Below are 209,046 nucleotides of genomic sequence, written 5' to 3'. Positions count from 1 at the left end.
ATTTCTGCAAAAAGGAAAATCTGTTTTTAAAAAAGCACCAAATCCACAACCCCAGGAAGATATTTCCCAAACCATCTGTTTGGGTTACAGGTAGGTAGCCGTGTTGGTCTGCCATAGTCAAAACAAAATAAAAAAATTCCTTCCGGTATCACCTTAGAGACCAAGTAATTTTGTTATTGGTATGAGCTTTAGCACATGAAAGCTCATACCAATAACAAACTTAGTTGGTCTCTAAGGTGCTACTGGAAGGAATTTTTTTATTTCATCCATTTGGGTGTGTGTGATGCGATTAACATTTACATCGAATTTTAGAAACAATAGCTGGCTACTGAAGTATTTCATTACACATCATTTATTTGCCGTTGGCTTGTGGTTTTCTCAAAACTTCTCGTTTCTTCATTTGCCCTCTGCCTAAGACATTTTCGGCACGTTTAAACTCCTTATATCCAAACGTACAAATTTATACTTATTTATGTTGTGGGCGCCTGTTTTTTGTGTGTGTGTGGACTTTGCAAAGAGTGAAGACAATATTGTAGGATCAGGAGAGTCTGGATGGGGTAGCTGGCTGCTGGGGAGGACACGATTATGAATTTCGGCTTTTCGGTTGGTTTTCGCTGAGAGTGTTTGTAGCAACGGGATGCAACTGTGCCTTCTATATAAAACAACGGAAGTTGTTTCCAATGGCAATAATAGTAATACCCCAAACGTCGCAGCGTTCTTCTGTGGATGAGCCCATCACAGTCTCGGCAGCACCCTTTGAATCCAGCGGCAAACTCTCCAACACAGAGAGCGTGAAACTCGGATCAAGAGGAGGACGGGACCCTATCCCAGGAAGAGGGAGAGGGTTGCATCCAGACCCCTCTCTCCCCCCCGCACTGCCCTCCATCACGCACACCGCGGGTGCCAACTTCTCCACACAGGGCGTGTGCCTCAGTCCACCTTGATGGTGGCTTTCTTGCTCTGCCTCATCTCCCGGCCGATCTTCACCAGCGACAGCAGAATGGGGACGGCCATGGGCAGGAAGAGGGGGATGTAGATGGCGAACTTCTGGTCGTCGGGGAAGTAGAGGAGGTGGAGGAGGGATGGGTCGAAAAAGGCCCTCTCCGAGGCGTTGATGGCGGCCTTGCTGGCCTGGAAGGCAGAGTCCAGGCGCCCCTGGCTGAGCTCGGCCAGCGCCTCCTGGGCGAATGCCACAGCGTGGTACACCTAGGGTTAAAGAAAGGGCACAGGGATCAGGCCGGGTTTGCTGGGCCAGTTTGGTGGCAGGACAGCTGCTTTGCATGCAGAAGGTTGGCACAGGGCAGCTTCCTCGTTTCTATTTATTTTATTTTAAAAATATTCATTTTTCATTTTCGTTCATTACATACATCTGAAATTCTTAACATTTACTATATATTCCTCCCTCTCTCCCTCCCCTCCAAGACTTCCCCCAACTTGAGTTTCTGGTTTGCTTATTTCACCCACTTTGCTATCTCTCAACAGAAAAAGCTTCTATTTAAATCAGCCCTGAATTCGGAACCTTTGTCCTTCATTTGAATCTTTTATCTTTAGAGGAAGGGCTGTAGCTGAGTGGGAGAGCCCCTGCTTAGAATCATAGAGTTGAAAGGGACCCTGGGGTCATCTAGACCAACCCCCTTTCAAGACACCACGAGACTTGGCAATTGTGGTCGCAGCAACGGGCTCAGCACGGGGCCCCAAAGAGGGAGGCAAACTGGAGCAGCTCTGCCCCCGAAGACCCGCCTTCAAGTTTACCTGAGAAGCCACGTCGTCCTTGATGACGATGTTGCTGATCTTGCCCAGCAGCTGAGCCAGGGAGGTCAGGGTGGTGGAGACGGTGGCCACGTTCTCCACCGTCCGAGCCCACAGCAGGCGGTCCAGCTCCCAGTCGGAGAGACCCTCGTTCCCGGGGCTTTCGAGGATGGCCCCCTCTGGCAGGGGACCCGGCAGGATCCCAAACAGCAAGCTGCAGAGAGGAAGAGGCCCAGCGAGCAGATTTAGACACCGGCAGGTTTATCTGTTGCTTCTGCAACAACAGTTTTATGCACCGCTTAGGGCAACAGATTTATAGACTGCTTAATGCCAAAACCATGCAGATTACAAAATACAGAAATCAGCAACACACAAGCACTAGATTACAAGCACCTGTAATCAAAATATACAATAAACAATCCCATGAAAACACTGAACTACAGGGATGTGGGCAGCTGTCGTAATAGCAAGTCGCCACACCAGAAATTCCTACGAAAGAAGAATGGCAGGCAAAATTAATGGACTATGCAGAATTGGACAAAATGACAGGAAGGATTCGAAGCCTGCGGGACAAGAGATTTTACAGAAGATTGGAAGACGTATATGAATTATTTGAAGAGCAACTGTAACCAACAAATTACACTGGTAGGACTACAAGAAGTTTTGTAAGGAGAAATATACGAAGTGTTACAAAGTAGAAAAAGATAAAGAGATATTGGTTAGGAGTTTGAAATGTAATAGGGAAAATAAGAAATGCATGCTAAGAGATTAGATTGGAAAATTTTCAGACAGGACTGATGGAAGTAAAAAAAATTGAATAAGATGTAAAAGTATGTTTAATTATTGTTGAAAATGGTATGTTAAAAAACTAATAAATTTTTATATATACCGTATTTTTTGCTCTATAAGACTCACTTTTTCCCTCCTAAAAAGTAAGGGGAAATGTGTGTGCGTCTTATGGAGCGAATGCAGGCTGCGCAGCTATCCCAGAAGCCAGAACAGCAAGAGGGATTGCTGCTTTCACTGCACAGCGATCCCTCTAGCTGTTCTGGCTTCTGAGATTCAGAATATTTTTTTTCTTGTTTTCCTCCTCCAAAAACTAGGTGCGTCTTGTGGTCTGGTGTGTCTTATAGAGCAAAAAATGTGGTAGATATAAAGCAAGTTGCCACACCAGCCCATCTAGCTTAGCATTGCCTGCACTGACTGGCAGCAATTGCTTTCCAGGGTTTCAGCCAAGGGGCCTCTCCCAGCCCTGTGTGGAGGTTCTGCTGGGGACTGAACCCGAGACCTTCTGCATGCAAAGCAGATGATAAAAGCAAGCTTCCAGTCCTCATGGTTTTCAAAAAAACCCAGCTCATTTAAATAGGGACATCAGGCCGGTGGTCCATCTAGCTTAGTATTGCCTGCACTGACTGGCAGCAGTGACTCTCCAGGGTTTCAGAACGAGAGTCTATCCCAGCCCTGCCCTATGCCCCTGGGCCTTCTGCATGCAAAGTGATGCTCTGCCACTGAGCTACAGCCCTTCCCCTGAAAATAAAGCAAGTTCCTAGTCCTCATGGTGCTGAACAAAGAGGAACCTGGGACCTTCTGCATGCGGAGCAGGTGCTCTCGGGGGGTTGGGCTAGATGACCTTTGGGGGTCCCTGCCAACTCTATGATTCTATGATCCGTAAAAACGCACCGCAGCTGTGCCAGAAACACCTCCATCACCCGCGTCATGTTGACATCCACCCTCCTCGGGAGGGAGGTCTCGTTGGCTGTCTCACGCTCCACGTTGTACACCTGGAAACAAGAGAGCCATTCATTTATTCACATACAAAAGGACCGCCATTGCATTAAAGAAAAATCTCAAAGTGGTTTATGACAAAATACACATAAAAGCATACAAAAAATGTTAAAAGGCAGACATCAATCACAGTGGAAGGCCTGCACAGACCTGGTGGAATGGAAAGAGTTTTCCATAGTATTTTGCTGGAAATGATCCATATTACCAAAGAAACTGGTTTGTTTTCCAAAATCAACATTGCTGGGTATTTCTGATTATACCTATGTAGATATATTGTCAACAGAATTGGTCTTATATATGATTTTGGCAGCTAACAGCAACTGCAGCTCAATGGGAAACAGGCCAAAATAGGAGACTGGCCGTTTGGTCCCCTCTGGAACAGTGCTAGGATGGAGAAAATGGGGCATAATTTGAGATGTTAATGAGGACTAGAACCTCCAGGCGCATTTTATACCATTTAGTACTCCTTTGTGAAATATATACAACAGAAGCATCATGTTCATGACAACGCTTGCTGCAAGCCTGGCAAACCAGGAAGTAGACTTGACAATCAGATAACGCTGATATTCTTTATGGGATGGCCAAATTTATCCTCGCTTTTTTCTTTCCTGCCTCGGGCTCCGTTATTTTCACCCACGTGCAACTGCGCTCACTCCGTGTGCCTGTTTTACAGTTTTGCCTTCCATCTTCTCGTTTTCCTCTCTTTTTATAACTGTCCTGTCTGTTTTACATACACCATAAAATGACATTTAAAAAACCAGTTTTCCAAAAAGGAAAACAAAGTTTTCAGCAGGTGCCTTAAAAGAAAAAAGAAAAAAAATAGAAGGCGCCTGCCGAGTCTCCAGTGGCAGAGAGTTCCACGGGGCCAACGACACTAAAGGCTCGATTGCTCATTGCTCTCAAGCAAGAAATGACTTCGCGACGCCCCTGCAGAGCTTGTGGCAGCCCTGCCTGCTTCCTCACCATGATCCCGCCCCAGCGGGGGCTGTGGAAAGCGTTAGTGGGGACGGAAGCGCCATCCTTGTCCTGGATGTAGAGGGGCGAGTGCAGGCGCTCCGGCACGTACAGCAGGAAATTGAGGACCGGGTAGAGCGAGGAGGCGCTGGAACCTGCAGGGAGGGACAGAGAGAGAGAGAAGGATGTTTTGGACTACAACACCCATCGTCCTGCGCTAGCTGGGGAACTGGAGTCCCACTATGGAGAGCCAATATGGGAACAATGACTGCGCTTGCCCATGCCTCTGGCATAAGTCCAGTCGTATATACCCTTGTGAATAGGCTGGCCAGTCAGGGTCTAGTTTAAAGAGCCTACCCCATCTGAGCCAGCGGCTTTCCCTTGCCTAATAATAATAATAATAATAATAATAATAATAATAATAATAATAATAATTTATTTGTACCTTGCCCATCTGGCTGGGTTTCCCCAGCCACTCTGGGCAGCTTCCACAGAGACCAAAAATACACTAAAATGTCACACATTAAAAACTTCCCTGAACAGGGAATTAACATTTTTATTTCATCTGATGAAACCGGGAGCCACTCGGGGGCATCGATTTGCACAGAATGATGGCAAGAGATCATTTGAAAAGTAGTGGTAAATGGAAATCTCAGGACACACCAACAAAGGATTTGTAAATTAAGTGAGTATATAGAATTGGCAAAATTAACTTCAGTTATCAATCAAATCAAAAGATAAGAATGGAGTGGAAGGGTTTCGAAGATTACATGTCAAAATGTTGTTCTAAAAATGATACGCTAATAGGCTTCGAATAAAAAAATGTAAGCAATAACAAAACCAATAAAGAAAGAAGGAAAAATCAGAATGTAACAAAAATTATTTATTATAGAATGCAAGGGGAAAAGGTAGAAAGAAATTGAGTTGAGTTGCTGTGGAGGAGGGAAGTAGGGGGTGGGGTGGGTTTTATAATTAAGTGTATAAAAATGAAGTAGCTGTTGTAATTTAGATATTATATTTTATGTGAGGGAATCATTGGGAATTTTGGTTATTATGTATATATGTTAAGTTTCAATAAAGATCTTTGGGGGGGGGATGAAAAGTAGTGGTATCAACCACTAGGCGAAATAAGTGGCGAGGAGAAGCCATTGGTGTTAAATGCCCCAGAAAATAAGGACTAGAATCTCATTATTTGAGGTTATGGCATAGTGGAGTTGTTCCATTATTTGTTGGTATGTTCAGATCTCTTTTTTTAAAATAGATTTTGCAGTGACCTGAAATATTCTGGGAGTAGGACGGTGGCCTCTTCCTTACGGTGTTGTCGGAAGATATTCCGGGTGTGGGCTTTGAGAGCGATGGCCTTTTAAACTGTGTGCGTTTGCTATTGTTTTCATTGATATTGTGGTATGTATTTTTGCGTTTTTATAATGTAAACTGTTGTGTGATCCTCAGATGAAGGCAGAAAATGAAATGAACTATCCCTGGATGACATTGGGGGTCATTCACTGCCTGTCTCAGCCTAACTTACCTCGCAGGGTTGTTGTGGGGGAATTAAACAGGGACAGAATTGTGTTGCGCCACCATGAGCTCCTTTGAGAAAAGAGGTGGGAACAAAGGCAAATGCGTAATAATTAAGGGGCCAAAATTGGACACTGGTTCGCTTGGCCTGGCCTGTTGAGGGCAGCAAGGGCTTCTTGGGAAGAACCAATAACCAGCCACCCGTGATGGATTTTTCGGAGCTAGCCGACCTAACCGGGAGAGTCCACGACCAGAAGGAGGAGGAGTATCAGGAAGAGTGGATTAAATTTAATGACTATTTAGTTAAATATGTTAAGTTAAATTAACTGAAAACAGCTTGCAGATACTTAATTGGCTTAGGATTTTATTTATGTTAAGTGATGAATTAATATGTTTAATTCCATAATGTGAAGATCCAAGGATGTTAATGTTTAAATAAAATTTTATAAGAACTGCGATTTGGAAAACCATTAAAAGGATATGCAATGAAATTCAACCAAGGGGAAGCAAGGAATTCACTTGACAATGTTAATAAGAGTAATTTTGAATAAGGCCATGGTTTATGTTTGTTTGTCTCGTGTTTGTTTGTTTGTTTATAATGTTGTGAAAACCAATAATTTTTTTGGAAAAAATAAATAAATAACCAGCCACCCCCTCCCTGGTCGGGAGAAAGAGGGACTCACCCAGCCTGGCTTCCACGGGGTTAATGACGTGCGGGAGGCTGTGGGCGCTCAGGATGTAGCTGGAGGAAGCAGCGTCAAAGCGGGGCGTGACCCCCAGGGCGGCGTAGTAGAGGATCTGCAGAATTAGGGGGAAAGATGTGGCCGTAAGCCCCCCTCACAGGGCAGGGGCGCTGCATGACTCCCGGGCAACTCGCACCCGGCACTCACCTGAGAGTCCACGGAGAACTCGGCCAGTGTACTCAGCTTCCCCAGGAGGGGGTCCACGTAGCGGTGAATGGCCCCCTCAATCTCCCAGTGGACGCTGTGGGCTCTCGGGTCGGGGTTCAGCAGGCTGAAGGTGACCTCGTATCCTGCAGCAGAGCGGAGGGGGAATATATTGACTTACTCATAGAATCAGCTGGAAGAGACCGCAAGGGCCATCTAGTCCAACCCCCCCTGCAACTCGAGAATCTTTTGCTCAGCGTGGGACTCAAACCCGCAACCCCAAGATTAAGAGCCTCACACTCTACGGACGGAGCTACTTGTTTCGTAAAATTTATATACCTCTTGATTGTTTAAAAAGAACCCACAAGGGGCTTTACAAAAACAAGGAAATGATAAAACTATCCACTGGGAGAATTGACCAAGAATAAATGCTACTAAAGAAACGATGGTTTGCTGCCCAAAATTAACATCGCTGAATGTTTCTGACGATCAAAAGAATTAATCCTGGCACTTCGAATAGCCATTGCAGCTGAATGGAAAACTGTCCGAAATCTGACACTGGACACTCACTCCGAATGGAGTCACAGTGCGGAAAATTAGGCAACGCTGGAGACTTCAGCAGGAACTAGAACTTCCAGGCCCTTTTAACATGATTTGGTATTCCTTTGTTATGTGCCCACCCAACCTCTTTAATCCGAAGAATTGGTACTCTTACCGCAATATGTCTCCGAGTACCACCCATCGCAATGTGTTGCCACAGCCACTCTGGATGTCTCCCAACAAATTAAAACATACGGGTGCCACATAAAACCCCATTCACTTTCATAAGGACTCAGTTGTTTAGCGTGGCAGCATCTGGACTTCGGAACTCCCTGCCAATTGATATTAACTAGGCGCCTTCGCCATCAACATTTCAGTACCTGCTAAAAGCTTTCCTGTTTAGACAAGCCAGTCCAGGTGCTTAGAAAGTTAAGGTGAATTTTGTTTCAATCCACTGTTGTTTCAACTTTTTGTACTCTTTAAATTACTGCCGTAAATTGTGATGATTTTATGGTTTTCTCTTTTTTTGTAAACCGCTTTGAGGTTTCTTCTACAATCAAGTGGTGTTTAATGAAATAAATCAAGTAAATACACAGAAGAACCATCTTTTCCAAGGCAACCTCAGCCCAAACTTAGCAAATCTGGAAACAGATTTCATAAACCAGATCGATGCGATATTCTTCACTGGCACCTGCAACTGTGCTCATTCTGTGTGTTAATTTACAGCACTGTTTTTCATCTTTCAATTTTCAGCTGTTGTCCTGACTGTTCTCTCTGATTCATATACATTACAAACCGAAATAAACAAAATTTTATGGAAAAAATATATGAAAAAATGGCAATAATTTAAGACTTTCGAAAAGAGCAATGGACTAAAAACAGACGAAGACTTGAATCGGTTTTCTAAACATTCTTGCCCAAAGAAGAATGTTTTCAGCAGGTGCAGAAAAGAGTGCAGCAAAGGCACCTCCTTCATCTCAAGAGGCAGGGAGTTCCAAAGTGCAGCTGCTGCCACACTAACACATCAAATTCTTGCAAATGCGGAACAGCTGAAAGAATGCCAGTTCTGCCGATCGAAGCGGGTTGAGTGGGCATAGATGGGGCAGGATCCTCTCAACAGGCCAGCGTGCTTGGTTCAGAGGCAAAAGAGGGGGGAGAGGTCTTCCTGGCAGGCAGAAATCCCACAGGTGCAACCCCAGCAGGTAAGGGAGATTTGTTGGGTTTCTGTTGTGCCACTGTGCAGTGCTTGAAGTCACAAGACTCTGTTTACATTCCAGACTGCTGGAAGTCTCACGGGAGATGGGAGACGGATGTTGATATTACTGGTTTCCCGTTTCTTTGTACCAGTCGCCTCTCTGCTTTCACAGAGAGAGGATGTATATTTCTTTTCTGTCTGCGTAGTTAGAAATAAAACTCTTAGCAATGTAGCTCGTATTTCTTTTCCTTCTGCTGCTACTTGTATACTCTGCATAATGGGAACAGGCCTGGAGCCTCATCAAAGGCTTAGGCCGTTAATCACCGTCGGAGGAGATCTGAAGACTCGACCAGAGGAGGAGCTCGGTCAAACGGAGATTCTGACAAGACTCTCCGGCTGGGAAAAGGGAAGGTTCTCTGCCCACCAGTCCCTACCCAGACTGGATTTGAAAGGGCGCTTCCACTCTGCGCCCGGCTGGCCGAGGGGAACGCGGTCAGAGAGGGCCTCTGTGATGGATTCCAGGCTGAAGGACATGGCACGGGAGACTTCTCGGACCTGGGCGTCCACAGCTGCCAGGACGTCTCCCGAGCCCCGAGGCGCCCGCAGCACTGCGCTGCGCCGCTTGCTGATGTAGACGGGGACCTCCTGCAGAGGGAGAAAGACGGCAGTGAGCGAATTATAGTGACTTAGTTCTGCCCTGCGAGGCAGGACAAATCACACGATTTTGCCAGAACAACATATAAAGCATGGAGAGCCAACCCAAAATGGTGTTAGCCGCTCTGAGCCCGGCTTTGGCCAGGGAGGGTGGGATATAAATAAGATTTTTTATTATTATTTGCTGCATAATTTAAATTCCCCCTTTCCATAAAGGGGATTTTCCCACCCGCCAGAGGGTGGGGAGTAGCAGAGAGGGAAGGAGAGGGGCAGTCTACCTGTGGCAGGAGAACAGAGTTTCTTGGGATCACGTAGATGGTGAGGGAGCCCACAGCAGCCTCCTGCGCTGGAAGGAGCCCCTCGCCGGCCTCTGGAACGAGAAGAGGAGGTGAGGCTGTGGGGTTCCCCCCATCCTGCTATGCAGAGGGAAAGCCCCTCCCCAAAAGCCCACCTACTCACCAGGACCTCCCCTTCCCCTTTGGAACTCCCTTCCACTGCGTATCAGACAGGCATCTTCTCTATGGTCTCGCTAAAGAAACTCCTCTGTCACACGTCAGTGCAGGCCCCTTCTCCCTTTGGGTCTCATGGGGCAGGGAGAAGTGGCCAGAGGAGGTGACGGTGCCCGCGGCAGTCACCCCAAGATCCCCTGCCCACATCCCTCATGGAGAGGATCACACCCTGATCCTGAAGGAGTGTCGACTGAGCGCCGCAGGTCAAGTGAACTTGTCCAAGTTGTTAAAGGCTTTATGTCCAAATAGTAACATCTTGAAGATGGCCCAGTAGCAGATCAGCAACTGGTGCAGATTTCTGAATCCAGGTGTGATACTCCCTGCCAGCAGCCGTGCTGCAGCATCCTGCTCTTATGTTGAGGCCCAGTATACCTGAAGGAGCGTCTCCACCCCCATCATTCTACCCGGACACTGAGGTCCAGCTCCGAGGGCCTTCTGGCTATTCCCTCGCTGAGAGAAGCCAAGTTACAGGGAACCAGGCAGAGGGCTTTCTCGGTAGTGGCACCCACCCTGTGGAACGCCCTCCCACCAGATGTCAAAGAGAAAAATAAATACCAGACTTTTAGAAGACATCTGAAGGCAGCCCTGTTTAGGGAAGCTTTTAATGTTTAATAGGTTATTGTATTTTAGTGTTCTGTTGGAAGCCGCCCAGAGTGGCTGGGGAAACCCAGCCAGATGGGCGGGGTATAAATAATAAATTATTATTATTATTATTATTATTATTATTATTATTATTATTATTATCCTAGCTGAAATCTTCTTGCATGTTCTTCCCAGGGGCTCTTGAACTTTTTCCTGCGTCCCATAAACTCCTCCCCACAGCCTACTACCGAACTCTATGAAAATATCATTATTCAGAATAGGAGTTTGCACACTCCACTAAGGAAGAACAGCACAGTAAAGTTCAAAACGGGAGCAAAGAATTGCACGTTTAGTCAAAAGCCATTTAGCTTAATCAACTCAATACAATTGATGAAGTTGCTCCAGCGATACTGGCTCTTCAGAATCTGACAGTCATTGACACTTCCCGCACCCCCCTGCTGCCCCCTTGCCTCTAAGCGCCCCCCAGGCAATCCCACCTGCCCCCCAGGAGACGCCATCGCCCACTTGGGGAACCTGTGGTCCACCCATCTCCATCACACAGATCGGAGCCTTTACCTGGCACCGAGGCCCGGGACAAAGTCTTCTCCTCCTGAGAAGTGGCTCGGCGGTAGGAAACCTCATAGCGGGACGTCACGCTGGTCTTGGCTGGAGGAAGGAGACGCAGGATGAGACGGTCCTCAGCCAACCCCTGGGCTGCTTCCGAAACCCAAACGTAACTGGGTCCCCAGCACCCACCCCCAGCACCCAGCACTCCTTTGGGGATAACAGGGTCCAGTTAACGGCAGAAAGCCTTGTGGGATGCAGAGTGAGCAGCGTTAATGCCGTCGATTCTTGCTTAGACAAGGCACTTCATCCGTTGAAATCACACAACCCCGGAAATGCTTGCAGGTAAGAAAATAACCAAAGTTTTTTATTGTAGGAAATATAGGACTTGGATAGCAACGTTTATAGTTCTAGTCCAGGGGTAGGCAAACTAAGGCCCGGGAGCCAGAGCCGGCCCAATCGCCTTCTAAATCTGACCCGCGTACGGTCCAGGAATCAGGGTGTTTTTACATGAGTAGAATGTGCCCTTTTATTTAAAATGCATCTCTGGGTTATTTGTGGGGCCTGCCTGGAGTTTTTACACGAGTAGAATGTGTGCTTTTATTTAAAACACATCTCTGGGTTATTTGTGGGGCAAAGGTATTCGTTCTTTCCCCCCAAAAAAATATAGTCCGGCCTCCCACAAGGTGTGAGGGACAGTGGACCGCCCCCTGCTGGAAAAGTTTGCTGACCCCTGTATAGTCTAACTGACCAAACCAGAGAAGATCGAGACAGCCCATGCTGGCTCCTTCGTTCTCTCAGAGGATGGTGAAAGAGGAACTCTCAGGACTGAGAGAGAAGTGTGGGGAGGAGGCAGGATTTTTAAGCAGAGGTTGGGTGGCCACCTGCCCCACGCACAGTGGATCATCACCTGCAGAGCCAGACCCTGAAGCAACATCAACCAACTCACAGTTCAAGGGGATCCCGGCCTCCTGCGGTTTCCTAAAGGGCAGTTTCCGCTCCAGATCTCCTGGAAGGGTCCCCTTGGCAAACACCACCGAGACGGGCACCGTCAGCTGGAACTGAATCCGAAAAGCGCAACGTCAGCAGGTGCAACCGTGGGCAACCAGCCCGCAAGGAGGACCTGAGCTCTCCCCACGAGATTTGTAGTGATGCTGTTTGGGGCTGATCAAATCCAGGTCAAAGTTCCTAGTCCAGAAGATTTCGTGGGACGGCCAGGTTAACAACAATAATGATGATAATAATAATAATAATAATTTATTATTTATACCCCACCCATCTGGTTGGGTTTCCCCAGCCACTCTGGGCGGCTTCCAACCAAATATTAAAAACAATACAGCATCAGACATTAAAAACTTCCCTAAACAGGGCCGCCTTCAGTTGTCTTTTAAAAGTAAAATAGTTGTTTATTGCCTTGATATCTGCTGGGAGGGCGTTCCACAGGGCAGGTGCCACCACCGAGAAGGCCCTTGTAACCTCACTTCTTGCAGTGAGAGAACCACCAGAAGGCCCTCAGTGCTGGACCTCAGTGTCCGGGCTGGATTATGAGGGTAGAGACGCTCCTTCAGGTATACAGGAGCAAGGTCGTTTAGGGCTTTCAATGTCAGCACCTAGCAAAAGGCAGACCCCCGTCTTGCTAGGATTGCCTGAGACAGCAAGCAGCACATCGGAGGAGTCTGGAGGCAACAGTGTGATGCAGCAGCAAAAAAGGCTAATACTATTCTGGGCTGCATCAAGAGAAGTCTAGTGCCCAGATGAAGGGAAGTCTTAGTCTTGCTCTATTCTGCCTTGGTCAGACCCCACCTGTTCAGATTTTGAGAGGTGACATGAGAGCTGTCTTCAAATATCTGAATTTCCACTTTTGTCTGCTCCTCCAAAGGGTAGGACCTGAGCCAACGGATTCAAGTTAGGAGGAAGGAGGTTCCAACCAAACATCAGGATAAACTTTCTGACAGTTTGGCAGCGGAAAGGTTTTTAAAGAGAGGCCATCTGCCAGTGATTCTTTAGCTGAGATTCCTGCATTGAAGGGGGCTGGACTAGATGACCTGTGGGGGACTCTACAGTTCTATGATTCTACGAGGGGCCTGTTTCCGGCTCTGCAGGGGACCCTTGGAGCACAGTGCTGAGGAGGGGAAGAAGCAGGGTGTGTCCTCACCAGAAGGGTGTCCAGCTCAGCGATCTCCGAGTAAGGCAGCGCAGCGCGGTAGGTCTCTGTCGTCTTCCACCAGAGCGGAAGCCCCACCACGATGGCGATGGCGGCAAAGGAGAGAGCAGCATATTTCCCTCGCGCCTTCTCTGGGGAGACACGGAAGGGAGGAAAAGGAGTCTCCGGTTTGTAAAGGGCACACTTGGCCTGCAAAGATCTCCTTGATTCAGTTCCCAATGGCAGAGGAACCTTTGGAACTCCTTGCCTATTGATACTGAGCCAGCACCTTCCCTGTACTCTTCTTGGTACCTGCCAAATACATTCCTGTTTAGAGAAGCCTGTGCAGAGGCTTAGAAAGCTGGTGTGGATTTTAACCTGGTTTAGTATTTTAACTTTCCACACGTTTTTAATTAACGTTGTGCATTTTTCCTTGATGACTTTATTGTTTCCTCATTTTGTAAACTGCTCTGAGGTTTCTTCTATACTCAGGTGGTGTATAAATTTTATGAATTTTATAAAAATAAAACAAATAACCTCCAAATCCTGCAAAGGCATGCACAGCTCACGCAAAGACAGCCTTTGACATTCCGGTTCCAGATTCCAGTCCATCTTACTGTGGAGTTTGGGTATTTGATTCGGCTCCTTTTGCAGCCCGCTGCCACCAGGTCCTGTGGCGGTGAGTTCCACAGTTCAGCTGGGCTATGTGTAAAGCGAAACCCTCCCGCGCCTGCCCCTCCCCACTGAATCTACCTCCCATTCACTCAAACGGGATAGAAAATACATTTTCCTACAAACCAGGCGATCCTTATAGGATTTACAGGCGAGTAAATCCCATTGAACACAAGGGGGCTAGCTAAATTCGGATCGAATCTGGAGTGACTCCGGTGCCCGGACACCTGGGTCCCTGTGCCCCTTTCGACATGGGTCTCGGACTCCTGGGTCCCCTCCCGGACGCCTGGGTCCCCTCCACTGCCGACATGGGTCTCGGACTCCTGGGTCCCCTCCCGGACACCTGGGTCCCCTCCCCTCCCCTCCCCTCCCCTCCCCTCCCCAACCTCGCACCTGCCGCGTCAATGGCTGCAACGGCGCTCGCTTCGGCCGCCATCCTCGCTCCCGGAAGCCGCTGCCGGGCTGGCGTAGCTCTGGGGTGGAGCTCAAGACCCCCAGGAGCGATTAACCCAATCAGACGCGCGGTATAGATGAACAGCAGGGAAAACATCCAATCAGAGCTCTCCGAAGGCGCTCCCCGGCTGAAGGACCGCTTGCCCGACCCTAGGTAAGGGCAAGCCGCAGTCTACCCAATGAGTCGAAGCCGGAGGCGGGTCAGCCAATCGTACGCCGCCGCCTAACGGAGCGACAGCTAGACTGACCAGTGGAGAAAAGAAATAGCCAAGTAAGGCCCGCCCTTCAATACGGAAAGTGGAAGGGAATAAAAAAATACAAGAACGGAGAAACGCTTTTTTTTAACCCTCTCCTCTCCTTCAAGGCAGATTGCTTCTGTTAACGTTGACCAGAAAGTTCAACATGGTTTTAGAAGTTAACATGTGTTTTATTTCTTTTTGGTTACTGCTGATTTTCACCATCTGTGAAATGTTTTTTTAAAGACCTGCTTTTACAACTTTAATGGCTCTGCCTTAGAATCACAGAACCGTGGAGTGGGAAGGGACCCGCAAGGGTCATCTAGTCCAGCCCCCTTGCAGAGACCTCGGGTGCATCTCCTCAGCGTGGGAATCAAACCCATGGAACCCATTGCACTGTCCTTTTTCCACAGAGCTAATGGGGCAGCTCCAAAAGGGGGCTCCAGCTCTTCCCTCCATACAAACCCCACCTGCCCACATCCCTTGAGGCTAATAGCACTAACAGGCTCAGTGGGGAATCTGTGCATTGACTCTCCTCTCAGAATGGTCCCCAAGCCCTTCCCAGGAGACCTCTGTGGATCCTTCCTGTGTTGCTGGGCGAGGTTTTAAGGTCTTAGATATGCAATAAATGTTCATAAATGTACCAAGCAAACATGTACATAAATATATAAACCACATGTCTGAAAACCCCACAGAAAAAGTCCTGAACATATTGACCTCAGTTACTTCTTTGTAAGGTCAAAGTGGGAAACCTCCCCATGGTCTTTTTCCTTCACAAATCCTGTCTTAAGGGCACATTTAAGAGAGGAATAGGGTGTGAGCCTGTGACCTGGCTCAGGAACTAAGTATTTATCATTACAAAAGACTGGCCAGGCTCCCCAGGCAATCCAATCAAGTGACCATTAAACAGGTAACCTGTCAGACGAGATAAACAAATCACTCAGATTTCTGCTGTAGACCGCATTTTCTGTGATGTAGGTATGTCTCTGGGGGGTGGTCTTAGGTTACACCCTTTCTGTGATGTATGTACGATGTATGGAGGGGTGGTCTTGAGCTCCAGGGCAGGGAATTTAAAATTTCCATATAAGGCCTTGCGCGCCATTGTTCTGGGTTCCTCCTCCCTCCTGCATGTGGTGTGTGAAGATCCTGTTGCAACAGATCAATAAAGATCAGGCTTACTAGCTGCTTTGCGTCTCAATATTCTCTGGTTGGCCTCTGTTATTTTCTCCTACCAATAGGGAACCTACGTAAGGACTCTATATGGGCTCTTGGATACCCCTAAGGGGAAAAGGGCAGATTTTGTTTACAACAGTGCCATGATTTCTAGCTGCCTGCCCGGCTCCATACATACCACATTTCGACAGAAGCAGGCAATGTCACAGGGCCTCCTGACTGGGATTTGCAAGGCCTGGCAATTGCAGGATATTTACCACTCCCATTTCTAGGCAAAGATCCCTCAGTCCTGCTCTGCTTACAGCTTCCAGGGCCGAGAACCTCAAGCCCGGGCCCGAAATGCGGCCCTCTGCCCCTTCTCCACCTGGCCCCTGGTCCTCTCTGCTGGCCAGAGCCATCCTTGGGCCATAGATCTCGTGGGCTCTGCTCCCCAACCTCCTCAAACTCCTTTGCATTTAAAAGAAAGTGCTGCACAGTTAAACTATGGAACTCCCTGCCACTGAAGGCAGTGGTGGCCACCAACCTGGACCTAAACTTAAACAGTTTAGACGAATTCATGGAGGAGGAGAGGGCTATGGATGGCTCCTAGCCTTGATGGCTCCACAGTAAGAGGAAGAAATGCTTCTGGATCCCAGGTGCTGGAAACTCTTGTGCTTGAATCCTGCTTGCGGGTTTCCCAGAAGAGACATCTGGTTGGCCACAGTGAGGACAGGATGCTGGACTCATTGGACCCCTGGCCTAATCTAGCAGGCTCTTCTCATGTTCTTATGAAGTTTGATCAATGCCTCTTGCACATCTGTGTGAAAACCTCTAACTTTTGTGTAGCCAGAATGAAGAAGTCCCAGTTCTGGCCCACTCCTTTCTCCCTCTGGCCACACCCACTTTTGACTGGCTCCTCCCATCATTGTCATGTGGCCCCCAGGTGGTCGTCCCACAATGTGATGTGGCCCTTGAGCGGCCTCCAGCCATAATGATTTGAGTCTCCAACTCAATCTCTTGCAGCTTAAAGCACATCCTTCCCCTCAAAAAATTCTGGGTAATGTAGTTTGTAAAGGACCGGCATCCCCAAACTCAGCCCTCCAGCTGTTTTCTTACCACAATTCCCATCACCCCTGACCACTGGTCCTGTTAGCTAGGGATCATGGGAGTTGTAGTCCCAAAACAGCTGGAGGGCCAAGTTTGGGGATGCCTGGTAAAGGGCTCGCTTGGAAACTCTGTGAGAGGGAGTTAAACTACAACACCCAGAATCCTTTGAGGGAAAGCACAAGTTTGGAATGTGCTTTCAAGGCATAGGGTATGAACAGGCCAAATAGCAGTTAGCAATAATTTTATTCCTTTTACAAACTGCTTGGCGAGTTTATTTTACAATCAAGCGGTATATAGATTTAAGGGAACAAACAAATTCATTAACAGTCCAGAAAGTTGGTTGCTTCAGGTAGCAACAAGACTACGCAGATATTTAGAAAGTTAATGTGAGTCTTAATCTGTTTGTGGTTTATGGTTGATTTAACTCTTCAGAAGAGTTAAATTATCAGTTATTGTTGCTAATTCTACATAGGAAGCTGCAGAGTCAGATCACAGGGTTCATCTAGCTCAGTATGGTCTGCACTGACTGGCAGCAGCCCTCCAGGGGTTTGGGGGGGGGAGAGGTCCTCCTCTTTTAGGGAAATACTGTCAAGTGGGGATTGAAATAGGTGCCTTCTGCATGCAAAACAAATTGTTGTTGTTTGCAGTCTAGCAGTGTATAAATCTTGCAAAAGAACTAACCAAATTTTTAGTAAGAGCGGGCCACAAATTCTTTTCTTCTTAGACGGCATCACAAACGACGAAGGTGTTTCAGAAGCAAACAAAACGAAACCCGGACGGCTTCACTCCTCTATCGGTTTATTATTATTATTAGTCATAAGGTCTATTTGGTACACTTAAGGTGCAAAGAGTGCACACTCGACAAACAAGCACGCACACACAGAGGGCGGTAACTGCCTCCCCCTCCCTATGGCGACTCGGGGGGAGCCCCCCATGCTGACATCGCCCGGTGGTGGGAGTACTTAGGGGGCGCAGCTCTGCAAAAGCAACGACCAACATCAAAGTGCAGAGCCAAATGGGCGGGGGGGGTAGGGAAAAGGGGTTCCCCAAATACACAGGGAGGGAGGGGCGGCCCCCAAAACGTCTTCTCCAGGGGATCCCCCCCCGCAACCTGTCGCCCCGTGCAATGGGCTCGCCCCACACCCCAAACTCGCTTCCGCCTCCGGGATGGGAACATCCCCTTTGGGGGTCTTCCTATCGCTTCTTCCGGATGTGCTTCGGGATCCTCAGAATGACCCTGCAAGGTAGGACGGCGCTGCTAGGATTTCCACCCCCTCCGCCTCCCAGCTGCACAAAACCCGGCTGCTTTTTCGGCTGCTCCTCCTGGCGCGTCGCCCCTGGCACCGGACACCCTCTGCGGCTACTTGGCTGCTCTGGCGGCTACGGTAGAGACAAAGCTGGGTGTGGCTGTCGTGGCTGGTATGCAAGGTAGCAGAGTGGGAGGTTTTCCGTCAGTGGGGGTGGGGGTGGGGAGCGGCTACTAGCCTGGCCCCACCTGGGGGTGGGGGGGCTGCTCCCAGCCCAGCGCGGCCTCAGTAGGCGTGGTTGGCGACATAGAGAGACAGGCCTGCCGCGCCAGAACCGTCGCTGGACCCTTCGTACTTGCCGAGGGCTGCCAAGCCGTTGACCTGGAAAGCAGAAGAAGAGTTTGGAAAGACAACTCCCATCAGGCTCCGCTGGCCTGGACAGATTTTAAACTACAACTCTCATCAGGCTCCGCTGACACGTACAGATTTTAAACTACAACTCCCATCAGGCTCTGCTGACCCGGACAGATTTTAAACTACAACTCTCATCAGGCTCCGCTGACACATACAGATTTTAAACTACAACTCCCATCAGGCTCAGCTGACCTGAACAGATTTTAAACTACAACTCCCATCAGGGTCAGCTGACCTGGGCAGATTTGAAACTACAACTCCCATCAGGCTCCGCTGACACATACAGATTTTAAACTACAACTCCCATCAGGCTCCGCTGACACGTACAGATTTTAAACTACAACTCCCATCAGGCTCCGCTGACCTGAACAGATTTTAAACTACAACTCCCATCAGGCTCAGCTGACCTGGGCAGATTTTAAACTACAACTCCCATCAGGCTCCGCTGACCCGGACAGATTTTAAACTACAACTCCCATCAGGCTCCGCTGACCTGAACAGATTTGAAACTACAACTCCCATCAGGCTCAGCTGACCTGGGCAGATTTGAAACTACAACTCCCATCAGGCTCAGCTGACCTGGACAGATTTGAAACTACAACTCCCATCAGGCTCAGCTGACCTGGACAGATTTGAAACTACAACTCCCATCAGGCTCTGCTGACCTGGACAGATTTGAAACTACAACTCCCATCAGGCTCAGCTGACCTGGGCAGATTTGAAACTACATCTCCCATCAGGCTCAGCTGACCCGGACGGTTTTTAAACTACAACTCCCATCGGGCTCAGCCGTCACAAATACATTTTAAACTACAACTCCCATCAGTCCAAGCCAGCACTGCTGCTCAGTGTGTGCACAGCTCTGAGCCAGATGGAGCCATTGATGGTCTCACTCTGCATAAGGGAGCTTCCTATTTAAACACAGCGGCGTAGCGTGGGTTGTCAGCACCCGGGGCAAGGCAAGTAATTTGCGCCCCCTAACCCGGGGCAAGGCAAGTAATTTGCGCCCCCTAACCCTACAAATCTATGCCTATGAATGATGGTCCCTCTCTCTCTTTCTCATATTCCAATTGATTCCCATTTCCGCCGATCGATCCCCGAAGCTCTCACCCAGCGAAATTCGTGCGTAATTACGCTTCGCCATCCCTAATTCTGCCGCTTCCACCAGGAAATCATGACGGTGCGTTTCTCCTCTCCAAACTTTCCCCGGCCCTTTGCCGGCCGGCGCAGCCCTTTTGGCTACGAGCTCCCCTCCTTCTCTGCCCGCTTCCGACCCCACCTCCCCGTCCAGCCTCCCTACCTCCTGAAAAAAGGCGCCGGCGCCGAGCAGGACACCCCCGCGGCCATCGGAGAGAGGCGGGGCCGAGGGAGGCAAGCCAATGGGCGAGGCGGGGGTAGGTGGCCACGGGGGCGGGCGCTGCCGCAGTCCTCGGGTGGGCAAGGCAGGAGCAGGCGGAGGCTGGCCGGCCGCTCTGACAATAGGGGCGGGCCGAGGGCACGACGCGGCTGGGCCCTCTGGACTCGCGCCCCCCCCAGATGTTGCGCCCGGTGCGGCCGGCACCCCTGGCACCCCCCACGCTACGCCACTGTTTAAACAATCCTTTTATTTAGCAGAAAAGGGACTAGAATCCTGCCCCCTTTTTTGTTTGATGTACTACAGTATTTTAATATTTTTTTTGGAAGCCGCCCAGAGTGGCTGGGGAAGCCCAGCCAGATGGGCAGGGTATAAATAAATTATTATTATTATTATTATTATTATTATTATTATTATTATTATGGAAATGGCCATAGCTCTTGCCCGTTTATATCCAAGTCGGCTCCCTCGGTTTCTCTTCTGGACCAGAATCTTTATTTTGAAAGCAAGCTCAGCAATGGAGCACCTGCTTTTTGTTTATGGAAGGTCCTGGCGCCATCATCTGCATCACCAGTTTGAGAAGGGAGCAGGGAGCAGGTGACGAGGGTTGAGCCTTTTTCTGCCTGAGCCCCTGGAAGAATGCTGGGGGAAGGGACCTGAGGATCATCTAGCCCAACCCGCTGCAATGCAGGAATCTCAACTGGAACATCCCTGACTGATGGCCCTTCTACCTCTGCTTTAAAACATCTCCAAAGTGGTTTTTGTGCCCAGCTCCTGCTGGCGGGTTTCCCTTGGGGGCACCAGGTTGGCCACTGTGGGAACAGGAGGCCAGGCAAAGCGGGTCGCCGTCTTGATCCATCAGGCTCTTATGATATTCTTATAGAGCCTCCAGCTCCAGAGGCAGTCTATCTCTATTCCTAGGTTTTATGGGGTCTTTGGCCACTGTGAGAAGAGGATGGAAGACTAGATCTATTTGGTTCCCTTCCCCTCTTTCGTTCTTTTTTCCTTTCTCCTTCTGTGATGGAACTCCTATTTGGGGACTTCCCTGGCTTTTTTCTGGCCCATGTAGGACCAGTCTGGATAGTTGGCCTTGGTAAAGATTTGACCTTTTCATCCTCAAAAGGTTTTTGATTTGAGTTTCTACTGAAATGAGGCTGCATTTTAATGTTATACTTAATCTTGTTTTTAAATTGTATTTTAATCAATTGTTTTTATACCTGGTGTTAGCCGCCCTGAGCCTGGTCTTGGCTGGGAAGGGCGGGGTATAAATAAAATTTATTTATTTATTTATTATTATTATTATTATTATTATTATTATTATTATTATTATTACAGTGGTACCTCAGGATGCGAACAGGATCCCTTCTGGAGCCCCGTTTGCACCCCAAACGGAACGCAAGATTCGACGGCGCGTCTGCGCGTGCACGGGTCGCGTTTTGCCGCTTCCGCGCATGCGTGTGACGTCATTTTGAGCGTCTGTGCATGCGCAAGCGGCGAAACCCGGAAGAAACACACAGTGTTACTTCCGGGTTGCCACGGAGCGCAACTCGAACGCGCTCAACCTGAAGCACATTCAACTCGAGGTATGACTGTATTATAGATGGACCAATGGCCTGATCCAGCAACCAGGCACTTCTGATGCTCTTGTGGAACCTCCAGCTCCAGAGGGAGTCTATCTCAATTCCTAGGTGCTTATGGGTCTTTGGCCACTGTGAGAAGAGGGTGCTGAACTGGGTGGGTCACTGGCCTGTTTGCCTAACCTGGGGCACCCGCATTCTCTCGCTCCCTTTGCTAAAAGAAGGAGCCTTCGCCGCCTGTCCCGGGACCCTCTGCCCCACAGGAGGAAAAGGAGAAACACACACCCCACACTGCCTCCCCCCTGCCCTTTACCTCGGCGCGTTTGACAAACTCCTCCGTGGCCGAGTCCTCATTCTCCCGCTGACCGCGCCAGGCGTTGAGGGCCGAGGCCTGCAGCGCCCGGCCGTAGGAGAAGGTCAGCGCCCACGGACGGGGCAGGGGGCAGTTGTTGATGGCATTGAGGTTGATGGACGCCTCCTCCTCGCTTTGCCCGCCGGACAGGAAGGTGACCCCTGAAGGAGAGTGTGGGGAAGGAGGAGACGGCTGAGCAATCAGGGATTTCACCCTCACGACAACCCTGCGAGGGAGGCCGAGGAACAGGGGGAGGGGTGGCCCAAGGCCACCCGCCAAAAATCTGGCGCCTTTGGGAAGCCCGAGGAGCAGGACATGGGTGCAACGGCTCCCCCTGCCCACTTGGACTGGCATTCAAAGGTAGACTGCGCTGGAAGCTGGAGGCAGCACCAACTGGTTTCGAAGACAAACTGACGGCTTGTCTTTGAAGACCCTTGTGTGGCTTCCCAAGGGGAGCTGTGGGGCAGGCAGGTGGGAGGGAGGGAGCGCTGGCCTACCTGGGACGGCAGGTGGCACCGTGCGGCGCAGGGCGGTCACCGTCGCCATGGCGATCTCTTCCGGGCTATACTTGGTCGGGCAGGCGTGCCCCGGGGTCACCATGTTGGGCTTGAGCAAGGTCCCTTCCAGGTAGACGTGGTGGTCACTCAGTGCCTTGTAGACGGCAGCCAGGACCTGGAAATCCAACAGGTGCAGCTGCAATGAGACTCCCCAGCGCTCTTGCCATGTGCTCCATTTAGCGCCAGGTGGGTCTCTGGACCCAGCTCTAAAGGAACCCCATGGAGACTCAACTGCTCCTCTCCAGGGGGCTAGAAAAGAGGATTGGGCCAATTCGCATGTGGTGGACCTGCCCCAAGGTGAAAGACTTCTGGGAGAAGCTTTATAATGAATTGAAAAAAAAATGTTGACATATACATTTATTAAGAAACCAGAGGCCTTTCTTCTTGGAATAACAGGTTTGGAATTGCTCGAGAAAGATGTTAAATTGTTTTTGTATGCCACAACTGCAGCAAGAATCTTGTTAGCGAAGAATTGGAAAACACAAGAAGTACCAACAGTGGAAGATTGGCAGATGAAGATGATGGATTTTTCGGAGCTGGCCGACCTGACTGGAAGAGTCTGCGACCAGAAGGAGGAGGAGTACCAGGAAAAATGGGTGAAATTTAAAGACTATTTAGTTAAGTATGTTAAGATAACTTGATTGGAAAAGCTTGCAAATATTAGATAGGCTTAGGATTTAAATATGTACAGATAGAATTTAAGATGCTTAAGCTAATTTAGAAAGAATGAAAGATGTTAAGTGATCAAGTTAATTTTTTGAGAAAATTGATTTTGGAAAACTGTTAAAATGATATATAATGAAATTCAACCAAGGGGATTTGAGGAAGTCACTTAATAATGTTACAAAGATTGGTTTAATTATAAATAGGATGTATGTGTGTGTGTGTTTGTTTGTTTGTTTTAAATTTTTGGAAAATTAATAAAAAAAATGGGGGGGGGAGAGGATTGGGCCAATTCAAGGAGGAAAGGGCTATTGATGGCTCCTAGCCACAACAGCTATCTCTTCCTCCACGGTCAGAGGCTGCTATGCAACTTTCCGGAAGCCGCTGAATGTTGGACGCTCAATGGCAAAGCTCTCCTTATGCTCTTTCGAGGCTTCTTTAAAAAGTTGCAGGTCACATTGTATTTATTTACGACATATCCAATGCAAAGGATCACAGAAACAAAACGTTAACAAAACTATTTTGCTTCCTGCCAGCCCTTCTAATACTGAAAAAAATGACAAGGGGGTTCAGCCTTGCTGGCATTCTGCCAAACACTTTGGAGGAGTCTGTAAACTTTAAGAAGAAAAAGCATAAAGACCCAAAGATAGCCTTTCACCATGTGGATTAAGCCAGCCCTGTTTTCCAGCCCAAAATCTTACACTTGGTACCCCTCATTCTGGAATAGAGCTATAATGGAGAAAATTAAGGCTTCCAGATGCCGTTTATGTGATTTGGTGTTCGTTCTGTGACATATGCAATGGAAGCATTGTTTAAACCATGCTTGATAATCTGATAACGTTGAGAATTTACACTTGCACTTTGCCATTTTAACTCATGTGCAGCTAGCTGTGTTCCATGTACCCATTTCACAGGTTTTTTTTCATCTGTTACAATTGTTCTGTTTTATGTACATTATAAAATGAAATTTTGAAAGGGGTGGGGGCAGCCATGCCTGTTTTCTAAACTTAGACACACACAGAGAAGCCTCACCTTCTCAGTCACGTACTGGCACCTCTTCAAATCGTGTTCCCCGTCGGGCAAGATCTCCGGTTCCACAATGGGCACGATGCCATTCTAGAGCAGAAAGGCCAACACAAGCACTTAAGACGCGAGAGGCTGCTTTGCCCTGGAAGACGGCTGGATTTCCCAATTTGACAGTGTGGCGGCTGCATAATTTTATTTCATTTTTATTTATTTATTCCATTATTTAGCTCACCTTTATTCCCAAGGAACTCAACTTTGTTCTCCTCCTCCCCATTCACCCCCACAACAACCTTGCAAAGTAGCTTGGGCGGAGAGAGGCAGCCTGACTGGCCTATGAGTGGAGGATCTGAACCCCGGTCTCTCCTGGGTCCTGGACACTCTCACCACTAGGCCACACTGCCATCTTCCCCATCGCCACTCTGGGCATGTTGCAAGGCATGAGGCTAGCACAGGGCCAGAGCCTAGGGGTATGGTGAACCTGCTTGGCTTGCAGAAGGCCTCAGGTTCAAACCCCAACAGCATCTAGGCTGGAAATGACACCTCTCAGCTAAAACCTTGGAGAACTGCTGCCAGTCAGTGCGTACGCAGTCCCGATGGACTGTAGTCTGACTCTGCACGAGGCAGCTTCCTGTTTGCCCCTTTATTTAGAACCATAAGGACTACAGCCTTGCGGGGGTTTTTTAAAGGAAAGGGCTCTAGCTGCCAGTCGGTGTTGAAAATACCAAATACCAGACCCTACATAAAGCAGCTTCCCATGTTCCTATTTCAGGCGAAGCTTTATTTAAACGCATGAGGACTAGAAACTTTGTAGGGGAAGGGCCGTGGCCTGCGTTGCATGCAGAAGGTCCTGGATTCAGTCCTCAGCGACCTTTCCAAGCAGAGCTGTGAGAGACCCGGGAGAGCTGCTGCCAGCCAGTGCAGACAATACCAAGCTAGACAGTCATTGCAAGGAGACTTCCTCTGTTCCAGACACTCCTGGCAGCCGGGTGCCCTCACCTGCTGGCAGATACTGGCATAGCGTGCCAGGACATTGGCGTTCTCCAGGATGGCCAGGGCGGAGGGGGTGTTATCGCTGATCTTCAACACGCAGCGCCACTTGGCGAAATCCGCCCCGTCTTTCTTGTACTGAGCACAGCGCTCAGAAAGTCCGTCCAGGCCTGGCAGGAGGAAGGAAGGGAAACATTGGGGGCGGACAATAATATATTTGTATTTTAAAAATCAAAAGCCTGACCTGTTAACTGGCACCTTCCTAAGGGATGGGCTGGAGATATTTAAAATAATTAGCCGGTGGTACCAGGGTTTAGGGCTGCAGAGTTTAATTACTCCAATTAAACAATTATGGAACTTTTAGTTACAGCTTCCAGGTGAGAGCTAGGGGGGGGTGAACCACCTTCTGCGCGATTAAGAGCTGCCTTTGAGAGAGGACTCTGCATTTTCCTTTTTCTTTCTCTGTGTTTTTATTTAGATTAGTTTCTTTTATCTTATTGTATTGTGAAAAAGCTTTAATAAAATCTTTTTTTAAAGAGCTTTCAGTTGCCTGATGGAGGCGGCTAATCATTCACGAGCCCTGAGTTATTTATCAAGGTATTTCTGCACCATTAAATCACAGAACATATCAAGGTGTGTTACAATATGAATAAGAAGAGAACCACATAAAAAGATAAAAACTATTTTGAAGCAAAAGAGACTATTTTAAAACAAACATCAACAAACCGTTATGGGACATGTCTTTAATGCTTACACAGGTCTGATGAAATAGGAGGTTTCCGCAGATGTTATCATTATTAGTGAGAAAGGACAGCGCAGACTTATACTATGGAGCTCTCTCCCACAGGAAGCACTAATGACCCCCAAGCTAGGTAAAGGTAAAGGGACCCCTGACCATTAGGTCCAGTCGTGGCCGACTCTGGGGTTGTGGCGCTCATCTTGCTTTATTGGCCGAGGGAGCCGGCGTACAGCTTCTGGGTCAAGTGGCCAGCATGACTAAGCCGCTTCTGGCGAACCAGAGCAGCGCACGGAAACTCTGTTTACCTTCCTGCCGGAGCAGTACCTATTTATCTACTTGCACTTGGACGTGCTTCTGAACTGCTAGGTTGGCAGGAGCAGGGACCGAGCAACGGGAGCTCGCCCTGTCGCGGGGATTCGAACCGCCAACCTTCTGATCGGCAAGTCCTAGGCTCTGTGGTTTAACCCACAGCGCCACCCGCGTCCCACGACCCCCAACCTAGACGGCTTTAAAAGAGGATCGGACCGATTGATGGAGGAGGAGAGGGCTATCGATGGCTGCTAGCCAGGATGGCCCTGCTCTGCCTCCATGGTTGGAGCCAGTACAGTGGTACCTCGGGTTAAGTACTTAATTAGTTCCGGAGGTCTGTTCTTAACCTGAAACTGTTCTTAACCTGAAGCACCACTTTAGCTAATGGGGCCTCCTGCTGTCGCCGTGCTGCCGGAGCACGATTTCTGTTCTCATCCTGAAGCAAAGTTCTTAATCCGAGGTACTATTTCTGGGTTAGTGGAGTCTGTAACCTGAAGCGTATGTAACCTGAGGTACCACTGTAAATGCTTCTGACTACCAGTTGATGAAAACCACAGTAAAGGAAAGGGCTCAGGCTTGGATCCTGATTGCAAGCTTCCCAGAAGAGGCACCCGGTTGGCCACTGTGAGAGCAGGAGGCAGAACTAGATGGGCCCCCTTTTGGCCTGATCCAGCAGCCAGGCTCTTCTGATGTTCCTATAGAACCTCCAGGTCCAGAGGCAGTCTATCTCGATTCCCAGGTTCTTTGGGGCATTTGGCACGTGCGAGAAGAGGATACAGGATTAGATGAGCCACTGCTCTGATCCAGCAGGCTATTGCCATCTTCTTAGCATTCTTGGTTATTTATTTATTTAAGACAACCTACCCGCAGCCCTGGGACACGGGTGCCGCTGTGGGTTAAACCACAGAGCCTAGGACTTGCTGATCGGAAGGTCGGCGGTTCGAATCGAAGTTCCCATTGCTCGGTCCCTGCTCCTGCCCACCTAGCAGTTCAAAAGCACCTCAAAGTGCAAGTAGATAAATAGGTACTGCTCCGGTGGGAAGGTAAACAGCGTTTCCTTGAGCTGCTCTAGTTCGCCAGAAGCGGCTTAGTCCTGCTGGCCACATGACCCGGAAGCTGTACGCCGGCTCCCTCGGCCAATAAAGCGAGATGAGCGCCACAACCCCAGAGTCGGCCGCAACTGGACCTAATGGTCAGGGGTCCCTCTACCTTTACCTTACCCTTGGCCCTAAAATTCATGCCGTGAAGCATCTAAGACCTAATCCACTTACAGAAAGAGCTGATCAAGTTAATCCCAACCCGACCTTTGGAACAATGGGCAAGGGCAGCAAATGTGTTTTGTACTGTATCAGAGCATTGATCCATCCAGCTCAAAATCATCTCTAGGATGGCTAAGGAAACAGCTATTCCGAAACATCGCTTTGACCTGCATGCACGTTTGAACACCAGCCAGCTAGCAGATGAAAATCCAACTCATCCAATGGGTTTGGCTGGGCTTTCAAAGGCTCCTACCTTGGGTTGTGGTCTCTCCATCGGTCCCAGCGAGGGGCACGACGCCCTTGTCCACCTGTGAAAGACACAAGACACCCAAGGGTGACCGACGCCTCTGTGACAGACCCTCTAGGGACCCAGACCCTCTCCAAAGCCCAGAACAAGCCAGGAACCTGCTGCCCTCCAGATCTTGCCGCACTACAATTCCCATCAGCCCCGGGATAATACACCCATGGGAGTTGTAGTCCAAGAGGTGGGGAGGGCACGGAGTCGCCAGGGTCTGGCCTTGAGACACCCTGCAAACGAGAGCCGGCGGTCGTTTCCTTTCCCTCAAAGGGGGAGAAACCTCGCGACCCACAGCCCCAATTCGCCTCGCGCACCTTGATGCCCACGACGATGCCCTTGTCCTTGACCATCTCAACGAAGGGCGTGCCGTCGTCCGCTTTCTGGTACATGGTCTCATGGAAGAAGATGACCCCTCCGATACACTTCTCCACCCGGCTGTCGGCGCTGAAGAGGATCTGGCGGTAGAGACGTCGGTTCTCCTCGGTGTTCTCCACCCCGATCTGGTTCAGCCGCTTGGCCATGCTCCCTGTCGGAAGAGGAGGAAGGCAGAGGGGGGCTTAGCAAACCAAAAACCCACACAAATGTTCGGAAGCACAATGGCGGGAGGGTCAGGGGTATGTGAGTCTGCGGTGCCCCTAGTTCGAGGGACCTTGACTCCCAGCCTCAGTTGCCATCTGTAAAATGGGAATCAAAAGCCACTCAAGAAGGTCAGCCAAAGCCAGCAGGTAACGCCAGCAGAGAATTGGTATCATATAATCCTAGGATGGGGAGGGATCCCTAAGGGTCATCTAGTCCAACCCCCTGCAATGCAGGAATCTCAACTAAAGAATCCCTGACAGGATTGTTTCGGGTCCTTCCTTCCAGAGCAGGAGAAACCAAGCTTGCTCCATCTTCCATGTCACAGCCCTTGAGATATTTGAAGATAGCTCTCCTATCTCCTCTCAGACTCCTCTTTTCCAGGCTCAACATATCTAGCTCCTTCAACCATTCCTCATCAGGTTTGGCTTCCAGACCCTTGATCATCCTGGTCGCCCTCCTCTGCCCACCTTCCAGCTTGTCAACGTACTTCTTAAATTGTTGCACCCAGAACTGGACACAGGACTCCAGGTGTGATATGACCAAGGCAAAATAGAATAGGACCCTTGATCTGGACCATCGCCTTCTAAATCTGGCCTGTGGACAGTCCAGGAATCAGTGTGTTTTTACATGAGTAGAATGTGTGCTTTTATTTAAAATGCATCTCTGGGTTATTTATGGGGCATAGGAATTCGTTCTTTTCCCCTCTCCAAAATATAGTCCGCCCCCCCACGAGGTCTGAGGGACAATGGACCGGCCCCCTGCTGAAAAAGTTTGCTGACCCCTGAGATTCTGGACACTAGACTTCTCTTAATGCAGGCTAGAGAAGCATTCGCTTTTTTGCTGCTGCATCACACTGTGGACTCCTGTTCAGCTTGTGGTTTCCTAAGACCCGCCCCCCCAATCCTTCTCTCATGCTCTGTTGTCAAGCCATGTGTCCCCCATCCTATAATTGTGCATCTGGGACTTCCTGCCTAAGTGGAGAACCAGTGCAGGAAATTTCCAGGGGTGCTTTGTAAAAGAGAAAGAGGCCTACCCACGGATTCATCGGCTGCCAGGATGCCCTTGCCCGGGGCCACGATCCGCTGGGCGATGTCCGAGAGCTCCATCTTCTGCTCCGTGGTGAGGGCGGGGTACTGGTGCGTCATCTTTGTTGGTTTTTCCTGCGCCAAAGGAAGGTACAAGAAGCAAGTCAGCAGAGACCCCCTACCTTTTCTGACATGGCGCCCATGGGGGCAGCTCTTTCTAGGGCTCCCCCACCCTGCAAATGGAGGTCACCAACTCCCGCCAACTTTGCCAAGGCCTCCATCCACTCGCTGCTTTTATGCAGGCCTTGTTCACTTGTCTTTAAACGATGACAAAAAGCTTCCAGAATAAACAGAAAGTCAACCCGTATGCATAGCAAGTCAGTACCGCAACCTTGTACATTTTTGTTATCCAAAACCAATCTAGGGATTTCCAATTTACTCAATCAATATCTGCTACAGAGCTCATGGAAACTTTATGTGCAAATATCGATCGAGTCGACATCTGTGCATCAAAAGCACAATCAGTTTAATTCCATTTTGCAACCCCTTAAACGCTTATCGCATTTATAAATTTTAAATTTATTGTTGTACAATGTTTTAATTGTTTGCTTTCCTTCTGGGACTGTACCCCCAAGTGTGTTTTATAAGCTGGTCTCCGACCATAATAAATTATCTATTTATCTAACCCCTTAAACCAATTCCCAGCTGGTGGGTGGAACTAGATAGAGAGCTTAAAACAGAAGCTTTGCTGAGTGTGACGAGCTGATCAGGCCTGGGAAACACAATTCGGGGATCTGGTTTTGCAAAAGGAATGGCAATGATTCCAGGATCACAACATAAGGAGAGCCTGCTGGATCAGGCCAATGGCCCACCTAGTCCAACATCCACTGTCTCCTGCAGCAGGGAGTTCCACAGTTTAACGCCTTTGGCTGATTAGTATTCTACAGCCTTTTAAAGGTATCAGTGGGAAGGGGGAGTTATTCTTTTGTTGCTTTGGTTTAATTATTTGCAGTGGTACCTCAGGTTACATACACTTCAGGTTACATATGCTTCAGGTTACAGACTCTGCTAACCCAAAAATAGTGCTTCAGGTTAGGAACTTTGCTTCAGGATGAGAACAGAAATTGTGCTCCGGCGGCAGCGGGAGGCCCCATTAGCTAAAGTGGTGCTTCTGGTTAAGAACAGTTTCAAGTTAAGTACGGACCTCTGGAACGAATTAAGTACTTAACCCGAGGTACCACTGTATTGTGTTTTATCTTGTATTTTATTCTGTCAACGCCCCCCCCAAAAAAATCTTTGGATGAAGGGCAGTATATAAATTTAAAAAGAAAAATGAACTATGCACTGTGTGAAGAACGACTTTCCCGGCTATTCCAAAATGCAAACTCGTAAACAAAGCACACCTTGCTTTGCTTCCTGGGTTGCAAAAATGCATTTTAGAATAATCTGAGCCCTGGGAACATATCACTGGGGTAGCCTCTAAATATATATCACTGGGGTAGCCTATATATATATATATATATATATATATATATATATATACACATACATATATATGGCCGCTTGTATGCTCAGAGCTGGGCCAGCCCCCTCTCTGCCTGGCCTAATCTGCTCAGGCAGTTGCGGGGGGGCGGACTTCCAAGCCCCCCACCCAGCTGTGCCACCCAACCAGACAGACAGACAGACAGACAGACAGACCCGCCACCACTCTTCCCGCCTGCCCATCCAGGGAGCACGTAGCAGAGGACAACTTATGTAACGGAGAGCGGGGCGATCACAGCCACCGGCCCAGACACGTGCCCAGTCTCGTGGCAGCCCCAGCCAGATGGCAGCACACGGCCAGGCACTCCCCCCCCCCAACCACAGGCAGGAGAGGGCTTTGCTGTTAGTGACCCCTGAGGATTAAGCACCCTTCCCCTCTCAAGCACAGCCTGCAAAACAAACATGCCCTGCAAGGGCTTTTCTTTTCTGCGGCCACCAAATGGGGACCCATTATTAATTTTTTGCTATTATTATTATTATTATTATTATTATTATTATTATTATTATTACCATCATCGTTATCAGCAGCACAGGCCCCAAATCCAGTGAATCAGTAGGATATTGTGATAAGAATATTATGGGCTCTTGGATACCCCATAAGGGGAAAAGGGCAGATTTTGTTCACAACAATATCCCCAAATATTCTCCCAAGAAGCCAGGAGCATTTGGGACTTAGAGAAAAGGCAACAAAACAACAACAACAATTTATTTATACCTGGCCCATCTGGGTGGGCTTCCCCAGCCACTCTGGGCGGCTCCCAACCGAATATTAAAAACGCAATAGAGCATTAAACATTAAAAACTTCCCTAAGCAGGGATGCCTTCAGATGTTTACAGCCCATCGCACAGCATGGAGAAAGCGGAGAGAGAACAGGATGCTGTTTTTTAAAATAAATAAATATCTTGTTGCATTGAGTTCCATAGTTCAACTACACGCTGCCTGAAGCAGTCCTTCCTTTTGCCTGTCCTGAGCTTCATTGGGCGGCCTCCTTTTGGATCATCGCATTATGCAGAGCCTGTGGTGGCCTAGTGGTGAGAGTGCCAGACCAGGACCTGGGAGAGACCCGGGTTCAAATCCCCCAGCTGAGCCACAAAGCTCTCGCTGCCTGAACTTGGAAGCCAGTCGCTCAGTCTTGGCATAAGCAACCTCACAGGGTTGCTGGGAGGATGAGAACTTTCCATGCCATCTTTTTCCCTCCCCCCCCCCCTTTTTATGAAGATTACCCACTCTGGGATCCCACAGCTAATTCTTCCCTGTTCTCCTCGCTGGCCCAAATAGGACTAATTTAGCCAGCTAGCCCTGGTGATCATCTAATATTTATTGGATGGTTTCCCCCCCTAAATTGATTTTTGAATTCTGAATTTATTGTTATTCACGTTTTATACTGTATTTTATGCTGTTTTTTGTTGCATCAATTAAGTGTTTTAAATTTGTTGTTAGCTGCCCATTATCATCATCATCATCATCATCATCATCATCATCATCTTGAGCTCCTTGGGATATCAATACAATAAATAAATAAATAATAAATAAAAGGGGGGAAGAACCCTCTCGCCATCTCTATCACACCTCACATAATTGCTTACACCCCCACAATTCGCCTGGTTTCCTAAGCTAAAAAGGCCCAAGCCTTGCTGCCTTTTCTCATAAGGGAGAAAGGGGGTTTGCTACTTCTTGCCCCCCAACTCTCTGCAAGCTGCTGCAGGGGGTGGGACTGGATGACCCTTGGGAGGGGTGGGTCTGTTAACTCTGCAATTCTATGATGGTTATTCCATCAAATCGACCTGTCAACATGAAGCAATCCCTGTCTCTGGGAGCTCCAGGAGAGTGTGGAAACATAAAAATATAAGAACATAAGAAGCAGCTGCTGGATCAGGCCCATGGCCCATCTGGTCCAGTCTTCTGCCCTCACAGCGGCCAAGCAGATGCCCCCATGGGAAACCCATGGCAGGATTCGAACTCAAGAGCGCTCTCCCTTCCTGTGGGTTCCAGCAACTGGGATTCAGAAGTGCAGCCAGAGCAGAGCCCTCTCCCCCTCCAGGAATCTGCCCAATCCTCTTCTAATGTCATCTAGGTTGGTGGCCGTTGTGGGAGGGAGTTCCACAGCTTAACCCTGTGCTGTGGGACGTCCCAAATGCTGCAAGCTCTCCTCCCAGGGGAATCTTTCCACTCCCTGGGTCATTTGGGCTGCCCCTTCCGGAACCTTTCCCAAGACGCTGCAGTGTGTTTGCTTCCCTTTGGAGAAAGATGTGCTAGTCCTCATTGTGCAGGCAGACACTGCTCCCCTTAAGCTCTTCTCCTAAAAGGACTGGACCCCTGTCCGTGATCCTAATCCTGCTTCCTGGGTGTCTCCAGCTGGGAGGAGTTCCTCCTAGGCGGGGGCCAGCACCCTCCCTCTTCCCCCACCAACACGAGGGGCAAGGCGGTCCCACAATGCTGCCAGATACCCATCAAGCAGCCCTGTTCAGGGAAGTTTTAATGTGTGACATTTTAATGTACAGTGGTACCTCGGGTTGCATACGCTTCAGGTTACAGACTCCGCTAACCCAGAAATAGTACCTCGAGTTAAGAACTTTGCTTCAGGATGAGAACAGAAATCGTGCTCCGGCAGCAGCGAGAGGCCCCATTAGCTAAAGTGGTGCTTCAGGTTAAGAACAGTTTCAGGTTAAGAACGGACCTCCGGAACGAATTAAGTTCTTAACCCGAGGTACCACTGTATTTTTAATCTTTGTTGGAAGCCGCCCAGAGTGGCTGGAGAAGCCCAGCCAGACGGGTGGGGTACAAATAATAAATTATTATTATTATTATTATTATTATTATTATTATTATTATCACCACCAACGACCCCAAACCGGGCACCAGAGCTGGGCCAGAGACCCCCCCACCCCAGGCCAGGGGCCCTGTGACCTTGCTACGTCCTTGGCAGCTTCATGGGCTGCCCCAACCCGCCAGCCGGTTCTCACCCCATTTTGGGGGAGACGGCAACCCACCATGTGCCCCCTTCTCAGGGCTGGTTGGCAAAGCCCAGGGCAACTCAGAGGAAGCCCTCCCACACACACACCAAAAATTCGGTGTCTGGTCAGAGCGGATGTGGCACAGTGGACTAGGGTGTCAGCCTGAGAAAGACCAGGGTTCAAATCTTCCCCCTCAGCTCAGTGGGTGACCTTGGGCCAGTCCCTGCTTCTCAACCTAACCTACCTGGCAGGGTTGTTGTGAGAATGAAATAGGGGTGGACCATGGATTTCTTGCCTTTGTATCCCACCTTTTCCTCCAGGGAGCGCAAGGGATTTGAACCCTGGTCTCTCCCAGGTCCCTGTCCAACACTCTCCCCACTCTGCCATGCTGGTTCATAGAAACTCTGGAAGCTGCCTTATAGTGAGTTAGAGGCTTGCTCCACTTAGCTAAATAATGCCTACTCTGACTGGCAGCAATGGCTCTCCAGGATTTCAGACTCTCTTACAGCCCTACCTGGAGACACCATTGAGGACCAAGCCTGGGACCTTCTGCACACAAAGGAGGTGCTCTACCACTACCTATATAGGAAGCTTCCTTATACAGAGTCCATCCAGCCCAGTATTGCACACACTGACCGGCAGCACTACCTCTCCAGGGTTGCAGCCTCTCCCAGCCCTACCATTTGGGACTGAGTCTGGGACCTTCTGCATGTAAAGCAGGGGCTCTGGAGCGCTGAGCTGCGCCCCACGTTCCCTGTAAATGTAACATGCACGCCAGAGAGGCAGTGTGGTATAGTGGTTAGAGACACCAGGGTTCAAATCCTCCCTCTTGGCCATGGAGCTCTCTGGGTGGGTGACCTTGGGGGCCAGCCACTGCCTCTTGGGCTAGCCTGCCTCGCAGGGTTATTGTTGTGGGGGGGGGGGGGACCCTGCAGACCACCTTGAGTTCCTTAGAGATGGAATAGGAAAGCAAGCAACCGATCAATCACTACATTAAAATTCAACATCTCATCTGGTGCTTTCCGCTTTCAAGAAAGCAAGTTGAGCCACAGGCAAGAAAAGTGAGGGGGGGCAGGGGGCGGGAGAGACTTGCCTCTTAGCCATCTGTCCAGAAAGGAAGATTTAATTCAAGCCATCAATCTGCCAGGCTCACAAAAAAAGCTTTTTTTGAGCCAGGAACAAGAGATGTTGCCATTCCGAAAGCGTCCCAGGAAAGCTGCTTTCAGCTCCCCACCCACTTCGCCACCCCCAACCCAGCCAGCGCCAAAGGACTCAGGGCTCCCTCCCCACCCCTGGGCAACGGGTGCCAGGGAACGACTAGCAAACAGGCAGGCAAGGAGGAATCGCCATTCCAGAATTCTGGGTGCAAGAAATACCCGCACATATTTTTATACCTACCAAGGGGGGCGGCCCAGAACAGGAGCCCCAAATCCAAGTGGAGGCTGGCAGGACCACCAAGACGGACCCTAACACGGCGGTCAGCAGCTGGGGGAGCCCCAGGGTGGAAGTCAGCCCCCTTGCCTCTCTGGACCCCCTCCCCGCCATTTGGGACTTTGCTTCCTGGGTTACAGAAATGCAAACATAATAATTTTAAAGGGGTATTTTTCGCAGGAGAAAGGATGCCGGAATTAGCAAAAGATGGGAAGGGGCCAGGGGGTGGCGTTTGGAGGGATTTGATGGCTGGGCCTCCCTCCTCAACCACGCACGCACATTAGCTGGAACCAATCCCGCACTACACTTTGCCTGCCCGGCGGGTGCCTCTGAGCACATGCAGAGTGCATTTCGCCACCACTCCCACAGCAACCCCCTAACCTCGCTAAGGGGCTCCATCTGAACCCCAGGTTCCTTTCCTTCCTCCCATATGACGCCTCTTCATCACTTTGCACCGCAGCACAGAGGGGGAGGCTGGAGATTGCTCCCCCCCCCAAAAAAAATACCCCTTCCCATCTCTCCAAAAAAATATGTGTAGGGTGCTCCCCAGAAAACCAGGCAGAGATGAGGAATTGGGGGGCTGGAACAAATAAACAGGGGAGCCCCACCACCAAGTGTCCTGTCCTCGGACCGTCTTTTGGTGGGGTGCCGTGCGTCCTTCCCTCGAGCAAATGGGGGGGGTCTTGCCTTCCTGTGGGGAGGGGGGAGAGGCAACGGTGCCACGGAGGAGGAAGGTGGGGGGGGTCTCTGGGACCCGATCCTGGCGGGCTTACCGGCCTCCCGTCCGTGCGTCCGTCTGTCGTCGAGGCTTGGAGCAAGCTGCGTGTGCGGGCGGCGCGGCTCCGGCTGTAAAAGAGGCTGCGGTGCCGCAGAGCTACGTGACTCCGGCGGGGGAGGCGGGGGAGAGGGAGGGAGGAGCCACCCCCCCGCCGTCCCCTCCCCTGACCCGAGGAAGGAGGGGTCCCCCCCCCCGCTCAGCCTTGCCCGGGACGGAGACGACTCCGGTTTCGATGGAGAGGCGCACAGATGCCGCCTTGAAGGGCGCAGCGCGCCATGCGCAATGGCGATGGGAAGCCTCGTTTGTATATTTGAGCATCATTTGTTTGTTTGTTTGTTTGTTTGTTTGTTTGTTTGTTTGTTTGTATCTCACCTTTCTGAGTACGTGGTTTCCCTCCTCCCCCTGTTATCCTCACAACAGCCCTGCGAGGTAGGTTAGAGGCGGAGAAAGGCAGTGACGGCCCTTTCTGGACCGCAGCAACTCTCAGCCTGGCGGCTGGGGCTGAAAGGAAGACTCAGACCATCTGGAGTTCCCAGCTGGGCAGCCCCACAAAACCCACGGCCCACATTCTGTTTATTTTCACCCAGCCTTTATAGACTGCTTCCAAGGAAGAGGTCCTCTTTCGCAAAGCACAGTGTGAAACTGTGGAACTCACTGCCACAGGAGGCAGGGACGGCAAGGACGGCTTTCAGAGTTGGAAGGGATTGCAAGGGTCATCCAGTCCAACCCGCTGCAATGCAGGAATTTCAGCATTCCTGACAGATGGCTGTCCAATCTCTGCTTAAAAACCTCCAAGGAAGGAGAGTCCACCACCTTCGGAAGGGAGGTCATTGTTCCACCGTTGAACAGCTCTTACCGTCAGAAAGTTCTTCCTAATGTTAAGTCAGAATCTCCTTTCTTGTAAACTTGATTCCACTGGTTCGAGTCTTACCTTGCAGAGCAGGAGAAAACAAGCTTTCTCCATCCTTCTTGTGATATTTGAGATATTTGAAGATGGCTCTCATATCTCCTCTCAGTCTTCTCTTTTCCAGGCTAAACATATCCAGCTCATTCAACCGTTCCTCATCAGGCTTGGTTTCCAGACTTAGCAACAACAACAACAACAACAACAACAACAATTTATTATTTATACCCCGCCCATCTGGCTGGGCCTCCTCAGCGGCTCTGGGCGGCTTCCAGCAAAATATTAAAATACCGTAATGCATCAAACATTAAAGGCTTCCCTAAACAGGGCTGCCTTCAGATGTCTTCTAAAAGTCTGGTAGTTGTTGTTCTCTTTGACATCTGATGGGAGGGCATTCCACAGGGCGGGTGCCACTACCGAGAAGGCCCTCTGCCTGGTTCCCTGTAACTTGACTTCTCGCAGTGAGGGAACCGCCAGAAGGCCCTTGGCGCTGGACCTCAGTGTCCGGGTAGAACGATGGGGGTGGAGACACTCCTTCAGATATACAGTGGTACCTCAGGTTAAGAACTTAATTCATTCTGGAGGTCCGTTCTTAACCTGTTCTTAACCTGAAGCACCACTTTAGCTAATGGGGCCTCCTGCTGCCGCTGCACCGCCGGAGCACGATTTCTGTTCTCATCCTGAAGCAAAGTTCTTAACCTGAGGTACTATTTCTGGGTTAGCGGAGTCTGTAACCTGAAGCGTCTGTAACCTGAAGTGTATGTAACCCGAGGTACCACTGTACTAGATCATCTTTGTTGTCCTCCTCTGCACACATTGCAGCTTACCAATGGCATTTTAAAATTGTGGCACCCAGAACTGGACACAGTATTCCAGGTGTGGTCCAACCAAGGCAGAAGAGAGCTGGACTATGACTTCCCTTGATCTGGACACTATACTTCTGTTGATGCAGCCTAGAATAGCATTTGCCTTTTTTGCTGCTGCATCACACTGTGGACTCATGTTCAGTTTGTGGTCCACCAAGACCCCTAGATCCTTTCCTGCTAGCAAATTCATGGTCTGTCCACGGCTATGAATGGCTACTGGCTGTGATGGTTCTCCTCTGCCTCCATTGAGACAGTGATGCTTTTGAATACCAGTTGCTGCGATCCCACAGGAGGGGAGGGGGTCAAATCCTGAGTGTGGGTTTTCCACAGTTAACTGTTCAGCCACTGGGATGCTTGACTAGGCAGGCCATTGGCCTGATCCAGCAGCCAAGCTCTTCCCATGTTCTGGCACAAAAGACCTCTAAACCATTTAATATTCAATTGAAACCCCAATAATCAAGTTACATAATTTAAAGGTGCCACACACACTACAGTTGTTTGCTTTTCAGATATCACAAGACTCTGCTGGTGGTGTTGCTTTTTTTGCCGTAAGAGTAAATGGCTGTTTACCCCTCTGGCGATAACCCTCGACCCATCAGGCCCATTAGGACTGGCTCCAGTCCATCGTGGAGCCCAGCCACTGACTCAGCAACTTCACCGCTATGTATTATATATGAGGAAAAGAGAGAAAGAGATTCATGTGCTATAAAAACCACCTGGGCAGAGGCCGGACAGTTCTTTTTTTAACAAAAATAACCTCATTTTTATTTTTTCAGCATCATATAAAAGGAATAATAGAGTTCAAAAAAAGGAAAACCAAAAAAGAGAAAGAAAACAAGTGAAATAAAATAGCAACGACAATAATGAACATAATAAAATACAAAGGTATATAGGTTTTTTAATCTATCTATCTATCTATCTATCTGTCTGTCTACTTTCTCAGTATTTTGTCTTAATCTTCAATTCTTCCAGCTCCCACCTGGGAGAGATTCTCCCTTCCTCTGATTCCTGCCCCCCAGTCATTTACCCTTCAGATATTAACGTCTTCCGAAATTAAAAGATGCATATAGATAATATTTTTAGAGAGCTGTCAAGAGGCTGAGGCCGGATGATTCTGATGATACCAGGAAGGGAATCTCCCAGCCCCACGTTCCAGGGGGCTGCCCCTTGGCCTTCCTAAGAGGGACCCAGGATTAACCCCAAAAACAGGCAGGACAACATCGCACAGCGTTTGGTGCGGGTAAATGTATTAATTTTGTGTCCGCATGACGGAGCTTTGACATCCATACGCATGTGTTAGTTCTCAGCATAGAGCCAAAGTGTGCAGTAGCGCCCCCTGGAGGTGGTGGGATTCCCTAGTGGGGGCACTAAAGGGGTGGCTGGAGGTGGAAGAGACTGCCAGACTGTCACTGGGTCCAAATTCATCTGTTTGGTTGAATTAATTGAATTAAATAGTTTTAATTGGACCTTGAATCAATGTGCAATTATCTCTTCCTCCTGTCTGGTTCTATTATTTCCCTTAGTGGGTTGTGCAAATGGCTATACTGAATATTTTTTTTTATAGGGCAGGGGTCCCAAACCTCTGGCATAGAGGAACATAAATGATGAATATAGAGGCCTCTGCATTCTATCCTCTGGGACTCAGGATGCTTGATGGCGAGAGAGAGGCTGTTAGAAGCATTTTAACTGTGGCCATCGGGGTTCCTGGAACAGGAAAGAACAGGACAGGTGCACAGAGTGAGAGAACGTTCTTCTGCGGTTAAAAGGGAGGCATCAACCAGTGATGAAAAGATGGAGAGATGAAGACCTCCTTCTGGAACAACCTATTGCCATTTTGGGAACGGAGACATTGCAACCTTGAGTAACTTTGGAACTCCCTGCCACTTGACACCAGGGCAGGCGTTTCCGCTGCAATCTCTTTGGCGCCTCCTCAAAATTCTTGCCGTTTATTTTTCTTAACGATCTTTTGTGTAAACTGCTTTGAGGGGGATTTTCACAATCGAGCGGTGCATAAATTTTATGAAATAAAAAAAAAATGGGGGGGAGAGATGCACAAACCTCCAACATCTATACAGGTTGCAGAATTATTATTTTTTAAAAAAGATTTTAAGAACTTTAAGCAGGGTGGGAAAAGGCCTGTTCTGGTGGCCTGCTTTCAGCGGGGGAGAGCGTGCAAGCAGAAGGCCACGAAGGGAGGGTGGGTGGAAGTCTAGAAGGAAGCATGCTGCTGCTTTTTAATGAAGAGGGGAGGAAGGCAAGTGGTCCTGTAGCCACAGAGGCAGAGAAATGCTTCTTGGCCATAGCCCCCACCCACCCCCCAGAAAAGAGACATGACTGAGCAGGGAGCTGGGACAAGGGGAATCTAGGCCACGGCGGGGGAGAAGGAGGACCCCCCCACGCTCCGCCCCAGAGAAGCTAGGTCACCCGTGATGGAGGACGCCCAAGGGCAGAGGGACGGATCCAGCACCTTCTTGAGGTGGGGCTAAATCGGGGACAGAACTGGCTGCAGGCTGTGTGTGCGCGGCAGGGAAAAAAGGATGAGCACGGCAGCTGGGAGAGAAATGAAATTAAGTCAATCAATGACTTGGGAATAAAACGAGGGGCTGGGCTGAGTCACAGGATGGAGGCTGAGAGAGGCCGCCATTTGCAGACTCTTTGCTTTCTTTTTGCTCCTGTCTCACAGGGGGCGGGCAGGCCAACTCTGGGCCCTGGCCTCTGTGTAAACAAAAATTGCCCTTTTCCCTTATGGGGTATCCAAGAGCCCATATAGAGTCCTTACGTAGGTTCCCTATTGGTAGGAGAGAATAACAGAGACCAACCAGAGAATATTGGGAAGCAAAGCAGCTAGTAAGCTTGATCTTTATTGATCTGTTGCAACAGGGTGCTCCCCTCACCCGCAGGAGAGGAGGAGGGACCCAGAACAATGGCGCGTAAGGCCTTATAAAGACTTTTGAAATTGCCACCCTGTAGATCAAGACCACCCCCATAAATATCATACATACATCACAGAAGGGGTGTAACCCAAGACCACCCCTCAGTACATCATACCTACATAACAGAAAAGGCAGTCTAAAACAGAAATTTTAAGTTGTGGTTGTGGAGCTTCTCTTGAATCGTGTCCCACGGTGTTGCCTGGACTGCTACAGGCACAACCAATGCTTGGGCCGTCTCGAACACCTCAGGCCCACAGAGGCTGAGGAATAGGCCCCGCTTACGCTCCTGTGATACTTCCGTCAGCTCGTTGGCTTGGAGGTAGCAGTTGAACTGAGCGAGGTAGGAGTCCCATGATTCAGAGGCTGGGGCAAACGGCGGTAGAGGCACGAGTGAAGCCATGGTTCCGATGCCGACGTGGAGGCGATGGGTGGAACACAGTGCTCTAGCCAGAACGGTCAGCTCTGAATTGGTTCTGCTCCGTGATTTCGCTCAGTGTTTCAGCTCTGTGATTCAGCTCATCTCAGAGGGTGGCTGCATCTGGCTGTGCTCTGTTGTCCATCCATCCCATCCTCGTCGCCAGTGTTAAGTTGTGGGCGGACATATCAGACGACACAGCAATTCTTCAAACAGCTCTTGTTTATTCACAGGCCAGAACAGAACTGAACTGAAGGGTTCAGCCAGCCTGCTTATATAGAGCTCCACTACAACGCAACTGTAACCACTTTCTGTAACTATCCAATCACTGAAAATCATTTTCAATCCCTTATTTGCATATGTGGACCCGAGTGAAAACTATCTACAGTATCCCCCTGGTGGCCCAGGGTGAGAACTTCAGTACATAACAAATTTGAATGTTGTTTTTCTCCTGTTGTTGTTTATCTCCTGTCTGGCAGGTTACTTGATTGGATTTCCTGGGGAGCCTGGACAATCTTTTGTAGTGATAAATACTTAGTTCCTGGGCCATGTCACAGGCTCACACCCTATTCAAACACAGACATACCCTTAAGACAGGATTTGTGAAGGAAAAAACAATGGGGAGGCTTTTCCATTTTCCTTTGACCTTGCAAAGAAAACATTTGGTCAGTTTAGGAATCAAAAATGGTTTCCGGTCGGCCTTCCTGTGCTGATCTATGTACGTGCTTGGTTGGTACACTTATGAACATTACCATAGATCTAAGATCTCAAAATTCCTATCACACCTCCCACTTTCCAGGGAGGCTGGATGTAGGGGTGCAGATATCCAGAGTGTGGGGGTCAGGTGCGATTGCTATGAGGAATTATGAAATGTGGAGCAAGCCATTGTGTCTGCTATGAAAGCATTGCGTTGACTGGATTTGATTCATTGACAATGGTTTCTGATCAAATCCCACCTTTGCCATTTGCTTTCTCTACACCTGACAGGCACCTATAAGCATTCTGAAACACAGGCCAGTTGCTTCCTCAGGCATCCTCAGTACATAAAGATAGTAGGTTACTTTGATGTAGTTTAATCTTTAGATAGATCTTAAGGGCCAGGAAGAGAGTTCACAAGGAGATGGCAAATACTGCCATCCTGTTTATTCCTGTTTATGACCTCTGGGGTTTCCTAAAAGCATTCCTCCTTGCTTCCTCTTTTATTTACTCTGGACTACTATGCATGCTCAAGTAGGAAATAGTTTCTTTGTAGTTAAAAGAATTTATCTGATTTAACTTTGTTTTTTGAAATGCTCAGGGGAAATCTGATTGGTTCTTATGAACACTGTGTAAAAAGTTCTTTTGTGAATAAAACGACCTGGGACTAGAGGTGGAGAGGGAGGATTCTTATTATTATTGGCACCCCTCCCAGAGTCTTGCTGGTCAAGCCTCGTGTGTATTCTATTAATCAGAATCCAATCCTTCCTTGCTACAGCTGGAGGCTCCCCAATGCCGCTAGAGACATCCATGTGGAACCAAAGGTGATCCTGCGGCTCCACACATCCAGCAGACCTCACAGCGGCCCAATGGAAAGAGGAACCCAGATAGACTGCCTCTGGAACTGGAAGTTCCATCAGAACATCAGAAGAGCCAGCCAGATGAGAGCGAGAATCTTCTCCCCTCCTGCAGTTTCCAGCAACTAGGTTCAGAAGAATTGCGGCAGAGCCAAGCCGCCGTTGCTAGGAGCCATCAAGAGACCTCTCCTCCTTTGTGCATTTGCCCAGGATACCTAAAGGAGCGTCTCCACCCCCATCGTTCAGCCCGGACACTGAGGTCCAGCACCAAGAGCCTTCTGGCAGTTCCTCACTTCGAGAAGCAAAGCTACAGGGAACCAGGCAGAGGGCCTTCTCGGTGGTGGCGCCCGCCCTGTGGAACACCCTCCCACCAGATGTCAAAGAAATAAACTACCTGACATTTAAAAGACATCTGAAGACAGCCCTGTTCAGGGAAGTTTTTAATGTGCGACATTTTGATGTATTTTTAATCTTAGTTGGAAACCCAGCCAGATGGGCGGGGTACAAATAAATCATCATCATCATCATCATCAAAGTTGGTGGCTCAGGAGGTTAAGGGATGACGGCTCAGGGAGAAGAACATAGTTAATATTTAGTATACCTGAAGGAGCGTATCCACCCCCATCATTCTGCCCGGACACTGAGGTCCAGCTCCGAGGGCCTTCTGGCGGTTCCCTCGCTGCGAGAAGCCAAGTTACAGGGAACCAGGCAAAGGGCCTTCTTGGTAGTGGCACCCGCCCTGTGGAACGCCCTCCCACCAGATGTCAAAGAGAAAAATAACAACCAAACTTTTAGAAGACACCTGAAGGCAGTCCTGTTTAGGGAAGCTTTTAATGTTTAATAGGTTACTGTATCTTAGTGTTCTGTTGGAAGCCGCCCAGAGTGGCTGATGGGGTACAAATAAATTACTATTATTATTATTATTATTATTATTATTATTATTATTATTATTATAGGATGCTGCCCTTGCTTGGCATGCAGAAGGTGGCCGGTTCAATCCTTGGCCTCCCTACTTGAAAAAGCACCAGTTGTGGGTGATTTGGGGGTGGGGACCCCAACCTTTCATTGGCAGTGTGGTGTGGTGGTTCCAGTGTCAGCCATGACCCAGGAGAGAGCAGGATTCAAATCCCCACCAGTCAAGCCTTGAAGCTCTCACCGAGTGTCCTTGGGCCTCTCAGCCTATCCTACCTGGCAGGGTTGTGCTGTGGGAATTAGATGAGTATTAGGCCCTGGGAGAGACCAGGGTCCCTCTCCTCCCACTCGGCCGCCAGCTCACCGGGCGCGTCCTTGGGCCAGGCATTGCCTCTGAACGCGGCCTACCTCACAGGGCTGTTGTGAAGTTTAAATGAAGGGGAGAATCAGGCATACCAAGGCAGATTAGAAATGCCACAAGTAAGTCGGACAAGCAGCCAGCGCCTTTGGACTATAACTCCCATCAGCCGCACATGGGAGTTGTAGTCCTGATGTGCCCAAATCTGGACAGCTTTTGCACACACACACCCAAACGCCACACGCTGGTCCTCTTGGGCGCATCGGGACTACAACTCCCATGTGCGGCTGAGAGGACACGACACTCCCGTCCGCCCAAATGACCTTCACACTTGGAGACAGACCGATCCTTGCAAAAGACACACACACACATTTATTTAAATACACACAAACGGCCGGATCAGGCCGCCAAACAGCCCCTTTCTCTGTCCTATTCTCCCCAGCCCTCGGCCGGCTTCATCCGAGGAGGTCGAGAATTAAGCGCACTTCCGAGATGTGGGAAGCTTCAGCAGGAAGCGAAGACATCACCTGGAAGTTGGAGGAAAAAGAGGCATTGGGGAACGGAGGGGGATGGCAGAGGCTTCCTCGCCTTTTGAGATGGGGAGGGGGTCTTTCCCAGCCCAAACCGCAGATCAAGAGGACTAGCCCCTTAGGTCTAAGAAAGGGCGCTGCTTGTGGAAACCATTCTGTCTCCCACCAGGGGTGGACCAGCCTCATGCCACAAACCACCCGAGCAGAGCCCTTTTTAAGCTCAAAGCCTCAATTCCCTTCCGCCTTTTTATTCAGCTTCTGCTGTGGTGGCAGTGCATGTGCGGTGCAGGATAAATACAGTGGTACCTCGGGTTAAGAACTTAATTCGTTCTGGAGGTCCGTTCTTAACCTGAAACTGTTCTTAACTTGAAGCACCACTTTAGCTAATGGGGCCTCCCGCTGCCGCTGGAGCACGATTTCTGTTCTCATCCTGAAGCAAAGTTCTTAATCCGAGGTAATATTTCTGGGTTAGCGGAGTCTGTAACCTGAAGCGTACGTAACCTGAAGCGCCTGTAACCCGAGGTACCACTGTATTACACATGTCAGTTGAGCAGCGGGTTGTGTTTCCCCCCTGCGCTGGAGGAGGGCTAGGAAGTTAGGATTTTCTTTCCATAAAAGTCATAAAGAGCTACTTTTGGGGGAAAGGAAGGGCCAGAGATGGAGAAAATCTTCCACCTGCACCCTCTTGCATGGGTAGGCAAACTAAGGCCCGGGGGGCCAGATCCGGCCCAACCGCCTTCTAAATCTGGCCCGTGGATGGTCCGGGAATCAGCGTGTTTTTACATGAGTAGAATGTGTGCTTTTATTTAAAATGCATCTCTGGGTTATTTGTGGGGCATAGGAATTCGTTTATTCCGCCCCCCCCCCAAGAAATATATATAGTCTGGCCCCCCACAAGGTCTGAGGGACAGAGGACCGGCCCCCTGCTGAAAAAGTTTGCTGGCCCCTGCTCTAATGCAACCAAATTGGGGTGTGTGTGTAGATATCTGTGGCCCTCCAGATTTTCCTGGACTACAAGTCCCATCATCCTCCCTGGCCAAGATGGAGGACAGAGTCCCTTGGCTTTTTAAAAAAAGGGGGAGGGGAGAAATCCCGAGGGAGGTGGGCAAAGGAAATCGAAGGTGCCCCAGACCCCTGGGGGATCGTGTCTCACTTCCCAAGACCCCCAAATTGGGCCTCACTTCCTGAGACCCCCCGAGATCTGATCTGGCCTTCCAAGCCCCCCAGATATGGTCTCACATCCCAAGACCAATTGGGTCTCACCTCCTTTATCTTTGCCTCTGTCCTCTTGAGTGCCTTCACCTCCCGTTGAGCGTGGAAAAGATGCTCCTCCAGATGCCTCACCTGGAAGCCAGGAGCAGAAAGAACGAGTTAGGGGACTAAAAGAACGAGTTAGAGGGCTAGAAGAGTGAGGAGTTAGGGGGCTGGTCCATGCAAGGGCGGCCATTTCCCGGCCCTCCCCGGAAAGCTCCTTTCCTGCATCCCTCACCCCAGGTCCTCACCCGGCCTTGGTATCTCATCACGAGGTCCATGTTCTCGCTGTCCTTGCCAGCCAGAAGTTCCCTCAGCCTGGCAACCTAAGGAGACAAGAAGGCTCCATCTTGAACCACAAGGTAGTGGTTTGGGGTCACCGTGGGATTGGGGGAGGGGGGAAGAGTTGAAGACCCTTTACTGTTTCTGCAGGATCTGTTCCAAGAGACCCCATAAAAGACCCAAATGATTATTATTTTTCTCAGTGCAAATAAAACCACCTGAAAATTCATTGAGTGCAAATAAATCTCTGGCCACGTGGGGATAGCCTGACAGCTGCAGTCCATGCGTGGATAACCTTGAGGATGGACTACTGCAATGCGCTCCTTGTGGGGCTGCCCTTGGGGGTCTGGCTCATCTTTCTTTGAAAGGTTTTCATGATACAATAAGAAAAAAGGAACAAAGACGGAAAGGAAGAGAGAAGGAAACGCAGAGTCCTCTCTCAAAGGTAGCTCATAATCCTTGGACCCAGATAGCAGCCCAGACACCAAGAGAGAAGAAAGAAGAGAAAGAAAAAGGAAGGCAGGAATAAAAATAACTCAAAAGGACCTCTAGTTTTGTGTCCATTATATAAAAGAAATTATTCAAAGCATTCTCTTTGTGATGATATCCAACTGTGCTACAGAATTCCCCCAATCTTCAGACCCAAACGTCTCCAATTTGTTCTTTTTCTCTTTTACACAAAAGGCGTTCTCTAATTATTGCTATCGATCAATGTCAGCAATTATTCCCCCCCCCCCCAATCCTATGTATCAACTTGGTCTCCGGTAATTTCCACAACCATTCCTCCATCCTGAACAATAATGCATTTGTGTGTCTTTGTCGCACCCTCCCTGCCGCTGCCCGGATCCCGACCACCCAGCCCCATACCTGCCGCTGCAGACACATCTTCTCCTGGACCCAATCCGCGCTGGACGGCTTCTGCTCCCTGAGCTCTTCCCACAGGGCTGACCTCTCCATCTCGCAGCTGCGGAGGTCAGATTTCAGCTGATCCAACTCCAGTTTTAGGATCTGGGGAAGGGAGAGAGAGATTGGGGGGGGGTGTTTAGCAGCCACTTGGGGTTCAGCAACCCACCCCTTTGCAGGAGGCTGGAGGGTGAAGGCAGCACAGAACATCATGGCTGCTGCCCATGTTCCCACTTAAACCAGCCCCTTATTTCAGGCAATGAGGACTAGAATCTTTATGTTTCAGAGAAGCGGCTGCAGCTAAGTGGCAGAGCACTTGCTTGGCATGCAGAAGGCGCCAGGTTCAATTCCCCAGTGGCCTGGGGGAGACCCTCTTCCTGAAACCCCGGAGAGCGCTTGCTGCCAGCCAGGGCAGGCGGTATTGCAGTCTATGGACCATACACATATTAAGGCAGCTTTTCCTGTGAGCTCCAGGACGTTCTCCTTCCCAAGGCACACAGATCTCTGAGAATGCCAGGGGGTAGGGGGCCCTTGGACCTACCCGGATGTCCGCACTCTGGTCATCCAGCTGCTGAAGCTTCCTGTCCTGCTGCCGGATAACTTCCTGAAGCTCCTTTTCGTCCTGTGTGTGAGAGAGAGAGCGTAAGAGGGCGGGGAGGCAGGAAGGCTTCACAGTGGTTTCGCCAAAGCCTGGCTAAGTTTCTAGTCCCTTGGACCCTGGTGGTGGGAAACAGGGCGGCAGATGCTGCCCAGGGAGAGGAAAGAGTTTGGACAACCTGTCCCACCTTCCGTGCTCCAAGCGTTCCTTATTTTCTTTCTTATCTTCGTCAAACATTTTTACATTGCAAATTTAAATTCACGCATTAAACACCAACATCATCATTTAGGATTTCCCTGAATCCTTCAACTCTCCTCTGCCCTTCCATGGTTACCATGATCATTCTTTTTTTCAATTGCTTCCCTTAATTTTCTCTGTTTTTTAAAATAAAAAATAATAATCCATTTTTACCCTAGTTTTTCGTACATTACAAGCATTACTCAAATCCTGCCAAAGTTTTGGTTGTTTTCAGTGCTCTCTTAAATGCATTGTAAATTTTCCCAATTCCTTCTTAAAGTTCTTCTCTTCTTGGTTTCTGATTAAAATAAAAGGTAAAGGTAAAGGGACCCCTGACCATTAGGTCCAGTCGCGGATGACTCTGGGGTTGCGGCGCTCATCTCGCTCTATAGGCCAAGGGAGCTGGTGTACAGCTTCTGGGTCATGGCTAAGCTGCTTCTGGCGAACCAGAGCAGCGCACGGAAATGCCATTTACCTACCCGGCGGAGCGGTACCTATTTATCTGCTTGCACTTTGACGTGCTTTCAAACTGCTAGGTTGGCAGGAGCAGGGACCGAGCAAAGGGAGCTCACCCCGTCACGGGGATTCGAACCGTCGACCTTCTGATCGGCAAGTCCCAGGCTCTGTGGTTTAACCCACAGCACCACCCGCGTCCCTTCTGATTAAAATATCTGCTCCTTATTTTCAGATTATGTCCCTTATCCTGGAATCTATTTTGCGAAGGATTCAAACAAGAAGGGGATTCCTTTCCAAAGCTTAGGAAGAACTTTCTGACAGTAAGAGCTGTTTGACAGTCCTTGGGAAAGTGGTGGACTCTCCTTCCTTGGAGGTTTTTAAGCAGAGGTTGGGTGGCCATCTGCCAGGGATTCTGCAGCTGTGATTCCTGCATTGCAGGGGGTTGGACTGGATAACCTTTGGGGGTCCCTTCCAACTCTACAATCCTCTTTTTTTTTTATTCCACAGCGCATAGAAAACGGGAGATATGTAGCCGCTCCAGCGACATAACTCTATTCCTCACATCCAAAAACGCAAGAAGGGCTTTTGCTCTTGCTAGAAGCTCAGCCTTGCCCTCACCGGTTCTGGAAGGCTCCTATAGAAGAGTCCCGTACGCACAGAGACTTTGCGCCTGCCCATTAGGGGAAACAGGAAGCCCTGAAAATATATTTTTTAGATGTCTTTTTTATGTTGAGATTCGTAGAGACACCATTGATCCTTTGCTGAAGAGACTCGCCGATCTTTCGGACAAGTCTAAACTTAATTCTCTCCTCTTAGGCAAAGATCACAAGACGACCTGGCTGGTAGCCACATTCTGCGCCCAGATTTGTAGGCACAGATCACCCTATGGAATAAAATAGCCTGCTAGGGAAATGCTGAAGTCACCGTTTGGGGCGCCTCAGGGTCAATTTTTTATGGTAGCCCAAATCTCAGCTGTACGGGTGTACGCATATATCTCAATTTTAACTCATAAGCTATTGCTGCAATCTGCTCCGATTGTATATTTTATCTTTACGAACACTGTTTTTATTGTGTTATGTTATGTGAGCTGGTCTTTGACCGTAATAATTATCTACCTATCTATTCCACAGCGGCTTCAGAGACATGCAGGCTGATCAAGATGGAGGCTGGCTCCCTGGTTGCTGCAACGCCCTAGAAGCAGATCCCCGGCCGATCCGTGACCCAGATCCTCCGAGCCCTGCGGCTCCATCCTGACCCAGATCCCCCTCCTCCTGGCAACCTCACCTGCTTCCTGTCGCGGAGAGCCTTGCTCAGCTGGGCGATGCTGGCGTCGCGGGAATCGACCTCAGCCTCCAGCTCCCTCCCCAGGCCCTGGAGCCGCAAACTGCAGGGGGAGGGGGAGAAGGGAGAGAGGCCCCCAAATTCAACTCTGCATTATCCAGTCTGGGGAATAATCTCGATTGATCCCACATGGCAAGGGGTTGGACTAGATGACCCCAGGGTGCCTTTCAACTCAACAGTTCTATGATTCTAGGACTGTCCATCTTGAAAATGTATCTCATAATCTAACAGCATCTAAACAGCAGAGCGAAAAGGACCTTTTAATAATATATACAATGCATGGTTTTATTTCTTGTACAAATATTGCGGCAGAAGGTCACCCAGCACCTCCCGTATACACAAAAGCCTGGCCCATTTAAGACTAGGCAAAATGTTTCTTCTCAATAGTGATGAAATGCACAGGTGGGGAACACTCATTTTTTGGTGAGTCTTATATTACCTGTAAAGGGAACCTTTACACGGATTGATATATTATTATCCTGTTGAAGCTGCGCTGTGACTTTTCTCCTCCCAGGCTGTGACGCTTAATGGTCTGATCACTATTGAGAAGTTGGAAGGGTCCTGTAGCCCAAGCTCCTTCAATGCAGGAACCTCAGGTAGAGCATCTTCATCTCTGGGTTTCCCCAGCGCAAACAAGCCCCCAAACCCACTTACATTTCCGCCTGCAGGGTTTCCCTCTCCTCCTGGGCGGCCCTCTGCTGCTGCGAAGCCAGGAGGCGGAGCTGTTCGGAAACGGACAGCAAGTCTTGGACGTGGGTGGAGAGTTGATCCTGGAGCTCTGCGGACGGGACAGACCGTGAGACGGCTTCGTTTCGTTCATTTATTGCTTTCCTGTCACACCTTTTCCCTCCCAGGAGCTCAAGGGGGCAGATGTGGCTTTCCTCCCCGTCCCTGTCTAATCCCCACCAACAACCCTGCAAGGTAGGCGAGGCTGAGAGACGCAGGGGCTGCCCACCCCCAGGGCACACCCACTGGGGAGCTTCGTGGCCGAGCGGGGAATTCGAACCCTGGTCCCCTCTCAGGGCCGGGTCCTAGTTACCTGCCGGCTTGGGCGGACCTTCATGAACGGCTTTCGTGAAAGCGGTGCTCTCGCTCCAAATCCCGGGAGTTTCCACGTCTGAAAAAGAACAGGAGGCACAAAATTTTTGGGGGGTGAAAACTTGTAATGCCCCCTTGAGTCAGAATTAAGAGGGAGGCTGCAATTGAGTGGCCTGGGGGCAGGGCTTGGACTACTGCAATGCGCTCTACGTGGGGCTCCCTTTGAAGGTGACCTGGAAACTGCAACTAATCCAGAATGCGGCAGCTAGACTGGTGACTGGGGGCGGCCGCCAAGACCACATAACACCGGTCTTGAAACACTGGATCCCAGTACATTTCCAAGCACAGTTCAAAGTGTTAGTGCTGACCTTTAAAGCCCTAAACAGCCTCGGTCCTGTATACCTGAAGGAGCGTCTCCACCCCCATCGTTCAGCCCGGACACTAAGGTCCAGCACCAAGGGCCTTCTGGTGGTTCCCTCGCTGTGAGAACCCAAGTTACAGGGAACCAGGCAGAGGGCCTTCTCGGTGGTGGCGCCCTCCCTGTGGAACGCCCTCCCACCAGATGTCAAAGAGAAGAACAACTGCCAGACTTTTAGAAGACATCTGAAGGCAGCCTTGTTTAGGGAAGCTTTTAATGTTTGATTTATTACTGTATTTTAATATTTGGTTGGAAGCCGCCCAGAGTGGCTAGGAGAACCCAGCCAGTTGGGCGGGGTATAAATAAATTATTATTATTATTATTATTATTATTATTATTATTATTATTATTATTACCCCTTTCCCCCATGAGGGCTGGCAACATGACAAGTGGGGGGGGGGCTTTCCGCTCTGGGTTTGTGTTCGGGGCCCCCTCCCGCCCCCCCAAAATAGGCAAACAGAAACCCCCACCTCTCTCCGCCACTGCCTGCAAGATGCTGTCCACGAAGGAGGTCCCAAAGCGGTGGGGGGTGAGTCGCCTGGGGGTGCAGGGCCGCCTCCTGGGGGCCGTGTCGACCACCTGCAAAAGAGCAGAGCGTTGGGAGTGCTGCCATGATACGACTCTGAAGGGGTTCTTCGGCTGCGATTCCCGCATTGCAGCGGGTTGGGCTGGATGACCTTTGGGGGTCCCTTGCCAACTCTACCATTCTGTGATTCCAAGGCCCTTTCCCAGCAGGGGAGAGAGATGGCAGGGACCCCACTGCACACAGTTGCCTCACCTCTCCCTGCAGCACCCGTTCAAGGAAACTGGCAATTTCCAGGAGTTGCGTCTGAGCGCCGTCCATCTCCTGCAAGGAGCAGGCGCAGGCCTCCATGCTGGATCGGGTCCTCTCCATTTCCGCCTTTGCGCTCGCCAGCTCCTCGCCGACAGCCTCTCGCTCCTGCCTTTTGGGGTGGGGTGGGGGACAGGAGAAAGTCAGGACGATGCTGTTCCCTACGCCACAAAAGAAGGGAGACCCCCAACCCCAACCCAGACCCTCTTTTGGGTGGGGTCTCGGAGAGGAACAGGCACTTACTGAAGGGCGCTGTGGGCACCCTTGAGGTCCTCCAGCTGAGCGCTGCGCTCCCACAGAGTCACGAGGGTGGCCTTCAGCTCCAACTCCGTCTCCGAGAGCTGGCGGCGGGCAATTTGGTTTTCCAGATCTATAAACTTTTAACATTTTGGCAGTTTGGTTAGGTTGGCTTATTTGCATTATTTTACACCGATTCGTATTATTTTACACCAACCTTTTTTAAAATCCGTTTGTTGATGGTGTTATTTCTTACTGTTTCCGAGATAGAACAGTTATACTGTTCTGAGTCACCTTATACTGCAAAAAAACACCCCTGTTTAGAGAAGTCTACCCAAGCGCCTAGAAGGTTGAGATATTTTCAGTCTGTTTTAGCATTTTACCTTCTGTACCTTCTGTCAATCTCTCTTGATTTTGCTCAATTTTGTAAACTGCTTTGAGGTGTTTCTCCCCCCCCACCATCAAGTGGTGTATAGATTTTACAAAATAGATAAAATGTTGTGAAGAAAGATGCGATTTCAAGAGGGATACAGGAAGCTGGTTTATGCAGAGTCAGACCATTGGGGCCAACTCTCTGGCGGGAAGATTCAAGGGCCATCAAAGAAACATTCATCCATGTTCTTATGCGGCTGCATTTTCCACTTTCTGGATGCCCCACAATCGTATCACAAAGTAGTTGTGTTCGGGGTTATAACTCAAACACGGCTAGCTGTTGTTTCTTTTTGATATCCAATGTCAGAGTGGCTGGGGAAACCCAGCCAGGTGGGTGGGGTATAAATAAAATAATAATAAAAATATCTTATCAATAAAAAAATTCAGCGTGGCAAATTTTTATTCTGAAAGTGTGGCCTGGAGAAAGAAGTTTTCAAACCACTGGCCTACACTGAGAGGCAGGCAGCCTCCTCTTCCAGCCCCACAAAGAGCTGGTATTCAAAGCAGGTCCTCCTCTGCTGAGAAGAAAGATACCAGTCCTCATGAAAGGCTTTCAGCAGGAAGCTGCCTTACCCCCAGGAGATGCCCTTAATATTAATAATAATAATAAATTTTTATTTATATCCTGCCCTCCCCAGCCAAAGCCGGGCTCAGAGCGGCTAACAACAGTAAAAATAACAGTTTACATAAAATCACAATCAATTAATTGAAAACAGCTCTGTCTCACAGGCCCTGCGGAAAAATGTCAAGTCCCGCAGGGCCCTAGTCTCTTGTGACAAAGCATTCCACCAGATTGGGGCCAGAGCTGAAAAGGCCCTGGCCCTGGTTGAGGCCAGCCTAACCTCCCTGTGGCCCAGGACCTCCAAGATGTTTTTATTTGAAGACCGTAAGGTCCTCTGTGGGACATACCAGGAGAGGCGGTCCTGTAGGTGCGAGGGTCCTAGGCTGTATAGGACTTTAAAGGTTAAAAGGTAAAGGTAAAAGGACCCCTGACCATTAGGTCCAGTCGCAGACGACTCTGGGGTTGCGGCGCCCATCTCGCTTTATTGGCCGAGGGAGCCTGGGTACAGCTTCCGGGTCATGCGGCCAGCATGACCGAGCCGCTTCTGGCAAAACAGAGCAGTGCATGGAAACGCCGTTTACCTTCCCGCCGGAGCGGTACCTATTTATCTACTTGCACTTTTGACGTGCTTTCAAACTGCTAGGTGGGCAGGAGCAGGGACTGAACAACGGGAGCTCATCCCGGCGCGGGGATTCGAACCGCCGACCTTCTGATCAGTAAGCCCTAGGCTCTGTGTTTAACCTGCAGCGCCACCCGCGTCCCTTAAAGGTTAAAACCAGCACCTTAAACCCGACCCTGTACTCCACCGGGAGCCGGTGCAGCTGGTATAGCACCGGATGAATGTGATCTCGCAGCGAAGACCCCATAAGGAGTCTCGCCGCGGCATTCTGCACCCGCTGGAGTTTATGGATCAGCTTCAAGGGCAGCCCCACGTAGAGTGAGTTACAATAATCAAGTCTGGGAAGATCTGGAATCAGCGTGATGAACTGTTTCAAAAGGACTGGAGCAAATTTATATTCTATATGAAAGAAAATGGTAAACAGTTGAAAACGTTTGTAGGTTTGAGTTCAAATGTTTGGTAATGTGAAAACAAGGAGCTGATTTACATATAAGAAGGTGAATGTTAAAAGACAGATATAAGGTAAAAAAGTGGTAACAGAAATGTGAAGAAATTGGTAAAGTTGTGTGGAAGTCAGTTAGAGGGAGGGAAGGAGGTTGATGCTTTATGTAATGTCTTCAGTTATGGGTTTATGATATGAAAATGTAATGAAACATAGAAAACTTAATAAAAATCATGTTAGAAAAAAATACAGTAATCAAGTCTGGAGGTGACTATTGCGTGGATCAGTGGCTAGGTCAGGGGACCAAACCTGGGGCATTCTGCACGCTGAGCAGGCACCCTGCCGCCAAGCTGCGGCTCTCGCACCCGGGCCCCCGCTCCCCTTCCCCACCCGCCCCAGACCTGAGCCCCTCGCTGCTCCAGGAGCTGCCCCTCTCCGTACCTCCCGGCACTCGGCTGTCTCGCGAGCTTCCCGCTGGGCTTCGTCGCGCTCCTGCTCTGCCCTCGCCTTCTCCACGGACAGCCTGCATCACACAGAACAGGGTTAGCGGGAGCCTGGGAACTGTAGTTTGCTGAGGGTGCTGAGCGCCGTTAGGAGGCTCCCACCTCCTGGAGCTACAATTTCCAGGGAGGCTTAACCATTGGTCCCTCTCTGGAGACCGTAGCTCTGGAAGGGGGACGCTCGCCCCCTTTAAACTACAGTTCCCAGGATTCAGGGACGACAGCATGACTGCGTAAAGTGAAGTCATAGTGCTTCAGGCGTCTGGTGTGAATGTGGCTCTGGGGGGTCAGGGTGTTGGACCAGCAGCGGGGAGACCCGGGTTCAAATCTGCACCCCACTATTACATTTGCTGACATTTCAGCAGCTTCAGGCTTGAGCTCGACTAAATAATAATAATAATTTATTATTTATACCCCGCCCATCTGGCGAAGGCCATGCCAGAACTATATATTGGATATATCTTTTTTTTAATTTCTATTCACTAAATTTATACATTGCCTGTGGTGGTCACGTGGGATTACTATGAGGAATTATGAAAATATGCATCAAGCCATTGCGTCCGCAATGAAAGCCTTGCGTTGACTGGGCTTGAGTCATTGACAATAATTCCTGATCAAATCCCACAGGCCTCTGCACCTCTGCCATTTTCTCTACTGCCCATTTCTCTGCACCTGACAGGCACGCATCAGCGTTCTAAAACACAGACCAGTTGCTTCACCAGGCATCCTGGGCCATAAGATAGTAGGTAACTTTGATGTAGTTTGTTAATCTTAGGGCCAGGAAACAAAGTTTCACATGGAAGTGATAAAGATGCCTATCCTTCCTTTCCTGTTTACTGCCTGTTTATGACTTCCGGGGTTTGCTAAATGCATTCCTCCTGGATTCCTGTTTCATGTACCTGGACACGTATGCATGCTCAAAGTAGTCTTTGAAGTTAAAAGGATTTCTCTGACCTAACATTGTCCCCACTGTGTAAAAAGTTATTTTGTGAATAAAACGAGCAGGGCCGAGGGGGTGGAGAGTTTTCGCACTTCCTCCCAGAGTCTTGCCTCGTGTTTTGTTTTAATCAGGGTCCAGTCCTTTCCTTCGCCTTCAGAACGTGACAACTGCCCTTAATCCAAAGTTCACAGGGCAGTTAACAACACTGAATAATCATTATACTATTGCTATTATTATAATGCGTATATCCCATCCTTTTACAAAACTGGGACTCCAGGCAGCTCACCGATAAAGGTTGCAAACATTGAAACCCGTATCGTAGCACTTTAAGCAGTCCTGGCTCCCCCCAAAGAATTCTGGGAGTTGTAGGTTTGCTAGGGGTGGCGAGAGTTGTTAGGAGACCCCTTTATCCCCCTCCCAGAACTACAATTCCCAGAGCAGCTTAACAATCAAACCTCTCTTTTTTGCGGGGGTTTCACACCATGCCTTTAAAGTACTGTACTGTGAAACCACTTTAAGCAGTCATTGACTTCCCCCGGAGGATTCTGGGAAGTGTAGTCTGTTCAGGGCACTGACAGTCATAGGGTGCTCTCCCTATTCCTCTCCCAGAACTACATTTCCCAGAGTTCCCTGGGAAGGAGCCTCGTTTCTGAGCATCAAGACTCACCGCGCTGCTTCCTCTTCCAGCTTCAGGATCATGTCCTGCTTCTCTGACAGCTGACGGGAGAGGATCTCCTTCTCCTCCTGCAGCCGATCGCGCTGGCTCTCAGCTGCGGTCCCCTTCTGCCTCGCAGCCTCCAGCTCTGCGGAAAGAGCGCAGGGTCAAGACTGGGTTAGAAACTCAGATACAGGGAAGTTTTTAATATGTGACATTTTAATGTATTTTTAATCTTTGTTGGAAGCCGCCCAGAGTGGCTGGGGAAACCCAGACAGATGGGCGGGGTACAATTTATTATTATTATTATTATTACAGTGGTACCTCTGGATGCGAACGGGATCCGTTCCGGAGCCCCGTTTGCATCCAGAAGCAAATGCAACCCGCGTCTGCGCGGAACGCGATTTGCCACTTCTGCGCATGATATCATTTTGACTGTCTGCGCATGTGCGAGCGGCAAAACCTGGAAGTAACATGCTGTTACTTCTTGGTCACCGGAGCGCAGCCCGAAAATACTTATCCCGAAGCTACTTCAACCCGAGGTATGACTGTATTATTATTATTATTATTATTATTATTATTATTATTATTATACAGTGGTACCTCGGTTTTCGAACAGCTTAGTTCCCGAACAACTCAGAACCCGAACGCTGCAAACCCGGAAGTAGGTGTTCCGGTTTTCGAACTTTGCCCCAGAAGCCGAATGTGCTCCTGAGCTTCCGTTTTTACTGTTGCGCAGCTAATTTGAGTGCCCAGCATCATAATGAAAGCCTTCCATTTCTGATTGCAGTGTTCCGAGGTGATATTTGGTGCTTTTCTTTTTTGCTATTTTTTGTGTGGCCTTTTCATTTTTGTGACTGTGGCTTTTTTTTCGTTTTATGATTGATGGACCGATTGTGTGACTGCGGAAATGGGCAAAAGCTCCCCATCCAAACAATGACTATCATCAGTGCAGGTAATGGGGAAAAAAATTAATTTTCATCATCTACAATACTGGCTTATTTATTTTATAGTATGGAACATTGATTATTGCTTTAATTTTATGGATCAATGGTCCTGTTAGATAGTAAAATTCATGTTAAATTGCTGTTTTAGGAGTTGTTTTTTAAAGTCTGGAATGGATTAATCTGTTTTGCATTACTCTCTATGGGAAAACGCACCTTGGTTTTGGAACGCTTTCGTTTTGGAACAGACTTCCGGAATGGATTAAGTTTGAGAACCAAGGTACCACTGTATATAATAAGCTCATCGCCAAATGGCGCCTTAAGCCTAGGCTGCGGTCGCCACAACGGACTGTCAAGGCGCCTTTTTTTTTTTGCCAGTGAAAAATATTATTATTCATTTCATTTCTATACCCCTTTGTTTGTTTATTTTTACATATCAAAGCAGTTTAAAGCAATCCAGAATAAAATAAATTCAAGCTTCAGGGGAAATATTTCAGATCCTTCTCTAAGGGACATTCTGCTCTCCCCATATTTATTTACCAACTTCATTTATAGAGCTGCCCCATAGCAGAAGCATTCTAGGAAGGCAGGATGGCGTAGTGGTTAGAGTGTTGGACGAGATCAGGGTTCAAATCCCCACAGCCGCAGCCTCCTAACCTACCTCACAGGGTCGTTGGAGGGATTAACTGAGGAGGGGGGTGAACCAAGAATTCATTGAAGAAAGAGAGGCTACAAATTCAATGAGGAAGCTCTTCTGCTTGCCTGCTCCCTGGCGGATGCTGTCGGGAGTCGAACCCGGGGCCTTCTGCATGCCAAGCAAGTGCTCTGCCACTCAACTATAGCCCGGAGTCAAGCCACTGGGGTCCACCTGGCTCAGTACTGTCTACACAGACCGGCAGCCATGTCTCAGCCAACTTCAGAGTCGCAAATGTTTCAGTTCCTCTTTACTTGGCTTTGGAGAATTTTTCAGGTGTTTTATGCAACATATGGAAAGTTAAAATTTAAAAACTTATCTTTTACCCCACGGCTAAAGGATCTTGAAAGTTTTAGGACAAAACCAGCGGAAGGTTAACGCGTCTCCAAAAGTCCTGGACTCAAAACACGATGCTTCCCACCCATCCCAGGCGAGAGATACATGGTCGATTCACCTGTCTGCAGGTGAATCTTGGCTGCAGTCAGCTCATTTCCCCGTCCCAAGGCTTCGACCAGCTCCTGTGTTGCGTTCTCCAGCTTCCTGCACACCTGCAGGCAGCAAAGGGTTAAGAAGGGTTAAGTCTGAAATATATTAAGGTCTTATATATATATAAAATAAATGTTCATAAATGTACCAAGCAAACACGTACATAAATATATAAACCACATGTCTGAAGAAGCACAGGAAAGCAGTCCTGGAGCCATTTTGGCTCCCAGACTGACCAAATGTTTTCTCTGCGAAGTCAAAGGAAAATGGAAAAGCCTCCACATTGTCTTTTCATTCACAAAACCTGTCTTAAGGGTATATCTGTGTATGAATAGGGTGAGCCTGGCTCAGCAACTAAGTATTTATCATTACAAAAGACTGGCCAGGCTCCCCAGGGTATCCAATCAAGTGACCATTAACAGGTAACCTGCCAGACAGAAGATAAACAATGACAGGAGGTAAACAACGTACTCAGATTTCTCTTGAGCTACACCCCTTTCTGTGATGTAGGTATGATGTTTCTGGGGGTGGTTTTGGACTCCAAGGCGGGCAATTTAAAATGTCTATATAAGGGCGGGCACACCTGGGTTCTGGGTCCTCCTCCTTTCCTGCGTGTGAGGGGAGCACCCTGCTGCAACAGATCAATAAATGTCAGGCTTACTAGCTGCTTTGCTTCTCAATATTCTCTGGTTGGCCTCTGTTATTTTCTCCTACCTGTGGAGAACCTACAAAGGACTCTATAAGGGCTCTTGTGTCCCCCATAAGGGAATAAGGGCAGATTTTCGTTTATTACAAGTCCATGAACGGCAACAAGGCAGAACACGTTCGCAAACACCAACATAGAAATATTGTCAGGAGGACTGGTCTTATCTCAAACAGCCGTTGTGACTGAGTGGAGAACAGCCCCAAAACCTCACACCACTCGCCCCGGAACGGAGCCATAGTAGGGAAAATGACACAATGAGTTATTATGGAGATATGGTGGAACCTCCAAGTTCAGAGGCAGTCTACCCCAGAACACTGGGAACCAGGGAAATGGAGGGAGAGATCGAGAGTCTTTGGCGCAAAGGGAGAAACAGGACTGGATTTGGGGCTGGGGGCCCGATCCAGCCATTTTAGACACACACCCTCTGGTTCAGTGCCACCCCCAAGAGAAGACTTGCCTCGTGGTGCTGGGCGAGCTCCTGCTGGGCTGCCCTCACCCTCTGGACCATCTGCCCCATTGTGACTCGGAATCGGCCCGCCAGGGTCCTCATGGCCTCATACTGGAGAGAAAGAGAGAGATTTAGTCCCCCCGTCGGACAAGTCTGGCAAAGGCCTCGGTCCACTATACCTGAAGGAGTGTCTCCACCCCCATCGTTCAGCCCGGACGCTGAGGTCCAGCGCCGAGGGCCTTCTGGCGGTTCCCTCATTGCGAGAAACCAAGTTACAGGGAACCAGGCAGAGGGCCTTCTCGGTGGTGGCGCCCGCCCTGTGGGACGCCCTCCCTTCAGATGTGAAGGAAATAAGCAGCTATCTTCTCTTATTTAAAAGACATCTGAAGGCAGCCCTGTTTAGGGAAGTTTTAAATATTTAATGCTGTATTGTTTTTAACACTCGATTGGGAGCCACCCAGAGTGGCTGGGGAAACTCAGCCAGATAGGCAGGGTATAAATAATAAATTATTATTATTATTATTATTATTAAGGGAGCTGGGGAGGCCAGGAGTGAATCAGGACTCACGTCGCGCCGCATCTTCGCCCAGTTGCTCTGCAGGGCTGTCGCGAGGCAGGCCTCCTCCGCCAGGTGTTTGGCGTAGCCGCCCGAGAGATCAGACTGCAGAAACGAAAAACAGGAAAAGTGTGCGGATGAAAGAGAGGAGCTTCCTTCAGGGGCTCGCGGCAGAGCCGGAAATGGGTCCAAAAAGGGCAGCCGGAAGGAGCGCCACGGAGAAAGGGGCTTTTGCGTTTCAAGGAGAGTAGAAGACAACACGATTGAAGTTCATTACAATTCAGTGGCAAGAGAAATGGATGAAATATGCAGAACTGGCTAAACTGACATACAACCTGAGAGATCAGGACACCTGTGACTTTAAAGAAGAATGGGAACTTTTCACATATTACTTAAAAAGACAACAAAAGGAATTGGACTCCTTGGCAGGTTTTTAATATACATACACAAATGTATTGATTGTTAACATAGTAGATAGATAATATAAGGATTTATACAATTTTACAGCATGCAGAGAACAATATGAGTTGAGAAATCAGAGAGAGGAGCTGAGGGAAGTCTTGGGGGGGAGGGAGGGGGGTTTGATGGGGAGGTGGGGAGAAATAATGAATATGAGATGTTTTGATATTTTGTTATGTTGAAATTGTTAATATTTATTTTTTTTTAAAAAAAGAAGTTTATTACAATTACGCACGGCATGGAGAGAGAGGACAAGGGAAAGTTTTTGTCCTTCTCTCGTAACTCTGGGAGTCACGGGCATCCAATGAGGCTGAACACTGGAAGATCCCAGACAGATTTTTAAAAGTCCTTCATCACACAGCGCAGGGTTAAACTACGGAACTCCTTGCCACAAGAGGCAGGGACAGATGCTCTTTTTGAACTGAGCCCTGTATGTCCGTCCCTGTCAAAACCATCAGAAGGCCGCAGGTTCAAACATGCAGACTCTGCAAAAGGCGCAGCACCAGCTTTTTGAAAATTAAAACCAGCTTGCAGGTGATTGGAAAGATCTGAGACCCTGGACCCCGGTGCCTCCTTCCCCGCTCACCTGGAGTGCGTTGGCCTCCGCCAGCAGGGTGCGGAGATGCCGCCGGGACCTGCAGTCCTGCTCCAGCTGCCCGATGCGTTGGGTGGCGTGATTCCGGAACAACTCCAGAACATGGTCTGCCTGCAAGGAGTGAACGGAGGGGAAAGAGGAATCACACAGAGAGCTTTTCAGTCAGAGGATTCACACACCCAACCCTTCCCCCTCTGCATGCAGAAGACCCCAAATTCAATCCTCAGCAGCGATTCCGGGTAGGGCTGGGAGAGACCCAGCCAGCCAGCCTGAGAGCTGCTGCCTGCCAGTGCAGGCGATACTGAGCTCGATGGACTGATGGTCTGAACCATAATCAGGGAATTATGGTGCCCCATGTTTCCCCCACAAACAGAACAGAAAAGCTGGCAGGGCTCATCCGCCCACCTGCATCTTCCTCTGTGCTCAAGAGACCTGTGACATCAAAAAGCTTGCCTCTTTTTTTTTTTAACCTACCCTGAGCTAAACAGTCTTTACAGAAAAGAGTAACACCTCTTTTAAAAAACAAGGTGTTTTTTTTAAAAAAAATTTAATTGTAAATTTTATTTACAACATAACATAAACCCCCCACCCCCCCAATACAGAAATACAATAAGCATAGCATACAACAATACAAACAACCAAATAAAATACTTCCTTTATTCTGTATCTGGCCTCCTTATTTACTTCTTATAAGCTGTTTCCTTTATGAATAATTATTAAGATTTTTCTAATTATAACTTAAATATCCACAAAGTCTTCTGCAGACATTAATCGAAACAAGTCCAGGTATGTATTTTAGGGCACTGTTTTGCGAAGTATTCTCTGCATTTTCCCCATGCTTTTTGAAACTCGTCTAGTATCTCTAATTGTATTTTGCATCTCTTACAGGCATAGGCAATCTTGCCCCTCCACATGTTTTGGGACTACAACTCCCATCATCCCTAGCTAGCGAGACCAGTGGTCAAGGATGATGGGAGTTGTAGTCCCAAAACATTTGGAGGGCCGAGTTTGCCTATGCCTGGTCTATTACTCTGCAAGCCTATGTTCCTGTTTCAGTCCCTAAGAGGTGTTTGACAGCGGAAGGGACTCTCCTCACCTGGGGGCTTTTAAGCAGAGTTTGGATGGCCATCTGTCACGGATGTTGAGATTTGTGCATTGCAGGGGGCTGGATAAGAAGACCCTCAGGCATCCCGGCCACCTCTGTAATTCCAGGATCACCATACCTGCCTTCCCCCACCTTGTAGTCTCTGCTTTTCAATTTGTATTGTATTATTTTATGTACTGTGGGCTTGCCGTTGTTTTATTGATTGTAGTTCAGAAATTATTTATTGTAACTGTTGAGTGGATTTCTGTTTAACTTTTATATGTTATTATTATTTAATACTGTTCTAATGATTGTTGAATGTTACTTTTTTGATGTAGGCTGCCTATTTTAAAGTTTTATTATCACATTTTTGTATTGCATTAGATTGTCATAAGTTGTACATTTTTCGTTTCTTCAGCTTGTAAACCGCCTTGAGTATTGTAAAATAGAAAGACAGCATAGAAATTTAAAAATTAACTTAAAAAAATGATGATGATACCCACCCAAGTATTTTTCCCCAGAAAGAACCTGCTGTTGGGGTAACTTGAAGGAGTTTTTAATGGTTTGGATTTTCACTTATGCAAATATTGCTGTTGTTATTTTAACCTACAACTCTGTACAGTGGGACCCCGGGTTAAGTACTTAATTCGTTCCAGAGGTCTGTTCTTAACCTGAAACTGTTCTTAACCCGAAGTACCACTTTAGCTAATGGGGCCTCCCGCTGCAGCACGATTTCTGTTCTCATCCTGAAGCAAAGTTCTTAACCCGAGGTACTATTTCTGGGTTAGCGGAGTCTGTAACCTGAAGCGTCTGTAACCCGAGGCACCACTGTATTGCTCCGTTACCTAGTTTTCTGGTGCCTACATGTTCTTGTATAATAAAATAAACAAACGAAGGTTGGACAGGTCCCCTGTCAGGGACCACCCAGCCGAGACTCCTGCATTGTAAGGGGTCAGAATAGATGACCCCTGGGGTTCTCGTTCCAACTCTATGGTTCTGCGATTCTACGCACCGCCTCCTTGTCTCTCAGGGTCTTCTTCCTTTCGTCCTCAATCCGGCTCCACCTCTCCCGGATGCGAGAGATCAGGTTGCCTAACTGCTTTTGCTGCAAGAGAGAGAGAGAGAAATAATAATAAATAACAACAACAATAATAAACTTTTATTTATACCCCGCCCTTCCCGGTTCAAAAACTGGGCTCAGGGCGGCTAACAACAAATTTAAAGCACTTAATTGTAAAAGCAGCATAAAATACAGTATAAAAACATAACAATAAAATTTGAAGGTCAGGGACCATCCTGCCGGGGTGTGGGAGGGAGAAACAGACTCTGTGCCCCCCTCCTCCCCACCCAGCCCATCACTTGGGCCTCACCTGTTGGCTAAGGGAGCGACGGTCGTCCTGAAGGCGTTGGAAGGAGGCTTCGGCCGTCTCTCGGAGAAACGTGGAATCCAAAAGGCATCCTCTCTGCAGGCAGAACGGGAGCCGGATCAACACACACGGCGCCAAAGGCTCTTTATAAGCTATTTCAGCTTACAAGGAACAGCCTGGTGCAGTGGTTAGAGCATTGGACTGGAACCCGGGAGAGAGCAGGGTTTGAATCCCCCACACTGCTTCTGGCGGTTCCCTCGCTGCGAAAAGCCAAGTTACAGGGAACCAGGCAGAGGGCCTTCTCGGTGGTGGCACCCACCCTGTGGAACGCCCTCCCATCAGATGTCAAAGAGAACAACAACTACCAGACTTTTAGAAGAAATCTGAAGGCAGCCCTGTGTAGGGAAGCTTTTAATGCTTAATAGACTATTGTATTTTAATATTCTGTTGGAAGCTGCCCAGAGTGGCTGGTGAAACCCAGCCAGATGGACGGGGTATAAATAAATTATTATTATTATTATTATTATTATTATTATTATTATTACTATTATTATTATTACTATTATTAATATTCGGTCATGCAGCTCTCCCTGGGTGTCCTCGGGCCAGTCCTCCTTGCCTCCTCCCGGCCTCAACTACCTCACAGCGTTCGTTGTGGGGATAAAATGAGCAGGGCGAGGAGAACCACGTCTGTCCCCTTGAGGAAAAGGTGGGATTTAAATGCAACAAGTTGAATAAATCAGCAGTCAAACCCCTCGAGCGGAAGAGACGCACGACAGAAGCCCAGGTTTGGACTGCGAGGAAGAAGACCTCGTTGCCACCGGCATCAGTGCTCAAAAACTAATTTCCAGCAATTCAGGGTGGGAAACCAGCCTCGAAGCTGGTGCCAGGGGTGGGGGCACCTGTAACCCTCCGGGCACCACCAGACTCTGTCTCCCCTCACCCTCCCCTCACACCTATTTGCATGCCCAGCAACCAACCAACCAACCCACCATCTCGTCTGTGGCTGTGGCCAGCCTCTCAACCAGAGCACGCTGGTTCTTCAGAGTCTTTTGAAGGGGGTCGTGTCTCTTCCAGAGGGCCTCGTACATCTCACGGTACAGCTGCACCTCCTGGGAAATGCAACAATTATTACTAATAGTAGTAGCAGCAGCAGCAGCAGCAGCACACAAACTGCTTCCAATAGAAAAATAGAATCATAGAGCTGGCAGGGACCCCCAAAGGTCATCCAGACCAACCCCCTGCTGCCATGCAGGAACCACAACTAACACATTCCTGACAGATGGCCACCCAACCTCTGCTTAAGAACCTCTAAGGGAGGAGAGTCCACCATCTTCAGAGGGAGGCCGTTCCACCATCGAACGGCTCTTACTGCCAGAAAGTTCTTCCTGATGTCTAGTTTTTTAAGCAAGGGAGTAGATGGCCAGTTGTCGGAGATTCTTCAGCTGCAATTCCTGCATTGCAGCGGGGTCAGACTAGATGTCTCTGTGTGTCCCTCCCAAGCCTACTCTTCTATGTGCAGTGGAACCTCGGCAGTCGAACACAATCCATTCCGGAAGACTGTTTGACTTCCAAAACGTTTAACAGCCGAGGCTTGACGGACGGCCCCACAAAATCCATTGAGAAAATGGAGAAGCTGTTTGACTTCCGAGGCGCGTTTGAGAAACAGTTTCTATCCAAATGCGATTTCGGTTTTAAACGCAGTGTAGGTATTCTCTATGTGAGTACAGTATATTGTATTCAATTATGGGGTGTCAGAGTTTTTAGGGGCTAACCAGGCTGGGATAGTTGGGATAGCAGGCTTGTTGGGTTGTCAATGTCTGATGTAGATTTTTCAGTTTCGTTGTTCTGTATGGGACAATGACAATAAAGATGATCGTATCGTATTGAAAGTGGAAGCAATTACAGTGGTACCTTGGGTTACATACGCTTCAGGTTACAGACTCCGCTAACACAGAAATAGTGCTTTAGGTTAAGAACTTTGCTTCAGGATAAGAACAGAAATTGTGCTCTGGCGGCGTGGTGGCAGCAGGAGGCCCCATTAGCTAAAGTGGTGCTTCAGTTTAAGAACAGTTTCAGGTTAAGAACGGACCTCTGGAACGAATTAAGTACTTAACCTGAGGTACCACTGTACTTCTGGGCTTTTGGCGTTCAAAAACCAAAACGTTTGGCTTCTGAGATGCTCAGAAACCACAGTTCTGCTGTGCAGTACTAATTTTAGGAGTTCTAAAAGAGAGTGCAGCTCTTCAGACCTCAACGACCACTCTCCCAGCATAGATTTCCCTTTCCCTCGCTCGCCAGATTCCCCAAACACAGGCGCTACACACAAAACACACACACACCCCGTCCCCGGCAGAGAGACAAAGCCGGGGTCAACCCCTGCTATCCATGTGCAGCCATGCAAGGCTTAATGCCCGCTGGCACGCTGCAGGAATCCGCTGCCGAGAGAGAGAGAACGTGCCCTGGCCACGTGAGGAACCCAGTGGCGCGAGGATGACCAGGCCGGCCAGCTGGTTTCAGCCCTGAACGGCTGGACCATCTTTGTGCAACGCTAGAAGCAGCGTGGTGCAGTGGTTAGAGTGCCGGGCTAGGACCTGGGAGAGACCAGGGTTCAAATCCTCCCACTCGGCCACAAAGCTATATTAAAATAAGGAAAATTCTCAGGGATGATTCACACCCTGGCCGGCACTTTCTTGATCTCCTGCCCTCGGGCAGAAGATATAGTAGCCTGATTAGTCGCACCAACAGGGTAAAGAACAGCTTCTATCCGTGGGCTGTTAGGCTGCCGAATGAAAAGATGAAAACAACAGGGCGACTGACTTTCAGGTTTGGTGGGTGTGCGTCAGAAAACAAGGAGAATTAAGACTAAGAGAGCTGAGTGCGGGGTGCTCGTGTAATCTCACTGTATGCAAGTTGTACAAGTGACAATAAAGTCTTTCAATTTATAAATAATTATTTATTATTTATAAATATATTATTTATATCCCGCCTATCTGGCTGGGTTTCCCCAGCCACTCTGGGCGGCTCACAGCATATATAAAAACATAATAAAACATCAAACATTAAAAAACAGAATCTTATACAGACGATAGATAAACCACTAAATTAAGGTTACCAGACGTCCCCATTTCCTGGGGACGGTCCCTGGATTTACAACCAGTCCCCATAACAAAATCCATTGAAGTTGAAAAGTGTCCCTGGATTCACTGAAAAAAATCTGGCAAGTTTACAATAAATCAACAGAAAATAAAAATAAATAAATAAATAAATAAAATAATAATAATAATAATCAAACTAGTCACTGCCTCTCAACCTAATCTACCTTGCAGGGTTGTTGTGGTGATTATATGGGGGGGGACCACATACCCCCCCTTCCGCTCCTTGGAGAAAAAAGGTGGACTATAAATCCGCTCTACACTGACCCAGCAGAAGCCTCCTCATTTCAGATAATAATAATAATAATAATAATAATAATAATAATAATAATAAAATTATTTATACCCCACCCTCCCCAGCCAAGACCAGTTGTGTGGCCTCCCTTGCCGGGTGCTGGCGAGATCTCACAAAACTTGTGCAGATATCCATGGCTGGCTGAGGCCTCCTCCTTCTCTACCCGGGTCTCTTCCCTGCCAGTGTTAGAAACTGGGATAGAAAAACTAGGAGCAAATGGCTCCTGGGACCTGGATTGTGGGCACCAAAACAGAACATCTAGTCGCTATTTTTTTTGGGGGGGGGGGGAGTCAGCAACATTTTTTAGTTATCATTTTGATAAGCATGAATTAATATGCAATTCACGTAAGTGACGCATTGTTAATATCACATTTCTAGCAGAAATTGTTAATACAGTGGTACCTTGGGATGCAAACGGGATCCGTTCTGGAGCCCCGTTCACATCCTGAATAGAACGTAAGATGCGACAGCATGTCTGCGCAGGTCGCGTTTTGCTGCTTCTGCGCATGCACGTGATGTCATTTTGAGCATCTGTGCATGCACGAGCAGCGAAACCTGGAAGTAACATGCTCCGTTACTTCCGGGTTGCCGTGGAGCGCAACCCGAAAGCGCTCAACCTGAAGCACATTCAACCCGAGGTATGACTGTACATGTTTAATTTGGTGTTGGCAATAAAAATATTGGTACCATACTTTTCAAAACACTCTACTCTTTCTTGATTCAGGTAGGTAGGCGTGTTGGTCTGATGCAGTCAAAATATATAAAAAAATTGTCCAGTAGCACCTGAGAGACCAACTAAGTTTGTTCTTGGTAAAAGCTTTCGTGTGCACACTGGGCAACTTTTTTATTTTTTATCTACTCTTTCTTGTTAAATTCCTTGGCCTATTGTCTATCCTTAACTTCGAGGCTTCAAAGCACCTACATTTCAGGAATCCTGGAGTGTCAGCCAGGCGCAAAAAATGGAGGCACTCGCAAATGGAGAATCTTTAGGCGCCAAATGCGCCTGGTGCCCTGCTAATTTCGAACCCTGTTCCCTGCTTACCTGGCTGGGCTCAGAGATGGGGGTCTGGGTGGCCGCGTCCCTCTGATCTGCCGGTCCCACGCAGGCAGGCAACCTCTGGGAATTCAGGCAGTCCCGGATCTCCCGGGAAAGGGCTTCCACGACGATCTGGGAGCTGGCCAGGTGCTCCTCTAGCTCTTCCCGAGACAGGCTGCGCAGCTGGTCCTGAGACAAGCTAGGAGGAAACAGCAAAGAGGCCACCTGTGGTTTGCTGCATTGCAGGGGGCTGGACTAGAGGACCCTCAAGGGCCCTTCCAACTCTAGGATTTGGAATCCCTGCTTTGCATGCAGGTCCTGAGTTCAAATCCCGACATTGCCAGGGCTAGCTGGGGGAACAGTCCAAGTCAGGGTGGCGTGGGGGGAATAAAAACCACAACAGCCTCATGTGTGCTGGGGAAGAGGTGCAGCCAGGTGGCTGAACACCTGCTTGGCATGCAGAAGGGCCCTGGGTTTGGTCCTCCCGCTTGGAAGGTGTCTGAGATCCTGGGGAGCTGCTGCCAGTCAGAGGAGGCAATGCTGAGCTCGACGGACTAACGCAGCCTGGCATTTATGGCAGCTTCCAACATATGCCACATAATCCCCCTTCCGCATTTGTACGGACCTGACCGTTTAGTGCAGCAGAACCTCCCTGCCTACTGATATAAAGCAGGTGACTTCACCGTACTGTTCAATGCCTCTTAAGGCATTTGTGGTAAGACAAGCCTGGCTAAACACTGAGAAAAGTCAAGGTGAACTTTAACCTGTTTTAGGATTTTTTTAGTTTTGCTGATTTCCCCCAATAATTTTATTGTTTCATCTTTTCGTAAACTGCTTTGAGGGTGGTAGTTGTTTTTATATTCAAGCAGTGGGAAAAAGAAAAAAAAATTATTTCACACATTTTTTTAAGACTTCTGTCTTTACCCCGTCCTGCTTTTAAGAAAAAAATACATGTGTCCCTATCTCTGCCCCCAGAGGCAGAAGTGACGACTCTGTGGACCTCTTCCATCCCCTTCAAGGCCCAATCCCAATCCCAGGGCAGCTGTTTATCAGCTCCACCTAGTACGCAGGCTGAGACCCTCCCTGCCCGCAGACTGTCTCGCCAGAGTGGTGCATGCTCTGGTTATCTCTTGCTTGGACTACTGCAATGCGCTCTACGTGGGGCTACCTTTGAAGGTGACCCGCAAACTACAACTAATCCAGAATGCAGCAGCTAGACTGGTGACTGGGAGCGGCCACCAAGACCACATAACACCGGTCTTGAAAGACCTACATTGGCTCCCAGTACGTTTCCAAGCACAATTCAAAGTGTTGGTGTTGACCTTTAAAGCCCTAAATGGCCCAGTAGACCTGAAGGAGCGTCTCCACCTCCATCTTTCTGCCCAGACACTGAAGTCCAGTGCCAAGGGTTTTTTTGGCTTCACTGCGAGAAGCCAAGTTACAGGGAACCAGGCAGAGGGCCTTCTCGGTAGTGGCGCCCACCCTGTGGAATGCCCTCCTAGCAGATGTCAAAGAGAAAAATAACTAACAAACTTTTAGAAGACATCTGAAGGCAGCCCTGTGTAGGGAAGCTTTTAACGTTTAATAGGTTATTGCATTTTAGTGTTTTGTTGAAAGCTGCCGAGAGTGGCTGGGGAAACCCAGCCAGGTGGGTGGGGTATTAATAATAATAATAATAATAATAATAATAATAATAATAATTAGTGCCAAGCCTCTCTCTTTGCAAAGAGGAGGGGCTAAGGGGTCCCCTTCACAGGGGCTCTTTCTGCCCCCCCCCCTAAGCCAGACCTTCGAGACCTGGACGCAGCGGCTGGATGGAGCAGACAGACACCAGCGGAGGGTCTCAGTCCCCAGACAAGACCTGGGTCTTAGGTGCTCTACTTACTGCCACAGCAGGGAGTCTGTTTCTGCTGTGCTGTCCTTGGTCAAAGTCCTCTCCTCCAGGGAGGTGTTGACACCCGTGTCCAGGAGGCTCAGAGGCGACATCCAGGTTGCCGCCGAAACCAGAGAAACGGCCGCCTTCCTCTGCTGCCACAGGACAGAAGCCGCACTCATCGGGGATGTGTTGAGTCCTGTCTCCAGGATGTTCAGAGGGAGGATCTGGGAAGCTGCAGGCGACACAAAGGCCGAAACGATGCCATTATCCCTCTCTTGTTCCTGGTCCTCCGAGGATACATTTGGTCCAGCCTCCAGGAGCCTCAAAGGAGAGACTGAGGCGAGGCTGTTGTCCTCCTCCTGTTCTTGGACAGAAGCCTTATCCTGCAAAGATGCATTTGGTCCAGCCTCTGGGAGACTCAGCTGGGGGACTGAAATAAGACCATTGTCGTTCTCGGGATGCAGGGTGGAACCCTTGTCCTCTGAAGACGCATTTGGGCCGGCCTCTAGGAGCCTCGAGGGGGACGTCCAGGTTGCTTCAGGCATCACAGAAACTAAAGTGAGTCCATTGTCCTCCTGTTCTTGGACAGAAGCCTTATTCTCCCAGGATGCATTTGGTCCAGCCTCAGGGAGACTCAGTTGGGGGACTGAAATAAGACCATTGTCCTTCTCAGAATGCAGGTCAGAACCCTCATCCTGTGAGAATGCATTTGGGTCGGCCTCCAGGAGCCTCGAGGGGGATGTCCAGGTTACTTCAGGAACCACAGAAACTGAAGTGAGGCTGTTGTCCTTCTGCTGTTGCTGGACGGAAGCCTTGTCCTGCAAAGATGCATTTGGTCCAGCCTCCAGGAGACTCAGTTGGGGGACTGAAATAAGACCACTGTCCTTCTCGGGATGCAGGATGGAACCCTCATCCTCTGAGCATGCATTTGGGCCGGCCTCCGGGAGCCTCAAGGGGGACATCCAGGTCACTTCAGGCATCACAGAAACTGAAGTGAGTCCATTGTCTTTCTCCTTTCCCTGGACAGAAGCCTTGTCCTCCAAGGATGCATTTGGTCCAGCCTCCAGGAGACTCAGCTGGTGGACTGAAATAAGACCATTGTCCTTCTCAGGATGCAGGATGGAACCCTTGTCCTCTGAAGACACATTTGAGTCGGCCTCCAGGAGCCTCGAGGGGGATGCCCAAGTCATTTCAGGAACCACAGAGACTGAAATAATGCCATTATCCCTCTCCTGTTCGTGGACAGAAGTCTTGTCCTCTGAGCATACATTTGGTCTGACCTCCAGGAGACTCAAGGGAGAGACTGAAGTGAGGCTGTTGTCCTTTTCCTCTTGCTGGACAGAAGCCTTGTCCTGCAAAGATGCATTTAGTTCAGCCTCTGGGAGCCTCAACTGGGGGACTGAAATAAGACCACTGTCCTTCTCTGGATGCAGGTCAGAACCCTCATCCTGTGAGAATGCATTTGGGTCGGCCTCCAGGAGCCTCGAGGGGGATGTCCAGGTTACTTCAGGAACCACAGAAACTGAAGTGAGGCTGTTGTCCTTCTGCTGTTGCTGGACGGAAGTCTTGTCCTGCAAAGATACATTTGGTCCAGCCTCAGGGAGACTCAATTGGGGGACTGAAATAAGACCATTGTCCTTCTCGGGATGCAGGATGGAACCCTTGTCCTCTGAAGACGCATTTGGGCAGGCCTCCAGGAGCCTCAAGGGGGACGTCCAGGTCGCTTCAGGCATCACAGAAACTGAAGTGAGTCCATTGTCCTCCTTCTGTTCTTGGACAGAAGCCTTATCCTCCCAGGATGCATTTGGTCCAGCCTCCGGGAGACTCAACTGGGCGACTGAAATAAGACCATTGTCCTTCTCAGGATGCAGGATGGAACCCTCATCCTGTGAGCATGCATTTGGGTCGGCCTCCAGGAGCCTCAAAGGGGACATCCAGGTCACTTCAGGCATCACAGAAACTGAAGTGAGTCCATTGTCTTTCTCTTTTTCCTGGACAGAAGCCTTATCCTCCCAGGATGCATTTGGTCCAGCCTCAGGGAGACTCAGTTGGGGATGCAGGTCAGAACCCTTCTTCTGCAAAGATGCATTTGGTCTGGCATCCAGGAGCCTTGAGGGGGATGCCCAAGTCATTTCAGGAACCACAGAGACTGAAACGATGCCATTATCCTTCTCCTGTTCGTGGACAGAAGTCTTGTCCTCTGAGCATGCATTTGGTCTGACCTCCAGGAGACTCAATGGGGAGACTGAAGTGAGGCCATTGTCCTTCTCCTCTTGCTGGATGGAAGCCTTGTCCTCCGAGGATGCATTTGGGCCGGCCTCTAGGAGGCTCTGAGGGGACCTCCCGGTTCCTGCAGAGCCTGGGGCGACGCTCTTCCCATCTTGCAAGGCAGGGAAGGGGAGACTTTCTCTTTTGGGGGTTTCCAAAGCCAAGTTTGGCTCGGCCATCTCCTGTGGGTGGCTGTCTCGGAGTGAGTCGCCAGGCAGCCATTCCTGGATAGGCTACAGAAGCAAAAAACAACAACAACACAGGCTCATAGGATGTTGCAGAAAAGTGAGAGCTGGGTTCAAATCCTGACTCAGCCAGGATGTTCACAGCAGAGGGGAAACGGAGGCAACTGCTCTCTCTCAGCCTTGCCTACCACACAGGGTTGTGTGAAGCTGAAATAGTTTGGGGTGGGGAGGATCGAAATGCAATAAAAATAAATAAAACAGGTTCTTTTCGATTGGGGCAGCACCACAATGCCATTCCAGAAGGAGGTGATAAAATGCTAAACTTCTTGGACTGATTTTTATGATTCTGTGTTTCACTATTGAGAAAACAGTCCTCAGAGAGCAGCCTTGATTTCACTCGTTTTTTAGTGACTTTTATTTCGTTAGGGCTGCCATTTTCCCGGACACTACTGGGATTTCAAAGGTGGAATTGACATCCAGGGGTTTTCGTTTCAAAAAGCTCAGTAATGTTGGGGTTTTCCTTAAAAAAGCTCAACAACTTTTGCGGTGTCCTGGTTTTTACTTTTTGAAACATGGCAACCCTAATTCCGTTTATTCATTACATTTGCATTGCGCCTTTTCCTCCCAGGAGCTCAAGGTGGCGTCCCTGGTTCTCCCCCTCCTCATTTAATCCCCACAACAACCCTGCGAGGCAGGCTAGGCTGAGAGAAGGCAAGGACTGGCCCAAGGCCACACCCAGTGAACACCCTGGTCTCCCCTATGCTCAAACCCCTACCCCCCACTGGTCCTCTTGGTAAGCTGCCTTGGCCAGGAGGGCTTGTAAAAGACAGAAAGGCAGGCCAGGCCATTTGTTGTGGGGGAGCTTCTGGGAAGGCCGATTTAGAGGAAGCCAAGAGTAAGGCCTACATGCCTATGGCTGGATGACCTTTGGGAGTCCTTTTCAACTCTGCGACTTCTTCCGAGGTGCCCTCCATCCATAGCTGTCAACTTTTCCCTTTTCTTGCGAGGGATCCTATTCAGAATAAGGGAATTTTCCCTTTAAAAAATGGAAAAGTTGACAGCTATGCCTCCATCCATTACTAGCGGCTTGGCTGCTCAATATTCTCTGGTTGGCCTCTGTTATTTTCTCCTACAGATAGAAAACCTACATAAGGACCCCACACTGGCTCTTGGATAAGGATAAAGGAGCAGTTGTTTCTTATAACACCAGGAAACCCAGGAACTTGTAAATATCCCTACTGTATCCCTCGATGGGTGTACAGTGGTGGGAAAGGGAGGTTGGGGCAAACCTGGCAAGTCGGTTTGCGCCAGAAAACCCCTTCCTGTTTGTGACACATGTATGATGATGGACGCATGATGCTTCACCAAAGGTGTTTATGGGGAAAAGGGGAAACTTATATAAAAGTAAGAGAATCCTTTTGTTCGGGGCTTCTTCCTGCTTCTTCTATGGGGTGGGTGGAAGTCCCGTTGCTGAAGTCTTGGAAGTGATTCTTTTAATAATAATAAATAATAAATGTTATTTATACCCCACCCTCCCCTCAGGGCGGCTAACACCAATAAAATCACAGTAAAAACATAATTGGGGGCGGGGGGAGAACCAATTTAAAATACAGGTTAAAATGCAATTTAAAATGCAGCTTCATTTTAAAAGTAGCCAATAGATCAAGAACAGAAGGGTCAATCTGAATCCAAACCAAAGGCCAGGCGGAATAGCTCTGTCTTGCAGGCCCTGCGGAAAGATGTCGAGTCCCGCAGGCGGGGGAGGGAGCAGGGGAGGAGAGTACGGCGCAGTGGTTAGAGTCCTGGACGGGACTTGGGTTCAAATCCCCACTCGGCCCCCCACGAAGCTCCCTCGGAGCCGCCTCCTCTCCCAGCCCCGCACCCAAGGAAGTTGAGGGTCTGGCCTCAAGCCCCCTTCCCAGGCGCTGGCATGACCTGGAGGAGGGCGGGGGGGCGCAACCCCCCAATAAAACCCGGGACTCACCGGCTCCATGGCGCCCCGAGGTCCGGCCAAGAGCGCGCCCCGCGGGGGAAACCCAGCGCCCTCGCTTTTTTTGAATGAAACCGCCGAGTGACGCCACCGGAGGAGGCGGAGCCAATGAGGGGAGAGTGAGTGGGAGGGGCCCGAGCTCGGCCCCGCCCCCCCGCGCGCAAGAGCTTCTGCAAAACGTTTCAAGCTCCGCTGCTGCCGGGGGAAGATTCTCTGCAGGGCGCAATTGCCAGCCAAGCCGATTCGGCTCTTGCACAAATGCAAATCGATCTGCATGAAAGAAGAATAGCACTTTCATTTTCGGAATGTATAGAAAACAGATAGAGCAATTCCCTCCCTGGGGAATGCCCTCCCACCAGATGTCAAAGAGAAAAACTACCAAACTTTCAGAAGACATCTGAAAGGCAGCCCTGTAGCTGGAAGTTTTCGATGTTTGACCAGGGGTAGGCAAACTAAGGCCCGGAGCCGAATCCGGCCCAATCGCCTTCTAAAGCCGGCTCCTGGACGGTCCAGGAATCAGTGTGTTTTTACATGAGATAAATGTGTCCTTTTATTTAAAATGCATCTCTGGGTTATTTGTGGGGCATAGGAATTTGTTCTTTTTTTTTTCTTTTCCAAAATATATTCATTCATTTTTCCCCTCCAAAATATAGTCTGGCCCCCCACAAGGTCTGAGGGATGGTGGACTGACCCCCTGCTGAAAAAGTTTGCTGACCCCTGTGTTTGACTTTTATGCTTTTACATGTGTTGGAAGCCACCCAGAGTGGCTGGGGAAACCCAGCCAAGAGGGGCAGGGTATAACCAATTAATGCGCGGGGTATAACCAATTAATCTGGGGTTGCCATATTTCAGAAAGTGAAAATCCAGACAGAAAAGGTGTTAGCTTTTCTAGGCAAAGGTGTTTTTCTTTCTTTTTTTGGGGTGTGTGTGTGTGTGAAGAAAAGCTGTTGAGCTTTTCTGCAAAAAAAACTGTTGAGGGGGGCTTTTTAGGGTTTCCACACATCCATACATTAATAGGATTCCAGCCCAGACAAAGTTCCTGGAAATTCCGGACGTACGCCAACCCTAATTGTGCGTCAGCTGCTCTGGGTGTCTTTTTGGGGGTACAAACACTCCAAATACATGAATGTGCTTTTTCTTGCTTGTGTTTTTCCCCTTTGGGCTCCTTTGGGAGGTAAGGGGCCGAGCAGCAACTCTGGAGAGATTGGTGGGGTGGAATAAAAAGGACACAGCCTTCCCGGAATTGAGATTTATTTCCCTCCGTTGCTAACCTTCCAGCCCCAGGTGTGCCGCAATGCGGCCTGCACAAAAGACGAGAACTCGCCATCCAACCGCAGAGACCCATAAAAGACAGATTTATTGCTCGTTTAAGAAAAAGCACAGAGACGGGGGCAGAGGAGGCGAGGAGAGGAAGAAGGTTAGGAACCAGGGTGGAGGAGAAGGTTCCTGTTCTTCTTGAACAGAGGGGAACCAGGCCAGAATCCATTCTCACAGGGGGAAAGGGGTTGGCACGTCTGAAGAGGAAGAGGCAGCAAGCCCATCACAGCCCGTCTGCCTCTTGCATAGCGAAGGAATATATCTCTCTACGGTTATTAGTCTCTCCTGTTAGATTAGCTGAGCTCAGGGTCAGGGTTGGTGGGGAAAAGAGGCAAGCTTCTGGATTCCACAGGACTCTTGCACACACAGGAAGTTGCAGGCAGCCAGCTGACAAGCCATCTTTGCCATTCTGTGCAACGCTGGCCTTACATGGGAAGGAAAATTTGCTGCGCTCATCATCCCCGATCTCTGGGTGGCGGTCTTGCATAGTGGGAGAACTCAGTAGCCAGGGGGGTGGCAGGCAAAGTGGGGGTCCAGCCTCCCTGCCGGAGAGGGGCCGGCGCTTTTTCGGCCGGGCTTCCTGAGATCCCTGGCGGTTTCATTCGCCCAAAGAGCTGCCTTGAAGAAGCATTTCCTGAGAAGGTCTCACAGTGATTCCCGGGGGTCTCCCGAGGGTGGCTTTGGCCCTCCTGAGAAGAACTGCTGCCCCCCAGGAGGATGGGGGCCACTCAGCCCGGCCAAGGCTGGCTTGAGGGCGCCACGAGGTCGCAGTCGAAATCCGAAAAGGCAGCCGAGTCCAGGGGGGTTTCCCGGGGGCTCCGCAGGCCCAGCACAACATCCACCGGCCGCTTCCGAAGCATCTCTGCGTCGAAGGTCATCCCGCGGAAAAAGAGGTGGCCGCGGAAGTGGTGGAGGTAGCGCAGGCGCCGCTGGGGGTCCTGGCACAGGAGCTGGATGGAGAGAGCGGGCAGCAGTTAGAGGAGACGGCAGAAGCTGCCTGGCACAAACTGTTTGCCCACCAAATGCAGAACCGCCCTGGATCCTGTGCCCCTTCTCTATGTGTCCCCTCCCCAAAAGGTTGGGAGAGTGGCAAGGGCCTTCTCGGTGGTGGCTCCCTGTCTGTGGCCTGCTCCCTCCCAAGAGAGGCTCACCTGGTACCATCATCATCCTGACGAAATGGGCAAAAACATTACTCTTTATCCAAGCCTTTGGCCATTAGATAGTCTATGGCCTCTTAAAGGTGGTGGGGGACAGATATTATGACTAATATACGGCCAGGACCCTCGTACCTGCGGGACCGCCTCTCCTGGTATGTCCCACAGAGGACCTTACGGTCTTCATACAAAAACATCTTGGAGGTCCCGGGCCACAGGGAGGTTAGGCTGGCCTCAATCAGAGCCAGAGCCTTTTCAGCCGTGGCCCCGATCTGGTGGAACGCTCTGTCACAAGAGACCAAGGCTCTGCGGGACTTGACATCTTTCTGCAGGGCCTGCAAGACGGAGCTGTTCCACCTGCCTTTGGCCAAGGCACAGTCTGACCCCCTCTCTCCTTCTGTAATCCTCACAGAACTCTGGCCCAATGGTTGCCATTAATTTGATTTTGAATTGATTTTAGAATGAATTGATTTTAGAATGCTGTGTTACTTTTATTGTTGTTAGCCACTCTGAGCCTGGCTTCGGCTGGGGAGGGCGGGATATAAATAAAAATTTATTATTAATAATAATAATGTTTACACTGGCCAGCAGCAACTCTCTGGGACAGGGAACCAGCCCTTCCTGGGAAGAAGAGGAGTGAGCCTCGAGGCCTTCTACATCCAGAGCAGGGCTCTACCACTGAGCGAAGAGAAGGCTGTCCGTGGCTGTGCTCTGCCCTCTGCTGTCAGTCACTGGAAACCAGTCCCTGGGAATCTGGTGGGCTTCCCTTGGGGGCGTCTGGCTGGCCACTGTGAGAGCAGGAGGCTGGACTAGGTGGGACCACATTGCCCGATCTCCCAGCCAGGCTCTGCTTATGGAGCCTCCAGCTGCAGAAGCAGTCTATCTCACTTCCCATGTTCTTAGGGGCACATGGCCACTAGGAGAAGAGGATGCTGGAACAGACATGGCCCCTTTTTTGTCTGATCCAGATGAAGGGCTCTGTTTATATTCTTGTGCCCAGAGAGGCTGTGAATCGTAAGTTTGGCCTCATTTGGGGGCAGTACTTCAATATGAGTAGGAAAATGAGAGTACCCCTACACATTTTTTAATAGAAAAAAGCACTGCTTCTGCCCATAAGATCCTAGTCCTTATGATCTCAAATGAAGGGCTGGTTTTAAAAAGTGCCTTGCACCGATTTGGATCCACCCAGCTCAGTATCTTCTGCACCAGTCGGCTGTGGGCTGATGGGAATTGTGGCCCAAAACAACTGGGTTGGCGAAGGCCGGCTCAGATACACGTTAAAGGTTTCCGAAGTGGAATCCCAGAATCAGAAGGGTCCCCCAGCGGTCATCTAGCCCAACCCCCTGAAATGCAGGAATTAGACTGGAGTCAGTAAGTGACTGAACCCTTTGACCATGTGCAACGCTTGCACCGTCAAGTTCATGGTCTGTGCAATATCACATTTTAGATTTGCCCAAAATTTTAAGTATTAAGAAAAAACCGCAGCTCACCTCGCTGAGGAGAAGGCGGAGGCCCAGGCTGAGGGTGCCTGGGATGGCGTAGCTGCAGCGTTTGACGCTCTCCAGCATGCTGACGTGGTCTTTCTCGGGGGCCACCGGGAACTGAAAAGAACGTGGGAGAGCTGGATTCCTCTCTGCCTCCTCGCACCTTCATGCAGGAACGCAGAGTTGCCCTAGGATCCCTGCCCAGCAATTACTTTCTCATGTGAGTCACCCTCCTTTGCTACCCACAAAGAGAATTTCGCTGCTAGAACACAGTTGATCCATGGAACTCACTGCTGCAGGAGGCTGTGAGGGCCACAGAGTCGACTGGAGGAGGAGGACGGGAGGAATTCCTGGAGGAGATGGCTTCTAGCAAAAACACTTCTCAATCCCAGTTGCCGGAAACCGCAGGCGTGGAGAATGCTTTTCTGCTCGGATCCTGCTTGCGAGCTTCCCATTGGGGCATGTTTTGGCCCCTGTGAGAACAGGGATGCTGGGCTAGGTAGGATCCAGCAATGGGCTGCTCCGATGGAACCTCCATGTCCAGAAGCAGTCTATCGAGATTCCTAGTCTCTCAGGGGCATTTGGGTCCTGTAAGAACAGGACGCTGGCCTGATTCCGCCTCAGGCTCGCCTTATACGATACTCTTTATTGTCATTGCCCCATACAGAACAACAAAATTTAAAAATCTACCGTATTTTTCGCCCTATAGGGCAGACCAGCCCATAGGGCGCACCTAGGTTTTTTTGGGGGGGCGAATAAAGAAAAAAAATTATTTCCCCCCCAGGAGCAGGGCTGGGGCGGGGGAAGCCCAAGCTTCCCCCGACCCCAGCCCCCAAAACAGGCTGCTATCCGCAAGCCTGGGGAGCCCGGCGGGAACTCCCGCCGGGCTCCCCAGGCTTGCGGATATCTGCCCGAAGCCCGGGGCGCGCTGCTCAGCGTGCCCCAGGCTTCGGGGTGCAGTCTGCTATCCGCAAGCCTAGGGAGCCCAGCGGAAACTCCCGCGGGCTCCCAAGGCTTGCGGATAGCTTCCTGAAGCCTGGAGAGCAAGAGGGGTCGGTGTGCACCGACCCCTCTCGCTCTCCAGGCTTCAGCAAAAGCCTGCATTTGCCTCATAGGATGCACACACATTTCCCCTTCATTTTTGGAGGGGAAAAAGTGCGTCCTATAGGGCTAAAAATACGGTACATAAAACATTCAAAACCCAACAAGCCTGCCATCCCAGCTATCCCAACCTGGTTAGCCCCCTAAAAACTCTGATACCCCATTTTTAAATACAATATACTCCCATAGAGACTACCTTACACTGTGTTTAAAACCAAAATGGCATTTGGGTAGAAACTGTTTCTCAGGCGGCTAGCCCTAGTCTTTATAACCCTGGACCTTCTTCCAGAAGGCAGAAGCTGAAAGAGATCCTTTCCAGGGTGCGCACTAACCTGCGCTATCTCTGCAGCTTTCTTATGGCACCTGGAAGCGTAGATTTGATCCAAGGTGGGAAGAGTGCACCCAATTCTTCTCTCCGCAGTCTTTACAACCTTGGACAGCATTGTGCAGTTCCCAAACCACACACATGGACCATAAGTTAATACACTCTCCACAGTACAATGGTAAAATGCCATCAACAGGTCCTTTGAGAGATTGTTTTTCCGGAGGATTCTCAGAAAATGTAACCTCTGCTGTGCTCTCTTTATCAGGTCTTTGCTTCTTAATGGAACCTCCATCTCCAGAGGTAGTCTACCTTCACAGGAGACAGAGAACTGGGGAACATGCAATGGGGTCTTTCTCGCCAAGCTGCTTCACAGCCTTACCTTGCCAGTGGCTAAGCCATACAGCAGCACCCCCATGGACCACCAATCTGCCGCATGGGCGTACGGCCCGCCACTCAAGACCTCTGGGGCTGCAAAGAAAGAAGAGGGGAGGAGATATTGAGCCTTGCAAGGACGGCCCCCGTCCAAGTTAGCCACTGTCCCCTTCGCCTCCTTAACCGCCCATACCCATGTACTGGAGGGTCCCACAAATGGTGTAGGCCCTTTCACCCCAGGGCAGGTGGCGGGAGAGGCCAAAGTCAGTCAGCTTCAGGTGGCCTGCAGTGGGAGAGAGAAAAAATAAATAAATTAGGGCATTAGAGCCCGGAGAGAGACCCACACAATTTGAAAATGATTTTTATTTGATTTTACAAGCATAGAGTTAGAACAATAAAAAGGTAAAGGACGCCTGACAGTTAAGTCCAGTCGCAGACGACTCTGGGGTTGCGGCACTCATCTCGCTTTACTGGCCGAGGGAGCTGATGTTTGTCCGCAGTTTTTCCGGGTCATGTGGCCAGCGTGACTAAGCCGCTTCTGGCAAAACCAGATCAGTACACGGAAACGCCGTTTACCTTCCCACCACAGTGGTACCTATTTATCTACCCATCGCACTAGACATGCAGACCAAACAACATCTAGTACCATGCATTACAATGGTTGCAATAGGCAGGGAAGTCATTTGTGTGTTTACAGGATTTGGGGTGGCTATTATTATTATTATTATTATTATTATTATTATCCGCCTTTGCTTCCTGCCCCTCCCCCCCCCAACTGGAACTCAGGGCAGCTTCCAAAAATAAAAAACATGTGAATGATAACCACTAAAAAGCATTTAAATTCTGGTAGAATCAAAGCAACATAAAAAGGCAAATTTATTAAGGTAAGAATAATATGTTGTTTCTCCGCAGGACATTCAGGGTCTCCCTCCCCTGCCAGCCCGAGCGGGACGCACCTTGTTCATCCAGAAGGATATTTTCCATCTGTAAAGAGAAGAGAGCAGCCCAGTGAGGGTGTGAAGGTGCCCTCGCCTCTGGCGGCACTCGAATTCGGACCAAGGATTCGCCAAGTGCAAGAGGCAGGGATCTCTGGGAAAGGTCCAGGCTGAAGTTACGCCAGGGGTTCGGGCTGGTGGGCCAAATCCCCTGAGAAGGGCAAATCCCAGGGCTGGGGGTTGGAGTGGGGGGTGGGAGGCCCTTGCCTATAGCGAAAAGGCCCCCCTAAAGGCATCTCTCAGCAGGGCTGGGAGAGAGACCCCTGGAGAACGACTGCTGCCAGTCAGTGGAGACAATACTGGGCTAGATCAGGGACCCAGGATCTGACTGGGGATAAGGCAGCTTCCCATTTCCCTGCCCCACAATGAAAGTCCCACTTTTTTTGGGGGGGGGAGGTGTCTCTTGTACCTTGACATCGCGGTGGACGATGCCCAGATTGTGGAGGTAGCCTGGGAGAAGGAAGAGAAGGAAGCGTCATTCCAATTTTATTTTCCATCCGTGGTAAAAATTATTATTATTATTAAGGGCTGTGATTGCTCCAAAGTATGTGAAGAACTCTCTAGGGCTTGCCCCATTGGCGTGGGGCAAAGAGGTCAGTGGTGGCCTGGGTGAAGTTTCTCCTGTTCCACGCCCCACCCCAATCTCCCAGAGCAGAGGAGAAAGATTTCCTTGGAATGGGGGACAGTGGAGATAATGGGGCTTCGAGCGCCCATGGTCTTATTTGTGCGTACTGTGTTCCACCCATTAGCCCGGGGGAACCCCCTCACTTAGTGGGGGCTCTTGCGATCTGGATCGCCCTTTCGGGTGCTGATGAGGACACTCAAGAGGCCAGCTCCGGCCACTGTCTTACAAAGAGACTTGTCCAGCCAGCAATGGAGTCATCTGTTAAGAGTTCAACCCTCACTCTGGACAGGACCCCCCAAATTAGAAGGGACTCAGGGCATCATCTAGACTGACCCCCGTCCCCGTCCCCAAACCCACAGCACTTCCTTACCAAGCACCAGGACCAACTCCGTAGCAAAGAGGCGGATTACGGCTTCGGCAAAACGCCCCACCGACTTCCAAAGGGTGTACAAATCCCCAGTACTGCAATATGTGCACACTGGTGGGCAGGGAGAGATAAGAGGGGGTGGGAAAAAGAGGGGGGTGTTACTTATAGAGTCTGAACAGAGCCTGCTGACCCCACTTTGCGCCTTTTGTACATGCAGTGCATGTCCTTTTCCTCCGACGCATATGCCCCGTATATCAAAAGCACATTTAAAGCACGCACCCCCTTCCAAAATATCCTGGGGACTGTCGTTTACCCACTTACTGCGCTACAGTTCCAGGCACCCTTAACCAACCACAGTTCCCAGGATGGTTTGGGGAAAGCCATGCGCTTTAAATGTGCCTTCCTCCAAAAGCAGCCCAGGAACTATCGTTTGTTCAGGGTGCAGGGAATCGTAGCACCGCGAGGGGTAAACTAAAGTTCCCAGGATACTTTGGAGCGGGGGAAGAGGTGCTGGATGCTGTGCACACAGCCTTGAAAGCAGCCACCTGCTGCCCAGGGGTGAAGGCAGAAGGAAATTCAGGGTCCAGGTGGGGTTCAAGGAGGGACAGAGGAGAGGGGGACCCGAGGCCAGCAAGAGAGAGAGAGAGAGCCAGTGGTGGTGCACCTCACACGGTTGTTGTGTATGGCATTATTTTACCGTATTTACTCAAATGTAATGTGCACTTTTTTGCCAAATTATGCTGTGAAAATTAGGGTGCACATTAACATTCCCCAGCAGATCGGTTTTTTTGCTTCGAGGTTTTGAAAACCAAGGTGCGCATTAATTTAATGGTGCATTAGATTCGCATAAATATGGTATTCCTTATACAAATATTGAGGCACGTGGTCATTCAGTGCCATCAGTATATGCAAATGTCTGGCTCATTTAAGGGTACCCAAAACCGTTTTTTCGCAATAACAACGGAACTTACAGGTGGAGAATACTTTTGTTTTTACAAAGATACCAGGTAGCTCAACTATTTTAGTAAAGTATTACTAAAATAGAAAGATCCCCTTTGCAAACAACACCATGTAAAAGTATTAACTCAGGCAAACAGTCCCTTTGTAGATCATATTATTTGAAATAGCAATGCCTTTAACTGCAAATAATATTATTTGCTAAGGGAATCTTTGCATGAGTTAATACTTTTTTATCCCTGTATCTTTGCACTTTTGCTCTCCCAGGCTGTGACGCTTAACGATCTGGGTTTTTTAGTCTTCCCCCTTTTTTTTGCACTCTCTTTTTTGTGTTAACAAATGAATTTATTTTTTCTTTTTTAACAGTGTGTTGGCAAGAAGCGGGGAAGGAGAGAGAGGAGAAGCCGTTGATCCCTGCACAGGCCGTGAGAGCCAGCCGATTCCTATGGCAGGGGAGAAGCAGAACGAGCTCCGGGAAGAGTAAACAAGGAGTCACATGTGTGGGCAAAGGCTCAGCGGCACATGGCTGGACACGCACGAGGGTGGGGGGCACAGGGTGGAGAGAGAAGGACGGGGGGGGGCAGATCTCTACTCTAGCCGAGCCCCGCAGGGCAGATGGTCACTCACTAATAAAGAGATGGCGGCGGCCTTGCCAGCTGTCTCCCAGGCAATGCACAAAAGGGTGCCTGACCTGCTTCTGGAGAACAAGAGAAAAGGGGAGCAGTGAGTGAAGGAGGGAGCCCAGCAGGGGAGGGCTTTTTGGGGGTGGTGGCAGAGGGGCTTCTTGGATTTGGAAGACATATCAACCTCTTTGCGGAGGAAAGGGGTAGATGGTGCAGCCTGGAGATCGCAAATGACCGAAATCTATTCAGGACAAATAAACATCATTCCATCGTCACAACAATACACACACACAAATTTGGTGGAAATAAGTGCCCTCTTGAAAGGTTCGGCCTTTTGTCTCGATTCAAAATGCCACCCAAAGGCCCATCTATCATTCAGTAAAAATGAAATACAGTGGTACCTCGGGTTACATACGCTTCAGGTTAACAGACTCTGCTAACCCAGAAATAGTACCTTGCTTCAGGATGAGAACAGAAATCGTGCGGCGGCAAGAGGCCCCATTAACTAAAGTGGTACCTCAGGTTAAGAACAATTTCAGGTTAAGAACAGACCTCCGGAAGGAATTAAGTACATAACCAGAGGTACCACTGTACACGCATATAGAAAACAGACACACACAGAGAGATTTGGTCTTCGGAGTGTGGTCTTGGAATGTTCTCTCTGGATTTTGATTCAAAATGATGCTCAGTGGTGCATCTCTCTACCATCAGAATATATATATTATAGCATCCAACATTTCTCTGATGAAAACAGAGATGTCCTATTGCATAATAATTATAACGATATTATTTCTACCCCAGCCGCTCTGGGTGGCTTCCAACATATAAGAAACATAATAGAGCATTAAACATTTTAAAAAAACCTTCCCTATACAGGGCTGCCCTCAGATGTTTTCTAAAGGTTGGGGGTCACGTAACTCCCTATCCTCCAATATTTCTCTGATGAAAATAGGAAAAGTGGGACATTCCGGGATCAAATCAGAAACTGGGACATCTTCTGTAAATCCAGGGCTGTCCCTGGAAAATAGGGACACTTGGAAGGCCTGATATATATATATATATAGTCACAAACACACAAATTTGGTGAAAATCAGAGCAGTCTGGAAAGGCTCAGTCTTCCAACTTGATTCAAAATGGCGTCCAATGGTACCTGAACATTAAACACCCAACGTTTAACACAGCTAAATTCACAGCAAAGGCTGCTCAACTTAGACAAGGTCACGTGGACTCCCTTGCAATTTAAGATTCTGGGATTTTTAATGTATGTTTTATTTACTGTTTCATGTTTTTATTTATAATTCTTATGCATACACTGTGTTTGTATGTAACTGTTTAGTGGCCACCTGTGTTTGGCTGTCTCGTTAATAAAAATGAACTTGGTGCTCATTTGTTCTCTTTTTCCATATCAGGAGAAATGAATGTTTGGTGTACAGTGTATTGGTTTGGGCTGAATATTGCTATATGCCGACTAATGGTTTTACTGGTGATTTGTTTATTGCATTGTTTGGTTTATGCTGCATTTGTGATGTCCCGTTATGTTATTGTTTGCAAGCGGCATAGAAATACAATAAATTGAATAAATGAACAAAGGCCTTGAATCTCAAGTCCTGCAGGGCATCCCCAGGAGTTCAGGACCCCCCCCCCCAAAAAACACCCCTGTCCCCATGAGACTAGATATTGCACCCACAGAGCTCAGGACACACCTGAATGCTGACCTCCTCCTTGCACTGCTTGAGGGTGTCTCGGCGGAGAACTTCCACTTTGGGGAGCACCTGAAAGGAAACGAGACTTTGAGGAAGAAAGAGAGGCAGAGGGCTGGGGGTCTTGGGGGTCAGGCAGGGCACTCACCTTGACCGCAAAGACCTTCTCTTGCCCGCAGTCTAAGACCTTCAAGACTGTCCCAAAGGACCCCTTGGCCACAAAGCCCAGGATCTGCAAGGATGAAGAGGGACAGGGGTTCAGTGGCAGAGCACCAACCGTGCATGCAGATCCCAGGTTCCAGCCCCAGTAGCTCCAGCTTCTCTGCCTGTAGCCCTGGAAGCCATTGCTGCCGGTCAGTGCAGACAATACTGATCTGACCTCGGAATAAGGCACTTTCCTATGTTCCTAAATAAATTTATAATAACAATAACAATAACAATAACAACAATAATATTGTTGTTAGCTGCTCTGAGCCCAGCTTCAGCTGGGGAGGGCAGGATATCTTCTTCTTCTTCTTCTTCTTCTTCTTCTTCTTCTTCTTCTCCTCCTCCTCCTCCTCCTCCTCCTCCTCCTCCTCCTCCTCCTCCTCCTCCTCCTCCTCTATACCCCACCCATCTGGCTGGGTTTCCCCAGCCACTCTGGGCGGCTTCCAACAGAATATTAAAAAACACGATGAAACATCAAACATTAAGAACTTCCCTAAACAGGGCTGCCTTCATACATCTTCTAAAAGTCAAATAGTTGTTTATTTCCTTGACATCTGGTGGGAGGGCGTTCCACAGGGCGGGCGCCACCACTGAGAAGGCCCTCTGCCTGGTTCCCTGTAACTTCGCTTCTCGCAAGGAGGGAACCGCCAGAAGGCCCTCGGAGCTGGATCTCAGTGTCCAGACAGAACGATGGGGTGGAGACGCTCCTCCAGCTATAAATGGGTCTTGGGGGAGCTAGATGGGTCGATAGTCTGCCTAAAGCAGCTTCCACCATTCCTATTTAAACCAGACATCCATTCAGAACCATGAGGACTAGAAATTTGCTGTGTTTTTAAGGGAAGGGCCACTGCTCAGAGGTAGAGCAAGTCCTTTTCAGGCAGAAGGACTCCGGCTCTTTTGACAACAGCGTCTCAGGGCGGTCTGGGACAAAGCCTCCGTGCATGAGACCCTGAAGAATAGCTGCCAGTCAGACTGACAGCGCTGGGCTGGGTGGGCCAATGGGTAGAGCCAGGCTATGGCAGCCTCCGATGCTCCAAGGGGGAAGGCGCCACCTCTGCTGTCCCCGGTGTGGGTGCCAGTGAGAAGCAGGGTGGTGAAGTGGTTAGAATGCTGGGGTTAGAATGCTGGACCAGGGCCTGGGAGAGACCAGGGTTCGAATCCTCCCACTCAGCCATGAAGCTCACTGGTGTGAGCCAGTTGCTGCCTCTCAGCCTTGCCTACCTCGCAGGGTTGTGGTGGGGATTAAATGAGGAGTGGGGAGGGGACCACATACAGCGCCTTGAGCATCTTCGAGGGGAAAAGGTGGGATAAAAATGCAAAATAATAATTTCCCCCAAATCTGCTTCCTGAGACACGCTTTAATTCCCCCCACTTGGGAGGGCACTGACCTTCAGCTGGCGCTGCCCCATTGGAGGCTGGACTGGGAATTCAGGCAAGAAGAGGGAGATGCACTGGGGCAGGGTCCTCTCAGCCCCCTCCTTCGCCAGCTGGGGCAGCTTCTCCACCACAGACCCCGACTCTCGCTTCAGGGGGTTCCTGCCCGCAAAGGCTCTCTCCAGGCCCAGAAGTGTGCCGCCAAAGCTGGAGAGAAGGTTCTTCCAGCCTCGTGCCCAGGAGGCGTCGGACAGGAAACTGGCACCCCGACCCTGCAGAGGAGGACAGGCATGGGGCAAGGCCCCAAGGAAAGCAGGAGCAGACAAACGGGACAGGATTTAGTAACAGCAATAGCGGGGAACTTATTGGAGCGGAAGGTCAGAAGATTCATGGCAAGTAGAAGAAAGCCCTTCTCCACACAGTGCCTAGTTTTTGTTTTGTTTTAAGATAGTAAGAAATGTATTTTGGCTATACACATTGTTTTATTTTGAAGTCATAATGGTACTTGGTAATTTGGGAGAATTTGCATTTATTAGAAAATAAAGAAAATATTTACATGATGGAACAGAACCATTTGAGCACTTTTTGTGGAATGAAAACTTAATGATAACGCAGCAAGATGAACTGTTCAATCCACATATTTTCCAAGAATATCTCCATCTCTAAATATGAAATAGTCCTTTTTATCCAGTACAACTTTTGTTCCACCATACTCCGGTAGCAGAATCTTCTCACCAACTTTTACACTAACTGGAAGAGTGTCTCCCTCCTTGCTTTTAGAGCCTGTTCCAACTGCCACAACAGTGGCTTGTAACACTTTTCCTTGTGATTTTTCTGGAATCATAATGCCTCCTTTAGTTACTGTCTCAGCTGCACACCTTTCCACCAATACACAGTCGAAGAGGGGAAGAATTTTTTTTAATGCCTGTCCTGCCATGGCATGCTCTTTACAAGGGCTCCTGCTCCTGCTGCGAGGACTCCTTGCACCCCTGACCGACCCACAGAGCTAGCACACGCCCACACAGTGCCTTGTTAAACTCTGGAACTCCCCGCTGCACGAGGCATTGATGGCCACCAACTTGGACTGGACGAATTCATGGAGGAGACGGCTATCAGTGAGAACAGGATGCTGGATTAGATGGGCCCTTTTTGGCCTGATCCAGCAGTCCCTTCTTATATTAAAAGCTGGGAATCCTGCACAGCAGGGGGTTGGACTAGATGGCCTTTGGGGTCCCTTCCACCTCCAGAGTTCTAGGATTCTATGACAAAAACAACAACCCAAACAGTACAGATAATTCTGAGGGTTTCTTGGAGCCCCTTTGAGGTTTCTGTGTGCCTGTCTTTTGCTTTTTGACCAAGCAATATGTAAAAAATAAAAATAAAAAAGATCAGCATTAAAGTATGAGCTTTATAGAAGGAATGCTTTTAAGGTACACATAGGACAGGGGTAGGACACCTGCTATGCTTGCAGAAGGCCCCAGATTCATTCCAGGAAGGACGGGGAGAGACCCCCACCCCCTGGAACTGCAGAAGGTTGCTGCCAGTCCGTGTAGATAATAACGGGCAGGATGGAGCAAAGGTCCTTGTGTTCCCTAAGCACACACCAAACGACTCTTCCGAAAAAACAGAAGTGGTCGGGTGCAAAGGCAATAACCACAATTTATTTGAAGGGAAGGTGGGATATAAATGTACTGAACTGATTAATTAACAGCAAGCGGGGCAGAGGGGCCTCCCAGCAATGGGGGGAAGAGTGTCTGAGACTACCCTGCCCCATAATTCCCATTTGCTGCTTCTAAGACAAAGAAGATCTTCACAGGCAGGGAGGACTCCACTGGAGAAGGCAGCTCATAAAATACCTTGGGTTCCATTTCCCTTGAATGTGGTAACCAGTTTCAAAAACAAATCAAAACCTCTCAAGCAAACTGGAGTCCATTGCAGTTTGACTACGAATGGAGTCTCAAGGTCCCATTTTCGCAAGGGGGCTGCAGCTGTTTGTGCCAGCAGCTGTTTCCAAAACAGTCTCCCAAGGCAGCCCCACAGAAAATGAACTGCAGCAGTCCAGCCTGGGCAAACTGTGGCCAAGCCTGCCTTCTTCCGGAAGTGTTGCAGCTGGAGCAAAAGCTGAAACTACACACAAAATCCCTCTAAAAGGAGATAGATCCAATTTAGGTCCCAAACTGGTAGAATTTAATTTAGATTTGGGGAGGGGAAGAACCACAACACCACCCTTAGAGCAACAGCTCCCCAATTGAGTGGTAGCAAACACCTCCGGGGGGGGGCGGTGAGTTTATCTAGGGGGCGCTAAGAGGCAAGGGGGTGGCAGGCGGGCACTGGAGGTGCAAATAACTCTCAAACTTTCAAAAGCTGGTCTCACTGGATCAAGTCCATCCATCTAATACATTTGGATTTTGAATAAATCTGCAGGAGCAGCAGACTGTTGCTGTTTGGCTGAACAAAAGCATTGTTCAGAATAGTGGCTTGCCCGATGCTTTTTATAGGGTAGGGGACACCGGGATGAATTTATTGTGTGTCTCTCCCCACCCCATTTGGGGACCACTGCAGTAGTGCTACAAAGCCAGAGGCTGGTGGGTTCCAAATATTTCTTTTGGGCGGGGGGATCCCAGTCTTGAGGAGGATGACGAAATACAGAGCATCCTCTGGCTGCGCCTACGGCCGAATGAGGCGGTATAGTCCTGAGATAGCGGGGGGACCTACATCACATTTCAGGCAGCAAATAATAGGTGGGAGGGAAGGAGAAATGGGGGGGGGGCTACAAGGGGTTGTCTCCCCCCGTCCCGAGCCCTCTGCGCCCCACGAGGCGCCGATCCCCCACCGGCAGGCTCCTTTATTACTGGGCAAGTTTCCTTTTCCCGAAGCTCCTGTCGCTGCCTCTCTCTGCCTGGCCTACCTTGCAGGGCTGTCGTGTGGATGGGTCGAGGAGGGGGAGCCGCGTCCTTGGAGAAAGAGGGCAGATCCGGACGCCAGCGAGGCATCAGGGCGCTCTGTCCACGCAGCTCCCCTCGCAGGGCTGTCGGGAGGAGGAAACTCAGGGGCATAGCTGTCAACCTTCCCTTTTTTGCGGGAAATCCCCTTATTCCAGCTCCGTTTCCCGCTGCTATCCCGGATTGTTAGATATCCCGTAGACTGTCCCCGGGACAGGTGAGGCTGCCGATCCCTTGTTTTCAAATCTGAAAGTTGACAGCTATGCTCAGGGGAAAGGCCCAGGACAATGGAAGGAGGGGCGAGGCGCTCTGCACATGCCCAGAGGCAGGAGCCTTACCTTGAGCATCCCGGCGGGCGGCGCCGCCTCCTGCGCCCGGTCCTCCTCGGGGCTGGAGCTGCTGCTCCCCGCGCCTCCCATGGCCCCGCTGGCGCCTTCGGCCCCTCAGCCCGCCCGCCCCATGGCCAGCCCCATCGCCCGCTCCGCGCTAAGCCGCCTTACGTAAGCAGCGCCGCTAAGCCGGATCGCGCAGAGAGACTCTCTGGCCCCGCCCATGCAAATCTCAGGACCGCGGGCCCCGCCCACTCGCGCAAAGCCACGCCCCGTAGGCAAATACAAGGACCGCCCTCCTTAGGATGAAAAAAACGCAGCCCCGCCCCTCATGCAAAACAGGTCCGCCCCAACCGTCCTATTATTATTCAAGCCACGCCCCTCATGCAAAACAAAGCCGCTCCAGCTACCTCATTATTATCAAAGCCACTCCCCTTATGCAAAACGCAAGACCCGCACTTCTCAGGATGCAAATTGAAGCCCCGCCCCCACCATCCAAGCTCCGCCCCTCGAGCAGAACAGATTCCCCTCCCCACTTTATTATTATGCAAGCCACGCATGATAACATTCACCCCTATGTGTCTTTACGGTTGCTCACTCTCAATTCCTTATTCCCCGCCCAGAATATATTTTATTCCGCCCCCCCTCCCAGTACTATCTTCCTTATGCAGGCCACGCCCTTTATGCAAAATAGAGCCCCGCCTGAGATTCTTATTATGCACGTCGATGGGGCGGGCCCTTGACACGCTTTATGCTCCACCCAAACTGCCCCAGGGAAGGGATCTGATTGGTCCCAGTAGGCCGAGCCCTGGGACTTCTCCCTCCCAGAAACTGGTACCCAGAGCATCTTTCTTCGATAGCAACTTGCCGTGGCATCTGTGTGGCAGGAAGGGGCAGTGTGCCCACTGGCAGATGAGACCCTGTATTACCATGCATTTTTTTGAGACTTCCACCAGACACAGAGCCCTCCTTAATTTGTTTTTCCAGTGCCGCAAAAGAGGCCCTGGTATGAGACTCTTCAACTTTCTTAAGAGGGTCCCAGGTGGGAATAGATATAGGTGGGGTGCAAGCCCAGAGTGGTCTGGAGTGGCTCAGGGTGCCCCTTTTCTGCAGACCACATACTCCTTGCGTCTGAAGAGGGGGGCTGATTGGCCATGGGGGACTGGTCAGTTTTGCTCCTGGGTTCAGTCCCCAGAAAGGGCTGGGCTTGTCCAGACAATACTGAGCTGGATGAATCAGCACTCAAACTTGGCCTTCAGCAACCTCTTCACTGCTGGTTTGATGGCACCAGGTGATAAATTGTTTTCTGGGGTGGGTGAGAGCCTGACACTCATCCACACCTTCCTGCAAGGAAACCACAGACGAGACACAGGTGTCTATTTGGACTCTTGTGGGTGCAAATCGTATCAGGGTGCTCAGCTTCCCCAAAGGAAAAAAAGCACTCCTGAAATTTACCTACTATGTGCCCACTCAACTCTTTTCATTGGCAAAATTGGCTACAGGGGTCACATAATACCTATTCTGTGTTTGTAAGAACCTGGTCTTCTGGCATGGCAGCACCTTGACTTTGGAACTCCCTGCCTCTTGACATGAGGCAGGCACCTTCACTGTACTTTTTTTTGGCACCTGTTAAAAACACTTTTATTTTCTTTTGTGCACCATTTTGAGGTTTTGTGTGTGTGTTTTTAACATTCCAGTGGTGTATAATCTTAATGAAATAATGTACCAGAGCAAGTCAAAACCGTAGAGTTGGAGGGAACCCACAGGGCCATCTAGTCCAACCCCCCGCAATGCAAAGGGTGCTTCCATGGCTGTGGGTGGGTGATTCTTAAGATCAAGCTTTGCTCAGCAGAGAGGAACTTGCATGCATTTGGCTCTGGGTGCTGCCTGCCTGTCCGCTTCTGCTTTTAACATTCTGTGTTCTGATGATCCTTTGATGGATGCTTGTCTTCCCAAAAATGCTGCTGTGAGCAGGAGTGAAAGATTTTAAGAGGAGCTTTCCATATGAGTGCAACCCACTGGGCCTGAACCCAAAATAATTCCTCATCTTAGTTTCTGCCAGGCCTTTCTACTGAGTCCCCTGGAAGTCGCCCAAAGTCACCTGCTTTGTTGGCCTCATTCCACACCCTCCTCAAGTGTTTCTGCCTGCCTGGAATTTGTCCTTAAACTCCGGTAATGACTCCTGCCTGCCTGGGATGGAGGACAGATACTGTGTTTGTTTGTGTGCAAAGACTAGCCTGCTGTCTAAAGGTAAAACTTGCATTTGTTGCCTCACCGTCTCTGGCCTGTGACCCCGCCTACAATTAGGTTGCTGCCAGTCTGGCCCCAGAAAAGATTGCCCAGAAAAGATTATGGCCCTTAGGTTCGATAATAGGTTCCCCAGGACTAAGTTCAACTCCGATTAAGTTCAGCTCAGGTCCGCTGGATTTAACAGGCCAAAGTGAGCCATTGCTGTGAATTTCAATAGGTCTCCTCTCTGTAAGAGTTAAAACTGCATCCCATTCAAGCTGTGAGAGGGGACGGATAGAGGCCAGTTTTGAAAAGAGTCCCTGTGGCAAATGCCAGTGATATTTTAAGGGCCCCAGAGAGTAGCAGTGTAGAGCCCGCCTCATCTGGGATAAATGGTTTTGGTGAAAGCCCAAACTCGAGCCCTGCCAGCCGGAACAATTTGAGAGTAGAGTTGAAAGGGACCCTAAGGTTCATCTAGTCCAACCCCCTGCAATGCTCAGACGCAGCAGGGCCCTGCAAAAGGAAGGTGGTGCAATGCAGCTGAGGAAGGGCCCCGATTCTCCTGCTGGCTGCCCAGAGAGAGTAAAGACAGACACACACCCAGCTCCAAATGATAAACTCTCTTATTTAAACTCTGTTCCCCTCCCGTTTCCCAACAAACAATGCATAGAGCAGCAGGCGGACAGCAGGGCGCCCCCCACCCAGCAACCACGCCAAGGCCAGCGCAGACAGCCCCGGTCATCGTCCCATGGCGCCAGGCCCCCAGCTCCCACAGCGTGACACTCCGGCCACAAGGCATCTGGCGGGGCTGGGTCCCTGGCTGTGGCTGGACTCTCTGGGCGCCTGCACATCCCATGTGCCGCAGGAAATTTGGTCCCTGGTGGCGGAGACGTCCTCCCTGCCACCTCCTCTCTTCTCCCCGGCCAGCGGGGCAGCGGAGCAGAGGCCTCACTTGCGCCTGCTGAAAATGGACTTCTTCCCGGGGACCTTTTCTCCGACGCTCAGGCCAATGAGGAGCCGGGCCTTCTCGTCCTCCTCCTGCTGCTGAACGTGGCCCTCCAGCTTGCCCTCCTGCTTGCCCCGGGAATCGTTGCCGCCCGTGGCCGGCTTGAGCCGGAGCTTCTCCTTGATGACCTGCAAAAAAAGGGCACGAGAGGGAAAGGGGGCGCTTGTCTGCTCTGCTCCTTAAAAGAGGGTGTGGGGTGAACTTTCGGGTCTGTCCCCCATGCTGCTGCCGGCTGGCCAAGTTTGATTCCTGATTATTGCATTGGGTTGGACTAAATGACCCTTGGGGTCCCTCCCCGCCCTACAATCCTGTGATCCTTTAGCTGCACTTCCTGCATTCCAGGAGGTCAGGCTACATGACTCTTGGGGCGGGTGGGACAGTGCGCCTGCCAATCACCTGGCATAATGGTGTCAGGGGGTGTGGCAGGTGGGTTGTCCAGCCCACCTGCTGACGCTTTGAGACTGCTGATAAAATATAGCTGAAGGGCTCTTCGGATGCTTTTATGGAGCCTCCACCTCCACCTCTAGAGACAGTCTATCTGGATTCCTAGGTTCTATGGGGTGTTTGGCCACTGTGAGGACATGATGCTGGACTAGATCAGCCTGATCCAGCAACCAGGCTGTTCTTATGCTCTTATAAACCCTAAGAGAGCTACTGCCGGACAGTGTAGGCAATACTGGTGGCTAGAGGGACTCAGCAGACGGCCGAGTCCTCTGTTCCTAGAAGGCCACCGAAGGCTACTAGCTGCGATGGCTGTATGCCACCCTCAGAGGACCCTGTTGTAAGGCTCCTTCCTAAGCCCTGGCAATCTTTCAAGCAGAGGCCTGGCAGGCAGAGGGTGAACCAGAAACTCCCCCCCTTGCAGTCTTTGGCCCATCCCATGCCCCTTCCCCACACACCCCGCCAGTACCCACTCTTACCTGGGCCACCAAGGCCTTGCGGCTGTCCCGCTTCACCGCCATGGCAAAGTCCAGCCACGTCCAGGTGTTGTTGTGGTATTCCAGGCAGGGCAGCACCAGGTTGAGTTCACCCCAGTCCACGCTGTTCTTTTCCCCCTGGGGAAGAGGGTGGAGAAGCAGCAGGTCAGGCCATGTCCCAGGGGGCAGGGGGATAGGGACACCCTTCTCCTCCTCCCCGCCATGCTCCCCGCACCCTAGCCCCAGGAAACGGGAGCGCCCACATATCTGAAGGTTCTGGATGGGGTTAAGGCGGCAGCAGGCGCAAGCCGGATCCAAGAGGTTGTGTGGGCATCGGCCAGGATGCCACAGCATCCCATTTGGGGACAGAGAGAAGGGAGTTCTTCACACATGGCTAACTTATGGAACTCTCTGCCACATGATGTGATAGTGACCACGACGGTAAGGAAAAGCCATGCTGCATTCATGGTCCATCCCCAAACCCCAAACCCAGGACGACTGGCTGACCTTGTAGCTCACGCAGAGCGGCACTTGTGGGATCTTGATGTAGATGAACGAGTTATTCATCGCTGCCCTTTCCTTCATCTTGTCAATGTCGTCTACTGGGTACTAGAACCACAGAATCAGGGAACTGAAGGGTTGGAATCACAGATAAAGACTCCCAGGCAGGCGGCCACCCAACCTCTGCTTAAAAACCGCAAAGGAAAGAGAGTCCACCACCTTTATTTTTTAATTTATTACACTTGTATACTGCCCTTCATCCGTAGATCTCATAAAAATAAGAGAATAAAGCACAGAATACATAATAAAACCAAGAAAAAACCATACAAAACAGTTCCTTCCCCACAACATGTTTAAAAGGGTATCGGATGTAATCAGCCAAATCGGCCTGGCTGAAGAGGAACATTTTTGCCTGGTGCCTAAAGGTGGGTAATGAAGGTGCAAAGTGAGCCTCCCTGGGGAGAGCAGTCTATCTTCCAAAGGAGTCCATTCCGCTATAGGGAGGGAGGAAGGAGCCTGTGTTGGGAGAAAGCACCAAGGGGCCCCATCCTGCCAGCCAGGTGGGCGGCATATGCATATACGTGACATAACATAATGACCCTCCTCCACACCCAGCTCAACGATTATTATTATTTTTAATAATAAAATTCACTGTGCATGGCTGTCAGGTTGCAACCAGCACACTGGGGCAACACCAACGCCCCCTGCCCCCGTGTGCTCCCACACCCCACAAGAGGGGCAAGTTACCTCTGGCGTTTTGCGGAAGGAGCGCCTGACCCCTGACGTCCGGTTGAGGCCCTGAGCCATGCCCTTCCCCGTCCCCAGGGAATCTTCGGAGACCATGAGCTGTCGGGGCTTCACCACTGGCATGCCTGCACAGGGCAGAAAGAGGTGCAGGGGTGGGATTCTGCTCCCAGCAGCTCCCCGCTCCCCACTCACACATAAAGCCCCGTCCCTCCCCAGTGAAGGCGGAGTAGAGGGAGAACAGGGAATCGCTCAGGGGTGTGGCAGGCAGCCTCCTCTGTGGGGACAGGAGCTGGTCACAAATTTATTTCTGCCTGGCGCAGTGTTTGGGCAAGTGCCAGGTCATGGCAAAAGCGCACTGATGGGGTGAAACCAGATGGGTAACAGCAGCAAGAATATTATTGGCCCAAAAATGGAAGCAAGAAGAGTTACCGACGATTGAAGAATGGAGGATGAAGTTAATGGACTATGCAGAATTAGATAAACTAACAGGAAGGATTCGAAACCGGCGAGACCAGAAATTCACGGAAGACTGGAGTAAATTTACGGACTATTTGAAAAGTATTTGTGAAGAACAGACGACGTTTGTAGGGTTGCAAGAAGTTTTGTGAGGAGTATTATTAGAAGTATTGTAAAAATGGACAAGGGGGAGGATGATTTGTTAAGAGATGTAAAGGCAATATAAAGTTAAGAAATGCATAAGAAGTGGTTAAAACGGTGGATCATCAGAAGGGCTGATGGAAGTCTAAAAAGATTGTATAAGTGATAAGTTTTGTGGTACATTTTCTAATTTATATGTTAAAATTAATAAAAAATATTATATATATAAAAAAGCGCACTGATGGGAGGCCAGCGGAGGCCAGGAGGAGCTCACCTGTCGTCACCAGCTTGGACTTGTCCTCTTCGTCGCCCACCTCCTCCTCCTCCACGTTGCGTCCCGGGAAGAAGAAGCCCATCATGCGGTGGAAAAACTGGTGCGTCAGCTGGATGGTGAGGGGCACCACGTTCACCTGGCCGGGGCGGGAGGGGCAGTCAGGATCCCCGACATGTGGAGCCTTGCCACCCTCTCCCTCCCACCCCATTCTCCCTCACATGATTCCATAGACTGCCTGGACACAGAAGAATGGTGGGGGGAACCAGCAGGGGAAGAAGGCCAGGAGATCTGGGGTGGGACAACGATGAGTGGTCAGAGGGAGAAGAGGGGGCAGACTGGGAAGAGGAGGTGTGAGAAGCTGAAGAGGCGACAGGGTTTGGTGAGCAGGAAGAGGCTGGAGCAGAGAGCAGTGCAGAATCAGAGGCTGGAGAGGAAGGGGGCCAGGAGACAGGAGGCAGGCAGGGGAGGAAGCCCTCTTGCTGCAACCAGCTCCCTTCCCCTCTGGTCTCCCAGAACCAGAAGAGGGATGAAAAGGGAGGAGCAAAGAGAGACAAGACAGCAGAGCCTTAGGCTGCTGGGGAAGGAACTGGGAAAGGAGACGTAAAGATCAGTGGAAGGCAGGGACCTTCAGTCCTTGGGGCAAGACCTATAGGGAAGTGATCCTTGGAGATTTTTAAGCAGAGGTTGAATGACCATCTGTCCTGGATACTTTAGCTGAAATTCCTGTATGGCAGGTTGGACTGGATGACCCTCAGGGTCCCTTCCAACTCTGCAATTCTATGATCTCTAGACCTGCACTGGTTTCTTTGACTAAAGAGTTAACTTCAATGACACCGGTGAAGTTAACCGACTCCAGCTCCTGCCATATGCATCCCATCACCTCTCTCTCTCCCATGCGCGCACACTGCCGTCTCACCTCGAAATGCTCTTTGATAGAGATGCCACCCACTGGCGGCCGGACTTTGCTGAAAATCCGCAGGGCCAGCTGGCGGCCGGACTGGCAGGTGCTCTGAGGGCGGAGGACCACCTGCAGGCAGGAGCAGACAGGGCAAGGTGGCCGCGGTCACAAATGTTACACCCCACCCACTCAAAGGAAGAGGCTTCATCATAGGGCTTGGCAGGCTCAGGAGCAGTGGGGAAAACACTCTGCGTATGCCCAGAGCATTCATTAGCAGAGCCCACGCAATGGCCCCAAGCCTCTCCACCTTCCAGGCTGGGCAGTGGGGAGTCCAAGGGGCAGGGAGGGGACTGCTGGCTCTGCCACTGACCTTGTAGACGGCGTTGGGGAGGAGGTTGTTCATGGTGACCCATCCCAGCTCCAGGAGGTGTTCGGCCGTGTCGTCCGACTTATTCACCTGAGAGAGGGAGAGAGAGAGGAGGCAGTACGGTGAACCCTGACCATGGCAGCATCTGCTGTGACCCCCACTCTCCTCCTTGGATTCCTACATTGCAGGGCTTTGGATAGATAATAATAATAACAATAATTCATTATTTATACCCCGGCCATCTGGCTGGGTTTCCCCAGCCACTCTGGGCGGCTTCCAACAGAATATTAAAATACAATAGTCTATTAAACATTAAAAGTGTCCCTAAACAGGGCTGCCTTCCAATGAAGCTGCCATCCGACAAAGCAGTGTGGCTTTCAGGGCAGAAGTTAAACAGACACTACAAGCTCAGTTTAATTCATTAATAAAATATTTCTCATTCTCCTGGTCTCATAGCTGCAAAGATGACCCCTGGGGGTCCCCACTCTTCCACCCCACCTTGCTGTACAGGAAGCGCTGCAGCTCCAGCTCAGCAATGCCCAGCTGCCCGTCCTCCTCGGTCAGGCGCCACCGGGCCTGGGCAAAGTAGAACTCTGTCCGGCGGGCCACCCCCACGTCCTCCGGCTGCTTCCGCAGCTCCATCTTGTTGGCCCGCTGCAGCTGGAAGTCCTTGAAGCACCTGGAGGGAGGGGGGGCAAGGTGAGGAGATGGGGGGAGGAATAGGGGCACAGGGAGAGACTTGGGGGCAAGGAGGGCCCGCAGCCTGCGGCCAGGGACATTGTGAGAGGTGGAACCGCAGCTGTGCAAGTAGCGCCTCCATTTTCCCTTTCTTTAACTATGTTAATGACCAAAATCAAGACCTCCTTATGCCAAGCGCTCAGTCTTCTCATTGGAGAGGTTGCGTTAAGTTATGTTTGAACGTTGAATGTGTAGGATTATGTCTGAAGTCCATGGAAAGAACAGACACCATTCGATGAACTGCTAGGTAAGTGTTTAATGGTTCTGCCATTGGTATTTGTTTAAAAATTTTATGTTCTGTACTGCCCTGAGATCCAGGGGTATAGGGCGATATACAAATTTAATAAATGAAGAAATAAATAAAATAAAAGCCAATAAGTATTTGTTTTTTTCCTAAAAACAACAACAACATGGGGCTCCCAGGTTTCGAGGCAGTCTACCTGCTCAGGATAACCGCTGCGACTGGCGCCTCCAGAGGGAGCTTGCCCCTCCTACCTGATGAGGATATTTAGCTCTTCGCTTTCCTGCTGCAGTTCAGCTTTCTCCCGGCTCAGCTGCTCCTGCAGCTTCTGGTTGTGGTCCAGGAGAGACTCGTTCCGGCCGTCGTCCTGCAGCGACTGGAGGAAGGAAGGAAGCAAGCAAGCCGTCACGGTGCGCATGGGGACGTGGGATCTTGGGGCTCCCGCTGACCTGCTGCCCCCACTGCCTGCCCATCCCGCCTTGGAGAGGCACGCACGGCAGGACGGCCTAGCATGTGGAGGGTTGAGGGGAGCGAGAGTCACCTTCATGACCGAGTACATCTGCTTCTCCAGGTGGCGGATCTGGGCCACGTGCTGGCGGACGGCCTCCTGCAAATGCAGGATGCTGCTGCGCTGCTCCTCGGGGTTGCTGGAGATCTCCAGCTGGAAGCGGACACGCTGCTTTTTCTCACTGTGCTCCTGCGAAAATTGAAATGTGGAGGGGGGAGGTCTCGAGTCATAACCTCAAGACCTGGGCAGGGACAACATGGAAAGTACAGGGGTCTCGATCCAGCGGGGTGGGTGAATGATGAGAAGGACCCTGCTTTGCCTGAGACCCTGGAAAACTATGGTTTCTTGTCCTTGGCTTACAAGACTACAGCTTGCTGAACCCAAAAGCTTAGCTTAGGTTAGCTGTGGTTTGTTCAGCTACCCCACTTGAGATGCAAAACAAGCCAGGGTTTTATTGGGGGGGGGGTAACAAACTATGGTTTGCTTGGCTGTGGGGTGGCTTGCAGGGTAATCAGACAAAGCATGGTTAGAATAAACTGTGGTTCAGTGGTAAGTGCAAACTATGGGCATCGAATGGAGATGGATGCTGGACGATTCAGGACAGATAAAAGGAAATACTTGTTCACGCAGTGCATGAACTTTGGAACTCTCTGCCACAGGAGGCAGTGATGGCCACCAGATTGGAAGGCCTTAAAAGAGTAGACAAATTCCTGGAAGAGGAAGCAGCTATCAGTGGCTACTAGCTGCCATGGCTATCCTCTGCCTCCACTGTCAGAGGCAGGTGCACTTCTGAATACATTTGCTGGAAACCCCAGGATGGGAAATGGCTCTTGTGCTCAAATCCTGCTTGTGAGTTTCCCTTGGGGGCATCGGATCAGCCTCTGTGAGAGGAGGAGGCTGGATTTTTGGAACCTCCCGCTCCAGAGGAAGTCTACCTAGATTCCTAGGGGTATCTGGGCTCTGGGAGGACAGGAGGCTGGCCTAGATGGGGCCCCCATGGCCTGATCCAGCAGCCTTTTCTTACATTTTTACAGACAAACCACAGTTTAGCACCCTGCAGAAACGCAGGCAATGTAACCATTACATACCCCAGCCTGCTAGGATTTCTGATGCTAACAACAACAAAAAGCTAGTCCCCAATATGTCATCCCACCTTGCGCTTGGGCTCCACGTGGAGCAGGAGGTTGTTGACAATGTCGAGGATCATGGCGTACTGTGCCGGGTTGGTGGAAATCTCCAGGTCGTGGTGGATGAGAGTGAAGGTGTCCGCGGCCCCTGGAAGGTGGGTGGGGGGTAAAAGAAGAGGGCAGAAATATGCCCCCAAAGTCCTTCATTCAGAACCATGAGGACTGGAGCCTTGCTTTGTTTAATAAAATAATAATAATAATAATAATAATAATAATAATAATAATAATAATATATTATTTATACCCCGCCAATCTGGCTGGGCTTCCCCAGCCACTCTGGGCAGCTTCCAACAAAATATTAAAATACAGTAATGCATCAAACATTAAAAGCTTCCCTAAACAGGGCTGCCTTCAGATGTCTTCTAAAAGTCTGGCAGTTGTTCTTCTCTTTGACATCTGGTGGGAGGGTGTTCCACAGGGCGGGTGCCCCTACCGAGAAGGCCCTCTCCCTGGTTCCCTGTAACTTGGCTTCTCGCAGCGAGGGAACCGCCAGAAGGCCCTCAGAGCTGGACCTCAGTGTCTGGGTAGAATGATGGGGGTGGAGATGCTCCTTCAGATATACCGGACTGAGGCCATTTAGGGCTTTAAAGGTCAGCACCAACACTTTGAATTGTGCTCAGAAACATACTGTTTTAAAGCTCAGGAACGCAAAGGCAGAAGGTCCCTGGTGGGATCTCTAGGGAGGGCTGGGGAAAGTCCCTCCTGGCTGAAAGGCTGGAGAGCCTTGGCTGCCAGTCAGTGCTGGCAATACTGAGCAGAGTGGAGCAACGGCTCGGCTCAGGATAAGGCAGCTTCCTCTGCCCCCTGGCACACCCACTACCTGCCACCCCCTGCCAGTCCATCTGCTTCTCCTGGCTCCTCCCCACACACCTTCCTGCTTCTTGAGGAGATCCTCCTTCTCAGGGTGGGCCGGTGGCTCGGGCGGCTTGATCTCGGTGGCCAGCTCAGGGTTGATGTCGTGGCTGTAGCTGATGTAGTACATGCGGCAGCTGCACCGTGAGATGATGCGCTGGACCTGCTGGGTGGGCTGCACCTCGTGCGGCTGGTTCCAGTCTGGTTGGGGGGGGTGGGCGGAGGCAAAGAGTCGCAGGTCAGATATGGTACAAAAAGTGAATAAGGAGTAGGCTATCTTTAAGGAATACATCAAAATTTATGTGGAAAAAGTAGAATTTCCGACAGATATTGAGTGAATCCAGAAAATGATTAGAGTGAAAGGAGAGTAAAGTTAAGATAGAAGAAGAGATTAAAGAAATAATGACATGCGTTTAAGCCAGTTGGAAAAATAAAGTAGCGTAACAAGAACAGCTTGGTGGGTGTCCGTGTGGGGTAGGTGTGTAGGTATGTTGATATGTACAGTATAGATAGGTATTATATAGAGTAATGTAAGTATGCTTTATGTTATAAAAATAAAGTAATGTGCTATGTACGTGTATTGTGTAACTGGATAAATGTATACGTTTTTGGGGGGGGACCCAAAGAGTCGCAGGTCAGATTCCCAGGCGGCTGAGAGAACATCACCCCCCACCCGCCCGCCCTTCCCAAACCCCTGCCACCCTCCCCGCCAAAGGAGGTGGGCACTCAGCTCTCTGGCCTGGCCTGCCTCCTCTTCTCTTGGCACACTGACCTGTGGTGGTGCTGACCATGCCGCCCACCGCCTGCCCGCTCTCCATCAGCTCCTGCACGGAGTCCAGGCTTCGCTGGCGGTGCTCCTCGATGTTCTTGACCTGGGGGTGAGGGAGGCAGGGAGCAGGGGTGAGGGAGAGGGAGGAAGGACAGCCTCCGGGGAGAAAGCAGTGTCCAGAATTCGCCAGGCACATTTTGCCCCTGGCTATCAGCCACCTGAGACCACTTGTCTTGGCAAGGTGTGTGTTGTGGGGAACAGCACTGCAGGAGTGCAAATATCCAGAGTGTGGGAGTCAGGTGGGATTACTATGAGCAATTATAAAATATGCATCAAGCCATTGTGTCCACAATGAAAGCATTGCGTTGACTGGGTTTGATTCATTAACAATAATTTCTGATCAAATCCCACAAGCCTCTGCATCTCTGGCCATTTTCTCTACTGTTCATTTTCTACGCCTGACAGGCACGTATAAGCAATCTATACACAAGCCAGTTGCTTCATCAGGCATCCTCGGTACATGAAGATAGTAGGTTACTTTGATGGAGTTTAATCTTTAGATAGGTCTTAAGGGTCAGGAAGAGAGTTCAGAAGGAGATGGTAAATCCTGCCTCTCCTGTTTACTTCTGTTTATGACCTCCAGAGTTTCCTAAAAGCACTCCTCTAGTCCTGTTTTATTTACTCTCAGATATGTATGCATGCTCAGAGTAGTCTTTGTAGTTAAAAGAATTTATTCTGATCTAACGTTGTCCCCACATGGGTTTTTTTGAAATGCTCAGGGGAAATCTGATTGGTTCTTACGAACACTGTGTAAAAAGTTCTTTTGTGAATAAAACGACCTGGGACTAGAGGTGGAGAGGGAGGATTCTTATTATTATTGGCACCCCTCCCAGTCTTGCTGGTCAAGCCTCGTGTGTATTCTATTAATCAGAGTCCAATCCTTCCTTGCTTTGGGAACGCTACACAGCACCCACCTCTAGCCAGAGCTGCACGTCTTCGTGCTCGGAGGGGCTGCTCTCGGTGGTGGCGAAGTACTGCATCCCGTCCAGCAGGCAGGTCCAGGAGGTCTTCTGCTTGAGGGTGTCCCCATACCAGGCTGGGTGGTGCTGGCACTGGAGCAGCTGAGCTTTGGCAGCCGAGACAATCACACAGCCCTCCGTCTCTGCCCCGCGGAGGACCATCTGGGGTGGGGGTGGGGAGGGAGGAGCAGGAGTTGGCAACAGGCAATGTTTCACTCCAAAGAGACAGGGTGGTGCAGTGGTTAGAATGCCGGGCTAGGGACCAGGGTTCAAATCCCCACTCAGCCGGGAAGCTCTCACCCTGGGCCCGCGACAACCTCTCAGCTTTCACAGGGGTCGTTGTGGGGATTAAATGAGGAACAGGACCTGGGAGAGACTAGGGTTCAAATCCCCGCTTGGTCCATGACACTCACTGGGTGACCTTGGTGGGCCGGTCATGGTCATTCTCAACCCAGCCTACCTGGCAGGGTCGTTGTGGGGATAAAATGGGGAGTGAAGAACCAGGGAGGCCGCCTTAAGCTCCTTGGAGGAAAAGGTGACACATGAATGTAACGCCCTCCCATCAGATGTCAAAGGAATAAACAACTATCTGATGTTTAGAAGACACCTAAAGTTTTTTAATGACTGGTGTTTTAATGTATTTTTAATCTTCGTTGGAAGCCACCCAGAGTGGCTGAGGAGATGCAGTCGGATATAAGTAATAAATAATTATTATTGTTATTGTTATGATGAATAAATAAAGTCACTAAAAGGCTGGAGTGACATCAAATATACAATCCAAGGCTGCCGTCTCAGCCACCAGCAGTTGAAGGTGGCAGATGCGCCTTCACGGGAGGTTTTTAAAACAGAGGCCATCTATGAGGGATTCTGTAACTATGATCCCTGCATTGCAGGAGGTTGGACTAGATGACCATTCCGACTCTATGAATAGTACATAAAACCATACAGCAAAATCCATATAAGAGAAGTTTAAAACAGACACCATTTTACTATTGTGGAATGGTCCATTCTTAATTGCCTGCATGGGCTGGGCCGAATAGGAAAGTTTTCAGCAGGCATTTAAAAGTAGGAACAGAAAGCACCTGCTGAACCTCCAGTGGCAGGGAGTTCCACAGGGCTGTGCCATTGCCACTAAGGACTAGTCACCTTGCTGTTGTCAAATGAGCCCCACTGACCTGGGGAATGGCCTACGATGTTCCTGCAAGTGAATCTCCTTTGATAAGATGCAGGCTAACCCCCTCAAAACAGTCAGCCCCCCCCCCAAAGCTGCCCAACCAAGCAAAGAATCCCTGCAACCCCGGTTGCTCACTCCGCTGGGTGAGAGGTGGCAGCAGCCCCCGTTTCCCACCCAGCAAGGAGGAAGGGGGGCCGCGGCAGGTGGCGGCGGCAGCAAATACCTGGCAGTTGACCAGCTCGATAAGGCAGTTTCGGTTGAAGATGTCGTCCGTCTGGCAGGCAGCAATCCCACACAGCTGCTCGCTCACCCCGGAATCCTCCTCTGTGAACACCACAAAGCGGTCCGTCTCCTCGATCAGCTTCTTGAGCATGTAGGCTCCTGGGGGGAATCACAGATTTCAAGAGTTGGGGGAACCCCAAGGGCCAACTAGCGCACCCCTGAGAAAGATGAAAGGCTGGGGTGAGAGGTGGGTGTAGGAAGAGCTCTATGGTCTGGGTGTGAGAGGAAAAGTACACAGAACTGGACCGGGAAAGTTTGTCCACAGTAGTTCATGCGCTGGGGACTTCAGGGCTGGACTACTGCAGTGCGCTCTGTGTGGGGCTTCCCTTGCATATGATTCAGAAGCTGCAGTTGGCGCAGGATGCTGCAGCCTGATTGCTGACAGGAGCAAGGCCTTGTCAGCACTGAACTCCTGTGCTCAGATATACGCACTGGTTGCCAATTTGTTACTGCGCAAATTTCAAGATGTTATAGTATATAAAGCCCTTAATAACTTGGGACCAATTTGCCTACAATATCACCTGACCCCACATGCACCCGCTTGACTACTTTGATCGGCAGAACTTGCCCTGCTACAAGCGCCACGTTATATCAGTTCCGCATTTGTAAGAAAACAATATTTTAGTCTGGCGGCGCCTACACTTGGGAACTCCCTGCCTATTGATATCAGGCAGGCACCTTTGCTGCACTCTTTTCAGCTAAAGATGTTCTTGTTTAGACAAGCCAGTCCAGATGTTCAGAAAGTGGATGCGAGTTTCAATCCATTTTCAGCCTATTGTTGTGTTAACTTTTAGAAAGCCTCAAATTATTGCTAATTCTTCTCAGGGATTATTTTATTGCTTTATCTTTCTCGCCGAATATTCAGAGATTTCTTTACAATGGAGTGGTGTATAATTTTTATGTAACAAGCACAATAAAAAAATGAGGAAGCTGAAAAAAGTGATGTTCTTTCCCACTTCCTCTCTCTGCTCTATGGTGTGTATCAAGGCTCCGGTCCATTCTTTGAGTTCCGACTCAGATATTTACATGCATCTTCCCCTCGTTTTCTGTCGGGGGGAATGGGACACTGATCCAGCAATGATTGGTGACCGGGGTGTGTGTGCCTATGACACTTGCTCCATAATTCAAAACCCCCACATGCGAAAGGAGAGGCTCTTGACTTCCCCGCCCCCCGCCACTTTACAGCCAACCCCTTTCCCCCTCCCTCACCTCCGGAGGGGCTGCGCTCCGTCCGGGTGCTGCTGGGTGGGGCGATGACCCTCAGCGGAGGCTGGTAGCTGGGGGGAGGCCCCCTCTTGGGCTTCTTGGCCGGCAGCTGGGGGTCGATCCTGAGCCCCTTCAGGGCCTCAGTGGAGAGGTTGCGCTTGAGGACCGCCGCTTTCTTGTAGCCGTCATAGAGGCCAAAGGCGATGTCCCGGTTTGTTGTGGTCCAGGAAGCCCGCAAGTCCACCAGGTGCAGCTGGTGCGTGTGGAAGACGTCGTCCCCGTCGCGAAGAGGCAGCTCCTGGCAGGGAAGGGAGGCTGTCAGGCACCACATGCGCCCCAGGGGAGGAGGCTGCGCAAGGGAATGATGGTGCCAGGAGCAGCGCGTAACAACTGCTTGTCACACAGGTAGGGCTGGGAATGCACACACACAGACACACAAAAGCCTGGAGAGCTTCTAACAGTCAGTGTGGCTAATGTGGAGCTACTGGTTCCACAGATCTTCCAGATCATGGGGACTAGAAACTTAGTTTGTCTTTCAAGGGAAGAGCCGAATCTCTGGGACAGAGCACCTGCTGGGCTTGCAGAATGCTTGCACCTCCAGTTGGGGGCTGAGGGAAAAACCCCTGCCTGAAACCTGGGGGAAGGCATGCTCCCTGCTGAAGGAAGGGGCCTCCTGCGCTGCTGCCCACCTCCTCGGCGGTGCGGACGCTGTGGCGCTGGTAGGCGAGGGAGGAGAGGCTGAGGAGGTGGGTCTTCTTGACCAGGGAGTCCAGGCGGTGGTCGGCATTCTCGTCGCAGGTGGAGGCCATCAGGTGCACTGTGACAAGGCTCAGGTCGCTCATCATCTGCGTGATGCTCCATTCGGAGATGAGGCGCCGCATCACCGTCCCGGCTGCAGGGTGAGAACGGCGGTGTGAGGAAGAGAGAGGGAAGGGAGAAGCCTCTCCCACCTGCCAACGTCAGATCCCCTCCCAGTTCCCACCCCCCTTGTGCCCACTCACCCTGGGGGATGAGCCTCTGGGTGCCTCGCGTGAAAATGTGCCCCTGCCCACACTCCAGCTGGATGCCACGCTGCTGAGCGAAGGAGGCCCAGTAATGCACCTGGGGGAAAGCAGGAGAAACAGGGTTTGCTTTCATCTCGGCCTTCGGTGAAGTTCGCTCAAACAAGGCACACAGGATTGGGGGGGGGGCAGAGGTTTTTCACTCTCCCTCTTCCGCAGTGCAGCACATTACTCTCTCCAGAGCCAGCTGGTCTAGCGCCGCCGCCACTCTTTCCAGAAACCATGCAAATTGAGTAATGCGAAGACCCGGTCATCCGTCGAGCGACAGCAGCCAGGCTGCAACTGGCCCAACAATGGAGATCTCCTTCCCACATCATTCTAACCTGGGTTTCCCAAACTCAGGTCTCCAGCTATTTTTGGACTACAGTTCCCATCATTCCTGACCAATGGTCCTGCCAGTTAAGGACGATGGGAGTTGCAGTCCAAAAACAGCTGGAGACCTCCTGGGGTTTCCAACAACGGATTTTGCTGTGTCCAACTGTGGAAGCCGAGCCCCTGTGGCTAGGAACCATTGATAGCCCATGCATTTGCCTAATCCTGTTTATTAATTATTTTTGGCCAAATCCTTTTTATTGGTTTTTCCTAATTTTTACCAAATCAGCCACAACAAATTTTGCAAAAATTGGTTTCCCGCACTCCGTTCTTGCTGCGCCTAAAGTTTCTTCTTGTTGCTGCGGTATTTCCCTAGTTACTTCTAATTCACATTCCATTCCTTACAATTAACTTTATATTACAATAGCTTGTTGTTGTTTTAAAACTTGGTGCCCTTAACCATCAGCTATCCACTTGCCAATTTTTGCACGTACAATATTTTAATGTTTACAATATCTACAAGTAAGGTTAGTCAAATAATTATCAGTCCAGAATAAATAATAATTATTATCATTTCTAAAAGTTATTTTAATTTATTGTCTAGTCCTGTTTAAAAGCCATCCAAATTGGTGGTCACAGATGCCTCCTATGTGTAGTGTGAATAAATTCTTACCTTTTCCTGCAACATGCAACTTCCTTGGGTGTTCCCAAGTCCTAGTGTTATAAATCTGAGGGTTGCCCCTTACACCCCTCCCCACTCAAGCAGATGGGCTTCCCAAGTGCAAATCCGAAGCCAGGTGAGACCCCACCCTGACTTCCGGGAGCCTGGCCTGCATCTCACCTGGAGCTTTGGGAAGAGGGCTGTGAAGGAGAGCTGCCGGTAGTGCTGGCCCAACTTCTTCCTGATGGGCTTCAGGTTCCCGAAAAGTTTCCCCCGGCAGATGGGGCGCGTGACGCTGGTCCACGTGGCCCAGAAGTTCTGCATCCAGCGCAGGGTGCTGCTGTAGAGCAGGATCCGGGGCTGGGAGGGCTCTGCGGAGGGTGGGGTGGAACAGAACAGTTGTCAAGATCAGATCATCATTGCCATCAAGACAACAAGCCCCAGGGCAGGGACTTATAACCACTTTATTTTAAAATAATTCTTATTAATAATTCCAATATAACAAATTATCATAACATATCATCTTCCTTACCCCCCCATTTCCCCCCTCCCCAAAAAAGAACCCTCCCTCCCTCCCTCCCCAAGACTTCCCTTGGTTCCTCTCTCTGACTTTTCAGCACATGTTGTTCTCTGCATATTGTAAAATTGTAAAGATCCTTAAATTGTCTATTATATTAACAGTCAATAAATTTGTGTATGTTTATTCAAAGCCTGACAAAGAGTCCAATTCATTTTGGTTTTTTTTAAATAGTTTGTAAAAAGTTCCCATTCTTCTTTAAAGTCACAGTTGTCTTTGTCTCGCAGTTTGTATGTCAATTTTTCCAGTTCTGCATAATCCATCAATTTCTCTTGCCACTGTTCTTTCGTCGGGGTTTCCTCATTCTTCCATCCTTGTGCTATTAAGACTCTTGCTGCCGTTGTCGCATACATAAAAAAATTTTAATTTTTCTTGGCAGGTCGGGATTTATAACCACTTTAAATGGGATACTTGATTTTTAATTGCACTTTATTCATAGCAATAAGGATGCCCTCAGAAGGTGGGCTCTCTTTTGTTGGGGTTTTTAATAATAATAATAATTTTTATTTATTTATTTATACCTTGCCCATCTGGCTGAGTTGCCCTAGCCACCCTGAAATAATGGGATCATCTAGTTGGAAGGGACCCCAGGAGTCATCTAGTCTGACCCCCTGCTGCAATGCAGGAATCTCAACCAAAGAATCCCTGGCAGGTGGCCACCCAACCTCTACTTAAAAACCTCCAGGGAAGGAGAGTTCATCACCTCCCGAGGGAGACCGTTCCACTGTCAAACAGTTCTTGCACTCAGAAAGCTCTTCCTGATACTTAGTTGGAAATCATTTTTTAAATAATATTTTTATTGGTTTTACACAGTTTTACAAATTTTAACTAGAACCATTTCAAACATTTAAGCAAAAGGTTCTTTTGATCCTCCGGACCTCCTTCCCTCCCTCCCTGGGTTCCATATTTAAAATTAGATCTTCTGCATCTTTTACCATTATCCATCTGTTATATATCCATAGTTACCATAGATAAGTCCACATTACAAGTGTCATTACATCCCTGCCAATGACTTTAACTGTTTACAGTGGTCTTTTAAATGAATTAAGAATTTGCTCCAGTCTTTTAAAAATACTTGATCTTCCTGATATTTAGTTGGAAATTAAAATATTTCCTCCTGAGGGAATCAGACTCAGCCTGGCTCCTGTACCCTACCCTACCCTATATAAAAAAGTGGGGGAAACACACGACCCTGTCTTCTGTCATGGATGCTTTAGCTGAGATTCCAGCATTGCAGGGGGTTGGACGAGATGAGACTTGGGGTTCCTTGCGACCTCTATGATTCCACACTCACCCCCGCTGGGCCGCGTCAGGTCCATGCAGATGCAGAGGTTGAGGTTCTCAGAGCGGAAGGCGCGGTAGGAGTCATAGTCCTGGCCCACGGGCACCTCGGGAAGGAACTCTGGGGAGCGCAGCACCACCCCGTGGTGGTCGTGGGGGTTCCCGTGGCACAGCCACGTCAGGTCCAGCGTCATGCACAGCTGCGGCAGGTGCAGGAAGCAGCAGTCATCGTACCTGCCCCGGAGGAGGAGGAGGAGGAGGGTCAAACAGGTATTACGCCCCACGGCAGGAGGGGAGCACCCTGATCCTGCCCAGCAACTAAGGGGAATCTCGGCCTGATATTAATGTAATTCATAAAGGCATAATATTGTGCCTTGATGTTGTAACCTAGGAGTCAAAGGCAGGTGATTCATAAATAACAGCAGTGCTTTTTCCTGGGGGAGACACAGGGGTACTCATACCTCTAAACATTTTGTGAATCTTTATACTTTTGTCTATTTACTGTACAGTGGTACCTCGGGTTAAGAACTTAATTCGTTCCGGAGGTCCGTTCTTAACCTGAAACTGTTCTTAACCTGAAGCACCACTTTAGTTAATGGGGCCTCCTGCTGCCACCACGCCGCTGGAGCACGATTTCTATTCTCATCCTGAAGCAAAGTTCTTAACCCAAGGTAATATTTCTGAGTTAGGGGAGTCTGTAACCTGAAGCGTATGTAACCCGAGGTACCACTGTATTTATTTTTCATGATTTGAACTATAAAATGGTGTACCCCTAAACATTTTTTTTAGAAAAAAGCACTGAATAATAGTAATAATAAGGCAACTTATATGCTAATTTTTCTTTACGCAAGGACAATGCTTATCCTGTTTCTTTCTTTCTTTCAGTGGCTTGTTAGACTCACTTACTTAGCCCACATAAAACCCTCTGTATTCTGCATGCCTGGTTCATGCTTTCGTTTCTCATCTTTCCATTTCCATCTGCTGTTATTACTGCTCTCTCTGGCTCCCTTCCCACGCTACATTCCTAGGATTCTCTGGTTATTGAAGAAACGCCAACAGAGGCAAGCTTCACTACCCAACGCCTGGGCAAATGTAATAGCGCCCTCCCCTAAAGAACCACCTCTCTCTCTCACACGCTCACGTTCTCGCCCTCGAAGCCCTGCTTCCCCCTGCCAATATGGCCACTTACTTGGAGGCTGTCCGGACGTTGACGTCCAGGTCCCCTTTGAAGACGAACTGCCCTGGGCGCCAGTGGAAAGAGAGGTGGCTCCACTCCCAGTGCATGTTCTCCGTGGTGTTGTAGGGGTCCTGCGGCAGAAGGCGAGGTTGGAGCAGAGACCAGGCTGCCCCCCTTGTTGGTGGCCGCCCAAGCCCACGACCCGCCGGGCTCCCTCCATGCCCCGCCCCGCCCCGTCGGGCCTCACCTCCGTGGCCACCTGGTGCAGGTTGGCCTGCTCAATGTCCATGTGCCAGTCGCCGTGGAGAAGCAGGCGGCTCTTGTCCCACCAGGGCAGGGGGGCGCTGGGGTCCTCGGAGGGCTTGGTCAGCAGGTCAATGGCCTGCCCAATCAGCGTCCAGGCCGGGTCCCAGCACGGGCCCCACACGATGGTGTACTGGAAGACCTCGGCTGCGAAGGACAGGGGGCTCAGGCGCGGAAAAGCACATTCCTCCGTTCAGAACCATGAAGACCAGAAACTTGTGTCGTTTTTACTGGGTGAGCTGTAGCTCATGGGCAGAGCCCCTGCTCTGCCTGCGGAAGGTCCCTGGCTCCATCCGCTGCAGCATGTCCAGGTAGGGTTAAGGCTCCCTGCCTGAACCCATGGAGAGATGCTGCCAGCCAGTGTAGGCTCAATGGGCTTGGGATAAAGCAGCTTCCTGTTTAAGTCAGCTGTTTATTCCACCCCATGAAGACTGGAACCTTACTTAACTTTCAAGGGAAGTGATCAAAGCTCAATGGGAGAGCCCCTGCTTTGCAAGCAGAAGGTCCCTGGTAAGAAGCAATAACAGCAACAACTTTTGTTTTATATATAGCTGCTGTAAACCTGCTGATTTTTTTTAATGAACAATGGCATATAAATATTTTAATAAACACAATGCTGTAAAATACTATTATTCTGAACTCTAGGTTCAGTCCCTAGAGGCATCACCTCTGGCGCGGCCGGGAAAGATTTCCTGCCTGAAGTCCTGAGGAGTTGCTGCCAGTCCGTGCTGACAGTACTGAGTTAAATAGACTTAGAATAAGGCAGCTTCCAGCATTCCCTTATCATTGCACTTTTCACTCCACCTTCCCTCTCTGACAACTTAGGGCTGCGCTTGTGGGTCTCACCAATCTAGCGGCCTGTTTTATCCTCCCAGCAACCTTACGAGGCGGGCTGGGCCATGAGACAAAGAGACTGGCCCAAGGTCACACAGCGGGCTTCATGGCTCACAGGAAATGTTAGTTCACATCTTCCTGGTTGGAGACCAACCCTTAAACGCAGCTGCCTTTGCCTTTGGGTGCCTGAATGTTGAGTGACTACAACTCCCATCATTCCAGGCTATTAGATTGGCTGTGGATGAAGGGAGTTGAAGTCGACAGCATCTGGGGGTCTAAGACAGAATCACTCTGCATGGAAGAACCATGACACGGGTTCAATTCCTGGAAGCATCTCCAGTTTAAAAACAACAGACGTTCTTTGTTTCTCTTTCCCCCTCCCCCCCATTTTTTATTCCCCCCCCTTCTCTCTCTTTCTGTTCTGTGTTTCTATTCACATTAGCTTTTTAGTCTTGAAAAAGAAATTAATCTTTTCATTTTCCAAATTTCAATAAAATCCATTCTTTAAATAGGACCAGGTGGCAGAAGTGGGATTGGGGCAAGGACCCTTCTCTCTGCCTGAGATCTTGGGGGGCGTTAAGGCTGCCTCCTGCTCCTTCCTCCTAGCCTGGAAACCATCGCGGGGACTCACAGTGGAAGTCGTGGTAGAACTTCAAGGGGGGCATGTTCCTCTCCACCGAGACGTCACCCCAGGGCGGCCCCAGCTTCAGCACCTGCCGCCGGCGGGAGCAAGGCTGGCCCCGCTGCTCTGCCCCGGCCAGACGCCCCGAGAGCCGCCAGTCCCGGATCTCAAACAGGTAGCGGGGGTAATCGCGGATCCGCACTGCAAAGTCAAGAGGTGAAGCGTCAGGAAAGGGCAGGTGAAGTGACCCAGGGGATGTAGGAGCAACAGCCCCCGGAGGGAGGTCGCAGCATTTGAGGCTTTTTGGAGAAAATGCGAGGAAAAGGCAGAAAGGCAGAAATTTATAAAATGATGCATAGCCCAGAGAAATTGGAGAGGGCAAAGTTTTCCTCCCTTCTCTCATAACACCGGAAGTCGTGGACATCAACGTAGCTGAATTTTGGAAGATCCGGGACAAGTAAAAAAAAAAGGACTTGTGCAGGGTTAAACTGTGGAACTTCCTCCCACAGGAGGCAGTGAAGGCCACCAAGCTAGGTAAAGTAAAGGGACCCCTGACCATTAGGTCCAGTCGTGGACGACTCTGGTGTTGCAGCGCCCATCTCGCTTTATTGGCCGAGGGAGCCAGCATACAGCTTCTGGGTCATGTGGCCAGCATGACTAAGCCACTTCTGGCGAACCAGAGCAGCACACAGAAACGCTGTTTACCTTTTTGCCAGAGTGGTACCTATTTATCTACTCACACTTTGACATGCTTTCGAACTGCTAGGTGGGCAGGAACAGGGACCTAGCAACGGGAGCTCACCCCATCGCGGGGATTTGAACCACCGACCTTCTGATCGGCAAGCCCTAGGCTAGATGGCTTTAAAAGAGGCTTAGGTGCATTCATGGAAGGGGTGGGTGGCTATCGAGGTCTACCAGCCATGGTGGCTCTGCTCTACCTTCACAGCTGGAGGCAGCAATGATTCAGAATACCAGTTGCTGGAAACAAGGGGAGGGGAAAATTGCTCTCGTGAATCCTGCTTCCTTGCTTCCCATTGCGGCATCTGGCTGGCCTCTGTGAAAAGAGGATGCCGGACTAGACTGGCCATTGACATGATGCAGCAGAGCTCTTCTTACATTACTAATAGTGCCTCTGAGCATGTACAGAGGGCATCCCCTCCAACAAGTACCTACACAACCCACCCCGCATTCTCAAGACAAATGGAGAGGAGGAGTGCAGTGTACACACCCTGAGCTTCTTGGGGAAGAAAGGTGGGGTGTAAATGGAATGATAATAATGTTTAGAGCATCGGGTGGTTTATCAGTAATGCTCAACTTATTTATTTGCTTATAGGATTAATGTCCCACAATTTTTCCCCTGAGGAGCTCATGGGTTCCCCCCTCCTCGTTTAATCCCTATGAGGCAGCTGAAGTTGAGAGTCAGTGACTGGTGCCCCCAAGGTCACCCAGAGCACTTCAGTGGGGATTCAAACCCTGTTCCTCCAGGGAGAGCCACACTTTGGCTCTCCCTCAAGATTTATGAGGCTTGATAACAAACCATTAATTAGCCGCAGCTGCCCCCCAAACCCTGCAGTCACCTGAGGACAGCGCAGAGACCTTTCCGCTAGAGACCCCCTGGGCTCTAGGGCTGGGCAACATTTGGTTATCAACATCGCAATATATCACCAGCTAAACATTGTGATATACGGATATTTCACAATAAGAATGGAGCGATGTAGAGGCATTGGGGGGTTTCCCCACACTGTGATTTTTGCATAGCAAGCACATACAGACATCATGATTCACAATATAGCGCCAGGTCAAAAATGTCAAAGCCATTATCGTGATATGGACTCGAAACTGGTTTTGGACAATATATTGCCCAGCTCTAACGTGATTCGTGATACACTGCCAGGTCAAAAACTATGAACCCAATATCATGATATGGACTTCAAACAAGTTTTGGACAATCGTACCTTAGAATCTGTTCTGGAAGTCTGTTCGACTTCCAAAATGTTCAGAAACCAAAGTACAGCTTCTGATTGGCTGCAGGAAGCTCCTGCAGCCAATTGGAAGCCGCGGAAGCAGTGCTGGACGTTCGGGTACCAAAGAATGTTTGCATACCGGAAGACTCACTTCCGGGTTTGCGGCATTCGGGAGCCAAAACGTCTGAGTACCAAGACATTCAGGATCCAAGGTATGACTGTATATCAACATATTGCCCAGCCCTACTGGGCTCCCTCCCTTCGCAGCCCCTCAAATATCCTCCCCACAGGCCCTGGGATGAGGACAGCAAAGCCCCCACGTGCTGGGAACGCCAGGACCTCACCGAAGAAACTGTTGATGCTCCCCTTGACCATGCGGCACCAGTGGGTGATGAGGTCCAGCCCGTCAGCGGGGAAGGGGCTGGTGGCGTCCAGCTCGCGGATCTGCCGCAGGACCCTCTCGGCACCGTGGAAGGACTCGTCGGCCAGCGCCACCAGCTCCAGGCCGGCCACGGTCCAAGTGAGGAGGGCTCGGCGCATGGGCGTGTTACCGTAGAGGCGCTGCGAGCGCTGGATGTAGATCTCAATGTTCTTCTTCTCCAGTGAGGCGTACAGTTCCTCGATCTTGCGGGCCGGCAGCAGCTCCCCGTGCTGCTTGCGCAGGGCGGCCACCTTGGCATCAAGAAGGTGCAGCCGCTTGGCGCTCTCCTTGCTCTCGTCCTTCATTAGCTCGTAGTTGTCGCGCAGCTTCACCTCAAAGACGTCATCCAGGAAGACCCAGGAGAACTGTTGGACTTTCAACAGCAGGTCTGGAGGGAGCCGGGAGCCGGGGATTTCTCCGGTGCCGCTTCTGCCATGGAGGCCCTTGAGCCACTTCTGGATGCCCAGGGCTTCATCCAGGGTGGCCGAGAAGTCGTACTGGTAGGGGAACTCCACCGCCACGCTGGCGCACGACAGGGCCCAGACGCGGTTGCGCAGCGTGCCCAGGGAGGGAAACGGCCCTCGGTGCAGGATCATCTCCTCCAGCTCGGGGACGGCTTGCAGCTCAACCTCCTTCAAGACAAAGATGCTGTTGCCGTCAAAGCCGGCCGCCAGCCCTGGGCAGTAGGCATGGAGAGACGTGCCGTGGCGGTTGAGCAGGAGGCGCTCGGCCGCCAGGCTCAGGTAGTGCATCTCTGAGACGAAGGCCGTGGCCTTGAGGGAGCTGAGCTCCAGTGTCAGGGTCAGCAGGCGCCGAGGAAGGGAGCTGGCCTCAGGGGAACTCCCCTCGGCGGTGGCGGGGTGGCCGTCAGCGGGCAGGGCAGCCCTTGGCGTGGACAGCAGGTCCCGCAGGGTCTCGTAATAGTGCAAGGTGGACAGGAGGTGCTGGAAGAGGTACATGTGGTTGGCGGGGCTCCAGAGGATGGTCAGGCTCTCGCCGCACTGGACCTGGCGGTGGAGAAGGGCAGAATGGTCAGGCAAGAAAGAGGAGAGAGAGAAGGCAACCCCGTCCCCCAAAATGCGGGGGAAGAAGTGGCTGAACAGTGGAAGATTCGGGACAGAGAAGAGAAAGGACTTCTTCATGCAGTGCGGAGTTAAACTGTGGAACTCACTGCTGCTGCAGGAGGCGGTGATGGACCACCAACTGGTATGACTTGATTTAAAGAGGATTGGGCAAATTCATGGAGGAGGAAGAGGACTTAGCCTCTGGAAGCTGTGGTGGGGAGAGGGCTCTTGCTGGTTTCCCACGGGGGCATCTGATTGGGCACTGTGGGAAGAGGATGCTGCGCCAGGTAGGCCATGGGCCTGATCCAGCAGGCTCTCCTGAGGTTCTTTTGTGCTCTTGATAGTATCAGGGTGTGATGACTGGGACTCTGGCTCAGACTCGGAGCCAGAGGAGTCTCAGCCCGCACCGGATCCTCTGCCTCAGGCAGCATCCGAACCTAGTCTGGGGCCTGATTCTGAAGAGCCCCAGTCTGCACAGGTTCCCCTGCAACAAGCACCAGCCGGGCTGAGTCAGGGGCCTGAGCCTGCCCTGGCTCCAGATGCGGGGATTACCTCGTTGCCCTCTGCTGGGCAATCACGTACAGCTGCTCCACGACCAGTTGGGTCAGGAGAGGCTGAGGTCTAGTAACCCACCGACATCTCTTGAGCTGCAGAGACTGAGGTCTGAGAGAAGGAGAGACATGAGTACTTGCAGGAGGAGTGCTCACCTTCGGGCGAGACAGGGAGGTGAGTCACTGGGGGATCAGGATCGGTCATTACCCCGTCAGAGATAAAAGGCTGCTGGACCCCGCCCCAGGTTGCAGAAGCAACATTGCTGCTTGCTGGAACCTGCCTGAGACCCTGTGCCTGACCTAGCCCAGTTTCCTGCTTTGGCCCTGTTGGACTGACTCTTCGCGGAATCCTTGGATTTGGGACCGGACCTGGACCGCGTGGCTCAGGATAATCCCTGGGCCCAGCACACAGGGAAACCACAGAAGGGGAGGGTTAATCCCCGCTGCAGGGGGAAGTGATGGCCCCCAACTTGGATGGCTTTAAAAGAGGATTGGACAACTCCATAGAGGAAGAGCAAACTATTAATGGTTCTTAGCCAGGATGGCTCTGCTCTGCCTGAACAGAGGCAGCAATGCTTCTGAATCCCAGTTGCTGGAAACAGCAGGAGGGGAGAGGACTCTCGCGCTGAGGTCCTGCTTGGGAGCTTCGCATGGGGGCATATGGCTGGCCATTGTAAGAACAGGAGGCTGGGCTAGATGGGCCCCTAGCCTGATCCAGCAGGCTCTGCTGACGTTTCTATGAAACCTCCAGGTCCAGAAGCAGTCTATCTCGATTGCCAAGTTCTGAGGGGGCATTTGACCACAGCGCAAGGTAGGCCCCCTTTGGCTCAATCCAGGAGGGCTCCTCTTATGTCCTTATATGCATCAATAGTAATTATAACAACAAAATAAAAATTGTATACCGCCCTTCATCCAAAAATCTCAGGGCAGGCCACAAAATAAAAATACAGCTGTACCTTGGTTTTCGAACATTTTGGCTCCCCAACGCCACAAACCCAGAAGTGAGTGTTCCGGTTTGCGAACTATTTTTGGAAGCTGAACATCCGATGGGGCTTCCGATTGGCTGCAGAAGCCTCCTGCAGCCAATCAGAAGCCGTGCTTTGGTTTTCAAACGTTTTGGAAGTCAGACGGACCTCCGGAACGGATTCCGTTCGACTTCCAGGGTACGACTGTACAGGTAAAAGCACAAATAAATAGTTAAGTCAGAATAACCGCGCCCCCCCCGTGTTGATGCCCCTTCTCCCAAGGTCCCAGGTGAGCAGGGAATTGCTGCCCGCCTCCCGCTCCCCGCTCGACAAAGGTGGGCGGTGGTACCTCCAGGGAGCGGATGCTGCTCCGATAGGTGAGGGAGAGGCTGGAAAGGTCGGCCAGGGGGCTGGGGATGGCGGGGGCTTTGCAGCAGGGCTGCATCTTCTCTGTGATGCTCTTCACCAAGGCCAGCGCCACCCCCTGGACACTGATGGTACAGCTTTCAGCACTGCCCAGCATGGTCAGGGTGTCCAGCCTGGCCTCTGTGGCCCCTGGGGGGGGGGAGAGAAGAAGAGGGAGGGAGGGATAATGGATGGCACGCCAGTCAAGCTCCATTTATTTATTCATGATGATTACCTTATTATTAGGATTAATATCTTTAATAACAACCCGTCCTTCAACCCCTCCAAGCAATGTTAAAAACAGTTGCTAACAGCTCACAATCAGTTTTTTTGTTTTTTGTTTTGTTTTGTTTCATGAAAAGAGTGTTCTGGGAACAGCAGTTTGCTCTTGGTGCTGGGAATTGTAGCTCCATGAAGGGCAAACTACAGTTCCCATGATTCTTTTTTTGGGGAGTGGGTGCTTTAAATTTATCTTATTTATTTCATAATTTACAGACCTCTTGATTGTAAAAAACACACACCAAACAAACCTCAAAGCAGTTTACAAAAATAATAATAAAAAAAAATCATTCAAAATCAAGAATCAAGAAATGATTAAAATCAGCTAAAAAGCAGATTAAAAGACAGGTCACTTTCTATATAGCCAGGAGAGGCTTTGCAAAGGTGCCTTCCTGGTGTCAAGAGGCAGGGAGTTCCAAAGGAAGGGGGTGCTGCAGCTCTAAATGACTGAAAATGATTTCTCCCTCTCTTGTAACACTAGAACTCAGAGATCCATTGAAGATGAATGTTGGGGACAAACAAGACAGATGAAAGGAAGTCCTTCTTCATGCTGCACTGAGTTCAAATTTGGAACTCACTCATTTGTGTTCCTAAGGAACGGTGCCCCAATGGCTCACTGAGACCCATCTCCAGCTTCCCCCGGTCCTGTCTGACTTTGGGGGCAGAAACAGCCTCCGCTGCACCCCAAGGCTCTTGTCCCACCCCCACCCCCAGCACTCACCGGCCAGGCTGGACAGAGTGAAGAGGTTGACGTCCTCCACCTTCAGGTCAACCTTCCAGAGGACCCCCAGCTCCTCCCCAATGGAAAGAGCTGCCTCCTCCTCCTCCTCCTCCTCTGGGCATCCCAGGGTCTCCTCCATCCTCTGGGGGCGGCAGAGGGACAGCACCCTGGAGAGGCACTCGGAGCAGGTGTCCGAAGACTCCACCTGCAGCCCGCGGAGGGTGCAGTCCAGGAAGAGGGTGTCAGCGTGGGTGCTGGAGGTGCCCAGAGGCTGGTTGTAGCTGCCCTGCGGAAGAGGCCAGAAATGAGTCACTGGGAGATTGTGATCCCAGGCAGCGGCCATGAGGACTAGCATCTCGGTTTCGTTTTTTGGGGGTAGATACCGCTTTAGAATCGTGAGGTCCAGAATCTTATTTTCTCTTCAGGAAAGGGCAACAGCTCAGGGCAGAGTGCCTGGTCTGCATGCAGAAGGGTCCTGGGTTCAATTCCCCGAACGCCATCTCCAGGTAGGGCTGAGAGAATCCCCCACCTGCAGCCTGGAGAGCTGCTGCCAGTCCGTGTAGACAATACTGAGCTAGACGGGCTTGGTTAAAGGCAGCTTCTTAATGTTCCCTTAAAGATTTAGAAACGAGGGCAAAAACTTGCTTTTGGGGGGAAGGAGTCATAGCTCAGTGGCAGAGCTCCTGCTGTGCACACAGAAGGTCTCAGGTTCAATCCCCAGAATTTCCAGGGATGGATGAGCCCCCAAGACGCCAGAGCTACTGCCAGTCAGTGTAGACAATACTGAACTGGCCTGACTCCTGCATTCCCTCCTACAGCTTTTGCTTCACAGGGGGAAATCAAAGCTATGCTCTCCCTGAATATTCACGGAGGTGGCAACTTAGATGAGCACCTTCACTTTTCTCTCTCTCGCTCACTTCTCTCCCCCACCCCCCAAAAACCCATCTGTCCTCAGCTCTTTTGCCCCACACAAAAATGGGACAGGAGATGCAAGATTTACCCACCCTGGAAGAGTGGCAGATGAAGGTGATGGACTATATGGAATTGGCGGAAATGACTGGCAGAATCTGAGACCAGGGAGAAGAGTTGGTGGAAGAAGATTGGAAGAAATTTAAAGACTATTTGCAGAAATATTGTAAAATTAATGAATATTAAAATGATGCTGGATTGAAATTAAGTGGCATTAGCAACGAGGTTAATAAGAATATGCAAAAATGGATTGATAATGGATGAAAAAATATAGCTATAATATGTTAAGATATAGAGTTAAGATAAAGGAAAGAGGGTAAGGATTTGCTGAATTGATTATGTAAATGGGAATACAAAAAGGGGAGGTGTGAGGAGGTCAAGGAAACAAGCAAATGAGTCTAAAGATATCAAAAAATGGATTTGTTTTTAATTTTTTCTTATCTATTTGTTTTTTGTATTTTGTACTTTTTTTTCTTTTTTATATATTTATGTATTTTTGGTATTTTTTCTTTTTTTTCTTTTTTATGTTTTCTTTTTATTCTGTAAACTTTTGTTTTTTGTAAAACCTTAATAAATATTATTTAAAAAAAAAAGGAGATGCAAGATTATCTGTGCCCTGGGATGCAGCAGGGATGGCAAGGCCTGCAGAAAAATGGGGTGGGACAGCCCCGGGATGCAAGGGTGGGGATGCCCTGAACTGCACGGTGGGGGGTTGGCACCCAAGCTGGACCCTGCCAGAAACCTCCCAGAATCTGTGCCAAGCCCCTTCCCCCCACCCCACCCTGCTCTCTCTGCCCAAGCCCCGTCCCCTCATTCACTTGCAGATTGAAGGAGTCGAGGATGAGGGCCTCTCCCCAGACGTGCATGTTGGGCGGGTGGGGGGCGCGCTGGATGTGGGAGTCAGCCCCCACACGCCAGCAGAGGTGGTCAACTGCCAGGACGGCTCGCTGGTGGACGCTCTGCGGACGCAGGTGCTGGTAATCTAGAAGGCAGAGGGAGAGAGAGAGAGAGAGAGAGAGAAGGAGGAAGGGAGGGAATTGTCCACAAACTCTGCTGGGGAAATTCCCCAACTTTTTCTCTCCAAAGCTACAGGAAATTGCTGGTCTTTGCAGACCCCTTAAACAACAGCTCCCAAAGTGGGCGGTATCAGGGGTTTACTTGGGGGGCATGCGAAGAGGCAAGGGGGTGGCAGGGGGCAGGCTGCAGGTGTCAATGACCACCCAACTCTGAAAGCTGGCATCACTCGATCATGTTTCTGATCTATTTGTTGCATTTATATACCACCTTTTTTCTCCAAGGAGTTCAAGGTGGTGCACATGGTCCCCCCCAATTTAATCCCTCACAACGACCCTGCGAGATAGGTCAGGCCAAAGTGAATGACTCTCCCAAGGTCACACCCTGGGAGAGCTTCATGGCCAAGTAGGAGGATCCGAACCCGGGTCTCTCGCAGGTCCTAGACCAATGCTCCAAAAACTGCTCCACCCTGGCTCCCCATTAAAATAAATGGTTTTAATTTGTTTTGGAATCAATGCACAATTAATTCTGACTGTTCTGAATTTTACTGCATTATCATCTCAGGCTCCAGAGCAGCCGACAGATTTGTTGTTTTGAATGAAAAAGAAGCAAGTCCTTTCACGCAGATCAAAACCCTTAAAAGAATTGCCATTCAAAACGTCTGAGATTGGTTACAGTCACAGATGCATTGCAAAAGCAATAAATTAGAAACAGTCAAAACTTTTGAACAACTGTTTTAATGCTTTCTATCTCAGCATGTCAGTTTTCTAAATTTATGGTATTATTTTTGAAAATAATATCTATCTATCTATCTATCATTGCAAAGGGACGATCCCAGTTTTGTTTTGTTTTTAAAAAGAGGCCAGTCCCCAGTGAATTGCAGGGGTTAGGCTACGATTCTAACTCCTACTACTACGAGTACAGCCTAACCCCTGCAATAGTAGTAGTAGTAGTTGTTTATTAAATTTACATAACACCCTATACACGCAGGTCTCAGGGTGGTTTGCAGGATTAAATCACAATACAAAAACGCAAAATACACAATCCTTACCTAGGGAGACGGAGTTCAGGCCCAAGGCAAATGGCGGGGTGTCCCCCAGCTGCACAGAGACACTGACATTGGAGACAGAGGCACTGAGGATGATGGTGGCCAGGATCTGCGGCATCCTAAATGGGGGAGAAACGGGTGTCGCTCTGCACTGGATCTGCATCCTCACCAGAGATGCCATATTTGAGGAAGGGTGGTGTGATGGACCCAAGGCTCCTTTGGCGGCTCTGCTGCAGCAGGCCAGCTCCATCAGGCCTCCTCCTCTCCCCCCAACTGTCGCCTGGGGTCCGCCATCCCACCAGGCTGCCTCGGTGAGAAAGGCAGGAAGCACTCCATCAGCTCTGCTGAAATAGCAGGGGGTTGGGCTAGATGACCCTTGGGTCTCCCTTCCAACTCTGCAATTCTATGAAAGCCCAGCTCCTTCAAGCACCCTCTGCCCCTGAACTGTGCCACCTTATCATTATAAAAAAACCTGGTGCCTGAGGTTGCTTCTTTCCTCTACCCTCCTTGGCCCTTTTCCTTCGTGTGTCATGTATTTTATATCATAAGCCTGCAGGCAGGGAGTGCCTTGCTTTATGTGACTGAATGCAAACCACTCAAGGAGACTTTTCGGCTGAAGAGGGGGTGCAAATATCCAGAGTGCTGCCATGTGGATGGTGGAGCAAGCTTGTTTTCTGCTGCTCCGGAGGGGAGGACCGATGGATTAAAATGAGAAGAAAGGAGATTCCAACTACATCTTTGGAAGAACAGACGGTGAGAGCTGTTCGCCCGTAGAACGGACTCCCTCGGAAAGTGGTGGGCTCTCCTTCACTTTAAACAGAGGCCATCTGTCAGGGATTATTGGGCCGCAATTCCTGCGTGGCAGTGCGTTGGGCTAGGTGACCCCCTGGTGCCCCTTCCCACACAACAAATCTATGCTCCAAATAAATAAATAAATCTGATTTTGTGAACTGCCCTGAGGCCTGCGGGTATAGGGTGGCATACACATTTCATAAATAATAATAATTGCAATAATAAATAAGTAGCAGGGCTTTGGGCACGGAGGGAGGGGGGAAGAGACCCTGACCTCCTTTTGCTGTTCCTGGTGAGGGCCGGGGCCCCCTCCTCTTTCCACGCCAGAGCCAGCATGCTCAGCCAGTGGGAGAACTCCTGGTGGCGGTAGTGGACAATGCAGGTGTTGAGCACCACGGCGACCGAGATGTCGATGGCCATGACCTACAGATGGGTGAGAGAGGAGGAGTGCCATTGGCAGCGCAGCGTTGCAGGGGGTTGGGCTAGATGACCTTAGGGGGTCCCATCCAACTACAGCAAGAGAAGCACTTGCCTGCAAGTTGGCTTTCAGCAGGCTGAGGCAGACGATCCGCTGGCGGCTCTGAGAGAGCAGGAGCCCATCTGCGGGAAGAGAAAAGAAAAGAAGAGGGGCTTTGTCGGGGTTGTGTTTGTGGCTGAGTCTCCCGTGCCCTCCTGTGATCAGATTTACATTCCTTGTGAAAGAGCCCTCCTAGGCAGCTCACCTAGAGAGCGGGGGGCGCATTGCACTCGGGGGGGGGGCAGGTGCAAAGGGGGTCAGGGCAAGGGATGACACATTTCACCCCTTCTTGAGGCTGGCTGGTCTCCTCCCTTGAGGAAACTCCAAAGTAGGGAGTACAAATGGCAGTACAGACATTCAGTATATAAAAAAATGAATGAAAGCAAGGGCCAAGCTGGATCTACACAAATCAAAGAAGTGTTTCAGCTAAACGCGTTGCAAACATTGTATGAGAAATCAGGTGAGCAAAAACAGAACTCCACAGCGCCATCTGCTGTCACAGTGTTAGAATACTTAAACAACACACATAGAGTCGTACAATCATACCTCATGTTGCGTCCGCTTCAGGTTGCGTTTTTTCGGGTTGTGGACTGCCAAAACCGGAAGTACCGGAACGGGTTACTTCCGGGTTTCGTCAGTCGCACATGCGCAGAAGCGCTAAATTGTGCTTTGCGCATGCGCAGAAGCTCCGAATCACATCCCGCACGTGCAGGTTGTGAATGCTGCGGGTTGTGAACGTGCATCCCACATGGATCACGTTCGCAACCTGAGCGTCCACTGTACCTCCATTTATGTAACCCTCTAGTTACGTAAACCTCGGGATGCGCACGCAGCAAACCCAGAAGTTTTACCAGGGTTCGCCGTGCGCACATGCGCAGAAGTGGTCCTCAGGTTATGGAAACATCAGGATCCGACCGGACCTCCGGAACGGATCCCGTCCGCAACCGGAGATACCACTGTACTGTAAAGCACTTTTTCTTTGCCAATGTAGCTGAGTAGCCAGTGAGCAGAGTGGCCTACGGAGAGAGGGTGTAGCTAAAGAGGAGGCGTGTCCTGAGGAGAGGGTGTGGCTAAGGAGAGGTGTGACCTAGGGGAGAGGGTGTGGCTTGGGAAGAGGGTGTGGCTGAGGAGGAGGCATAGCCTAGGAAGTGTCATGAGGGCCGGAGAAAGAGGCTCTAAGTGCACACCATGTGCCCTACTGTTCCTCTGCCCTCCTCTTACTACTTTCCTCCAAGCACTTGCCTTCCAGCGTGAGTTCGAGGCTCATCTGGGGCAGGTCGCAGGTGGGCGTGAAGCTGCGGAGAGGGATCTGCTCCCCGTCACACTGGTACGCAAACTGCAGCAGCTTCAGGGTCCAGGTGAGATGCCTGCAACGGAGACGACAATGGAATGGAAGCTCCCTTCAATATACCAAGTGGGACTCTTTGCCCATCTAGCTCAGTGGTGCCTACTCTGACTGGCAGCAGTTCTGCCATGACTCCAGGAAGAGGGTCTCTCTCCCAGCCCCAAATGCAGAAGCCAGGACCTTCTGAGCTAAATTGAAAGCAAGATTCCCCTCTTCATGGCTTTGAATTAAAGGTTTTGCATCCAGGAACAGGGGCTCCCTGAAACCCCCCACTCCCCGTTACCTCTTCTGGCTGTTCATAGAGAGCACCAGGCTGGTGTTCTGTAGCTCCACCTTCACCCGGCAGGGCACGTACTTCAAGCTAGCCAGGCTCAGCATCGAGGGGCGCAGCTCAACGGCCGTGGCGGGGTCTGGAAGGAGGGGAAAGAGCCATGCATGAGAGGCTCATGGGCCTCTCAAACCCAAGACACTCGCTCGAGGGCACCCCGCCTGAGGAACGGAGGAGAGACAGACCCCTCTCCCAGCTCTCTCCCTCCCTCTCTCGTGCACTTGCCAGTTTCAGGGTAGAGAACTACAGACCCTTGCACCCCGTGCCAAACCGCCTCCCCACCGCAGCTGGTTCCTTCACACCAACCATTCATTCGGAAGCGACCCGCTGAAAACGGAAGCAGCAAACCAAGGGTTTGGGGTCAGGAGACCAGGCGCCCTTTCCAATGGCGGGGCAAGAGAGTATACTTCACTCAACTAGGAGGAGCGGGGTGTTCGCCCCGGGTGAGCAGGTGAGTTGCAAATTGTGCCTGAGCTCTGGGAAGCCAAAGAACAGGAGGAGGAGGAAGGAGCCCACCCTCAGCCCTTTGAGGTCCCCCCTCAAACACCCCTGGGAGCCTAGAGTTCTCGACCTGCCGTATCTCCGCCTCCGACGCGCTGCAGCAGCTCGCTGTGGAAGAGTCCCTCATGCAGTTCGGCGTGGAAGCTCCAGACGCCCACCTCCAGGCCGCAGAGCTGCCACTTCCTCAGGCGCAAGTCCAGGGAGACGGTGAGGGCCAGTGACAGCTCAGCCAGGCAGGCGTCGGCCTGCAGGGGAGAGGGAGAAGGAGGAATCCGCCATGGGGGAGATGCATTTCTGCCTGTTAGGGCTGGACGATAGATCAATGTATCGACCAAAGCTGATTTGAAATCCGTAGCATGGTATCGGTTTCATAATTTTGGACCTGGCAATATATCGCAACTCATGATGTGTGTTGTTTAGACAAGTCAGCCTGGAAACTTGGAAAGCTGGTGTAAATTGCACAGTCATACCTCGGGTTACAGACGCTTCAGCGTTTTTTCGGGTTACGGACAGCTGAAACCCGGAAGTACTGGAACAGGTTACTTCCGGGTTCCGGCGGTTGCACATGTGCAGAAGCGCTAACTCAAGCTTTGTGCATGCGCAGAAGCGCCGAATCGCAACCCGCGTGTGCGCAGATGCGCCGCTGCGGGTTGCAAACGTGCATCCCGCACGGATCATGTTCGCAACCTGAGCATCCACTATAATCTGTTTTTATTTGACTGCTATTTTAACTTTTGGAAAGTCTTAGGTTGTTGTTTTTCTTTTACTTATTGACTTTTTTTTTGCAAACCGCTTTGAGGCTGGTGGCTGTTTTAACACCAAGTGCTGTATATGAATCAATAAAGCATGCAGGCCTGAGAAAGGCAGGAGCCCTTGGGGAGAGGGAAGGTTGCAGCTGTTAGTGATTGGTCAGAAGTTGGGCATTCAGCATCCTTGATCCTAGGCTGCGGGACATGCATCCATCAGGGATGCAACAGGCACCCTCTCACTTTCAACTTCTGGGCATCTCTAGAAGACCCAGACCTATGCAGTTACTTCTAATTATGCTTTTAAAGAAAACCGCTTTCTTTTATATCTTTGTGCTGGACACTGCTGTGTCTTATCCTACAGACTGGCAGTCCGGAAACACTTTTACAAATAAATTGACAGAAGCAAGCTCCCAACCACCAGGTGTTTCGCTCACCTTCCCCCCCTCTGCCTTACCTGTCGGCTGCTTTTCAGGACTTTGCTGTTCACCTGGGAGAAGGTCGCCTCGCAGGCCATGCTGGGGGAGGCAAAAGGGTGGGGGACAAGAGCAATCCAACTCTGAGTGATCAAAGAACAAAGAAAAACACTGCAGTGCCCCCCACCCACAACTGAGAGATTTATTTTTTAAGAAATAGTACTGCCTTAAGCAGAGGCTGGCCGCTGGATCAGGCCAGTGGCCTGTCTAGTCCTGTCCCCTCTTCTCACAATGGCTAGGAATCCAGATAGACTGCCTCTGGACCTGTAGGTTCCATAAGAACCGAAGAAGAGCCTTCTGGATTAGGCCAGTGGCCCATGAGCTCCAGCTTCCTGTTCTCACTGGGGACAACCAGGTGCCCTTAATCCAAAACCCACAAGCAGGATCTGAGCACAACAGTGCTCTCCAGTTGTTCCCCACTGCTTGGTTTTTGGAGGTAGACTGTCCCTGGGCATGGAGGTTCTGCTGTACCAACAGACCTCAGTAAGAAGAGCTGGATCTGGAGACCCCGGGAAATGAACCCAGAACCTCTTGCATGTTAAGTCAGGCGCTCTGTCCTGAGCTGCGGACCCTTCCCGCAAGGCAGGACTACAGGCAGCCAAACCACCCCCATAGACTCACCGTCTCCCGTCGCCATCCAGCAGGATTTGTGTCCTGGTCACCTGCACGTGCCACAGGGACTCGGAGGCCGCTGCATGCAGGACCATGACGTTGACCGCCTCCACGTGGATGGAGCAGAGCTGGGGAGGGCGCAGAGGGGGCGTGTCTGTGAGGAGGCAGAGGTCCAGACCCACCCACCCAGGCTCCCTGCCCAGACCTGAGCACCTCTCACCTGGCTGAGGAGCCGCAGCAGTGAGGGTCCGAGGGAGAGCACCTTGCCTTGCTCAACGCCACCATCTGCTGGGGCCTCCGGGGATGGCAGCCTGGGCGCCTTCTGCAGGTCCACGCGGATGCGCACTTCTCCGAAGCAGAGAGCCAGGTAGCGCCTGCAGATGGAAGGGGTGTGTGAAAATGGGGTCAGGAGCAGGGGGAAGCAGCTGGAGGTGCACTCGCCTTCCCCCTGCCAACCCTCCCACACCGAGAGACAGGATTTCAATGCAAGCAGAGCTAGCCCAGTTCAGTGTCAAGACTTAAAGAGGAATTTTTAAGGTGTTTAAAAAGCAGTTTGGGGATTCGTAGGAAACTGACTTCTCCTCCGACATTTGGGTCTGTTTAGCTCAGCACTGTCCGCACTGACTGGCAGCAATGGCTTTCCAAAGGGTCCTGCCCTGTCCCTCTTGGAGATGCCATCAGGGATTCAGCCTGGGGCCTTCTCCCAGCAAGCTGCAGCTCCTCCTCTAAGACTGAAAACAAGATTCTAGTCCTCGTGGTTCTCAAGGAAGGGCGGCTTTAAGCAGGGGCACAGGATGCTGCCTTACACTGAATCAGGCCATTGGTCTGTCTAGCTCTGTATTGTCTACACTGACTGGCAGAAGCAGCCAGTAGGAAAAGCAGCCAATGGACAGGGCATTGGGAGTTGTAGTTCAGCAGCGTCTGGAGGCCCACAGCCTCCTTTCTGATGTAGGATGGTGGTACAACCATCACCACCAAGCCCTGTTTCCCAGCCCTAACTGGAAATGCTATGAGTCAGCAGAGGCTATTCTATTTTTATTTATTTATATATTGCCTTTAAGCAGAAGATCCCATGGCAATGTGCAACATAAATAACATAATTTATGTTATGAATGTGTTCTGGGGCCAAGCAGAGGTTGTAACACCACCCTTCCTCCCCAAATTTGGCCCATAATCCACCAGGGTTCAATATCCACCCGCTCTGCAGAGTTCCATGCCAGACGAGTGGATGCAGAGAGCATTCCCTGAAGGATTGACCGGTGGGTAAACTACAAGAGGCAGTGTGGTGTAGTGGTTGGAGTGTTGGACTAGGACCTGGGAGACCCGGATTCAAATCTCTCACTTGGCCACAGAGCTCGCTGTGTGTGACCTGGGGCTCTCCCTCTCAGCCTAACCTGTCTCACAGGGTTGTTGTGGGGATTCAAGGACTAGGACCCAGGAGAGACCAGGGTTCAAATCCTCACTGAGCCATCAAGCCCACTGGTTGACCTTAAGCCCAGTTGCTTCCTCTCAGCCTAACCTACCTCACAGGGTTGTTGTGAGGGTGAAATGGGAAGGGCGAAGACAACGTGCGCCACCTTGATATCGTTCGAGCAAAGGCGGAATATGAATGCATTCAATAAATACTCACGGGACATCATGGTTCAGGAGCTTGCTGGAGATCCAGACGCTGTCAATTTCCTAAAACGGCACAGCCAAGAGACACCCATGATGGCTGCATGTACCTCCCAGGTATGTGCCCTCTGCCCCACAGATTCAATGTGGCACACCCATGGCTATCCCCCCCCCCCCGGGACAAGGTTCAACGGGCAGCACCAGCTTCGTAGGGCTGAAGCAGGGGAAGAATTGCACAAAACTGCCTCTTGTGTGTGGTTTGCCTAATAATAATAATAATAATAATAATAATAATAATAATTGTATTTGGATCCTGCCCTCCCTGGCCAAGGCCGGGCTCAGAGCAGCTAACATCATAAAAACAACACAATAAGCATAAAAACAGACATCAATTAATTAAAATACATCTTAAAATTAATTCAGACAAGTTAAAATCTGGGCAGGTGGCAATGATCAGGGTGGAAGTGAGAGTGGTTAAATTGCCAGGATCAACTGTTTCCGCTGATCATACAAGGATCTGTGAGCGGGTTGGGGACCTCCTTCGGGCTTGTTTTATACAAAGGAAAGTAAGCCAAATGGGCAAGCCTCGCCACAGGTGAGCAGGAAAGTTTGCAAGCCTCGCCAGACCAGGGTTGATGTAAAAGACACAAACACACCCCGGTACCTACCACTGTCTGTTGCTCCTCCTGGAACTTCAGGCTGAGGTTCTGAATCCAAAAGAACCCAAAAGAGCCCACCTTCAGCTCTGCCTGCAGCCGCCGGCGACACCAGTTGGTGACCAGGATGTACAGGAGCCACCTAAGGGAACGTCAGGATTTGAATCAGTGGCCGCCCACGCATGCAAAATGCAGTCTTCCCTACGGCACCTGTTTTCTGCGGTATAGCTCAGCGGTGGGGAAACTCTACCGGGGGAATCAAACGTGTGACTGTAAGGACATAAGAAGCAGGAAATCTCCCCTCCTGGGGTTTCCAGGAACTGGTATTCAGAAGCATCGCCGCCTCCAACTTTGGAGGCAGAGCAGAGCCCTCTTCTCTTCCATGGATTTGTCTAATCCTCTTCCGAAGCCATCCAAGTTGGCAGCCCTCACTGGTTCCTGTGGCAGGGAGTTCCACAGTTTAACTCTGCCCTGAACAAAGAAGGGCTTTCTTTTATCTGTGCTGAACCTCCCAACAATCAGCAGAGGAAGGCAGCCAAGATGTCTGGAAGCCAAGATGTAGCAGACTCAGCCCGCCGACCACCAAATAATAAAGTCATGGATCCCACCACTGACCCCCCCCATTAAATATTGCACCTCACAGTACGCTATTGACACAAATGTCTTCCATTTACCACAGGCTATGTGTGTCTTGCGTGAGGGAATAATAAATAATAATAATAATAATTTATTCATACCCGCCCTTCCCAGTTTAAAAACCAGACTCAGGGCAGCTAACAGCAAATATAAAACATTGATTAAAATGCGACTTAAAAGCAGCATAAAGCACAACATAAAATGCAGCATCAGTATCAATTAAATTCAAAAATTCAGGGGTCATTTTGGGGAAAAACAAACCAACCCTCTGGGACTTGAAGTCTCAGGTGGGAGCTGACCCAACAAGAAAAGTTCCATTTGCAAAAATAAGAAGTTGGGTCAGGAGAGGCGTTCTTTCAGACAGAAGTTAACTTATGGCTTATGCTTCAGGCTGAAACACAACAGGCGCAGCTTCTCCTGAAGTTCAGTGACTCAAAATCAGTTGTTACACTTCACTTGGAAGAAGAGGTGGTAAGATGCAGGGCCGGATTTAGGTTTGATGAGGCCCTAAGCTACTGAAGGTAATGGGGCCCTTTATATGTCCAGCAGTCCTTTGACTGCGGAAATGAATAAAAGCCCCCCATCCAAACAATGACTATCATCAGTGCAGGTAAGAAATTTTTTAAATTTTCATTTTTATCATCTACAATACTGCTTAGTTCACTTTATAGTACAGTACATTGATTATTGCTTCATTTTATGGATCAATGGTCTCGTTAGATAGTAAAATTCACTTTAAAATTGCTGTTTTAGGGGTTGTTTTTAAAAGTCTGGAACGGATTAATCCGTTTTGCATTATTTTCTAAGGGAAAGCGCGCCCTGGTTTTGGAACGCTTTGGTTTTGGAACGGACTTCCGGAACGGATGAAGTTTGAGAACCAAGGTACCACTGGATATATAGAAATGAGCAAACCAGTGATATTTTAGGGAGCAGGCTAGCAGGTGAGGGCCCATTCCTTACATCATAGGAGCCTACACAACGCAAAACACTGTTGCTGTATGTCGGTTTTGTCTTATTTGTTTTTTATCTTCTATTTTGGAAATGTACAACCAGTTTTTTTTTATTTACATTTTTGGGGGGCCCCAAGAGAGTGGGGCTCTAAGCTATAGCTTGTTTAGCTTATACGTAAATCCGGCCCCGAGGAGATGTTCCTCTGAGCTTCTGTGTACTCTCATTCCTTTACTTAGTTGTGATAGGTGTCAGTTACAGCGAAATATTTTGGACGCAGCTAAATCTCCCTTCGCCGCGAGGAGCCCTTTCCCTCAGCTGCCCTCTCTCTTAGCAATGCCCCTCCTGAGGCGTTTTATTTGGGATACCAGATCCCGGGAAGCCCCTCGGCCCTTGAGACTGGCTTGGGAGCCTCCTCTTTCCACAAGATCTCTCCCAAGAGGAAGAGTGGCCTTTTTTAAATTTAAATTTTAATATATTTTTAATCTTTTGTTGGAAGCCGCCCAGAGTAGCTGGGGTAACCCAGCCAGATGGGCGTGGTATGAAATAATAATAATAATAATAATAATAATAATAATAATAATAATAACAACATTATTCCCACAGTGTGTGCCTCTCCTGCCTCAGCCCTCCATTTTCCTCCCCAGACCCTCAACCGGCTCTTAGAGCCAGTTCTCCCTCAGTCCAAGCCCTGACTGACTCTCTCCCTCAGAAAAAGCGCCTTTTATTCTCCCGCCAAAATGGCTGGCTCCTCCCCCTCCTCTCAGCAGCCAATCGGAGAGAGGCTCCAGCCCTCTGGTTGTATCCTGAGGGACTGCAGCGCCAGACTCGGGCTCTGCTGTCCGTCACATGCGCCTGGTGAGGAACAGTCGAAGGAGCTGGGGATGTCGAGCCTGGAAGAGGAGACTGAGAGGAGGCAGGAGAGCCATCTTCAAATACCTCAAAGCTTGTCAAATGGAAGAGCGAAGAAGCTCGTTTTCCCCCTGTTCCAGAGGGCAGGACATGAAGTGATGGCTTCAAATTGCAGGAAAGGAGATTGCTTGCTTGGATGGAAACGGATGAGCAGAGCCTACCGTCCAAAATGGGAAACATGCCTTGGTTGCTCCACCCAATTTTGCCTTTTTTGCAAGTGATTCCTGGAAGGTTGCATAGAACTGGATTTGGTTGCTTTCAGGGGACAGGCTGAACAGGTTTTTTAAAAAAGAAAAAAGAAAGCTGCAAATGTGTGCCTTCAAACACTATTGACCTTACTTTACACAGTTCCTCACCCTGATCTTCTGAACACTTTCCAGTAGCATACATGGCTGAAGAGGATCTTAGGAGTGCTACGGTATATTATTTTTTCCTATAACAAATCCACCTCAATTCTCACCAAATGCCATCATTCACTGGCTTTCCACTCTAGCCTAAGATAGCTCGTTTGGCTTTAATGAACTGCATCTTTTTTTAGATGCGTAAGTCTGGTGAGATATATTTTTACGAACAACAGAAGGAAGGAAACAGCAAACAAAAAAATGCGAGGATTCCACACCAAAAAGTTAACTCCAAAATTCCGCACGGCAGGTAGAATTCTGTAAGCTGAATTAAACTCCAATATTTAAACCTATTGGTTTATTTTGCACAGAATTTGATTCCGTTTCCTTTCACAGTAGGGAGGTTTCTCCTCATCCTTCCCCACTCCCATCTCAATCCCATCTCTCAGTAGCCAATAAGGACTAGAAACTTTAATTCTGCACCCAACGGTTCTAAGTTCTGCACTGGGGCAGCGTCACTACCGGAGCAAAATATCTATGCTGCAACAGCTAAGCCCCTTGCCATTCCCCTCACCTCCCCATCGTGTCTGTTCCATGTAGGGGGTTGGACTAGATGACCCTCAGGTCCCTTCCACCTCTACAATTCCATGAAATCTAGAGTGCTTATTTTTTCAACTACAACTCCCATCAGCCCCCAGCCAGCACGACCCAGGGGGCAAGGCTCTTCCTATCTGTGACCAGGCCCCTAAGGGCGCAGGCAGATACAAACGTGAGCTGCTGTTGCCTACTGGCAAAGGAAAAGCACCCTGCACGAGCTCAGGGGCACTCCTGTCATCAGGAGTATTATTAATTGCAATCAGTATTAATGCATTTCTATCCCAACCTTTCCCCTTTCAAGGTGGCATGCATGTCCCCACCCTCATTTAATCCCCACAACAGCCCTGTAAGGTTCATTAAGCTGCGAGGAACTCTAACCACTACACCACACTGCCTCTTGCGAGCACCTTGTAACGTCGTCTCACACACACCCCAGGCTGTGTGGGGCAAAATGAGCGAAAGTGGTGGGGTGGTATATTTGGATGATGTGGTGTAGTGGTTAGAGCAGGCAGCCCCAAACTCGGCCCTCCAGCTGTTTTGGGACTACAACCCCCACCATCCCTGGCTAACAGGACCCGTAGTCAGGGATGATAGGGACTGTAGTATTTAAGCGATAAGGTGGGAAGTAGGGGGGAGGAGAGGTGGGGAAATATTGATAAAAAGGTGTAGTTATAGGTATATCAGTACTCAAATCTGAATTGTTAAATTGTGTTATTAGTGTTATGGCGGTTTTTGTTGTATGTGTTTTTTGTGGTTGCTGTTTGTATGGAAAAAATGATTAAATAATTTTTTTAAAAAACAAAAAAACTGTAGTCCCAAAACATCTGGAGGGCCGAGTTTCGGGGTGCCTGGGTTCGAGTCTCAGACTAGGACCTGGGAGAGGCTAGGGTTCAAATCCCCCCCTTTGGCCATGAAGCTTGCTGGGTATGACCCTGGGGGCCAGGCACTACCTCTCAGCCTGGCCTACCTCGCAGGGTTGTGGTGGAAATTAAGCGAGGAGAACCATGCGCAGGATCTTGAGTTCGAAAGAAGGTGGGACAGAAATGCAGCAAGTGATCATCAGACCCTGGAATCGGGGGATAGAACAAACCCCAAAAAGAGGTGCAAAGCTTTGCAGTGTTGTGGGCACCAGTTGGGAGCAATGCCAGCAAGGGGGCAAAGAAGGAAGGGCAGCGTCAGCAGTGGGCATCTGGGTGGGCAGCAGTTCAGGGACAGGAGACCCCAGGGGCTCAGATTTGGGGGGGGCGAAGGGGTTGAAGACTGGGCCGGTGGTGTCCTAAGATGGCAAAGTGGGACAGGCAATGCCAGGCAAGGGGTGAATGAGAGGCTGGCACAGATGCAGACAAAACAAACAGCACAGTCACTGGCAGCTTTGCCAGCCGTGATGCCCCGCAGAGTGGGTGTAAGGCAGCCCCGACTTGTGGAGGTGCCCACACCTCACAGGGCTGTTGGGGGGGCCTGTGGGTGGTATTTTGGATGAGGGGGAAGAACAGGCGCTTCGAACCCTGGCCTCTTCTCTCCAACGCTACACCACGGGAGCCAGGCGTGCCACCCCACTGCAGAAGGACTTCCCCAATTCCGTCCCTCGCCCTTGGAGAGCCAGTGTGGTGTAGTGGTCAGAGCAAGCCCAGAACTTAGAGAAGGGGCTTTCAGAGGCTGGAGCTGGCGACGCTACCTGGAATCTGAGCAGTGCCAGGCTGATGAAAGGTGGCAATCTGTGCCATGGCAGATAAAAGTGGCAACGTTTACCCAGGGTGGGGGACCGGTTGGCATGAGGGAGGGAGGGAGGGAGGGAGGGTGGCACACAGAATTATTTGGGAGAGGGAGAGGGCTAATGAAACTGGCAGTGCCCCCTGGCATCCAGAGTGGGCAGAGTGGCTGGGGGGGCAGAGGACTAGGCCAGGGTGGCAGTGCCAGCCCAACTGCAGAGAGGTGAACAGCAGGGGGTGCCCAGTTTTCGGGGCTGGGGGGAGCAGGGAAGGGAGGTTGGCAGTGCCACCTGGTCATGGCAAACTGGGGGTGGCAGAGGAGGGTCTCGGGCCTTAATGGGGACGGGGAAGGCGCCCCCTAAACCGATGCCCCCCTGGAAAAAAAGAGTACTGCAATCTCCCTTACCTCCCCAGGCAGAAGCCGCCCAGTAGCACCAGCAGGACCAGTAGCAAGGCGCCCAGCACCGGGCCCGCCATCGGGGGCGCCTGGGCTGCTCCTTCCAACCGCCCGTCGCCGGCAGCGCCTGGGGAAGGGCCGGCGGGAGCGCGCGGGCAGGGAGGGCGGGGGAGGCGGAGGCGCGCGCGCGGCCCCGTGCGCTGCAGCCATAGGCCGGGGGCCGGGGGAGGGGCGGGACTAAGGCCTCTCCGGGGAAGCCCCGCCCCTGCCTGCCTGCCTGCCGGCGTGCCAGCCTCCGGGTGCGCACAGAGCGCTTCGGCACAGGGCGGCTGCCGGCGCCGGAGGGAGCGGCGGGGCGGGGCGGAGGCCGGGTTCAAAGAAGGGGGGCCCTGAAGAAGGCCCCCAGGAGGGTTGCTGAGCGAGCCCCCTCCTCTGCCTTCCCAGCCCGGCTCTCCCTCTCCGAGGGAGTGGAGAAAGGCTCTGTTGCGCCCAGCAAGGCGCAGCACTTGGCAGATGCAACAGCGGGTTAGTGGCCCTCGCGTCTGTCTCCAGCTCCTCCTGGAGCATCCTGGGAAATGTAGTTCCTGGCCTCGGCCTGCCCAACTGAAAACTATTATTATTATTATTATTATTATTATTATTATTATTATTATTAAATATTTACACCCCGCTCATCTGGCTGAGTTTCCCCAGCCACTCTGGGCGGCTCCCATCAAATGATAAAAACAGTACAGCATTAAATATTAAAAACTTCCCTAAACAGGGCGGAAAAAGCCCTCTGCAATCGAGGAATGAGCAGAAGCTTTGTATTGAAGCGCCTGTTCAGCCAACAGCATTCCAGGGTTTGTTTCGTTTTGTAAGAATGCCGCGCTCTCTGCAGGATGTCTTTGCCCTGCCGTTGTCACCCAACTGTATCCAGCCATGCAATTGTCAGCTGTCACCAATAAGCCTGGGGTTTGGGGCTGCTGGGAGTTGTAGTCCCAAACATCTGGAGGGTGCCCAGAGGGCGAAAAGTGGCTTATGTAAATAAAGAGACACAGCACATATAGTTTTTGCACCACTGTGTGTACTGTATTTTATTTCGCTCCTGGATTGCAGGGGGTCCCTTCCAACTTTCAATTCTATTATAATATGCTCCTTTTTAGCTGGATCAAATGTGGAACTTAAAAAGAAATTCAAGGTGCTTGAAAATATTTAACTGTTTAAATATGAGAAGTTTTAGCTCTACACTGGAAAACAAGCATGTTATTGCAATGAGTAAAAAAAAGTCTGTGAGGGATGCCGTGTGCCATTGTCTGCTCTACAACATACACTCCCCCCCCAAAAAAAATGCATTGCAATCTCAAGGATCGCTTTTAGGGAGGGCTAGGAGTGGAGAAGGCAGGATTTCTCCTCCCTGTATCCCCATCTCCAAGACCAGCACTGCGTTCCATGTAACACCCATTCCACATTTGGGAACTCAGCCTTTTAGTGCGGAATCACCTGCCCTTCGGAACTCCCTGCCTCTTGATATTAGGCAGGTGCCTTCACTGCAAACTTTTTGCTGCCTGCTAAAAACATGTTTAGAAAGTTGATGTGAGTTTCAGTCTGTTTTTAGTCTAATGTTGTTTTAACTTTGCAAAAGTCCTCTATTGTTAATTTAGGTTTTTTATATTTTTATTGCTTTATCATTTCTGTAAACCGCTTTTTTTTTAACAATCAAGCAGTATATAAATTTTATGAAACAAATGAACATCAGATATGTATGCCGCCGTAGGACAAGTTCCAACCATTCTCTTTATAGGCAGGGGAAGAAAAGGCCCTGTTGGTGTAGGGCAATGTGTGGCGAGCATGCAGCCCTCCAGATCTTGCCAACCCCATCATCTCTGTCTATTGGCCACACTTGCTGTGACTGAAGGGAGCTGTATTTCAGCAATATCTGGAGGGTCAAAGGTTCTCCACAGCTGGTCTTGGAGGAAAGCTGCCTCCAGAAGCCACCTCAACTGAGTTCTGAAGTCACACGAGAATGGAGCAGATACTTGCAAGGGAGGGAGAGATTCTATTTATTGGTTCAAACACAAGACGTCACAAAGCATGGACTGGATGGAATGTATTCATAAAAATCAAACATTAACCCGGTTTCCCCAAGCAGGTGACCTCTGGAAGTTTCTGACTGCAATTCCCATTCGCTCCAGCCACCACTGGCATAGCCAGAGATCGCTACGTGTCAGAAAAAAAATGACAAGGAAGAGTTTTATTTCACAAGTCAAGGTTTCTCACCAGGGAATGAGGAAGGGCCTTGGGCAAGCACAAGTGTGTCAGCTAAGCACACAGAAGGTCCCAGGTTCAAACCCAGGCAGCGTCTCCAGGCAGCAGTGGTCTAATCTGTTTATGCCCAACTCATGTCAGTTTATCCTATGTGCAAAAAGGGCTCCATGCCATCCTATTTTAAAGTGCTAGTTTTGACCCTTAAAGCCCTATGCGGCCCAGTACCCACGTACTTACGGGACCGCCTCTTCTGGTATGCCGCGCGGAGGACCTTAAGGTCCACAAATGACAACATTTTGGAGGTCCCATGTCGCAAGATGGTTAGATTGGTCTCAACTAGGGCCAGGGCCTTTTCAGTACTGGCCCCGACTTGGTGGAACGCTCTGTCCCAAGAAACTAGGGCCCTGCGGGACTTGACATCTTTCCGCAGGGCCTGTAAGACAGAGCTGTTCCGCCTGGCCTTTGGTTTGGACTCAGTCTGACCCTTATGTTGCTCTCCCCTTATGGTCTTGATCTATCAGCTACTTCAAAAAGAGGCTGCATTTTAAATTGCATTTTAAGCTGTATTTTAAATTGGTCCCCCCCCCTTATGTTTTTACTGTGATTTTATTGGTGTTAGCCACCCTGAGCCCAGCTCTGGCTGGGGAGGGCGGGGTATAAATAAAATTCATTACTATTTACATGCATGTGTTTTTGTACCAAAAAACCCCTTTAAAAATCTACCTCTGTGTGTTTTAGCTTGTGAATCTTTTGATGAAGGGCAGTATATAAATCTAATAAAAAGAAAAATGAGCACATGCATTCCCTTGCAGACCGTGCTGCTCCCAGCCCTGTAAACAAACCCACAAGTTACTAGCCTGAAAACACTTTTTTCCAAGGTTGATGGAAGCAAATTGGTAATCCTCCTCCAGAAAACCCGCTTGCTCCCCTGGATGCAATTCCTCCTTTGCCTACGGCTACATGGAAGAGCTGTGGGCATACAGGACTTGATGGGGAATGGAGAGAGGGTCCTGAAATGATGGGTCAGCTGAAGCAGTGCACCAAAATTAGGAGGGAGGGGAGGAGTAGAGTAGAGGGACAAAGCCAGCTCTTACATGGGAACATGCATTTGGCCTCTTCCTCTCAGTGCGGAGAAATACAGAAGAGACCTTTAGTGTGTGCATGCGATATTGGCTACCACTGACCAGCCAAGAGCTGCAAGCTCAGCGTAGGTGGGCTTGCACCCGATAACTTTTTGTAAAAACATTAAGCTGTCCTGGGGAACTGCCATGTAGCTGAACACCAATGGCTTCCTTTCAATGCCTTTCTTTGAGAACTGATGAGAGAAACAGAAGATACTATGAATTGTGAGATGGTAGAAGGGAACACCCAGTAACAGACATTTTAGAAATCTCACTGCTGACTCACAGTAAGATTTCTGTTCTTACTGTGAGCATAAGATGGGGAAGGGAGAAAAACCACAAAGTACTCATTGCACCTGCTTGAATAACCTGCATTTATTTATGGCTGACTCCCAGGCACACGGGTGCTTGAATATCAGCAATAGGTGTGCAGGGAAGGAGGGATGGGGAACACTGTCGTGCGGTTGCAGATGGCGGCCCACGGAGTGGCAGAGAACCTTTGTCCTGGTATTCCCACAACAGGACAGCGTCTTAGCACCACCGCAACACCTGCAGCCTCAACCGCCTAAGGATCAACCTGGGGCTTGCTGGCCCTGAACACCAGACCATTGGCAGAGGAGGAGGGAGAAACCTCGATGCTGTCATAGCTCAGAGTGGTAGATTTCTGCCTTCAGGAACTCGGACGGCTTCATGAAAATCCCTTCCATCGCCTTCCAGTAGCTGTCCTGGCTGGAGTAGGACATGCCATGGACCTCTCTCTGGCCATGAATAGGCCGCCCGTACTGTTCGCCAGTCACGGAGAGCAGCACGTCTGTGGAGGAGTGCTTGAAGCGCACCTCACTGTCCCGGTCCCAGTAGCTGCCCCCGCACAGGACAGTCCAGTCGTCCAAGAAGTCTCCCTCGCCATCCTCCCCAAAGGCACTGACCTCCTGGAACAGACAAGGCAGAGAACAAGGCCATGTTAACAGATGCACACACTCTTCAAAGGAGAACAGCTTCCCTTTAGAAGGTGGTGGACTCTCCTTCCTTGGAGGTTTTTAAGCGAAGGTTGGATGGTCACCGGTCAGGGAGTCCTTAGTTGCAATTCCTGCACTGCCAGGGGCTGGACTAGATCAGGGATCAGCAAACTTTTTCAGCAGGGGGCGGTCCACTGTCCCTCAGACCTTGTAGGGGGCCGGACTATATTTTTTTTTGGGGGGGGGGAATGAACAAATTCCTGTGCTCCACAAATAACTCAGAGTTGCATTGTAAATAAAAGGACACATTCTACTCATGTAAAAACACGCTGATTCCTGGACTATCCACAGGCTGGATTTAGAAGGCAATTGGGCCGGTTCCGGCTCCTGGGCCTTAGTTTGCCTACCCATGGACTAGATGACTGTCGGGTTCCCTTCCACCTCTACTGTTCTATGAAACACTCATCAATGGCAAGAGCTACTGTAAGGGGAGTGACAGAGAACCTTTGCCACTAGCTAGAGCAGCTGGTGCCAAGGTGGTGCCCTCCAAAACACATAGTGGGGGTGGGATACCAGGGTGGCAAAGAGCCGACTAGAATTTGTAGAGCTCTAGTGCCGCAACCCCAGAGTCGGCCACAACTGGACCTAATGGTCAGGGGGGCCTTTACCTTTACCGTAAAGGGTGCCGGCCAAGACTTTTCAATGACTCTGTTGTCACGTGAGAGAAGAAGCAAGTGGTTATGCCATCCAGCACAGGGCTGGCAGCACAATGTGAAAGGGGTGTGGAGACTGCCCCATTGTAGGTGTGCAATGGCCAAGACTCTCATTTCTGTTTCTGATATCAAGCATTCAAATTTCTTGGGGATGGGGCATGAAAAACAAAAACAAAATAGAAACCTGGGGTTGAAAAGAGCTGGAGATCACTGGAAGAGCCCCTGTTTTGCATGCAGAAGGTCCCTGGTTCAACGCCCAATGGCATCTCCTGGTAAGACTGGGAGATACTTCCTGTTCAGAGTTGGAGTTAACTCTTTATTACCAAAAAAATGATCTTCACACTCAGCACAGCAGCTTCTCCTCAGTAGGTCTTACTCCATGAACCAGTTGCCGAGACTGAAAGTTGTACCCCCAACACAACAGCCCACTGCACCTGGGTGAAGCCTGTCACTGCTTTGCCCTGTTCATGCTGCTTCTGGTTCTGGGAGACCGCTGGGAGAGGAGCTTGTTGCAGCAGGAGGAAGAGACCCCCGGGCTTCTTCACCAGCTAGATTAATCTCTGCCTCTTGACCTCTCTCCTCCTCCCACTCACCAGCTTCCGCTTCTGATACTGGACTCCTCTCTGTCACAGACTCTCCCAGCTCACTAAGCCCTGTTACTTCTTCAGCTTCCGGCACCGCCCCCCCCAGTCCGCTCCCTCTGATCACTCATCATTGTCCCAGCACCAGTCTCTGGGGTCTCAGAGTCTTCTTCCCTTGGTTCCCCAGCTCCCACTGTTCCTCTGTGTCCATGACACCACCCTCCACCTGGCAGTACAGGTGGCAAGCTGAGCCTTCCTCCTGCGCCACCTCCAGTGCACCAGCCTCACCTGGTTGCCCGAGAGGGGGGATGTGAAGTGGTGGCTGTGCAGGTTGCGTCCGGTGTTGATGTGGGTCAGCCTGATGGACTGCCCGCACTGCACAGGGGTGCCCCTTTCACACACCGTGTCTGTCTTGCCCCGGACCCGCCAGTAGCTGTTGCTGTCATCGACTGTCGTGACTCCCGTCACCGACTGCTGCCCGCTGCCTATGGGGAGAAAGGAACCCACAAGTTAGCATCACCCTCCCCTTCTTCCAGGCATGATGCCTGCAAGTTTATCTGAAATGTTCTTTGTCCGTGTGCTTCTATGACATGTAGGGAGGGGTCTATAGTTCTGCATAGATATTGAAAAAAGAGCAAGGCCTCTTCCTTTTTTCTTAATTCACTGTCACAGGAAATATAATGAAAAGAAACATAATTTCAACGGGTCTACCCTAAATATGACCTGGTTGAAATGATTCTTAAATTAATTTGTATAATTATCATTATTAGATTTTATACACTGCCCTTCGTTTAAAAAAACCACAGTGGTACCTCGGGTTACATACGCTTCAGGTTACAGAAATAGTACCTTGGGTTAAGAACTTTGCTTGACTTTCTTTGAAAAGATGGTATCATTGAATCAAGTTCATCCATTTTGTTGAATTAAACTGAATAGTTCCTATATACAGTGGTACCTCGGGTTAAGTACTTAATTCGTTCCGGAGGTCTGTTCTTAACCTGAAGCGCCACTTTAGCTAATGGGGCCTCTTGCCGCTGTGCGATTTCTGTTCTCATCCTGAAACACCAAGTTCTTAACCTGAAGCACTATTTCTAGGTTAGCAGTCTGTAACCTAAAGCGTTATGAGGTATATCATTATATATCAACTTCCTGTGTTTGGTTTTTGCAAGCTCCCTGAGACCCAGTTCAGAGAGGGGGGAGAAATGTGGGATATAAATAAACCTAACAACAGTTTCTGTTGTTATTTGTTCACTTGTTTTGTATACCAGGTCACTAGAAATATTGTGCCCAACCCGGAACTCGAACCCAGGACCTGAGATTAAGAGCATGGACAGAGTGCCACCCTCCTCGCCCCATGGGGGCGGGTCTTCAGGCAGCCAATCGGCGAGCGCCTCCCCCCCCCCCCCGCGAACTTGAAGGGTCTCGAAGGCGGCGGCCTCACCGGAGCCGTATCGGACGTCGTGCGAGTGGAGGCGGACTCCGTGCCGGGGGTTGAGCAGCTTCACCACGGAGCCGCACGTCACCAGCCCCGAAGGGGAACCGTCGCCGCCGCCCTCCGCTGCCGCCGCCACGACGCCCAAAAGCAGCGCCGCCCACAAGCGGCCCCGCGCAGCCCTCATCGCCCGCCGCCGCCTTCCTCGTCCCTGAGGTAAACCGGAAGCTCCTCTCAGAGGCTCCGCCATCCGAGAGGGAGGGAGCGAGCGGCGACAGGTGCTACTTCCGGTTCCGACGTGGGCGAGGTGGAAGGAGGACTCTCCCTAGAACCATAGAGACAGGCAGCTGGGCGGAAGTTCCAGGAAAGAGGGGCGCATGGCTGACCATAGAATAAGGCTTGTACAGTAAAATGAAGGGAAAGAGGAGCGAGATAGAGCGCCTCTGATCTCCCTGGTTCAAGGGCTGGGGGGAGGGGAACTTCCAGGTGTTTAAATAAGAATAAGAATAAGAATTTATTATTTATACCCCACCCATCTGGCTGAGTTTCCCCAGCCACTCTGGGCGGCTCCCAATCAAATGTTAAAAACAGTACAGCGTTAAATATTAAAAACTTATAATTTTTCCCGGTCGCTTTTCTTACCAGCATGGCCAAACTTGACCCTCCAGCTGTTTTGGGACTACAACTCCCATGATCCCTAGCTAACAGGACCAGTGGTCAGGGATGATGGGAATTGTAGTCCCAAAGTAACTGGAGGGGCAAGTTTAGCCAAGGGGAACTCAAAAGCGAGTTGCGATCAATATTTAAAGAAACACGTGTTTGTAAAACAGGAGGAAAACATAGGAAGATTTTATAAAAGGCAGCCCCAATCCCCCTTTGGGGGAAGAAAAGGCAGGGCCGAAGCATCCCGCCCACCTCAAGTAGGCCCCGGGAGTAACTAAGAGCCGAAGGCCTGGCGGAAGATCATCGGGAAGCTTTTAACGTTGGACTTTTTTATTTTTTATTTTATTTTGCCGGAAGCCACTCAGAGTAATGGGCGGGATATAAATAACAATTACTGTCGTCGTGTCGTCATCATCCTCATCCGCATCATCCGCATACGGGTATTTGGAAGGATGCCGGAAATAGGCCCGGAGAACCGGAAGTCCCCGCCTGAGGCCGCTCTGCCCCGACGCCTCCTCTGCTCCCTCCCTCCCCGCCCCCAGTCTCGCCGCTGCGGCTGACGGAGCGAGGCCTCCATTTTGCCTGCGAGAGGCCGGCGCCGTCGCTCGGCTGGGTGGGCGGCCCCCGACCGAGGAGGTGAGGCTGCCTGGCGGGAGGGCGGCGGGGACGAGGAGGCCTGAGGCCTTGCGGTGCCCAGGAGGCCGGGCTCCTTCCCCCCCGGGGAGCCGGCGGAAGGGGGGTGTCGGGCTTCGCCTCCGAGGCCTCGCGGCGCCTTCAGGGCTTCTCCGGGCCCAGGCGGGGAAGGGGGAAAGCGGGTGCAGGGGGGGAGGGCGCCTGGTCTCCTGCCGTCCAATTTTTTGGGGGGGAATTAGGCAGGGACCGAGGAAGGGGGTGGCGGGGGAAGGGAAAGGAAGGGAGGAAAAGGACCGGGGGGGGAGAGAGGGTCTTAATTGTTAGGGAGGCTCGTGGGGGTAATAATAATAATAATAATTTATTACTTATACCCCGCCCATTTGGCTGGGCTTCCCCAGCCACTTCAACAAAATATTAAAATACCAAGGGATAATAATATTTTTTTCTTATTTATACCCCCCTCCCATCTGGCTGAGTTTCCCCAGCCACTCTGGTCGGCTTCCAATCAAGTGTTAAAAACAATACAGCATCAGACATTAAAAACTTCCCTAAACAGGGCTGCCTTCAGATGTCTTTTAAGGAGAAGATAGCTGCTTATTTCCTTCACATCTGAAGGGAGGGCGTTTCTCGCAATGAGGGAACTGCCAGAAGGCCCTCGGAGCTGGATCTCAGTGTCTGGGCAGAACGATGGGGGTGGAGACGCTCCTTCAGGTATACAGGACCGAGGTTGCAGTTTCCTTGCTGCTGCTATCTGTAATCGTGCTTGGAGGGGAGGGGTGGGATTCGCTTGTTACTGGTGTTCCTCCTATTAATCATGGTGATGGGGGGGGCGCGGGATGGACTTCCCTTTCTGCTCCCATTACTGATCATGATGGTGTTTGGGGTGTGTGGGGGGGCTTGGACTCCGCTTAGTATTGTCAGTGTGGAGCGGGGGCGGGTGGAAGTGCTGCTTGTAATATTTCTGCCCACCTCTCCAAACCTGCTGGCTACCGGGAGTTTGAGTGCAAGAACATCTGGAGGACCACAGGTGTTTTCACCCCCTTGTTTACCGAAACCATTGTAATCCGCGTTTACGTTGTGGTTTTTAATGGCTTTTGATCTTTCCGTAAGTCACTTAGAGACATTTTTGGTGTTCTGTTGCTGATACTGGATAAATAACATTTGGTGTGGGGTTTGTTACAAGAGAAATAAACTGCTCCCTTTCCCTTATGGGGTATTCTGGAGCCCGTATACAGTCCTTGAGGGTTCCCTATCAGTAGGGGGAAATAACAGAGGCCAACCAGAGTATACTGTATTTGGGAAGCAAAGCGGCTAGTAAGCCTGGTCTTTATTCAAGGAACTGTTGCAACAGGGTCCCCACAAGCAGGAGGGAGGAGAGCCTTGAACAATGGTGTTCAAGCCCTTATATAGACTTTTCAGATTGCCCACCTTATAGCCAAAAGACCACCACCCCAAAACATCATAAATACATCACAGAAGGAGGCGGTCTATAGCAGAAATCCTGTCTGCCAGGATACATGATAATGGTCACTGATTGCATTACCTGGGCAGTCTGGCCATTCTTTTGTTATGGTTAATACTTTATCATTCCCAAATCCAGGTCACAGGCTCACCCTATTCATACCCAAATGCATCCTTAAGACAAGATTTGCAAGCAAAAAATACAATAGGAAGACTTTCCCCATTTGCTTCCCTTATCTGCAGAGGAATATTTGAGGTCATACTATTTCAGACATGTGATTTATATACTTATGTATGTGTTTGCCTTATAAGTTTATGAACATTTTATATTTGAGACTTTAGAATTCTTATAACAGGTTGAAAATTGCTTTTTTAAAAAAAGCATTTATCCTCCTTCTTAGTGGCTAAAAAACAAACAAACCAGGCACCCAACCAAGAATCTTGTGCTATCTGAAAGGCTAGCACATTCATTGCTTATGCCCCCCCCCTTTGTTATAGACTGCAGCATACCCTCTAGTCCATGAAAATATCCTGATGTAATAAGTGCACTTGTTTTTTAAGCTGACACAGATTCTTCTGCTCAGGGATCCCCCTGAGGAATCCTCCCGCATTACTGTCTCAGGCACTTGCTCCTTGTTTTCCTTGCCTTCTCCCCACCTCCCAAATTGCTCTCTGTAGCCAGGGTGGAATTCCCCCTTCTGTTCAGAAGCATCAGCCATTAAGGAAAAAGAGGCCCTTTGGTGCCTGCTCTGGGGGATGGGGAGGGCAGCAGGTAGGATCATGGTTCACCATATTTGTACTACGCCGCATCTCAGCCACTGTGCTCCTTGAAGCTGCTTATATTATCATTTTTAACCCCCTGTTCCTAGGGCCAGTCCTGTTGTTTTTGGAGGAAAAGTCTAAAAGGTCGGTGCTATTGACAATGGGTGCTTTTGTGCAGGAATCCTGCTTGGCTATTAATGGCTACTAGTGACAGTGTTGATACTTCTGAATTCCAGTTGCTGGAAGCCACAGGAGGGGAGAGTGCTGCACTCAGGTCTTGCCTGCGGACATCTGGCTATCCACTGTGAGAACAGGAGGCTGGACTGGCCACTGCCCTGATCCTGCCAGGCTCTTCTTATGCTCTAGTCCAGTGATGGCCAAACTCACCCCTCTAGCTGTTTGGGGACTACAATTCCCATCATCCCTGACCACTGGTCCTGTTACCTAGGGATGATGGGAGTTGTAGTCCAAAAACAGCTGGAGGGCTGAGTTTGGCTATCACTGCCCTAGTCTTATGGAGCTCCTGGTTCTGTTTCCATCAAAGGTAGCAAACCAGTGACTCCTTAAAGCAGGTTTTGCCAACCTTGTGCCCTCCTCAGCCATCACAGCCGTCTGATGGGAGCATGGCTGTCCTAGTTGGGTCGGATGGGTGTCATAACCCAAAACATCTGGGGGGGCACCAGAAGAAGGCTGTGGCTTACATCCTCCACTCTGCATCCTCATCTTTCCCTCTGAGATGCAAAAACTATCTATGCTAACTTAAGAGGAAGGTGGTTGTTCGTTTCCTCCTATTTATTTATGCATTATTATTATTATTATTAAATCACATGGATAGCATATGGATGGTGCTTTGCTGGCTGTTTTATGTCTCCAAGATCTTTTGTGATGGATCTGGGAAGTTGGATGGATGTAGGAAGCTACCTTATACAGAATCAAAGCCTAGGTCCACCTAGCTTGGTTTTGACTGGCAGCAATGCCTACCCATGATGTCAGGTTGAGAGTCTTTCTGAGTCCTACCTGGAGATTGAACCGGGATCATCTTCATGCAGAACATGTGCTCTCTCCTGGAGCTATGCCACTTCACATCCTCTGCAGCAGCCTTCCCCAGCCTGGTGCTCTCCAGATGTTTTTCGACTACAGCGCCCGTCAACCCCAGTTAGCATGATATAATGACCAGAGCTGATGGGAGTTGTAGTTCAGCAACATCTGGAGACCAAATGTCCCCCACGCCTGATCTGCATGAAAAGCTAAGAGGTACCGTAGCATCATGGCAGAGACTTGAGTTGTGAACTGGGAAGCACCCATTTCAAATACCCCTTTGTCCACAAATTAGCTGACTCTCTCGCTCTCTGCCTTGGCTCCCCAGCTGCAACGTGGCAGAAATGGTTCTGGCATGAGGGTTGTTGCAAATATTACCGAGAAGCTGTGTGAGGTGCATGGAGTGCTCTAAAGTGTTCTCCTGTAAGTGCTGTGTGCTATTAATGCGGGAAACTGAGAAGATGGATGTTTTCTCAGTGCCAAATGCTGGAGGAGCCAAGAACAATAAGAAGAGCCTGCTGGATCAGGCCCAAAGGGGCCCATTTAGTCCAGCATCCTGTACTCATAGTAGCCAGACTGATGCTTCAGTGGGAAACCACAAATAGAACCTGAGCCCAAGAATCTTTTCCTCCCCTCCTGTGGTTTCCAGCAACTGGTATTTAGAAGTATTACTGTTTCTGACCATGGATGCAAAGCATAGCCTTTCTCCATCCATCCCTCAGCCATTACAGCATAGGAAGCTGCCTTCTCCTGACTCAGACCATTGGTCCATTTAGCACAGGCATCCCCAACCTTCGGTCTTCCAGGTTTTTGGACTACAGTTCCCATCATCCCTGACCACTGGTCCTGTTAGCTAGGGATCATGGGAGTTGTAGGCCAAAACATCTGGAGGGCTGCAGGTTGGGGATGCTCATTGTCTGCACTGAGTGGCAGCTACGATTCAACATTTCAGGCAGGAGGAACATTCCCAGCCCTATGTGGGAGATACCAGTTGTTGAAACTGGGACCTTCTGCCACGAAGCAGGTACTCTACCAATGAGTTATGATCCTCCCTGTTAAATGAGGTGACCAAAAACTGTGAGCTTCGGGCGTCTGCAATGATTAACCCAGAGCCACATCCAATTCAAACCAATGGCCTGTGTATGAAAGGCCACAAGTAGCATGACAACCCCCGCCCGCTAGGGGACAGTATCCAGCAGTAAAGATCTTTCCAGGAGTAGAAGGATGATGAAAACCAGAGGGCAGCACTTCTGGATTGAAAGTAGACCCAAAGGAAGTGGGCATGGTCCTTGGTGCCACCAACTCCTGGACGGTTAAGTCCAGTCAAAGGCGACTATGGGGTGCAACGTTCATCTCGCTTCAGGCTGAAGTTTTCCGGGTCATGTGGCCAGCATGACCAAGCCTCTACTAGTGCAAAGGGACACTATGATGGAAACCAGAGCGCATGGAAACGCCGTTTACCTTCCCCCTGCAGCGGTACCTATTTATCTACTTGCACTGGCATGCTTTCAAACTGCTATGTTGGCAGAAGCTGGGGCAGAGTAGGTGGGTGTTTTGTGGCCAGTGCTTTCAGTCTGCCAGCCTCTGGGTGCAACCCAGCCCCCTCCTTATGCACCCTGCCATTTTAAACCCCCAATCCCTCTGTGGGCCAGTGGGTCTGAGATCTCTGCTGGCAGGAGTGTAGAGCATGCTGCGATGGGGAGAGAGCCTGGAGGCTGTGGTAGTGCTGGAAAAACAGGAGGGAGCACTTGTCTGACGAAAGGCAAAGGGAGAAAAGAGAGAGGTGCTTTATAATTAGAAACCTGCCTATGAAGTAGGAACACCCTTGCAAAGTATAGTTTGGGCAATGAGGATGCAGTTTTGGATAGGAGGATGGCTAAATATTGTGTGTGTGATCTAACAATGCGATTGCCCATGGAGGCCTTGTTCCAGTCGCAGTCATTGCATTTGAGCCAGGATTAAGAATTGCCAGGGTGGGTCTGTTTCACCCAGGGAGGAGGAAAGCCTGCATAGAGGCTGGTACCCGAGCAAGGATCGCAGGGTTGGTTAGGATCTGTCGCTTGTGTTGTGGCTGGAGTGGGGCATGAGCTGCTGCCCCCTTGCATCCAGCCTTGGTGGTTCTTACCTCTCACTTCTCTCCCCCTCTGTCAGTAAACAAAATGCTGGCAAGAGGCCATTGATCTGTGTGTTGCCTGTAGAATGTGCAATCTGAACCCTTGGCCTGCCCCTGCCTCAAACCAACAGACAGAAGAAATCCTTCACCTGTCGGCAATTGTCCCCTCATGGGAAGGATTTGGGGAGTGTCCCTGAGGATATCCTAGTACCCACCTCTGCCACCCAAGCTGCAACACGGAGCCCACTTTCATGTTTTCACTTCGGATTTATGCTTAATAGTGCTAACAATGCATGCTGTTAATCCTGAGAGCAACGTATATCGTGTTACCTCATCGTTACTGCATTAGTAAATGAAAATTACTCCTGCTGTGTGGCAGCAGAAAGGCATGAGTATGGTTTTGGCCAGAAATGTGTATCTTATTTTTAAAAAATGACTCATGCCTTTCTCCTGCCATGCTCCTGCAGCACTCGTGGAATCTGATAAAACGAACAACTCATCAGAAGAGTGTCCTAGTCCAGACCCACGAGGAGTGCTCCTTTGGTCCAGTCAGCCCAAGATGGAATCCAACATGGTAGCAACAGCTGTGTTGTAACCCACCTAGTGCGGCCTCACAACTCAGTGGGTGAAGGCCTACATCCCAGCAGATCACAGCTGCAGCCAAATGTGGGTTTGGAATAGCTGGATATTTGACTGTGGCCTGAAGAAACCTCTGTGTTTGCATGTCAGAGTCAATGGGTCCAAAGCTTTGGGTCCAAAGCATGGGTGGTGTGGGGACCCTCCAGAGGTCCTCCAGGTCAGGGATTGGGGCTTCAGGGCCCCACGTGGCTCTGGTCCTCTGCTCTTGCCACCATTTTGCCTGCCAGCAGTCTATCTACCATTGACCGCTCCAGTCTTTGTCAAAGAGACCCCTTCAAAGATTCTTGGAATCTTGACTATGGCTTGTTGGAAGTTAAATGAGAGTATCTGCTATACAGTGGTACCTTGGGTTACATACTGTACGCTTCAGGTTACATATGCTTCAGGTTACAGACTCTGCTAACCCAGAAATTGTACCTTGGGTTAAGAACTTTGCTTCAGGATGAGAACAGAAATCGTGCTCCGGTGGTGCGGCAGCTGCAGGAGGCCCCATTAGCTAAAGTGGTGCTTCAGGTTAAGAACAGTTTCAGGTTAAGTACGGACCTCCGGAACGAATTAAGTACTTAACCCGAAGTACCACTGTATATTTTGGAAAGTGGTTTGTCTGTCTGTTCTCTATAGGTTCCACCCCCTACCTGGATATCATTGGCACAAGGGTTTCTAAGGTGGGAGCAGGGGGTCGTTGTCAAATTTGGGCCACTGGCTGCCATTTTGAATCAAGATAGCACACCAGAGCATTCCCAGGAAGAAACATGCCAGGAAGAACCTGGCAGTGTGAATCAGCTCTTAGTTGGATAGAGAAGGATAACGGTGCACATGTCAAGCACAGTTGCTAAGAACAGCCAGCACTGCCCCAACATTAGATTTGTGCACAGTGGTAGAACTTGCAGCAGTCGAAAACAGTAAATCTGAGTTATTAAGAGGCTTAACCATTCCCTTTTCCAAAGTCCTGTCCGTATCAGAGATCATAACTATTTTATCAAGCTTTAGAAATTTTGTAAGAATGTTTGAGGAAGGGACATAGCTCAGTAGTAGAGCACATCCTTTACATGTGCAAATGGTCCTAGGTCACATTTCCAGGGTGGATATACAAAGGCTCCCTGGAAAACTGCTGCCATTGTGTACAGTAGTGAGCAAAAGGCATCAGTGGCCTGACTGTGATGGAAGGTAGTTTTCTAAGTTCTTAAGAAGTAAGCAGATCCAGAGTGCAGGGGGGCCAGACCAGAGGAACAGACTCTTGCACTGGGGTTTTGTTTCAGGGGTTCTGTTGGGAGAGGGGTTGTTGCTGATATTAATTTTTTGTATCTTTTTAGAGTTATGTGGAAAATGTTCAATTTGGTTGTTTACTTTTTGATGAGTTTTATTTATTGTTCATGACTACTTTTGTTACGTTTGTAATTATGCACATTTTTTCATGTTGTAAGCCACCTTGAGCATGGTTTTAACTATGGAAAGGTGGCATACAAATAAAATAATTAATTACTTTGGTTGATCTTTGACATGGTGGGTCCAAATTCACAAATTATCCAGTTGGGTTTTCTTTTCTCCTAAAAATTTCTGGGCCACACCGGGCCTTTGCAGTGAGACCCGCTTCCCTCCAGCAGCTAGACCTGCCCTGCCTTGCCCTTGTGCCTTCTTTGTGTGTGACGGCCTTATCCTTCGTCTCCTTCCCTCCTTGTTTCCTCACAGGTGCTGTAACCCAGCAAGGGAGGGCCACTTCCTTCGCTGACTTCGGCCCCTTCCTCCTCCTCCTCTCCCCCCCTCAGCCCCATCTATAACCGCAACCATGTCGGACTTTGTGGAGAGCGAGGCTGAGGAGTCCGAGGAGGAGTACGACGAAGATGGGGAAGTCGTCACCAGGCCACCCAAGAAGTTCGTCGAGGATGAAGACGGTGAGCTCGCTTCGCTTTCCCCCTCGGGTTTCTGAGTTGTGCCAACAGTATGTCCATGTGAGTCTCTGTCAGAAAGCTTCCAAACAGCAGAGGGAGCGTCTGTGCTGGTCCATGGCAGCAAAAACAACCAAGCTCCTGTGACTCGTTTCGGCTGGCGGTTTTTGGGGGCTTTAGCCGACAAAGGCTTCTGACTTGGTTGGGTGCATTGCCCGGAAGCTGCGCCCTGGCAGGCCAGCTGCATTCAGGGTTTGTTCACTTGGGAACAGGCTGCATCTACACGCCTTAAGTGGCTGGAGGAATGTATTTGGATTTGGGGGCAAGAGGAATGAACGGATTGAGAAACGCATCCACTGGGCGCCCCAACATAAAAATTGTGCTTTGGAAAGGGAACGGTTGTGTGTGAGCTTCAGGCCTTCATGGAAGTTTGGTCCTGGCAAACAAACCCTCAGTTAAATGAGAGCATAAGAGCCTAAACCTAGCTCTGCTGGATCAAGCCAGTAGCCCATCTAGTCCGGCATCCTGTTCTCGCAGTGGCCGACGAGGTGCCCCAAAGGGAAGCCTGTGAGCAGGATGTAAGTGCAAGAGCGCTCTCCTCTCCAGTGGTATTCGGAACCATAGCTGCCTCCAGCTGTGGAGGCAGAGCATGGCCATCCTGGCTTGCATCCATTATTGATAGCCTGCTCCTCCGTGAATTCGTGAAATCCCCTTTTATATTTTGTGTTTCTGCATTTTTATGTTGTGAGCCACCCTGTGAAGGACAGCATACAGATTCAATAAGTAAATGGATAGATTTTAAAGCCATCTAGGTTGGTGGCCATCACTGCCTCCTGTGGCAGGGAGTTCCATAGTTCAGCTAATTCTCTGCCTCAGGGAATTTGCTTTTTCTGTACCTGACTTCTGTATATTTATTGTATTGACTTTTATTGTATTGACTTTCTCCTTCTATCAGAGGAGGAGGAGGAAAACCTTGATGACCAGGACGAGCAGGGGAACTTGAAAGGCTTCATCAATGATGATGACGATGAGGAAGAGGAGGAGGAAGAAGAAGCCAGTGATTCTGGAGACTCTGAGGACGATGTTGGTCGTAAAAAGAGGAAGCGCAGTAAGTTTGGGGGGTGGTCAGCAACAAGCAGGTCCCTGTTGGTCTTCATTCTCTGTGCCAGTCCTCTTCAACCTGGGCCTCTCTGGATGTTGTGAACTACAACTCCCATCAGCCCCAACTAGGAGTTGTAGTTGTCATTTGTCCTCATTGAATTCCACCTGCCCATAGCCCCATCTTCTGCCTGACCTGGGTGACTCACCTTTTCCCCCCTGCCCTCCTCCTTCCCACCAATCTTTTCCAGCTTCCTTTTCTACTTGTTTGGGGTCCTGACTTTCCATCTCTCCCTCTCTAGATTTTGATGACCGTCTTGAGGACGACGACTTTGACCTCATTGAAGAAAACTTGGGTGTCAAAGTTAAACGGGTGAGTAGCACGTCACACTCTGGCAATCTTTTGAGTGAGCAAGGTGCTGTTATCTTAGCTATCCTAATCTACTACTATTTCAATTTGGTGGATCTTTTTCTTTAAAAGGAAGGGCTTCCTCAGTCACCTCTCCTTCAGGCAATGTCTCATGCCACCATGCAGTCTGAGAAGGCTGTGCTGGAAAGACTTAAATCAGCCTTACTTCCCTCTCTGCCCCCTATGTTGTTGACTTGGACTGATGGGAGTTTTTGTCCAAAATATCTGAAGGGTATCTGGTTGGGGAAGCCTGACCTCAAAGTAGATTGGGTCCCACTGCAGCCTGGCTCTTACCCCTATCACATGTCTTTTGTTTGGCTGAGGTGTGGTTGTTAATAATAACAACAACAACTATTTATACCTTGCCCATCTGGCTGGGTTTTCCCAGACACTCTGGGTGGCTTTCAATAGAATAATAATAATAATAATAATAATAATAATAATAATAGTAAAGTGATAAAATGTCAAACATAAAAAACTTCCCAATACTGGGCTGCCTTCAGATGTCTTCTAAAAATCAGATAGTTGTTTGTTTCCTTGACATCTGATGGGAGGGCCTTCCACAGGGTGGGCGCTACCACTGAGAAGGCCCTCTGCCTGGTTCCCTGTAACCTCACTTCTCACAGGGAGGGAGGGAACTGCCAGAAGGCCCGCGGCGCTGGACCTCAGTGTCCGGGGAAATGATTGGGGTGGAGACGCTCCTTCAGGTATACTGGGCCGAGGCCATGTGGGGCTGTAAAGGTCAGCACCAACACTTTGAATTGTGCTCGGAAACTTACTGGTAGCCAATGTAGGTCTTTCAGGACCAGTGCTATATGGTCTTGGCGGCCGCTCCCAGTCACCAGTGTAGCTGCCGCATTTTGGATTAACTGTAGTTTCCAGCTCACCTTCAAAAGTAGCCCCATGTAGAGCTCATGGCAGTAGTCCAAGTGGGAGATAACCATAGCACGCACCACTCTGGTGAGACAGTCTGCAGGTAGGGTCTCAACCTGCGTACCAAATGGAGCTGGTAGACAGCTGCCATGGACAGCAGTGACCCTGCCTTCTGCTCAGGTGTCCCTGAGAGGTTGTGTTGGGTGTGGAGATGAGGGGTGCCTGTTGAGTCCCTGGAAGGTGTGGGGAGTCCCTATCTCAAGGGGCCTGCAGACTGATCAAACAGAGTACATTTCCCTCGGCAGCAAAAATTCAGGCGGGTGAGGAAGATGTCAGATGAGGATGACGAAGAAGAGGATTATGGGAAGGAGGAGCACGAGAAGGAAGCCATTGCTGAAGAGATCTTCCAGGATGGGGAGGGTGAGGACGGGGGAGAGGGCGGCGAAGGCCCTGTTGCCGCAGCCGAGGAAGAAGAGGAAGAGGAGGAAGATGAATCTGGTAGGTATTGATGCGCACTCCTCTGGGATACTGGATGAAGTGATAGGAGGGGCTGTGAGCTGAAGGAAGGTGTTCAAAGGAGCCAGTGGCAGCTAGTGGCCTTTGGAAAGATTCAGAAGCCAGCCTTGGGGAGCTCTTACCTAACATGGGAGCAACATATTTCTTATTTAATTAGATTATTTTGCTCAGGCTGGAGCCCCCATGGCAAAGTAGTATATTCCAGACTGGTGTGAAGGGGAGACCTCCCTCCCTGCCTCCCAGCTGAATGGGGGGCCCCTGGCAGAGATGCACCAGCAACTGGGCATAGATCAATAATAGGTCAAGACAAAGGTGGGGTGAGGGAAGGGCCCAGTTCCAGCCACCCATGTGAGCGGCGGCCATTGCTGTTTCTTCCAGACATTGATGACTTCATTGTGGATGACGATGGGCAGCCTCTGAAGAAGCCCAAGTGGAGGAAGAAGCTCCCCGGATACACAGACGCGTAAGTTGGTCGAAGGCTGCTGCCCTTCTTTCAAGTTCTGACTGCGGGGAGGGAACCACCGCCAAAGGGAAATGTTGGGCGTGAGCGGTAGCATGACAGCCATCTGCAACCCCCAAAGGGCTGTCGCGTGGAAGATGGAGCAAGCCCGTTTTCTGCTGCTCCAGAGGGCAGGACCCAAGGGTTCAAATTGCAAGAAAGGAAATTCCAGCTAAACTGTAGGGAAAGAGATTCCTGAGAGTAAGAATCATTTGACTGCAACGAAGTGCCACAGAGGATGGTGGCTTCTCCTTCCTTGGAGGTCTTTAAGCAGAGGTCGGATGGCCATCTGCCAGAGGTGCTTTAGCTGTGATTCCTGCATTGCAGGGGGTTGGAATAGATGACCCTTGGGGGTCCCTTCCACCTCTACAATTCTGTGAAATGCTTTTCCTTGCAGTGGCCCCTGGAGCTGCCCAGCTCCCTTTCAATGTGGAAATGGGTCTGCTTTGGCTTTAGGTGTTCAGAGGCCCCTGTTCTCATAAGGCTCTTTGTGGGCAAGTCAGCTGCTGCCCTCTGTCCTTCCCCCACCCCTGAGACATTGAGGGTCTTCAGTGGTCAAATACCAGTGTTCCTGTCCTCTCCCAGTGCTTTGCAAGAGGCTCAGGAGATATTCGGAGTGGACTTTGACTATGACGAGTTCGAGAAATACAACGAGTACGACGAGGAGATGGAAGACGAGTACGACTACGAGCCTGAAGAGACGGAAGGGGAGATCCGCGTCCGGCCCAAGAAGACGGCCAAGAAGCGCGTCAGCCGCCGCAGCATTTTCGAGATGTATGAGCCCAGTGAACTGGAGAGCAGCCACCTGACTGACCAGGACAACGAGATCCGGGTGACTGACATGCCCGAGAGGTTCCAGGTGAGGAGACCTGCCTGTCTGGTCCTTGCTTTTCCCTTTTCACTACCTGCTGCATTTACAGCAAGGGTGGGGGGACACCTGTGGCTGCCCCCCAGATGTTGCTGGAGTCCAGCGCCCGCTACCCTCATCCCTGACCATTGGCCCTGCTAGATTGCTGGGGATCTGGAGTCCAGCAACATCTGGGGGCACAGATGTTCCCTAGCCTTAGGTCACAAAACGCAGCCTTGACCTGCTTAGGCCTCTTGCAGCAAACTTCACCCCTTTGCACTCTGTTTTCCTCCTCCCAGCTGCGCTCCATCCCTGTGAAGAATGCCGAAGATGACGAGCTGGAAGAGGAAGCCGACTGGATCTACCGGAATGCTTTTGCCATGCCCACCATCTCCCTGCAGGTGAGGATCTGCTCGGAGTGACAGCTGTTCTTGGAAGGCTGTGGGACATGTCTCTATGTTGTTTGTTTTATTATTACTCCTCCACTCTTAAGGTCCCAGGGCAAGTTGCAGCCTATAAAGCAATATTGAAAACAATGCAAAGCAACTTAACAGCCATAAAATTGAGATGGGTTTTGTCAAAAGACGTGCATCTTCAGCATCCTTTGGAAGTTGTATAATGTAGGTGCCAGAGACACATCTCTGGGGAGGGAGTTCTACAACTGAGGGGCCACCACAGAGAAGACCCTCTTTTTGACTGCCACCCCCTAAACCTCTGAGGGCAGAGGGCGTACCAAAAGGGCCCCCTCTGCTGATCTCAGCACCCAAGGGGACTGTAGGGAAGGAGGTGGTCTTTCAGGTATTTGGTGCCTGGGTCATTTAGAGCTTTAAATGCTAACATGCGCACCTTCAATGCGCACCTTCAATTGGGTCTCGAAGCGAGCTAGCAATCATTGCAGCTGTTTCGAAAATAGTTTGTATGATAATTAAATGCAATCCCAGGTGGTAGGTAATCTCGCTGCTGCATTTTGGACTAACTCTTAAGCATGCAGAGCCTGCAATATTGAAGAGAATTAATTGCACTGCCCCCCCCCCTTTCCAGAGTTCTCCTTCACAGCCTTCTCTTCGGAGTTGTGTTTTTTGCCAGCTGGGTGTCAACAGGGTTGAGGTTCGGCTGTCTCTGGCGCACAGGTGTGGTAGTCTGTGAGGTGGGGGCTTTGGGCAGGGGCACTGTTAAGGACAGTGGAACAGGAGGAGATATTTGACATTAAAAATATAATTAGAGTAAACAGTTGGCTTAAAACAGCTATCGTAAAACACACGTCAAATTTAGAATCGTAGAACTGCAGAGTTGGAAGGGACAGAGTTGTATGTGGCCCGTGTGGGGATTGAACCCATGACATTGGCGTTGTCAGCAGCATGCTGTAACCAACTGAGCTAACTCTCAGCCTACTTGTCACACTAGGTTTTCCCGTACAAAAAAAAAAGTGTTTCAGCTAATTCTGTTTAAAATTTAAAATATGATTAAATCAGCAGCTGAAAATGCATGTCAAACCCAGATGTCTTGCTAGGCTTTCCAGAACAAAAAATATTGTTAGCAGGTGCTTGAAATGAGTACGGTGACAGTGTCTGCCTGATGTCAATAGGGGTGGGTGTTGCCACGCTCAAAGATAGAATTTGCTCTATGGTTGTAAGAAATGTCAGTGTCAGCCGACCCCCCTGCCTTCTCCTTGCTCCCCAGGAGAGTGCCGACTACCTGGACCGCGGCCAGGCCAGCAGCAGCTTCAGCCGCAAGGGCCCCAGCACCATCCAGAAGATCAAAGAGGCCCTGAACTTCATGAGGAACCAACACTTTGAGGTGAGCTGGGATAGGGCGGCTGAGCTGCTTCCTTGAGGGTAGATGGATTTCTTTGATTGGTGGAAGCTGGAGTCCTAAAGCACAGCCACGCTGACAGGGGCCGATGGCAGCTGGAATCCCTAATCCCTGGCAGGTGGCCGGGCACCGAAGCCTGCCATGAACAGGAGGGCTCCTGGCCGTGAGCCCAAACTCCTTGGGTTTAATGGGTTCCCCACTTTTCCCCCCTTAGGTTCCGTTCATCGCCTTCTACAGGAAGGAGTACGTAGAGCCAGAACTGCACATCAATGACCTGTGGCGAGTCTGGCAGTGGGACGAGAAGGTGAGGCTCCCAGCCCAGCCGCCTCACCTGAGACGGTGATTCTGCTCTAAGATAGTTGCTGTTATCACTGAAATGGGAAAGGTGGTGCGGACATAATGGACTCCTCTTTTTAAAAATAGTAATAGGGAAGTGCAGGGACGCGGGTGGTGCCGTGGGTTAAACCACAGAGCCTAGGACTTGCAGATAAGAAGGTCGGCGGTTCAAATCCCCGCGACAGGGTGAGCTCCCGTTGCTCGGTCCCTGCTCCTGCCCACCTAGCAGTTCGAAAGCACGTCAAAGTGCAAGTAGATAAATAGGTACCTCTCCAGCGGGAAGGTAAGCGGCGTTTGTGTGCGCTGCTCTGGTTCGCCAGAAGTGGCTCAGTCATGCTGGCCACATGACCTGGAAGCTGTACGTCGGTTCCCTCGGCCAATAAAGCTAGATGAGCGCCGCAACCCCAGAGTCGGTCCCGACTGGACCTAATGGTCAGGGGTCCCTTTACCTTTTTAATAGGGAAGTGCACTTGTCTGTTCTTGCTCTGTATCCGCTCGTTGGTGGGAACTTTACCTGAGAAGATCCTCCTTGGCCACCATAGAAAGGGCCGTCATTTCTTTTAACAAATAACAATATATATCTTCCTGTGATGTCACTGAGCAAAATCTCTGTGTGAGGGGGCAATGGGCCCTGTTCTCCTGTCCAAAAAGGTCTGCGCCTCCTAGCTCTCTCCCTCTGCAAGCTTGAATGACCACGACCAGATTACCTGTGTCATGGGGTGTCCATGTTCATAAGGACACAAGAAGATGGATCAGGCCAAAGGGGGCCCATCTAGTCCAGCATCCTGTTCTCACAGGGGCCATTCAGATACCCGTGGGAAAACTGCAAGCAGGATTTAAAACAAGAGCCCTCTCCCCTCCTGTGGTTTCGAACGACTGGTGTTCAGAAGCATGGCTGCCTCCAACTGTGCAGGCAGAGCAGAGCCATCCTGGCTAACTAGCCACCGAGAGCCCCTCTTATACATGACTCCCTTTATGGAGCCAGCCAGCTAAGCCCTGTGATTTCAGTTCCAGCATGACCCTGGCCAGGAGTCTCTTTTTTTAAAAAAAATTAATATTTATTAAAGTTTTAAGGGGTACAAAAAGAAAAAGTAAAAAACATCATTTTAAACAAAAAACAATACAACACATCACAATAGGTAAAGAAAAAAGGATAAAATACAAAGGAAAAAAAAACAGAAAAATAAAATCCATTAAACAATAAAAAACAAAGAAAAATACAACAAATCTTCCCATTACTTACCTTTCATTAGCTTATTTCCTTGACCTCCTCACACCTCCCTTTTTTGTATTCTAGATCGATTATCTATTTCAGCAAATCCTTTCCATCTTTTCAAATTTTAGTCCTGTAATTTATCTTAGTATGATGTAGCTTTACTTTCCCTCCTTTCACCAATTAACAGTCAGTTTTCCCCAAATCCTTTATATCCTTCCTGCTAAAGTCACATAACATCATTCCAACATCCTTCTAACATTCATTAATTTTACAATGTTTCTGTAAATAGTCTTTAAATTTCTTCCAATCTTCCTCCACCGACTCTTCTCCCTGGTCTCGGATTCTGCCAGTCATTTCCGCCAGTCTCTCATTCCTTTCCCTCTCTCAGTTCACTGACCTTTGCAAGAATTGGGGGTCCAAGCCCCCCCCCATTGGAAGGAAGCCCCCACCCCCTGCATCTTCCATGTTCAGACCCACTGCCATATTCTTGTGCTCGCCGGCCAAAGGGACCTCTCTGGCTCTGCTCTGACTCTTGCTGCTTTCCTTACTCAAGGAAGTTCAGTTGGAAGCGAGAAGTCGGTGGGGTGGTTCTGGGAAGGCAGTCAGGTGACTCAAAGCAAACTTCCCTCTCTCTCTCCCTTGCCCCAGTGGACCCAGCTTAAGATCCGTAAGCAGAACCTGACCAGGCTCTTTGAGAAGATGCAAGCCTACCAGTACGAGCAGATCTCTGCGGATCCAGACAAGCCTCTGGCAGACGGCATCAGAGCCCTGGACACCACCGACATGGAGAGGTACCGTCTCACCTCAGAGCTGTTAGGCCAAAACTTCAAGGCAAGCCGGTGCCTTGTCTCAATGGGAACACATGGTTCCCCCCTGGTCAGCCTGTCTGTCTCTTCCTGAGAGCCTTGGGGAAAACTTTCTGTGTCTTCTTTTCTTGACTAGGGCTGCCCTTTTGCCATTTCTTGTCATTGTCGTGCTTTTGAACAAAAGGGACACTGCAAGTATTTTAAGGAGAGTCTCCTTACATACAATCGTACCTTGGTTGTCAAATGGAATCCATTCTGGAACTCCATTCAAATTCCGAAAACATTCGACAACCATGGCGCGGCTTCTGATTGGCTGCAGGAGCTTCCTGCACATACCGTATTTTTCGGCCCATAGGGCACACCGGAACACAGGACGCACCTAGTTTTTTTGGGGGAAATAAAGAATTTTTTTAAATCTCCCCCCCCCCGGCGCGGGGCTGACCCCAGCCCCCGGAACAGGCAGCTCTCCACAAGCCGTGGGAGAGCTGCGTGAAGCCTGAAGCCTGTGGGGCGCTGAGCTCAGGGCGCCCCCAGGCTTCGGGGTGCAGGTAGCTCTCCAAAAGCCGTGGGAGAGCTGCGCGAAGCCCGAAGCCTAGGGGGCACTGAGCTCAGCGCGACCCCAGGCTTCGGGGTGCAGGCAGCTCTCCAAAGCCTGCGGATAGCTTCCTGAAGCCTGGAGAGCGAGAGGGGTCAGTGCGCACCAACCCCTCTCGCTCTCCAGGATTCAGCGAAAGCCTGCATTCGTCTCATAGGACACACACACATTTCCCCTTCATTTTTGGAGGGGAAAAAGTGCGTCCTATAGGGCGAAAAATACGGTAGTCGAAAGCCGAGTTGGACGTTCGGCTTCCAAAGAACATTTGCAAAGCAGAACACTCACTTCTGGGTTTGCGGTGTTCAGGAGTCAAAAGGTTTAACTCCCAAGGCATTCGGGATCCAAACTGTACTTAAGAACTGAAGAAGAGTCTCGTCTAGCCATGTCCAAAGTCCGTTTTGGGGGCCTAATCCGGCCCGCAGGTTGTTTTAATGCGGCCCTGTGGCAGTTTATTTCCTGGGGTAAAATCCTAAGAAAACCTCAACAACTTCAATCCTAAAAAAAGCTCAGCAGCTTCAATCTTTAAAAAAGTTAGTAAAGTAAAGAAATGAAATCTGTTTCTTGTGGCTCCCGCCAAATATATATATATTTTAAAATGCCTTCCCATGCTTCTGTTTTGGCAGGCTGAAGGACGTGCAGTCCATGGATGAGCTGCGGGATGTGTACAACCACTTCCTGCTCTACTATGGCCGAGATATCCCCAAGATGCAGAACGCCGCCAAGGCAAGCCGCAAGAAGCACAAGAGGGTCCGGGAGGACGGTGAGGAGGAGGAAGGTATGTGGGTTGCAGGAAGGGGCTGCCTGGTTTCTAAGGTGATCGTCTCCATGCTCCCACCCCACCATCTCCCCGCTCTGGTGCCTTCGCTACAGGGCTGTCTCTCTCCCCCATCCTCTGAGCCTGGCTATCTGCACATGGTGGTGGGGCCTGGCTCCATACCTCCCTGTGCCAATTGCTGTGGGTTGCAAAAGCCCTGAAACTGGGCTGCTGCCCACAGAAGCTGGCACTCTTAGTTCTGGTTGGTTGTTTGTTTATTTAGAAAATCTAGATATCCCACTCAACACGTTTGGCAAAAAAAACCCAACAACCCAAAAGCCCTAAGCGATAATAATAATAATAATAATAATAATAATAATAATAATAATAATAATAATAATTTATTATTTGTACCCCGCCCATCTGGCTGGGCCTCCCCAGCCACTCTGGGCAGCTTCCATAGAAAACCAAAAATACACTAAAATATCACAGATTAAAAACTTCCCTGAACAGGGCTGCCTTATTATTAATAGTAATAATAACAACAATAACAACAACAACAATAATAGTGTATTATTTATACCCCGCCCATCTGGCTAGGCTTCCCCAGCCACTCTGGGAGGCTTCCAAAAAAATATTAAAATACCGTAATACATAAAACATTAAAAGCTTCCCTAAACTGGACTGCCTTCAGATGTCTTCTAAACGTCTGGTAGTTGTTGTTCTCTTTGACATCTGATGGGAGGGCGTTCCACAGGGCGGGCGCCACCACCGAGAAGGCCCTCTGCCTGGTTCCCTGTAACTTGGCTTCTCACAGTGAGGGAACCGCCAGAAGGCCCTCGCCGCTGGACCTCAGTGTCCGGGTAGAATGATGGGGGTGGAGATGTTCCTTCAGATATACTGGACCGAGGCCGTTTAGGTGAAATCATTAAGTCAGAAACAATGTATTACAAATGAAGATCCTTTTGTAATTAATAATAAAAGTATTACTTTGCTCAAGGGCAAAAAAGACTTGTGCAGGTTAGAAGGATAAAAGCCACTTAAATGTGCATTAAAATGTAAGCATCCATAATTGAAATATGGGCTGAAACAAACAGCACAAAGGGAGCCAGTCTGGGTGAGCTTCCTCCGCATCCCCTCTGTTCTTCTTCCCTTCCTTTTGCATCAGAGGTCTCTGCATCTCTGGGTTAGTTCAGCCTCCCCCTCTCAGGGTTTCCTCTGGGCACTGTTGCCCTGAGGCATCTTCGCAGCCACACTGCCTGTTGGACTGATGGGTGTTGTAGTCCCAGGCCATCAGGAGGAGCACCAAGCTAGGAGTGGCTGCGCTAGAGAGACGAGATGCTCATGGTGAATCTCCCCCCTTGCTGGATGGGGGAAGGAGGCGGCCTCTCTCACTTTGTCAGGGGGGCTCCCCTTTCCTTTCCTTGAGATTTCTTGTTCGTTTATTTATTGGATTTATATTACACTTTTCCTTCAAGGCACTCTTAAGTGGCGTACATGGTTCTTTTCCCCATTTAATGCCCACAACAACCTTGTGGGGTAGGTTAGGCTGAGAGGCAGTGATTGGCTTCCAAGATCACCCATGGCTGAGTTGGGGAATTTGAACCCTGGTCTCTCCTGGGTCCTAGTCCAACACTCTTAACCACTGTGCCACAGTGCCTCTCTGCTGATGCTCCCAGAGTGTCTGGCCTCTCCTGGTCGTCCCTGGTGGTTGGGCATTTCCCCAAGGGCCTCTCTCTCTCTCTTTCCTTCTCCAGGCGAAGGGGAGGACGTGGAGGACGAAGAGCAGAAGGGGCCGGAGCTCAAGCAGGCGTCTCGCCGGGACATGTATACCATCTGCCAAGCGGCTGGCCTAGGTAGGTACCAGCTCCTGTGCTCCCTTGGCCTTTGCAGTGAGTCAGTTCTCTGCCTCCGCAGTTGGAGGCAGCCGTACTTCTGAATCCCTGTTGCTGGAAACCTCAGGAGGGGAGAGGGCTGCTCTTGTGTTCGAATCCTGCTTGGGGACTTCTGGTCGGCCCCTATGAGAACAGGGGGCTGGGCTAGGTTGTGGTGGTGATAATAATAATTTTTTAAAAAATATTATTTATACCTCGCCCATCTGGCTGGGTTTCCCTGGCCACTCTGGGCGTCTTCCAACAAAGGATTACAAATACATTAAAACATCAGTCATTAAAAACTTCCGTAAACAGGGCTGCCTTCAGATGTCTTCTAAACATCAGATAGTTGTTTATTTCTTTGAAATCTGATGGGAGGGCGTTCCACAGGGCGGGTCCCACTACCGAGAAGGCCCTCTCCCTGGTTCCCTGTAACTTGGCTTCTCGCAGTGAGGGAACCACCAGAAGGCCCTCGGCGCTTGACCTCAGTGTCCGGGTAGAATGCTGGGGGTGGATGGCTGACGGTAAACCCCAGCAGGGCTGTCCTTATATTCTCATGATTGACGGTTGCTGTTGTCCCCCTAGATGGCCTAGCCAAGAAGTTTGGGCTGACCCCCGAGCAGTTTGGGGAGAACTTGCGCGACAGTTACCAGCGCCACGAGACAGAGCAGTTCCCAGCTGAGCCCTTGGAGCTGGCCAAGGATTACGTCTGCAGGTAGGAGCCCTGGCTCAGGTGTGGCACCCTCCTGGCTGGGGAGCGGGGGCCCTTTGACCTGTCCTGCCTCAGTTTCTTCCTTTGGAAAGGAACTCAAAATGTCTTGGCGTTGGGCATGTTCGTTACTTGTTTTTCCAGCTCTTAAACTCTTCTCAGCTGGTTCAGTTGTGACTTGTGTGTCCGGGTTGTGCTTTTTGGTTGACAAACATCGCTTTTGACAAGGTTTGCGCCTACAGGCATCTGCTTTGTGGGTCTCTTTTGCATTGGCGTTTAATTTATTTAAATATCTATTCATTCATTCATTAAAATGTATACAACACTTGATTGTAAAAACACACACACAAAGCAGACAGGCTTCAAAGCAGTGTACAGAGAAAAATATAAAGCCTTAAAATTATTGATAATAACAGTTAACAGCAATAATGTTAAGGCTTTTGGAAAATTAAAATAGCAATAGTCTAAAAGCAGATTAAATTCGCAGCAACTTACCTAAACCTCTGGGTAGGCTTGCCTAAACCAGAATGTTTTCAGTAGATGCCAAAAAGTGTACAGCAAAGGCACCTGCCTGTTTGCAATAGGCAGGGAGTTCCAACGTGCTGCCACACTAAAATATTCTTACAAATGCAGAACCTGTTACAGTGCCAGTTCCATCAGTTGAAGTGGTCGAGTGGGCATAAACCACACTTTGGTTATAAGACCAGAACACATTGCAATTAGTTTTAGAATATCAGACACATCAGTACAGAAGCTGGTTGGCAAAGCCTCTTGGGTTTGACCGGGCTGCCTGAATAATGCACGTTTTTAGAAGGCTTCCTGTGGGTGGGCTGTGATGAAGGCGGAGACGGGAGGAAATGAGTGGGTGGGAGTTGTGAATAACAGCTGGAGGCTGGGAGTGAGGAAGGGGGTGATCCTGCGCCCCACCCTGACCCAGCCATGCCCTTGCCTTGGCGCTCTCCACAGCCAGTTCCCCACCCCGGAGGCCGTGCTGGAAGGAGCCTGCTACATGGTGGCCCTGCAGATTGCCCGCGAGCCCTTGGTCCGGCAGGTCCTGCGCCAGACCTTCCAGGAAAGGGCAAAGATCAACGTCGCTCCTACCAAGAAAGGGAAGAAGGTAAAGCGCACCTGCCTGGGTGGTTCTCCCTGGCGAACGGGGGGAATCTGATGCCAAGGCTCTCTCTGCTGTAGTGGTGGTGGAGCTGTTTGGCTTGGGCTCTGGACAGACCCGGGTTCAAATCCCTCTTCGCGTGCCTGTCCCCAAGGCCCAGCCAGTAACTCTTCAAACCCGTTTGCGGCACGCTTGAGAATTCACAGTTCAGCAAGCAAAGGCTTACATTTAAAAACTGAGCAAGCAGAAGCTGTGAAAGAAAATGTGGAAGAGGAAGTGGAAGACCATGGCAATATATCTATGTCTCTCAGCCTAGTCCTACCTCACAGGGTTGCTGTGAGGGTGGCAGGAGCAAGAACCTTGAGTTTCCTTGGGTTGGAGGGAAGGCATTAAAACATGCACAATTGGCAGGGGGAAAGAGAGGCAAGTCCTGGTGGTCGATGGGAATAGCTGAATTCCAAAAACATTGGCATGGAATTGGGGGCTGCGAGCGTGTCCTGGGAGGGCCTGCTTGGAGTGTTCCTCTCTTCCCCTCTTGAGTCACTGCCTTCTCTCTCCCCTTCTCAAAACGGCAGGATGTGGACGAGGCCCATTACGCCTACTCCTTCAAGTACCTGAAGAATAAGCCTGTGAAGGAACTGCGGGACGACCAGTTTCTGAAGATCTGCCTGGCCAAGGACGAGGGGCTCCTGACCATTGACATCTGCATCGACATGAAGGGCGTTGAGGGGTGAGTCTGCGCCTGAAGACCCCCCCCCCCTTTTCCCTGCTGGGTGAATCTCAATGTCATTGGGTGGGTAGTAAGTTGCTCCATGGCAGATCATCTGCTTTGCTTGCATGCAGAAGGTCCCAGGTCCAATCCTGGCATCTGTCTCCAAGTAGGGCTGCAAAGGACCTGAGTCCAGCTGCAGCCGGTGTCCCTGTAGCGTTCCCCAAACAAGGAAGGATTGGACTCTGATTAATAAAATACACACGAGGCTTGATCAGCAAGACTCTGGGAGGAGTGCATATAATAATCCTCCCTCTCCACCCCTCGGCCCAGGTCGTTTTATTCACAAAAGAACTTTTTACACAGTGTTCGTAAGAACCAATCAGATTTCCCCTGAGCATTTTTTTAAAAAAACCCCACGTGGGACAAAGTCAGATCAGACGAAATCCTGTTAACTACAAAAACTACTTTGAACATGCCTACGTATCTGAGAGTAAATAAAGCAGGACATTCAGCAAACCCAGAGGTCATAAACAAGCAGTAAAGGAAGGAAGGATGGGGTAGTATTTACCATCTCTTTATGAACTCTCTTCCTGGCCCTAAGATCTATCTAAAGATTAACAAACTCAAGGAAAGGTACATCAAAGAAGCTACCTGTCAAATTGATACGTGGATGCTTGCGAAGATAACAGCCCAGGACTCTAGCCTGTCTTTTACAGGATTTATTGAGTTCAAAAACTTACGTACAGAGCAGAGGTTTTCAAAGCATGTCTGCCTCAATTGCTAGCAGTTTCTGGAAGTCTTTGAGCTTCTCTCTCTCTCATCTTCCATGTCTCCTGAAAGTCTCTTCTCCCCCAACGCTGACGAAGTATAGCTGCTCATCAGAGGAGGCTCTCTGTACATTCCTGTCTCTCCCCTCTTCTCTGCGAACCGATCCCTGACACTACCTACTATCTTTATGACCCAGGATGCCCGGTGAAGCACCTGGCCTGTGTTTTTAAAATGCTGATATGTGTCTGTCAGGCAGAGAAATAGGACATAGATGCAGAGGCATGGATTGATCAGAAATCATATCAAAATGGCTCAAACGCAGTCAACGCATTGCTGACACAAATGGCTTGCTCCATATTTTTTAATAATTCCTCATAGCAATCCCACCTGATCACTACAGTCCCCTCTTGTGTTGCCCAGCCAACTGGCATCCAGGGGCCTTTACTGCCTCCTAGTGGTGGGAGGAGTGATGAAGCCATGATGCCTAGGAGCCACTGACCGCCTTCTTCTCCTCCTCCCTTTCCAGCTACGGCAACGACCAGTCCTACTTTGAGGAGATCAAGCAGTTCTACTACCGCGACGAGTTCAGCCACCAGGTGCAGGAGTGGAACCGGCAGCGCACCTTGGCCATTGAGCGGGCGCTCAACCAGTTCCTCTACGTCCAGATGGCCATGGAGCTGAAGAACAAGCTGCTGGTGGAAGCCAAGGAGTTTGTCATCAAGGTGGGTGTCCAGTGCTGCCCACCCCAAGCCCCCTTGGCTTAGGCCCCATGTGCTTGGGGAGCAGCTGGCAGGCATATCCTGCCTCTGGGAGAGCAGGCCTAGCCTAGATAGTTGCTCAAGGAAGAATCCTATAACTGTAGAGTTGGGAGGGACCTCTTGGGTCATCTAGTCCAACCCCCTGCAATGCAGGTGTCACAGCTGAAAAATCCCTGACACCTGAGTAGGTGAGCAGGCTTTCTTACTGCAGGCTGGGGGTGGGGTTGCATTTGGCATCTGAAAAAAATCCATGTTTTAATTTCCCCCTCTTTGTTAAGCAAAACTTATGGTGAAATCCCAGACCTGGGCCAGGGGACTTGGGAGGAGACCTCCTTCCGCCACCCCTCTGTGTCACCCAGCTTTCCACTTCCCAGTGCCAAAAAAAAGTCTTTGGGAAACATGCATCATGAATGCAGAATAAATGCCTGCAATGCAGATGTGCATGATTCTGTCCGATTTTGTGTAGTTTAGTTCCAGGAAATAAGAGCCAGGTGTGCCAGCTGTGGTGATGGCAGATACTCTGGTCCTTTTCTCAATGTGCTACCGCCCTTCCTCTCCAGAGAGGCTGCCTTGCTTTGCACGGAAGAAAGAAACAAGCATTCCTTTTTGCATATTTCATATATGGATGAGCCAGGTGTTTGCCTCTGCAGGTGACAGTGGGCGACTTTGTGTTTCAAGTATTTGCACCCGAGATAAAATCACATTATAGAAGTGGCTCCCAAGCTTGGGGGGGGGCACAGCCCCCTCAGATCCATAAAGTCATCCCCCTACCCTATGAAAAGCATCATTCAGAACAGCTGTTTGCACAACCCACTAATAACACAATGAAATTCAAAACAGTAACAATTAATTGCACATTTATTCATAATCCTGTTAAAACTATTTAATTTAATTCAAAAAACCAGAAGAACTTTATTCGGTGAGACCAGCTTTTCAAAGCATTGCCACCTCCAGTTCCCCTTGCCTCTTAGTGCCACCTAGGGAATTCCACCGCCCTCTTTGGGGACCACTCTCATGCAGCCCAAAAATGGTTCTTTGAGCTCTGCCCTTAGATACTTTCTGAGGTTCCGTCAAACCCTCCAAATGGTCCAGGTGGAAGTTTCTTCCAGGGTCTGCCCATGAGTCGCCTTCCTCCTTCCTTTTCTAGGCTTGCAGCCGGAAGCTGCACAACTGGCTGAAGGCGGCTCCTTACCGGCCAGACCAGCAGGTGGAGGAAGACGACGACTTCATGGACGAGAACCAGGGGAAGGGCATCCGGGTGCTGGGCATCGCCTTCTCCTCGGCCAGGTATGGAGGCTCCTTGGCAGAGATGCGTCCCCAGCGCCCTGGTGGGGTTTCCTCCCCGCTTTTCTAACGGTGCACCATTCCTTTTTCTTACAGAGACCACCCTGTCTTTTGCGCCCTGGTGAATGGGGAAGGGGAGGTGACGGATTTCCTGCGCCTGCCGCATTTCACCAAGCGAAGGAACGCCTGGCGGGAGGAGGAGAGAGAGAAGAAGGTGAGGGGAGAAGCTGAAGACTTTGCTAGGAAGCCCCCAGATACTTGCGGGAGCTTCTGGTGCAAGGAGTCGGTCTGTGGTTTTCCTCCCACCGCCAGTCTGGAAGTGCAGGGCTGCTGGTGTGTCTCTGGTCTCAGGCCTAGAACATTCTCCCCGCAGTCTGCTGCAACCCTCATCTGAAATACAATACAATACAATACAATACTATAATCTTTATTGTCATTGTCCCATACAGAACAGCAAAATTGAACAAGCCAGCTATCCCAGCCTAGTTAGCCCCCTAAAACTCTGATACCCCATGATTAAATAGGATATACTCCCATAGAGACTACCTTACACTGTGTATAAAACCAAAATCGCATTTGGATAGAAACTGTTTCTCAGGCGGCTAGTCCTAGTCTTTATAACCCTGTACCTTCTTCCAGAAGGCAGAAGCTGAAAGAGATCATTTCCGGATTGCGCACTATCTGCAGCTTTCTTGTTTCTGGTATAGTGGTAGAGTCCTGGGCTCTAAGACCTGGGAGAGACCAGGGTTCAAATCCCCTTCTTCTTTCCCGCCCCCAACTCCCTGGTGGAAATTTGAGCCCATCACAAGCCCTGCCTCCATACTGGCTGAGAGGGCTTTCTTCCCATCACCAAATCACCTGCATTAGGAGCCTTTGTGTGTAAAGTCGCTGTGTTCTGTCCAGTGTCCTTTCTGCCTCCCTCACTCTCTACCCCTTTCTCTGCCCTCAGGCTCAGGATATCGAGACCCTGAAGAAATTCCTGCTCAGCAAGAAGCCCCACGTGGTCACCATTGCAGGAGAGAACAGGTGAGCCACCTGAACAGCAAAAGAGCCTGACTGCTGGATCGTGCTCAGGACTCCTCTAATCCGCCATCCTGCTCTCACAGCAGCCTGCCAGATGCCTCCTTCTCAGCACATTCAGCCCTCATCTCATTTTAAAAAAAATATTTATCTCCCACTTTTCTGTTTTAAACACAAAACAATCACGACTCCAATCAGCTTTCATCATACTTTAAAACAGCCAGCTGGAGTGAGGGTGTGTACAGGGCCTGCGGTATATAATCTACTCCTGGTTTATATTTGGTGTTTTTGTTTTTTGTTTTTTTGTTTGTTTTCGGATTGGCTGTTTTAAATACTTGATGCAAGCTGCCTTGAGTACTTCTGCTGCAACAGGAAAGGAGGATATGAATGGTTTAAGAACAACAGAAGTTTGCTCAGGAATTAGCAAGTAGCGGCTCAGTGCCGGGGAATGGGGGACCTTTTTCACCCTGAAGGTCACATTCCCTTCTGTTTTTTTGTTTTAAAATGTTTTTTATTACAAATTTGCAACAAATTGTAACGTAATCAAAAATTCAAATTACATTTACATTTCAAAATCCCCCCACAACCTCCCTTCCTGGTTTATCACATACTTGTTTCTTCTGCTTATAATATACACCTTATACACTAAAATTAAAGTTATACATTCTTATTCTATTTTCTTTTTTCAACCTTTTAACCACATATTTATATTTTCTATTTATTAATTGTAAGTGCCGGCCACGTTCCCTTCTGGATCATAGCTGTCAACGTTTCCCCTTTTTTAAGGGAAATTCGTTTGTTCCAAATAGGATTCCTTGCAAGAAAAGGGGAAAAGTTGACAGCTGTGTTCTGGATGCAGCCTGCCAGGGGCCCGCATGCCGGGATGGGCGGGGCCAGAGGCAAAAGTGGGAGGAGCAACAAATGTAAACTGCCTTTGCATGGTAGAGTAGTTTCTCCATTCAGAAATCCCTTTGCATCCTTCATCCAGAAAAACGAGAGGCATCATCAGGGTCCAGCCAGGCAAAAACACTCAAGGGAAGGTCCAGCACTGGGCCGGTGACGGGGTGTGTCCTGAGGGCCAGATAGAGAGGTTGCGGGGGGGTCATCCTTTATGTAGAGCAAGCACTACGCCCAGACAGGGACAGGATGCCTTCTGCTGCACAGCTCCCTCTTTGGGTCAAGAGATGCCGCTCAGTTTGCAACTGTGGTTCGCTGTCTCTCATGGCCAAGCTCTCAGCTGTTTCCTGCTTCCTCCTCTCCCTTTGCCAGGGATGCCCAGATGCTGATAGAGGACGTGAAGCGCATTGCCCACGAGCTGGACCAAGGGCAGCAGCTCTCCTCCATTGGGGTGGAGCTGGTGGACAATGAGCTGGCCACTCTCTACATGAACAGCAAGAAGTCCGAGGTGAGCCTGGAGACCCTCCCCCCATTGCCCAAACTCGGGGCACTTGCTGTCCCCTGCCTGAAGCCCTGGAGAGCCACTGCCAGCCAGGGTAGGCACTGCTGAGCTAGACGGACCAAGGGTCTCTAAATGAGGTTCTGTAGTTTTCCGTGTATAAGACAAGGTTTTTTGACTTTTAAAATATGTTACAAATTGGGTGTCATCTTATACATGGAGGGGACAGACAATAGGTGGTTTATGCGATACGTGCGATTGGCAGCATTGGGCAATCTATGGGCAATCCTCCAAAAAAGCTCAACAACTCTGGGCAGTCTCCCCCCATTTTCCTAATTTTGAGTCCCCCAAAATAGGCGTCTTAAACACGGAAAAATACAGTAGTTTCTTGCGTAGTGTCTACCTTTTAAAAAGTGTTTAATTTTATTTGTGGTTACAGTCCAGGAGCCATCAGGAACACAGCAAATTTGAAAACTACACACTTATTAGGAAAACTTTTTCCAGGTCTTGATATTGGCTTTTATTTCAGTTGTTTTAATCGTTGATGTTGCTGATTTCCCCCCACCCCTTTCTCGTGATGCTATATCTTATTGCCGTTCATATTACAGTGGTACCTCGGGTTAAGTACTTGATTTGTTCCGGAGGTCCATACTTAACCTGAAACTGTTCTTAACCTGAAGCACCACTTTAGCTAATGGGGCCTCCCGCTGCTGCCGCGCCGCAGAGCACAATTTCTGTTCTCATCCTGAAGCAAAGTTCTTAACCCGAGGTACTATTTCTGGGTTAGCGGAGTCTGTAACCTGAAGCGTATGTAGCCTGAAGCGTATGTAACCCAAGGTACCACTGTATTTGGATGTCATGGGAAGCTGCCTCACATGTGGTTATGAGAGGAGGGCTATATGAACCCCTTTCTGGTGTGATTCTCTTGCAGACCGAATTCCGGGATTACCCCCCTGTCCTGCGCCAGGCCGTCTCCCTCGCCCGCCGCATCCAGGACCCCCTGATTGAGTTTGCTCAGGTCTGCAGCTCCGACGAGGACATCCTCTGCCTCAAGCTGCACCCTCTGCAGGTAACGCCACAAATTCTGTATCTGTAAAGAATTCCATGTCTGGAGAGGCACTGCTTTTTCATTCGGAAATCTGGTTCAGTCCCTGGGAGTGTGTGAAGGCTTTCAGTTGTCCGTTGAAATCCTGGAGGCCGGCTGTGAAAAGGGCTTGTGTCTGGGGTTGGGGGGCTGCGGGGGGGGGGGGCAGGCAGTCATTTTCCATTGCAAGCTGAAGCAGAATAAATCATGTTGAGTCCCTGCCTCTTTATCCCCTTGCCCTTTGATATATTTTAAGATCCACCTTACTCCCACTTTGTTGTAATCTGCTTTAACTGGTTTTTTAATAAAGTCTTCTTAAATTCTTGTAACCTGTCCCGGGACCTCATGGAGGGGGCAAGGCAGGTAAAATAAATAAATACATGAATGACATTACATTACATTTGTATCCCACCCTTCATCTGCAGATCTCAGGGCAGTTCACAGCATAAAATTACAATAGAAAACATAATAAAAATAAGAATAAAAACAGACCAATAACTCCCCCTCCCACAACACATTTAAAAGGGTATGTCAATCAGTTAAAGGCCCGGTTGAAGAGCGATGTTTTCACCAGGTGCCTAAAAGTGTATAATGAAGGTGCCCGTTGACGAGGGCTGCCCTGTGCCCTGCAGTCTGCCACCCTGGAGCTGAGCCTTACGGCTCCGGTGTGTGAGTATAGAATATAATAAAATAGAATAGAATTTTATTATTACGCTCACAGACCAGTTCCGGGTCACTTACAATATCAGGAAAATCATAAAACACAACAGAAATACATTGAATTGCAATTGGGTATAACAGAGACAATTCAGCTATAGCAGCAGTTAAAAAAATAGATTAAATCTTGATCACTAAAATGTAACCTAAAATTATCATTTAAAACCTTAATCATTTTAGTAGTACAGCTTGTTCCCTGAGTTTTATGGCAGTCACACAGAATTTGGCCACCCTCAGTGTGAGTTTTAGACATTGAAGTTCAGACCCATTTGGAGATTTTTGTAAAGCAGGAGTGATAAATACCGAGCGTATATCCCCGTAGAAACGGCAGCGTAACTAGACATGAGAGACAGTTTCTACCTCCATCAAGCTGCAGGGGCAGACTCATTCCACGCATGGTTTAGCCTCGAATCTGCCCTGCAATAAGGCAGATGGCAGCCCGTTGATGTGGGTGTGTTTTTTCTCCCCCAGGAGCACGTGGTGAAGGAGGAGCTGCTGAACTCCCTGCACTGCGAGTTCATCAACCGTGTGAACGAGGTCGGGGTGGACGTCAACCGGGCCATCGCTCACCCGCACAGCCAGGCCCTCCTGCAGTACGTCTGTGGCCTGGGGCCCCGCAAGGGCACTCACCTGCTGAAGGTAAGCAGAAGGCCCTAACAAGTCAAAGATGGCACTTGCGTAAGTCTCCCCCTTGAGGCTAGGGTGGCCTCACTCTGCCTCCTGGTAGTAGGGGCCTGTCCTTCTTCCAGCTCTGGGTTGGTTCAGTCTCCAGGCAGGGAATGATCCTTGCCTGAAATGCTGCAGAGCTGCTGGCAGTCTGTGTAGGCGGCACTGAGCTATATGGACCCAACAGTCGTATCTTGGTAGAAGACAGCTTCCTGTGTTTCTATTTAAAAATCTCTTCATTTAGAATCATGAGGACTAGGGTTTTCCTTTTGAAGGGAAGTAGCTTTAGGTTAGTGGTGGAGCACCTGCTTTGTATGGGAATGACTGAATGTCTGAAGCCCTGTGGACAACACTGAGCTACGTGGAACTGTAGGGGAAACACTAGTTTCCCTTACTGGAGGTCAGTAGTAAATCAATCGGTGTTTATTTTGCGCATTCAAGGCGGCAGCCCTAATGCGGAAGTCACTGCAAAGAATTGAAATGCAGTACAAGCATAGGTGTAGCAACAAAAAATCATCCACCCCTTTATTACGTTCGCTCAACACCGTCGTGAAGCATCGTTTCAGCGGCACTAACCAACCTGCAGTTTGCTCCTTTTGACACAACTGTTCCCTTTCGTTGGTACTGTGTTTTACACCGCCGGCTATGCAGAAGTGCTTGATCTGCAGTTCTCTTTGCGGCTTCTACGGCATTTGTTGCATTCTGCATCTCCTGATGTCTCCAAATGTTCTCTTTTCTGTAACATGGCTCACTGGCTCCTTTTCAGCCACGTCAACTGTGGCCTTGTCTTTCCCCCTCCTAACAGTTTCTTTTCAGGGCAACGTGACGATTTATCTGTTTTGGCCTCTTGGTATAAGGCAGCCTCCTACACTCGTATATTACGGAAGAGGCCCAGCTCAGCAGGAGAGCCGCTGCCTCGCAAGCAGAAGTTCCCAGGCTGAAAAAGGGATAGGCAGGAGGTGACAGGACAGGACCTTCTCTGCCCTGGGACCTTGCAGAGCCCCTGCCAGTCAGAGGAGGCTACAGGGGGCTTAGAGGGACAAACATCCTGTCCGAGCATAAGGCCCAGGCCACCCAACCTCCTTATATAAGGCAGCTCCTTTCTGCCAGGACGAAATGCCTCCCTCCGGGCAGAACTGTGCCACATAATTCCTGATCTGCATTTGTAAAAACTCAAATCTTTTAGTGTGGCGGCACCTGCACTTTGGAACTCCCTGCCGTTTTACCCCAGGCAGGCCCTTTCGCTGTGTTCCTTAAAGCACCTGCCAAAAACATTTTTTAATTTAGATGAAGCCTACTCAGATGTCTAGATTGCTGGCCTGTTTTTAGTTTTAATTTTTGGAATGTTTTAATTGTTTCTTACTAACAACCGCTGTTGTTTTCTTATTTGAGGTTTTCTACCATCAAACAGCGCATGAATTTTTATGAAATGAAATAAAGGAATGCTCTGTGCCCCTCTTAGATCCTGAAGCAGAACAACACCCGGCTGGAGAACCGGACCCAGCTGGTCACCATGTGCCACATGGGGCCTAAAGTCTTCATCAACTGTGCTGGCTTCATCAAGATCGACACAGCATCGCTGGGCGACAGGTGAGCAAGTGGGGCGGCAGCGGGGTGGTGGTGGTGAAATGTTCAAGGAGGTCAGAGGTTTCCCTCCCTGTCCTTCAAGACTCAGGTTGGTCCACAGGATAAACCAAGGATCAGCAAACTTTTTCAACAGGGGAGCGATCCACTGTCCCTCAGACCTTGTGTAGGGCTGGACTATATTTTTTTGGGGGGAATTCCTATGCCCCACAAATAACCCAGAGATGCATTTTAAATAAAAGGACACATTCTACTCATGTAAAAACACGCTGACTCCCGGACCGTCTGTGGGCCGGATTGAGAAGGCGATTGGGCTGGATCTAGCCCCTGGGCCTTAGTTTGGCTACCCATGGGATAAACTCACAATGTTTTGATTACTATTATTTTTTATAAATGGTTCTATAGATTTTTTAAATAAATAAATAAAACAAAATAGAGAGAGTCTGGCTGCTGGATCAGGCTAGAGGCTCAGCATTGTGTCCTCACCGTGGGCAGTCAGATGCCTGTAGGAAGCCTCCAGGTGGGATCCAAACACGAGAGCCCTTTCCCCTCCTGGGGCTTCCAGCAACAGGTCTTCAGAGGCATCCTGCCTCCCGCAGTAGAGGTGCAGAACAGCCCTTGTGGCTGCTCACGACTGGTAGCCTTCTGTTCCTCCGTGAATTTGTCTCATCCTCTTTTATAGCCATCCCTGCATCAGGACTTCCTTCTGTTCCAGGGGGTCTCGGTCGCCTTTGCAAGACCAGCGCACTCCAGTTTTTCACACCTTCTGCTCAGTCCTCCTTTTCCTTCTCTTTTTGTAGCACGGACTCCTACATCGAGGTCTTGGACGGGTCCAGGGTCCACCCGGAGACCTACGAGTGGGCCCGGAAGATGGCCGTTGATGCCCTGGAGTACGACGAGTCAGCTGAGGATGCCAACCCGGCCGGAGCTCTGGAGGAGATCCTGGAAAACCCAGAGCGCCTGAAGGACCTGGATCTGGATGCCTTTGCCGAAGAGCTGGAGAGACAGGTTGGTGGCGGGAAGAGCCCCCAGGGGCTTAGATGGGGGGCGGGGAGAATCTGACCCTCTGGTTTTCACTTCTCCTTTTTCTGTCTGCCTCCCTCTCTCTCAGGGCTACGGTGACAAGCACATCACCCTGTATGACATCCGAGCCGAGCTGAGCTGCCGCTACAAGGACCTGAGGAGCCCCTACCGCTCCCCCAACTCGGAGGAGGTCTTCAACATGCTGACGAAGGAGACACCCGAGACGTTTTATATAGGTAGGAGATGTTCTATATATGTCTGCCTCTCCCCTCGGGGCAAGGCCTACTGAGGAGGAGGAGGGCAGTTGCTGGTTCTGGTGCTTAAGGCCAGAGAAGTGGTGGCATTGATGGAGACTGGTGGGGGGTGTCACCAGCACACCCCCTGGGGTCACCAATGTGCTGCCAGCCTTCTTTATTTATTTGGGTTTTGGGGATAAAGATTTGATTTCATTTTATAGCAAGTATAAAACAGAGAGAACGGCTGCAACAGCATATGAAAATCAAAAGCAAAGGGGGTTGCGAAACACCTCTTGTGCACCCATAAACTCCACCCTTCCTATCCCACCTGTGCCAACTTTTAAACATCTCCAAAAAACTTTTCTATTCCTCTAGGCCTATGCAGGCAATTAAGAGTGCTTCCTTCCCCAAAGGTCTGCTTTTGACTTTCTAAATGTGGTTTATATGGTTTTTATTACATGGCTTTATGTATTCTCACTGTAAACTGCTTTGAGAGAGAGAGAGACGTATACAAATATTTTTACAATTAATCAACCTCCATCCCCAGGTAAACTCATCATCTGCAACGTGACGGGAATAGCCCACCGGCGGCCCCAGGGGGAGAGCTACGACCAGGCGATCCGGAACGACGAGACGGGCCTGTGGCAGTGCCCCTTCTGCCAGCAGGACAACTTCCCCGAGCTCAGCGAGGTAACAGAGCAACACCAGTGTGGTGCAGTGGTTAGAGAGGGTCAGACTAGGACCTGGAAAACTAGGGTTCAAGTCTCCATTCAGCCACGGAGCTTGCCGGGTAGCCATCATTGTGTCTCAGCATAGTCTGCATCGCAGGGTTGTTGCAAGGATAAAATGAGGAGGTGGAGAACCGTATAGACCACTTTGAGCTCCTTGGAATAAAAGTTGGAATATAAATGCAACAAATGAATAGATCTGCGCCATCAGCAAGTCTCGTTCCCTGGCAGCTGCTGCGATGCTTGCTAGGCAGGGGCGCCTCACCTGCCCAGGCTTTTGGAGAGATCCCGGCTAAGGGCACACATGGCCAGCCAAGCAGCCACTCGAGTGTGTGTGTGTGTGTGTGTGTGTTTGCCTGGGTCCTGGTTAGGCAGAGCTCCACCCTCTGCCCTCCTTTTGCCGTGACTTTGCTTCCTCTGCTCCGTTCCAGGTCTGGAACCACTTTGACAGTGGCTCTTGCCCCGGCCAGGCCATCGGGGTGAAGACGCGGCTGGACAACGGTGTCACGGGCTTCATCCCGACCAAGTTCCTCAGCGACAAGGTGGTCAAGCGGCCAGAGGAGAGGGTCAAGGTAGGCCATTTCCCTGCCTCCAACCCCCTGCAATTTAAGTATCACAGCTAAAGAATCCCTGACGGGGGGCCACCCAACCTCTGTCTAAAAACCACCCGTGAACTTCCACGGGAGCCCCTTCCACCACTGAACAGCTCTGATTGTCAGAAAGTTCTTCCTGATGCTGAGTCGGAATCTCCTTTCTTGGAACTTGGAGCCATGGGTTCGAGTCCTACCCTCCGGAGCAGGAGAAAACAATCTTTTTATATAATATATATATAAATTTTATTTTAACATATCATTTTCAACAATTATAAAGCATACTTTTATATCTTATATGGGCTTTTTTTACTTCCGCCAATCACGTCTGAAAAATTTTCAGTCTTTTCCACTTAATTTGCATTTCTTTCTTTCATTATTACATATAAGTATCGTAACTAATGTATTTCTTCTTTATCTTCTTTTGCAATATTTCATATATTCCTCCTTACAAAACTTCTTGTAGTCCTACTAGTGTAATTTGTTGATTACAGTTGATCTTCAAATAGTTTGTATATTTCTTCCAGTCTTCTGTGAATATCTGGTCCCGCAGGTTTCGAATCCTTCCTGTCATCTTGTCCAATTCTTTGTAGTCCATTAACTTCGTCTGCCATTTTTCTTTCATCAGTATTTCTTCTTGCTTCCTTTTCTGGGCCAACAGGAGAAAACCATCTTGTTCCCTCTTCCCTGAGACAGCCCTGGAGATAGTTGAAGATGGTTCTCTTATCTCCTCTTAGTCTCCTCTTTTCCAGGCTAAGCGTACCCAGCTTCTTCAACCGTTCCTCATCAGGCTCGGTTTCCTTGCTCCTCTCAGTCGCCCTCCTCTGCGCACCTCTTTATCCTCCCGCTGACAGTCTGCCTCTGTCTCGCCCAGGTGGGGATGACCGTCCACTGCAGGATCATGAAGATCGACATTGAGAAGTTCAGCGCTGACCTGACCTGCCGGACGTCAGACTTGATGGACAAGAGCAATGAGTGGAAGCTTCCCAAGGACACCTACTATGACTTTGATGCCGAGGCCAGTGACCACAAGCAGGAGGAGGAGTACAAGAAGAGGCAGCAACGCACCAGTGAGTCCCTGGCACTCAGCCGGCTGTCTTGGGGGCAGCCAATGGGGTGGGCTGTGGTCCCAGTCAGTGGGGAAGTGAGCAATAGAAAGAGCCTGTTGGATCAGCCCAGTGGCCCATCTGGTCCATAATCCTGTTCTTCCAGTGGCCAACCAGATGCCCCTTATGGGAATCCCACAAGCACCAGAGCGTTCTCCCCTCTTGTGGCTTCCAGAAGCAACTGTGGAGGCAGAGCCTAGCCATTATGGCCAGTAGCCATCGATAGCCCTCTCCTCCTCCTCCATGAATTTCTCCAGTCCTCTTTTAAAACCATCTAGTTTGGTGGCCATCCCTGCCTCCTGTGGCAGGGAGTTCCACAGTTTAACTTTGCGCTGCTTGGAAGGACTTTCTTTGACCTGTCTCGTGTCTCCCATTACCCCACTTTGCTGGGTGTCCACAAGGTCTAGTGTTATGAGAAAAGGAGAAAGCTTTCCTCTTCCCGCTCTCACCATGTATAACTCGCACTGTGTCCCCTCGAATTCACCTTTCCTCCAAGCAAGAAAGCTCAGTGCGCTGCCACCTGTCTGCCTCTCTTCCCCCTCTCCACAGCGTACATCAAGCGTGTGATAGCCCACCCCTCCTTCCACAACATCAACTTCAAGCAGGCTGAGAAGATGATGGAGACCATGGACCAGGGAGATGTCATCATCCGCCCCAGCAGCAAAGGAGAGAACCACCTGACGGTCACCTGGAAAGTCAGTGACAACATCTACCAGCACGTGGACGTCCGCGAGGAGGGCAAGGAGAACGCCTTCAGCCTGGGGGCCACCCTCTGGATCAACACAGAAGTGAGTCCGGAGGCAGAAAGCCTGGTGGGCTTGTGGGGAAACCCACCTTGACCCCTCCGCCTGTAACCCTCTCTGCCTTTTCCGCCCCAAGGAGTTTGAGGACCTGGACGAGATCGTTGCCCGCTATGTGCAGCCGATGGCGTCCTTCGCCAGAGACCTGCTCAGCCACAAATACTACCAGGATTGCAACGGGGGAGACAGAAAGGTGAGCGCACACACATCTGGGCAGAGCTGAGCTTGGGGGCTTCTCTTTTCAAGGAAGAAGTGAGCCATGGGCGCTCCCTGCCCCTGTGAGTTGGCACTGCCACTGGGGGAGAGGAACTTCCCAGGGAAAAGAGCCTAACCAGTGCCCACCAGGTAAGGTCAGGGTGCCAGGTGAGGCAATGCTGACCGGGCTTCGCAGCATATCCAAAAGCCCCTTGACTTCCCCCGGACGGCCATTCAAGGAGGGGAGAAGCCCCTGCTCTGGATTCCCACCCCCTTCAGAAGCAGTGCTGATAGCCCATTCTGTTACTGCTCTGTCCGTGTGCCAGAAACTGGAGGAGCTCCTGATCAAGACCAAGAAGGAGAAGCCCACCTTCATCCCCTACTTCATCTGCGCCTGCAAAGAACTTCCGGGCAAATTCCTGCTGGGCTACCAGCCACGGGGCAAGCCCAGGTGAGTTCCCCGCCCCCCCCCCCCGGGACTAGTCCTTGTTAGGGGAGGTGATGATAAGGTGCCTCTTGGGGGATCACTTTCCCACTCCTGCCCATCCCCAGCAAACCCCCTTTGGCTTGGAAGCTGCTTTAGGCTGGGCCATTTCTCCATCTAGCCCCATAATGTCTCCTCTGATGGACAGCGGCTCCCCAAGAAAGAGCAGCTTTCCTGATATCTTCTCAGGAGGTGCTGTGGTCCTTCTGCGTGCAAAGCTAGACTGAGACCCAGGCCTGCTGACAGGCGTTATTCCTGATGCTGAAGGGGTGGGAATGGTCAGAGGCAAGGAGAGGTGTCCTCAGAAGGGGCTTCAGAAGCTCAGGGGCAGAAATGCAGATTCCGAAGTCCATCCAGTTCTCAAAACACCTGCAAGGAGGGCTTGGGATGCCTGGCAGGATATATGTTGATGCCCAGGGAGAAAGAGACCTTCCAGATGTGTCTGGACTCCAGCAACAAAGGAGGAGGGTGGGAGTTGGAGCCCAGCAACATCTAGTGCCAACTCCCCGCAAGGTCTGGGCTCTTTCAACAGAGCTGCCATGTTTGGAGAAGGGCTGTTGCTCAGTCTGACTCTTGAGTGACCTTCTCCACACAGAGATGTCTGTTGATTGGCTCATTGCATTTAGAGAACGCTTTCTTGCAAGGCACCTGAGGTTCTTTACCATTTTAAATTATGAGAATAAGCAAATGCTGCAAGATATTTTCAGGCCAGCTTCAGGAGCTGGTGGCAGGAACTCCCTGGCCTGGCCTCTCTCGCTTTTGCCCTTCCTCAGGACAGACGTGTCTTAAGTAGTCCCAGGAAACTGGGGGGGGGGGGGGTCCTCTTGGGTGGTGGAAGGCCCAGTCTCCCTGGCCTGGGCCTCATCACTTCCCAGCTTGGGATGACTCTGAGCGGGGGTGTTCAACTCAATGTCACCAGGGTGGGGGCCACTTCTCTCCCTGCAGGATTGAGTATGTGACGGTTACACCCGAAGGCTTCCGGTACCGCAGCCACATCTTTCCCACAGTCAACGGGCTTTTCCGATGGTTCAAGGATCACTATCAGGATCCTGTGCCAGGTAATCCCAGCCCCAATTAGGGGACAAAATCGAGGTCAGCGAGAGGCTTCATGTGTATCATGGGGATGGGGGAAAGGCGGCAGCCGTGAACCAGAAAGGCCACTTCTGACAAAATAGCATGCCCCACTGCGGGGCAGGAGACAGGCTTGATGGCCCCGCCAACGTCACCCTAGGGCAGGGGTGGGGAGCCAGTGCCCTGCCCCCCCCATTATGATATTGTTTGACTCCTTCCCATTGGCCATGCTGGTCGCAGTGGCAGATGGGAATTGGAGTCCAGCAACCTCTGGAGAGCATCAGGTTCCCCCTCCGTGCCCTGGAGCTAGCCAGCCTTCTTCCTCCCTCCTCAGTTGTGAGCACACCCCGGGATCTTGTGAGCTTGGGGTGCTGTCAGCTTTGAGGACAAGAGGTGCCTGATGGAACTGGGACTCCAGCCTTCTGCTTCCTGTCTCCCTCTGAGGCAGCCCGGTGGGACGGCCACCCCCCAGGTGGTGGTTATGGGGAGAGGAGGCCCTCTTGACTGCTGGAGCAGCTGCCCTCATTCTGTTGCACGCCGGGGGGCAGGGGGGAGATGCCCCATGCGCAAGCAGACCACAGTCCCCTTGTGCAGCGACTTGGTCAGATCCCCAGCCCCTGCAATTCACCTCTCTTCCCACCCCCAGGAGTCACCCCCAGCAGCAGCAGCAGGACCAGGACTCCGGCTTCCATCAACGCGACTCCCGCAAACATCAACCTGGCAGGTGAGTCCCCTCTACCGCTGCCTCCCCTGCTTTTCCCGCCTGCTCTTGGCGTCTTTGCTCACGGGCTCCGCCTCGCTTCTGCCCCGCAGACCTGACCCGAGCGGTGAACGCCCTGCCACAGAACATGACCTCGCAGATGTTCAGCGCCATCGCGGCCGTGACGGGCCAGGGGCAGAACCCCAATGCCACCCCTGCGCAGTGGGCCTCCAGCCAGTACGGCTACGGAGGCAGCGGCGGCGGGAGCAGCGCTTACCACGTAGGTGAACGCAGGAAGAGAGGGGCCGGGTGGGGCAGAGGGCGGGGACTGGGGGGCACCGGGTGGGGCTGCTCTAGACTCGTTCTTCTGGTTTTGGGGGCAGCATGTCCCAGCCAGCGCTCAGGCTCCGGTTAAGGTAAGAATCATTGAGTTGGAAGGGTCCCCAATGGTCATTAGTCCAACCCGCCTCCCCGGCCTGCTCTTGATTGTTCACACATCTGCCTTCCTTTGGGAAGGACGGTGGCTCAGCAGTACAGCATCTGGCTTGCCTGTGGAAGGTCCCAGGTTCCGTCTGGGTTGGGAGACACTCCCTGCCAGTCAGTGCAGGCAGCACTGAGCTAGATGGACCCACTGAGCTAGCTTCCTAGCTGGGCATCTTCTTTTTCTCAAAGTGTGGGTATCGCAGCATCACCTGCATGCAGTTCCACCGTTTTTCTTCACGTTGCGTTTTCTTCCACTAAACAGAGTAGATGAAAGGGAAACCGGCCGCGGGCAAGTGAGTAGCCCCCACTCTAAAGGAATGTGCTGGGGGGGAGTATGAAGGAGGCAGGCTGGACGCTGGCGAGGGGGAGAGGACGTGAAGGACGCAGCTAAGCTGCCAGCGAGAAAAGGCTTAGCGGAGGAAGAATTTGCTGAGCCGACAGGCAGGCCGGCAGCGCTTGGCCGGCTGAGCTTGCTAATCGCCTGGCAGGCAGGGGCTGTGAGTGGAAGGGCCTCTGGTCCTCCCACTGACCTGGAATTAAGGGCACCTTCCTCCGCTCTTAATCCTGGCACCTCACAAACACTTGGCAGTGCCCTGCGGAGCGCAGTCAGGAGAGGGGGCTGCGTCTCGGGCAGAGGGCATCTGCTTTGCAGGCAGAAGGTCCCTAGTTGAGACCCCAGTGGCTCCTCCAGGTGGGGCTGGGGAAAAGACTTCCTGCCTGAGACTCCCCTGGAGAGATGCTGCCAGTCTGTGTAGACAGGGCTGAGCTAGATGGAGGCAACAGTCTGATTTGGTATAAGGCAGCCTCCTCTTAAACCGGCCTTTAAGGCAGAACCATGAGGACCAGGATCTTGTTACATTTTTAGGGAAAGAGCAGCAGCTCAGGAGCAGAGCAGCTGCTTCGCGTGCAGAAGGTCCCTGGCTCAATCTATTTTTACTCAGCGTTAACTGCTTTTCATTCTGAATTTTGAACGGCTGTAATGTACACTGGGACCTGCCAGTAAAGGGTGGGTTATAACGATGATGAGGGGCTGGGAATGCCCCCCAACTTGAAGCCTTGCGGAGCTGCTGACTCGGCAGAAGGCAGCCTCCTTTGACCTCCCGTCTCTTGATGGCACACGGACTGGCTGGACGCAGAGGAACGGTGTGGGGAGCCCCCAACAGAAAAGGCTCAGAGCCCGGGAATGATGAGTGGGAGGAGAGGGAACAGACTGGGAAGAGGAGGTTGAAACTGAAGAGGTAACAGTGGGCAGAAAGAATATTTGACAGAGAGCAGTCCAGACTCGGAGGCATAAGAAGAAGCCAGTGGTCTCCCTCTCCCCCATGGCCTCCCTGAACCAGAAGAGGCATGAAGAGGGAGAAGCAGGGGCAGGTGCATTGGCATAGTCTCAGATTGCTTGTGAGGGACCTGGTGGGGGAGGGAGGTTTAGGCGGATGTGGGAAAGCAGGGACCTCTTCCTCAGTCCCCACAACTGCCTCATAGGGGCAAGACCTTCGGAACCAGTTGCTGTTCTCACTAGGCCTGGCCTCCTGGGTCAACTTTGCTTCCTTGAATAAAGAGTTAACATCACTGACGCCGTGTGATTGATTGTTCACCTGCTCCTGACAGCTGGCCGCCTGCGCCCATGACTGTGGCTCCACAAGCTCCTTTCTGATGCTCCCACTCAGCCCTTTTTCGTCATTGGCTAATCTGCACTTTAATCTCTTTGTCTCTCTCTCTTGTCCCAGGTCTTCACGACTCCTGCCCAGCAGCCGGTGGCCACCCCACTTCTGACCCCCAGCTACTCCTACACGACCCCCAGCCAGCCCATCACCACCCCCCAGTACCACCAGCTCCAGGCCAGCACCACACCCCAGTCCACCCAGTCTCAGCCCCAGTCCCAGCCATCCTCCAGCTCAGCGCAGAGGCAGCAACCCAAGTGAGTGCTGCAAAAAGGCTCCTTGTTTTATTATTTACTTTAATGACGTTGCATTTCTATCCCACCTTTTCCTCCAAGGAGCTCAAGGCGATGTACATGGTTCTCATTTAATCCTCACGGCAACCCTGTGAGGTAGGCTAGGCTAAGACCCAGTGAGCTTCATGGTCCTACTCCAGTCCTCTAACCACTATGCCACACTGGTTCATGATGGAGAAGTGGGGAGGTTGGAGAGGGAAGGGGGGAGAAGAAGAAACCACTGAGGGAGAAAATTGGGGTGGGGTGAGACAAGGAGGAAAGGGCAGCACAGTTCAGTCAATTGATCAGTCGGGTTAAAAATATTCTTGATCTTTGGGGAGATTTGTAGAACACCTGGAGGGGGAAGGCTGGATTAAAACAAGCACTTTTTTCAAAACAGAAAATTAAAAACAATGGCAGGCACCCCTTTAGAAGAGACTTTCCCCCCTATGTTTTGTGTGCATTTCAGTCTCTCTCACGGACTCCTCTGAGGCAACGCTCACCTGCTGCAGGTGCTTGCCTCACCTGAGGCACTGGCTTCAGAGTCGTCTTTAGACAGGTGTGCGTTTTGTGCAGGTGGAGATGATCGGCTGAGGCTCCTGCTCTTCACTGACGCAGGAGAAATCAGGGCAGGAGAAACCAGATTTCTTTCAGCGGGAGGGCAGCCCCTACAGTGGGGGCTTTGCTTGCCCGCTGGGGCCAGAAGTCTAGGTTCAATCCCCAGTGGCATCTCCAGGTGGGGCTGCAAATGTCCCCTGCCTGAAACCCTGGAGAGCTGCTGGTCAGTGTAGACAACACGGAGCAAGGGTCTGGCTCAGTATAAGGCAGCTTCCTAGGTCCGTCTTTAAATCAGCACTTAATTCAGAACAATGAGGACTGGAATCCTGCCATATCTTTAGGGCTAGGGCACTTTATTTGCATGCAGAAAGCTCTTTTGCATGCGCCTAGACATTCTGTTGTTGCTCCCGTAACTTCGGTTTAAGGTGCCCTTTAGCCTCCAGCTTTCCTCTCTCTGTTTCTAGCACTGGATTGGTCCATTGCCCTTGACCTCCTTCCTCTCTCCCCCCCTGCACAGGTCCAGCAGCCACACGGCCATCGACTGGGGCAAGATGGCGGAGCAGTGGCTGCAGGAGAAGGAGGCCGAGCGGAGGAAGCAGAAGCAGCGGCTGACCCCCCGCCCCTCGCCCAGCCCCATGATCGAGAGCACACCCATGTCGGTCGCCGGAGACGCCACCCCGCTGCTAGATGAGATGGACCGGTAGTCCTGCTCCCCTCGCTGCCGCCGGAGACCCCCTCCCTCCCTCCTGCCGGCTGGCCACCTCTCTCGGGGTCTTTGTTTCCTTTGCACTGGACACTCAAGGCATGTGCCAGGGACGCTGGGCAGCGCCCTCCTTGTGGGTTGGAGAGGAGAGGCCCTTGTGTATATACTGGCATTGGAGGCAGCCTTTCTGCTGGGCGGGGCGCCAGTCCTGACCCGGCCCTCCCGCTGCTCTTCTGCGCTTTGCTCTCGCAGCCGGCGTCAGCTGGTCCTCCCTCCAGCGATGTTCTCTTTTTCCGAAACCGCCCCTGGAGTGCTGGCCAGATCCGGCTGCGTGGAGGAATAAAACCTTCGGGATTGGGGGGGGCAAGGGGTTCCAGGAGAGGGGCTCTGCCAGTGACTGGGCCAGGGTTTGCTCTCTCAGTCTCTCTCTCTCTCTCTCTGTGTCTGTCTGTCTTTCTCTCCCTCCTTCTTCGCTCGTTGCCTGTATTTGTACGTATGAAAAGGGCTTTGCTTTTGCCCACCCCCCTGGCATGCCAGGGCGAGGGGGGGCGCTCCGTGGCTGGAAGAGAATCCAGCCTCCCTTCCCCATCAGCTGGCTTTTCCTTGGCACACCCTCTCCGGGACAATATTTATTCAGTTGTGTTACTTTTCATAAAAAAGGAGACTGCAGAGTTGAACCTGGGGCGACCGCGGCTTTTGTTTGGGAGCTGCAAAGTACCGGGAGAGTGAGAGTTTTGCGGCGGCCTGAATGCCAAGTAGTGCTCCCCCCCTTTACCCACCCCACTGCCCCCCCTCTGCTCACTCCCAACAGCACCGAGGAATAAATAGTGTTTCTACTGAACCTTTGTGGAGGTTTTCTCTCTCCTTGCTTGCCAGCCAAAGAGGGCAGAGACTGACTGGACTCCCTTGCACAAAACCCAGGGCCAAAGCGGGGGCAGTGGGGAGGTTGTGTGTGAGGGGCGGGAGGGAATATGTGGGGTGAGAGGAACTGGCTTGGGGGGGGGACTCTGGAGATGCAGGGATTTAAGTGCCTTCCTTTTCTGCCCAATCTCCTGTGGGTGGGGGGCTGGGGACTGCTCACAAAGCCCCCGCAACTGCGCCAGCCCTGCGGGGGTGGACAAAGGCTCTGCCTCAATTCCTGAGTGGCGGATCAGGGCCAGGCCATGTCTGCCATCTCTCTCCTTCCTCCCCAACCCTTTCCCGTCCCCATGAACCTTGGGCCTGGTCTCTGGAGCTGTTCTGTGCAGCGGGGAGGGGGGCACGCTTCTCTTGCCTTGTGCTCTGGAGCCCCCACCAGGTGGAGTCCCTTTGTCGCTTTGTGACTTGTCCTCTCAACAATGAAATCCTTGCTCCTTGGGGTGGCTGTGTGGCTGCTCCTGGGAAGCCAGGAGGAGTCTTTGCCTCTCTAAGCACCATCTCTGCCAGAAGCTGTTTGCTCTCCTTTTCACTCTCATATTCTGGCTGACCTCCCCCAACCCACCCTGGTTTTCTCACTGTGATTTGCACAGCACTGGATGTTGCCACAATTTCCCCCCACCCTGCCCAGCATCCCTAAAATTGCTGCTTTCCATTTTGTTTCTTAAAAGAAACTTTCCCAAGCAATGACTAAAAAGCCCGCTGTCCCACCTCTGCCAGCTGTTCCCCATTCGTCTCTTTGGACGGGCCTGCTCTGGCATCCCTGCCCACTTGGTCTGCTTTGAAGCTGCCCCATTCTGCTCCATCCCTGCGTTTTGGGTGTGAGCCTGGAGCAAAGAGGCAACAGCAGCTGCCTGTGGAGTCTCTGCAGGATCCCTGTTGCCTCATTCGAGGCAGGAAAGGGAACCCCCATCCTTTCAGAAACAAGGGCAGGCATCTCTGAGGACGCCACCCCAGTCTTAACTCCTGCAGTCTAAACATAAGCCTGTTTGGGCACGAGAGCGGTGAAGCCGCTGCTTTGAATTTGGAGAGGTTGCAGGGTGCTCTTTCACAGAACCGTCAGATTGGAAGGGAGCCCCCTCTGCAATACAAGGATCACCGCTAAAGGTCAGGAGCCCTGGTGTTGCTGGAGTCCGATCAGCCCCAGCCAGCAAGGGATGATGGGTTGGAGTCCGGAGGCCTCTGCATGACCCCATGCTTTAAACGTCCACCCAGGGATCTGGAATCTCTGGGAGCTTGTTGCAACGACCACCGTCTTGTGACCAGGGGTTGATTTGTGAGGGTCTTTCCTGTGGAGAAGGGGCTGTGTCCCAGAGGAAGATTGTGGGGGTGGTAGAGCCCATTCTGTCTTGCCCAGTGCTTCAGGACAAGATAAGGCTTGAGATGCGATGCAATCTTCCAAGTATCTAAATGACTGTTGTGGAAGATGGAGCCAGCTTGCTTTTGTGATTATTAAATTTGTTGGCCACTATCTTGCCCAGGGCAACCCAAAGCAACTTAGAAACAAACAAAAAACCCACAACGGTACACTAAAATGGGTGTGTGTGTGGAAATACATTTAAAACCCTCCACTCAAAGGCCCTGTTCTCGTGTTGCCACTCTCCAGACTTCTTGTGGAGGAGGGCCTCTGGTGACAATCACAGCAGGTCGGTTCATATGTGGAGAGGCAGTCCTTGAGGTATAATAATAATAATAATTTATTATTTATACCCCGCCCATCTGGCTGAGTTTCCCCAGCTACTCTGGGCGGCTTCCAGTTGAGTGTTAAAAACAATACAGCATTAAATATTAAAAGCTTTCCTAAACAGGGCTGCCTTCAGATGTCTTTTAAAGAGAAGATAGCTGCTTATTTCCTTCATATCTGAAGGGAGGGCATTCCACAGGGTGGGCGCCACCACCGAGAAGGCCCTCTGCCTGGTTCCCTGTAACCTCGCTTCTCACAATGAGGGAACCGCCAGAAGGCCCTCGGAGCTGGATCTCAGTGTCTGGGCTGAACGATGGGGGTGGTCCTGAGCTGTTTTAAGGCTATATAGGTCAAAACCAGCGTTTTGAATCGGGGCCCAGAAACTAATTGGCAGCCAGTGCAGTCAGGCCAGGATCAGTGGTATATGCAATGTTGAATACGGGGTTCTCAAAGAGGCTGTGGTCATTATTACAATTTATTACCCTCCTTTCACCCAGAGATCCCAGGGTATTAACAGTTCAAAACAACTTGCAATCTCAGAAATAAGGCAAGACCTTTAAAAAAAAGTATGCATCTCAAGTGTCAAAAGCCAGGAGGTTGTAGACTGCAGCCAGCAAAGCTGTAGTCCCAAACATGCCAGCTGGGGCAGGTGGGAGATGTTGTCTGGCAACATCTGTATGGCACCAGGTTGTTGAAAGCTACCGTGGCTGCTTCCCATCTATTTTTGTACTACAACTCCCATCAATCCCAAACATGCAAGTCTTTCTGCTGCTCTGGAGGGCAGGACCCAAACTGATGGACTCAAATGACGGGGGGAGATTCTGACTCGACATTGGGAAGAACTTTCTGAAGGGAAGAGCTGTTCCACAGTGGAAAGGACTGCCCTGGAAGGCAGTGGGCGCCCCTTCAATGGAAGTTTTTAAGCAGAGGTTGGCCGGCTATCCATCGCGGATTCTTGAGCTGGATCCCTTCATTGCATACGGTTGGACTGGATGGCTCTCTGCCCACTCTGCAATCCTATGAAATGCCTTCACAGCATCACAGGTGTGGCTTCGAGAGCTCAGAAAATGTCTAGCAGTAGCAGCATCTGGCCATGTCCTCCTTAATTCCTTCACTCTGCATTCATTTGGGGAGAGGGGATGTTTGTGCTCTTGTTAACTGGCCGGCAGTACATCCCAACCTACTAGCAGTCTTAAATGGTGCCTGGATATTGACCATTTTCGAGCACCATGGCTCTGATCCTTGCTAGCGATGCCTTGAAAGGGGTTTTTTCCGGGGGGGGGGGAGTACCTGGTTGTGCCCTGGAGGTGGATGGCAGGGGAAAGAGTTCAGAACAGCTACCTTTGTCCTTCTGAGAAGGTTCAACCTTCTGGCCATGATGTCCTGCCTCCCCAAATGGAAGAACCACCCTCTGCTCACCCTAGTTTTAATATCCATGGTTTAAACTGTGGAACTCCCTCCCACAGGAAGCAGCAACGGCCACCAACCTGGGTGGCTTTAGAAGTTTTATTAGACCATTCCCTAGAGGAGAGGACGATCAGTGGCTCCAACAAGGATCGCTTTACTCTGCCTCCACAAATAGAGCCAGAGATGCTTCCTAATCCCAGTTGCTGAAAGCCACAGGAGGGGAGAGTTGCTCTTGTGGGCATCTTGGTAGCCGCTGGGGGAACAAGGCTGAGCTAGATGGGCCACTGGCCTGATCCAGCCGATTCTTACTGTGTTCTCTGTATGAGCTGACAGGTTCACCCTTTGCCTACGGCAGGAGCCATATCTGGTAACAGCTGTTTGACAGTGGAACAGTCACCCTAGAGAGGCGGTGGAATCCCCTTCCTTGGAGGTTTTTAAGCTGAGGTTGGACGGTCATCTGCAATGGATGCTTTAGCTGAGATTCCTGCATTGCAGGGGGTTGGACTAGATGACCCTGGGGTTCCCTTCCAACTCTACAATACTATATTGGCTCCCTACTACATTGGCTCCCAGTACGTTTCCGAGCACAATTCAAAGTGTTGGTGCTGACCTTTAGAGCCCTAAACAGCCTCAGTCCAGTATACCTGAAGGAGCGTCTCCACCCCCATCGTTCTGCCCAGACACACAGATCCAGCGCTGAGGGCCTTCTGGTGGTTCCCTCACTGCGAGAAGTCAAGTTACAGGGAACCAGGCAGAGGGCCTTCTTGGAAGTGGCACCCGCCCTGTGGAACACCCTCCCACCAGATGTCAAAGAGAACAACTACTACCAGACTTTTAGAAGACATCTGAAGGCAGCCCTGTTTAGGGAAGCTTTTGATGCATTACGGTATTTTAATATTTTGTTGGAAGCTGCCCAGAGTGGCTGGGGTATAAATAAATTATTATTATTATTATTATTATTATTATTATTATTTATTAATTGACATGTAATAGGGAGTTTCTGGACTGCAGTGGAGCTCAACTGGAAGTATTTGCCTCCCTGCTCAGAGTGGCTCTTCAGAGGTGGTTGAGAAACCCAACAAGGTGGGAGAGTGAAGACCAGATAAGCCGGGTGGTGGGGAAAGATGGGGAAAGGCTCAGGCCCGTCAGGAAGGGTCCTGGCTTGGTGGTGGGGCCAGAGCCTGGGGGTAATCCCTGCCTGAAAGCCTGGAGGGCTTCTGCCAGTCAGGGATGATGGGAGTTATAGTCCAACAACATCTGGGGACCCACAGGTTGAGAACCGCTGGTTTAGACAATGCTGGGGTGAATGGACCAATGATCTAACTCCATATATGGCAGTTTCTTGGATTCCCAATCAAATCACCCCTTTATTCAGACCATGAGGACTGGGAATTTCGTTTTGGGTGGGGAGTGCCACAGCTCTGTAGCAGAGTATCTGCTTTGCATGCAGAAGGTCCCAGGCTCTGCCCCTGATGGCATCTGCAGTTAAGGCTGGGAGAGAGCCCTGCCTGAAACCATGGAGATTCATTGCTGCCAGTTGATGCAGACAACACTGTGCTGCCAAGGAGGCTTTGGGTGCGAATCCTGCCAACTCTAGGGTTCTGAAATTCTAGATGGAACAAATCTGACTTGATGGAAGACAGCGTCCTTTGCAAAGACAAATCTTTGGCCGCAGGTCCCTAGGGAAAGAAGGAAGGCCTGGAAGCGCAGAAACTGTAAATCAAAGGTGTAAAAATGCTGGAAATTTGAGAGCATGGGCTTTAAAGGCTGCTCCTGTTGGCAGAATCTCTTTTCTTTTTGTCTGGGAGCAGCAACCTTGATTTCCCCTTCGTATCCAGAACACCAGTGGCCTTTCATGAAGAAGCCAGAGAATGCGAGGAGTGCTCAGGTAGACCATTCCTACCCAGAGCCTCTCAAGGAAGGGATACCAGTTGGCCTCCACCTGTGAGAGGTCAACATCTGGGGAGGCAGACCCCTTCTTGAAGTGTGGGGAAATGAGCCAAAAGTGCATATCCTTTGGTGGGCCCTTCCAACTCTTCGATTCTAAGGGTCCCACCACATCCTGAATGCACTTGGTGCTTTGTGCAGGATTCTGCAGCCCAAGAACCATACCTGGGTCACAACACCAAAAAAACCATGTTCTGGTCCTTTAGATTTAGCTAAGGAGGTCACAAAGGATGAGATTCACAAGCTGCTTTATTTTTCATCATAACATCATAGAATAGGAAGGGACTGTCTGCATTGCAATCCCTTGCAATGCAGACATTGATGCTAAAGAACTCCCAAGTCGAAACACAATTTTTAAAAATAAATAAAAAATTCCTTCCAGTAGCACCTTAGAGACCAACTAAGTTTGTTATTGGTATGAGCTTTCGTGTGCATGCACACTTCTTCAGATACACGAAGGCTCATACCAATAACAAACTTAGTTGGTCTCTAAGGTGCTACTGGAAGGATTTTTTTTTTTAATTGTGTTTCGACTATGGCAGACCAACATGGCTACCTGTAACTAGAACTCCCAAGTGTTCAGGATCAAGCTGTTTCTCTCTACCTGAGGACTGTCTGTCTGTCCTGGAAGAAACAAGCATTTCTGATCACTTACTCTATTTTTCAACAAACTGCAGCAGCGTCAGGGTTAGGGAGCCTTGGTCCAAAAAACCTGGGGAACGACATCAGGTTGGCACCAACTGGGCTTGGGGCTTGAGCCCTGAGGCCTTCTGCCTGCAGAGCAGCTGCTCTGCCCCCCTGTGCCCCCTTGGGAGAGCTATTGGGGTTTTGGGCGGTGGTCTTGTGTCCTGTTTTGCTTCTGCCACCTGGCAGACGAAATCCCGCAAAATGCAAGCAAACAGGCTCCAGTTTGCACGACTTGGCAGGATTTCATTCTCGAGTGCGTGTATAGACTTCCTGGGGGGGGGGGACACTTGGTGCCAGCGGACTTTGGCAGGCAAGCACCTTTTGACTGGGCAGGGTGGGTGTCAGGCACCCTCAACTCTTCCAGACCCCCCCCTCCACTGATGTTTCCCTGCCCTCCCCTGGAGGGGAGCACACAAGTAAAGTCAGGGTCTTTGGGCTCAATCTGATTCTGCCTGTTTATTACGCAGCCTGGACTGTGGAGACCTTGCCCCCCGAGTCTGGGTGGGGCAAATGCTGGGACCGTCCATCTCTCTCCCTGAGACGCCTCCTCCTCCCTTTCCTCTTCCTCGGAGGAGGCTGGACAGTGGGGGGCCTGGGGGTGGCCTTGGGCAGGGCAGTGGGCTCTCTGCCCCCTGGTTCGGCCAATCCTGCAGGGTCGTCGCCAAGGATGGCATTGAACAGATCTTCCTCCCCTAAGTCCGGACGCCCCACGGGGTCTTGGAAGTCCACCTTGGCCGGCTCTTGCTCCACCAGCTGCTTTGGGAAGGCAGCGGGGTCCTCTCTCGCCGGATGAGGAACGGTCGCAGCCTTTGCCGCCGCCGCCGCCTTCTTCAAGCCTTTCCCCCTTCTGCCTTTTCTTCCTTTGCCCTTGCCCTTTCGCTGCTTCCTGGGGGTGTCGCTGGGCCTCGCCTGGGGGGCAGGAGTGGCCCCAGCCGCTGCCACAACAGCTGGGTCTGGTTTGCGGGGAAGAGGAGATGAACCCGCCGACAGACGGAAGGAGGTGGTGGTGGTGGAAGACTTTGCCGGGGGCGGCTGGCGGGTTGCCAGCCCGTCTATGAGCCCCCCGCCGTATTCGTACAGCACCGGATCTTGCGCCACGGCAACTGCCACGGTTGTGTAGTTCTTGCACCTGGCAAAAATTGAGCAGACACAGATAACCAGGAGTTGCAGGGATTCCCTGAGCACACAGGGGAGACTTCACAGGCTGGGGGCATCATTTTGGCTCGTTTCAAAGTAGGGATGCTGAGGACTAGAAACCTGACCGCTTTTTAAAGCAGGGGTGGGGAATCCTGTGGTCTTCCAGGTGTTGCTGGACTTCAGGTCCTGTTAACCCCAGGGAGGGTGATGGGAGGTGAAGCCCAACAAATTTCCCCACCTCTGCTTTAAAATGAAAGAGGTCAAGTTTCTAGTCCTTGTGCTACCACGGCTTCAGAAGTCAGATGATTAGCTGGGGAGACGAGGTGTGTGTTTTAAGGCCTGGCAGTGCTTCTGGCACCCATAGCCACACACCTGTGACTACCACCAGCAGAATAAATTACATGCATGGAAAGAAAATGTGCATTTTTTCCATATTTGCATACAGCACATGTTTGCAGAATCTGGATTATTCTGGAGCAGGTTCCTTTTGTTTCATTTTAAGGCCAAGTCCAGCCAGCACTAGTTGCAGGCTCCCTTCTTGATAACTGATTTGAATAAATTCTGATCCTCCCAGGTGAGTTTTGCAAAAGTGCTTTTGTAACTGTAGAGCATAGAAAAGATGGAGCCCACTAAAACCAAACTGCAGCTTTTCAAGCAATGATATAAAAATCACGTTAAAGAATTTAAAACGTGCAACCTCATTGAAAACCACAACTCTACCAGCAGAAAAGAAAACAAGGCAGCCTCTGTCTTGAATAAAAGCTAGGAATGGGGAGGGAGGCAACCAGGCCGGAAGAGTTGGACAGTGGTTAGAGTGTCAGACTAGGATCTGGGTTCAAATCCCCCTGCACTCAGCCATGAAGCTCCCTGGTTGTGACTTTGGGCCAGTCACTGTCTCTCAGCCTAATCTACCTTGCAGGGTTTTAAGTGCAATAAGAAAATAGCATAAAAATCATCAACAACAACATCCCCTCTGCTCATTCCTTCCCTTGTTTCCCTCTGCATTCAAAGCAGCCTCTCCCAACTCCCAGCCCCTCTGTTTGTGCTTTGATGGAAAAACCCGCTCTGTTCTGCTGCGGCAATAATAGCAGAGCCGTTCCTTGAGCACTCATCCTGCTTCTGTTGCTCAAGTTTGAAGAGGAGGTTGCTGGGGCCAGAGAAGGAACTAAGCCGCTTACCAGACGTAGAGATAAGGCTCCACACATTGCTCTTTGTAGGCAAACTCAAAGCAAGGCACTTGGATGACATTGAAGAAGGCCTGGCCCACCACGCGGGAGGCTGTGTCGTTCACGGCTCGCAGGCATGCCTTTAACCTATAAAAGGAAGGCGGAGGAGTTTCCATTTCACTTATTCTGCATAGAATAAACATCTAGCTTTTCCATTTGAAAAATCCTAAGGGGGCTCCCAAAACACATCCTTTTAATTTTTGTATTTAATTTTTTAAAAAACCCACACTAACCTTGTGCTGTGCATTGCAGAGGGTTGGACTGGATGACCCCTGGGTTCCCTTCGAACTCTGCAGTTCTGTGCCATTGGGGATTGAACCTGGGCCCTTCTGCATGCAAAGCTGGAGCTCAAACCCTGACAACCCCCTGACATCTTGGTCTTGTGTTGTTTGAGGTTTTCTATGTTATAACACACAATAGCTGCACAGATTTCAGTCGCCTTATCTGGGCTGGCCTTGAAGATCTGGGTATTTGGAAAAAATATATGGAGGGGGAGGCAGGGTTGAAGAGGGGCTGCTCCTCCTCATTTTTGGAAACTGCAGGGCCAGAGTTTTGCATGAGAGGCAATAGCTCAGTTGGTTAGAGTGTGGTGCTGGTAACCTGCTAAGGTTGTGGGTTTGATCCCCGTATGAAACAGTTGCCTATTCTTGCATGGCACTACCATCACTAACGGGACGTGGGTGGCGCTGTGGGTTAAACCACTGAGCCTAGGACTTGCCGATCAGAAGGTTGGCGGTTCAAATCCCCGCGACAGGGTGAGCTCCCGTTGCTCGGTCCCTGCTCCTGCCAACCTAGCAGTTCGAAAGTGCGTCAAAGTGCAAGTAGATAAATAGGTACCGCTCCGGCGGGAAGGTAAATGGCGTTTCCATGTGCTGCTCTGGTTCGCCAGAAGCGGCTTAGTCCTGCTGGCCACATGACCCAGAAGCTGTACACCGGCTCCCTCGGCCAATAAAGCGAGATGAGTGCCCCAACCCCAGAGTCGGCCACGACTGGACCTAATGGTCAGGGGTCCCTTTACCTTTACCATCACTGCCATTCTGTGGTTCTGTGTTTTGGGGGCCCTGCAGAAACTTCGTCCCAAACCCCACCCCTCCCTTCCACTCACCTGTTATCGCAGTCGCAGTGGCTGATGGTGTGCCATCGGAAATTGCGGTACCCGTACTTGTAGGTGAAAGGGTGGATGACGTGCTGGCAGTGGTCGTGTTCCCGGCAGCACCTGTCCGTCTCCTGGTGAGCTCCTGAAAGAGGGCGGGAGGGATTGGAGGGCGGCAGGTAAAATTAAGAAGACCAGCCTAGGTATGGCTTTAGAAACAATGGCTCCACAAGCTCATCCCCTGTGTCCCCTGCCCTACCCCGAAAAAGCATCCTTCGGAATAGCAGCATGCATGACCCACTAAGGTAGAGGGCGACACAGTAAAATTCGCGACGGGAACAATAATAGAATTGGAAGGGACCACCAGGGTCATCTAGTGCCCAGTGTGGAGATCAAACCCACAACCCTGAGCTTAGGAGTCCCATGCTCTGCTGACTGAGCTATTCCTGCTATCGACTGCATGTCTATTTAAAATCCACTTTAACTACTTAGTTTGGTTAATTCAACAAAACTGATGAACTTGATGAGCAATGCCAGCTTTTCAAAGTCTGAGAGTTGCTTGCACCTCCAGCACTTTTTGCTGCCCCCTGGCATCTTAGCACCCCCAGGTAATCCCACAGCCCGCCTAGGGGGCACTGCCACCCTCCCTGGTCCAAGCCAAGCAGCTGCCCTCAAGGGGCTTTGGGCTCTTCCTCCGGTCAGCCCCCATCATCATCATCACATAGCTGTGGTCACAGGAGGACACAGGATGGCCCTCTGTCCTGGATGCTTTAGCTGAGATTTCTGCACTGCAGGGGGTTGGACTAGATGACCCTCAGGTCCCTTCCAACTCTACAATTCTATGATTCTATGACACATTTCTAAGAGGAGAAGAAAAAGATGTTCATTGATGACTCCAAGCTCTTTTTTAAAAAAATTAAATAAATTCATTTTTCATTTTCATTCATTACATCTCAAATTCTTAACGTTTACTATATATTCCTCCCTCCCTCCCCTCCAAGACTTCCTCCAACTTGCGTTTCTGGTTTGCTTATATTTTCACCCACTTTGCTATCTCTTAACAGAAAAGGTTATTAATAACATAACTTCAAACCTAAAAACATAAAAAGAAAATTAAATACATCATCTTATTTCACTATCTTCTAAACATTTTCTGATGCCAATAATGTGGATGGTTATTTAAATAAATAAATAAATAAATAAATAAATAGATGACTCCTAGCCGTAGCTGTCAACGTTTCCCTTTTTTAAAGGGAGATTCCCTTATTCCAAATAGGATTCCTCACAAGAAATAGGAAAAGTTGACAGCTATGCTCCTAGCTCTGACTTTCCCTAGAGACCTTAGATTCTAAGATCAATCATCATCATCAATAATAATAATTACTATTATTAACATTATTGCAATTTACTACCTACCCTGCATCCTAAGGTCCCAGAGTGGGGTGCAACTATTTATTTATTTTATTTAACTTCACAGAATTGTAGAGTTGGAAGGGACCCTAAGGGTCATCTAGTCCAGCCCCCTGAAATACAGGAATTCTCCGCTAAAGCATCTCTGACAGATGGCCACCCAACCTTTGCTTAAAAACCTTCAGGGAAGGAGAGTCCACTCTTCCTGTCGGAAAGTTCCCCCTGACGTTTAGTCAGAATTTCCTTTCTTTCTTGCAACTTGAAGCCATGGGTGCGAGTTCAAGGTGGAGTAACATGGTTCTCCCGACAACAACCCTGTGAGGTAGGTCAGGCTGACGGAGGCAGTGTCTGCTCCAAGGACACCCTATGAGCTCCATGGCGGAGTGGGGGATTCGAACCCTGGTCTCCCAGGTCCTAGCCCGACCCTCTAAGCACTACACCACACTGCCTCTCTCAAACATTGTGCTGTTCCATCCTTCCAGTCTTCAGGATGGAATGATGGAAGACTGAAGAAACCCCAACTAAAGAATCATGGCAAGAAAAATTGATGGACTACGCAGAACTGGCAAAACTGACATATAAGCTACGGGACAAGGATAACTGTGACTTTAAAGATGAATGGGAACCCTTTACAAAGTATTTGAAGACGCAGCAAAGTAAACTTGACTCCTTGGCCGGTTTTGAATAAACATTCACAAACCTTTTATTGATAATAATCAGCTAAATAGTTTGAGGATCTATACAACTGTGTAACATGCAGAAAACATCATCTTTAGAGAAATCAAAAGACTGGAACTGAGGGAAGTCGGGGGTGGGTGGGGGTGGGCGGGTTCTGTGGGGGAGGGAGGAAAAATGGGGGGGATAAGGATGATATGTTTCTGGATAATATGTTTTGTTTTAATTTTGAATAAAAAAGTTATTTAAAAAACAAACAAACAAACATTGCGCCGTTCCAAGTATCCGGAGGGCGCCAAGTTGGCGAAGCAAGAGGCTCCTGGCTGGAGAAGCCCCCCCCCCCTCCGTCCCCTCCCGCCCCGCGCCTTCTCCATCTCCCGTTAGTTACCCAGTTCTTCGTAGCTCTCCGCGATGTTGCCGGCTCCGCACCAGAGTGTCCCCGGGTAGGTGAAGCCGCGCTTGGTCCGGCGCCGGGAGGAAGCCTCTCTGCCGTCGAGGCAGGCCGCTTTAGCTTCTTCCATCCCGGGGAAGTCGGGCTCCTCCTCCTCCTGCGCCACTGCGGAACAGCGGCTCAGGAAGGCGGCCACCTCCCGGGGCTCCGCGGAGACGCTGCAGCCGCTCAGGCCGGCGCGTCGTCGGGGCGCCCAAGTGGCGCTCAGGAGCTCCTTCCCGTCGGACGCCTCCAAGCGGAGCACGCCGGCCGCCAGCGGGCTGCGGAGGACGCAGAGGGCCGCCGGGGGCCGGACCGGGCCGGATTCAGCCCCCGCCAGCAGCAGCAGCAGCAACAGCGGCAGCGACGTGCCAGGCATCGCGGCGGGAGCCACCGACGGTGCAGGCGGCGGCGGCGGCTCGCTTTCAGCACCAGGGCGCAGAGACAGCGCCCGGCGCGCCCGGCGCCTTTTAAGCCCCGCCGTGCGGTGGCCTGATCCGCGGGGAGGGGAGGGGCCGGAGCCGTCCCTCCCTCCCTCTCTCTCCCCCGCTCCAAATCTCGACGGGCTCCCAGCTTTGGGAAGCATAAAGCGCAGGCTTTTCTTAGTCCGGGGTGGCGGACGTAGTTCTTCACTTGACAGCTGCGCTGGATGGCTCAGCAGGTGCGTCTGGGCACCAGCGAGGAATCGTGGGGTGTTCGAGGCGGAAGAGACCGCAAAGGTCCAGTCCAATCGCCTGCAATTCAAGGAAGCACAGCCAAATGATCCTTGAATCATAGCTCATGGTTTTGGGCATACTTATAGTTTAGATTCCAAGAAAACACCCCAGTCGTGTCAGAGGTAGGAGTCTTCCTTGCCAACTGTTGTAAGGTTCAGCTATAGGATGGACTAGCTTGGAGCACACAGACGACTCAGGTTCTCACCTTGACATGACAACAAACATTTGTGATCATCATCTGAGGTCCAGAGAGTGGCAACATGAGAATGGGGCCTTTTCAGTGGTGGCTCCCCATCTGTGGGATGCTCTCCCCAGAGAGGCTCGCCTGACACCTTCATTGCATATCTTTAGGCACCAGGCGAATGTTCTACTTCTCCCAGGCTGATTAAACAATCAGTGGCCTTTCAAGTGTGTTTATGGGAGGGGGGTTATTGGTTTGTTTCTCTGTTATTATGCATTTTGTGTTTTCATTTTGTATTTTCATGTTGCGAACTGTCCTGAAATCTACAGATGAAGAGTGATATACAAACAACAACAACAACAACAGTTGAAGGAAGGGACCCTAAGGTCCCTTTGCAAGAAGCACAGCAAAACAGGGTGGGCATTGTGTTGGCAGTGAAAAAGTCAGAGCTGCAGGCGTGGGCGTGGCTGGTGCCCCAGATCGAGAGGCTGGCATTCCCACACACGTCTGCAAGGCATGTCACACATCCCAGCTCCCCTTGCCATAGGCCTGGAAAGGAATATTTGCAAAAATATTTCAATGCCACATAAACATCCACAACTGAATTTGATTCCAGCTGCAAAGCTGGTACTTTAATGTTCCAGATTTAAGTGGGGTCTTCATTCCAAAATCCATATTGGGGCAAAGTCTTCATTAGGCAACTAAAATGTCCCCAGAATATTTTTTTAGCAACACTAATATACGGTACTTGACAGGCTATCTCTACACCATTTGCAAAGAACAAATGTGAAAGCTTTGGCACCAACCAGCTTTTGTTTACTTCCTAGCCTGATGACTTTGTTGTTGTTGTTGTTGTTGTTGAGTTGTTTAGTCGTGTCCGACTCTTCGTGACCCCATGGACCAGAGCACGCCAGACACTCCTGTCTTCCACTGCCTCCCGCAGTTTGGTCAAACTCATGCTGGTAGCTTCAAGAACACTATCCAACCATCTCGTCCTCTGTCGTCCCCTTCTTCTTGTGCCCTCTATCTTTCCCAACATCAGGGTCTTTTCCAGGGACTCTTCTCTTCTCATGAAGTGGCCAAAGTCTTGGAGCCTCAGCTTCATGATCTGTCCTTCCAGTGAGCACTCAGGGCTGATTTCCTTAAGAATGGATAGGTTTGATCCATGGGACTCTCAAGAGTCTTCTCCAGCACCATAATTCAAAAGCATCAATTCTTTGGCGATCAGCCTTCTTTATGGTCCAGCTCTCACTTCCATACATCACTACTGGGAAAACCAGAGCTTTAACTATACGGACCTTTGTTGGCAAGGTGATGTCTCTGCTTTTTAAGACGCTGTCTAGGTTTGTCATTGCTTTTCTCCCAAGAAGTGGGCGTCTTTTAATTTCGTGACTGCTGTCACCATCTGCAGTGATCATGGAGCCCAATAAAGTAAAATCTCTCACTGCCTCCATTTCTTCCCCTTCTATTTGCCAGGAGCTGATGGGACCAGTGGCCATGATCTTCGTTTTTTTGATGTTCAGACCATATTTTGCGCTCTCCTCTTTCACCCTCATTAAAAGGTTCTTTAATTCCTCCTCACTTTCTGCCATCAAGGTTGTGTCAAGCCTGATGACTAGTTTTGGATAAATCCGTACACTATTTTGTGATGTTTTGGTTGCCACGATAAAGGCATTGCCTTAAATAGGGATTTACAAACCCTGTGAAGTTTCAGAAGGCTGCCATCTGCCACATACACTGCACGTTTTCCTACCAAATGCTGACAGAGACGAAGCACCATTGCATGTCAGGCATCCAATGCTGTCAAAGCACCATTGCAGGTCAACGGTCAGATGCAGAGACATCACATTTGTCCAATGTGGAAATCGAGAACCATCAGATGATAAAACACTGATGAATTAGCATTTCAGAGGCTGTTGGGAAGATGTTTGGACTTGGCACCATGGAAGTCTCCACCCCACCTTCCACAGAGTTCCTCTCTTCACACTCTGAAAGAGCCATAATAATAATAAATAATTTTTATTTATATCCCACCCTCCCCAGCCGACGCTGGGCTCAGAGAGGCTAACAACAATAAAGTAACACAGCATTCTAAAACCAATACATTCAAAAATCAATTCAGAATCAAATTAATGGCAACCATTGGGCTAGAGTTCTGTGAGGATTACCAAAGGAGGGGGTCAGACTGTGCCCTGGCCAAAGGCCTGGTGGAACAGCTCTGTCTTGCAGGCCCTGCGGAAAGATATCAAGTCCCACAGGGCCCTAGTCTCTTGGGACAGAGCGTTCCACCAGATTGGGGCCACAGCCAAAAAGGCCCTGGCTCTGGTTGAGGCCAGCCTAACCTCCCTGTGGCCCAGGACCTCCAAGATGTTTTTATTTGAAGACCGTAAGGTCCTACATGGGACATACCAGGAGAGACGGTCCCGTAGGTATGAGGGTCCTAGGCGTTTAGGGCTTTAAAGGTCAAAACCAGCACCTTGAACCTGATCCTGTACTCCACCGGGAGCCAGTGCAGCTGATATAGCACCAGGTGAATGTGATCCCACGGCAAGGACCTCGTAAGGAGTCTCGCCACGGCATTCTGCACCCTCTGGAGTTTCTGGGTCAGCTTCAAGGGCATCCATGATGCATCCAGGGGAGACTTTTGGGTGTCCTATGGGTGCACCTATGGGTGCAAGAAGATCAAACCTCTCCATTCTGAAGGAAATCAGCCCTGAGTGCTCACTGGAAGGACAGATCGTGAAGCTGAGGCTCCAAGACTTTGGCCACTTCATGAGAAGAGAAGACTCCCTGGAAAAGACCCTGATGTTGGGAAAGATGGAGGGCACAAGGAGAAGGGGACGACAGAGGACGAGATGGTGGGACAGTGTTCTCGAAGCTACCAGCATGAGTTTGTCCAAACTGCGGGAGGCAGTGGAAGACAGGAGTGCCTGGCGTGCTCTGGTCCAGGGGGTCATGAAGAGTTGGACACGACTAAACGACTAAATAACAACATGGGTGCAGGTCCAGGCCGGCAGCCTTTCTCCCCCTGGAGCAGCCTGAGGACGAAAGGGTTAGCTCTTCAGCAGCTTCCTTCCCTCCTGCTGCTCCTGGGACTGACCGAGAGTTACCTCGGCAGCCCCCCCTTCTCGAATTCATGACTGGCTTCCAAGAGGGTGGGCTGAGGCCGGTCGCTGTGGCAACTGAGATGGGGTGATCTCGGAGGGCCCGTAGGACGCGGCCTCCTTTGGGATTCCTTCCTTTCAGGCCCCTTCGGGACAGAGCTCTTTGTCCAGAAAGCTGCACCCGCCATCCCGGGTCAACGAGGTGACCCCCGCCTGCCCTGGTGGACTGGAGGGACCCCTGCAAGCCGGCTCTGAGGCTCAGCTGGTTTCTCCAGAAGTGTTCTAAGAAAGCCCTCTGTGTGTGTGGGTTTGTGTGTGGATCCTGGGGGAAGTTATGCAACCCACCTGTGTCTTGGGCTGGACAAAAATCTAAGGCTGCTTTGAATCCTAGAGTTGTAGAGCTGGAAGGGACCCATGGGTCATCCATCCCAACCCACTGCAATGCAGGGACCGCAGCTGATCACAGTGTACATCAGGCCCCAGAAGGTGCAGTTCCCTTACAGAGGGGAGGAGGAAGAAAAGTTGCAGCATTGGAGAAGGAAAATAATAATAATAGTAGTTAAATAAATAAATAAATAAATAAATAAATAAATAAATAAATATTATTTATACCCTGCCCTCCCCAGCCAGAGGGACGCGGGTGGCACTGTGGGTTAAACCACTGAGCCTAGGACTTGCCGATCAGAAGGTTGGCGGTTCGAATCCCCGTGACGGAGTGAGCTCCCATTGCTCGGTTCCTGCTCCTGCCAACCTAGCAGTTCGAAAGCACATCAAAGTGCAAGTAGATAAATAGGTACCGCTCCGGTGGGAAGGTAAACGGCGTTTCCGGGCGCTGCTCTGGTTCGCCAGAAGCGGCTTAGTCATGCTGGCCACATGACCCGGAAGCTGTACGCCGGCTCCCTCGGCCAATAAAGCGAGATGAGCGCCGCAACTCCAGCGTCGGCCACGACTGGACCTAATGGTCAGGGGTCCCTTTACCTTTACCCCATCCAGAGCCGGGCTCAGGGTGACTAACACCAGTAAAATTACAATAAAGAAAATAATAGAGGGGGGGGACCCAATTTAAAATGCAGTTTAAAATGCAGCCTCATTTTAAAAGTAGCCCATAAGTCAAAACCGTAAAGGGAGGGAAACAGAAGGGTCAGACTGAGTCCAAACCAAAGGCCAGGCGGAATAGCTCTGTATTGCAGGCCCTGCGGAAAGATGTCAAGTCTTTGCTGTTCTCCCTTCTCTCATCACACTAGAACTCGTGACCCCCCAATGAAGCCGAATTTGGAAGGTTCAGGACAGATAAAGTCCTTCACACAGCACAGAATTAAACTATGGAACTCCCTGCCACCAACTAGGATGGCTTTTTAAAAGGATCAGACAAATTCATGGAAGAGAAGAGGGATATTGATGGTTTCTAGTCAATGAGATAAATAACTATGCAACTTTTGGAAGACGTCTGAAGGCAGACTTGTATAGGGACATTTTTGATGTTTGATGTTTTATTATGCTTTTATATTTGCTGGAAGCCACCCAGAGTGGCTGGGGAACCCAGTCCGATAGGTGGAGTACAAATAATAAAATTATTATTATTATTATTAGCCACAATGGCTCTGCTCTGTCTCCGCAGTTGGAGCCAGCAATATTTCTCAATACCAGTTGCTAGAAACCGCAGGAGGAGAGAGTTGCTCTTGTGCTCGAATCCTGCTTGGTGGCTTCTGGCAGGCATAAGGGATATGCCACCTTGAGGAACCTGGAGAAAAAGTAGGGATAAAAACGCAATAAATAATGATAAATTTGCTGCAACCCAGAATCTCTGGATCTCTACTGGAGACACTGGTAAGATCCTGGAGGAGCTGTGGGGTGGGGCGACCCACAGCTGTGTGCAAGATGGAGAGGATCCCTTTCCCCCCAGCGGCCTTGGCTGAGCCCTGAGCTGCAAGGCTGGGCTGGCCGTGCCCCTCTGCCAGGGGAGAGGCAGCGTGATTCACCCATTCAAGAGGTGCCCATTCACTCTGCCCAGGGAACAGACCCTGCATTGAGGTGGGAGCCCAGTCTCGGTGCCTTCTCATCCTGCCTTTTTTGTCTTCCCTGGGAAGGCGCAGGCTCAGGCCTGACCCTGGCAGCACAGGGAGGCTGGCACAGGAGTCCATGCCAGGAACCACCGGAGGGAGAGAGGTCCTAGAACTGTCGAGTTGGAAGGGACCCCAGGGGTCATCTAGTCCAACCCGCTGTAATGCAGGAATCACAGGTGAGGGTGTGGGAGGTGGTTAGGCGGGCAGTGTGTTGGGTCCTGCTTCTGGGTTTCCCATGGGGGCATCTGATCGGCCACTGGGAGGGCAGGATGTTGAATTAGATGGACCCCCTTTGACTGGCTGTGCCCAGGCTTGTCTATTGTGATAGCAGAACCTCCACACATGAGAGCAGTCTACCTCTGAACACCAGACAATGGGGAACAACAATTGGAGAATACTCTTGCCCTCGGAACCTGCTTGTGGGCTTCCCTTTTGGGACTCTGGTTGCCCACTGTGAGAACAGGATGCTAGCCCTTTGGCCTGATCCAGCAACCTCTTCTGATGTCCTTATATTATTCCGGCTGCTGGTGGTTCAGCAGTTCACTGACTGCATGTGTTTTTAATGAACTCCATGGCGGCTTTTGATTACAACGCGTTTTTACTTAAGCTCCTCAGTTTCTTTCCATTTCATTCATTGCATTTATCTCCCACCTTTCCCCCCAAGAAAATCCACTTGGCATCTGGGGCTCTCCCCCTTTCAAGGCAGGTGCAGAGCAGGGCCAGCGAGAGGTGTGGCCTAAAGCAAGAGGGCGTGGCTAGGGAGGAGGGGTGGCCTGAGGAGAGAGTCTCGCCAGGGGCCAGACAGAGGCCTCGAGGGCCACATTTGACCCCTGAGTCTGAGCTCTCCCACCTTTTAAGCTGGGTGGGCCAATGATCATATAAGGCAGCCTCCAACATCCCCTTCTCCCCAAGTCCGCCTGCTTGCAGTCACTGTGTCCAGACCTTGGGATTTGTGTGTGTGTGTGTGTTCTAGCAATTCTACCAGCCTCCTGTTCTCACAGTGGGACGTGGGTGGCGCTGTGGGTTAAACCACAGAGCCTAGGACTTGCCGAGCAGAAGGTCGGCAGTTCGAATCCCCGTGACGGGGTGAGCTCCCGTTGCTCGGTCCCTGCTCCTGCCAACCTAGCAGTTCAAAAGCACGTCAAAAGTGCAAGTAGATAAATAGGTCCCGCTCCGGCGGGAAGGTAAGCGGTGTTTCCGTGTGCTGCTCTGGTTCGCCAGAAGCGGCTTAGTCATGCTGGCCACGTGACCCGGAAGCTGTCTGTGGACAAATGCTGGCTCCCTCGGCCTACAGAGCGAGATGAGTGCCGCAACCCCAGACTCGGTAACGACTGGACCTAATGGTCAGGGCTCCCTTTACCTTCACCTGTTCTCACAGTGGCCTCTCAGGTGCCCCAAAGGGAAGACATCCACAAGCAGGACCTCAGCACATGAGCAACACTCTCCCCCTTGCAATTCCCCAAAACTAGCATTCAGAGGCATTTGCTGCCTCCAACGGGAGGGCGGGAGAAGAGGGGCGTTGTGGCTGTTAGGCCCCTGATAGCCCCCTATTCGTTTAACAAAACGGTTTGTTTTAATATTTCTGCAAAGCTCAGTGAGCTCAGCCTCCTGCTCTGTTGACAAAGCCGCTTCTTGACGATCACTCTAGCAAGTAAGTGCAAGAGGAATAAATCTGCAGTTCTGCTGCGGTAGAGGAGAGACGGTCTGCAGCCCTCCTTTCTCGCTCTCCCCTACAGCTTAGGAGCTTCCCTGCTTGGCTCTGCCACTTCCAGACAGGACCCCCCTCTGCGCTGGCCTACTGATCTGAATTGTAAATGTGTTCCTTGAAACTGCATTGTGTGCCGCATGAGAAAAGCGAGGGGGTGTCCCTGGCAAGGCCTGCCTGGATTTTATCCCAGTAGTTCAGCGGAGCAAAGGATTGGCTGGTTCAGGGGGTGGCGGCTCCCCACCAAGTGCAAGCTCAAAAAAAAAGAGGGTGCAGGATTCAGAGACATGCTAGAACTTGGCCCTGAGGGAACCAGAAGTCTGGTTTCCCCACCACCGCCACCCCAAGAAAAACTGGGATCTTGTGGGACCTTGAAACTTGCTCACTTTTCGGCAAAGAGTCCTGTGTAGGTTTGATGCTTGCTCGCTTATCGGCAAGGTGCGCTACCACAGAGCTATGACCCTTTCCCTAAAAACAAAGTCAGGTTCCAGTCCACATGGTTATGAATAAAGGGTTGATTTAAAGAGGAAGCTGTCCTAATTTTTCACAGTCAGGTCCATCTAGCTCAGTAGTGCCTACACTGACAGGCAGAAGCAGTTTGTTGATATTTCAGAGAAGGGTCTTTTCCCAGTCCTGACTAGAGAGGCTGCCAGTTAGCTCAGGTGGTTAGAGCATGGTGTTGATAACACCAAAATTGTGGGTTCAGTCTCTATGGGCCACTTGCATATTCCTGCATAACGGGGCTGGACTAGATGTGTTATGTACTGAAATTCTCACCCTGGGCCAGCAGGGGGATACTGTAGATAGTTCAGGTCCACATATGCAAATAAGGGATAGAAAGTGACGTTCAGTGATTGGATCATTACAGAAAATGGTTACTGTTGCGTTCTAGTGCAGCTCTATATAAGCAGGCTGGCTGAACCCTTCAGTTCAGTTTTGTTCTGGCCTGTGAATAAACAAGAGATGTTTGAAGAATCGCTGTGTCGTCTGATATGTTCACCCACAGCTTAACAAGATGGCTCTGGGGTCCCCTCCAACTCTACAATTCTATGATTGAACCCGGGATCTTTTGCATTCAAACCCAATGCTCTGAGCTACAGCCCTCCCTGTAGTTCCACACCATTCCTCCCAGTCTGATCTGTTTCCTGGGCAGCCCCAGCCAGTCCAGACCCCATCAAACAATCTCGAGAGCTGTCTGGGTTGCCCCACTTTAGGATTAATCCCACAGGGCCTCATCGGCTATTGCTCTATGACCCACTGGCAGGGCCGGATTTAGGTTTGATGAGGCCCTAAGCTACTGAAGGTAATGGGGCCCTTTATATGTCCAGCTGTCCTTTGTCAACAACAAATTGTCACTGTTTTCTTGTGTTGAATATATGGTATATGGTAATTTATGGACCTAATAGGTATCTATTAGGGATGTGGGTGGTGCTGCAGGTTAAACCACAGAGCCTAGGACTTGTCAGCGGTTCGAATCCCTGCGACGGGGTGAGCTCCCGTTGCTCAGTCCCTGCTCCTGCCCATCTAGCAGTTCGAAAGCATGTCAAAATGCAAATAGATAAATAGGTACCGCTCCGGCAGGAAGGTAAACGGCGTTTCCATGTGCTACTCTGGTTCGCCAGAAGCGGCTTCGTCATGCTGGCCACATGACCCGGAAGCTGTACGTTGGCTCCCTCGGCCAGTAAAGCGAGATGAGCGTCGCAACCCCAGAGTCGGCCACGACTGGACCTAATGGTCAGGGATCCCTTTACCTTTACCTAGGTATCTAAAGCCATTTGCACATGTTGTTGCCATGCAACCAGTCCATGCAGAATGTAGGCACCCTATAGATAGGTAAAGGTAAAGGTACCCCTGCCCGTACGGGTCAGTCGTGTCCGACTCTAGGGTTGTGCGCCCATCTCACTTAAGAGGCCGGGGGCCAGCGCTGTCCGGAGACACTTCCGGGTCATGTGGCCAGCGTGACGAAGCTGCTCTGGCGAGCCGGCACCAGCGCAGCACACGGAAACGCCGTTTACCTTCCCGCTATAAAGCGGTACCTATTTATCTACTTGCACTTAGGGGTGCTTTCAAACTGCTAGGTGGGCAGGAGGAGGACCGAAGGACGGGAGCTCACCCCGCCGCGGGGATTCGAACCGTCGACCATGCGATCGGCAAGCCCTAGGCGCTGAGGTTTTACCCACAGCGCCACCCGCGTCCCTTTACCCTATAGATAGAAATGAGCAAATCAGTGAAATTTTAGGGAGCAGGCAGAAGCCATTATTTACATCACAGGAGCCTACACAACGCAAAACAAAACACTGTTGCTGTATGTAGGTTTTATTTTAATTGTTTTTTATCTTATATTTTGGAAATGTACATCCAGGTTGTTGTTTTCTTTGAATTTTGGGGGGGCGCCCCAAGAGAGTGGGGCCCTAAGCTATAGCTTGTTTACCTTATACGTAAATCCAGCACTGCGGCCACTGCGGGAGAATTTTCAGGCACCGTTCTCGACCTTGATGTCATCTGACTACGTATAGAGTTTGGGTTTTTGTTCAAAAGACTTGTGCGTGAAGTTAGATGTAGCTGTGGTTCCTGCGCTGCAGTGGGGTTGGACTAGATGAGCCCACGAGGTACCTTCCAACTCTATCACTCAAATCTTGCCACCAGTGCTAGTCTGAGCAAGAACGAAGCTTCTTAGCTCCCTTGATTCCTTCCTTTCTGTAGCAGATCTGAGCGTGATGGTCACTGGTTATTCATGAAGTTCAGCCAAAGGACAAGCCAATGGCGCCCTCAGGCGTTGATCTGAAAGTCCTGCTCAGCATTTGAGACGGACGTTCCTTCCACCTCTCTGTCCGCCCCAGACATTTATATCACTCTCCCCCCCAACCCCCCCCAAATAATCCTGGGAACTCACGGATTCCAGCACCACAGAACTACCCAGCCACTGTTAAGAAAGGTTCGCTGAAAAAATTCACTGTTATGAAAAGCTGGCAACCCCGAGCCTCATAGAATCATAGAATCTTAAGAGCTGGAAGGGACCCAAAGGTACTCTAGTCCAACCCACTGAAATGCAGGAATCTCAGCGAAAGCATCCAGGACAGAGGGCCATCCAACCTCTGCTTAAAAACCTCCAAGGAAGGAGAAGTCCCCCGCCTCTCGAGGGAGTCTCTTCCATTGTTGAACAACTCTTGTCATCAGAAAGTTCTTCCTGATGCTGAGTCGGAATCTCCTTTCTTGTAACTTGGAGCCATGGGTTCGAGTCCTACCCTCCAGAGCAGGAGAAAACAATCTTGTTCCCTCTTCCCTGTGACAGCCCTTGAGATCTTTGAAGATGGCTCTCCTATCTCCTCTCAGTCTCCTCTTTTCCAGTCCAAACATACCCAGCTCCATCAACTGTTCCTCATCAGGCTTGGTTTCCAGGCCCCTGATCATCTTGGTTGCCCTCCTCTGCCCACCTTCCAGTTTATCAACATTCTTCTTAAATTGTGGTGCCCAGAA

General features: G+C 50.3%; 9 protein-coding genes across 11 annotated transcripts; 1 reads left to right on the top strand and 8 right to left on the bottom strand.

The window, feature by feature from the left end:
* Positions 1-336: 336 nt before the first annotated feature.
* PIGS (phosphatidylinositol glycan anchor biosynthesis class S) lies at positions 337-14,291 on the bottom strand. Its single transcript, XM_083587299.1, has 12 exons — positions 14,146-14,291; positions 13,093-13,232; positions 11,887-11,998; positions 10,950-11,039; positions 9,561-9,652; positions 9,063-9,273; positions 6,897-7,039; positions 6,690-6,804; positions 4,498-4,643; positions 3,430-3,530; positions 1,753-1,963; positions 337-1,206 (listed from the first exon to the last, which is right to left on the bottom strand). Exons 1-12 carry the CDS (start codon positions 14,186-14,188, stop codon positions 931-933), a joined length of 1,680 nt encoding a protein of 559 aa, XP_083443425.1. The 5' UTR covers positions 14,189-14,291; the 3' UTR covers positions 337-930.
* Positions 14,292-17,481: 3,190 nt separating this feature from the next.
* Positions 17,482-36,036, bottom strand: ALDOC (aldolase, fructose-bisphosphate C). Its single transcript, XM_083587303.1, has 9 exons — positions 35,788-36,036; positions 29,095-29,221; positions 27,797-28,008; positions 27,438-27,492; positions 24,887-25,047; positions 23,897-23,980; positions 22,142-22,316; positions 21,606-21,805; positions 17,482-18,328 (listed from the first exon to the last, which is right to left on the bottom strand). Exons 2-9 carry the CDS (start codon positions 29,204-29,206, stop codon positions 18,233-18,235), a joined length of 1,095 nt encoding a protein of 364 aa, XP_083443429.1. The 5' UTR covers positions 29,207-29,221; positions 35,788-36,036; the 3' UTR covers positions 17,482-18,232.
* Positions 36,037-44,079: 8,043 nt separating this feature from the next.
* SPAG5 (sperm associated antigen 5) lies at positions 44,080-74,255 on the bottom strand. 2 transcript variants are annotated; one of them, XM_083587287.1, is made up of 24 exons: positions 74,145-74,255; positions 71,996-72,208; positions 69,717-71,149; positions 67,838-68,030; positions 64,338-64,457; positions 63,349-63,441; positions 62,991-63,083; positions 60,886-61,005; positions 59,853-59,945; positions 59,294-59,395; positions 58,099-58,192; positions 56,019-56,154; positions 54,353-54,434; positions 51,863-51,996; positions 51,566-51,731; positions 51,258-51,366; positions 50,371-50,448; positions 49,986-50,109; positions 49,275-49,374; positions 47,241-47,321; positions 46,664-46,804; positions 45,766-45,840; positions 45,527-45,607; positions 44,080-44,260 (listed from the first exon to the last, which is right to left on the bottom strand). In XM_083587287.1, the coding sequence occupies exons 1-24, from the start codon at positions 74,151-74,153 to the stop codon at positions 44,189-44,191; spliced, it is 3,942 nt and encodes a 1,313-aa protein (XP_083443413.1). In that variant the 5' UTR covers positions 74,154-74,255; the 3' UTR covers positions 44,080-44,188. The 2 variants fall into 2 exon arrangements, with proteins under 2 accessions (XP_083443413.1, XP_083443412.1); XM_083587286.1 differs by having other exon boundaries at positions 69,717-72,208.
* A 1,233-nt stretch (positions 74,256-75,488) lies between these two features.
* Positions 75,489-90,155, bottom strand: RSKR (ribosomal protein S6 kinase related). The gene is made up of 12 exons (XM_083587240.1): positions 90,032-90,155; positions 86,766-87,023; positions 85,319-85,402; positions 85,174-85,242; positions 83,475-83,544; positions 81,894-82,001; positions 81,308-81,348; positions 80,860-80,887; positions 80,097-80,186; positions 79,911-79,999; positions 78,112-78,222; positions 75,489-76,417 (listed from the first exon to the last, which is right to left on the bottom strand). Exons 1-12 carry the CDS (start codon positions 90,110-90,112, stop codon positions 76,196-76,198), a joined length of 1,251 nt encoding a protein of 416 aa, XP_083443366.1. The 5' UTR covers positions 90,113-90,155; the 3' UTR covers positions 75,489-76,195.
* On the bottom strand, positions 87,264-87,775 carry LOC310749929 (10 kDa heat shock protein, mitochondrial-like). Its single transcript, XM_083587241.1, has one exon. The coding sequence runs from the start codon at positions 87,686-87,688 to the stop codon at positions 87,380-87,382; it is 309 nt and encodes a 102-aa protein (XP_083443367.1). The 5' UTR covers positions 87,689-87,775; the 3' UTR covers positions 87,264-87,379.
* A 2,701-nt stretch (positions 90,156-92,856) lies between the features above and the next one.
* BLTP2 (bridge-like lipid transfer protein family member 2) lies at positions 92,857-135,407 on the bottom strand. Of its 2 annotated transcripts, XM_083587283.1 has the most exons (39): positions 134,900-135,407; positions 129,363-129,492; positions 128,711-128,760; positions 127,301-127,454; positions 127,090-127,208; positions 126,450-126,510; positions 125,317-125,491; positions 124,701-124,827; positions 124,315-124,439; positions 123,088-123,155; positions 122,830-122,978; positions 121,767-121,882; positions 120,520-120,683; positions 118,733-119,018; positions 117,677-117,882; positions 114,671-115,754; positions 112,372-112,563; positions 110,851-111,053; positions 110,616-110,734; positions 109,440-109,660; positions 107,749-107,939; positions 106,536-106,635; positions 106,224-106,426; positions 105,538-105,832; positions 104,270-104,427; positions 102,828-103,034; positions 101,857-101,956; positions 101,103-101,285; positions 100,199-100,320; positions 99,079-99,234; positions 98,792-98,913; positions 98,057-98,237; positions 97,562-97,648; positions 97,210-97,320; positions 96,294-96,429; positions 95,423-95,547; positions 94,682-94,783; positions 94,178-94,312; positions 92,857-93,385 (listed from the first exon to the last, which is right to left on the bottom strand). In XM_083587283.1, the coding sequence occupies exons 1-39, from the start codon at positions 134,968-134,970 to the stop codon at positions 93,200-93,202; spliced, it is 6,720 nt and encodes a 2,239-aa protein (XP_083443409.1). In that variant the 5' UTR covers positions 134,971-135,407; the 3' UTR covers positions 92,857-93,199. The 2 variants fall into 2 exon arrangements, with proteins under 2 accessions (XP_083443409.1, XP_083443410.1); XM_083587284.1 differs by lacking the exons at positions 127,301-127,454; positions 128,711-128,760; positions 129,363-129,492; positions 134,900-135,407 and having other exon boundaries at positions 118,733-119,013.
* A 3,206-nt stretch (positions 135,408-138,613) lies between these two features.
* Positions 138,614-142,205, bottom strand: SDF2 (stromal cell derived factor 2). Its single transcript, XM_083587327.1, has 3 exons — positions 141,950-142,205; positions 140,797-140,993; positions 138,614-139,187 (listed from the first exon to the last, which is right to left on the bottom strand). The coding sequence occupies exons 1-3, from the start codon at positions 142,188-142,190 to the stop codon at positions 138,900-138,902; spliced, it is 726 nt and encodes a 241-aa protein (XP_083443453.1). The 5' UTR covers positions 142,191-142,205; the 3' UTR covers positions 138,614-138,899.
* A 461-nt stretch (positions 142,206-142,666) lies between these two features.
* Positions 142,667-186,030, top strand: SUPT6H (SPT6 homolog, histone chaperone and transcription elongation factor). Its single transcript, XM_083587285.1, has 37 exons — positions 142,667-143,239; positions 150,939-151,141; positions 152,091-152,243; positions 152,536-152,606; positions 153,821-154,013; positions 154,410-154,494; positions 155,116-155,389; positions 155,677-155,778; positions 157,058-157,174; positions 157,404-157,493; positions 159,390-159,532; positions 160,766-160,917; positions 162,654-162,752; positions 163,356-163,485; positions 164,446-164,596; positions 165,166-165,320; positions 166,597-166,792; positions 167,976-168,115; positions 168,209-168,326; positions 169,062-169,138; positions 170,402-170,537; positions 171,460-171,597; positions 172,801-172,968; positions 174,458-174,585; positions 175,380-175,587; positions 175,691-175,838; positions 176,386-176,528; positions 176,998-177,138; positions 178,031-178,226; positions 178,812-179,050; positions 179,142-179,255; positions 179,584-179,708; positions 180,687-180,799; positions 181,459-181,536; positions 181,626-181,792; positions 183,723-183,913; positions 185,004-186,030. The coding sequence occupies exons 2-37, from the start codon at positions 151,036-151,038 to the stop codon at positions 185,188-185,190; spliced, it is 5,172 nt and encodes a 1,723-aa protein (XP_083443411.1). The 5' UTR covers positions 142,667-143,239; positions 150,939-151,035; the 3' UTR covers positions 185,191-186,030.
* Positions 186,031-192,269: 6,239 nt separating this feature from the next.
* Positions 192,270-198,575, bottom strand: PROCA1 (protein interacting with cyclin A1; the record flags this gene model as incomplete). Its single annotated transcript, XM_083589288.1, has 4 exons — positions 192,270-192,958; positions 194,145-194,279; positions 195,298-195,430; positions 197,759-198,575. The coding sequence occupies 4 exons, from the start codon at positions 198,573-198,575 to the stop codon at positions 192,289-192,291; spliced, it is 1,755 nt and encodes a 584-aa protein (XP_083445414.1). The 3' UTR covers positions 192,270-192,288.
* Positions 198,576-209,046: the final 10,471 nt, after the last annotated feature.

Source organism: Podarcis filfolensis (genome assembly GCF_964270895.1).
Source record: "Podarcis filfolensis genome assembly, chromosome: 15".
NCBI classification, from domain to species: Eukaryota; Metazoa; Chordata; class Lepidosauria; order Squamata; family Lacertidae; genus Podarcis; species Podarcis filfolensis.
Note: the sequence above shows the minus strand (reverse complement) of the source record. Positions and strands in the feature narration are given on the sequence as shown.

Bases quoted from the DNA above. Each gene is read 5' to 3' on its own strand.
- PIGS (XM_083587299.1), bottom strand. From the start codon at position 14,188: ATGGCGGCCGAAGCGAGCGCCGTTGCAGCCATTGACGCGGCAG. The intron at 7,040-9,062 runs GTAGGGACTGGT...GCTCTGCTGCAG, and splicing joins CCCTTTCAAATCCAGTCTGG to GATACGAGGTCACCTTCAGC. The intron at 6,805-6,896 runs GTGAGTGCCGGG...CTAATTCTGCAG, and splicing joins AGTTCTCCGTGGACTCTCAG to ATCCTCTACTACGCCGCCCT.
- SPAG5 (XM_083587286.1), bottom strand. The intron at 59,396-59,852 runs GTGAGTCCTGAT...CTTTCTCTCCAG, and splicing joins GGGCGAAGATGCGGCGCGAC to TATGAGGCCATGAGGACCCT. The intron at 58,193-59,293 runs GCAAGTCTTCTC...TGCTGCCTGCAG, and splicing joins AGCTCGCCCAGCACCACGAG to GTGTGCAGGAAGCTGGAGAA.
- SDF2 (XM_083587327.1), bottom strand. From the start codon at position 142,190: ATGGCGGAGCCTCTGAGAGGAGCTTCCGGTTTACCTCAGGGACGAGGA. The intron at 140,994-141,949 runs GTGAGGCCGCCG...TTCTCCCCATAG, and splicing joins CGACGTCCGATACGGCTCCG to GCAGCGGGCAGCAGTCGGTG. The intron at 139,188-140,796 runs GTGAGGCTGGTG...TGTCTGTTCCAG, and splicing joins CCCCCCTCTCGGGCAACCAG to GAGGTCAGTGCCTTTGGGGA.
- SUPT6H (XM_083587285.1), top strand. From the start codon at position 151,036: ATGTCGGACTTTGTGGAGAGCGAGGCTGAGGAGTCCGAGGAGGAGTAC. The intron at 162,753-163,355 runs GTAGGTACCAGC...TTGTCCCCCTAG, and splicing joins CTGCCAAGCGGCTGGCCTAG to ATGGCCTAGCCAAGAAGTTT. The intron at 175,839-176,385 runs GTAGGAGATGTT...CTCCATCCCCAG, and splicing joins ACCCGAGACGTTTTATATAG to GTAAACTCATCATCTGCAAC.
- RSKR (XM_083587240.1), bottom strand. From the start codon at position 90,112: ATGGGAGGCGCGGGGAGCAGCAGCTCCAGCCCCGAGGAGGACCGGGCG. The intron at 87,024-90,031 runs GTAAGGCTCCTG...CCTCCTCTGCAG, and splicing joins CGCCCGCCGGGATGCTCAAG to GGTCGGGGTGCCAGTTTCCT. The intron at 80,000-80,096 runs GTATGGGCGGTT...CTTTCTTTGCAG, and splicing joins TGGGACCCTCCAGTACATGG to CCCCAGAGGTCTTGAGTGGC.
- ALDOC (XM_083587303.1), bottom strand. From the start codon at position 29,206: ATGACGCACCAGTACCCCGCCCTCACCACGGAGCAGAAGATGGAGCTC. The intron at 25,048-27,437 runs GTAGGAGCCTTT...TCCTCCTGCCAG, and splicing joins TGGAGAGACCACAACCCAAG to GCCTGGACGGACTTTCTGAG. The intron at 22,317-23,896 runs GTGAGGCTTCTC...TTGGATTTCCAG, and splicing joins GCCAGTACGTGACTGAGAAG to GTCCTGGCTGCCGTCTACAA.
- LOC310749929 (XM_083587241.1), bottom strand. From the start codon at position 87,688: ATGGCAGGACAGGCATTAAAAAAAATTCTTCCCCTCTTCGACTGTGTA.
- BLTP2 (XM_083587283.1), bottom strand. From the start codon at position 134,970: ATGGCGGGCCCGGTGCTGGGCGCCTTGCTACTGGTCCTGCTGGTGCTA. The intron at 119,019-120,519 runs GTGAATGAGGGG...CCTCTTCCGCAG, and splicing joins TCGACTCCTTCAATCTGCAA to GGCAGCTACAACCAGCCTCT. The intron at 98,238-98,791 runs GTAGGAGGGGCA...CCCTCCCTCCAG, and splicing joins GAGCTAAATATCCTCATCAG to GTGCTTCAAGGACTTCCAGC.